The sequence below is a fragment of the Sorex araneus genome, chromosome 4 (assembly GCF_027595985.1).
Source record: "Sorex araneus isolate mSorAra2 chromosome 4, mSorAra2.pri, whole genome shotgun sequence".
In the NCBI taxonomy this organism is placed as follows: domain Eukaryota; kingdom Metazoa; phylum Chordata; class Mammalia; order Eulipotyphla; family Soricidae; genus Sorex; species Sorex araneus.
Genome location: NC_073305.1, coordinates 132,602,238 through 132,890,595, shown reverse-complemented (window position 1 = coordinate 132,890,595; position 288,358 = coordinate 132,602,238). Strand labels below are relative to the sequence as shown.

Genomic DNA, 288,358 nt, shown 5'->3' with positions numbered 1-288,358 from the left:
ATCCAATAAAACTTATTTTTTTAAGCTGATTGCTTTTTTTTAAGATTTTTTTTAAAGATTATCTATCTGGCCCCAAAATGCTATCTGACTATGAAATTCTTGAGCTCTGCCCACCCCCAACTTGATCTCATACATTAAAGACATCCAGCTGATATATCCAGCCTCCTGTGAGCCCATGATGGCCTAGGCGGTCAGCAAAGAAAGGGGCTGTCCGTGACTCAGACCTTTAGAAGAGACTCTGCAAGTCAGGAAATGGTTTTAAGAGCCTTGGCAGAGAAGTCTAGGATCCCAGGTCTAGAAAAAGGATGGTATAGAAGGTAAAGTACAGACCCTGGGTGTACAGAATCGCTAGGCTTTGAGATTCTTAACCCTCTGGAAAGAGAGTGCCCAAGAAGGACCACATATCACACTTTTGGGGGAGGGCATGTGTCTCTCAAGGGGGAGTTCAGGAGGCCTGTGAGCACCTCCCAGAATCCACAACTACCCAGGCCCAGGTTCCAATGCGAGGATGCAGTACTGCATGGTTCCTGCAGTACCAGGGATGACCCAGGCCAGCTTGGCAGCACTCCAAGGAGCGTCCAGGGCTGTCTGTACCCAGAGATGCTCAGGGACCATGTTGTGCTGGGAATCCAACTGTGGTTGATTGCAAGTGAGGCAAGGACCTCGGAACCCCTGTATTATCTCTGCTGCCCTTGAGGAGGCCCCCTTTAAGGCAGTGCTCTTCAACTGTAGCTGCAAACTTTCTGGAACCATTGCAAAGTGCAGTGGCAGTTAATGGACCGTATACAGGCCAGGAGCTGGTCCATGGGTGTAGAAAGACTGACGGATGCTGCTCCAAAGGACAGGGCCAAGGAGAGCATCCGGATGTTTCTGTTATTTTTGCTTGGGGACGGGGAGGCTTTCTGGAAGGAGAGAGAGAAATGTGTTCTGAACCCCGAAGGGATTATCCTGATTGATTTTATCTGTACTTTGACAAGGGTCCCCATATTTTCAGGGTGTGAGCTGAGTGTTGTTGCAGCCCCTGGCAGCAAGCATGACAAGTGGAAACTTATTGCTCTCGTAGAACCAGCCAGGGGCCGGAAGTCCCTTGCACTGGCTCGCCCTCCTGTTTAGGGAGAGAAGGATGCAGTAAGGGCTCTTGTTTCTACCCAATTTGAAAGTAGAGTCTCAAGAAGGTAGTGCACACTCACCTCCTAAGGCCCCTCTGTTCCAGTCTACCCCTTTGTCCTGATCTTCTCCTCTCATGTAATAGCGTGAATGCCGCCCCATTTACCCCTTTTAACTCACCCACAGGTGCAAGAAAACTAATAGGTAGAGCTTTCAGAGAATTGTCACCTGGCAGAAAAGTTGCCATCTGCTCCAGGGAGGCAGCAGGGGAAGGGAGTAAAGGGAACCTGGATGCTCTCTACAGTCTCTCGACAAGCCCACTGAGGATTTACCAGAGAACACACACAAATCTCTTCCCAGGCCTCAGTTTCCTATCAAGTGACAGTTGTGAAATAAATGATCTAAAATTTCCTGGAGTCCCCGGCTTTCCTTTCTGAAATACCTTTTTTATTCTTAGCTCTGGTCTCCTAACCATGTTCTTCCCTGTGGCATTTCTTTCCACGAAAATCTGCCCCCTCTTTTTTTTTTCTGCTAAGATTTAAAGTCAGAGTTAAATGTCCTCAAGGACATTTCTGTTTTAAGTCTCCTCATTAATTGTGGCGTGAGCAAAAGGCCGTCCCTAGTGAGAGGAATTTCAGGCATATGCCAGGCCACAGGGAAGATGGTGACATTCGGACCTCACTGCCTCAGAACTGCCTGGCTCAAAAGGTCATTTCAAAATGTGCTGATGGGTCAGAAACTTAGTTCTGGTCTAAAAATCTTTTTTTTTTTCTCCCCGGCTTAAAAACAGTTGGTCCATACCCAGTGGTACTCAAGGCTAACTTCTGGCTCTGTGTCCAAGAATCACTCCTGGTGGTGCTCAGGGGGGAAAATGTGGTCCTGGTTTGAACTCATGTCAGTCTCTTGCAGGACAAGCTCCTTAATCACTGTACTATCTCTTCATAGCAATAATTTGGTGTTTTATTTATTTATTTTTATTTGTTTGAGAGGAAATGTTAGGCTAAATCCAGTTGTGCTCAAGGATCACTTTTGGCTCTGTGCTCAGGAAATCACTCCTGGCAATGCTCTGGGAATGATATGGAGTGCCAGGGATGAAACTTGGGTAAATTCATGCAAGGCGAGACTTAATCCTCTGTCCTATTTCTCTAGCTCTTAGTATCAAACTCTCAAACTCTTAACATTATGCTCTGGAATCATGCTAAGTTCTAGGAGTCAAGTCTGCCTAGAGTATTAAAAGAAAAATCACTAATTTTATAAATGAAAGGAATGAGAATCTAACCCATTAATTTTTCGTAGCAAATTCCTCTTATAGTAAATGTGGGCAAATTTTATTTTGAGAGAGAGAGAGAGTGAGTTGTAGGTTGGGGATCAAATGCAGGCCTCACACATGCAAATAAATTATTGTTATTGTTAAGAATTGCCAAGCTCTAATCCCCAATAAAATATGGACAATTTGTAAAGAGTCGTTTTGCATACCATTATTTACTAGTCATTGAAATAGATAAAGGCTATTTTTCTGAAAGAGATTTAAAGTCCTTTATCAAGGTTAGAGATGTGGCTTGGTAATCAAGTTCAGTTTTGCATATGTGAGACCCTGGGTTTCATCACACACACACACACACACACACACACACACACACACATACACATATACATACCCCATACACACTTTATCCCTGGGTTCTTGAAAACCATAACACATGGACCAACAATACTGGCATCACCTGGGAGCTCACTGGAATGAAGACCCTTAGGTCTTCACTCCTGACATGGCAAATAAAAATATGCACAAGGTTTCCTGGTGGTCTGCTGGCACATTCAAGTCCGAGAAGCAAAACTGGTACCTATCAGAATTATCTAATACCCTTTTAAAAAACTCAGTTGCCTGAGCTCCACTCCCCAAAGTCTGTTTCAACGTTAAAGTCCATTTCTTCACTCAGCATTTGGAGAGGAGCCTAGTGACCTCTATGCTGCTAACACTCTCTCCAGCAAAGGCCAAGTTTGAGAACCACCCACCTAATCCTCCTGCTCTTGTCCTGAAGAGGAAAATGAGGTAATGATCTGACCCCTTCACATTATCAGCAGATAAAAACCAATGGAGCTTGATTACCAGGCCAATCTAGCCTGCTCCCCCAAATCATAGTATCGCATAAGGTTGAAAAGGCCATATGCTCGTGGAATTTGTCCCAAGAAATCAAAGGAATTTTATTTGGCTGAACACTAAAGTTTGATTGAAGTACAAAATAAATCAAAGGGTTTGAAACTGACTTTTAAGAAACTTTTGAATTAGGGGCCCAAAAGATAGTACATCGGATAAGGTACTTGCCTTCCCTACAGCTGACCAAGTTTCCATCTCTTGACACCACATATGGTTCCCTGAGCACAGAACCAGGAGTAAGTGTTGAACACAGTCAGGAGTGGTCTCAAGTTCCTCAAATAATTAAAAAAAAATAATAAAATAAAAATAAGCAGCTTCTCAACCATTGGAGAAAAAAGGATAGCTCAAAGCATGGGAGTACACGACTGGCAGAGACCCCAAGTTCCATCCCCAAGCACTGCCAGGTGAAGCCTTGGTGGCCCACAGAATCACACCACAAATCAAGCACTGATCATTATGGTCCACATAGTTGGGCCAATGATCACTAGATTGGGCTCCTGAGTACTTCTTGGGAGCCCATAGTCCAAAAAATAAAAGAGAGTAATGAAGATGGTTAATCAGGGCTGGAGCCATAGCACAGCGGTAGGGTGTTTGCCTTGCACGTGGCCGACCCGGGTTCAGTTCCTTTGCCCCTCTTGGAGAGCTCCGGTAAGCTACCGAGAGTATCCCACCCGCACGGCAGAGTCTGGCAAGCTACCTGTGGCGTATTCGATATGCCAAAAACAGTAATAAGTCTCACAATGGAGATGTTACTGGTGCCCGCTCAAGCAAATCGATGAGCAATGGGATGACAGTGATACAGTGATACAGTGATGAAGATGGTCAACACAGAAAAATAGAAATCATGCAAGAAAAAGAATTTAGAAATTCATCTGCCATTCCATTTTTTGTCTACAAAGCCTGTATACGTAGAGATTTTCTCTTCTATAACCCATTGCATTTTATTTGTTTCTTACTGAACTACTGGTTGGTCTCCATTGTTTCTCCAGAATTCTGTATGTACTAAGCTTTGTTGTGCCTGACCTATAAAGTACAATGTCAAACTACCTGTACTTTATCTAATTTTAAATTTTTTAATTAAAATAACCGTGCTTCAAAACATAGTGTTTCAGGGGAGTATCATTAAAAACAATGTCAGATGACTGGTTAAAGAAACTTTGGTATATCTACACAATGGAATACTATGCCGCTGTTAGAAAAGATGAAGTCATGAACTTTGCATATAAGTGGATCAACATGGAAAATATCATGCTAAGTGAAATGAGTCAGAAAGAGAGAGACAGACATAGAAAGATTGCACTCATCTGTGAAATGTAAAATAACAGAATAGGAGACTAACACCCAAGAATAGTAGAGATAAGTACTAGGAGGGTGGCTCCAAGGCTTGGAAGCTGGCCTCACAAGCTGGAAGAAGGGGCAGCTCGCATAGAGAAGGGAACACCAGGTAAAGTGTGGTTTGAGGACCCGCACGGGGTGGGAGATGCGCCCTGAAAATAGAATATAGATCAAACAGGATGGCCACACAGTGCCTCTGTTGCAAACCACAACACCCAAAAGGAGAGAGAGAACAAAAGGGAATTCCCTGCCACAGAGGTAGGGTGGGGTGGGGGAGATGGGGTGGGAGGGTGGGAGGGATACTGGGAAAACTGATGGAGGGGACTGGGCACTGGTGGAGGGATGTAAACAAAATGCAATCATGAAAGCTCATAAGTTTGTAACTGTAACTCATGGTGATTCACTAATAAAAAATAAAAATAAATTTAAAAATTAAGAACAATGTAAGTACATATTATGTCAAGTTCAGCACTATTTGTGCAATTCTATTCTTCACTATACCTGATTTACCCATCCATCACTTTGGTCCTTCTCTTCTGCAAAACATATATTTCCTTTTTTAGTTCAGGGAAAGACCCAGGGCCTGAACGACACCCTCAGCACCTGAAACTATTTCTTTCCTCCAGTTTGCAAGTGCTTTTCACACCATAGGAACTCACTATGGAAGGGAGTTCGATATGCAGGGAGGGGACGATCCTCAAAGTAGTGATATGATTATTATTTATTGCTAAATATATGTACAACATTGAGCTAAGTGGGAGCTAGAATATTGCATCCATAAAACAGTCCTACCCTAAGGCTATCTATAATATTGTAGTGGAGACTATGCATGGTACTTTAAAAATATAACTAAGATTATAAGGCATTAGGCAATAAGAATAGTAAAGAATGTAGCACCATGATTCACAACCCTTTAAGATCCTATCTATGCATGCTTTTTTAAAATAACAAATAGCTTTAAATGGTTCCTTTGTTTTCCTGAAATAGAATCCATGAATAATATAACTATCTCATACATGAATAATATAACTAACTCAAAGTCAGTAGAATAAATTCCTTAACTCTGGAATGAAGAAATCAAATACAAGCATTTTGTAATGAAATGATATGTATTTCAACATATAAAGTCTCCAAGAAATAAAAGAGAAGCATTTTGTACTGAAATGAGCATAGTTCAATATATCAAGCCTCAGGTATGGTCTGTATCAAAAAATAATAATAAATTGGATACAAAATCACTATCTCTGGGACACAAGCCCAACTTTGTATTTCTTCGTGAAAGAAGCTGGTTCCATGGTTTCAGGCTCGGATCATTAGAAACAGATATTTCACCCTCCTGACAGCCTAGCTGAGCCACACACACAAAACACACACACACACACACACACACAGACACACAGACACACAGAGCTTACCTGAGTCTGGGAATATCACGATGCCTTTGAACCCCATCTCCCTTGTCTGAGGTTGTCCCCTACACTGTGGGCTGCCTCCGTTCCTCTGCCTGTTCATGCCTCAGTGTTCCTATCTGCATCCCGGAGCCTACCACATGGATCGCTCATCTCCATGAGACCCACTGGGACACGCATAGGCCCTACACAGCATCACTGGTAGAACAGAGAAGTGGGGATCAGGTGTGCCTCTGACACTGGAGTCCCCTGGCTTCCAAGGTGGCAAAATGCAGATTCGGGAGAGTTGGACTAGGACCCAGACTCTCTTTCCACCAAGGCTGGAGAGATGCGAGGGGAAAGATATGACCTGGGGTCTAAGCAGCAACAACTCTATTGCAGAGAAGGTCACAGAACTGGGGCCTTGAGAACTGGACAAAAGCGGGCAAGGTACCATCCCCTGAGGCCCTAGCGGCTGGGAGGCATCCAAGAGGTACCAGAAACAAATGGCACCAACAAGGGGTAAACAGCCTGCAGCCAACACTGGGAATAGCCGAAACTGGCAGGGTAAACTGAAAGTGGCCAGTGGGGCAGGGCCCTGCCAGATCCGGGTGCAGTTTATTTCTTTCAATAAATCCAGCAGCTTCCCCTTTGATAAATGCTGTCAAGCCAGTAACATGTGGTGCTAACAAAATATGGTTTTAATTTGGGGCCCGCTGCACTCATCGTTAAATACGGTGCGTGTGTGTGCAAAAGCAGACTCACAGAGAGCCAAGTTAATATGCTGGCGCCGAAAATGGTTAAACCCAGGAGGATTCAGTTCTATAGATTTTGCAGCTCTAATCACCATCATCAATTTTAATGCTCCAAGACTTCTCGTGAACACAGGAGTGCTTCAAGTGTAGCCGTTTGTGTTTGTTTCTAGTGCAGAAGCAACCCACACTTGCTTTTCTGGTAGTTTATGCCGGTTTATTGTCATATGTTGTTTGACATTCACGCTGTTTTTAATCAACAGCTCGACACCACATTAAAACTTGATGGTCCATAGCTTCGGAGTGGAGGGAGGTGGAGGGGGGTGGAGGGACAAGGCAGAGAGTGAAGAGGAAATGAGAATCACAGTTTGCCCACGGTCAAGGGAGGCTGGTTCTGGTCAGGTTTGTTCCTAGGAACACAGAAACTCTCCGTGCTCTTGTCGCTAGCTGAGTGCCTGTCTTGGAATAGTTCAGAGGAAGAAGGAAACTGGCTCAGCAAGTTTCAGTGTGGCCCTGGCGGTGGATCTAGCTGGTAACTGGACCTCCAGCTCATCGTGAATAATGAAGAATCCCCTCGCTCCAGAGTGTAGGTCATAGGAACCACGCCGAGGCCAGCACCCAGTGCACCAAAGATGACAGCACCTGGCCAGTAATCTTATCAGGGCAACAAAGCTGAGGATGAGGTCAGCAGCAGGTGTCCTCGGCCCTGTAGCCTGCAGAGAGCCAAGAGGCTGGTGTGTGTGTGTGTGTGTGTGTGTGTGTGTGTGTGTGTGTGTGTGTGCGCGCGCGCATGCGCATGCGCGCACGACGGGGAGGATGGTGGAAGGAAAGAGAATCTACCAGAATATCTTCACCTCCAATAGACCAGCCCAGCAGGAAAGAGAATCTGAGGAGTAAGAGCTGGGAAGCTCCCTACAACAAGAAGGAAAAGATCCATTTCCCCATACAACCAGGAGCTTGTCACAGAGAGGATATGGGTATGAAAAGGACTAACAGAAATTCTTTCCAGAGACACCTGCTATATTGCACTGTACCACTGTCATCCATTGCTCATAGATTTGCTCGAGTGGGCACCAGTAACATCTCCATTGTGAAACTTGTTACTGTTTTTGGCATATCGAATACGCCACGGGCAGCTTGCCAGGCTCTAACGTGTGGGTGGTATACTCTCAGTAGTTTGTCAGGCTCTCCGAGAGGGACAGAGGAATCGAACCCCGGGTCGGCTGTGTGCAAGGCAAATGCCCTACAGGTTGTGCTATCACTCCAGTCCATAACATGAAGTATTAGAACTCAATGTGTTTTTCATTGCCCACTGAGGGAAGCGAGATCGGAGCCTAATTATTGGTTCTCTTTATTATCTTCATACTGATATGTCATACTTTAAATCTCTACTATCTTCCTCTCATTAAGTGTTTTGGGATAAGCAGGTCTGATCTGCCAGCTCCCCTACTTTAGAAATGTCACTAAAAATCAATGGGGCTAGAGAGAAACAGTTAGTAAGACATGTTTGCTTTGCTCGTGGCCCACTCAGGTTTGATCCCAAGCATCCAGACTGCCCCCAGAGCACTATCAAGAGTTAATTCCCAGGGCCAGAGCAATAGCACAGTGGAGGAGGACCTTTACCTTGCACATGGCTGACCTGGGTTTGATCCCCACACATTTTCAAGAGTATATTTTTAATTGGATATCCATGAGATAGACCATTACAAAGCTATTCATAATTAGGTTTCAGTCATACAATGAGCCAGCACGCACTCATCCCACCACTAGTGTACATTTCCCACCACCAATGTCCCCCGTTTCCCTAGCAACATCCCCCAGCCGCCACCCCCACCCCCACTTTCCTTTTTGCTCTCTCTCTCCCTCCCTCTCTCTCTCTCTTTCTCTCTCTCTCTCTCTCTCTCCCCTTTTCCCTTTGTGCATTATGGTTTGCAATACAGGTACTAAGAAGTCATGGTGTTTGTTCAGGGCATTTGGTATTCTTATCAGGATGGTAAGGCTGGAGTAGCTTTTCAATTGGGTGGTATCTTTGGGGTGTGGAAGTGACTGCCAAGACTACCAGAAAGTTGGGGTAGTTAGCTCATCTCAATTCCAAGAAAGCCTGGAGATTTCAGTCACAAAACCCGAATACCCCAATTTTCAGCGGATTGTGTCCGTAAGGTCCATCCTGAGACAGTGGAGTCGGGCTCGGGGTACGGTGGCAATTTTGGATTGTGGAAGCAAGCAGTTGCAGGGGGCTCTGCTTGGGCAGGCACCAGGCCAACCTGCTCCACTTTGATTTGCCCTGGTCTGTTCAGCCATGCACAGGTTCAAGCTTAACTGTGGCTTTAGATCTCTTTTGAGATTTATTTATGGGGTATTTGTTTATTTGGGGGTATCAGGAAACCTGAAGGCATCATCAGGCTTCTGATGCACTTGCTCTATAGGTACAGGTTGACCTGTTGGCAATACCATACCCCCAGTATATGGGTCATACCCATATACTTTTGGGAAACACCCAGCGACACTCAGGGGTTACTCATGGTGTTACACATGGTGTTGGTCAGGGAACCATAGGGGATGCTGTAGTTTGAACCCAGGTTGGTTGCATGCTAGGCAAACGCCCTATTTGCTCTACTACTGCTCCAGCCCCTATTTCTTTTATTATTTATGATAATTATAGCACTGTCATCTCATTGTTCATCAATTTGCTCGAGCGGGCACCAGTAACATCTCCATTGTGAGACTTCTTGTTACTGTTTTTTGGCATATCGAATACGCCACGGGTAGCTTGCCAGGTTCTGCCATGTGGGCGGGATACTCTCAATAGCTTGCCCGGCTCTTCGAGAGGGACTGAGGGTCGGCCTGGGTCGGCCACGTGCAAGGCAAATGCCCTACCTGCTGACATAAACCCTGTATTTTGGGAATGTAATTCAGAGAAATTTTAGTGCAACCTGGAAAATGCATGAAGTTCTTCTTATAGCCAAACCTTTGAATGTATCTCAACATACTGTCTAAAGTCATTGATAAGGCTGGGGCATATTTACTCCAAGCTGGAAAAATTTTCTGCTTCAGGGGAAATGGGGACCATCACACCATCTGGACACCACTTATTCTAAGTCACTGTCATCCCGTTGCTCATTGATTTGCTTGATCAGGCACCAGTAATGTCTCCATTGTGAGACTTGTTGTTACTGTTTTTGGCATATCGAATATGCTACAGGGACCTTGCCAGACTTTGCCATGTGGGTGAGATACTCTCGGTAGCTGCCAGGCTCTCCGAGAGGAGCAGAAGAATTGAACCCGGCTCGCCACGTGCAAGGCAAACACCCTACCCACTGTGCTATCGCTCCAGCCCTTATTCTATTTTAAGAAAAATACATTTTCTAAATGATACTTTCTTTATAAATTTCTTTAACATCTTTAGGAAGAATTGAATAGTTTAATCAATAAGTTTCTAAAAGACTCATACTCACTCAAAGTGCTCATTAACTATTTCATACAATAATTATATACAATTTCTTGTCACTGACCATCTGAAAACATCACAGCTTCATCAGTTACTACATCTAGGTGACAGAAAAAGCCTTAAGTGATATGGGTAGCCATTTGGTGTCAGTCACTGGTTATTGAGTGATTTTCATTATTCTTTTTCTTTCGGGAGAAGACTTGAACCATACCTAGTGGCATGTGAAGGCTAATTCCAGCTCTGTTCACAGGTCACTATCATCAGTGCTCAGAAGACTGGGTGATCAAATTTAGGTCTTCATCATAGAAAACATGTGCTCCAGTACATTGCGCTATCTCTTGGGTCTACTTATTTTGCTTTTTTGTAGTTAAAGTGAGGCTTAGTGTAGAAAAATATCAGATCCTGAAAAGTGCAGACATTTTTGGAAATCAGGGGGAGAACCTTCTTACTAAGGAAAGTCTTTTCACTCTATTCTGTAAATTTCCAACCCTATCCAGGTTATCTTGGTTCCAGTCTGTTACAATAACCATCTTTGTAGGTTTCTGTAGTTTCTGCCCCGATGTATGCTGGCCCTACGTGGTTTTAGAACCGAGACATTTACATGGGATGCTGCCCCTCTCACTCAGTTCCCAGGAACTGGTGAAATAGACTGGGTTATTTTAGGATTGTGATCAAGTTAGGAAGTGCCTGGAAGCAATCAGTGAGGATCCAGTGCAGTGGGAGATTCCCAGGATCCTCTATGATTTCGCTGGTTTTCTGGAAAAAGACAGAAAAGGCAGTAACACCCTGCCTCCACAAAGATATTAGATGGTTCAGAGTGACAGGATACTGTGTCATTCTAGCCAAGCAAATATTAGAAACAATTCTTATTTCAGGCACCACTTTCTTTTTACCTTGGACTGCTTCCTTGACAGTGGAAGAGAGTGAGGGGTGACCATAATGATTTTTTTTTTTTTGCAAAAAGAATCCGGATCTCCAAAGGTATAAGGATAGTGTACCCTTAGACAGGGTGGGGGAGAGAAGGGCTTGCTTCCAAGCATTTATCACCCTGATGAAATGCTATAGGGACAAAAGTTCAGTGGGCATTTAACCCAAACCAAATTGAGCAAGTTGGACAAGCCTCTAATTGGAGACCTGGATTCCACATTAAAAGCCACTCTCCACCTGATACCTTTTTAAGGCACCGCTAATGCTATCTAAATTTCATGGGTCTCATGCATTGCAGCCCTCAAGTTCACTAGCCAGGAACTAGTGTGACAGCACAGCACCTACTTTCAGAAGGCCAGAGCTGAAAGGCTAAGCAGGAAAGAGACAACCCCTCTCTCTGGCTCCCTGCTTCTCTATTCTGTAAATTTCCAACCCCATCCAGGTTGCCTTGGTTCCAGTCTGTTACAATAACCATCTTTGTAGGTTTCTGTAGTTTCTGCCCCGATGTATGCTGGCCCCACCTGGGTTTAAGAACCCAGACATTTACATGGGAAGCTGCCCCCTCACTCAGTTCCCAGGGACTGGTGAAACAGACTTCCCTCTGACTGAGGAGTGGAGCTGGTGAGCCAGATTTACGTCAATCACTTCATCCTATTTCATTGCTGTGGGATTGGTCCAGGGATGAGCATATGACTTTGGAAGAGCCAATGAGAGGCACTTCTGTGAAATAGGCTCTGTTCTAGACACCTGAGGATGCAGGACTGAAGCTCCTGCCATTCTCCTATAGTTGCAGGAAGCTGGGATTAATTCTAACAGTGCAGAACGAAAAGATGGGCCCAAAACTGATAGCAAAGAGCAAAAAAATCCCCTGTGCTCTGATAACTCTATATGAGTCGTAAATCCTGCTTTGCCAAGAACCAGCTCTCCCTTGAAATTTAAGCCCAGGCATGTCATTAAATTCTTGTTTTGGCTAGGTGAAAAAAAAAGTAACAGGATTTCTACCACCTGTAGTCAGAAGACAGACCACATGAAACCTCTGTTCTTTCTCATCATCCCACATCAAAACCTGGTCCCAGATCCTCGGGGCCACATGCGTGTGCAGCCTCTCCACAGCTGCATGAGCGTGAATCCAGACCCAGCTAAACCACTTTCGACATGGGCAGCTCCTTGCAGAATGTCTCCAGCCTGAGAACTAAGCCGTGACCCCATGCCCACCCAGGAGGGGAAAGGTATTTCTCTCTCTCACCTCTTCCCTTCCGGGGATGAAGGATGTGGGGACCACCATATTATGACGACCACAGATGGGGTTTACAAGCTTGCAATGATCCAATATCTGGAAGAAATCTCCCTGCACTTAGTTGTTAAAGTACAGAAATCCAAAACCTCGTTTCTCTTCACAACAGGTCTGACTCTAGTGGGGTACTCCTAACAATAATGGTGACGTTTGTGTTGAAATATTGAATGTAACCAAAGTAAATAGAAAGTAAAGTGAACTTTATCAGTTACAAGGCGGGGGGGGGCGGGGAGGCGGGATGGGAGGTGTACTGTGGTTTTTATTTGGTGGTGGGATATGGGCACTGGTGAAGGGATGGTTGTTTCAGCATTGTATGACTAAGACTTAAGCCTGAAAGCATTGTAATTTTCCACATGGTGATTCAATAAAATAAAATTCTTATTAAAAATTTTTTTGTAAAAGGGGCCAGAGAGATAGTATAATACTCAGGGTTCTTGTCTTGCATGTGCCCAGTGCTGGTTCTATTCCTGACATCACATATGGTCTCCTGAGTACTTCTAGGAATGATCCCTGAGTACAACCAGGTGTGAGCCCAAATACCAATATGTATTGTATACATAATATATAATACACATATTCTGTGAAAATAAAATATACTCCAATTTGTAAAGGCTGCATTTTTTTCTTTTGCTCTTTTGTGTCATACCTGGTGATGCACAGGGGTTCCTCCTGGCTTTGCACTCAGGAATTACTCCTGGTGGTACTCAGGGGACCATATGGGATGCTGGGAATCAAACCCAGGTCGTCCGCATGCAAGGAAAACACCCTACTTGCTGTGCTATCACTCCAGCCCCTGCATTTTCTTAAAAAGTACAATATCAATATATTCTGTGTTGATTGCATATTATATTTAATGTGTATGTTAATAAAAACAATAATCTAATCTAAAAAAACCTGGTCCCAGGAAAGAATTATCTACTTTAAATATGGAATACTGATAATGCTTCAAAGTATGACTCTTCCAAGAGAGTCCTCAGGTTTTAACATTTATTCAGTAAACAAAAGGAAAGAACCATCAAGCTTCCCCGCCAAACTCTGTATTTCAATGTCTATTTCTTGGCCATTTAGATCAGTTCCAATTCCCAATAATGGCAGAGAAAATTGTATCTAATGAACCTGATTGCCAAAGACAATTAGAAATTCTGAAGCCCAAACAACATAATAGGTAAGTAGGTTTTAAGCGTGAAGTGCCACTGAAATGGTTCATTCAGCAAACTAAAACTGGGGAAGATGTGATCCTGAGAAAAAAGATTTGCCCCAGGTGAGAAGCAAGGAAACCACTAGAATTTCAGGACTATTAACTTACCTAGTGGAAGAAGAGTGCATGCAAGTGGAAAGTGCCAGTCCTGTTGAGCTGGGTTGTCTGAAATTGGAGTCCGGGGTCTCCAAAGCAGCTGGAAATTGGGGTGAGGAATTCCAGAAAGGCTTTCCCCTCCTAAATCCATGTACAGGCGTCTTTCAATTCTCAGTTGATTCTGAGCCATGCTGCGAGAGATCAAGAAGCCACTGAAGAACAGTAGCTGGAAGTCTGAAAGAGTTACTACTTATATTGGGAGAAGGAACTTAGAGTTAAGTTTCCACCAAGTTCCAAGGGTGTGTAGTGAAAACACCCCAAACTTTCCCTTGAAACCATAGAAGGGCTCTCTGTGGAATGACTACTTGTTGTAACTCAAGGTTCTGTCCTTGAAATTGAGGCAAAACCAAAATTGACTCCCTCTGACAAAGCCTACAAAAAAGGTTTACTCTACAATATGGAAACCTCTAGGTATTTGTCACCTTGAGATATAATTAAAATTAAATTATATTTAAAATGTAGTTTCTCAGTTACTTTTGCCACATTTCAAATGTTTTTCTTGTTAGACCACATTCATCTGAAGACAGCAAAACCCAAAATATCTTTATCACCAATCAAGCTCAATATATAATTAAAAATGATCGTATTTACAAAACTCAGGAAAGTGTCACCTATAGTGAAGAGAAACAATAGTTAATAAATACAGACCTATAAGTGACCCAATGTTAGACTTAATGAAATCATAATAATTATGACTGAATCTATAAGAATATATGCAAAGAGATGAGAAATTTCACAAGATGTATGGAAACTTAAAAAAATTGAAATAGAAATCCTAGAACTAAAAAATACAGTATCTAATTGAAAATATATTCATTAGAAGTTAAGAGCATAATAAATACAACATATGTATTTATCAGTGAACTTGAACATGGAGACAGGTCAATAGATATTATTCACATGTAGAGGGAAACAGTGGTTTAGAGAAAAAATGAGCAGGTTCTCAATAACCTGTGGTATAGCAGCAAATAATCTAATATGCATGAAATTATAGTTCCAGAAAGAAGTAGAAAATAAAGTAATTATCAAAAATATTTGAATAAATATTGACAAAATGTTTTTCAAACCACCAGAATCAGTAATCTCAGTTAACCTCAAGTAATACCATTTCAGCCATTTCAGTATCTTTGACCAAACTTATCTTCACCCACTCACTGACAAATACAGGAAAATGTTAAGAAGTGCAATAGGATTTGAGATAATCAATTGTTAGAAGCTGCATGAAACCTGGCAAAATTCTAGAGGGTTTCTTCTCAGAATTCTACTGATGCCAGAAAACAACCCTAGAGTTCAGTTTTCCTATTGGATGATTTGATGTTCCTCTTTCAGTAAAATCCTCTCCCTATCCACCACCACCACCATGGGGTTCTCCCCATGTTTTAGAGTATTTGGTTGGAAGATGGTTTGAATTCCACTTAATTTTATCTTGAATAAAACGATAAATTTAGATGGAGAATAATAATAGTTTCTGAGACTTAGAATAAGATGGGGAGGGAGAGGAGAACAAAAGGAAAGAGAAGTTGAAATACAAAATGCCTCCGTATCAGGAGATGGTTAAGCAAGTAGGATGAAGCAAAGATGATCAGGAATAGCCCTGATTATCATGTATTTTTCTGGGCTTTCTTTAGTTACATGGGTCAGACATTTGTAAATACCTGGGATGCTTTCTGTAACTAATAACAAAACAACAACAACAATTTCAAAAACTATACCAAACTGACTTCATTATAAGGAAATGTGTTGCCTCATAAATCCAAAATTCCAAAGTTAGGGTGGACTCCAGGGCTGGTTGATTTAGCAGCTCAACCATGTCAACTAGAACCCATGTTTCTTTTTTCCCTTTCTCTTCTCCATATAGTTTTTATCCTAGGGTTGGTTTCCTTGGGGTTTTAGAAGCCTTCAGGGGGGGGTGTCCCCATGGGTAGATTTGTTCATACTGAACAAGACGAAGAAAAGGCAAGACAATTTCTCTTTCAAACTCCCCTTTAATCTGCTTAAGCCAACTTACTCTGTGCTGTGAGGAAAGAATGTTGCCTTAGACTCTAATCAGGGGATTTAGAGTAGGTATATGTAGGGTACCAGTAGGTATATGTAGGGTACCATAAGAGCTGAGTTCCCGTGCTCGCTTTGGCAGCACATATACTAAAATTGGAATGATACAGAGAAGATTAGCATGGCCCCTGTGCAAGGATGACACGCAAATTCATGAAGCATTCCATATTTTTCCAAAAGTAGAGAGAGAGAGAGTATGGGGAATATTGTCTGCCATAGAGGCAGGGGGTAAATGGGAAAGCGGGGGTATACCGGGGATATTGGTGGTGGGGAATGTGCACTGGTGGAGGGATGGGTGTTTGATCATTGTGTGATTGTACCCAAACATGAAAGCTTGTAACTATCTCACAGTAATTCAATAATTTTTTTTTAAAAAAGCTGAGTTCCCATTCAGGTTCTAAAGAGGAGTCTCTGCTAAGGGGGGTGGGGAGTTCTGGAGTTATGTATCTTGAGAGTCCCAAGGTAAATCTATCTTAGCAACCCTAAGTGGCATTTTATATTTTTTACTTTATGCTACCAAAGAGAATAAACTAAAGGTTTTAGAATCATTAAAACTCTGCCTAATTGTCTGGATCTATCTCTGGTATCAGGAAAGTTTTCAGCCCCTTGAGATGAGGACCAACAGGCCACTGTTTGTGTGCTGGAGAGAGTCTGTAAGAATTTTAGGTGACATATGAAAAAATCTAATGCCAATATGCAGTAGATCTACTCATGGCATCACCTAAAAATAGTGATTTCTCTAACAGCAGCAACAATATAATCCAAAACAAAATGGAAGAGAGGAAAACACTAAATGGAGTTATGGGGTGAGTTTCGAGGGACAGTACACACAAGGCAGTAACTTCCTTTGTAAATAACTCTTCCTGTGGCATAGTGAAACTAGTTTGCTAAATTCATTTTTTGGACATAACTGGATTATGGTCTAAATTGTCCTGTTCTCTATGACGCACGAGTACTCTTCTCAGGGAAATGAGAAAAACAAACACATGTGATCTATTGGCCAACGTTAAGTCACCGCCTGCATTCTAAGAAGTAGTAACCAAGTCACAATGAAAGGAAAATGACTTACTGGGGGAGTGGGAAAGGGAAAAATCAGTGAATTCAATTTTACTATTGATATGCTGGCTTTTGTTTTCCTTAATGATATCCGTAGATATCATTGTTTTAGCCTACCCAGAGTCAACTAAAACATTCTAAAAATTTAGTCCTAGACCATTTCTTTTATTAACAACAGACTTTGGAATATTGCTGATCTTTGGTTCTGTTGGTCATCTTAGAGGCACACTGACTGCCCCCCCAACCCTATTCATTACCCTCAATGTGTTGAGATTGGCAAAGGCAGAGGGTTGATACCCATGCAGAAGTGGAGACAGAAGAACACAGAGAAATCATTGCAGGACAATAGCAAGTACAACCCCAAAAGATGTTATAAGAGGCAGACCTAGAAAGTCATACCAGAGAACACTGGCCTCGAGCAATCCCTGGTGGGAATATTCTTTTAAAACCATGTTTGTTTATTTTTATGGCAAACTGGGAAATAAGGACACAGGGGTAAAATCACGCCAGACTCAGCAAACAGAAGCTGAAGTCAGAGAAGCCCAAGGACAATCCTGATGTTGAGGAAAATACTGCTGGCGAGGCATTGTTCTCACAGAGCCAGACCACACACACAGAGGGTCATCATCTAAGTGGAAGGACAATTGAACTTAGCTTAAATTATGTCTTTAAAAAAACAGGAATAATGCTTTCTGGACATGTGCATTTATTCCAAATCTATCTAAGGGCAATTCTTCTAATAAGTTGGCATCCAAGCATGCTCAAGTTCAATCCTTCCCCTCTCTCCTTAATTATGTCTGCTGTCTCCACTCACATCAGGGCCTTGGCAACTCTAGTACCCCAGAGAACTTATGTCTTCTTTTCTGAATGGAAACTCATTCTACCCAGAGGATACTGCTTCTTTGCAACAAACTTAAATGTTTTTCCACACTCTGCATACCCAAGATGAGGGCAGGAAGAGTGCACACCATGTTTTCTAGAGTGGCATCAAAATAGTGCTGTAGAAATGACTGCTTCTGTGATGTCCTACTGTTTCTGTCTTCCATTGACATGCCAGAAACTTCTTTTCAGTCCCCAAACATTTTACCTCTGCTCTTAATATTCCCTCACACCTTAAGCCACTATCAACCTAGCAGATGTTACTGTGCCCAAGGACAACTTAGTCCATAATCTGATACTACAATTCCATAACCCTCCAACATCTACTTGTCCATTTCATGCAACATCTCATTATCTCTCAAATCTCCCCCTCAGACTATGGTACCCTTCACTGTACTTTATTCTGATTGCTCACCCAGCCTGTGCCTCACCTCCCCAAATTCCTTAGTTTTCTGTTCTCTTCACTTTTCCTATCCATCAAGGCCACTATTCTTGTTTCTCTTTGAAAGTATGTTAGACCCGAGGACAGTAGATAAAAGGGCCAGGAGGATTGCCCCATAGCTGGAAGACTGCTTCATGAGCATAGGGGAGAAGGCAGATGGAATAGAGAAGGGATCTCTAAGAAAATGATGGCTGGAAGAACCAGTTGGGATGGGAGATGCATGCCGAAAGTAGATAATGGAACCAAACATGATGACCTCTCAGTGTCTGTGTTGCAAGCTATAATGTCCACAAGTAGAGAGAGAGTATGGGGGATATTGTCTGCCATGGAGGCAGGGGGAGGGTGAAAAGGGGGGATTTACCTGGGATATTGGTGGTGGGGAATGTGCACTGATGGAGGGATGGGTGTTTGATCATTGCGTGATTGTAACCCAAACATGAAAGCTTGTAACTATCTCACAGTGATTCAGTAAAATTAAAAAAAATTTTTAAAAAATGAAGAAGAGTTCATGAGAGAAAAAAAAAGAAAGAAAGTATATTAGAACCCAGGGTTCATTGTGCCAATCACTCACTCTCTTACCTGGCCATTTTGATCCTTTCATCACACTCATCTGAGGTAAAAAAGAAAAACAATTAGACCTGAAAACCTTGACAGTATATATCTTCTTATCTCATAGTCAGCATTTGTGTCTGTCCTTTGTTCTTCCCTTTGTGTAGAATAGAAGTGGTGCCCATCTTCCTACAAAGCTCAGTTCTCTTCTACACTGCATGGTTTCCAAGCATCCCAGAAGAGGCATGTACCAATTATCACCCCCTTTGACCTACTTCTCTCTAATGCATCAGCTCTAAACATGCTCTGCTTGTTTCTGTTCTAAAAAATTCCATTCCTGGATCCCAGCTTTTCTTTTTTTTCTTTTTAATTCTTTTTCTTTTCTACTTAGCATCCAAACTGATTGGAAAATTATGCATTGTCAATGTTTGCCTTATTCAATTCTGGTTTACTCATCAGCATCTTCCAGTTGCTTCCCTCTCCTACTTCTCTATCAAAACTACTTGAGAGATTAACTCTCAATAAAAAATGAAGACTTATCTCTGGGTTCTCAATTATTATGGCAGCACTAATTATAATTGCCAGAATATTGAAACAACTTAAAATTTCCAATGATAGATAAACGGATAAAAGGGTATTATCAATACACAATGAAGTACTATGCAGCAATAATAAAAGATAAAATCTCATTAAAGTAAGGATGAAAGTCAAAGTAAATCATAGGGAGAAGAACAAATACTAATGATATCACTCATCATGGAGCAAAGCGAGTATTGATAGACAGTCACAAATGATGACAAAATGGTGGCCTTAGATTGCAAAGCTAATTAACAATCTGTGAGGAAGTGTGGAGGGGATGAAAATCATACCAGAGATGACACAGAACAGTTGTGGAGGGTCATGGGACTTTTATGGTGATGGTGATATGCAGAAAATTTATTCGTCTTACAGTATTGTAACCATAGTACCTAAACTGTAGTAATATATATATTTTTTGTCTTGGGGGAACACCTGGCTATACTCGCAGATTATTCCTTGCTGTGCTAGGAGACTACATGGGTTACTAAGGATTGAACCTGGTTCTTCTGTAAGCAAGGAAAGCACTGTATTTTTATTTGGCCCTTGATAAAAAATTTTAAACCAATTTTTCCTAAAGTAAAATGACATCCATATCCTTAGATATATTAATTTTAAATTTTGTTTTAGTGATGCTAGAGATTGAACCTGGGGGGGGGGGCTTACCTATGCCACATTAGCTCTTTACTGCTAACCCATATCCTAGACACCCATATCCTTAAGTCTTAGGGACATTCCTTGGAGATCAAGGAATGTTTGTTCTCCAATTAGAACAAAGTTGACTCTTCCTTCATCTTGGAAAACTTATTTTCCTTGGAAAACTTATTTTTCAAGATCCTATACTCTTTCTTTTCCCTCACCTCCCTGGCTCTATTTTTAAGTCTCTTTGTGAGACCCTCTTATTGTTGGCATTCCTCAGATGCAACCTTAGGGCCTCTTATGCTTTTGCCACACCCAATGGTGCTTAGAGTTTCCTCCTGGCTCTGTACTTAGGGGTTACTTCCGGAAGGCTCAGGGGACCACATGGGATGCTAGGAATCAAATCCAGGTTGGCTGTGTGCAAGAACCTTACCCACTATACCATCACTCTGGCCCCATAGGGCTTCTTCTTTTCTCCCTCTAAACTCACTGCCTAAATTATCTCATCCACATTCATGTCTTACTTCTATGCCAAGAGCTCTGCAATTTGTTCAATAACTCAGATATTTTTCCAACACACAGGGATACTCAACTACCTGATTCCCAGCTCTGCTTATGCATTTTGCTTAAAAATAAACTCATGGACTCTTCCCCATGCCATAGATCTTGCATTTTCCTCTCAAATTCACTTTTAATCTAGGAGGTTGGCATGGTTGACTTTATCACTGACTTATTTGCCTTTGGCTTCCACTTTGGGTTTGACCCCTAAAATTTCCTGGCAAGAGCTGGAAAGAGATTGAGAATAATTCTTTTAAGTCACCTCTCTGAGAAGTGGCCCTAGGTTGTCTAATCCCTTGGCTGAAGATTGTGGCCTCTGTTAATAAGGCTTCTCCACATGACCCTTCTTTTAGGTCTGGTACAGTAATGCGCAAAAACTACTAACTTCTTCTCGTTGGGATTTTCACATGCCCCATATACAATATTGTAAACAGTTCCTTAATTAAATTTTCCTAATTTGAGGTGCATTCTATTCTGGAATTGCCTGAATCCCAATTCCCAATTTAGGGTGTGTAATTCTTTTTCTTTTACTTCATCAAGTTCTTTCCTCTTTCTGGAGAAGCATATGTGTTTTCTCTCTCTCTCTCTCTTACTCATAGTCTCAAGCAATTTGTTAATATTCATTATAGATATATTTTATCTCTCATAAAAGAAATACTTAAATAACAAACTAAGACAAATTGCATTAAAAAACATTGCATCAGTACAGAATAACAGTCTGTCCTGTCTTCTTCTCTAGAGGCGGCCATGAAATGCTATTTTCTATTTATTCACACTATCTGATAAAAATCTTTGTTGATGACATGTTGAATAACATCTCTGCCTCTTATTTATGTTTTTTACAATTAACAGATTATGATGATTATCGTGTTATAGTTTATTGATCTCCTTATGACATTTTATTTATTTTTTATTTTAAAGTTTTTAATCGAGTTGTTTATAAGATAACCATATTCCTGCAACTTCTCAAGTGTTTCTTCCTTATATTTGCACTTTCCATTTCCCACTTTACATTCAAAAATCTTTTTTGCAGTCCTTGTCTAGTTTTAATCTAGTGATAACAACCTTACTGGGGTGAGTGCCCACATGGATATTTATGCCATTTGCTTTCTCCCGCTGAACTCATTCAATGTAGATAACATATTTCTTCCTGTAAACCTGGAGTACTTTGCCAGTTTTCTGCCCTTTGGAGTGGCCTCTCACAACCTGCACCTTTTTGATCACACGTTGTACTCTCTCCCAGCTCTTTGGAAAGAGGGGAAGACATAATCTTCCTGCCAATGTAGGAAGGTGCACTGAAATGACTTTTATAGTTCTTGCTCTGGTGAGAAGTCACAAAAGGATTAAACTTCATTTTGGCTGCTACCACTTCAGCAATGACCACGGAAAGGAAGAGTTACTGACTTATTTTAAATCAAACTTTTTATTTTCAAATTATGGTAGACTCTTCTGCAGTTGTAAGAAAAAGTACAGAGGTCTTCTAAGACAGTGTCTTAGAGGCCTTCAGCATGGTCCAACATTTGACATACTGCTGTTGGCTCTCCTACAATACAGTCTCCAATAAAACTAGGCTATCCCACACCTAAGTAAAGATATAATTGTTTACTTTTCTACCAAAAAGGTTGGGAAAGGACCAAAGTTTGCGTGTGGTGTGTGCCCCTGGCCAACTTTGGAAAGCCATGAGACCTAAAGTTCTTAAGAGGCTGTCTAAAACAAAACAAAAAAAATCATGCCATACAGACTTGTGGTGGTTCCATGCATACTGAGTGATCCAGGACAAAATTAAGTGTGTGTTCCTTATTGAGAAGCAGAAAATTGTTATGAAAGTGTTGAAGCCACAAGCGCAGAGTCAGAAAGCAAAATTTAAAAAATAAAACTTAAAAAAGGAAGTATAGAGATTCTGCATTTTCCCTAGTTTCCTATGATAGTAAACAACTTGCAGTATACAACTAGAATACTTATACAATCCACTAGTCTCATTCAAATAGCCCCAGTTTTGCAGTATTCATTTGTGTGCGTGCATATATGTGTGCAAATATCACATTTGTAGCTTCCTATAAGAACCATCATGGATAACATACAGAGAAGTTCCATCCCCCTTGTAAGTACCCTTTGATTCACACACACACACACACACACACACACACTCACACACCCATACACCTCGTTTTGTCTTTTCTCCCACTCCTAACTCCTGTGAGCCACTCAGATGTCTCTATTCCTAAACTTTGAACATTTCACACTTCATAAATATTATGTTAATAAAATAACACACTATGAAACTTTGGAATAAGCTGTTTTTCATTTAGCACTATTGCCTGGAGATTTATCCAAGTAATTAGGTCTATATTCACTCTTTAGACTGAGAAGTATTTCATGGCATAGATCTATATATTAGAGCTTATTTAACAATGCAACCATTGAAGGACATCTAGATAATTTCTAGTTTTGGGGTATAATGAATAAAGCTGCTCTAAATATTTATGTACAGATTTTGTTAATGTAGGTCTATATTTCATTGGGTTAAATATTCAAAAGTAAAATTGCTGGGTTGTAATTGCATGTTTAGGGAAAGTGGGCACCTTTATATTAAACTTTCTAGATATTTAGTGTAAAGTAGTTCTGTATTTTCGGAGAATAAATTTTGATGTCCATAAATTTTAACTCAATTTTTATTTTAGAAATCTATCTTAGACACTAGAGAGATAGTTTAGAAGATAGCGTGCATGCCTTGTATGTGGCTGACCCGGGTTCAATCCCCAGTGCCTCAAATGATCCTCTGAATCCCTGCTAGAAATGATCCCTGAGCACATTTCAGTGAGGAATAAGCTCTGAGCACAACTAGATGTATTCCCAAAAAAAACCCAAAAAAGAGAAAAAATCTTTCTTATAGAAATATTTGTATATTTGCTCACATATATACTAAAATCGCTTATACACACACAGATTTCAATTCTAGAATTTTTGCACTGGAAAAATTTAGAACAACAAAAGCATTCATATAATACTGTGTGTTATAACTTTTTATTTTTTTGCCATTGAGTACAAGCTGTTATTGTGCTCTAATTAGAAACTCCTTCTGTAAAAATCATAATTTTAAGCACTTTTTTCACAAGATTTTTGTTTATTTATATTTCTTCTTCTGAATAAGTCATCATTTTCTTTGGAAAAAAAGCACACACTTGAGTGGCTGGCTGTTTTCTGATTTTAAAGCATTTTTATAAAGGAGGTATTTTAGGTATTAATCCTTATCTTTGGGTTTTCTACTTGACCTTTGCAACAGAGAATATTTAGATTTCCATATAATCAAATCTGTTACATATTCCCTGATGGCTTCTAATTTAGATGTGTTTTCTTCCCTTTCATTCTGGCTGTATTTTTTATTTTACTAGAATTATGCTTTACATATGAGTTTGTAAGCTGCCACAAAATCTTTTTTGAAAGAAAATATGAGCATATAGATCCCATATAAAGAAAAAGATCCGTGTTGTATAAGACACGGGAAATAATTTTTATTTATTTGTACCTGTTCTGTTTCTTGACAAACATAGTTCTTGAAATGTTGTATATATTTTAGAGTAATGCCAGAAGGAGTAATTATATCATGACTTTAAGGGATTATGAACCCCTAAGTGAAAGGTGTTGTTTAAGTATATTGTTAATAATATGTCTGCACATTTTTCAAATGGCTCAAATGACATTCATGTGGATGTGCACCAACTTCCTCTGAGGACACAGAACGAGAGGAGGCAGAACATTATTCTAAGAGAGGGTATTCAGTCAAGGAAGTCATTTATCTTGCTATGAACAGATTGAAGAGCACCCATCCAGCAATTTGTAACAGATCAAAGTCCTGTTGCCTAGTGATGAGGTACAATGGGAAGAAAAGTATTTGTTCAAAAGATTAGCACAAACATCAGTGTTGAGTCAGATCCAAAGACTTAGGTTGATTTAGCTACAACAACACAAATGAAGTCATTTGGAAGAACCAAAAAAAATAAATAAATGGAAACGGTCATTTAATCCACATGTTGTGGGTTGATGTTTCTTTGGATGAGTGGTCAATGCTTTTGGATCCTTAAAAGCAACCACATATTAAGGTAATGTACTTATTTAAACATGTTTCCCACTACTGCACACACAAAAATTTCACAGTGGGACTCTAAAGTAAAGGCCGCAAAGCCAATTCACCTTAAATGGAAAGATGTTGAAGGTCCTCACATTATGTAATCGGTACAGCATGTCAGTCCTAGGAGTCTGGTTAACCAAATGAATGTGCACTTAGTGAAGTTTAGGTATAATTTTTTCCTAGAACTACCCCCACTCATTAAAGCAAAATAAGTTCCACTAATCATAGGTTTCATAGGTTGTGTAACTTAGAGGTTGAGTATGATCTGGGGGATAGAGATTTTTTTAGGTAACATTGATGTATAACTATATAAACGTTTCAGGTGTTTGGGATTATGATTTGACATCTGTATACCCTCCATCTTTATAACCATCACCAAAATCTAGTTTATATCCAGAGGTGGTTTTTAACCTATTGCCTGGTCTTCTGTGACACGTTAAAAGCAATGTCTAAGAGAAGTTAATATTCTTCCTTAATTTTAGAAGTCTTTTAAACATTTAAGTGATCATAGAACGTGAATGAGCCCGTGCTTATTTGATTAATTTACTTCATTTTAAAGACAAGTATAGTGCAAAATCAAGATTGGGACTTGCCTGAGGTGGTGTGGTGAATTCCTGACAAAGCCTCATTTATATACTTAGATCTCCAGACTCCCATATAAGTGAGCTTCCCTTTGCAAAAATAAATAAACAAATAAATAAATCAGACTCCAAAGTCCATGCATGGGCATGCCAGGGAAATTTCAGGGATCTCAGACCTTTTCATAATCTTTCCTAAGTATAAAAACTATGGTGCATTAACTCCATTGAGCAATTGGAGAATTAAAGAAGGAATCCAGTGGGTACAGGTTCTGAGCCTGGGTGAGAACATTAATCAGTCCCCCCCTCTTTTAGAATTGACTTGAATTCTTCATTTCAGATGAAAATCCAGATGTAACAAACCGTGTAAAGAAGCCAAACTATTTGTACCTGCCATCTATCACTGGTTCTCTTTTGCTGAGAAGTTTGTCATTTGGAAAAAATGCCCATTTTGAAGGTCAGAAGAACTATGAGTTGGAGGTAAGAGTATCAGCAAAGAGAAGAAAAAGACACTTAAATATTAGATGTTACTTATAACAGTTTTTTTTAATTGCAATTTTTTTCATTTATTTTGGGAATTTGAATTTCCTCTCAAGTCTTTGTTCCTTATCACCAGCAAAGTTGGCATCATGGTACTGATACTGAGGGATGAGGGATGGAAAGGTGCATCCTCCTGCTCTGGGATCTGCAGTTACTGCAGTCCCTACCCTAATCCCATGCATCCAGCCAGGTTTGAGCTCATGGCAGGGGGCTCCTGGAGGGAGAGTTGATACAATTAACCAATGATTGCAAGTACGTAGAACAAGCACAACTCTCATGTGTTTGCTGATGGAAATGTAAAATAGTACAATCATTTTAGAAATATCTTTAACAGCTCCTAATAAAGCAAAACACAGGCCTACTCTTAGGCCTAACAAGTTCACCTCTAGGTAGACAGCCAAGACCAATTAGTGCATATATTCATAAAAAATTTTGCAAGAATGTTTACAGCAACTTTATTCAAATGACTAGAAACTGAAAGCAACCCAAGGACCCATCAGTAGAAAAATGTATATAAGAAATTATATTTGGCATCTGGAGAGACAGTACAGTGGATAGGACCTTTGCCTCACATGTAGTCAGTTAGAGTTTGATTTCCCATACCCCATATGGTTCCCCAAACACAGTCAGGAATGATCCTTGAGCACAGAGCCAAAATAAGGCCTGAAAACAGTCAGGAATGACTCAAAAAACAATAACAACAACAAAACAAATTACATTAATACATTTATACAATGGGATACTATACAGCAATAAAAAATAAACATATTCTGGGGGAGTGGAGCAATAGTACAGGGGTAGGGCATTTGCCTTGCACGTAGATGACCCAGGTTCAATCCCCAACATCCCATATGGTCCCCTGAGCACCACCAGGAGTAATTCCTGAGTGCAGAGACAGAAGTGACCCTTAGCATCACTGGGTATGACCCAAAAAGAAAAAAAAATAAAAAGAAAACATTCCCCATTTAACAGCATGTATGACTCTCAAAAAGCTTATTACTGAGCAAAAGAAAGAAATTCACATGACTTCATGTAAATATGAAGTTTGATAATAGGGCAGAACTAATCTATGGTAATTTATGTCAGAAATGGTGGTTATTTGTTGAGGAATATGGAATAAGAAGAGATACAGTAAACCTTCTGGATCACTGACAATACATTTAATTTAGGTGGTAGCTACATGGGTATATAAACATATAAAAAGTCATTAAACTGTATACTTAGGATTTGTATTTTTTTTCAAATTTATTTATTGAATCACGTGAGAGCAGTTACAAAGCTTTCAGGTTTAAGTCTTGGTCATACAATGCTGAAACACCCATTCCTTCACCAGTGCACATTTTCCACCACCAAAAGCCCCAGTATACCCCCATCCCACACCCTCCCTTGTCTGTGTGGCAGATGATTCCACATTACTCTCTTTCTACTTTTATTACATTCAATATTTTGACACCAGACCCACCATTGTTATTTGAGATTTTCCCCCAACACTTAGATCTGTCGAAAAGGCAACATTAGACACTTTGTTTTCTATTGCTGATTATGAATAGTATATTTTGTCACGCAGCCGCTACTGTGGCCACATGATATTGGAATTCTGGAATTTTAATAATTAAATCTGGAGGATTTCTGCTCAAAGCCTCTGGGTTCTGAGATTTGTTTCTGAGTCTCTGGGGTCATGGCTGTTAAGCAACTCTATCAGGAACCAGAGAGGCCATTCGTGGGCAGCGACTCAGGGTCTCGTTGGGGTAGGGGAGAAAGGAGCCGGCCCTACCCGCATCCCGTGAGGCCTCAGGTGCCTCATCACTGCGGGTCCAAACCTGTCTGTCCATTGGCCTCTGGAAGATGGCAGCCCCCGAGCCGTCAGGGGGAAAAGGTGGTGGATCAGCACCTTTTCCCACCTGGGGTGGCCCAGGGCCAAAAATCTAATGCCGAGTCCAGACACATTTCTGCCCAAAGCCGCTGGGTTCCGAGATTTGTTTCTGAGTCTCTGAGATCATGGCTGTTAAGCAACTCGATCAGGAGCCAGAGAGCAGGATTTGTATATTTTGAGGACAGAAAGATAGTACAGTGGGTAAACAATTGTTGTGCCTGTGACCAACCCAGGTTTGAGCCCTGGCACTGCATCTATTCCCCTGAACATTACCAGGATGCCTGAGCATAAAGCCAAGAGTAAAACCTGAACACAGCCAATTGGGATCCAAAAACAAACAAGCAAATAAAAAAAATGTATACTTGATGTGCATATATGAAAAAGACAGAAAAGGTAAGAGTACAATATGGATATTAGAAGTTCTTAATCTAAATTTTTTTTGTTTTGGGGCCAAACCTGGCAACACTCAGGGCTCTGTATTCAGGAGTCACCCCTGGCATATTTGGGGAACCATATCTAATGCCAGGGATCAAACCAGGTTGGTTACATGCAAGATAAGAATCTTATCCCCTATACTATCTTTTTGGCTCTATATTTTATAATCATATACTTTATAATAATATATTTTCATAAACTTTAACATTATTTGTTTACAATATCTGATAATTCTGATCCCAGTCAAATCATATTCATACCAAAACCATGTCTAGGCTGCATAAAGAGGTTTAAAACCTTTTATTTTCTCCTCCATTTTTTGTTTATGCCAAGATATTAAGAAGCAAATGTGTTTCCCCTTCTAGGAGCATTTTTATGTTCAAAGGAAGACCATTGGAAGAAAGTAATGATTAACACAAAGGAATGACTGACTTAATGGTGGTTTTCAGGCATCAGTAGAGGAGGTATTTCAGGTCAAGAGAAGTTCTCAGAGTTTTCCACACTGAATGGGTAGAAAAGAGAATAAATTCCCATTAAACATTTCTGCTGATCCGTAGGTGTGACCAACAGTCTTTGGGGTTCCTGCCTGTGATGGAAAAATCAGCCTTTTGTTTCCAATAGGCAGGAGAAGGATTTGTCTCCCGGGCTAGAGTTTCTCTACAAGGAAACCAAGAGGTGGGAGAGCGGGGGCAACGTAGAAAACCACAGGAGGAGGTGATTTATGGGACGCACCCAGGCAGAAGAACAAGGGGAAGGAGAATCTGGCACAACAAGCAAGCAAACCTTTGTTGTTGTTGTTGTTGTTGTTTGTTTAAGTTTGGGCCATAACTGGCAGTGCTCAGGGCTTACTCCAGACTCTGTTATTAGGGATCATTCCTGGCAGTGCCCAGGGAAACACATGTGGTGCTGGGGAGATTGAACCACGGTCAGCTGTGTGTAATCCCTGTACTATCTCTCCCACCCCAACGTCTTATTTTATTGAGCTTCACTTTATTGCACTGCACAGACTATATATTTTTTTTAATCAGATCCTCTACAAACCAGCAATAAAAGATTACAATTCATTGAAGGCTCGGATGATCACCACTTTTTAGCAATGAAATACTCTCTCTCTCTCTCTCTCTCTCTCTCTCTCTCTCTCTCTCTCTCTGTCTGTCTCTGTATCTGTCTCTGTGTCTGTCTCTCACCCATCCTCCATCCCCCATAATTTTATGTGTGATTGTGTGACGGGGATGGCTCCCAAACAGTGTTTAGGACACCAGGAGCCTCTCCCTGTGCTACTCAGTCAAACAGACCAGGTGATTCAATGTCAGGGCCCTGGAACGTGGAGCAACTTGGGCCTTGTGGTGCAAGGGGGCCTCCAGGGTCCATCTGGTGATGCTTGGGGGACCATGTGGCACCAGGGTTTGAACTTAGGCGTGGGTACATGCAAAGCATTTATCCCTAACCATTGAACTCTCTCAACAGTCCCAGCAATAAAGGATTTGATTTATTTGGGGGTAGGGCACAGCTGGTGGTGTTGTACAGTTTTTAAAGACACAATGGTGTCTTAAAAACGTCATGAGTTGATTGCACTCATATGTGGAATATAATGTAACTGAGAAGTACAAGTTGGCAACGATGCAACTTCTGGCAGATATCTCTCTGGACTTAGTTACTAAAATACTAAATTACAGAAACCCAAAACTGAGAGGCCGCTAAGTGTGGTCACTCACCTCATACCTCTTCATCCTCAGCAATGGAAAACAAATTATCTAATGCTTCCTTTTCAGCAGGTCTGACTTTAGGGGAGAGACTCTCCAAACAATAATAGTGAGTTTTGTTGAAATATTGTATGCAATCAAAGTGAAAGTAAAGTGAAATTTATTAGTTACACAGGCGGGGGGGGGGACTTAGGGTGGGGGGGCTAGGGGCGTGGGGGGGTTTGGGGTGGGAGGGGGCGGGGTGGAGCTATACTGGGATTCTTGGTGGTGGAATATGAGCACTGGTGAAGGGATGGGTATTCGAGCATTGTATAACTGAGATTTACCCTGAAAACTTTATAACTTTCCACATGGTGACTCAATACAAAATTAAAAAAAAAAAAAAAGTCATGAGTTTAGGAGAGCACTGAGGAAGGCCTGTGAGTGTCCCAGAGGCCCTGGTTGGACCTCATTCCTCCTACCAGGCAACCAGCCTGGTCCCCTGGTGACTGAGGAGGGCAGGAAGTAGAACTGCCTATCAGAAGTTTGAATCAAGGGGCAACTCCTCTCTTTACATAATCAACAACCCTGGTTCTCATAGGGAAAATCTGTTGGCTTTGTCCGAATCCAAGCCACTCTTCATACACCAACGTTAAATATCATCTCTGCACGCCCGTCAGGCTCAGGAATAACTGCCTGGCATTTCAGCAGCAGCCCTGGATGTGAGGAGAGGAAGGAAGTTAGGCTTGGAAACTGACAGGGTTTGGGATGAGAACATGAGGGGGTCCTGGTAGACCTGAAGGCCAGTTTCCAACAGTAGCTCTACACACTTAGCACAGTTCCTGCAAACATCAGTCCGGTAAGGGTCCTGCCTCTGGCGGTGGGGGAGGGGGGTGGAGACCTAGAGTCACCTTGCAGCAGGGAAAAGCGAATTCACCAGGAGTTTCCCAGAGGCAAGGGGGTGATGGGAAAGAGGTGGGGGGGAGAAGGGCTCTGGGGAAGTCATAAACAATTCAAGTGCCCGAGGGAAGAGGTGGGCAAGGGCAGGACAGGATGGTTGGGCCCAGCCCCCTCAGCTAAGTGAGTCAGAACTCAGTCATGCAGACCCAGTACCACTCCACCCTGAGAGCTAAACCAAGGGCATCCAGTGGGTCCCTGGAGGTGAGGACACAGGGACACTGCATCCGTGACCTCTGGACAAAGGGCTGATTCCAACATCACCAGCTACTAGTGATCTGTTTTCTCCAGCTGTACTCAAGAGTTAGGTGAGGTGGCTCTGGGGCTGCTGGTGCAGAGGGGAGGGGGGCGGCGTGGAGAGGCAGAGGATGTTCCTTCCTCTGGCTGCCCTGCCCTCCTTCCTCCCTTCACCATGATACTTGCTGGCACCTCTCCTGCTGGGTCTCAGTGCTCCTCCCGTAAATAACTATCCCTTTCAGCACGCGGCCAAAAGGACCAGGGCGAGCAGAGAAAATGAGCAGACGTCAGATCGAATTGCATTTCGCTGCCGGCAGAGCTTGCAGCGTGCTCTTCAAACCAGCCCACTTGGATAGTTTTGACAAGACGGCTCCACACACCTCTTCTGCCCAGTGCTGTGCACGGTGCAGTCCCTTCCTGTCCCCGCGGGGCAGGCGCGGAGATGTGGACGGACAACGGAGGCCAGGCAATGACCCTCAACCTGCCTCTCCCTGCTGTCTCCAGGTTGAACCCCGTCACTAAAGGGCTCTCTTCCTTCTTTTTTAAATCCAAGGCCCCACCCCCACCCCAACACACAAGTTCCCCCCCCCCTATACACCCCATCCTCCTTCACTTCAGTGGAAAAAACTTGATCCGGTTGCCATGGAGACCAGGCACTGACTTCAGAGTGCCTATTTATGAAAGATGAAAGTAATGTATGCCTGGCTGATCTGAGCAGCTGTCAGAGAAAGATGGAGCTGGCAGGAGAGGAAGTCACTAATTTCCAGGCACCAGCACTCTCTGAAGAAGCAGGCAGCTCCTTCATCTCCCGAGTGGGGCTGGGCAGTGCAGGGAAACCTGGCCTCCAGCAAACCTTCCTTGTTCTCGTTTGTGGCTTGCACTTGTTTATTTTATGACCCGGAGGGCGATTGTTCTTCCGGCTTCCTCCCCCCTTACTTCCTACTGAAAGATCCATTACCTTTGGGTCATTTGATAGATTAATTAGGCTCTGTGGGCAGGCCCGGAACATCGAAACCCTCTCCGGTCATGGTTTCCTTGCGAAAACAGAGTCTGGATCCCAAGCCACCTACGTACAGGTTGTCTAGTTTATTCAATAAACCCCGCCAGGTGTGCCGGCCGGAGCAGGAGAGAGTGCCCGAGGCTTGTCCGCTTGCCTGAGCAGCTGTCTGGGATCCCCTGCCCGAGAGGCGCGCAGACTGTGTGATGGTCAGAGGCGGAGTCCATCTCTTTCTTTTATTTGTTCCCGAAGAAAACCAGAGAACGCTGTCGTTCTGAAAGTCGTTATTTCCCCCCCCCCCAAATTTTGTTTTATTAAAGCATCGTGCATTACCAACTTATTCATAGTTGGGTTTTTGACCTAGAGTGTTGTTTCATCACCAACCCCACCATCAGTGCCAACTTCCCCCCACCCGTGCTCCCAGGTTCCTCTCCTACCCCCACACCCCAACCCCAGCCTGCCATCTTGACAGGAACCTTTGAAATTTGGTTATTAAACTTTGCCTCTCTTGATTTCAGTGTTGTTGACTCTGTGGTTTGGATATATAGCCCCATCATTCCTTAACGCCACCCGTGTACCTGGGTGATCTTGACTCCTACCCCTCTTCTTTCTCACCCTCTTATATAAAAGCAGAGCAGCAAGCTCAGTACAACCAAATACCTTGTCCTTTTCCTGTGGTCGGTGGGAACTAATTTCAAAAGTTCCCACCAAGAATCGGCAATCCTGTTTCACTGATGGAAATTAGAATCCCATATCATGGAATGCCAAGGGAGGTCATACTTTAAAACACTTTTTTTGAGAGATACATTATGTTTTTAGGTGGATTTTATAAAACAGTAAAGGAAAGGGAATGATATCAGTCCAGTTATCTATTCAAGTGAACAAAAAGCCTTTAAAAAAAGGCTTTTGTTATGAGCCAGGTCCTGTTCTGTTCTCAAGGAAGATATTTTCTCCCTCAAAATCAGCTTTTTGAGGCATAATTGTCACTGTCACTGTCATCCTGTTGCTCATTGATTTGCTCGAGCAGGCACCAGTAACGTCTCCATTGTGAGACTTCTTGTTACTGTTTTTGGCATATTGAATATGCCACGGGGAGCTTGCTAGGCTCTGCCATGTGGGCAAGATACCTTGCCAGGCTATCTCGGTAGCTTGCTGGGCTCTCCGAGAGGGGCAGAAGAATCGAACCCGGGTCGGCCAGCCTGCAAGGCAAACGCCCTACCCTCTATGCTATTGCTTTATATAACAAATTCACCTATGTTAAGTGAACAGTTTGATGCATTTTTACAAACTGCACTGGGCCCTATAACCACCGAAAATTAGACTTGTAGGACATTGCCATCACCCTAAGAGCCTGCTTTGCTGTCAATTTCACCCACTCCCGCTAGGCTCTAGCAACCCCTGATCTACTTTCTGTCACTCTAGTTTCATCTCTTCTATCATATAAGGAATATGCCTTTGACTCAAGAATACTGGTAAAATAATTAATAGGCATTTGCATTCCAAATTGAGTCAAGAACTTTGAAATGAGGCACACAGATTCAAGAAGGAAATTCTTTTTTTAAAAAAAAATTTAAAAAAATATTAGGATATATGAGAGAAAGAGATACAGGAACCCCATACAGTTAAATAAAAATAATCACATACCCAAAATTGAGACGTGGGCAATTCCAAAATGTAATGCTCAAGGAAGGACTTGTAGGATGGGATCTAAAGAGCCAATAGCTTTTACCCAGGGGAAGAGGAATGAGAAAAGTGTTTGAGGCAATGGGAACTGTATTCACAAAGGTCCATAGAGATTCAAGGTGGGTTTGCCAGGGACTTACAAGTCTTTGTAGTTCAAGAAAGGAAAAGAAAGGGGCAGGTGAGGCAAGTCAAGAATTGAAAGATAAAAAATCTGTCAAACAATGAAGGTCTTTATAAACCTTCTTTGTCTTTTATTCCCAGAGAGAGTGAAGAGTCATTAAATGGTCTTAAGAGAAAAGGTGAGGGAATGAGATCTGCATTTTTAGAGATTGCTCTCCCTGCAGGTAGGGGGGCAGGGAAAGAGGCAGGGTCCCAATTTAGAAGCTAGTGCCTCATAAAGGAGCTAGGTGCAGTAAGTGGAGCAAGGAAAGCCTTTTAAACAATGGTGTTGTGAGCACACACACACACACACACACACACACACACACAAGAAAGTGGATTCCTATCTCCTCCCATCCACAAAGGTCAGTTCAAAATGGATTAAAAACCTGGATATTAGATGCTAGTGTATTGAGATAGAACGTATTGAGATAACATAAGCAGAACACTCTACAATATTCTCAGAAGAATCATCAATGATTCCACCTCACTAACAAGGAAAGCAAAAACAAGAATAAGTTAATGGGACTACACCAAACTGAAAAGTTTCTGTGCTATAAAAGAAATGGTGACTAAAATCAAAACATCCCAGCTGAATGGGTGAAAATATTCACACACCATCCATCCGACAGAGGGCTAATATTCAAGTTATATGTAGCACTCCATAGTTCAATGGCAGAAAAATTGAGCAACCTCATAAAAAAATATGTGGAGAGGCGAGGAACAGATACTTCCTCAAATAAGACATAAAGATGGCCAATACTCATATGAGAAAGTACCCATCATTACTGATTACCAAGGAAATGCAAATAAGAATAACAATGAGATATCTGTTCACCCCAGAGAGAAGACATACCAAGAAGCCCAAGGGTTGGGGCTGGAGTGATAGATAGTATAGCATGTAGGGCATTTGCCTTACAGGTGGCCGACCTGGATTCCATCTCCTATGTCCCATATGGTCCCCTGAGCACCACAGGAGTAATTCCTGAGTAGAGAGCAGGGAGTAACCCCTGAGCATCGCTGGGTAAGACCCAAAAAGCCAACAAAAAAGAAAAAATTCAGGGGCCGGAGTGATGGGCCAGAGTGATGGTACAGTGGGTAGTGTGTGGGCAGGCACAGTCAGGTGTGGCCCCAACCACAAAAAAAGAAAAAAAATACCCCCAAAAGTCCAAGAACAAGAAATGCTGGCAAGAAAACAGGTAAAAAGGAACCTTCATTGACTGTTGATGAGATTATTGACTTGATTTAGCCTCAATAAAAAATAGTATGGAGACTTGACAAAAATTAAAAATGTAATTCCAATATGATCCAAAGATCCCTATACCAAGAAGACAAAGAAATTAATTTGTAATTACATACACAATATATATGTGTATATGTTAAAATATATAATTATACACATAATATATCAATATATATGTAGTGTGTGTAATTACAAATTAATTTCTTGTAACATTAAATACAGTGGCCAAGATCAGGAAACAACCTGATTGTCCAACAACAGATGACTGTTTAAAGAAAATCACACACGCACACACACACACACACACACACACAATGTGGTACTGCTTAGCTATAAGGAAGAAAATCTTGCATTTCTCTGCAATCTGGATGGAACTGGAAGGTGTCATGCTAAGCAAAGTGAGTCAGAAGTGGAAAGACAAATACCAGAAGATCTCACTCACGCAAAGTATAGCACTGTCTGTAGCACTGTCGTCCTGTTGTTCACTGATTTGGTTAAACAGGCACCAGTAACGTCTCCATTGTGAGACTTGTTACTGTTTTTGGTGCATCGAATATGCCACGGGTAGCTTGCAGGCTCTGCCGTGCGGGTGGGATATTCTCGGTAGCTTGCCGGGCTCTCCGAGAGGGATGGAGGAATTGAACTCGGGTCAGCCACGTGCAAGGCAAACGTCCTACCCACTGTGTTATCACTCCAGCCCATGCAAAGTATAAAGAAACAAAACAAAAAAAATAGTAAAAATAGACACTGAGCTACCGCTCACAGAACTGAGGCTGCCAAGTTGGGGTTAGGGATGGGGAGCTGTGTGCATCAGAACAATACCCTGGGGCAGTGGTGGATGCTGGCATGCTGGGATGGGGGTGGTGCAGTACTATTGTATGCCTAAAACATTAATATTATTACAAATCATGATAGCTCAATTAAAAATTTTTTTAAAGAAATTAAAAAGAATCTGATGTTTCTGCTTAGATGGGAGGAACTCACAAACTCAGCGAGGGTAGGTGGTAGGTGGTGGGAATGAAGATAAGCTGATTTTTTTTTTAATTGAATCACCATGAGATACAGTTACAAAACTTTCTTGATCAGGTTTCAGTCATACAATGTTCAACACCCGTCCCTCCACCAGTGCACATTATCCAACACCAATAGCCCCAGGACCCCTTCTCCTGTCCACCCCAACCTGCCTCTAATGGCAGGTACTTTTCTTCTCTCTGTCTCTCTTTCTCTCTGTCTCTGTCTCTGTCTCTCTGTCTCTGTCTGTCTGTCTGTCTCTCTCTCTCTCTCCTTTTAGGGATTACAGTTTGCAATACAGATACTGAGAGAAGCAGATGTTTTTAAAAGGGAGAATTTTAGGAGAAGTAAGGGCACTGAGTAAGTTTTGAGGAAGTGAAAAGACTGAGAATCTGGCAGCAGAGAGGACTCCTTGCTTCTAGTTTGAGACCTCACCAAGATGGCGGCATTCACTGAGCAAGCCTGCACTGGGGTGGGGGAATGGCTGGAGGGCAGGGCAGAGGACACGGTGCTTTTGCTCTGGTGTTTGGGACATCAAGAATGCTGACATCGGCAGTTGGATATGCGTGCAAGTCCTGGGCTCAGCAAAGAGATCCACACAGAGCTTTCTCTTCTCTACCTTGAAACAAGCTTCTGTGTTCTCCTGTAGAGCTGACCCACAGAAAACCTAAGGATTTATCCTGTCAAGTGGAACATTGTTTCGTATAAATAGGATTTGCTTCTTGGACAGTAAAGTTTAAGGAAATTCATTTCTTATGTTACAAACCTTTGAAAAACTAGGAACTTATTATTTCAGTGATCTTTTCTCCCTCCCCTGACCTAGCGCAACCTTCTATCTGAGATTTCTAATCCTAAATGTCCTGAGGGTTGTATATATTCACGGCTGCTCATAGGTTGTATTTCATTGCATCAATAAAATAGACTGGAGAGATAGCATAGTGGGTAGGGCATTTGCCTTGCATGCAACTGACCCGGGTTCAATTCCTCCGTCCCTCTAAGAGAGCCCAGCAAGCTACCGACAATATCCCACCCGCACGGCAGAGCCTGGTAAGCTACCCGTGGCATATTCAATATGCCAAAAACAGTAACAAAAAGTCTCACAATGGAGATGTTACTGGTGCCCGCTCGAGCAAATTGATGAACAATGGGACGATAGTACTACAGTGCTACAGTGCATAAAATGAAATTCCTATCTTCAATAAACATATCTACAAGTGAATTCAATGGTCAAATGAAGATCTTATCTTTTCTCTTTAACTTTTTTTTGTTTGATTGGTTTTGGGTTTCATTGACTGTGATCAGGGCTTACTCTTAGTTCAGTGCTTAAGTATCACTCAAGGTGGGACCCAGGGGACAATATGTGGTGCTGAGGATTGAACTGACGGTTAACCACATGCAAGGCAAGTGCCTTAAATCCTGTACTCTCTCTTCAGTTCCAGGAAAGCCTATTCTTTTCCAACCTCCTTTCTTTTTCAAACTGAAAAATATTAAAAACACTTCTCAATTTTTTTTAAATTTGTGACTGGAGAAAGCTAAGCATTAGAAATGACCACTGAGGCAATTAGGGGCTAGGAAGTGGACCCAGAACTATTTTGCTATGGGAATAGCTCTGAGGCAGGAAAAACATATTGTCCTTGTTTGAAGATGAGGGAAAAGCCACAATCTTTTAAGAAATTCATCAGAATCTAAGTAAATGCATGAAACTCCACAGGCAATCTCATTCCTTTCTCTTTAGAATTTTTAATCTAAAATGCATAAAGCCTTACAGTTCCCATAGATGTTTGACATGAGTTACAGAGGATTCACTGCACCCAGGGTAGACTTGTCTGGGATCCCTTCCTTTGTCACTGAAAGAAAAGAATCACAGATTCTCTACTCCCAAATTTTCTCCAATCTCAACCAGAATCCAAGCCACAGTGATTTCATTAGTCAGATTGCCATTGATTCACTTCTAAAAGTCTTAAGTGGGACTATTACTAAAGTTTTAAAATTGCCTCTCCCCTTTCTTTCCATAACTGAAGATGAAAATGAGCCACTCCATCACTTGCATGGAAACAGTGAATTATGAGCTCTTCTCTGCCTGAGAATCGAGCATATTAGACATTTGAGTCTTTTCTCTATTCTCCTTTAGTCTGACAGTCATCACCAGACCTCATGTTGATCAGCTGCTCAAGGCTATTTTAGAATTTTCTTACTTTCATTACAACCTAAGTCACATTCCTCTTGCATCCACTGCTGCTTTTTCTGAAGGGGTTATGTCAGAGGAAACTCAACACCCACTTTTCTCATTATTTGCTCATCCGTTTGCTCACTCATCAAAACACACTGCTATTTGATCCTTCTGAAGATTATTTTTCCCTGAGGTGATGTGCCAAGGGACGGGAGCTGACCCCAGAGTCAGGTGACTGAGTCCTGTTCCCATTTTTTACTGTTGACTTAAAAATTGCCCTTGGACAAGTCACTGAAGCTTTTCTTGCTGCAGTCTCTGGGGACAAAATCTGCCAACCGAGTTATATGGATTTGAGTCTTATAGTGTCCTTTGGGACAAAAATAGAAGAGGGCCAGGTGTCCATCCACCCCAAACTTATGGGAGATGGATGACCATAAAACCTCAAAAAGGTCTTAGAATTGTCAACTTTGGAATACAACAGGGCCTACAGGTGTGGTTCTGTCCTCAGAGAGGTCAGTTCTAGCACTTGGATTTACAGAGGAAAAAAAAAAGGAAAACTTCATCAACCTCCCAGTCTGAATACTTTGTTTCTCCCGTGTCCCCACACCCCTGTCTTTCTCCTGTCATAAGCATCCCCACTGATTGTGAACACTTGCTTGATCCTAAGTCTCCTGGATTGTAGCTTTTCTACAGAGGGGACCCTGTCCTCATAGGGCAACATTGTACTCTGGGGATAGAGATGTAGTACAGTGGGTACCGCATTTGCTTTGCGCAGATAGGATGCTTGCCTTGCATGTGTGTGACGTGAGTTTGATCCCCAGCACCACATATAGTTCCCCAAGCCCTGCCAAGAGTGATCCCTGAGTGCAGAGACAGAAGTAAGCCCTGAGAATCTCTAGGTGTGGTCACAAAAACAAAACAAGAACAAAAGAAATAAAAACATTCTACTCTCTATATCCAACATATACTCAACAAACAGAGAACATAGCAGAAAATTTTGTCAAATGTACACATGAACATGTGCTGCCTAACTTCAGTATCATACTTCTCATTTCTATGTCTTTGAATTGACCTATACCATGCCAACTTGTACTAGGATCAGATTAACCCCATTTCCCTGACCCCACTGTTGTGAATACTGAAATGCTGTGACACATCCATGTTTCTTAGTAAAAATTCCCTAACCATCTAAGAAGCTGGTTTTGTAAGCTCAGCAAAGCCTTACCTAACTCAATTTAGGTGCATTGCCCTCACTTTACGTAGAAGGTTCTCTTGAGAGCGACAGAGCAATAATCTTTAAGGAAGATTTGGATTAGCATCAGGCAGCCACAATGTTCTGCATTTGGCTGAACACAGGACAAATTCTGAGTCATACCCCTGATGCCTTTCTCTAAGGTGAACAGAGAAGGGCCAGCTAGAATCTTCTCGTGAGCTTATCTCAGTGTACAGAGTATTCCTAATGCTTTATCCAACAGATACCATTAGCTGCAACTGTAAAAGCCTATTTATAACATCCTTTGCGTTAATAAACCGATCGCTTATTTTACCAACAGAATTCTCTTCTATCATTCATCGTGCTAATTAGCCAGGCCTTTGTTATTGACTTCAGAAAGAGCTAGCTACAGCACTTGGGGCAATCACCTGAATAATTTTTTTCATATGGAACTACTAGAAGAAACAGAAGCAACTGAGACTTTTAAAGCGCCATTAAAAAGGCCCACGGTGCACCTCCTCTTTGAAAATAAAGCCAAGAGTAATTGAGTTCTACAGAGCTTTCCTTCTCATGAATTTCCATCAACCCTCAGGGGGATTTGGTCTACTGGTTCGCTTCCCCAGCTGGACCTCAGTCAGTGGGTTGTAACGGGGAGTAATTCACCTCTCAGTTTCCCTAAAGCCGTCCTTAGCCTCTGGATATGTTAGATTCCAAGGGAGGGGCACCGGATCAGTACCAGAACCTTTTGGTTCCTGGCCTAGTTTCCTCACTTTCCTTTCCTTGTTTCTGATAAATACTCACGTTGAGGCCAGTGGGAAAGTCCTCTGTGGTGGCCGCCAGGAGCCACATCCTCCTCTCTGTTCCCGCCTCTCTAGCCACTGCTTCCTCGCTCCCTCTGCCATATCATAGCCGCGGACACGCACTACTTGTGCCACTACTGATGCTTTGTGTTATTGTGACTGATATGTCTCTGCAGTTGTATCAATGCAACATGTATTAGAAGTGCTCACGTGACCGAGGCACACTGTGTAGGAGTCTCTAGGACACAGGGATGTGGGTCTGCAGCCAATGCATGCCTTGCTTGCATGACACCTGCGTTCAATCCCAGGTGTGGCAGAGACAAAAAAAAAATCATGAGTCTCTCTCTTAAGATTTTACTTAGTACTTCAGTTCCCCACTGGGATTAGTGTTTTGTTCTGAACTTCAGAAAACATGGAGATTCTGCCTAGTTCTGACAGGGTTTCCCTGCGGGATGAGTTCTGACCCCCAGTATGAGGCAACAAGACACTGGCTCCCTGCAGATCCCTTACTGTAAACCAGGCTTTCTCACCTGGCTGATTGCCATGTACCTTGCCTCCAAAGCTACAGTCATCCTCTGCTAGTCAAAGTGGGATGGTTAAATCTGATAGGTTATTTTTGCTGTCCAGGAACAATATTAATTTGGGGGTCCAAAATATTAAGAATCTTAAAATGTGGATCATCAACTCTCAGACTTTCAAAAACATCTAGCAAATGACACTAAATGGGAATGTTCTAAATTTGGATAATGTTGGATGTCTATACTGTCCTTCAGACTTCCCTTGGGGTGGGGGTGGGGGGAGGGAAGAAACATGCCCTTTCATTAAGAGATCCTCTTAACCATTTTTTTTTTTTTTTGCTTTTTGGGTCACACCCAGCGATGCTCAGGGGTTACTTCTGGCTCTGCACTCAGGAATCACTCCTGGAGATGCTTGGGGAACCATATGGGATCCCGGGGATCGAACCTAGGTCAGCCGCGTGCAAGGCAAATGCCCTACATGCTGTGCTATCATCCTCCTAAACTTAATTTTACCAGTCAATGGATTGTTTTCTTTTCCCACCCTTTGTGCTACCACACTTGTGCCGTGAACTTAATTCATAGTGTTATCATGAGTCGGTTTTATGTCTCTATCTTTAAGGAAAACATATCATTCACATTTCCTGTTATTCTCCCCTCACCCTGCTAGGGGAAACCCACTGGAAAATTCTAAGAGGTTAAGGTTTGACCCGCATGTGACTCAGTCCTTAGAGAAAATTGACTTAAGATGGACTTTGTTATTATTTTGTTTGGGGGAGCCACACCTGACTCTACACTCAGAAATTATTCCTGGAAGTGCTCAGGGGACCATGTGGGATGCCCCACGTCGAACCTGGGTCTGTGGCATGCAAGGCAAACACCCTACCAAGCTGCACTATCCCTCCAGCCCTAGGGTGGACTTTGTAACAATCATCAAGTGGGGTCAATCTCAATTCTTTCTCAGAAACTTAATAAGGGATAGATCAAAGGAAAAATTAATAGGATGCTTATTTAAAAAGGTGGTTTGGGGCCAACAGCGACCTTAACAAATTCCAATGGCAAAATATCCAAGCTTCAAGTAAGCTGAAGGATTTCCATCAAGGGGAATAAAGAGGCACAGCCCAAACGAAGGTAGGTCAAAGGCAACTCTACTCACTGTGCCAGAAGTCCCCAACCCCCCATAAAGAGTGGTCCCCCAGTCTCTGGGCAGTGAGGCTGTGCCTGCAGTGCCTGTTCCTGGCTCTCTGTGGAAGACCAGCTGCATTGCTGCCCCTAGTGGCCAGAAAAGGCCAGAGACGTAATTAGAGAAAACAGGGAAGAGTCCAACCTGCACTGGTGGGACCATAGAAGCACAGCTGATGCCCAGAGACAGTGTGGGACCAGCCTCTGGAATGAGAAAAAGCAACCTGCATCAAGTTCTCTGGGTTCTCTAGAGCTAACAGGGGGCACAGGGAGAGAAGACCCCCCACATGCCAGCGGAACCTTCAAGGGTGCAGCCAAACATGCTCTCAGTTCTCAGCTGCCCATGGAAGGATGGGGCCGAACAGAGTGACCATCAAGTGATTCTTTTTAGCAACAAGTCTGCCTTCTCTCAGGGGACAGGTTTCTCTGCAGCCGAGGAGGGTTATGTCCGAGCCCTAGCCTGCTCTCCCCCGAGGCCTGGGAGGTTTCCTGGACTCTGCACCATGTCCGACCACACTAAGGCCATGTGTGCTGATTGTGACAGAGGGCCTCAAGGCAGCATCAGGAAATCCAGTCAGCCCTGGTGTGTGGGGTGCTTCCTGTGGGGCAGGACATCGCCCCATTCTGCAGTTCAGCTTCCTCATCCTAGCAGAGCTCCTGTTCGTGATGGGGTGATGGTGATGGTGGGGATATTCCAAAATATTCTGGGTAATTGTTTAAATTCTGGGCCACAAGGATCCCAGGAAATAATGCGCTTGTGTTCTGTGAATTCCCTCTAATGAAAAACAAAGCTCTTGATTTGGCTCTGTCTGCTTTTCTTTATCCGCCTTTCTGTTGTTATTATCTGTGTTTGTTTACTCTCCCCGGCTCTCACGCCTTATCTGAATTTTGTTTTTTCCTCTTTTTCTCTGACAGCTTTGATCCAATATGCAGACACCAAAAGTTGTAGAGTGGCTGAAACATACATTGAAGAATCACCATAGTTTAATTTCTCCCCTACAACACACACCTGGAGGTGGAATTGAGCAACACCCAGTGGTGTTCAAGGAGCACTCCTGGCAGTGCTGAGGGAACCACTTGCGGTGCAAGGGATCCAACCAGGGTTGGCGGCAGGCAAAGCAGTGCCTTAACCTTCATACTCGCTCTTCAGCTGTGATATATTAGGGTTAAGAAAGGTAGAGGTGGGGAGTACAGGGAGGTGGGCAGAGGCCAAAGCACTTGCCTTGTAGACAGTCAACCCCAGCTCAATCCCTGGCACTGCAGATGGCCCTCGAGCACCACCAAGGAGTCATCCCTGATCACAGAGCCAGGCGTGGGCCCTGAACAACTCCAGGTGCTTCTCCACCATCAAAAACAAATCTTTCTTTCCATGACATTGAACTTAATTATACAAGATAATTTGTGCTTTAAAGCTCAGATTCCTCTGACTATTCAATTTGGGGGGTTCCCCTCACCCAAGACACCATCTCCCTGGAGGCCATCCTAGTTCCCATGCAGAGCTAGAGAGAAGCAGCAGCACCCGGGCCTTGCTAAGAGGGGTTTCCTTGTCAGGTCGTATCCTCACAGCCATGACTGAAAGATGGCACTCATGGTCAGTCCCACCCTGGGCCTCGTTGTCAGGCCCCACATTTACGTTCTCTCCAACCCAGTTTTCAGTTCCTGGAGTTTGACGTGTTACACCATGTGGTCATACTTAGTTGCTTTCATTGCCACTTTCTTGGGATCAGAGTTCTCAGAGACATTCCCTCAGCCCCTAGCGCCATCACTGCCAGAGGTGACAGCGTGATGGAGGCTTCTCAGATGCTCAGGAAGGCCTTGATTCAGAGCCAGGCCAGTGAAACACAGATATCTGCCTCTTTTATTCTTCCACCTTAACCAACAAGAATTTCTTGTCCCACTTCCCCAGATTCAAGTAAGGAGGCTAGTCGTGAGAACAGGGCTAGGGACCTTCTCAAAGACAGGTCTGTTTAAATGTCTTCTCTCATTTCTTTCCTCAGATATATCGAGTCTTGCACAGTTGGAAACATTATAAAGGCATCAAATATCCCCATGTTAATTTATAAACTCGGTGTAATGTTCAAAATTCTAATTGTACTTTTTGTTTTCCCCTAGAAATTACATAGGCTTATTCTAAAATGCATATGAAAATTAAGTTACACTGATGGTTAAATCATGCCAGATACGGCATTCCATCTTTAAACTAAAGACTAAAGAAGGGAAATTGTCCTACTAGAAATTGCCTATCACCTACAAAATTGTTTAATTGTAATGGTGGAGTGGAATCAAGAGTTCCAGGTAGTTTAATTTTACTTGTGAACTTTACAGAACATAGAATTGACATCACAAATTAATAAGAAAAGAATATTAGTTTGTAGATGGTGGTGGGGAAATGGGCAGAAAAATAGATTGGATTCCTACCTAATGCCACAAACAAAGGAGATTTCTATTGGATTATAAACTTAAATCTTAAATACAGACAAAAGTAAAAACTATTTTAGTAAGAAGGTATTTCAAGCTGGGTTAGGTTAAAATGTCTTTAAAAAAGACTTCAAAAGTACAATCTACAAGACAAAAATGTAGCTATGATTAATCAAAATGATTGGTTTCTATTAAAAAATGATCATTGTCACTGTATCACTATCATCCCGTTGTTCATCAATTCGCTCAGATGGCTTAGCGGGCACCAGTAATGCCTCCATTCACCCCCAGTCCAGAGATTTTAGCAGCCTCTCCTTACTCAGCCTATCCAACAGTGCCAAATTGGAGGCTCTTTCAGGGTCAGAGGAATGAAATCCGTTATTGTTACTGATTTTGGCATATCGAATACGCTACGAGTAGCTTGCCAGGATCTGCTGTGCAGGCGGGATACTCTCGGTAGCTTGCTGGGCTCTCTGAGAGGGACGGAGAATGTGTATAAGAGAATACAAGCAAGTATAATAATATCAAACACATGTGTGCTGTTTTAGGTACATCAGTGGGCTGACTATAAGAGGTTGTGCAGCATCAAATGCTTCACCCATGAATGTGGGACCCAGGACTGAGATCCCCAAGCCTGCTCAGATTGGGACTGGGACTCCTCTACCCAGATTCCCCATTTTCCAGTAGCTTGGCAGTGATACCCACAAACTGCCCCCATGTAATCCCATCAACGGCCAAGATCCAGAGACTATAAAACAAGTGGTATTAAAAAAGTGATACCATTATTAAATTGAAGTTAAGACAGTGGACAGAATGGGAGAAGAAATTTATGATGTCTTAATAGAGACCAAGCTTTCACATCTAGAGTATATGGATTCTGAAAGTTCACTATAGAATACAGTACAACAAAATAAAAATGGTAGAATATGTAACAGACAACTTATAGAAGTGAAAGCCCCAAAGCTTTGGTCTATGAAGGGTACTGCTCATAGGAGATCAGGAAAATACAGGTCACAGCAAGAATCAACAATCACCTATGCATTCTAAAACATAGTAAGGGTAAGAGGAATTTACATCTATTGCAAATACCTTAAAATAAAATTTACATCCATGGCAAAAACAAAAAATAAAAGCATGATATGCTATAAGGCTTGCAGATATTAGCCTGACAAATCTATGGATAATGCCAAGTGCAGGTGGGGCTACGGGGATAGAGGTTTCTCTTGCTGTTGGTGGGAGCATGGTAGAGAATTAGGCAGCAGCAGCTAAGCAAAGTAAGAATACAGATTCTTGTGGCCCAGCAACTCCCATCATGGAATAGGGGCTTTAGAAATCCTCACTCAGGCCCACTACAGGAATGTGTGAAGCGAAAGTCAATCCAGAATTGGTGGACTTGAAGTTAAAATAGTTCTAGAGGAACCCTATTAAGGAAAAAGAGTATAAATTATGAATTTAAAAGTGGGGTCAGAGCTTTGGAAGTGCCTTGTGCAATGGAGGAGTCCTGAAAGTTGAGGCTCTAGCTGCCTCTCCAGGATTTTATTTGCATATGAGACGATGGTTATTGCAATGTGGTCTGAAAAGTGGGGTAATGAAAGCTACTAGGCTTTCATTATATGGTTATCACACCTATTGGGCTCCTTTACATAAATAGTGGATGATATTATTTTATTGATCTCTTTGATAGTAAGATAGTCACCTAAACTTTATTTAATGACATCTGGGGGCCTGGTAGATGGCTCAAAAGACTCAGGGTTCAATTCCCAGCATTACATGGTCCTCTCAACACTGCCAGGTATAGTGAATTTTTTAAAAAATTAAGTCCTCTAATAATGAAAACTCAGATCCCAAATTGATTCAAATAATCTGTTGTTGAGGTTGAGGACCACAAAGAATAAACATGTCAATTGTCTCAAAATACAGTTAGGAAATCCCCTGGTCTCCAGCATGGCATGATCAAACAGTTGTAACTTCTAGAGTGACAACAGAAATTTACATTCTTTCCCAGATTATTTATCTTTAGAGATGACTTTCAACAAAGGAGGGTGTATAAAAATAAAGACTCCACATTGAGTGAACGAAGTAGGGAAAGGTATGCCTCTTCTATAAGTAGTGCTGGAAAAACTGGATAGTCACATGCAAGGAAATTAAACTGGATTTATATCTCGAAATTTACACAAAAGTTAACACAAAGCAGATTAAAGACCCCCAGATTAAGAGCCAGAGAGATAATGTAGGGATTAAGGGTCTTGCCTTGCATGCAGCCACACTTGGTATAATACATTACACTGCATGTGATCGCTGGAGCATTAGCAAGAGTGATCCCTGAGCACAGAGTTTAAGAGGGACTTCTGAGCACTACCTAACATGCCACAGCCCCCACCCCCAAGAAAAAGATCTCAAGATTAGACCACAATCCATAAAATACGCTGAGGAAAACACAGGCAAAACTCTCCAGAATATAAACCTCAAAGGAGTTGTTAATGATTTGACTCCAGTGGCAATGATAACAAAAAATAATAAACAAATGAGATAAACAAAAGTTAAAAGGTTTTGCATGGCAAAAGAAACTCAGGAAAAAATAAAACTACACCCTCCTGGATGAAAACTGAAGTATTTGCATATCATACATGCAGTAAAGGGCTAATATACAAGATTTGCAAAGCTCTCACAAAGCACAGCAACCAGAAAACCAATAACCTCACCAAAAAAAAATGGAAAATGGCGCTGTGCAGGCACTTCCCATATGCTCGTAGGCATATAAAAATGTTCAATATCACTTATTATCAGGGAAAGACAAATACAAATGACAATGATATATATGTCACCCCACATCAGTGAGAACGTCCAATACCAGAAAGAGTGAAAGCAACCAGCGTTGGTGGGGATGTGGTAGAAAAAGGAAAAAGAACCCTTATTTACTGCCAGTAGAAATTCCGTCAGACTCAAATGCTGTATAAAAACAGAATGGTTTCCCATATGACCCAGTAACTGCTTTTGGGCATCTACCCACCAAACACACAAAAAACACATTAATTTGAAATGGTTTGTATGCACCCATGTTTACTACAGTGTTTAGTAAAATATCCAGAGTATGGAAACACCCCAAATGACCAGCAACAGATTAATGTATAAAGAAACTGTCATATATATACATTTAAAAACTATTTAGAAAAGATGAAATCTTGCTGTTTGTTACAGCTTGGATAGAACTGGAGACTGTCATGTTAAATAACAAGTGAGAGGAAAAAGAAAAACTACCAGATGATCTCATTCATCTATGGTAATATAGAGAAACAAAATATGGTAATAAATAGTGTTGAATGATGACAAATCTTATCCTTGAATTCCATAATTTAGATGACCAAGCAGAGAGAGAGAAGGAAAAGGGGAACTAGAAGTGACAACTAATGGGGAAGGTGCAGTAACTTTACACATCAAAACCACAAACATCAACAAGTGTTTTAACCACGTTACCTAAGCTACAATCCGAATTAAAAATAAGGACTTGGGAGATAGCACAGTGGGTAGGCACTTAACTTGCATTTGACCAACCTAGTTGAATTCCCAGAACTGCATATGGTCCCCTGAGCACTGCCAGGAGGGATCCCTGAGCACAGATACTGGAGTAAGTCCTGAGTACAGCCAGATAAGCCCCCTACTCATCCCTAAAAGGGATATAAATGAAAATAAAGGGGCTAAAAGATAGTACAGTGGAAAAGGCCTTTGCCTTGCATATGGCCAACCTGGGTTCAATCCCTGGCACCCCATTTGGTCTGCTGAGACCCTCCGGGAGTGATCCCTGAGCACAGAATCAGGAGTGATTTCTGAGCACTGCTAGCTGTGACCCCCAAACAACAAAAAGCAATTTTTAAAGCCTTAAAAAAAGTGATAAAAAAAGAAGGAAAGTAAAAGAAAAATCCTCCATGGAGTTACTTGGGTCTTGCTCCACACAGGCTGGGGTTCATGTCAGCTTGTCTGAAAGGACAGAGGGAGAAATGGAGGAGTTGACTCAAAGGGCTGGAGTGCATGCTGTGCCTATGCAAGACCCCAGCAGGACCCTCTCCTACAGCATCCCCCTCCCAAACTGGGTATGGTCCCGGAGGCCCCCAGCCCTGTTAGGCCCGAGCAGCTTCATGTCACCTGAGCATTAAACCATCTGGTTCCATTGCCCGAGTATCATTGAGAGGCTCCCAAACTCCCTGACTATTGTTTGGAAGTCCCCACACCCCACCCTGAAACACACACCAGATTAGAAAGGTACCCAGAGAGAAGGAAACAACTGGAGGAGTGTCTATCTCTTCCAATCTTCGAAATTGCTCCCCCCAGTCACAATGTGCCCCTCTAGAAGGCACTGCCTGAAAGAGCTGGAGCAAACTGAGAAACAGCTATTACACCACCCGCAGTGCTTCCTACCCTTTCCCTCTCTTTGCCGGAAAGCAGACTTAGAATCCTGCCCGCCAATGCTCTAATCAGCCCAGAGATGGTGGGAAGAGGAGTGCAGGGAGCAAACCTTATTTATTCAAACAACCCTTATCTCCCAGTGCTTTCTTCCGCATGCCTGTTTAGTTCCCAGTTTGCTGCCATGGAAGTCTAAAGCCCTTTTCCTTGTCACTCTTCTCCAGAGGCTGCTCTTTGTTAAGATGTGCCATCAGCCCCAGTTCTGGTGACACACTTTGAATGATTCATCCCCGAGTTACTCATCCTTGTGTTTAGGTGTGATGGCCCTGTTGACAAACTCTTCCCTCTTTGCTAATCTGACTGTCATCAGTTTAATTTGCTGGGTCTCAGCGGGAGTACCGAGGAGAGCTCCCTGACCTCACCCCCACATAAATAAAGAGCTAGGAGGAAGAAGAGGGGGTTCGGGTGACTGAGTATGGGAGACTGGACTGCAGAGGCACGGATAGTCAAGACCAGAGTGATGGCCTGGCAGGAACCAGGCACCAGTCCCTTTTTATCATCTATGTGACACCGCTTCCTCTATTTGATAAAATTATCTTCAGTAATGATTGTAATGTAGAATAGATAATACTAATTATGCATAAATAAAAGATGATAAATTTTAAAAGTCATATATACACATATATAAAAACTTCATATGTATACTCATGCCAGTAAAATATAAAATATATGTTATTGTACAATAAAAAGGAAATGAAGTTTTGGGGTGGGGATTGGGTCATATCTAGTGATGCTCAGGAGATACTCCTGGTTCTGCCATCAGGGATATTTCATGGTAGTTTGGTTTTGTGTGGTACTAGGGATTGACCCAGGCTTGGCTTCATGCAAGGTAAGTGTCTTACCCCTGGTACTATCTCTCTGGCCCAAAGAAATGGACTATATATTTATAATACTACTGTGATTTTTGAAAATGTAAGCCTGCTACTTTGTTGCAGTATGCGAAGATAGCATGAAACTTCAAAACAGTCATAAAAAAAATAAAGAACTAATTTGAACTTAGAATATTATTTAAAAATTAATAACAAATCACGCATGTACGAACCTATGTATTGATCAAGTTAAAAATAGGTAGACATGCTGGTGGTTTCTTACTGGAGTGGGGGTCTTTTGGGGGGATGAGGAAGCTGCCTTAGAATAAGATGAAGGTCATGGTTGTCCGATCATCACCATCACGTGAATGTATGAAGTATCACTGAATGTACATTTTACTCTTATCTTGGGGGATGGAAGTGCCCGGGGCGCCTGTCTCGTGGCTCTGAGCATGAAAGTCACTCCTAACAGGGCTCAGGGGACTGTAGATGATGCCAGGAATCAAACCCAGGTCAGCTGCGTGCAAAGCCTTACCTGCTGCACTATCTTTCCAGTCCCTGACAATAATCAATTTTATGTCATGGGATTTTACCTCAATTCTAAAAAGAAGATTAAAAAAAAAGACACTACACATCACACTTAATATTGTTTTATTGCTTGAAATTTTTTAAAAACACAAATCAAAGTCCAAATGGTTACTCAGAATGATAGCAGTAAGGTCACAGAAGCTCTGTCTCTTCCACTTTACTCTTTGCTCTTGATATTGGCTTCCAGTCCTATGTTTAAATGCAGATATGTGCTGCACCCAGAAGTCGAGGAGAATAGCCAGTGTCCACCTTCCTAGACTATCCCGGTGTGTGTGCCAGGAGATGGTATAACTGGGAGTTTTCCAAATTATATTTTATATACAGAACTATGCCCAGCAACAGGTAGCCCAACGATGTCCATAAATGGGCTCACATATGTATCCTGAAAACTCACAAGTAGCTACAGAAATTCTTTAAAATGTAGGTCCCCAAAGTCCTTTGACAAGGAGGAGTATGTTATCTCTGTCTTGTGTAAAATTGCCACTCATGGCAATAATCAAAAAAAAATGAAGAGAAAGAAAAGTGATGGCCACATGAATGACCTCAACTCTCATGACAATTTAACCATGTAAACACATAGCAATGCTTAGACAGAATACTTCAAATATTTGTCATTTTTCAATGGTCAATTATATTTTAATAAAACTGAAAAAAAGGCAGAGAACATTTTACTTGGGCACATATTACTGCTTTCAAATCACCTACAGGTGAAGTTTGTCTTTTTCCCTATGCTTGTGGCAGAGGGTGCCCAGGCCCCCCACACCCTTTTTTTTAGGCACACCACTAGCTGAGGGTCTTTCTGCTGCAGAAGTACCATGGAGGGGTCTCAATATCACTTCAAGGGCACACATCGTGTACCACATCATGTACATGTGCTCATGAGTGCACACATATACCTGCACGCACAATCATATCCACACACGCAGCCACTCACATATACTCATACATATGTACATATGCACATACACACATGCACATATACACACATACCCATTCAAACAAGCACATACATACATGCTCACACACATATACACACACGTGTGTGTGCACACACAAAATTATATGTTGAGATCTTAATATCCAATATGATGGTATTAGAGGGTGGAGGTCTCTGGGTGATCTAGGGGTGACTGGGTCATGAGGAGAGAGCTGCATGCAGAGAATTTGCGCAAGAAGACACTGCAGGGCTCCTTTGGTCCTGGTGCCATGTGAATATGCTGTGAGGACTCCACACAGCCTGGAAGAGGATGGCTAGAACACAGTCATGTTGGCAGTCATGTGTTCAGCTTACACTTCCAGCTTCCATGGCTGCAGTTATTCGGTCACCTGGTCAGTTCTACATTGTTAAGGGCGCCTGAAGGGATGACAAGCCACTGTGGAAAGGAGAGTCTGTGAAGGTGACATGAATTCAGTGGTCCTTCAGGTTCTGGAACAACAGTGTTCATAAGTAGGGAACTAAACACCAAGGAGGCCCTCCTGAATATACAGCAGGGATTCAGGACAGAGACCCAGAATAAATATGGCGAAATAGAGTGTCTGGCCAGTGCTCAAGAGAGTGCTCAGACCCCTAAAGGGCAGAAACAACAGGTCAAATCCCCCCTTTTTTTTTTGCTTTTTGGGTCGGCAATGCTCAGGGGTTACTCTTGGCTCTGCACGCGGGAATTACTCCTGGCAGTGCTCGGGGGACATATGGAATGTTGGGAATCGAACCCAAGTTGGTCGCGTGCAAGGCAAATGCCCTACCCGCGCTGTGCTATCACTCCAGCCCCCAAATCCCATTCTTGAGAAAGGACCAACAGTGCATTGTGGGTCTGGTTGAGGATGGGAGAAATGGGGAGAGAGCTCCACCTCAGAGCACCAGATCAAAGACTCAATTCCCACCTGCTGCGGCAGCGCAAGCTGAGGACGCTGAGCTCAGTGGGGAAAGGCAGCTCGAGAGCAGGGATGGATCCTGGTGTAGGAGTTAAGTGCACTGAACCCTGTGGCCTTCCACCTGGAGTTTGCTGTAAGGTGAGGAGAAGGCAGGAATCCCTTGAGAGACGTTTTATGATTCTTTGGGGATTCTGACAATCGCCCTGAACTGCCCAACTTAAAAAGATAGAAGAACATGGAGAAGAAATTTGGGGTCTGTGGCCGCCATGTTATGACGACCACAAAAGGGAGGTACGAGCCTGCAGCAACGGGACGGGATGCGCGGGTGATCTCGGGTCAGGGGTGGTACGGACACCACCCTCCACCGAGATGTAACCCTGGCGGCTGCACATATGCAGCGCAACCATGGCCCCGGAGGCCAGCTAAACTACTTTGGGCACCAGCAGCTTCTTGCAGAAATGTCTCTAGACTGTGAACTGAGCCCCGGCCGCCATCTTATGACGACCACAAAAGAGAGGTATGAGCTTGCAGTGATGTAATTTCTGGCAGAAATTTCCCTGAACTTAGTTACTAAAATATTAAAATACAGAAATCCAAAACCTCATATCTCTTCATTATCAGCAATGGAAAACAAATTATCGAATGCTTCCTTTTCAACAGGTCTGACTTTGCGGGGTGGGGGGTGGGGAGGAGAAACTCCAAACAATAATAGTGAGTTTTTTGTTGAAATATTGAATGTAATCAAAGTAAAGATAAAAGCAAAATGAAATTTATCAGCTACACAGGCAGGAGGTGAGGGCGGGGTGGGGGAGGAAGGTATACTGGGGTTCCTGGTGGTGGAATATGTGCACTGGTGAAGGGGTGGGTGTTTGAGCATTGTATGACTGAGACTTAGGCCGGTAAGCTTTGTAACTTTACACATGGTGATTCAATAAAAATTTTTTTTAAAAAAGAAAAGAAATTTGGGGTCTGGCTAGGGGTGGGGCAAGGAGGAGCAACAGGAGAATTTTCAAGAACAGAGGATTTAAATATTTTGTAAATAAAATTTTGGAGGCAGGGAAGATGCGGAAAGCAGGAGGGGAGAGACAGACGTATTGGAAGCAGAGGTGCAGGCAGAAATCCCCAGAAAAGATAATAAGATCCCAAGCTCAAGGGTACAAGAATAAAAAGCCCAGACCCTTTCAGTCAGGAGGACTGAAATACAGGTCTGAAGCTGACATGGCATCCCAGAGTGGAAGTGCTATATTGGAGACTCATTATAAGCCAATACTTGTTTACAATAGCTACAAGAAGTAGTTTTCTTCTCTTTCTTTAAATTCTATTTTAAGTGGCAACTGACTTACTGGTACTTTGCCTCCAGTCTAGAGAATTGCTAAGTATGTAGATACAGCCAGAATGAAGTTAATTAGTTCTATGGAGCAAACTGCTTGGGCAGAATAACCTGCCAATGTGATTTCTGCAACGGTAGCAGCCCCTGGGAGCATCGGCTCTAAGGATGTGCTGGATTCCAAAGTGAGTCAAGTTCTGGGTGGGTTCTGGAGCTCCAGGCCGTGGCAGAGGAGGGGTCATGGCTCCCATCCCCAGCAATCCTGGGTGCAGGGTCTCCCTGCTCTAACACGGCCTTTCTGGGTTGCTCTCAGGGAAAACTGTGGCAGGGTAGAGAAATATTCTCACATTAAAAAAAATCAAGCTTATTCCTACCCAGCTCCTCAGTGTTTGTGTTCTACTTAGAAGCTGAGAGCAACTACTTTTCTAGCCCCTAAGAAACTCCAGTTCACTGAAAAGGCAGCCACCTTGGCAACGCTTCCGTACATTTCAAGAAGACTCCACATTTCACTGGGACAAACTAGAATGCAGGTGCTGGTTTCTCCTCGATTGCGGGCCAACTTCTCTTGGCAAACACACATTTAAAGTAAAACTGCTTCATCTATAGGCTCTGTGCCTCGGCTTGCCAAAAGAGGAATAAAATTTAAAAGAGGATATGATCTTTTTAAAACATTGAGTGCATTTTTATATATGCATTTTTGGTAATGCAGCTTCTGCTGACTGTCTGCCTTCTTCACCCGCTCAGAATGTCAAGATTCACATAACTATAAAAAAAAGTATCTTAATTATTTTTTGTTTAAAAATAAACTTCTTTATGACTTATTATCAATAAATATTTGCTGTGTATACCTAGGGGCGATAGCACAGTTAGGGGTGATAGCACAGCGGTTGGGGTTGGGCATTCGCTTTTCACGCGGCCGACCCAAGTTTGATTCCTCCGCCCCTCTCCGAGAGCCCGGCAAACTACCGAGAGTATCTAGCCCGCACGGCAAAGCCTGACAAGCTACCCGTGCGTATTGGATATGCCAAAAACAGTAACATTAAGTCTCTCAATGAGAGACGTTACTGGTGCCCGCTTGAACAAACCGACGAGCAACGGGATGACAGTGACACCTAGTTACTATATCCATATGCCTACGGTTGCATTAAAATTTATTGCATGAAAAAGAACCATGTGTAAAAAATTTTTGAGAGATGCTGGTGTAGACAACAAGCCTTAGTGATATTAACAAAATATGTGGCCCTCATTGAAATTAAGGATTTTTTTCTTTTTGGGTCACACCCGGTGATGCACAGGGGTTACTCCTGGCTCTGCACTCAGGAATTACTCCTGGCAGTGCTCAGGGGATCATATGAGATGCTGGGAATCGAACCCAGATTGGCCGGGTGCAGGGCAATACCCTACCCACTGTGCTGTCACTCCAGCCCTGAAATTAAGGATGTTTTAAGTCACATTTTTGTTGCAAGTGTCTTATACAAGTTGCATTAAGATGTTCAAAGGTCTCAGGCAACTTTGTCTTTGTGAGTGCCTTGTTCCATGAAAATTATATTTCATGAGAAGAGAAACTTAGTTAAAGCAAAGTGTATGAGGTCCTGAGATTCACCCAATGTGGCTGTGATGGCTGTGGAGCCTGGCTGGGTCCATCCAAGCACTGAACTGCCAGCCTGCGTGGCCCAGGTGAACAGTTCTGGGTGTGGCCCTTATGAGAGAAAGAGAAAAGGAAAAGGGAGGGAGGGAGGGAGGGAGGGAGGGAGGAAGGAAGGAAGGAAGGAAGGAAGGAAGGAAGGAAGGAAGGAAGGAAGGAAGGAAGGAAGGAAGGAAGGAAGGAAGGAAGGAAGGAAGGAAGGAGGGAGGGAGGGAGGGAGGGAGGGAGGGAAGGAAGGAAGGAAAGATCTTTGAGGAAATGCCAGCTCAAGTGCTGGGCCCATTTTTCTCTCATGTTCTCTGGTTTAATTTACTGACTGTAAGTTTTACATAGCTGGGTTCAAGCTCTTCTTTACATGCATCACAAGTAGTCCCTTCCTTGCTCTGGTCTGTTGATGAATAGACTTTTTTTTAAAAAAAAAAAAACACTTTATTTATTTATTTATTTTAAAAGTTTTATTAGTAAATCACCGTGAGGTGCAGTTACAAACTTATGAACTTTCATGTTTGCATTTCGTTTACATCCCTCCACCAGTGCCCATTCTCCTCCACCAATGTTCCCAGTATCCCTCCCACCACCCCCACCCCAACCCCCAGCACCCCACCCTGCCTCTGCAGCAGGGCATTTCCTTTTGTTCTCTCTCCTGTTGGATGTTGTATTTTGCAATAGAGGTATTGAGTGTCCATCATGTTTGGTCTATTTTTGGGGTTACACCTGGCGATGTTCAGGGGTTACTCTTGGCTCTGCACTCAGGAATTATTCCTGGTGGTGCTGGGGGGAAACATATGGAATGCCTGGGATAGAACCCGGGTCAGCCATATGCAACCCTATCCTCTGTACCATCTCTCCAGCCCCTGAATAGATATCCTTAACACAGATAGTTCACTTTGTAAGTGTTTTCATTTATAGTTAGTGCCTTATAATTCCCGATTAAGAAATATTTGCTTACCAGCCACCAAGGATATAAAGCTATGCTCTTACTTTATCATCCAGAGTATTGTCTTACCCTTCAAGTGTATATATACAATCCACCTGGACTCAATTTTTGTGTATGAACTCTTTCACTTTCCTCCATAGGACTGTCTTATTGTTCCAACACCATTTTTCGGGTTGTTTTTGTTTTGTTTTGGGGCCATACCCAGAAGAGTCCTACTGTGTGGGTCGGGGGGTGGGGGGGAGTGGAGAAGTGAGCAGTTGTGACTTTTGCGAGTGCCCAGTCATCATTCCTTGCAGTGCTCAGGAGATAATGTGGTGCTGGGGATCAAGCCTAGAGCTTCTTCATGCAATGGATGCTTTGCCCTTCTCCCCAGCTCTGCTCCCATGATTCTTGGTCCCATGATTCTTGCCTTTAATGTGCTCACTCTTGTAGGATTTCCTCCCCATAAGTCAGGGGTGGAAAGCTGTGATTCGAATAGCATAGTGCCAAGATGGCAGGACAGATATGTAATTATGTATATATGACTATGTAATTATGTTTTATAAAACTATAGCGTTCACTCATTTAGCTAGAGTCCTTTCCTCCCTGTAAGGAAATAGGTGCCCGTGTTTAGCAATTTCAAGTTCCAAGAACCGAAGTTTTCCTCTTGGAATTTGGGGTGACATCTGGTCAACAGCCAACCGCCAAACTGAAGCTCCGTCCCAAGAAGTTATGTGTAGCATACCACCACATGCATGGGGACAGAACATTTTGGCTTGTTTTTACACTTTAACCTCTATAGTCAGCAGTCACGGCGATCTTGTTTTAGTTTAAACATGTTGATGCCGGCACTGCAATTCATGTTAATTAAACCACATTCAAGTGTGAGCCACGGGTGGTACATACTGGCATCAACATGTTAAATCAGAACATGGCTTAATTTTGATTTCGAATTGAAAGTCTCCAGTGGTAACCTAAGATTCCCAAAGTGCAGGAAAAGCCCTTCTGTGCAGACAAACCCCACAGGCACTCTACACCTCCCCCCCCCACACACCTTTATTATCACTTTACCATGCCTTGCCCTCATGTCTGCCTCAAAAGCCTTTTAGCAAACTTTGCTTTGCTAAGAAAATATAATTAAACAAATTCCTAGTGCCCTAGATAATTTCCTTCCCCATCTTGTTTCCATGTTTCTTCCTTTTTATCTGCATTCTATTCAAATATGTTTTCTATAATGGCAGGACAAGGTCTGGGATGCAAACTCTGAAAGACCAGGTTTGCTTTATTTGCAGGTTTCCTGAAACTCACCAGCAGCGTGAAGAATGGGCATAACAGAGAGGTTTCAGAGGTCAACCCCGTAGGTGGGATGTTTCGGGAAACTGTCTCTTGGCTAATTTAAAATATTTTATTATAATACAATAATGCACATATATATGAGTTAACTTTCATCTTCCCTCTAAGGGTCATGGATAGTGTGTGAAGGAAATTAGTTGTGAAAGCACAATATAAAAGAGGTCCTGAGGCTGGAAAGAGAACACAGGGATAAAGTCACTTGCTTTGTACACAATCTCAGGTTCAGTCTCTGGAACTGAATACAATCTCCCTGAGCACTGCCAGAAGTCATCCCTGAGGATAACTTGGTATGATCCGAGAACCCAAATAATAAAAATATACTACAGTGGTTATGTGACCCTTTAAATATTACATTAGAAAACTATTCCACAGAGAGTGTGTCAGAACAAATGATATAAGAAATACTTTGCTATGATTTCATAAAAGTATTCCTAAAAATCAGATTTCTTAGATGTTAGAAATTATGATATGAAGTGCCCTTATCTGCTCAGATCTAAATAAGAACATTTTATAGTACTGTGATATGGAAAATGATTATGTTTCAATGTCATAGTCGTTCAGAGTGCTAAATACTACTTGAAATTGTTGTTTACAGATAGTGACAAGGGCTAGCCATGGGATCCGGTTGGACTCCTGACTTCTGGATGCCCCGGTGTACACAGTACTTCTCAACTCCAGTCCAGCCATAAGCTATTTTGCCAACATGTCAGTGATCAGTATTTTTTATGTGATTTCTACTTTTATAGACTTGTTTAAAAATAAAACTTTTTTGTATATATAAAAAAATACTTTGCTATGGCCTACATGAATATTCCTCATGTTATGAGGTTAGAGAGAAGACTCATTTGTTCTATCCTTATGTGAGAATTGAGAATCTATCTAGAAAGTCTATAAATCTATCTTACACACTGGGGGGAATTCTAGATCAAGAAATACATAACTTAGCAACTGTTAGGATATTGGGGCACCTGTCTTCCTTTTCACAGGAAGTACTTGTTAGTGTCTGATTTAGGGGACTTGATGAAGACCAAAGGTTCTGGGGTGGGTTTTGTGACTGTTTACTAATACAAGTTTGCATATGTGGAAGAAATTGGCTTAAAACTTTCACCATAGCTAAAGCTCAGGGCTGACATTGTGGCTTAGAAGGCAGAATACAGAGGCTCTACTCTCCTGTAACCCATATTTCTCAGTTCATACCATAGGAATCAAATAGTTATTAAATAGCCAAGTGAATTTAGATGAATGAATCTTTAACTCACATCTTTGACCATATTGTTAATTGTTCTTAATGAAGAAAAAGGCACTACATTCTAAGCATTGTATGAAGGACAATAAGAAGTCAAGGCTTTCCTTTGGGGGCAGGAGAGATAGTGTGTTTAAAGGCATTTGCCATGTGCCCAACTCTGGTTCAATTCCCACTACCCCATAGACTTGGAGCACTTCCAGGAGCTACCCCAGAGCACAAATCCAGTGCAGTCCCCTAACACAGTAAGGTGTGATCCCAAAATAAAAAATTAAAATATTTTTTTAAATGGAAATATTTTACATCAAACTTCTCTTTTGATCATCTTAAGAATTTTGACATTTTGAGAGCTAGGTATATCTCTAAGGGCTAAAGCACATGCAAGGCAAGCATTGGACCCCTGAGTTCAGTGCCTGACTTCCCCCCTGCCAACATTATCATCCAAGCACTGAAACACACCTGACCCCACAGCACCACAGTGGAGACTCCCCCCCACTGACCCCCTCCAAAAAAAGATTTCTGACCTTTAATATCTTTTTTTTTTTTTGCCCCAGCTGGAAGCTGGTGGATAGAAATGGTGGAACTTAGGTTTTTAAAGGTAGTAACTGTTAATAAATAAAGGAGAATTCTGTTCATGGTAAATGAGACTCAGACCTGTAGATCCAGGGTAGCACTGGCAGTGTCTGTAGCACTGTCATCCCATTGTTCATTGATTTGCTCGGGCAGGCACCAGTAACGTCTCCATTCATCCCTGTAATGTGCTAGTGTAGCCCAATGGCATCTGCTTGCTCCAGGAACACAAAGTGAGACTTGTTATTACTGTTTTTGGCATATTGAATATGCCATGGGTAGCTTGCCAAGCTCTGCTGTGAGGGCAGGATACTCTCAGTAGCTTGCCTGGCTCTCCGAGAGGGACAGAGGAATCAACCCGGTCTGCCGCATGCAAGGCAAACTCCCTACCCACTGTGCTATCACTCCAGCCTGTAGATCCAGGGTAAAGAATAAAATTATTTCCAACTGTGATTCCCTGTGTAAGAAACAGACTTGGGCTAAAAATAAAAAATAAAAAGAAACAGACTTGGGCTATAGAAATAGAATAATAATGAATCTTCAAACAGCAACATGACAATAAATCCATCTCTTGGTCATGGTACCCAAAGAAAAATGGAAAAGTGGACTCTTGTAGATAGTTTGCAAGCATGAGGGTGATTTCTTGATTGTAAATAAGGTTTTAAGCATGGAAGGCCATACCAGAGGAGAAGCCAGGATGGCAGATGGCACACTTCCCAATCTGTTGGGCACCTGCTTGGTTTGGGACTATGAAAAGTGCTGTCCATGCTATCATGATTCTAATGTGGAACCAGAGGGAACTTACGTGGTTGGTCCTGAAGCTCAAAGGGCAAGGAATGGATCAGTCAGGCAATTTTGGGATCAAATGTGTTGTATGGGATGGAAACTAGACTTGTGGTGAGGATCCTAATGTCTCATGGGCAATGGTTGAGTCAGAAACTGTGCAATGGCAATCTAAATAACAACTCCATCCCTTTCCCTACATTATTGGTAGGGAGTGTACTTGCCCCTCCCTAAATTTAGAGTCCAAGTGAAGACTGAGCCCAGAATTTCTATCGTCTGGTGACCAAATGGCAGGAGAGCGAGTGACAGGCAGGCTGTTCTGCTCTTTTTTCAGTTAAAAAAGAATTGGGAGCAGATGAGATGGCATAAAGCAAATGTAATTATGTGTTAGCTTCAAAGATGGAAAATACCATGTACATTAAATTCTACAACCTGCCAGGAAGGAAATTATTCATGCTGACCTAATTTTATTTCTGATCTATATTTCCCTGTTTAGAATAAAAATGCTGGCAGTTGGCTTAATCGTTTAATGTTTTTATTGTGAAAAAATATATATGTCTTTTGATTTTCATTTTTGAGCCACACCTAAAGGGGCTCAGGGTTTACTCCTGGCTCGGAATTTAAGAATCACTCTTGGTGGGTACAAGGAACCACATAGGGTTCCAAGGATTGAACCCAGATTGACTGTCTGACTGCCTGTAACGCAAGCACTGTATCCACTGTACTATGTATATATATATATCCACTGTACTATCCACTGCACTATAACTCCAGCCCCAGAAAGCAATTTTTTATGGTAATGTAGTATAGAATAGAACATGTCATGCACCAATTACATATTTTATAAGTAACTGATAATTATAAATACTGGTAGCCACTCTAGCAAAGAATTTAAATCTTTTTGTTTGCTTGCAGGGGCACACAGTGGTGCTCGGGGCTACTCCCAAATCAGTGTTTGGGGGCTGTTCTTTGTGGCATTTAGGGAACCATGTGGTTCCGAGATTCAAACCCAGGTCTCATACACACAATGTTTTCCAGGCTGTTGAGCTATCTCTCCAGCCAATAGTTTAAACTTTTAAAGAAAGGAAATAACCCTAAATTATTTTAGAAAAAGAAAAGCAAGATCAGTCTTTCTATTTTTATTTAAATTTTGGTTACTTTACCCTTACAATTATTATTTATTTATCATCATTACTGCTTCTTAGCCCTCTGGTTTTCACATATGACCCAACCTAGTTTGTGTCTAAGCTTCTGGGGAGATGCAACATTATTTCACAAAAGTTTCTTTTTAAGTGTCAGGAAAGATACTGAAACTTAGAGATAAACTGAATCTTGGTAATCTTTGAATTCCATCCCTCCAATTTAAAGATGAAGAAAGTGACATCAGAAAAAAAAAATGACATTGCAGAGTGCTGAGTGTAAATTAGTGGTAGAGGATGGGCTATGTATGTATGAGACCCTGGCTTCAATCTCCAGCACAACACACACACACACACACACACACATACACACACACACACACACACACACACACACGGAACAGTGGATGGAGCTCAGTGGTAGAGCACGTGCTTCACCTGTGTGGAGTTCTGGGATTAAGTCCCTGCACAATTTCCCTTTCATCCCTTATTTTGAAATTCTACCTCTTGGGTCAGAAAGAGAGCTCAATTAGCTAAACAAATGCTCTGCAAGCAGGAGTCCAGGGTTCAATCCCCAGCACCACAGAGTCCCCTAAGCACAATCTCCAAGTGATTCCCAAACATTAAACTTGGAGTAGCCCCTGAGAACTGCTGGGTGTGGACCTCAAACCAAACCAAAACACTAATTGTTCTATTTTGAATAAACATCTGTTTTTGTGGGGTGTGGCATTGGGACACATCAAATAATGCTCAGAGTTTATTCTTGGCTCTGTGCTCAAGGAGATCACTCCTGGAAGTGCTCAGGAAACATGTGGTGCCAGAGATCAAACCTGAGTAGGCCACATGCAAGGCAAGAGTTCTGCCTGCTGTACTGAAAGAATATCTTGTATTTTTTGTGTGTCTACATGGTATTTACTCCATCCTACCTCTTGTGTTTTCTCTTTTCTTTCTGGAAACTTTGGGGGACCATTTAAGGATTTTTTTTCAGGTGTAACTAAAATAAATGCCACAGGAGGGAGAAATACAACATAAATATGTGTTTGTTGCATGGATGATACAGTTTGAAGAATCTGGAAAACACAAAAATTTTAAGGTCAGAGAAAGTTGTCTTCTGAAAACCAGAATAGATCAGTATGATCTAGAGGCCAGGACAGAGAATAGCAATCCAAGGGGTTACTAAAGGTGGGACCAAGCAATGGAAACTAGAAAGGAAGCTGGAAACTGGCTGACTATCTGGAGGGACACTCTGTGGACAGGCAGGGTACCTGGCACAGTCCTTTATGGGTAACAGGCCAATGGTACCATCTAATTTGTTGTTATTGTTGCTATAAACTCGGCATAGTTTCAAGCTGAATGAAAGAATAACATATTACAGTTAGCTCATTTTCAAGTCTGCATTTTGGTATGACAGCCTTGCTGTTTAGAATGCTGTCTCACCATGGCTAAACTGAGGCTTCTTAAAACAGCTCTCATGATTGCTGTGTGAAGCTGTCCCATAGAATCCCTGCCTCAAGGGGCATCTGCTTAACTCAGATGCAGAGACTTGTAAGGAGACTCTATTGAAGTGAGGTGGGATACGTTTCCTTCCTCCCTCCCTCCTTTCTTTCTCTCTCTCTCAAAGAAAGAGATGTCTCTCTCTCTCTTTCTTTCTTTCTTTCTTTCTTTCTTTCTTTCTTTCTTTCTTTCTTTCTTTCTTTCTTTCTTTCTTTCTTTCTTTCTTTCTTTCTTTCTTTCTTTCTTTCTTTCTCCTCCCTTTTTTTTTCCTTCCTCCCTTCCTCCCTTTACCCTTTCTTTCCTTAGCTCACTCTTATAAGCTAACTTCTAGGCCATGTTACCATTTAGGAGTAAATTGTAGCCTCAAAATTGTAGACTTAGGCATCACATAGACCCCAGTTCTAATCTTCAGCTTATTCCTTCCTGGTTGAGGACTATGTTTCTTTAACCACCCAGCTCAATTTTCTCATTTCCACAATGACAGTAATAACATATACTTTGTAAAGTCATTAAGAATTAAATAACATGGATGACATCCTTTAGGGGTAGTATCTGGCATGCAATTGTCATTACAGGATGCCTTTTTAATTCATGAGCACTACCAAGCTAAGGAGAGGAGGAAGAGATGAAGGGCTGAGAAAACAATGGCAGGAAATGTCTTTATCTTTTATTGGTGAAAGACTGGGGGTTTGTTTGGATGCCTGTTAGAAATAAAGTATTGTCCAAGAAGAAGAATGGATGGAGAGAAAAAAATAGAAGTATTAGAAAGAAGAAGACAACAAAGAAAATATGCAAGATCTCTGGTGGAAAAAATTTAAAATGGCCGAGAGTGAGGCTAGAGTGGTTCTCTAGTCCCTGGTCGTGAGAATGTGGTTCCCTCCCCCTCTTCTAGCATCAACGGAGCTTATTAGATATTAGGCACCTCTTGGGTCAAGGGATGTGCTGGCTCAATGGCTAAGCACATCTTTCACATGCAGGTATCTTGGGTTCTGTCTCCAGTACCACATTCAACATCAACAAGGCCAAATCAGTGAGGATAGCCTGTAATCAGTCCAAATTCATATTTGTATAAGATTCTTAGGTAATTCCTTTGTCCAGTATTTCAGTTAATATTGTTTCCACCTGCTGAGGGTGGAGCAGATTCTAATAAATAGGAAGATCCCTGGAGCTGAAATTATCAGAAAGATTTTTCTAATCACTTGGGTAGAGTCCAGGATCCTGGATGTGTCCCTTCCCTGGACACCCTGATCTGGACACAGAGGTTGGCTAAGGCAGAGTTAAACTGGAGGTTCTGTGGAGTTCTTGGAATTTCTAACCCAAAAGAACAGCTCTGAAGGAAGTAGGAAGTGGTGTGGTGATCATTCCTCTATGCAGGAAACAGGAAAAGAATCGAGACTGTCTCTCAGGCACACTCGAGTACCCAGGGAGGCTCACTCTTTCTGAGGTAGGTGCCCTTTCTTGCCTCTGCGCCAAAGAATTGGCTCAGGCCGTTTTTCATTCAGGCCCTATGGGGAGGATTTGCATCACAGGATGCATCTATCCTGGGAAGGAATCAAAACTAACACCTGATGTAAAACACTTTGTACCATACCTCTCTCTTCCCTGGCCCTTATCTGGAATCAATGGAGAATTTCAGGGATTCTCGATGCTGGAAGGGAGTGCAGCCAGGGTCTTGTGACTATGTCCACCACACTGCACTCCTAGGTCTGAAGCTATGCAAGTGATGAAAATAAGAGAAATTTCTGGAATAAAATGAGATAGTACTGAATCTAGGGACCATCGGGGAGCTTTTGCCCTTCCAAAATAAGGAAATCCTCACTCAGCCTCCAAAGTTCCAGACAACGTTGCGTTTTTTTTCCTTCCAGAAAAAACTAGAAGCTCAGATTCTTTTTTAAAAAATTTTTTATTAGAGAATCACTGTGATGTACAGTTACATACTTATGAACATCTGTGTTTGCATTTCACTCATACAGTGATCATTTACCCATCCATCCACCAGTGCCCATTCACCTCCACCAGTGATCCCAGTATCCCTCTCACCATCCCCACCCCATCACCCACCACCCTACCCTCCCTCTGTGACAGGGCATTTCCTTTCGTTCTCTCACCTTTTGGGTGTTGTAGTTTGCAATAGAGGTATTGAGTGGCCTTCATGTTTGGTCTATAGTCTACTCTCAGTTTGCATCTTCCAACCTGAATGGGTCCTCCCGACATCCTCTACTTGGTGTTCCCTTCTCTACCTGAGCTGCCTTTTCCCCCAGCATGTGAGGCCAGTTTCCAAGCTGTGAGGCAGACCTCCTGGTCATTATCTCTACAATTCTTGGGTGTTCGTTTCCCACTCTGTTATATTCCACAGATGAGTGCGATCTTTCTACGTCTGTCTCTCTCTTTGTGACTCATTTCACTTAGCATGATACTTTCCATGTTGATCCACTTATATGCAAATTTCATGACTTCATCTTTTGTAACAGCTGCATAGTATTCTATTGTGTAGATGTACCAAAGTTTCTTTAACCAGTCATCTGTTTTTAGGCATTTCGGTTTTTTCCAGATTTTGGCTATTGTAAACAGTGCTGCAATGAACATAGAAATGCAGATGTCATCTCCACTATACCTTTTTGCCTCTCCGGGATATATTCCCAGGAGTGGTATTGCTGGGTCAAATGGAAGCTCAATTTCTAATTTTTTGAGAATCGTCCATATTGTTTTCCAAAAGGGCTGAACAAGTCAGCATTCCCACCAGCAGTGAAGGAGAGTCCCTTTCTCCCCATGTCCATGCCAACACCGGTTGCTTTTGTTTTTTGGGAGGTGGGCCAGTCTCTGTGGTGTGAGATGACATCTCATTGTTGTTTTGATCTGCATCTCCCTGATGAATAGTGATGTAGAGCATTTTCTCATGTGCCTCTCAGCCATTCGGATTTCTTCTTTGGGAAAGTTTCTGTTCACTTCACCACCCCAGTTTTTTATCGGGTTGGCAGTTTTCTTCTTGTGGAGTTCAACTAGTGCATTTCATATCCTTGACATCAACCCTTTATCGGATGGGTATGGGTAAATCCTTTCCCATTCTATAGACTTTCTTTGTGTTTTGGTCCCTGTTTCTTTTCTCATGTGCCTCTGAGCCATTTGGATTTCTTCTTTGAGAAAATTTCTGTTCATTTCCATCCCTCATTTTTTGATGGGGTTGGTAGTTTTAGAAGCTCAGATTCTTATGTTAAAGTTTCTGTTGCTAACAGCTGCCTAGTATTCCACTGTGTACATGTACCATAGTTTCTATAACCAGTTGTCTGTTCTGGGACGTTAGGGTTGTTTCCAGATTCTGACTATTGTGAACAGCGCTGCAATGAATATACAAGTACAGGTGTCATTTCTACTGGTTCTTTTGCACCCCTTCGATATAGCCCCAGAAGTGGTATTGCTGGGTCTTACATAAGTTCAATTTCTAGTTCTTTGAGGAATGCCCATATTGTTTTTCAAAAAGGCTGACCAGTTGGCATTCCCACCAACAATGAAGGAGAATCCCTTTCTCCCCACATCTATGCCATCTCTGGTTGTTCTTGTTCTTTTTGATGTGGGCCAGTCTCTGTGGCATAAGATTGTTGTTTTACAGCCGAGGGATACAGGGCCAGCCCCCGCCGGGGCCGGTGCTCCGCTCCGGCCGGCCGGGTTTTCGGCCCGGGTGCCCATGCCTCTGCAGAGCCGGTGGATGTGGAACGAGCGGGAACCAGAGACAGCTTTAGGAATTGGGGTTCCAGCAAGTGCTTGCACCCGTGTATGAAGACTGTGAACTAAGCTTTTGCCCCACGCCGGCTAATGGAGGAAATAACCTTCCTTCTTGATCTCTCTCCCCTCCGGGAGAAGGCGTGGTGTCCGACATTTTGTGGGTCCATTGAGAAGGTATGAACTTTTGGCGCGAGAAAAAAAAAATGTGTGCTTTGAACTTGAAACAGCCGCGGGATACAGGGCCAGCCCCCGCTGGGGCCGGTGCTCTGCTCCAGCCGGCCGGGTTTTCGGCCCATGCCTCTGCAGAGCCGGTGGATGTGGAATGAGCGGGAACCAGAGACAGCTTTAGGAATTGGGGTTCCAGCATCTGGCAGAATTTTCCCTGGACTTTATACAGAAATCCAAAACTGCGCGGATGCAGCAGCGTCCACGCGACTTAACATTTATAATTGTCAGCAATGTGAAACGGTTCCTTTTGAACAGGTCTGACTTGGGGGGGAAACTCCAAATAATAACAGTAAGTTTTTGTTGAAATATTGAAGGTTTTTAATGTAGCAGCCACCTCTCTGGACTGTGAACTAAGCAAAAGCCCCATGCTGGCCGACGCAGCGTGGCGTACACCATACTATGAGGCGCGGGAAGGGGGATGAGGGGGATAAAGAAAAAAAAAAGGGAAAAGGAAAAAGGAAAAAAAAAAGAGAGAGAGAGAGTTATGTACTTGTAGCAGTGGGGCTACATATCTCTTCATTTCCAGCAATGAAAAACTAATTATCAAATGTAGTAGGTCTGTCTCTCTTGGTTGGAAACTCCAACAACTATAGTGAGTTTTGTGTTGAATTATGGAATGTAATCAAGGTAAAGAAAAAATGAAGTGAAATTCATTAGTTATACAGTAGGGGGTAGGGGTGGGGGCGGGGGGTATACTGGGGTTTCTGGTGGTGGAATATGGGCACTGGTGAAGGGATGGGTGTTTGAATATTGTATAACTGACATATAAACCTGCGAACTTTGTAACTTTCCACATGGTGATTTAATAAAAAGTTAAAAAAAAGATTGTTGTTTTAGAAAAAACAACATTGCTGTTTTAGAAAAAATGAAGTAATAAAATTTGCTTATAAGTTGATGGACTTGGAGAGTATCATGCTAAGTGAAATGAGTCAGAAGGAAAGGGACAGACATAGAATGACTGCACTCATTTGTGGAATATAAAATAACATAGTATGAGACAAACACAATAGAGACAAGGGCCATGACAATTGGTCCTCAGTTGAAAGCCTGTTTCAAGTGCTGGGGGAGAAGACAGCTGGAATAGAGAAGGGACCACTAAAATCAATGATGGTTGGGGGAATCGCTCGGGATGGGAAATGTGTGCTGGAAGCAGACAAAGAACCAAACATGAGGTCCTCTCAGTACCTGTATTGCAAACAATAATGCCCCAAAGTAGATAGAGAGTAAGAAGGAAAGTGCCTGCCAAAGATGCAGGGGGTGGGGTGGGGTGGAAGTCACAGGAGAGATACTGGGGACATTGATGGTGGGAAATGTACATGGTGGAGGGATGGGTGTTCAATCATTGTAATGACTGAAACTCAATCATGAAAACATTGTAACTGTATGATTTCATTAATTTTTAAAAAATAAAATAAAGTTTCTGCTGTTGAGGGCTGAGAGAGGAGTTTTGGGAGTTTTGTTTTTTAAAGCCTACTGACCATACAAAACACACAACTGAGGGCTGGAGGCTGCCAGTATGTGACATTCACCGTAGTCTATCATTGTTTTTTGCCTTTTTTTATAGGGGGGAACGCCTTGTGGTGCTCAGAGCTTACTCCTGGCTCTGTGTTCAGGCATCACTCTTGGCAGGACTCAAAGGATTATATGGGCCAGAGGTTAGCTGCATGCAAGGCAAGAGCCTTACCAACTGTATTATTTCTCCAGTCAACCCTAAGTTTTTTAAAAGAGAAAAATTTAAGTTTTCATCAACTGGAAATAATCAAAGGAGACAAGGACTTGAATTGCTGTTTGCACCTGCCAGGCCTGCCCTGGAAATGCCTGTCCACAACTAACAAGAGTACCACTTTAGGGGCCAGAGAGATAGTAAAGCAGGTAAAGTGCTTATCTTGCACACAGTCAACCTGAGTTCAATCCTTGGAACCCCAAATGATCTCTCGAGCACAACCAGGAGTGATGCTCCCCACGTGCAGAACCAGCAGCAACCCCTGAGAATTTGGGGTGTGTGACTCCCCAAAGAAAAAAGAATTCTAAAAATGCCACTTTACCCTTCTTGCTGGGTGCCACTTGAATGAAATAAAAATTCTTTCCATTGCAACCAAGTACAAAGATACAAGACATTCTGTAAGTCGTATATTAGTGGATAGAAAGAGACTATCATAATTAGTTGATTAATCATTGCCAGCCCCTTGTCGTGTGCTGATACATGAGTAATGTATGTTCAGAGTATTGATTACATCCAAGCTAGGATTCCTTTGAGGCCATCAAAGGACCTGAAGGACACCGTGACCAGTGGTCCACCTCAAGTTACTGCCTTTTGCAAAACGATAATGGGGTGCACTGCCAGGTGTAATTTAAGCACGTCTTCCTACAGGCAGGGGGTGGTTATTGCTGCACTGCTGTAGCTGTATTACTTTCAGCTTTAATGGGAATCTTTATTGAAACAGAAACCTAATTCCATTTAGGTTAATAATATGCCCACTCAATCTTCCTTTCCAGAACCAACCTGATCTTTAAACGTGCTGAGGGGAGCCTGGCTGTGATTCCTCATTGCAGGTGGATGCCCCTTCCGATAAAGCAGGGTCAGGAGAGACAGCTTTGCTCTGAGCCATCTTGATTGCTTTTCTCTTTTTTTTTTCTTTTCTTTTTTGTTCACAGTGGAAGTATGGTAGCTCTCTCTTATCTCTGCATGCAGTGGTGCTAAAACCAGGTATGGGTCCCAGGGACTTGGCATTTGTCTCTCAGCTGGACCAGACTGAGAGTCCCAAAGTGGGATGAACCAATCTTCCAATGTCAAACCCTAACTATGGGTTTTGTTCCAACATAGCTCTTTGAATCCAGAATCTCATGTGTGATTAGTGATGGTGGAAATAATATAGGGGGGGGGGAGATTGGATTGTCTAGGAATATGACCACCTGGATGCATTTTCCATCTTTCCCATCCCCACGCTCAATCTTCTTCTTCTCAGGAGCCAATCAGATGCTAACTCCTATGGGAGACTGAAGTGAGCAAGGTTTTGCTCTCTGATGACTTCTAAACAGGGAAACGTGCCAGGAGAGGGGAAGGGAAGGTGACTGATCCTGACAGGATTGAACTGTCGGGACTAAATAAGCATAGGCACGTAAAGCAAGAAACGGGGGTGGAACTCCCTGCCTGCAGAGCAGAGGAGGGAGGTGGTTACTGAGGCTCTCTCTCTCCTTTGGCTGGGGCAGAGTAGGTGTCCAGAGAGAAGGGGAGGTTGGGAGTGGTTCCTGCAGGTTCTTTCTGCTATATCTGGAATCCCCACCGCTTGGATACATAAATCACCATCTCCTGAGACAAAAAAGCCACACATTACAAAAACAAAACAGGCCATTTAAAGGACCACTAGCCAGAAGGTGTTTAGTTAGGAATAAAATACACATTCCCAGAGAAATGAAGCCGTGAAAGGAGTATCTGAAATGGTGGGGGCACGATTAGAATGTATAGGAAAAAATAGCAGCTGTGGTTGGGTATAAAGAAAAGAAGAAATGATGAGACCCTTGAAGGTTGAAGGAAGAGAAAAAAGAAATTACAATAATTCCAGTGTATTCCATTCTGGAATTTCCTTATCTCAACTTGAGTGTGTATTTCCTTTTATTTTATTTTATTTACTTTATGGGAATTCCTTCTTATTCTCACATTTTCTTTTTTTAAAAATTTTTTATTAGTGAATCACAGTGATGTACAGTTACAGACTTACAACTTTTCGTGCTTGTGTTTCAATCATACAATGCTCGAGTACCCATTCCTTCACCGGTGCCCATTCTCCACCACCGATGATCTCAGTATCCCTTCCACCACCCACCGCATACTCCCCACCCCACCCCACCTCAGTGGCAGAGCATTCTGTTTTGTTCTCTCTCTCCTTTTGGGTGTTGTGGTTTGCAATAGAGGTATTGGGTGACCATCGTGTTTGATCTATAATCTACTTCCAGCACACATCTCCCATCCCCAGCGGGTCCTCCAACCACACTTTACCTGGTGTTCCCTTCTCTATCTGAGCTGCCTTTTCCTCCAGCATGTGAGGCCAGCTTCCAAGGCATGGAGCCAACCTCCTGGTACTTATCTCTACTATTCTTGGGTGCTAATCTCCCATTCTGTTACTTTATATTCCACAGATTACTCTCATACTTTCTAAATAAAATATTTTAAATATAAAGTAAAAGAATTGCAAAGTCATGTTTCTGGAGTGAGGGCAAAACAGAAAGAATTGAGCATCTCTACAGAAAAACAGTGTGTATTGGTGAAAATAATGTACGGATTATTTCTAGGAAAGAGGGAGATATGTGAGATGGAAAATTAATTTTAAACCAGATAAAAAGGAAACGAAAAAGAAATATAATTATAAAAAATTTGATGGAAGAAATAAAATTCATCAGAAGAGTCACAAAGTGTGAAAACCTTTTGAAGACAAAAAAATAGATCAGTTCTGGTTTTGGTTTGTGTTTAATTCAATTTGTATGATAATCATAGCTAAGGATCCAGACAGATAGTACAGAGGCTTATATGCTTCTCTTGCACACATCCTACACTTGTTCAAGCCCCAACACCACCAGGAGTTATGTGAGCACAGAGCCAGAAATAAGTCCTGAGCACAGTTGATGTGACTCAAAACTCAAAGGGAAAAATATATATGTAACCATAATGGTGATAAAGAAAAGATAAAATTTGGGGGTTGTAGCAATAGTACAGCTGGTACGGTGTTTTCCTTGCACACGGCCAACCTGGGTTTGATCTCCAGCATCCCATATGGTCCCCTGAGCACTGCTAGGAGTAATTCCTGAGTGCAAAGCCAGGAATAACCCCTGTGCATCACTGGGCGTGATCCAAAAAGCAAAAAAAAAAAAAAAAAGAAAGGATAAAACTCAAGAAGAAGGAAATGCAAGCAAAATAGAAACATAAATATTAAATCCCATATGGCAGAGTTTCAGATGGTAAACAGCATAGAAGAATTTTTAAAAATATAATAAATAGGACCAGAGAGATAGTCCACGGCCCACTAACGTTTGACCCCACCACATGCAGTCCCCTGAGCAGCACCAGAAGGGGTCCGTGAGAACTGAACAAGGAGAAAGTCCTGAGCACTGCTGGGTGTGGTCCAAATACCAAAACAAAACAAAGATTAGCAATAAACAGACACAAGTATATAAATCATTTAAAAAATTACAGTGACCGTATTTTTTGAGAAAACGTTTAACATATTCTCCCAGTACTTAATAGGTTCAGTAGATTAAGAACAAAAGTTTATAATAGAAATTAGTGTATTAATATGCTTATTAAACTGAATTTAATGGACATTCTATCCCTTAAATAGAAACTATGGTGTGTAATCCCGGTAGCTCTCTCTCGCCTCCTGTGTTTGGTGGTCTTGAGTCACTTACCCACCCAGGAGGGCCAATGCCATGGGCAGATGAAAGAGGAAACAAGGGCAGACCAAGGCTTAGAGTGGGGGTGCTAGGAAGTAAGGGCAAGTGAGGCTTAAGTCAAGAGAACAGATGTGCAGGAGTGAATATCATTTGGAGTCAATTATCTCCCAAGTTACAAAAGCATAGCATTAACTGTCTTCCTGTGTCTAGACAAAAAGGACATTGCTCTGAATTAACTATGCAAAGGACTTAAAGAGAAGAAAAAGGCAATATTTACAAGTTAACAGAGTCTGATTAGGAGATAAAGGTGATTGACTGGTTGGGGAAGCAGAGCACAAAGAAAGAGTTTACAAGTAAACACAGAAGAATGGGAGCACTGTGATGGGAGTAACCCAACAAATCTAAGCTCCTTATGGCAAGGCAAAAAGAACAAACCAATGTTATCCTACATTATGGATATATATTTTTTTTATTTATAAAACACTAAAATGGAAAACAGTCAAAGAATTCACTTTTCAAAATGACCAAAAAAAATTCTCAAAAGCATAACTTAAGAAACACTCTGTATGGCAGGGATGTTACTTAATGGTAAAGTGCATAAAAAGAACAGAAGGAAAGAAAGAAGGAAAGAAAGACAGATTCCAAAAAGAACAGATAGATTAAAGGAAATATAAACTAAAATTACTAATTATAAAGCAAAGAAAAGATCAATTCATGTTGCATCGATAAAACATAAAGAAAATTAGCTCAAGGAAAACTTATAACATATAAATTCATTTTTAAGAAAGGAAAATGAAAATTAAGGTAAGGGAGTCATTGTCTTGTGAACAGAATGTGGTGGGCTGGTAAAAAAAAAGCAAGTTGGGTTTGATACCCAGCACCACATATGTCTTATTGGGACTTTAGTTCCCTTGCTCACAAGGTGGGTCCTCGGACTCCGTGGTTTTATTATATCCTAAGAATTCCATTGCCATGGGGGCCCTTCCTTGTCTACTTGCCTACAAGAGCATTTAGACAGGACAGAACAGTCTGTTTAGTAGAGAAGCTCCACGTCAGGTATGAGCCCTAATTTATGGTAGGAAAACCTTTATTGGAGTTTTCTGAGCCCCTTTGTTAAAACCAGAGGAGCACACCTAAATCAGTCCCAGGTGACCAAGGAGTGAACTCAGGCTTTTTAGACCGTCATTCCATAAAGTATATGTAGCATTTTAACATACCAAGATCACTTCCACAGGCACCATGACTGTTTATGGTTATCTGACAATGCCAAATACGGTCAGGACCTGAGGTATTGAGGAAGAGGGTGGGACAGCAAAGGGAAGGCAGGAAGTCTGAAACCATAAAAAGAGGCAAAACAGGGGGGGGGAACCCTGGGACACTGGTGGAGCGAAGCAGACTGTCTGATGGAGGGTGTTGTGTTGGAACGTTGCATGCACAAAGTCCTATCATTTACTGTATTCTAAATCACAGTGTCCCAATAAAAATGATGAGGGAAGAGGCAGAATAAAGGCAACGTTGGGTTTCCCCTTTGGGTCCCCATTCCCCACACTTGCATATCTTCACTACTTTTTTTTTTTTTTTTGGTGGTCGGGTGGGGGATGTGCAGAGCTCAAGGGTTACTCCTGGATCTGCACTAAGGAATTAATCCTGGGAGTGATTGGAGGACCAGATAGGATGCCGGAGATCAAACCCTGGTCGGCCCGGTGCAAGACAGGTGCCTTTGTGCTATCTCTCCAGCCTGTTTGCTACCTTCTCTTTTCCTTCAATAACGACTTCACTTCAGCCCCAGCTGAAGGCTTCCTTTACCTTCTTAAATAAGTGCTTGCTTTAGAGTAGTACAGTGGGTAGGGTGCCGGGCTTCACACGGCAGACCCAGGTTTGATCTACAGGATCCTCTAAGCCCCCCAGGAGTGATCCCTGAGTGCAGAACTAGGAGAAAGTCCTGAGCACTGCTGGGTGTGGCTCAAATACCAACAACAACAAAATGTTTTTTTAATGCTTGATTTAAATATGCCATGCTATCCAAGAAATTCCTCTTGGAGAAACACAGAATGGCAAGGGCGGGTGGGAAATGACTGGGTGTGTCTGTGCCGAGGCCCCCCAGCCCTTGTGGCCATTCATGGTGGGCACTGTAGTTGGAGGTAGCTTTGCTTCCTGGAGAATCATGTTTTAGCTGATTTTTAGTAACAGCAAGATCACGTCTTCCTGCAGCAAAGAGAGAAAGAAAACGCTACGTCTTGCTTGAAGATCTAAAAAAGGCATAGTTCAATTTTCAAATTTTGGGTTTAAATTCTACAATAAAACTTAAAATAGTTCTCAGGGGTGGTTGGTGTCCTTTTGCTTGTGCTGGAGGAAGTCACCAGGGCAAGGGAAATCCTCTGGGTGGGGCTAACAGCCTGGCTGGAGCCAGTTTCATTCAGAAATCAGTGACATCCATCAGGAGAGATGGGCTATCTCTTGGGATCTGGACTGAGAGCCACAGGGCATCTTGGGGAAATGTAAATAACAGCACCCACAGACCATATTTCTGATAAAGTGATTCCATGCATAGCAAAGGAAATGACTCAGGGGACCTGCTGACTCTGGGAGAGTCTTAACTCCAGGCAGAGGGTGCAAAGCTTTTCCTTAGCTATATAACCCTCCCTGACTGAGTTTTATTCCAGAATTTCTGATTCTGTGGATCTAGATTCTGCATTTCTTTTCTTTTACTGTTTTTGCTTTTGGGGCTGCACACAGGCAGTTCTCAGGATTTACTTTTGGCTCTGTGCTCAGGAGTCACTCCTGGACATGCTGGGAACACCTTTCCCACTGAATTATCTCTCTGGAGCTCTTGTTTATTATCCACTTCTTCATCTGCTTCCCTTATTAGCATATAAACCAAAGGACCAGGATTGTATCACAGTTTGTTCTCTAGAGAGGCTAGAACTCTCTGGTCCATGGTCAAAGTCCATATTTATAGATCAAATCAACAAATGAAACTTCAGTCCTTTTTATTGCTTGTTTGCTTTTGTTTGGGGACCCTATTTGATGATGCTCAGAGTCTATTCCAGAATTTGTGTTCCAGGTTTACTCCCTGCAGTGTTCACAGGAACATGTGATACCAAGGATGGGTCTGAGTGCTCACCCATATTACTAATCTCTTAAAGAAGGGCTTACTGACTTCTGGGTAAAATACAACAATTTTCACATGCTTTCCTCTAGGAAAACTTTTTTTGGATCATTTTTAGTGGATTATTCATAACAAGCAATACAAAATAAATTATTTCGGTTCTACTTTGGTAGCAGTATTTGGGGTTCAGGATGGAAATGTCTTAAATATGGTGGTTGGAAGGTGTAATGGTAGTGGAACTGGTGTTCAAACATTAAATATAATCAATTTATAAACAACTTTATAAAAATAAAATAAAAAATAAAAATGAATGGGCTGGAGCAATAGCACAGCAGGTAAGGCATTTGCCTTGCACACGGCCTACCCAGATTCGATTCCTCTGCTCCTCTCGGAGAGCCTGGCAAGCTACCAAGAGTATCTCGCCCGCATGGCAGAGCCTGGCAAGCTACCTGTGGCATATTCGATATGCCAAAAATAGTAACAAATCTCACAATGGAGACATTACTGGTGCCCACTTGAGCAAATCCATGAGTGACAGTGATACAATGATACAGAGAATGACTGTGAAAATTTGCATCTGGCATTATTGCTTGGGCTCTGTAAGGAAAGGAGGGAGGAAAGGAAGCAGAAAATAGAACAGGAGAGGGGAACCTGTAGGCAGGGGACAGAGAGCAGGCTGGGCTGAGAAAGGTTGCTGAAATAATGCTCCTCTGTGTCCTGGGGACAGTAGTCTGTCCAGTCTTCTGCTCTGAGTGGCCGGATGCAGGCAGTCGCTGCCATAAACAAGCATGGAAACTGCCCATACCGGCACCAGAAAACAGGGTGGGTCTCTGAAATGATGAAGATGGCTTTGTTGAAGAGAATAATTTCCAAAGCAGCTGACAGTGCAGACAACCAGAGCTAAATTTTCACCCAGCAGGAGCAGCTGGCCCCGCAGAAAGATGGTACGGAAAATGGAGGGTTAAAGAGAAGCAGTCAACAAGCCAGCAGCCAGAGTCCTGAGGCTTGAGGAAGAATCTAGAAATCTGATTTTACTAGATATCTGTGTCAACTGTTGGAAACTGTTTGATTGGAAACACTGTCTGATGGAGCTCAGGCCATGCGGAACCCACTAAACACTTCCTGTCTTGGCACCTGTTTCAACGGATGGGCTTCAGCGCCAACTCTTGCGAGAACATATACGTTTGGTTGGTTAATGAAATCTGGGGAGTGTTTGTGTGCCCAGGATGGATGGCCTGACTGGTCTCATATTTAAACAAGAAAAGTTCCCAAGTGCTTGAGTTCATGGCCCTGTGCACACATAGGCAGGTGCTGGGGTCACGCTTCTCAGCACAGCACCCAAAAGAAGAAAGAGAAAAAAAGACGATCACATGACTCTATTTCCCCATCCCTTTTTCTGTTGTTGCTATGACCAGTTCTCTCTCCCACACGGTTGGATTGGTAGAGGGGCAATCCCCATGGCAGCACCACAGGATCACACTCAGCAACATGGGGAGGGATCGAGAATCAAACCTTTGACCCTGAACCTGCAAGAGCCACGAATATAAAAGTCTGCTGGGCGGGCCAGGAAGATGGTCCAGTGGGTGTGAGCCAGACTTTTCCTTCAAGAAGGAAGTGCCCAAGACCTTCCTCATGCAAAACAAGGTCACCACCAGGCTCCTGGTTATGGAAAAGAAGGACAGGTGTGTTTAAACCTGTGTCTAAAACATCAGTTTCAAATTTTAAGTGTAAATTCCCATTCCAATTTCCTTCTGTATGAAATGAACAATAAATGTCTGTCTCCTGTTCTTGCTTTGGAGATGCTGGGTAATATCTGGTGAACAGAAGGTTGTGATTTCACTCTAGCTTTTTTTTTTTTGGCTTTTTGGGTCACACCTGGTGATGCACAGGAGTTACTCCTGGCTCTGCACTCAGGAATTACTCCTGGTGGTGCTCAGGGAACCATATGGGATGCTGGGAATAGAACTCGGGTTGGCTGCATGCAAAGCAAATGCCCTACCCGCTGTGCTATCACTCTAGCCCTGTGGTTTCACTCTGAATCATGCAGGAGGCTAGCAGGTAAAAGGGGAGGTGGTGGGCTACCCCCACCATGTTTCTATTCCACCTCCCCTCACAATTAATGTCTTTATGTCTGTTAACCCCCTATCACCAAGCTTAGGCTCAGAATCCCACGAATAGTAGCTCTAACTAACTGGATGTAGTTCAGGTCCCAAGTGGTCTCCTAGTGCATAAAGAAAAATAAAAATTATTACTGATTTGTTTCTTTTAAAAAGAGGAGACTCTCTTGGGCTTCAAAAGTCTGAGTGCATGCTTTGTATGAAGGATACCTGGATTTGATCCCTGATACCACATGATCTCCTGAGTGCCACCAGGAGTTATCCTCTAGCACCAAGCTGGGAGTAGCCTGAGCACTGCCAGGTGTGATCCCAAGCAAAAAACAGAAAAACAGAGAAAAAAGCGAATTCTCTCAATAATTTTCTACCATATCAGAAAGGTTTGTGGGGGCCCATGAGAAAGTATAGGGGGTAAAAATGATTACTTTGCATGTGGCTGACCCCAGGTCAATGTACAGAACCACTTATGCTTCCCCAAGCATTGCCAGGAGTGACCACTGGGCACTGCCGATTGTGACCCTAAAACCCTCCAAAGAAAGATAAGTCAGAACCACAATGTCTGGGGTGCTGTTCCCTAGACCAGCCTGGGCTTCTGCCACATCCATTATTCCACCAAGGATACTTTCAACAATCTTTTTTAAAAACTAACAATTGAATGTGATATCTTGCAAAGTACTGTGGTTTTTCAAGCTTTAAATTTCCAAGTGTCTGGAAAATAGTTGTGTTCTGGTTTTCCTATTTCACTCTTTTTTCTGGCCTTAATTGCTTTGCTCTCCTTCTGAGCATGTTAGCATCAGACTTTTCCATTATAGTCCCTTGGAGTAGTATCTGAAATATAAAATACAATCTTGTTTTGAAATTAAAAGAAAAATAGAAGCAGAGGTCAGGGGCCCAGGGAAAACTGGGCATTGGCAAGCTGTTGTCCGGGAGACATGACAAAACTGTCCCCATAATTTAAAGACTGAAAAGGAAAAGTGGATTCCGCCCTTATATGCCAATTTAACATCTCAAATAATTATTGTTCCCCCTGGTGTTTGTGAAAACATAAAATAAAAAGAGAGAGACTCATGCTGACTTGAAGAGTTTTCAGAAACTATTCAACTCACAAGGTCTGCTCTGTTTTTGTCCAAGAGTATGAATCGTTACTCATCCATCTCACACTTTACTGCAATGAGACTGCAGCACACAGGGGCCAACTGAGGGCTTAGCCCAGTGTGACCTTGGACGAGTCCTGTTCTCTCTAGACTGACTCAGTTTCCCCTTTTTAAATTGAAATCATGTACAGTTGCACTTACATGTAGGCTATTGGTCAAGCTTTCACAAAACCGTGTGTGAAAAGCATTTACTGAAAAGTCAATTACATAATGAATGTTCAGTACATTTTCTCTTGAAGCAGAGTGGGAATTGTGTTCCTAGTTCAGGGAACCCTCTAATCATGGAATTTGGTAAATAAATCAACATTTCATGATTATCAGGGTTTCATGAAAGTCAAATAAGAGGGGTGTGTGGTGTGTGTGTGTGTGTGTGTGTGTGTGTGTGTGTGTGTGTACACTCACTGTATACCAGGGATTGAACCCAGGGCCTCACTTACATAAAGCATACATTCTACTACTGAGCCACAACCCCTGCCCCAGAGTTTTTAAAGGAATTTTTCTCTAAATTCTGAGATTACAACCAGGTGCAGCAGCTTGACATTCAGAGGATATTTTCAATGTCTCTAGGCAACATTTCTCATTGTCTACTGGTATGGGGGGAGGGGAGAGGGGATAGAGACCAGAGATACTGCTTATCACCACATAAGAATACAGTAGATACAAGGGCCAGTAAGATTGCTCCATAGTCAGAAGCCTGCCTCATGAGCGGGGGAGGGGGAGAAGGCAGCTGGAATAGAGAAGGGATCACTAAGAAAATGATGGTTGGAGGAATCCGTTGGGATGAAGATGTGTGCTGAAAGCAGATAGAGAACCAAACATGATAACCTCTCAGTATCTGTATTGCAAACCATAATGCCCAAAAGTAGAGAGAAAGTGTGGGGAATACTATCTGCCATGGAGGCAGTGTCTGCCATATGGCCAGTGGAGGTATACTGGGGATATTGGTGATGGGTGTTTGATCATTGTGTGATTGTAACTCAAACGTGAAAGTAACTATATCTCACTGTGATTCAATAAAATTTTTTAAAAAAGAATACTGCTTATCACTGCAACAAAGAATTATTTGGCCCCTAATGTTAACCATGTTGAGGTTGAGCAATAAGCCTTGCCTGGCATGTAGGAGGCCGGGATTCCATCCCTTGCACCTCATGGTTCCTTTGAGCACTTCCAAACACGGCCCCCAGAGTGCTGCAAGATGTGACCCATAAAACAAAGTAAAAGATATTATACTAAACCAGCATAATTCCTTTGACATCTTAGGTCCAGGAGTTATTAGATATTTTCCTCTATGGCTAAAGTTATATATTACTGTATCACTGTCATCTCATTGTTCACCGATTTGCTCGAGCAGGTGCCAGTAATGTCTCAGCCCTGAGATTTTTGCAGCCTCTCCTTACTTGTCCTTCCCAACGGTGCCATATTGGAGGCTCTTTCAGGGTCAGGGGAATGAGACCCGTTATTGTTACTGTTTTTGGCATATCAAATACGCCACAGGGAGCTTGCTAGGCTCTGCTGTGTAGGTGGGATACTCTCGGTAGCTTGCCAAGCTCTCCGAGAGGGACGAAAGTTGTATATAAAGTCTCAAAAGAATAAATCTTATTGTGATAAAGGCCAAGCCCCTTTGACAAAAAAGAGTTAGGGCAGAACTAGGAAATATAGGTTTTAGCCTGCTAGTGAATGCTGGAGACAAAAGCCCAGTATTTATCCGCAGCTGTTCCAGACTTTCAATGATGAGGCAAACTGGTAGAAGCCCTGAGAACTAGGATTGTGAGAACATGGACCCAGCATGGTAGCAAGAGAAAACAGTGAGGTGAGCCTGTGTCCTCAGTTTAATGCGCAGACATGCTGACGCTGGGGGTCAGCAAGGGCTGTTATTTCCTTAGGCCTGTTGAAAAGTTAAAATAAGTGAGAGTGTGTCCTCCAGAGTAGCCTGGAAGCTTTGCTAGTATATTTGATTCAAACAAACACAGTAACATGTGTGATTCTCCAAGATTTGGATCAAGCAGAGCCAAAGTCTTAATAGACTTCTGTTGGCAAAGTCCTAAAGAGGGCAGTCTATCTTTTGTCCTGACAACCTTCAGTTTGTAATCAAATAAGAAAAGGCGCCCAGATGAGATCCGGAGCAGCCGCTCACGACACGGCCCCTCTGCTCCTTAAAAACTATGATCCAGGAGGTCTACTAACCCATCTTGGCACCCAGAGACTTATAGAAATGTATCTAGACTGTGAGCTGAGCTATGACCCCATGCGACCCAGGGATGGGGAAGGATTTTTTCTCTCCCAGCGCTTTCTTTCTACGGGGAAGATATCAGCGACAGCAGCAGCAGCACCCATGTGGCGTCTGCCATTTTCTAGGACTCACAACCCAGATGTACTTGCTTGTCGTGACATGGTGCGCAAGAGATCATGGGATGGGGCTGTTACTGGCACGCCCTCGGCCCAGATGAGATCCGGAGCAGTTGTGCACGACACGGCCCCTCTGCTCTGTAAAGACTGTGATCCAGAAGGTTCTACTAACTCATTTTGGCACCCAGAGACTTATAGAAATGCATCTAGACTGTAAACTGAGCTAAAACAACAGAAATCTAAAACCACGCGGCTGTGACAGCGAGCTCCTATAATATTCATTCTCAGCAATAGAAAACAAACTATCAAATGATGCCTTTTCAGCAGGTTTGATTGTTGGGGGAAAATTCCAAATAATAATAGTCAGTTCTCTGTTGAAATATTGAATGTATACAAAGTATAGAGAGAATAAAGTGAAGATCATTGGCCACTCAGGTGCAGGGGTTCGGGGTGGGAGGGGGGTATACTGGGGTTCTTGGTGGGGGAACAGGTGCACTGGTGATGGGATAGGGGTTTGATCATTATATGACTGAGACTTAAACCTGAAAGCTTTGTAACTTTTGTCCTAGTGATTCAATAAAATAAAATAAAATAAAAAAAGAAAAGGCAGAGAAGAACAAGCTGAGAAATGAGCTACTTTTGTGTGACATCACTGACAGGGCATAACCATCTCTTCCCTGGTCATCTTACAAAAAGAGTTTGTTTTTTTTTTTTTTTTTTTTTTTTTTTTGCTTTTTGGGTCACACCTGGCAATGCACAGGGGTTACTCCTGGCTCTGCACTCAGGAATTTTTTAAAAATTTATTCTTTTATTGAATCATCATGTGGAAAGTTACAAAGCTTTCAGGTTTAAGTCTCAGTTAAACAATGCTCGAACACCCATCCCTTCACCAGTGCACATATTCCACCACCAAGAATCACAATATACCTCCCCAGCCCCCCACCCCGCATGTGTAACTGGTAAATTTCACTTTACTTTCACTTTACTTTGATTACATTCAATATTTCAACAAAAAACTCACTATTATTGATTTGGAGTTTCTCTCCCCTAAAGTCGACCTGCTGAAAAGAAAGCATTTGATAATTTGTTTTCCATTGCTGTGCACTCAGGAATTAACCCTGGCGGTGCTCAGGGGACCATATAGGTTGCTGGGAATCGAACCCAGGTCGGCCAAGTGCAAGGCAAACGCCTTACCCGCTGTACTATTGCTCCAGCCCAAAAAATAGGTTTTTATGAAAATATCTGAGTGCCCAATAAGAGAGAAATGTCTGGACAAAGAAGATATGGGACACACACACACACACACACACACACACACACGCACACACCCTAATCAACTGTAAGAAAATATGAAATTTTGTCATTTGTGACAAATTTGGATGGAATTGGAGGGGAAATATAAGTGAGTAATTATTAACAGGGGAAGAAACAAATATCAAATGAATTTACTCATATTTGGGACATAAAGAAACAAAGGAAGGGAAACAAAGCACATGCAGACAAATAAGAGCAAATTCCGGGATCCTGGTTGCAGATCAGAATTTACCAGAAGAAAGAGAGACCAGAGCCAAGAGTGCAGGGGGTCCAAGGGAGGCTGAGGCAGAGGGTTGTTAGTGCTTCCGTTTGGGGAGTGGCAGCGTTTCTATTTGAAGGGTGTGAAGCTGCAGAAAAACACAGGTAACTTGTCAACAGTAACTTTGATTCAGATAACTCTTGTAATCCAGAGTTACCTAGATCAAAAAATGGATGAATAATGGGCTTGTGGATAATGTGCTTACTGGATAAATGTTTGTTCTGTGTTTATGAACAAGAAACCTTAGAAGCCACTCACGGCTATCAGATGGCAGAGAAGAAAACAGGCAGCAAAGAACTATCTGGGGAAAGAGGGTGGAACTGGCCCACAGCTTTTTGAGCTTCTTTGGGCTTATTTGTGTAGTGGGAGGGTCATGCCTAAGGTCAGTGAAAGCCTGTTTGCAGGATGACTCGCATCCTGAAGAAGCAGAGTCAAGGGCCGTGGTGAAGGGGTTCTTGACCTTCCTATGTTAAAGTTGGGAGACCCGAGTTCCACTTCAACTGCCCTTGTGGTGTACTTGGTTTTGTGAAATCTTCCTGAAACTTCACTCATGCTTACATTTCTACAGGAGCTTAAACAGATGTATCATTTCTATAACGACAACTTAAAGTTCACCACATTAAAAACACACATACACACACACACACACACGAAGATGGTATGAGCCTCTTGGTGTGAGGAGAGGCTTAGGACCACCGAAGAGAGCCTGCTGACCTCAACACTTTATTTATCACAAGGCTGGCACGAGCTTGTAAAATAATCTTCCACGATATCCACTGAAATGAATAAAGATTACCCTGGTGTCCCATCTGATTGGTATGCCATCGTGCCAAGTGCATAAACCTTTGTCTATAGGGTCTCCTTTGCTGAGGAGTTGAGCGATAGGCATAAAACCCATAGAAGAAGGGTTCAGTAAAATATGTTAAAGGCAGAATGCACCTCCAAGCACTGAAATGTTCAGTCATAGGAGGAAACACCTGCGAGCAAATGACTTTATGATAAGCATTCTATTTTTACAAGTTCCCTAACTGACCATGCTGTTATAAGTACAAAGCATTGAGCTTAGGAGAGACTCCGCAGAGTCTGCAGCTTTAGGTGGTCAGAAACACATGTCCTTAAAGCCTGCTCGAGGGACAAGGCAGCTGGGAGTACAGCACAGAGGTGACACGGTCCTTAGGTCAGGACTCCTAGACGAAGTCTGACAGTTACTTACTGATCTTGCCCTCAGTCTCCAGTCTCCTGGTGCTCAGCCCCTTCAGGAAAATAAAGATGGTTTCTGGCATCTGCTCTGTGTACCCCCACCAGGTACACAGATAAACAGTGGCAAGAGTTTCCCAAACTGTTGACTCAACAACCCACGTCTTAACGGTTCTTGTCAAAAGGTAATGAGAGTCAGAATCAAATTGCAGCCTGTGAAGGAAATATGCTTATAATCAAATTACTTCCTGAGAATTTCCTGGCACGACCTTTCATTTCTCTCCTAATATAAAATTTATTAGGAAACCTACTAGCAGCCAACTACATTGTCAGTAAACATATTTTTAAAATGTTCTCCTGGCTATTTTCTTAGGATATCTAGATGTGGTCTTTCAGAGGGCATCTTTCTCGGGTAGCAATCTTTTCACTGTAGGGAACAGGAATCTGTGCAAGTTGGTGTAAATAAGAGAGCCAGTTACACATGAAACTGAAAAACAGAAAAACGGTGGATCCTCTCCTGTGAACCCCACTCAGCACAGAGGCACCTTGCTGCAACTAAGTGGGTCTGAGAAACCTCCACATGCAAGTGGCAATTTTTTTTTGTCTTCCAATCAGTTTGTGGATTGTTTTTCCTCTTATCCATGCTGTAAACCACAAGACTGACCCAGTCAATACCCCTGTCTGTATGGCCATGTTAGAATAGCCACCAACTACAATATCTGGGCCTCTCTAATCACTGTCTACTTTTTGTCTGGAATATGCAATGCTATTCTCTACACAGACATCCCTTTTGAGCACTCAAAACCCAGAGTGCATGCCACTGGAGCTCAAGAATGACAAGCAGGGATTGGAGACATAGTACACGAGAGTAAGGCACTTGCCTTGCATACGCCTAACCCATGTTTGATCCCCATATGGTCCTCCCCAAGCTCTGCCAGAAGTAATTACCGAGTGTAGAGCCAAGAGTGATCCCTGAGCACCTCCAGGTGTGACCCTAAAACCTAAAAAAAGAATGACAAGCAAATTTGGAGGTTTCCTTATGTGTGAAATGTGGACAGTATTAATCCTCGCCATAGTGCCTGGTTCTAAATGGCTAATTTGAATTAGTCATTCTTATTTTTCTAACTGTAAGAAGAGATTAATTTTTTTTTCAGGTTTGGGATCACCCCTGACTGTACTCAGGGTTTGCTCCTGTCTCTGTGCTCAGGGATCACTCCTGGTGGTGCTGAGGAACAATACACAGTGCTAAGGCTTGAATCAGGGTGGGCCACATGCAAGCCATCCTTAACCACTGTACTATCTCTCCAGCCCTGAGATATTAATTTTGCTTCATTTTAGAGCCACATTTGGGCATGCTCAGGGTTTACTCATGGCTCTGTGCTCAGGGATCACTCCTGGAAGGACTCGGGGAACCATATGAGGTGATGGAGATCGAACCCAGTTTAGCTGCATGCAAGGCAAGCATCGTCATACTATGTCTCCTGTTCTGAGATTAATTTTTGACAATAACCAAAGCAGGCACAGTACAGATATGTATGAAGTTCCAAAATGAGCTAGAGCAAACACTGCATTGAGTATACTTGGTAAGTTGACAAAGATGAGGTAGCTTGAAAGGAAGTGGTTAAAATGACTTGATAAGGACAGACATTTTGATTTTTAATGGCTATACAGTAAACTATGCCAAAGTTTAGTGGCTTGGAGCAATTTAGTGGCTTAGAGCAATTAGGCAAGCCTGGACAGAAACAGCACATCTCTGCTCTGACGGGCATAAACTGGATAGATCATACAGATAGCCATCTTGCACAGGGGCCTGGGGAACTGGCCAAGGATTCTCTTCCATGTCGCCTCTCCATGTCGCCTCTTCCGATCATCCTGAGGCTCTCAAAGGGGTCAGACTTCTTACAATGTGGCTAGGTTTTCCAAAACGCAGAAGTGAAAAGCTTTCAGGCATTCTCAGTGGCTGGGTTCAGAAGTCCCAGAACAACATGATTTCCTCCATATTTCCTCTGTTAAAATGGTCCCAGGGCCAGCCCCACTTTGGCGGGGGGACTCCACCAGGGCCTGGGAATCAGCAGGTGTGGCTCACGGGGGTCACAGATGAAAGAGACTGAGATGGAGGTTCCCACCGACACTGAGGCATAGGAAACAGTCAGTGCCCAGACCAAAGCAAAGAAAACCTAGGCTAGTCCATAATGAGTTTGGGAATCTTGATAAGGTCAGGTCTAGTTGTTGTTTTGAACTATAGGAAAGAACCCGTATGTATATGTTTGTGGGCAGGGGATGGGAGCAGGGAGAACAGGATAGGGGTGGTAGTTATTTGACTCTCAGATGGTTTTGATCCCTATACTCATCCCAAGGCTCAAGAGATTTCGGGTTCTAGGAAGATTCAAAGATTCTATTTCATTCACCCAGTCCCTCTTCTGTTCCCCATCCCCCACTCCCTTTCCCAGCATCCCTGGACTCATCCTTTTTTTTTGACATTTGAGCCATCTCTTCCAGTGGTATCGATGCTTCATCCAGCCAGTTCAGTGTTAGGGCCCAGTAGTGCCAAGGGCAGCCGCTGCTACACTTGGTGCTGCTCTGGGTTTGTGTGGGGTCGGGGATCAGTCTTGGTGCCTCTGCATGCCAGGCATGTGCTCCAGGCTTTGGGGCTCATTATCCAATCCCTGAACTGTAGCTTTTTAATGGAGACAGACTCCTGAGAGTCCAAAAGCTCTAGGTCTGTGCTCTTAGTAATTCACCCCGAGATCCTGCTTCCCTCCTGCACTTTCCCCTCTATTTTTAATGGTTTCCGGAAGCAATAAAACCTTTCATTTTTCTGAAGGACTGATTATTTTTCCATGTGGGCAGGTCTGGAAATAAGCAGCTTCTGCTTTGGTTGATCCTGGGTGTTATTTTTTAGTTTATTATCATTATTATTATTTAATTGCTGTGAGATAGAGCATTACAAAATTGTTCCTGATTGTGTTTCAGTCATACAATATTTCAAAAGCCACCCCTTCACCAGTGTAATTTTCCAACACCAGTGTCCTACTTGGTGTTATTGGAGAATTTCGGGGGCAGGGGAAAGCTCTGCTGCCAGCTAGATAAGCAGGGGCAGACTGTCATGGAGGAAAAGACTGCTTCCCGCAGCCATGGAAGGAAGAACAAGTCTCCCACCTGGTTGTTGGCTAAGACCAAGGATGTTTGGGCAGAGGGATGGAGGTAGGGTTGGGAAGGGAGGCGAGTGCAGACTATAGAGGTTGTTCTAGCCACCTAGCTTTTTATTCTAGAGAGTGTGCAAGATCTTAGGTGCAACAGTAAACAGTAAAGCACATGCTTCATATGTATGAGACCTAGTTTGGATTTCCCACACTGCAAATTAAGTTCATACATTCAAGCATGCATGCATACGTGATAATACATATACATAAAATACATATCTAAATGAAATCAACATATATTACATAATATAATACAAAACATATGTAAATAAATAAGATACATACATAAAGAAATAAAATCGAGAGATTCAGTCTTTGCAAAGCCTTCAGAGAGACCCCGACATAAATTTCCACCTGTGTCAGTGTCTCTTACAAACGGCGACCTCTGGGGCCAAAGCAATAGTACAGCAGGGAGGTCACTTGCTTTGCATGCTGCCCTGGGGTAGGAGCTGAGAAAACCACGGCTGCTTCCTGCTTAGTGCCCTGTCCCCAACCACTCTGTGTATGCCTCATTCCCCACCTGCACCCAGCAGTCTGGGAGGCAGAGAGAGGAAGTCTGTGAACCGAGTGAGATCCTGACAACCCAAGTTCCATCCTAGCAATCTTCCAGGAGTGAACCCTGAGAAAAGAGCCAGGAGTAAGCCCTGAACACTGCTGGTATGGCCTAATCTCCAACCACCCCACCCAGAGAAAGAAAGGAAGGAAGGTAGGATTGGAGGAAGGTAGGATTGGAGGAAGGAAGGAAGGAAGGAAGGAAGGAAGGAAGGAAGGAAGGAAGGAAGGAAGGAAGGAAGGAAGGAAGGAAGGAAGGAAGGAAGGAAGGAAGGAAGGAAGGAAGGAAGGAAAGAAGGGAGGAAGGAAGGAAGAGAGATGAAAGAAAGACGAAAGAAATAAAGAAAGAGGAAAGAAAGATGAAAGAAAAACGAAAGAAGAAAGACAAAAGAAAGACAAAAGAAAAAAGAGACAGATGAAAGAAAGAAAAAGCAAGAAAGACAAAAGAAAGAAAAAAGACTAAAGTAAGAAAAAGAAAGATAAAAGAAGAAAAGAAAGAAAGAAAGAAAGAAAGAAAAAGAAAAAAGAAAGAGAGAGAAAGAGAAAACCATCTAGAGAGGATGGAAACATCCAAACCCACATTCTTGGGATTCTTCCTGTTACCAGCTACTGATCATGAGGGAGCTCAGAGGAACCAGTTCCACAAGTGTTACTGGTGTATGCAGAAGGAAGAGGCTCTGAACCCACTTTCACCTTTTCCTTTCACTAAGGCCAAATAGATATCAACTATATGGATAATGAGATGCAAGTGCTATCTGTTATCTGTGACATCTAAGCAAGATCAGAATCCCAATATACCTGTGCGACCCCAGCACCCCTCAGACTGGCTTAACCCCTCCATCAACATCTCATACCTTGGTTAAGTGACCCCAAACCCAGCAGGCCCCCTTCACCCGTAGGCACACCCACACTCAATCTGTGCACACTCTGATGCACATTCACCTGAATAAAACCATTTTTTCCTATGTACACTCTGTCACATCCGTCAGGTCTGCTTTTCTCTTTCCTCCCCTTCCCTCCCCTTCTCGTCCTTCCTCTTCCCCTTCCTTTCCTTCCTCTCCCCTCCCCTTCCCTCTCCCCTTTCCTTCCTTTCCCATTTTCTCACTTCCTCTCCTCTCTTCTTCCTTCCTTCCTTCCTTCCTTCCTTCCTTCCTTCCTTCCTTCCTTCCTTCCTTCCTTCCTTCCTTCCTTCCTTCCTTCCTTCCTTCCTTCCTTCCTTCCTTCCTTCCTTCCATTTTGTGGATCACACCCAGGGATCAGGGATCATTTTATTTTCTATTCATTTTTTCCCCCCAGTTTCAAAGTTGTTCGTGATTGGATTTTAGTCATACAATGTTCCGACACTTGTCCTTCACCAATGTACATTACCACCACCAGTGTCCTGTATCCCTCCTTTCACCCCCCATATCCCCCAGTCTGCTTCTAGGGCAGGCACTCTCTCTCTCACTTACTCTCTCTCTCTCTCTCTTTCTTTTTGTGCAATACAGATACTGAAAGATTATCATGTATATCCGTTTATTTACTTTCAGCACTCAGTTCTTGTCCAAAGTGATGATTCCCAGCTATCATTCCCATAGTGGTCCCCTTCTCTATCCTAACTGCCCTCTCCATCCCCACTTGTAGCAAGCTTCCAACAATGGCTCAGTCTTCCAGGCCCTCATCTCTACTGTCCTTAGGTAATAGTTTCATACTGTGTGTTTTTAAATCAGGCATTACTCTTGCTGGGGCCTGGAGGATCATATGTAGATCCACGCATCGAACCAAAGTTGGCTGCTTGCAAGATTAACACCTTTAACTTCTGTGTAGTCTATCTCTCTAGCCCCTTCATCTTTGAATTCCTTCCCTCATACAAAGAATTCATTGTCTGGTTAGAGGCCACTCACTTTCCTCTCCTCTGACCAGAAAAGAGTGAAAATCTCATCCTCACTCAAGCTCAGGTGCCATCAAATCATCGGCCTCAGGGTGGCAGAAATTTCCCAGGCTACCTAGACATAAGCTCATATTGTCTATGCAGGGCTGATGGGCAGAAACTCACCCAGGTCCTCTTTAAAGCCTTTGGCCTCTCTGACTGCAGCTCCTCCAAGCACTGTCTTGGTTCTGATCTCCCAACTCTCTGATGCCTTCAGAATATGATGGATGTGTGGGGCGCAGAAGGGGTTGACACTGCAGTGTTGTGGGCGACTTCCAGCTCTGAGGTCACTCCTGGTGGTACTCAGGGGATCAGCTGGTGCCTGGGATAGAACCTGGGCCTCCAACATGCAAAACATAAACTCAGTCCACTGAGCTGTATCTCCACTATATTTTTTAAAAAATCATTTTTTATTGGATCACTGTGAGATATGCAGTTACAAAGTTGTTCATGATTGGGTTTCAGTCATACAGTGACTCTCACATTCTCTTATCCTCACATTCTCTCTCTCTCCTTCTCTCTCTCTCTTTCCTTCTGGGCATTATGGTTTGCAGTACAGGAACCAAAAGGTCCTTTCAGCATTCAGTTCTTGTCCTGAGTGATCATTTCCAACTATTATTGGTACAGTGGACTTTTCTACACTAACTGCCCTCCTGCAACCACAGCTTGTGGCAAGTTTCCAACTGTAGCCCTTGTTTCTACTGTCCTTGGTTACTAGTCTCATACTATGTTTTTTGAATAACCCAGAAATGAGTTCAATCGTTCTATATATATATGTCTCTCTCCTTCCAACTCATTTCACTCAGCATGATCCTCTCCATGTCCATCCATTTAGAAGCCCACCCCATTTTTAACAAGGTGCCCACACTTTGTTCTCTAAGAGTGTTCATGTAACTCCAACTCTGACTTTCACTTGGCTCTGTCTTGGGTGTCTGGCATGCAACAGGGGAGAGAGCGGGAGCTCTGGGCCCCCTCTTTGAGCAATGCATGAAAAATGCCCCGCAAAGGATTCACAACCTTGCTTAGGCTTTTCTATTTTGTTCCTGAGTTTGTCCCTGAGGATTCTTCTCCTATCACAAACTGTGTCAGGGGAGAACAAGAGATGTGTTTCTCTAGAGACCGCTTCTGTCAACGGTCCGTCTACCCCACTCCTGCTTCACGGCCAGGAGCAGGGAGGCTGTAAACAGCCTTCACCAGAAAGCTGGCACTCGGAACAGAGAAACCCAATTAGGCAGCAGGGAAAGGTCTTCTGAGAGCGTTGCCAGAGAGACAGCGGGCAGACACACGCCCAGGCCCGGGGTGGGGGGTGTCTGTGATATGTGACCTTTCTGAGACAGCTTTCCTGGAGAAGTGTCCTGCTCCAGCCAACGCTGCTGTCCTGAGCTTTGGGAGATGGCTGGGCTACGGGCATCATTCAAGGGGCAGATCAGAATTCTCCAGGGTGACATTTCCTGGCATATTCTTTTGCATTGTGTGTTAACCTGCTCAGAACAACAGACTAGAGGGATGAACAGCATGTATTTCCTGTATTTAGTTTGGGGGGCAGGAAAGCCAAGATCAAGGGGTCGCAGGTTGAGTTTCTCCATAGCCTCCCTGACTTGTTGTGGCAGGCGAGACTTCCATGGTGCCCACACAGGCTGCTTCTTTCCATAAGCAGTTCTGGGGCGTCCTACCCCATCCTGAGGAACTCACTGAACCTCAGTGGCCTCTCTTTTTTTAAAAAAAAATTAATATATCTGTCTTGAGAGTAAAGTCAATCCAATTTTTTCTCCACAGAACACTAACATTGTTGTCACAATCAAGGCATTGTTTCCTTCTTCTTTTTTTTTAACTTTTTTATTGAATCACTGTGAGATAGACCTTTACAAAGCTGTTCATGACTGGACTTCAATCACACAGTGTTCCTACACCCATCTCTCCACCAGTGTACATTTCCCAGCACCAGTGACCCTAGGTTCCCTCCCATCTCCTACCCCTATGTCTTTTATTCTCTCTCTCTCTCTCTCTCTCTCTCTCTCTCTCTCTCTCTCTCTCTCTCTCTCTCACCCCCCTTTGGGGCATTGTGGGTTGCAATATTGATGCCAAAAGGTCATCAAGAATCAGCGGCCTCTCTTAAGACACTTCAAAAGTAGTTACATTGTAATGTATAAGGAATCATAATTTGGGTGGAGAGGGTTCAGGGGGGTTAACCCAGCATACTCAGGGATTCTTCCTGGTCCTGATGGCTGTGATTAGAAACCAGATGTGATGTTGGAGGTCAAACCAGGGTCAGCCACAGGCAGGACCAGTGCCCCTGTCCTCTCTCTGGTCCCTGGGTCAGAGCCTGTCTATGAGATTTGGGCGGGAGGAGGAGAGGCACAATTCAGTCCCAAAAGCTGGTCTGTTTGTTGGGGTGAAGAATTGTAGAATATGCCAGTCCAGGGGCCCAAACATTGCCACTATAGCACTAGGATTATTTTGAGTTAAAGGCCCTTGCAAGTCAGAGGTGCCAGGAAGATCTGTTGGTCTCTGATTCTCTTCATCAATGCAGAAACTAACACTCCTACCTGGAAAGGAGCTTTCCCATTCTAGGAGGGGGAGAATGTCATTTATATATTTACTTTGGGGCTGGATCCAGTGTTGCTCGGGGAACTGTGCGGTGCTGGGATGAAACCCGGCCCTCCTTCACGCAGAGCCTGTGTCCAGCTTGCTGAGCGATTTCTCCAGCCACAAACCAACCAAACCAAACATCCCTGTCAGTGTAAACAAGGTATCAAGGCCAACAGACAGACATCCACACAAACGAAGCTTGTTAAAATTGTCCAGATCTTCTACTCTCTCCTTACAGTTGTAGTCACTTTCCACTATGACTACTGTTGTACAACAGATGATATAAGCACTTAAATAACTTGGGGTTGGGAGTGGGGATTTTGTCTTTATATGCTCCTAAGTATGTATAAAAATTGTGACTATGATTTGTCTACTTTTTTTCCTTTTCTGTCTTCCATCAACTTGATTCTCAGGTTCAGCCTAAGAGACTGTCAGAAGGTAGAAGAAAAGTTTTGCCTCTCTCCCGGAGGCTTGCTAAAGACTTGTTTGAATGAAAAGTGTCCGTTTTCCCTACGAATGAGTATTCCAGAAAGTTCCCAAAATTGTTAAAATGGCCCCAGAGATAGGCTGGGGCCGGGGCAATAGTATAGCGGGTAGGGCATTTCCTTTGCACACTGCCGATCCGGGTTCGATCCCCAGCATCCCATAGGGTCCCTGAGCACTGCCAGGAGTAATTCCTGAGTAGCACGCCAGGAGAAATCCCTGAGCATCACCGGGTATGACCCAATAAGCCAAAATAAATAAATAAAAGGCAGAGATGGACTTTTAAGGTTGAGGGTGGTCAAGATTTTTTTCAACCTTTCCCCTTTCCTTTTATTCCCATTCCTCCATGCAGAAAATGTAGAAAGACTCTCTGAGGGTCCAAAGATGGACCCAAGACCTGTAGTTTGAAGGGTGTGAGGACCTTCCACAGGCAGATGTCATATTGTTACGTTCAATTGGTTCTAATTAGACCAAGACAAAAATCTAAAGAACGCACCCACAGATCCCCAAATTAAATGAAATAACTGGGACTTGAATTTCAGAGCCCCTTGTAATCATTCTCAGAAAAGCAAAGCCTACATGTTAGTAAGGCCGGCCCATCTGGGTTCATTCTGCCAAGGAGCTGGGGCCACCGGAGCAGGGCAGAGCAAACCAGCCCAGAGTGAGAGGGCTGCCGGCAGCATCACACAGAGGGCGACTTGCTCTCCCCTTCGTCCCCAGCTTTGGCTTCTCACACTACCACGACATTCCACACGACAAAAGATGAGACATGTTCTGCATCCCAAACCCGAGGGAAAAACTGCTCACTGGCAAGCCGAGTTCTTGTCCGTTTCTCAGACGAGAACACTGAAAACAGCCTCCCACGGGACCTCCAGTGAGCAAACCAACAAGTTTCCTGCAAAACTGGTTAATAATCAAGCAGTTCTTTTCTTGCACTTCCCCTCCCAGCAAGAGCTGAAATCTAATTTCTTTGGCTTGGACACACAGACACACAGAGAATTCAGGGACCTCAAGGGAGACTGAGGCCAAGCCAAGGCCTTCCTGAACAGTGTCCAGAGTCACACTCTCTCTTGTGAAATTCCTTGTAGATCCTTCTCTCCCTTCAACCCATCACTCAAAATAAAAGTACAGGAACAACCTGAACAAGAAAAAAGGGGGCCTTAGGGGCTGGAGAGATAATACAGTGGGTAGGGTGCCTGCCTCATATGCAGCAGAGCCAGATTTGATCCTCAGCATCCTGTATGGTCCGCTAACCTCCTCCTGAGTGCAGAGCCAGGAATAATCTCTGATCTTTGCCAAATGGGTGACCCTCCCTCTCCCCACCAAAACCAACCAACCAAACAAACAAAAAAAGCAAAAAAAAGAAAAGAAAGAAAGAAAAAGGCAGGGTTGGGGGAAGGGATTTTTTGGCATAAAGACAACTGAAGGTGGGGAGAATGTCCACTAGCACTGGCTGGAGCACAGCTCTGAAGAGGGGGTGTCAGGGGCTGGTATTATGCGCGGCAGACAGACTGTTGTAACTAACAGCTTATACATATTCAAGTGGGATTTTTAGAAAACTCATACATATTCATGAGAGAAAAGGATGAGCATGTCCAGTTGAGGACCATGCAATAAACCTACATGGCATGTTCAGAACTGATGAAGAGGCATCCTCAGAGGGTGTGTGCGGGTTTGGTAATGAAGAAGAAGGGGGAGTGGGCTCAAGGAGGGCCTCATTGTGCAGTCTGTCCAACTCAGGTTTTTTCTACAGAGTGAAACTATTTGTTTCTTCTCTATTCACTCACCTGTAACTTTCTTTCTTTTTATATACAAAGGCTGCTTATCAGTGTCATAGATTAGAGTTCAGTGAACTCTTTATGTCTGAGCCAGGAGTGCCTGGAAGGGCGGATGTGGCATGGCTCTGGGAGATAGCGGTGGGTCTTTTGGTTGTGACTTAATCTTGTGAATGAGGCCCTGGAAATGGTTCAGTCCTGACTTATTCCTCAGTGCAGTCTCCAAGACTCACACTGTCAGGCTCAGCGCCCAACTATCTGGGATGAGCACTGTGACCCCTATGAAACAAATAAATAAATATGGGGGTTGAGAATGGTGCTGGGGATTGAACTAGAGTGGACCACGTGCAAGGCAAATGCCTTAACCCCTACTCCCATGTATTAGTTCTCTGGGCTGAAACACACACATGGGGCCAAAACAACAGCAGTTAGGGTGTTTGTCTCGCACGTAGCCAACCTGATTTGATCTCCAGCATCCCATATGGCTCCCTGAGCCCTGCCAGAAGCAATTCCTGAGCATAGCCAGTTTGACCCAAAAATTACATTAGAAAAGAAAGAAAGAGAGAGAGAAAGAAAGAAAGAAAGAAAGAAAGAAAGAAAGAAAGAAAGAAAGAAAGAAAGAAAGAAAGAAAGAAAGAAAGAAAGAAAGAAAGAGAAGGAAAGAAAGAAGGAAAGAAAGAAGAAAGGAAGAAAGAAAGAAAGAAAGAAAGAAAGAAAGAAAGAAAGAAAGAAAGAAAGAGAGAGAGAAAGAAGGAAGGAAGGAAGGAAGGAAGGAGAGAGAAAGAGAGAAGGAAAGAAGGAAGGAAAGAAAGAAAGAAAGAAAAAATGAAGGAAGAAAAGAAGAAAGAAAGATGGAAGGAAGGAAGAAGGAAAGAAGAAAAGAGAGAAAGAAAGAGAGAGAGAAAGAAAGAAAGAGAGAGAGAAAGAAAGAGAGAGAAATAAAGAAAGGAAGGAAGGAAGAAAGAAAGAAAGAAAGAAAGAAAGAAAGAAAGAAAGAAAGAAAGAAAGAAAGAAAGAAAGAAAGAAAGAAAGAAAGAAAGAAAGAGAAAGAGAGAAAGAAAGACGGACATATTTAGCTACTGATCAAGTTTAGTGGTCATCAAAGGAAGCTGGGCAGACCTGAGGGAACCTGTGCTGGTTTGTAAGTCACTGGCCTCTGCATGGTGTCCTGAAAGAGGGGAGTACAAATTCCATAATGGGGGGCAGACACACCCATTCCATGGGTGCCTCAACACCAAGGTCCTCATCCTCTTTCAGCTTTTCATCCTTGTTCTGCCTCTGTGATGATGCAGAGCTGAGCCTGGACTGCAACTCCCCTGGCATCTCTGCGACAGCAGTCTTCCACGTTCACGTTTCCGCACCTTCAACAGACAGTCCCTCACTCTGAGCTTTTGTGACCCAATTTTTTATTACTTATGCTTTTGTCTTGCTCAAGCATCACTGAGATTCACTCAAGCATGAGCCTTTGCTACAGCTGCTCCTTTCCCAGCTCTAGTGCCTGACTCGGTGCCCAGCAGCGGGGTGGCGGGGGCAGGGTGGGGAACGGGGCCTCCCCTCGCTCCCCCCTTCCCACTCTGGCCATGGGCTGTAGCTCGTTGCCGACCAGTGGTGGTGGGATCCAGCTCCCACAGCCTCTGCTCAGCACCTGCTCTCTCACAGCAGTTCCCATCCTGACTGTCTGAGGCAGTTCCCCAGAATGGCCCTGGAGACAACTTCCATGCAGGAAGGCCATTCGGGGTCTCCTCTGGGAGGGAAGAGAGGCAACAAAGCAGGTTGGGCAGAGGGAGAGTTTGGTCTTCGTGGGCCCCACGGGGAGCTCTCAAACTGGGCCTGCTGAATTGTCCCAGGAAGCCCCTGCTGGTGACTGAGTGGGGCGGCTCTGGAAAGGCTCTTAGGTAGGTGGTGAAATAATAGCTCAGTTGGGTTCAATGGAGCTTTGGCAGTGGAGTGTCTTGACTGGAGGGGCATTTTTCCATCTGCAGGTTCTGCCTGCAGGCTGGGAGGCGACGTCCTTGAATGTGGGATCAGCCTGTACAACATACATGAGTGTCAACAGCCTGCATGGATGTGCTGTTGTTCAAGAATCAAGCCCCGGGGCTGGAGTGATAGCACGGTGGGTAGGGCATTTGCCTTGCATGCGGCCGACCCGGGTTGGATTCCCAGCATCCCATATGGTCCCCCGAGCACCACCAGGAGTAATTCCTGAGTGCAGAGCCAGGAGTAATCTCTGTGCATTGCCAGGTGTGACGCCCCCACCCTCCGCAAATAAGAAAGAATCAACTGTAATTCAAAGGGCTGACAGTGAGAGGCATTGGTCAGTGGCTGGGAGACAAGTTCTTCCCTATTCAAGAGAGAACTTGGGGCCCAGAGAGTCCCACCAGCTGAGTGGCTGCTTTGCATGTAGGAGTCCCTGGTTCCACCCTGGCACCTCATGGTCACCCAGCACCACTGGGAGCAAGCACTGAGCAGAGAGTAACTTCCAAGCAATGTCAGATATGGCCCCCGAATTAAAGCAAAATAGCACAAGGCCACAAGGTGGATCTGACTGTGTCACTATGGCATCTATATTTACAGCAACACAAACTAACTATAACTAAATATAAATAAAACTAAATATAACACTAAATACAATACAAACACTAAAACTAATAAAAAAATTATGCCCTTATTGTGGTAAGAAGTGTATCTATCTTTGTGTATGTTTATATGAAGTTGGTTCTTTTTGGCTTTTGGGGTCACACCCAAGCGATTCTGAGGGCTTACTCATGACTCTGCACTCAGGAATTACTCCTGGCAGTGCTCAAAGGACCATATGGGATGGTGGGTTCAATAAACCAGGTCCTCCGTGATCAAGACAAACGTTCTACCCGCTGCACTATCACTCCAGCCCTCCATCTTCCTTTATTATGGATTCTACTTTGCTATCACCAGGATAGCTGTATATCTATAAAAGTTTTTATCCAGGAATTCTTTCATAGTAAAGGCATTTTGCATCTCATTTTAATGTGTTGAGTTTGTATCTAGCTTTAATATTTTTATTTTGCTGGACAGGAAGCTAAACCATGAATCCAGTACTAGGCAGCTGGCAACTTTAGTAGCAGTGAGCACAGAAAGACTGTCACTGTCACTGTCATCCCGTTGCTCATCGGTTTGTTCGAGTGGGCACCAGTAACGTCTCTCATTGTGAGACTTATTTGTTACTGTTTTTGGCATATCCAATACGCCACGGGTAGCTTGCCAGGCTCTGCCATGCGGGCGAGATACTCTTGGTAGCTTGCCAGGCTCTCTGAGAGGGGCAGAGGAATCGAACACGGGTCGGCCGCATGAAAGGCAAACGCCTTACTGCTGTGCTATCGCTTCAGCCCACAGAAAGACTAAATACGATATAGTCCGATATAGTTTAGGAGTTACACTGCCTCTAAGGAATGGTAATGAGTAAGTGAACATTGTTTGACATCTTTCAAATTGCTTCCACATCTCTGGCTCCTGTAGAAATCTTCCTGTGCTAGTAGAGTGAGATCCATTTGGTGGCCAGGGAAAGTGAGGCTCAGAGGAGGTGCATCTTCCTATTGAAACACACACACACACACACACACACACACACACACGGCAGGCACTAAGTTTGATTTTTTTTTGTTGACTTCTCCATTTATTTATTTTTTAAAATTTATTTATTTTTATTGAATCACCATGTGGAAAGTCACAAAGCTTTCAGTCTTAAGTCTCAGTTACACAGTGCTCGAACACCCATCCCTTCACCAGTGCACATATTCCACCAAGAACCACAGTAAACCTCCCCCCACCCCCCTACCCCCCCCACCCCTCCAGCCCCCCACCCCGCCTGTGTAGCTGATAGATTTCATTTGTGCCCGACCCTGTGCCAGACTGTTTCATCCGGGGCAATCTGGAGGAGGGCAGGGCAGATGAGGCCCCTCCCCATCCCAATCGACCCAGCCCCGGCAGCTGAAAGCCTCCAGAACTCAGCCACTGCCATGCTCACAGCTGCTCTCCACATACTGGAGTCGAGCTTCACCCATGAGCGAGCCTATTCCTGGACATCTCATACTTTACCCCACTGATATACCGAGAGTAGCACACCACATTTGATGGGGTTTAAAGTCGAAGGCAACCAATCTTAGGGGGAAATACATTTTTACAGATATAGATATAAGCACACAACGCTCAACCTTTAACAACATTTTACTAATATATTATGGAAGGGTTTACTGGCTTCTGGGTAAAATACAACAATCTTCACACATTTTCCTCTAAGAAACCTTTTTTGGATATTTTTAGTAGATTATTCATAACAAGAAATACAAAAATAAATTACAGGTTCAGATTTGAGGGAAGGTTTCGGGTTTGGTAAAGAAACACTCTAAATATGGTAATGGGAAGGTATAATGGTGGTGGGATTGGTGTCTGAATATTTAATGTAATCAAATATTGTGAACAACTTTACAAAAATAAAATTAAATTAAAAATAAATAAAATATAGGTTATGTTCCAATTGGTTGTTTTGAATTTTAAAACAATGCTGATAAAAGGAAATTATTTAAAGATTAGACTATGTTACATAGAAGATTTTCCTCCCTACTCAGGTATTTTCTAGGGTAGCCTTTGACAAATTTATTCTGGAATAACCTCTTCAGGCTTCAAGAATATCATGACCATGCCCAGCAAAAAAACCTCACTCTGCCATTTGAAAGATCTAAATTGTCATAGTTGTCAAACTGCAAATGGTGGAATGAGACAATTCCATTCTGATTGGCAAATGAGTGATTTCCGTTGGAGGTGGAGGTGATTGGGGAGTCTGTTTAGAAACTGTAAAACAAGACAGAAATTTTTGGGTATACAAAGGAGGCAGTCCAACTTCTTTTCCTCCTCTCTTTAAATTTTTACCCATTCAGTGTAACTATATAAAATTTTAATTTTATGGAAATGTTGATTTTTAAACCCGCAACTTGTACATACCCGTGGTGGCCTTCCCTTAAATGTAGTTAAACTTTTAATTATGAAAAGAGTGAATGAGGGCATAAACATGAAGTCACTTCAAGCCCCTTTCTTTGTGCCCTATCCCAAACACTCTCAAGAAAGCAAACTAGTGAATTGAAAGTAGGAAGGGTTGTGTCTGGGGCTTCCTCTGATTTTTGTTTTATGGATGTAGTGCTGGGGATCTAACCTTCGGGGCAAGCACTCAAGGCCTGTGCTCTACTACTAAAATGGTTTATTCATTGCTCATGTTCCCCTTCCACAGGGCAGACAGAGGAACTCTGAAAACTTTGGTTACTCAGGGATTTAGGCTGGTAGAACAAGGACCATTTTCAACATTGATAAAAAAGGAAACTCTGCAGAGTAGTCCCAGCAAATTCTGTGCGTATATATATATATAATATATATATACAAGTTATATGTATTACATATATACAAACAATACATGGTTCCATTTCTCTGTTTGCATCAGAATAATGTAAATAGAAGTATATATACTTATATATGTACATTCGAGTATATGTATATGTATACATGTATATTTGGCCAGGAAGCATTGAAAAGGCATTTTAATACTCAAGTCATGTAAATAGAAACCACTGGGATATTTATAATAAAAAAAAGATGTAGGTAATCCCAGTGTCAACAAGGATACTTGACTTGTATGTGTGAGGCCTTGGATTTAATCCCCAGCACTATAAAAACAAACAAGAATGTAGAGAAACTGCAACCTTAATACATTGCTGATGGGTTCATGGTATTGGAACAAAGGCAGAGCTGCAGACCAATGGAATAGGGTTGAATACTCTGACATACACCCCCAAATATATGATCATCTAATCTTTGATAAGGGAGCAAGAAATGTGAAGTGGAGCAAGGAAAGCATGTTTAACAAATTGTGCTGGCAAAACTGGACAGCTACATGCAAAAAAATGGGCTTAGATCTCCATCTATCACCATGTACAAAAATCAGATCAAAATGGATTAAAGACCTCAACATCAGACCAGAATCCCTAAGGTACATTGAAGATAAGGTCGGCAAAACCCTCCACGACACTGAAGCCAAAGGTATCTTCAAAGCTGACACGCCACTGGCCAAGCAGGTGAAAACAAAGATAAATAAATGGGACTATCTCAAACTAAAAAGCTTCTGCAACTCAAAAGAAACAGTGACCAAAATACAAAGACAATCTACAGAATGGGAAAGGATATTTATGCAGTACCCATCCGATAAAGGGTTGATAACATGGGTATACAATGCACTGGTTGAACTCCACAAGAAGAAAACTGCCAACCCAATCAAAAAATGGGGTGATGAAATGAACAGAAACTTTTCCAAAGAAGAAATCCGAATGGCTGAGAGGCACATGAGAAAATGTTCAACATCACTAATTATCAGGGAGATGCAGATCAAAACAACAATGAGATATCATCTCACACCACAGAGACTGGCCCACATCCCAAAAAACAAAAGCAACCGGTGTTGGCGTGGATGTGGGGAGAAAGGGACTCTCCTTCACTGCTGGTGGGAATGCCGACTGGTTCAGCCCTTTTGGAAAACAATATGGACGATTCTCAAAAAGTTAGAAATTGAGCTCCCATTTGACCCAGCAATACCACTCCGGGGAATATATCCTGGAGAGGCAAAAAGGTCTAGTAGAGATGACATCTGCATTTCCATGTTCATTGCCACTCTGTCTACCATAGCCACAATATGGAAAAAACCAGAGTGCCCGAAAACAGATGATTGGCTAAAGAAACTCTGGTATATTTACACAATGGAATACTACATAGCTGTCAGAAAACATGAAGTCATGAAATTTGCATATAAGTGGATCAACATGGAAAGTATCATGCTGAGTGAAATGAGTCAGAAAGAAAGAGACAGACATAGAAAGATTGCACTCATATGTGGAATATAAAGTAGCTGAGAGGTACAAGCTTGCAATGTTGCGATTCCTGGCAGATATTTCTCTGGACTTAATTACTAGATACTAAAATACAGAAATCCAAAACTATGCTGCTGCTAGTGCGGCCTCCTGACTTCATATCTCTTAATTCTCAGCAATGGAAAACAAATTACCAAATGCTTTCTTTTCAGCAGATCGACTTTAGGGGGGAGAAACTCCAAATCAATAATAGTGAATTTTTTTTGTTTAAATGTTGAATGTAATCAAAGTAAAGTGAAAGTAAAGTGAAATTTACAGTTACACATGCGGGGTGGGGGGCTGGGGAGGTGGGGGGAAGGGGGGAGGTATATCGTGATTCTTGGTGGTGGAATATGTGCACTGGTGAAGGGATGGGTGTTTGAGCATTGTACAACTGAGACTTTAACCTGAACGCTTTGTAACTTTCCACATGGTGAATTAATAAAATAATTATAAAAAATACATTGCTGATGGGAATAAAAAATGATATAATAATCCCTTTGGAAAAATGTTTGGCAATTTCTAAAAAACATTAGACAGCATGGGCAGGGAGGTAGCTGAAAGGGCTGGGCTGTGTGTTTTGCATACTGGTCCCAGGTTCAAACCCTGGTAACTGCATGGATCCCAGCCACCACCAGGAGTAACCCTAGAGCAAAAGACCAGGGGTAACCCCGCCCCCCCACACACACACCACTGCTGGGTGTGTCTCCCAAACAAAAAAAGGTAAACACAATTACTTTTGGACCCATCAATTTCACATCTATGTATGCTTTCAAGCAAAACAAAAACAAATTTACATTTTTTCTTTGTAATCAAAATTCAGAGTGGCAGTATTTAGTCAATAAATGCAAACCTTCCAGATGTCAATCAAGTAATCAGTAAATAAAAAAATATAATGTGTCTACACATGCGGGTAGGGCGTTTGCCTTGTGTGCAGCTGACCCAGATTCAATTCCTCGTTTCCTCTCGGAGAACCTGGCAAGCTACCAAGAGTATCCCGCCCGCACAGCAGAGCCTGGCAAGCTACCCATGTCGTAATCGATATGCCAAAAACAGTAACAACAAGTCTCACAATGGAGACGTTACTGGTGCCCGATTGAGCAGATCAATGAACAATGGGACAACAGAGCTACAGTGCAGTGCTACACACGGGGATATTAATTGAGGCATAAAATTCAATGAAAATAAGATGAAACTCTGCTTTAATGTGAATAAACCTTGAAACATGATGCTAAGTGAAAGCAATGTCAAAGCTTGAGAAATGCACATCTAAAGTTTGTCCATCTCATTTTCTATAAATTTTACATCAAATTCATAAACATTGAATTCAAGTCTATGAGAGCTATATTGAAATATTTTGAAAAGAATGTGCTTCAAGATAAATGTTCACAAAGAAAGTCGATTAATGAATTTTACAACCTGTTTTTCTGTCTCTCCAAACTCCTTACTTGCCTACTAGACCTTTCCAACTGTGGAATTTAGCTAAAGCCCCTCCCTGCCATTCTTGCTTTCTGTTTTTATTTGAGGTAACATTATTTTCTAGTTATAATTTTCTAGTTGTTAGAATTTCTCAAGATAAAATTTTTTAAAAATTAATTAATTTTTTAAATTAGTGAGTCACCGTGAGGGTACAGTTACAGATGTATACATTTTCGTGCTCATGTTTCCCTCATACAATGTTCGAGAACCCATCCCTTCACCAGTGACTATTCTCCACCACCAATAAACACAGTATCCCTCCCACCCCCCAATCCCATCTACCCTCACCCCACCCTGCCTCTGTTCTCTCTCTCCAATTGGGTGTTTTGTTCTCTCTTTTTATTCTTTCTCTCCAATTGGGTGCTGTGGTTTGCAATAGGGGTGTTGAGTGGCCATTGTGTTCAGTCTCTAGTCTACTTTCAGCACGCATCACCCTTTCCACGCGTGGCCTCCAACTACATTTTACTTGGTGTTCCCTTCTCTATCTTAGCTGCCTTTTCCCCAGAATGTGAGGCCAGCTTCCAAGCCATGGAGTCAATATCCTGGTACTTATTTCTACTATTCTTGGGTGCTAGTCTCCTACTCTGTTATTTTATATTCCACAGATGAGTGCAATCTTTCTATGTCTGTCTCTCTCTTTCTGACTCACTTCACTTAGCATGATACTTTCCATGTTGATCCACTTATGTTTTTTCTTTCCCTACTGTCTAATTAAGTTTTTTTCCCTTCTTCTAATTTTCACTTTGTACTATTTTACTCCTTTCCCCCTTAGCACCATCTTAATTTTATACCAATTCCCTGCATTCTAATGGCCATTTCCACAGAGAAATAAATTGACATAGCTTAGAAAATCACTTGCATATAACACAATCTTTTTTTTTTACATGCTGGCCTATAGAATGGTTGATACCAATTTGTCTTAGTTTGTCTTAGTTAAGTTGTTTTTGTTATTATAAATCTTAACACTAAATTTCAACCTCACTTCTTTTTAGTTTGTATGTTAATAACTTGAGATCAATATTTGATTTAGATGCTGATACCCCTATTACAGAAATCATAAACAGTAAGTGTTCATGTAATATTTGACCTCGATATTAAACTGGTCCTTTGAATGAAAATTGTTAATGATCATTTCAGCAGATATCTGACACCAATTCTATTACTCCGCAGGTCCATTTTGCAACTAATTTGTCTCACAATATTCACTAAGGAATTAAATTACTTACCATTAAATGCCCCTTGAGTACTTCATTAACTTTTCCCCCTGATGGCTGTACTAGTTGTCTGTTGGTAACATCAACCTTAAAATGTCCCCATGTTAAAATAATTGCAGTTAAGCTACATTGTTTGATACCATTATCTATGGGTTTATATGTTAGAACAGAACTGAATTTTATGAAGAATGAAACTCTTGTTAGAAGCACTTTCCCAGAGGAATACGGGCTATTTGGGAGTCTTTCGTTTTTTTTTTTTCTTTTTGGGTCACACCCAGCAATGCACAGGGGTTACTCCTAGCTCTGCACTCAGGAATTACTCCTGGAGGTACTCAGGGGACCATATGGGATGCTGGTAATTGAACCCGGGTTGGCCACATGCAGGACAAACACCCTACATGTTGTGCTATCACTCCAGCCCCCTTTTATTCTTATCTTGCTGGGGACAGGGATGTAGCTCAACAGTCAAGTATATGCTCTTCTTGCATGAGACCCGGGACGACAAAATCCAGGCCCATCATGTTGGCAGAACGCAGGAATCTTTGAAGACCTCAGACCTTTGAACAGCCAATTCTTTATTTAAAAAAAAAAATAAAAAAATATATGTAGGCTATTAGTATTTCCATATATTTCTAAAATCTATAAAAATTTTTATTTCCTCCTTTCCTACCATTTATTGCTGTTGTAATGTCATGCAGTCATGCATGTGGTTGCATACACTGGGACCCAGACTGGCAATGCTTGGGGGTTACACTCAAAATGGGGGTGGTCCAAGGAGACAAGGTTGTGTTCAAACACTGAACTACATCTTTGGGGATTTTCACATATTTTAAACTATTCTCAAAGAAAAGTAGCTCCTCAGGAGCTGTAGAATTGTGCCTTTAGTATACATTTTCCTTCAACTGCTATATGGCCCTAGGGCAAGTATACAGTGAGGTGTTTCTGAGAAAATGATATAAATTCACAATGGAATGAAACATCTACAAAGCATTGAGTGCCTGTTCTGGCAGGGACTGAGCTATGTAATCAGTACATTATTTACACTTAACTCTCCCAACCATCCCACTGAGTAGATAATACCCATATATTGCACAGGCTGTGATACTTACAAGGCTACACACACCGTAAAAGGTAATATAATAGGATTCAAAACTAGGGTTATCTGATTTTCCAATCTAGGGTCCTACCAAACTAGGAAAGCTACTGGGAAATTCCCCACCCTCTTATAACACTTAGGCATGCATATCAGTCTCCTGACAGATGACATAAGAACACATGGTTGTAGATCTCCCTAGGATTAGCTAGGATGCAGTTAACCAGATGTCTTTTCAATGTCCTTCAGATTCTGGTCTAAGTCTGATGCTTTTTTTGGTCTCCATGCGAAAGTACAGGTGGTTTTCTACCAGGACTCACCAGTCTTGCCATTGTTCTAACTCGTATTTACCGTGCAATCTTTTCTAGCAGGTCTCAGGACTTTCCTGATCCCAGGCGTCAGTCATTCAGATTGTACACAAACAATCTTGTGTACTTGGTTTCAATTGACTTTCTTAGTAACACAAACTGTGGGAGTGGAAGAGTGGTTTTTCTGCTTGCAGCCTTGGCTTTACGTAGTGTTGGGAACCAAGTTTTGGTGATTGCTTTACAGTTTTGTTTTTTTTTAATTAGTCCTGGTAATGCTTTTGTGGCTAAATAAACCTAAGTTCTGCTTGGTTTGCTGTGTCTTATGCAAGAACTCATCTTAGACTTGAAGTACCTTTGCCTTTCCAAGTGCTCTTTAGTAGCAGCTCTGCCACAAACAGTTTCAGGTTGCATTTGCTCAGACACAGAAACCATTTCTCACTTAAATTCCCAGTGATTGGGCAAAGGAAGATATGCTTGATTCACGAGAAAGATGGAGGGGAAGGAAATAGTTAGGTATCCCACTATTATTAAGTACAAGTGAGGAAGGAATTTTGTGAGAACAGTCAAGGTTCCATAGCAACCCTACTTCCAGACTTGTATCATTAGTGAGGCTCAAGTAGAGCTATAAAACAAGAGTAAAGAATTAAAAAAAAAATTTGAAAAAAAAATCTTTATTTCAACTTAAACATACATAAAGAAGGGGCAAATGCTCATTTGCTAGGTTTTTACATCAGCTGATGCCCTCAGGATTCAGCTCTGAAACAGCAGGAGTAAGATTTAACCTTGGGTGGGAAAAGGAAAACGTCTCGTGGCTCCAATTCTATTTTTAAGGAAATATGAAGGAGCCACTGCACCTGGGGCTCCCCTGAGAGAGACTTTTCTCTCCACCCGCACCCCTCCCCAGCCCCCACCCCTCTGTGAGACACTGGACCTGGGAACACTGCCGCCAGTGCTCACAGCTCCTCTGCCCAGCACCCCCAGGCAAAGATCCGCACTCACAGGCAAATATCTGCAGCGCGTTATGTTTTGCATTTCAACATTCCCTGAGCAAGCGCCCTTGCTGCTGAGCTGCCCGGCTGCCTGGCTTTTCAAGGTCTCTCAGAAGACAGCATGTCGGCTTTCGTTGGTGCTAATGACAAAGATGAGACAGTTTTGAGAATTTTTTGTTTTATTTTTATTGTGTGTTATGTTGGATTGGTTTCTGGGCCACACCTGGTGGTGTTTAGGGCTTATTCTCAGCTCTGTATTCAAGGATCACTTCTGGTGGTGCTTGGGGGACCATATGTGGTACTGGGGATTGAACCTACATTAGCCACGCGTGAGCTGCTGAACTATTGCTCCAGCCCAAGTTCTGGTCTTTTAAATGCGCCATGTTCCGGGAACATCTGCCTCAGATACAGCAGAAGTTTTATTCTTTGCTTTTGGTGGATGCTTAATAAATACTGATGGCCTATTTATAATGAACTGCATCAAAAGAATTTAAAACATTATTCCAAGGAATGACTGTTGGCAATAAACCCACCAACAAGAGTTTTATAAGATCATTTGCCTTAAAAAAAAAATCATTTGCCTTATCTAGAAAAATAAAATCTCTGAAAGTTATTCCAATACGCCAGATTTGTTTATCACTACTGTTTTAGAGAAAGAGACGGCATTTGATCATTTTCAAAGATGGAAGAACAATGATCCATTAGTTCTTGAAGCTGGATGGCAGGGAACTGCACTTGTTTCTCAAACCACTTGGCAACTGTAAGAAGCTTCTGGTCACAAAATGCATGTCCAACAAATTGCAGTCCAAGTGGCAGCCCTTTGCTCGAGAGGGACACAGGGACACTGATGGCCGGCAAGCCTGAGGGGAAGAGAAGTGCCCATTAGCTTATTGTTTCTTCATTCCAGCAGGAGAGAATTCTCACACTTTCAGTGCTAGCAAGTACAAGACAGGATAAGTTTTAAAAAGTAAAAGAAGAAAAAAAAAAGTATACATGCTTTAGTACCTTTCTGTGTTCACTTCACAACTTCTTTGAGAGGATGGTGCAGAGAGCTAATACCTAGTACAAGGGTTAAGTCACAGGTGGTCAAGCCCAGCTCGATCCCAGGAACTCCCACAGAGTCCTCTGAGCACAGAGTCAAGAGTAGTGCCTAACATCACGAGGTGTGGCCACCAAACCCCAAAATAAAACAAAACCAACATTATCTTGGAAATCACTTTCTTACTTCAGAGTCGTAATTCAGTTTTTCATAGCTGCAGAACATTTTCCAGAAAGGACCTTTTGCATAATTTATTCAAACACTTGTCAATGGTTCAGCATTTTGGTTTTTAGTATTTCCCTATTTCATGCTTATGCTCTAGTAAATTTCCTTATGCGTATGTGTTTTTTAATATTCTTGAGAGTTTTTCAGGTAAAAAAAGGATCATTGCTTATATAACCAGATACTGCAAAATTTTGTCTTGTTTTTTTTGGGGGGGGTTGGGAACCACACCTAGAGGTGGGGGGATCACTCCTGGCCATGCTCAGGGGACCATGAAGTGCCAAGTACCAGAGGGCTCCTCCATAAAAAGAATGCGCTTCAGCCTGTGGAGCCGTTTCTCTGGCCCAGAAGTTTTATTAGTCTGCATTCCCATCTACAAAATACTTTTCCCTGTACATTTTCTTTGAGTGTTCTTAAATTTTTGTCATCTCATTAGCTGAGGAATAGTAACCAAATATTATTGAGGATCGGCCAAAAGGGTACATGTAACCCAAGAGATTTTTGCAACCCAAATTGAGCATCAAAAATAATAACAGAAATTGCTTCAATACACTGAAGTCAAAAAAAGAAAGAGAGAAAGAAAGAAAAGGAAGGAAGGAAGGAAGGAAGGAAGAAAGAAAGAAAGAAAGAAAGAAAGAAAGAAAGAAAGAAAGAAAGAAAGAAAGAAAGAAAGAGAGAAAGAAAGAAAGAGAGAAAGAAAGAAAGAAAGAAGGAAAGAAAGAAAGAAAGAAAGAAAGAAAGAAAGAAAGAAAGAAAGAAAGAAAGAAAGAAAGAAAGAAAGAAAGAAAAGAAAGAAAGAAAGAAAGAAAGAAAAGAAAGGAAAAAGGAAAGACTGACTTTCTCTGCTGATGAGTGAATGTGGAAAGTATGATTCTAGACAGTCAGCATTTTATCATTCTAGGAAAGTATCACTGACAGATAAGAAAACTGTACTCAGCAGAGAGCCTGAGGAAGCAGATCTCAGTCAAGCCCTGTGGAGAATACTCTTGAGGGTGCTCACCTGCCAGATTGACGGCCTGGGTGAAGACATCATCCTGGGCGCTTCGTGTTCTGTTGTCTTCTTTGATGAACTCCAGGTACGGTACTGCCTCCCTCAAGGTGGTGGGGGTGAGCAGGACATCCACTCCAGAGTTAAAAACACTCCTAAAGTCGTTAGCAATGAGACGCCTTACTTTTTGGGCTTTGACAAAGTAATCCTCATAGTTTCTGTGGGAAGAAGCAGGGCATGTTTTAAGTACTTTTTGCTCTTTCTTTGAGTCTATTCTCATCCACAAAGCTTGTTAAAGAATCACTGTGGTCTTGGCCTTCCTGAGCAGACTCCACTTATATTCCTAACAACACATCAAATAGGATTTTGTGCAACTGTGCTGTTATTCTGAAACTTTGCTGTGTGGCATTCAATCAGAATTTGCTACATGTCTATACATAGCATTGCAAATATGAACACTTCAAGGCACAAAAAAAATCAGCGCATTAATTCTCAGGTGAGGAAATTCAAGAGTATAGCAATGAAATGTACTCCCAAAGGTTACAAAGATTGACAGTGGCAGAAAAAGGACTAGAACTGAGGTCTCTGGAGGCTTACTCCATTCTTCCCATTATAATGTCTCACTTTATCTCTGGCATATATTATCTATAATGATAACTAATTATTATATGATTCTGTTTTTTGTAAAAGTCTTACATGCTACCAAAATTAGACACTAGGAGGTACTCCTAGGAAACAGAAACTGGGGCAAGTGCAATGTTTGCAACTTTGTGTTTTATGGATAGTACAGCCAGGAATGGAAAATGGGAAATCCAAGAAAGATGCTGCCTTTACAGAAAACATTAAGGAACCAGCCAGACATTGAAGTGACCATGAATAAGTGATGTTAAAAAAGGAAAATTCTTTAGGGTTTCTTAAGTTGCTAATGAAGGCAGGTAAAAGTGGTAACAATTCTCAATTATAATTTTCTCACCTGTAAAAATCAATAAACTTCTATTATAATGAGGACCAATAAAATGATCTTAAAAATAAAACTTTTTTATAATCCAAGATACAACAACAGAAATATTAGAGGTCTTTACCATCATTTGACCCCAAGGACTTCAGGGAAAAGAACGTACGTAGATACTACCTGTAGTGTAGTGTAGTAAACAATAACGGTAGGTAGCTTAAATGATATATTAACAGTATCCCCCAAGTGGAACTTTAAAAAGAACAAAAGAAAAAATAATAAAAAAGTAATTTTTAAAAATTAACATGTATTTCTACTTCGAATGTGGTCCAGAAGTAGAACCTCTACTTTTATCAATGTTATAGTAAGAGATGGGATTTACTCTACTGTCTTAAACAGCTAGAAAATTAGACAAAATTAAATAATCATTTTCCAGCCTTAGAAACAGACATTCAAGAGAGGGAGTTCTCTTGGAGAAGCAAAACAAACTAGGAAGGCTTGTGATTTCTCAGGAGTAAGCCAGGGAGAGAAATCAGACCTGTAGAGACTTACAAATGTATGAGAAGAAACTCACAAGAGTGAGAGGAGAATATATACAGAACAGTTTGTGTTCCCAACAGCTAAAGTGGAAAGGTCTTTAAAAACATAGGCCATCTGGTAGACTCTTTGAGGGGTATATCGGAAATAAGAGTTAATTAGCCCTACACTAAAAATTGTTTTGAGCTCATCCTAACAAAACTTTTTAAGGAAGTCTTCAAAGGATGCACTGTATTCCAAGTAAACTTAACTGCATCCAAGAACAAACTTCAACACAATTTAAAGGAAACAACAAAAAGTGGACCAATGACATTGTATAAACAAACCATAAGTCCAGGCATGCAAAAAGTAACTTCCAACTAGGGGCGGGGAAAGCCATCTGTATAAAATAATACAGAAATGTCGAATTAGCAGATGCAAGCAATAAAACAGATATTATAAGTATGCTACATAGGCGATATGAAGATAAAGGAATTAAAGAAAATAAAACCTGCTTGGAACTTTTAGAGATAAAAAAAAATTGTAAAAAAATAATTAGACTGGACGGGGTTGATAGAAGATTGGCACAACAGATGAAAAAAATCAGTGATTCTGTCCTTAGTAACCGAAAATGTCCAAAAGGAAGCCCAGAAAAACTGAAAACAAAACACAACAAAAGATGAAGACTTCAGCAAGATGCAGGATATTATAAGCAGAGTCACAGATGTGAGTGAAAATTCCAGAAGGAGAGGGGGAGGTCAGAAGAAATACTTGAAGAAAGATTGCTCAAAATTTCCACACACTTGAGTAAACTACAAATCCACAGAGCCAAGTTGCTTAACATACCTTTAGAGAGAAGTATGAACAAAACCATACCACTGCAATGGTGCATCACAGTGAAATTTCTGAAGGCCCATGATAAAGGAAAATCTTAGTATTGGAAGGAGAAAAGACAAGACAAGAGATGTGGAAGACAAGAGATTTCTCCAAAGTGATATAAACCCGGGCTGGAGCAATAGCACAGCGGGTAGGGCATTTGCCTTGCATGCGGCCAACCCGGGTCCGATTCCCAGCATCCCATATGGTCCCCTGAGCATTGCTAGGGTTAATTCCTGAGTGCAGAGCCAGGAGTGACCCCTGTGCATCACAGGGTGTGACCCAAAAAGCAAAACAAAAACAAAAACAAAGTGATATAAATCCTATCACATCGAAAAAACACCTAAGTGACCAAAAGGAAAAAAAAATCACTGAGATTTCATGCTGGGAAGAAAAATACCATTCAAAATCAAAAGCAAAATCAAGACGTGACAACATAAAGGATCGCTGAAGAAATTTATTGCAAGCAGGGCTCCACCACCGGAAATATTAAAGGAAGCTCTACTGAAGATAAGACACCAGAAAAGACGTCTGGATCTGCACAAAAGAATGAAAACAACCAGAAACAGTAAAGATTAGGTTCATACAGATGACTTTTCCCCTTCTCATTTTAAATCTCTTTCTGAGAAAAAAAAAAAGTTTATTTAAGAAAAAGAAGGCAGGAAGAATTGTTCAAAGAAAGATCAGTGGTGGAGGGAAACGGACACTGGTGGGGGGATTGGCACTGGAACACTGTATACCTGAAAATCAACTGCGAATCACTATATAAATCACAGTGCATTAATGTTAAATAATAATAATGTAAAAAGCCCAAAATAGTATTTTTAATGGGAGAAAGAAAAACTGGGGGCTGGACAGTAGCTCCAAGGGCTGAAGAACATGGCTGGGATGTGAAAGGTTTGGGTTCTAGCAGCATCAGGCTGAGTACTACAGGGAGTGGCTCTGGGCCACGAGCACTGCACTAGAAACTGGCCCCCTTGCACCCCCTCCACTCTTGCCGCCTTTAAATAAGAGGGGATGCGTGGAAGGCAACAGTAAAGAAGGCAGATTTAAACATGGTTCAAGTGTGTAAATGACAATTAAGAACAAAAATATGGCTGGAGAGATAGTACTACAGGTAGGGTGCTTGCCTTGCATGCAGTCAACCCAGGTTCAATCCACGGTATCCCATTAGGTCCCTTGAGCCCTGTGGAGTGATCCCTGAGTGCAGAGACAGAATTAAGCCCTGACACCACCAGGTATGCCCCCCCCAAACAAACAAACAAAACTCAAAAGTAAACTGGATCCTTAAATAAACATTGTCTTTTAAAATTCATTTATGGGCTTTTAAAATTCATTTGACTGTTCTCACCCATGTTCCTCATTTTTGAGACAGTGTTGATTTGCAATAATGCTAATCATAGTTCCATGAATACAATGTTCCGACACCACATCCCCCACCAGAGTCCCTTTCCCTCCACCGCTGTCCTAAGATCCCTGTCCATCTGCCAATAAATTCATGTCTTTGGAACAAAAGAGGATAGAATGACAAAATGTCAGATTGAGGAAATCACATGAAGAAAAATGTTTTGAATAACAGTTTACATTTTAAATTTATTCTTGTTTTTTTTTTTGTTTTGTTTTAAGGACACACCAGTGATGTTCAGGGGTTACTCCTGACTCTGCACTCAGAAATTACTCCTGATGGTGACTGGGGGACCCTATGGGGTGCTGGGGATCGTACCTGGCATCTGCAAGGCAAACACCCTACCCTCTGTCCTATCACTCTAACCTCCAACAGTTTATTTTTTGATCATTCCTGACATATAAACTGACTTTTAAAGATAAAATAAATAAGTATCCCTCAATTCTATTTTCCAGTCACTATATCCATTCTTAAAATTCTGAAAACCTTAAAATTAAAAAAAAAATTTTAAAAAAAAGGACAAGAAGAAGAAAACATATGTATAAGGATGTTATTTTCAGAAATATAGCAAGTTTGTGGGGAGTTTGATCCAGTACAGTGGGCAGGATTTGATCCCCGGTACCCCATATGGCACCCCAAGTCTTTCAGGAGCGCAGAGTCAGGAATAAACTCTGAGCACTGCTCAGTGGCCCCCCAATTTTTTTTAAAAAATATGTAGCAGGTTTGTTGCTACTAAATGATTTTTTAGGGGTTGCTTCATTTTGCTTAAGATATAGTGGACTTTATTAACTTATCTCTTTTTCTGATTTTATTTTGAAAATTCTCTAAATAAAATAAAGCAGTGGGTTTTTTTTGTTTGTAAAGTCTCCAGATGGTAGTTCTCTTTTGAAATTTGGCCCCGAGGGGAACCCCCAGCAGTGCCTGGAGAGCCCAGGGCGACTACCACGGGTCTTGGCAGAGCAATGAGGTTCGATACTGGAGCATGTCTGTCTGGTGGGGGTAGGGTGTTCTAGGGGCAATGTGGTGCTGGGGCTGAAACTCAGGGCCTCCAACAGGCCTGGCACGTGCTCTGACTACTTGAGCTATCTTCCCAGACCTCTATTTTTAATTTTTTGGTGATCACCATATATTTTTCATTGTGGCTGATCCTAACTACTAGCTCTGAAGGTGATGCAAAGATGAATGCATGCCATCTGCCTGTGAGGGCCTACAGAAAACCTCCAGAAAGCTGTTCACTGGAGCAACTACTCTTGGTTTTTAATAGTTCTCTCATCCTCTGAGACTCAGTGGTAAAAAAGATGAAACTTATTCACAAGACCACAGGTACACCTATATAAAAGATAATCTAACAGGCAGAATTCTTTCCTGGACCAAATGGATACACAATGCAGGGGAAAACAAAGTTGATCTTAACGGATGCCTTTTTAATTGACACCAATGTAACTTCCTACTTTAGGCTCAGACAGCACTAAAATTACGAGACAAAATAAATAGAAATATTTAAAGAAGCTAAAATTCCTGAATTTCTAACTTAGTTTGTACTAATCATTGAACTAGAGCATTTAATAGCATTTTTGTTTTTGAAAAACTAGGAATCAAATATATAAAAAAACATAGGCTTTTCAGCAGGCCTTTCTTGTTTTGTATCTGTTTGTTTGTTTTGGGGTCATCACCCAGTGGTGCTCATGTCTTACTCCTGGCTCTGTGCTCAGGGATCACTCCTGGTGGAGTTTGGGGATTGAATCTGGATCAGCCGTGTGCAAGGCAAGCGCCCTACCCACTAAACTATAGCTCTAGCCCAGGTCTAGATCTTTCTCAATTTAAGTCATTCTTTTTTCTCAACTTATAGGACCTTGTAGACATATTGCTACTTTACTCATGAGTTTCTACAAATGGAGAAAATTCCTTAACCAGTGATCTTACTCTTTTAATAGGAAAAAGTTTCCTGAGAGAATTCTTCCTCTCACCACATCATTGAACCCTTCTCGTCTGGTGGCAGCGTACATGGCTTCAGTAGACACATCATTGTTGCATCTGTGCCCTGAGAGCAAAAGAGATAAATGTTACCTGGAAAGAAAAGTCCAGTTTCGCTGAAAAGTAAACGCACAAACACACTTGTGAACAATACTCCAGTCTGCAAAGATTGTCTTTCATGGTTCCTCATCTTTATCTGTTGTGCAACTACTGATCAGTTGGGAGTTAAAGAGAAGGAAATAACTAAGAAAGAAATTTCAATTAGGACTGGTAGTAATAGTACAGTGGGCGGGGCACTTGTCTTTCATGTGGCTCACCCAGGTTTGATCTCCGGCACTACCTATGCTCCCTTTAAACCCCGCAGAAGCATGACCACCCAGCATGGCCAAAACACAACAATAAAACAACAAAAAGAAATTTCAATTAATCTCTGATCCTTTCATTTATTCAAATGTTTCACGAACTTCTCCCCTCTGCCAGATACTACATTAGACAGAGAATATAAAGACAGCCGCAATTCAGAGAGATGATTACATAGGTATATTTATAGGTATATTTACATAGGTATATTTATAAGAAGTATAAATACAATATGCTGACAAAGTGACAAAGAAAAATCATTCACTGACTTATTTCACAGAATTCTTAAGATTATCTTGTGTTTTATTTCCCCTACCACAAAACAGTGATTCTTTCAAATATTTTAAGTCTATTAGTTTAGAATCTAAAGGGCAGCCATCTTACCATATTCAAGTCCATCAAACCTTGCCATATTCGATGCTACTTCTGATGTGCACAATACATGGTAGCAGACAATTGAGTAACTGGTATGAGGGAGAGACACTTCCTTCACTTGGGCACCCGCAGACTCAAAGAGGTCAGCAGCTTTGGACCAAAGAGATTGTACTTCACTTGATAATTCTGGCACAAGATACTCCTTATTGGAAAAAAGTTACAATACAGAAATTGAAACATCTGGATAGATGGACCTAAAACAGTCTGTACTCTAGGACATTTGTCAATATATTCAAAACTCTGATAAAAGTAAGAATAATCCAACTTAAGTATTTTAAAAGTGTTTATGGCATAACAAGCATAGAACTAGGTCTTGGGAGGTGGGTGCAAAACTTAAAGATTGAAGACCTGGTTGGAGAATTTATACCTGGGGTTGCTATCTTTAGAGGCAGAGCCAATGATGCTGCTAAACATCTTACAATGCATAGAAAGCCTCCCACAACAAAAAAATCATGCTAAGCTTAAACAATTTTTTTTGCTAAGCTTAAATATGAAACAAAATTTAAACCATTAATTTAAGATACTTACCTCTTAAGTATAATTGACTCAACTGCTACTATAGTAAAAGTAGTAGCAAGACCAATAATGACAAGAAAGGTGGTAATATCTGAGGTAAGTTCCAAGGGCTATGAGGCATGACTCTAGGCTAAAGCCTTTACATATCATATTAGCAAAGAATATGACCTATTAGCCAGGTGCTTTCCAGCTATATTTAAAGATAGTTTTATTTGAGCACTCTTTCACAGGATGGTGGGAAAATTAAGTAGTTGTGATTCAGACTTTATTGGTCTAAAATACTTACTCTCTAGCCCTTTAAAAAAAAGCTTTATACTCACTACTTAACAGGATTATCTAACTTGGTCCTCATGGCTACCTGTGGCTACTACTGCTGTTATTCCCATTCAATAGGTGGAGAAATTGAGTTGGGGGGGGGGATTGAAGTCATGTGCTCAGGTCACTTATGAAATAAAAATGGCAGAGTGGCAGCTGAAACCCAAGTCTGTTTCCCCAGTATGTGCTCTCTATCTGATTCCTGATTATAGTATTTCTGTAAAGGACAAAAAGGGAAGAGTTACCTTTGGAATTCCTATACAGAGTTTGCTCACATCTGCCAAAGTGGGAAGCATAAAGGGTTTAACGGGATCCTGTACTGTGGTAGAATCCTTGGGGTCATGCCCAGCCAGAACACCTGTAAGGAGAAATCCTTATGAGTAACCTCACTTTGCTTTACAGAGAGAGAAACTATATGAGATCAAACTATATGAGATCAAATAAATACCCAACACAACTGCTGCATCATCCACACATCTGGTTAGGATTCCTGGCACATCCATTGAGTTCACCAGAGGAATGAGGCCATGACGAGAAACCAAGCCATAGGTTGGCTTTAAGCCAACAAGCCCACAATGGGCAGCAGGATTTCTGGTAGATCCACCTGTATCTGATCCTAAAGCCCTGGAATTCAAATGGAATTTCCTTTAGAAGAATGACATCATCTCTAAGTATACATGAAATCTACCCTTCAAAATGTGCGATTTTACATTGCATTTATATAATTAAACCAAAGTAATACACACTTATTTCAGAGAATTCATAGAGTGTAAAACTGTATATAGGGATAACAAAACATTCTATCACAGCAGACGAAACATTACTAACATTTTATCATACTAACTTTGAGAATTTTTTTTTTTTGCTTTTTGGGTCACACCCGGCGATGCTCAGGGCTGACTCCTGGCTCTGCACTCAGGAATCACTCCTGGCGGTGCTCGGGGGACCATATGGGATGCTGGTAATCGAACCCAGGTTGGTTGCGTGCAAGGCAAATGCCCTACCTGCTGTGCTATTGCTCCAGCCCCAACTTTTGAGAATTTTTTTTAAAAAAATCTTTTCATAGTGAGTTACTGAACTCACTGTAAATCTAAATCCCTATATATTTTTTGCTTTTATTATTAAAATTACTAAACTTTTATTTTATTTATTCAGGCTTATTTATTATTATTTTTTTGGTCACAACCAGCAGTACTCAGGGCTTACTGCTGGCTCTGTGCTCAGGGATTACTCCTGGTGGGGCCTGTGAGACCATTCGGGGTGCTGGGGATGGAACCAGCGTCGACTATAAGCAAAAATAAGTGCCCTGCCTGCTGTACTATCTCTCCAAACACAAATTACTAAAATTTTAAAGTGATACAAAACTATCACAGCAATTTGTGATTCTCGGTATCTTAAAGCCATTTTACCATAATATACATCCAAAATAATACCTATTACACATACAAACGTCATAGGTTCCTTTGGAATTAGCTGCACTCAAAACAAATTAATGGGAATTTCAAAGAAAGCTTTGTACAGACTAAATAGCCATCTAGAAATTCAGAGAAAGACCTCAGTGACCCAATGCAGAATTATGGATAGACATGTGCTTTTTTAATTATGCTGTCCTAAATTATGTCATAATGAATAACTTTGTAATATACACCTTTAAACATCATTGCCGACAAATATGATCTGACTTTAGGCTAAATTCAAAGGAGCAGAGATTATGGGAAAAATGTTATCTGAGGGGAGGTGGGCAGAGGTGGGTTTCTGAGTGATACACGGCAATGCTGAGGGATCACTGCTGGCAGTGCCTGGGAGACCATGTGGTGCTAGGTATGAACCAGGGTGAGTCATACGTAAGGCAAGTGTCTTAACTAACCCCTGCACTATCTCTCCAGCTCCAGAAATTCTTAAAATGTAATTGTCAAACTGCTTGTCCTAAAGGTTATGTCATTTTATATTTCCTATTGCAATGATTCTAATTGAGTTTTCATGTTTCACTGTATCATTAAGTATTAGCTATTTTAAATTTGCTTAGTTTAAAAGCCAGAAATCCTTAACAAGCCTTCGATTAATTAATTTTTGGAGGGTATATTGAGGATCAAACCCAGGTCTCATGCAAGCACTTTACTACTAAATTATATCCTCTGCCATAATAACACATTTAAAAACTATTTGTGACATTTATTTGTAGAATCACTTCATTTCTTTGTGTGAGCAGTGTCTCCTCTTCTCTTTACTTTTGGGGAGGGAGGCACATCCAAAGGTACTTGGAGAAGTTCCTTGCTTAGTGCTCAGGGGTCACTTCCAGCGGTGCGCAGGCAATATGGAATTTTGGAGATTGACCGTGGGCCTTTTACTGGCAAAGTCAATGCTCTGGTCCTTTGAGCAATCTCCCTGGCCTAGAGCATCTTCTTTTCTGATTTAAAATACAGTGAAAAATAACTACCCCAAGGATATTTTGTTAAATCAGTCAGTCACAAGAGTATAAATATAGCTTATTGCCTGATTTCACTTAGATAAAAGCAGTCAAATTCACAGCAACATAAAGTAAAAGAGCAATTGCCAGGGGCTGGGAAGACAGGCAATTAGGCAGCTGCTGCCTTAACAGCAGAGTTTCAGTTTTGCAAAAGAAACAAGTTCTGGAGGTTGGCTGCACTACACTGTGTATTTATGTGTTTATATCAAACACCTTCTGGATTGTATAGTTAAAACCGTTAGGATTATATTATGTTATATATATTTTGTGACAAAATTTTTAAAAAATGTATCGTTAGCTCAGAAAAAAATCTTTCTGATTAGAAAAGCATATATGCCTACTGCAAAACTTAAAATACATAACTACATGATGCACATGGTTAACCACTGCCCCTATAATAACCTTGATGTCAATTATGATCTGTCCAGATGCGTCCTTATAACTACTAGCAAGTATATATGTATATATATGAAAATTACATAAATAACTACAATATTCAACAGAAAAAAAAGTCATTGTACACATCCTGTTCTGCATTCCACTTAGCAATGTATCTTTGGGGGCTGGGGTGGTCTGTGGCGACATCCAGTGATGTCCAGAGTTTACTTATGGCTCTGAGTTCAGAGATCACTTTTGGTAGTGCTCAGGGGACCATAAGCAGTGCCAGCGATCAAACCTGGGTTGGCAGCATGCAAAGTAAGGTCTTAAGCCCTTTACACTCTCTCTGGCCTTTAGCAGTATGTCTTAGATATTTTTCCACATCATTGCATGGTTCACTATCATTCTGTTTTTTATTGGCTGCATAGTATTCCAAGCATCCAGTTATTTTAAAAACTATTAGACAACAAACATACCAAAATAGGGAAAAACAAAGCAAAACACTCAATGGTTTGGTGCCTATTCCTTTTGGGTCCCTTTTCTTGCCCAAACCCAGAGAAGCTTAGCAGAGCAAGGCCCTAAGTCCTCTGGTCCCCAGCTCTACAGAATATGCAGATTAAAGATTGTCTTTTTTTGGGGGAGAGGGAGGTGACTCTGGGGCCACATCTAGTGGTGCTGAGGGGCTTCTCCTGGCTCTGTGTTTGAGTTCACTCCTGTTGATGTACAGGGGGTTGTATGTGGTGTTAGTGATCAAACCCCGGTCAGCTGCATATAAGGTATGTGCCTTACCCCCTGCACTCTCCCTCTTGGCCCTTGGATTGCTGGTCTATTTTTTTAATTTTTTTGCTTTTTGGGTCACACCCAGCGATGCTCAGCGGTTACTCTTGGCGTTGCTCAGGGGACCATATAGGATGCTGGGAATCGAACCTGGGTTGGCTGCGTGCAAGGCAAACGCCCTACCCGCTGTGCTATTGCTCCAGCCCCATGGATTGCTATTTTTACCAGTACAATTTCACTACGAAGTTAGACTCTTGCTCTCACTATTTAAAAAAAGATACATTTTCTTATTAGGATTCACTGACTGATGTGTAGAAAGAAAAACCTACATTTCCATAGGAATTATGTGTCAAAATGCCATCTTCTCAAAGCACATTCACAAAGATGAACTCTAAGTGGGGTGATGAGAACAGAAAAAAAAAGCATCTAATCTCACAGTCCTAAAGTGTCAGAACTCTCATTAATATTAATGCAGTGCTATAAAATTCCACAGAGATAAAATGAAATGGTTTCACTTGTTAACAAGATTTCAGGGAAACTTAAAAAAAAAATCTGTAGACTCTAAATTTCCAAACCTCTAAAAAATATCAATAATTTACTGTTTGCAAAGCCTATGAAAAAGCCAAATTGCAGTGGAAAATTAAGAAGAGATAAAATAGATACTACTGTAGCACTGTAGCACTGTCATTCCGTTGTTCATCGATTTGCTCGAGCGGACACCAGTAACGTCTCCATTGTGAGACTTGTTGTTACTGTTTTTGGCATACTGAATATGCCATGGGTAGTGGCATATTGGCAGACTCCACTGTGTGGGTGGGATACTCTTGGTAGCTTGCTGGGCTCTCCGAGAGGGGCGGAGGAATCAAACCCGGGTTGGCCGCGTGCAAGGCAAACGCCCTACCAGCTGTGCTATCACTCCAGTCCAGATACAGTACTGTTAAGCATATTCAATTTGATTAAATTGAAACAATAAAATAAATATAATAACAGTGATATGTACTTATTTTTCTCTTTCTTTATTCAGGGATGGGGGGGTGGTATTGGGCCACATATGGTGCCCAATTCCCAACTCTGCTTGGGGTGATTCCTGGAGGGGTTCAGGGGACCATATAGTGGTGCCAGGGAGCAAACATGGGCCAATTGTAGAGCATAAGTTCAGGCCATTAAGCTATCTCTCTTGGCCTCTCTTACTTACTCTTTAGGTGGTTAAGAAATGTTTTTACAAATGGAACTTAAGACATAATTAATGTAGGAGGGGCTAGAGTGATAGCACAGCAGGTAGGGCGTTTGCCTTGCTCGAGGCTGACACGGGTTGATTCCCAGCATCCCTTATGGTCCCCCAAGCACCGCCAGGAGTAATTCCTGAGTGCAGAGCCAGGACTCACCCCTGAGCATTACTGGATGTGACCCAGAAAGCAAAAAAACAAAACAAACGAAAAAAAACCACATAATGCAAGTGAGATGGTCTATTTCCAAATACAAAGTGTGGCTTTGTATTTAAAAATAGCTCCTTCCAAACTGTAAGCCCTTCTATTTAAGGATCAAACCATTCTAGTTGCTGCTTTATAAGAACACTAACTTCAGACATCCTAGTGATACATAAATATTAGGGCCATTTTCCCTTTATCTTATTACGCTGCCAACTGAAGCAAAACAAAACACTGCAGCTTCCCCCCAAAGCCAAGTTTTCACTATGTCCTTTCTTGACAGCTGGAGTACTTTTTGTCTTTCATCCCCCCCACCCCACCCCGGCCAACAAAGTAAGATCATTTCAATGAAAGGTGAGTTGTAACAAGTAATTTAGCTCAATGACACTCAACTAAAGTCATGGCATGTTAATCCCCCAAAATTTGTAAAATCAGACACCCCCAAATTATTTGAATAATGAGTTTGGGATATTGCTCACTTGTCGCACAAGCTTTGCATGTATGAGGTCCTGGATTCCATCTGGGCACCTCCTTGGTCCCCCTTCCCAAAATTCCCTTGTCTGAAATTCAGTGAAGTATATTTATGCTACCTGTTTTTTCTGCAAGATCTATAACATCATGCTGTTAAGAAACCAGGTATTATAGAGGAAGACTTCACATTTTTTTTGAAACTAAAGCTAAATGTATATGTAATAAATACAGTTGAGAATACCTGTAACTTATCAAAATAATTGGGTATCATAGATATCTACATATCAATTTGTAATTGCAATATACCATTGAACCTTAAGAGTTGGCTCAAAAAAGTAAAAGTATCTAGGTAGTAATCATTCGAATAATGAAATCTATGGTTAGATTTAAAAAAAAATTTTTTTTAATTTTATTGAATCACTGTGAGATAGTTACAAGCTTTCATGTTTGGGTTACAATCTCACAATGATGAAACACCCATCCCTCCACCAGTGCACATTCCCCACCAGCAATATCCCAGATATACCCCTCCTTTCCCACCCTCCCCTGCCTCCATGGCAGACAATATTCCCCATATTCTCTCTCTACTTTTGGGCATTATAGCTTGCAACACAGACACTGAGAGGTCATCATGTTTGGTCATTGCAGCACTGTTCACAATAGCCACAATCTAGAAACAACCCAAGTGCCCTAAAACAGATGACTGGCTAAAGAAACTTTGATACATCTACACAATGGAATACTATGCAGCTGTTAGGAGAGATGAAGTCATGAAATTTGCATATAAATGGAAAAACATGGAGAGTATCATGCTAAGTGAAATGAGCCAGAAAGCATGGTCAGATTTTTACATGTTTGATGTACCTGATTCAGTTTTAAAGTAAAGACTTTCCCCCAAAGCATCTTACGCAAAGCACGTGAAGGCTGAGACAGCCGCCGCGCTCCCTCCTGAGCTCCCTCCGGTTATGAGCCAATTTGCATCCTCATCCTCAGCCTTGTGCTTCTGCTTTCTCTTTTCTCTGTATTGTTTTGAATAGCTCCAGGGGTTTTTGACTGGTCCAAATACACTGTCTGTGCTTCCAGATCTGTCAGGAAGAAATGATGCAAGAGGCTTCAACAAAACTTTTGTTGTACGTGACACTTGTATGTGAAACCTAGTATGAATTGTTTTTGACTCCATATAACTTGAACTGGAAAGGGAAGGCGCCCACTTAAATGTATTTTTCACTAAAAGATGGATGAGGAGGTAGAAGATGCAAAGTGTATTTGTGGTAGAAAGTAGACAAAACTGGTCTACTAAGTGAAAAACATTTTGGGGCATGGAGCAATAGTGTAGCAGGGAGGATGCCTGCCTTACACACAGCAGACCTGGGTTAGATCCATGGCATAACAAATGGTCCCCCAAGCCTGCCAGGAGTGATCTCTGAGCACAGAGTCAGAAGTAAGCCCTGAGCATCACCAGGTATGGCCCAAACTCCCTACCCTGATTCATTTTATTTTTCTTTCCTTTTTGGGTCACACCCAGTGATGCACAGGGGTCACTCCTGGCTCTGCACTCAGGAATTACTCCTGGCGGTGCTCAGAGCACCATATGGGATGCTGGGAATCAAACCTGGGTCGGCTGCATGCAAGACAAATGCCGTACCCGCTGTGATATCACTCCAGCCCCCTGATTTCTTCTTAAAAGAAAGTCTCAGGGTCAGTTTTTCCCCTTGTATTTTTTGTTTGTTTGGTTTCTGAGCCACACCCAGTAGTGCTCCGTGATCAGGGGTTTCTCCCAGTATTGCTCAGAGGATCACATGGTGCTGGGGATCAAACTAGATTCACACACATGCTGGCTCTTTCAAGCTTGTGTTCTCTCTTAAACACGTGTCTCCCCTTCCTCCCCCTCACATCTAAGGGAGTTTCTTCAATAAAAACTGATTTGCTTCACTAAGAAAAATCTTTATACTTGAAAGGCACATTCAAAGAATAAAACCTTAGAAGAAAAAACGCAAATCATCTGATGGATTCAAATCCAGGATATGTACTCAAGATATTCCACCAAAGTTGTTAGATGGGAGGCAAAATATACAGATGGTATTCAACATCATGAGGCATTAAAAAAAATGCAAACTAAGACCAAAATGAGATCAAATTGTATTCCTATTCGACAACAGAACATAATCTCAGAGGGACTGAGAAACTCGTATTTGAATTTTCAAATTTCCTCACTCCTTTCAGGTATTTTGAGTGAAACTGAAGATATGGAAGAAATATAGGAAAATAAAATTTTAATTACCCCATAGCAAATTCATCTAAATTTGTTTTTCCCATTAACACAGCTCCCTGATCCAACAACTTCTGAACAACTGTGGCATTATAGGGTGGTATATAACCTGAAAAAAAAAAAAATGGAAGGAGTATTTCAATTATAGGAAAGAAAACAGTGAAAATGCAAACTATCTGCAAGAAATAAAATTTAATACTGTACTTAAGCATTTCACATTGAAATGTGAATTATCTCTAATTTGAGTAGTGGATTGAACTTTCTCCCACAGTAGCCTTTCTATGCTAACTGCTATATGTTACCCAAGGACAATCTATATATTCACCTTTTCTTCTCAAATATGCTCTACTACAGTATTTTAAATCTATTCCCAATCAGAAATAGATCTTTATGAAAATTTTCTCTATTGCATTTATAAATTCCCAAATAATTAATAATAGTTTTCCTATCAGAGAAATCTGGGGTACTCTTTATAGAGCATTTCTTTTAATATATAGTTCTATGAATAACCTTTCCACATTTTTCTCCTAGGATCCAAATATCTGAGTGAACATGATTTCTTTTAACCTACTAAACTATAAAGAACAAAAGTATCATTATACTAAGGTAAGTACACTGATAGATGATACTTATAGTTTTTATGTAATATATATTCATAGTGAGAAAATGAAAAATAAGTGGACAGCAGGTACTAATGAATCTTCATACCATAAAGTGTTAATGACCCTTACTTTGTACTTCAACCCTGACTTCATGTATCAATGAATGGAATCCAGAGGTTACTTACTTATCTCTGTAATTAGCTATTGAGTCTTCTAAATAGAATTGCTAAGATTTTCTAAATGGGATTCATCTATGAAACTGGCCTATCTCTAAAAAATAATTTTGTGTTTCTGAGAGAACAAAATGTTAAAAAGTAATACTCCAACCTAAATATTTCTTTTGCGAATATAGTTTAAGACTAACTTGGTGTTTCAGTATTTTTAATTTAAACTGAAGAATGTCTATTTTCATAAACTGATCAGTTCACATTTACCTTTCAGCATTTTTGAAGCACATGTTGTTTCAATACCAGCTGTGCTGAAGTTGTCTTTTATTGCAATGGGAATTCCATCCAATTCCCCAAGTGAGTGACCTACATTAGAAAGCCAAAAGAAGGTCGGGGTAGAGGTAGAGTTAAAAAGGTCAAAAGAATAGGAGATTATCTAGTTCAAAATATAAATACACATTAGTACTAGTTATCAAAACAACTACCAGTTATTAATAATGGGTATATTTTCAAAACTTAAAAATGTTAGAAATTGTGACAGTTGGACATTATCAAATGTTGCATATCCACTAGTCTCATTTTTATTGTACTCCTTGCACAAGTTCCTCAAATAAGGCTCTGTTATAGTTTCCAAATAGAAACTGCAACATTTGACTGCATTCCTTCTTTATGTACACAACAAACATCATTCAAAGCAACTTACCTTCCTTATATCTCTTCTCTGATTCTTCAGCGTGCTTTAAGGCCACTTCCTCTGTTACAGTTATATAAGCATTTAAAAACTTGGTCTTCTTGATTAGAGAGAGGCATTTTTGACAGAGTTCAGTTGGGGTAATGCGGCCTTGCTTAAGAGCTGCAGATACCTATATATATATAAACAAAAAACAACAACAAAAACCCTTTACTCATTTTGCAAAATTTTCTGAAGGAACAGATAAACTTGCTAAAAAATGAAGAAACATAAACTTGTGGCAGGAAGGCTTGGATTCAAAGCTGAGAAACTGTCAACTGTACACTTGCTATTGTGTATGAGGGTCATACAGTCAGGGTGATGATAGATTGGTAGACATAGCAATCACTGTCCTGACTGGGTAAACTTCCCTTTTTGAGTCACACCTGAACAAACAGAACAGCAGTTTAGGTAAACTGTATAGTGACTATACCACCTAGGAGTAGAGCTACAACGTGGGTGGAGGGAGAAGCTTAGCTTTATGACAGGTGGAACACAGGTGGAACACAGTGGAAAAGAAGAGAAGTGAAGCAGACAGGGACTTCATGGCACTAAGATATTGATATCAACTGTATAATTCAAACAGCCACTACAAATTGTGGGCGATACTTACATATTGTGGGTTCAAAAGCAAAGAAACATGTTTTTTTTAAATTTATTTCTGATGCAAGCTAGTAAGGTATTAAAATAATTGTACTATAAGTGTCCAAAATCTGAGTACTGACTGATAGTAAGTCAAGTCCGAGAAAATGATGACAGTTCAAGCCTTCCTAAGTCAAGTAATAATAAGTACTAAAGAGCTCAGATAAATAAATAATAATAAGTCAAAAATGACTCCAGGGCTTTTGGAGAAAGTTGGATAAGATGATCAACTGAACTAGGGGTGGGAGAAGGAGTAACAGTTATTATTTACCAAGAACCAGACATGTCACTATATATGTATTATTTCATTAACCCTGTAAAATAACCACAGGAGTTAGATATTATGAACTTTATTTTACAGGTGAAGAAACTGAAGTTTTGACAAGCGAATTGACTAGTCACCCAACTAGTCTAGGGTAGATTTAACTTTGCTTTCTTTCTTTTTTTTCCCCCATTTGTTTTTTGCTTTGGGGCCACACACAATAATGCTCAGAGGTTACTCCTGGCTCTGCACTCAGGAATTACTCCTAGCAGTTCTCAGGGGAGCATATGGGATATCGAGGGTAGAGCCCAGCTGGCGCACACAAATGCTTGACCTGCTGTACTATCTCTCTGGGCCTAGAGTTAAACGCAGATATTGTGCATAGAAGGCAGTCACACTGACATTGAGCTATGTCCTAGTAGTAGAGATACTGTCTTAATACAAGCTTTTTCCCATTTTTTCCCGTGCACTGGTTGAAGCTTAGTTTGTCTTCTAAGTTGACTGTATTTAAGTGATGGATACATCAAACATCAAAAGTTTATATATTTCAGTGGAAAATCTGCAAGTGACCTGCTCTGAGCTATCAAACAGGAAAGTAGTGGTACTCATAGGGCCAGGGGTTTAAATTAGAAATGTAGTGGGAATAGGTCTCTCAAGCCAATAGAATCACATGAGTGTGCAGGGGCACTGGGAAAGGTAGGACTAGCTAGGCCTGACTTAGAGGTACCTTAGTTACAAGAGGTATTTCCATTTAATATTCTAGCAGAAAGGAGTTGGAGAGAAAATGAGATTCTGTGTAGTCTGATGCTGCAAATCTGGAATGGGAATGAGGACTAGCAAAATCTGAAGAGAGAGACAGAGAGACTTACAGACTGACTCACGCTGTGGCAAAGTAGGAAGCAAGAAAACTGTGGCACTTTCTTGTGGTTCCCTTCCTTGAAGCCCCAGTGCCTCAAGCTGCTTTCTGACTTGCCAAATGGTATATGAAGAGTTAAGGAGTCACTAGTCACGAATGGGTAGAATACGAGATTGTGAAACAGTTGCTTTAAATGGTGCTGGGCTTTGTTGTTCTTTGGAAACTTGGACTTGAGAAAACCAGTACTGAAGATGAAGAGAAATGAAAACAAAGGTGTTAATTAGCAAGAAAAGACAGGATGGGGAGTATGAAATGTGATGAGTGCCTCTCTCCTGGGACAAAACAGAAGTGTCATACCTGAGTACAAAATGCACTGAACTGTAGGAGTTTTGTTAAAAAACAACAACAACCATTTCCTTCCCTGGCACTTTTCTCATCTAATGGAAGGCAGGCATCTCCTCAGGCTTACTTCTCCTGCAATCTCCTCAAGGGGTCGCTGTTTGAGCCCCAGAGACTACAGAGAAGGGAGACTGCAGGCAGATGGTGCCATCTTTCCCCAGTGATGCTCTTTGCCCTCTTCCCTCAAGAGCCCAGCTCATCTGAGGCACAGACCTTGGAGGTTGTGTCACTCTTTGGAGTGTTCATCTACCATCTCCTTGTTCATTAGATGCAGCACTTTTTTTAAAAAAAATTTTATGTTTTTTAATGAATCACCATGAGGTAGTTACAGACTTGCAAACTTTAGTGCTTACGTTTCAGTCATAGAATGACCAAGTCCCCATCCCTCCACCAGTGCCCGTTCTCCACCACCAATGTTCCCAGTATCCCTTTATTCCCCGCTGCCCCCGGCAGGCACATTCCCTTTTACTCTCTCTCTCCTTTAGGGTGTTGTGGTCTGCAATCCAAGTATTGAATGGCCATCATGTTCGGTCTATAGTCTACTTTCAGCATGCATCTCCCATCTGAGCAGGACCTTTAAACACCCTTGACTTGGCAGCACCTTGCTCACTGCAATCTCCTTCTTATTTGTTGACTTCAAACCTGAGTTACATACATCATTTCTCAACTGGGTCCCTACAGGCCTTCAGTATATACTAAGGGGATGGCAGGTGAAAATCATGTAAATGGGGGCCTCAGTGTGAGAGAAGGGCCAAGCAGTGGAGGGGGTGGGGGATGGGACTGACACTGAAGAAAACAAGGTTGGAGGTGCAGGAAGGGAAAAGGTTGAGAAACACTGAATTGTATCTGACACTCGTCTCAATTCTTTTCTTCTTTGGTGTGTTTCGGGGTCACACCCAGCAGCACTCAAGGTTTACTCCTGGCTGTGCACTCAGGAATCACTTCTCGGCATGCTTGGGGGCCAGGTGGGATGCTGAGGATTGAACCTAGGTCAGCGGTGTGCAAGGCAAGTGCCCGAGCTATCTCTCTGACCCCACCTGTCTCAATTCTTGACCTCACTCTTCCTTCCCCTCCCGCCAGGCCCAGAGCACATTGCCAGCACCAAGGCCATTTCTTGAACAGGAGCCTTGGGTATTTTCCATCTCCTGCCCTCAGAGCTCATTTACTCTCCTCTCCTACATGCAACAGGCGGCAGGAAAAGAGGGAAGGTCAGTCCTGCAATGGGGACATAGATTCTGTCAGCAAGCAGCCAGGGACTGGGAAGGTTGTGAGGGGAGCAGATGGGGAAGACCAGGGCAGCCCTGTGGAGGAGCGGACGGGAGCAAGGCAGCAGCAGCAATGAGAGCCCAGGAGAGAGACTGAGCCAAGCATGGCCCCAAGCATGGACTGAGCCAGCAGAGAACCTGAATTTGCTTGGCATGACAGTGACACTGAGCAGAGACCCTAAGAATCACCTTCTTAAACTGTGGGTCACAGTTCCATAAGGGCTTATATACATGAACATGGGGGTCACACACACACAAAATGGCAATAGTAAAAGGTCTCTGAAAGTTGTGACTTAACTCAGGACTAACTCAGGCTCCAGCATGTCATAAACCCAAAGTGTGTTTCTGACAGTGTTTGCCTATGTTGCTTTTCTTGGGCAAAAGGGAGGTCATGTGTGGAAAAATGCTGAACAAGTCCTGGCCTAGAGAAACTAGCTGCTCCACCCCCAGATTCCTGACCACAAAACTATATGATAAGGTTATTATTTATTTTGGGGCCAGAGATAGTCCAGGGGTAAGGTGTCTGCCTTTCACGCAGTCAACTCCAGTTCAATCCTGGCAACACATATAGTCTCTTGAGCCCCACTAGGAGTGATCCCTAAGCACAGAGCCAGGAGTAAGCCCTGAGTATGTCCAGGTGTGGCTTCCCTCCAAAAAAAAGGGATTGTTATCTATTTTAAAATTTTTGTTATGTTAAGCCCAAAAAGTTTGTATTAGTTTTTTAATGCAGCCATAGAAAATATATCTTCCTAGAACGTAGAGCAATTTGAAACATACCTTCGTAGAAAATATATTTTCTATTGAAATATACCTTTAATTTTTCTCAGGAGACATTCTTAGAAATCAAAAGAGAAAACTGTAAATACATATTTTGTAATTTTGTCTCTGTAACAAAATTGGTGTTAATGATAGCCCTTACTCTCCTGGATGCTTTATATTTGATGTAATCTTTTACATCTGCACCGAGGGGCCAATATTTTCACTTTGCAGGTAAATTACTGAAATTCCTGCTTGAAGTCACATAGCAAGAAAGTAGCAGAGCTGGATTCAGGCAGGCCTGAGCTTGTTTCCAGAGCCCATGTTCTAACAATTACACTGCTCCCTTCTGGAGGTGGCAGAGCACTTACGCCTCGAACAAAGTAGAGAAAATTTATTTAGCTACATAAATTAGCTAAATAGCATTAAGTGTATACCTAGGAAAAAAACAGCTTTCAAAAAAAAATGCTATGACAAATGCTAAAGGTCTAGGAGAACTGAGTGTCCAGCTTTGTTTCTGCTATTCCAAGAACTTGCATGTAAAGAGCACAGCAACCCCCATATCCCTAAATCCTGGAGTCGATGCCCACAGAGCTTCCGAGTAACATTCAAAACAACAGAGCTCTCTACTGCAAGGCTTCTTCACTTAGGTTTCAGAACAAAAGCCTTCCTGGGTTTCTTGTTGCCTTCTTGGCCATTCTCTCATGTCTTTTGAGCTGGCTCTACTTCCTATTGTAGACTTAAAGGTTGCATAGTTTTAAGAGTTTTATTTCTACAGGCATCTCCTTGGGTGATGTCATCTGGCCACAGAGCTTGAGTATCATTGATCCCCTGGGCAATGCGTATCCTTCTTCCCAATCTCCAGACTCCTGTCTGTACACACGTAACGGACATCTTCACTTGGCTATCTAGGCAGTATTGCAAAATTAACAGGTGCAAAACAGAACTCTTAACAATTCTTAACAACCTTCTCCTCCAAAACTGTTTCCTTTAGTGTCTTTCCAGTTTTAATAAATGTTGCCATTTTCCCAACTACACAGCTCCAAACCTGAGGTCTCTGCTTTTCTTTCCCTCGAATCCATCAGCAGGATTTGAAGCATTTTTTTAAAAGCAATATTCACTTGGTGTTATCTTGAATCCCACAAACTATTCCTGCTGCCACCATAGCTAGCCACGGCAGCAGCTTTCTAACTGGTCTGCCTGCTTCCTCTCTTGCTTTCTTATAAGCCATAATCTTTAAGAGTAGCCGAAGGAGCTTTTAAAATTATAAATCAGATTGTATCCACAGGCAGCTTTCTAGATGGCTCTCCATTATGCTTGCCACGCTGCTTACCTGGCCTAAGTGTTCTTGTGGAGAAGATTAATGATCATCCAATTAACTAAGTTTTCAGATACATTACATTAATCTGGTGTCTGGCTCACTGGAATCAACCACAAAAAAAAAAAAAAGGAAATAAAAGTGAGGCTCCCCTCTCTTCCTGAATGTACCCAGATATTGATGAAGGAGTTTTCCCACTTATTTGCCACTTTATCCGTTTTCAGTGGTTCTTTCCAATGTTTCTCTGTTGCCTTAGGCCTCCGTTCAGTGCTCCCTCACCCCGTTTCAAAACTCCCTGAGCACCAATATTCTCCCTCTGCAAATTTTCTTTTTATCAGTGATTTTTTTTCTTCAATCTGGGTATTATGAAGAAATGTGAACTAGTATATTTGGCAACAAATGAGTGAATAAATTACTTATCCCTCCTACTCAGACATCTTCAGAATTTGTACTTATGAACTCATCCTTAATTCATGGAATTTGCAGAAGCAGTACAATATAGGAAAGAAAAAAAAAGATTGGAGCTCAGATTTTAGGGGCCTCTGAATAGAAAATAGACACCTAAGAATGCTTGGCATACAGCAGGCAATAAATATTTGCTGAAAAAGTAATTAAGGGAAAGTAATTAGGTTAAGGGAAAGTAATTAGACCAAAGCAACACGCTACCAGAGGGTTAAGTTTCTCTAAACACTTTTTCTTCTTTGAGGGAAAAGTTGTTTCACACTATGGCTCACTAATTATTACCAGGAAAGGGTGGCACAAGAAAAGTGGAGCCTGGGGTTCAGAACCCCAGCAACACATGGTCCCTAAGTACTGCTGGGGCAATCTCCAAAGCCCCAGGCCAGGAATAGCCACTAAACACCTCAGATGTAGACCACACGTTTAAAAAAAAAAAAAAGGTGCTGCAAAATGGAAAGAGGGAAGGGAAAATAGTAACCAGTGTATTTTTTTTTGGTTACATTTTATTAAAAAAAAAACCAAAACTTTGTGTTTTGGTTCAAATTTTGTTTGGTTTGGTTTGGTTTGGTTTTCACGTGGCCGACCGGAGTTCAATTCCTCCGCCCCTCTTGGAGAGCCCGGCAAGCTACCGAGCATATCGAGCCCGCGCAGCAGAGCCTGGCAAGCTACCAGAGCGTATTAGAAATGCCAAAAACAGTAAGTCTCTCAATGAGAGATGTTACTGGTGCCCGCTCGAACAAATCGATGAGCAACGGGATGACAGTAACAGTGGTTTTGGGTCACACCCAGTAGTGTGAGGGAAGGTTGCACGATGTGGTACTTGGATCCAGGGCTCTAGCAAGCAACGTTCATGTGCTCAGCCCCCTAAGCATCTCCCCTGGCCACTGCTGTTTTGTTTTAGATTTTTTAATAGTAAATTGGATTCTTCACTGACAGCTTGGGACAGATGTGACTTACGATGGTGAAACCATATAATTTAGGGAAGAACTATGTATTACTTAAAGTTGGTGTACTTAACGTTCTCATTACTTGTAGCTATTGAAGAAACTGCCAGTTTGAGAAGGAGCACAGACAATAGTAAACAAGACAGGGCTATAGAGCCCATGCTTTGCCTGCTGGAGACCTAACTTTGATCCCCTGGTCCACATAGTCCCCCAACACTGCCCTGACAACTATTGGGCATCACTTGGTGTGGCCCATAAGCAAAGAAACAAAAGACAGAAGGCAGGGTAGGTCCTCAATGCCTACTTATTAACAGACTCACCTGATTAGCCTCTATAGCTCCTCCTCCATTTATGATGGAGTTATGTCCAGATAATACCAGTGTAAGTTGAAAATTTAAAACTTATTTAATACATATAACCTATCACTGTCAATGTATCACTGTCATCACTGTATCACTGTCATCCTGTTGCTCATTGATTTGCTCAAGCGGGCACCAGTTAATGTTTCCATTGTGAGACTTGTTAGTTTTTTTGGCATATCGAATACACCACGGGTAGCTTGCCAGGCTCTGCTGTGTGGGCGAGATACTCTCGGTAGCTTGCCGGGCTCTCCGAGAGAGGTGGAGGAATCGAACCCTGGTCGGCTGCGTACAAGGCAAACGCCCTACCCACTGTACTATGGCTTCAGCCTATCATACAACCTATCAAACATCATAAATCCTTCCTTAAATTGCTCAGAACATTTACATCAACCTACAGTTGGGCAAAATCAACTGTCACGAAGCTTAATTTATAATAAAGCGCTGAACATTAAGGAATATATCAAGTACTGTGCTGAAAATGAGAAACTGTGGTTGTATGGGTTTGCACCACTGAAGTAACATTAATTGTCCTAAAACAAAGTTTGAATTTAACTAAACTTAATTGCTGACTGGTGGGGACGCTATGGCAATAGGTCTATCCATTCCTTCCTTCTGAAGACATTGGAGAAGAACAGCTGGGAGGCTGACCTTCCTGATCCTGTGGCTGATGAACTGAGCTGCTGCTTCCCAGCACCACAATCAGAACTGCACTGTATACTGTCAACTCGAGAAAAAGATCAAAATTCTATATGAGAAGTAAGATTTCTGCTGACTACTGCTTTCACACTGTCACAAGCTAAAAATTAAGTTGAACTGGAGTGTTTTATATCTGAGCCTTATCAAAAAGATCTTTCAGAGTGGGCCTAAAGCACAGTTTCAGCCAAGGTCCAAGGAGATGCTGATAGCACTGGCTTGCCATCTGTTACAAGCTTGAGAGCTCTGGGTCCGAAAGCAAGAAGATTTGGAATAAAGCTGTAGCAGCAGGGATGAAGAGAAAATATTCCAGACATGATTCCAAAGCAGAGCTAACAAGAGCAAAGTAGAATTCTCTTATTAAGATAAAGTCTATCTTAATAGACTTTAATAGATTTACTGGAAAAGACAGATGAAAATATGGATAATGACAACAGAGTTATCATTAAGAAGAGACAAGGGGCAAGAAATACAGCATAGTGGTAGAGCACAGAACTGGCATATAAAGAAGTTCTAGGTTGCATTCCTGACACCCCCCCAACAATTATTTTTTAAAAAGCAGATTAAATTTTAGCAATCAGATTTTTGTTTTGTTTTGTTTTTAAGATAGAGATCGAGTGATAAAAAGAGTAATACTGAGGAAGTCTGCTTTGGTTAAAAAACTTTCTGGTGCTTATACAACATTGAAAAATAGAGCCTCGAGTTTAAAAAAATGACGCCTACGAAAGGAAGACACTGTAGGGAATCGTAGGTATTTTAGTGTTTTAGTGTTAGCTGAAATCTAGAGACCAACTTTAGCAAGAACTGGGGAGGAGGTGTGTACAATGAAAGCCCAAAATTGCTTCTTAGGGTTATATAAAGCAGTGCCTGGCCCGGCCCCCTTGGATAGGGCTGCACTGGGTGAGCGTCAGACAGGGAAGGGACAGCAGCGTCTACTCAAGAGACGATTCGGAGCTGGACCCAAGCATCTCACAGCAGCGCGCGCAGTCCTCCCAGGCTGAGATCCGAACTCCGGAACCGGCACGGAGGGTACCGCCGAAGGTGGCAACGGTTCCAAACCCTCCCCCCCAGCTCCAGAGAAAGCCGCGCGAGTCCAAGGAGCGCCCGGACTCCGCGAACCCTTTGCGACCACCCTCCCTGGACCCTCCGTAGTCAATTCCCACTCACTTCTCGGAGAGTCCGGCCCAGCATGATGTCCGTGCTCGGCCTTGGCGCCGCAGGGACCAGGGATGACGAGAAACAAGCAGAAAGGTCATCAGATGCTATCGGTAGTACATGGGCGCAGCCATCTTGGATCGTCACGGCACCTTTCAGCACCGAGTCCTTCGATTGGTCAAATTTCGGTCGGAGGAAATGATCCTTGCACGCGATTGGCTGGCGGTTTTCCGCAACTCCCGTGACGGAGGCGAGAGGCGTGCGAGGAGGCTACGGGCTGGGGTCCTGGCTGGAGTCCGGGAGCTTCTGGTTCTTTGGGGCGTTGGGTTCGCGAGCGAAATTGGCTTGCGGGACAGAGGACTGTGGAGACAGTGTAGGAAGTTGTAGGGGTTTTTGCGTTTCTTTTTTTTTCAAGGGGAGAAAGTGTAAAGGAGGAGAATGCACAGATGACTAGTTACACTGTCAATTGGGGCGTTTCTGAGGCAAACAGCAGAATCATGACTTTTTCTTCTCCCTTCACGTGCTCCATTGGGTTAACCTTGTTGTTGAATCCTCAGCTTTGAAATCGGCTAGTGGGTTTGGCAGAAATTGGCACCCCAATTCGGGGCAGGGTGGGGAGAGTTTGCTTCGGTCCAAGGGCATTCTAAATAAGAACACGCAACTCAGTCACGGCCTAAGATGGAACTTCTGAAGACCTGCGTGCTTAAAAGAAATGCATGCGCTGTGTCTTGCTTCTGGAGAAGCCCTGTTATACGAGAGCCTTCCCTTAGGAAGATTAGTACAACCTCTCCAAGGAGCACTGTCATGCCCGCTTGGGTGATCGATAAGTATGGGAAGAATGAAGTACTTCGGTTTACGGAGAACATGATGATACCTTTCATACACTATCCAAATGAAGTCATTATCAAAGTTCACGCTGCGAGTGTGAATCCCATAGATGTTAATATGAGAAGTAAGTGTCTGACTATTCCTCCCCTTTTTAAAAGTTCTGGAGAGAATTTCATCAGAAATTGTCACTATTGTAAACATACATTGTTAATTGTTTACATTTCTTGGGCGCACATAAATAAGTTCTTTAAGTTTTGACAGTTTCTCAGATGTTATTAACAAATTTTTCGAAATTGCAATGTTCAAGGTAGACTTAATTTTTTATAAAAACAAGTTTGAATTGCTTCCAAGCTTCCTTAAAGTGTAATTGGAACTTGGGGGCTGTGTCTAGGACTAATTTTTCTGGTCTCCTCTCCTGGGAACTTGAAGCTATTGTGAGGTGTTTTGGAGGTATGATTAAGTTTTCCATCTGTTTAAAATTTGCGCTTTTATAATTTTATAGCTTCTTTGCTTTCTCACTGCTCACAGCTTTCAGTGGACAAAGCAGAACAGGGCACCGTACTTTAGTATCTGCTAGAAAAAAATTATTGACATATGTGTCTTGTATTATATTTCTCTTGGACCATCTAAATGTGAGAAGTAGCTCTTACACATTTCTTGGGTAGAGGAAATACTTTAACTCAGTGTAGCTGTGAAACTCTGTTAGAATGGACAAGACTGCTGTGGCTGCCTCTTGAAATCTGCACATTTATTCTTTTTGTGTTGTGGCTATAGTTGTTGTTACTGGCTCCTTTTGTTTTTACTGGCATGGAGATTAGATTTTTCCCAGGTTAAGTCTTTAAGTTGTAGGTTTAGACCTAGTGTTTCGTTTGAGTTTACTATTGTTTATAAACTCTTTGAAGATAGATGCTTTCACTCTATTGACCACTGACTCAGTATATGATATTAGTTTATCATTCAGTAATTTTTGGAGTCACTTTACATTTTAATAAGATTTCGAATTCAAAGTAATATTTTATCCATGAGTAACTTACATTGTGTTTGTTTAGATATATTAACTTTTTCATTTCTTTGAATGTACAGCGTAATTCCATTGGATGTATTTTACTTTTAGTAGGACAGCTGGATCTGAACCTTCTTGGCTGCTACTTAGAGTAATATTATGACATATTTTATTTATATGGTATGTTTTGAGACATCCTAGTTTTTAATGATTTGATTGTGTGTTATTTGTAAGTTTTTCTCTTATTTTCTGCTCATGGATTTTTCTTTGAGTATGTTTTACTGTTGCTGCAGAAAGTGTCCGAAATATCTGAAACGATATCTTGGAGTAATAAAATAAGCAAAAGATTATATATTGTAGGAAACAGTAATTTCCATTGCCGAGAAAGAACATGTCTACTTTATTTTGAAAGATGAAGTCAGACTTTTCCTGAAGATGACCACAATTGTTGGACATAAAATCATAAATCATATACATGGCTAAGGAAATTAATGTAATTAAATTATAATATGGCCATAGCATGATTTTATGACATAATAACCTTTAACAATGGGATGAAAAAATGGCCAATAAAAATAAAGTTAAATTTTTTTCTTTTTTCTTTCTTTTTTTGCTCATGGACTTTTCTCTCAGCTCAGTGTTCAGGGGTTATTTCTGGTGATGCTTATGGGACCATGCAGGGCCAGGGATTGAATCTGGGATTGCTGCATGCAAAGCATGAGCTTAATTAGCACATGCTTAATGTAAATTAAGCACATTCATTTATTTAACATACTAATGCTTTAAACTGACCTATATCCCTGATGTAGCTCCTACCCGGGAGTTTCTTTTAGAGGAAACAGACAAATTATATCTTATAGGTGGCTATGGAGCTACAGCTTTAAATATGAAACGTGATCCTTTACACATTAAAACCAAAGGAGAAGAATTTCCCCTGACCCTAGGTCGGGATGTGTCTGGTGTAGTAATGGAATGTGGACTTGATGTGAAGTATTTCAAACCTGGAGATGAGGTGAGTTCAGAAACACCACAATTCCTTTCCTAAGTGTGCCAGTGTCTTTCTTACTGGTTTGGAAATATGTTCCGTGTCACTTTTTGAACCTTATTGGTTTTTTTTTAACATAGATATATTTGTTGTTGTTTGTTTGTTTTTGGCCATGTTCTGGGGACCATGTGGGATTTGGGATTGAACCGAAGCACCTGCCTGCAGAGGTGCACTCCAGCCCTTGAGCCATCTTCCCCACCTATCACATGTAGTGATTTTGACAAGAACCCTCATTTACTTGGATCTCTTGTTACATTTTACAAATATATTTTACAAATAATTCCAAAGTAAAAATTATACTTAAATTTTCTTAAGTGGTTAAGAATCACAGGACTTGTAAATACGTAGGATTGGGACTGGGTTTTTTTTTTCTTGAACCAGTCTTTCATTGGCAGTTTCTCTTATGAGTTAGATGGTTAAATCAGTAGAGTGTAGTAGACACATGACAAAAATCACTTGTCATTTTGACCTTAAATACCAGGAAATTAAACTGAGCTCTTAATAAGGGCACTACTTACCCCTGATGGTGTGGGGAAGCTCAGAGCTACCTTGGGCTCTGGACACCAGGCCCTCACTCACACATGTGTTGTATGTGCTGTCACTTGAGCCACATTTCTGGTCCACTAGAGACATGTTCTTCCAGGTGTTCCAAGTCCTTGCTTCTTAAACCAGAGGTTGTGACCCTATATGGAGTTATGTAACTGAATCTGGGAGTCGGGGTGGGAATAGGGGCAGGGGGTGGGGATCATGGAAAGTTTGGCAATGGTAAAAGGTTTTAGAAGGCGTAACAACCCCAAATTCAGAATCAAAACACATCATGAATTAGAGGTATTTCTGATTACAACTGGCCAATGTGACATCTCTGCGGCCAAAGAGGGGTTGTGAGGAGGAAAAGTCGAAGAGGCCCTGCTTGAGTAGCTAGTGAAGTGCAGCTTGCCTCCAATATGGTTAGAAGGGATCAATCCAGAATCATATGAAGTAATACTTTGATATCATGTGAAAACTCATTTGCCTGGGGTGTTGCTTTTTGTCACAGGGTGAGGTGTGCATTTGGGAACACCCTTATGTTTAGCCTGGGCTAGACAATACCTGTTCCTAATGAAGGCATGTATGTGTGTGTGTGTGTGTTGCAGGTCTGGGCCGCGGTGCCTCCCTGGAAACAAGGCACCCTCTCAGAGTTTGTTGTCGTCAGTGGGAATGAGGTAACTCTCCAGCCCTGCTGAAGTGTTGTTAGACAGTCTAAACAAAGACTGACAAATATCTCTGAAAGAACTGGTTGTTTTTTTTTTTTCAGGTTGGCCTCATGTTTTGTGGGCAGTTTTGAAAGAGCTAAGACTGAGAATAGGAATTTTTTTTGAAACATCAAAAAACTACATTATTATTTTTTTCCATATAATAATAAATTAATATTAACCTTTAGAACTGTCTCCCATCAGGAATGGCAGCTTTGGCTCTACCTTAGAATTGGGCCAAAACTTAGATGAATGCATTTGATTGGCCAAACCTAAATAACAGAAATATTTCATCTGTGAGTTGGCCTTTTTGTTATGCTGGATGATATTTACGTTTTTTCCATTTCTTCTATATTAACCTTATATACATGTTTATGTTTTGTTATGCTTTTAGAGAATTGACTTTAAAAATTTTTTTTAATGAATCACCGTGAGGTACAGTTACAGACTTAAAAACTTTTGTGCTTACATTTCAGTCATACAATGATCAAGTGCCCATCCCTCCACCAGTGCCCATTCTCTACCACCAATGTTCCCAATATCCCTCCCATTCGCCCCACTTACTCCACCCTCCCCCCATCCGCCTCTGTGACAAGTGCATTCCCTTTTATTCTCTCTCTCTCCTTTAGGGTGTTTTGGTCTACATTGTAAATATTGAGTGGCTATCATGTCCAGTCTGTAGTCTACTTTTGGCACACATCTCCCATACTGAGCGGGCCTTCTAAATACTCTACTTGGTGGTCCCTTCTCTAACTGAGCTGCCTTTGCCCCGAGCATGTGAGGCCAGCTTCCAAGCCCTGGAGCGAACCTCCTGGTACTTATCTCTACTATCCTTGGGTATTAGTCTCCCATTCTGTTACTTTATATTTCACAAATGAGAGCAGTCTTAGAATTGACTTTTTTAACTTGCTAATCATCCCTTTTTAAAAATTAAGTGTTATAATTATGTGTGTTTAGATTCATTTTGTTATTATTTTTTAAAACTTCTTGAGATGAATTCCTGATTTCTTTTCTTTTCCTGATTACTAATAAAAACATTTAGGATAAAAAAAAAGAAAGAAAGATTTAAAAAAAACTGTTTAAGGACGTTTAATAACGTAGCCTGTCAAAGTGGTTGTCTTTGGCTGGTAGAACAGAGGTTTTGAGCAAATGTTAGAAATGGGCTGCGTTTCTTGATTTTTACCCAGTATTAATAGGTGAAACCAAGTATTCCAAATGGGGTCTGGCAATGAAGTATAAACAGAAGCATAGACATATAAAAGGGTTTTAGATAACTGGAAAAATAGGAGTTTAATCAAATACATTACAGTCAGGAAGCCTGACGATTCACAGAGAGAAAGGGGTTAACATTCAGGAAATTGGCTACAGAAGGGAGAACAGAAAGAAAAAATGGGTTTTACTGAGATTAGAGAAAGTCTAGAAAGATTACCTTCCAGTAAATAGCTGATCTCAGAAACAAATTAGATTTTTTTATGAAGACTTGGAGTATATTTGGATTTATTTTGAGGTATGGCCAGGACTAACGGGATTATTGAATATGGTCTTTTTATGAAGTATTAAGGACCTATACCTGATAACATAGCCCATAAAATATTACTGAGCTTCTGGATGCAGATTGGGTCATTTGGAAAATATTCCTTATGGCTAATTTTGGATTAGGATATACAGTAAATGCTAAACCCAGCAGAGTCCTGGGTTTATCTCTGAAATCCATTGGATGTGTGCGTAATTATGTTATTGAGTTTACACATCAGTTCTTATTTTTACATCATTTATTGTTTCCAAATCAAGGTCTCCTTCAAGCCCAGATCACTCACCCACACTCAAGCTGCATCTTTGCCATATGTTGCTCTCACAGCCTGGTCTGCCATCAACAAAATTGGTGGCCTGGATGACAAGAATTGCTCTGGAAAACGGTAAGTATAGGTGTGTTTTATAGAAATTCACGGTAGAATGGAAGCTTTGAAGCTTTCCTTCTATGCCTTCATGCATTTATGTGCACCCTGGTTAGAGAACTCTCCTTTCGCCATTTCTGGGTTGTTTGGGCAGATGATTTTTATTTTTTGGTTTGTTTGGTTTTTAAAAATATTTTCCAGAAAACAGTTTAAAAACAGATTAAGTACACTCTCCTTGGGTACATAGGTGTGTGTTCCAGTTTATTGTGTAATTTCTTGGTCTTTTCTTTAAGGCTTGGAACTGGAAAGCAGATGACCACATGCATGCTGTTTATATCTGCAATTTCCTCCTTTTGTAGGGCTAAGTGTTGGACTAGGTAGGTTAGGAGAGGAGCTTTGAGAAGTAGAAAGTTTTATGCTAAGTGAACTATATATTCTATTGACTTGGGTCTGTTCATTGCATTAGCTCCATATTGACCAAACTGGATTGAAACCATTGTAATGAGTCTCACTGGATCTTGCCTTGGAATGCCACTGCATTCCCACAGGCACTGTGACAGGCCTGGCGATCAGTCACTTTTCTTGGTTTTGAGCAACCCTGGGTTTTGGCCCTCAGAGCTTCAGGGAATTTCAGGTCACTGACATCACCATGCACGGTAGTGATAGTAGCTTGCTTCTCAGCTTACTCGTTTGTCAGGATCACATGAAAAATGTCATCATCTTAAAATACTGTACAAGTGCTATTATTTGAAAAGATTATTATAGTGGAGGGTTCCAATATCCAAAGTGACTTCTATTTTCAGTTTGACTCCTGGTTGTAATGGTGGAGCATATTTTGGCTTCTCTAAACAATTGTTGCTTTTTCTATTAGCTCTTGGCATTAAGGTGAATTTTAGTGTGCAGTGAGCAGGTCAGTGTTGGTCATCAAGGACTAGCCATCTTTTTTCCTAATGAGTTCGCTAAAAACAAACTTTGCCTCTTTCTACAAGCCTGTGTTCTCCCTTGAACATGCATCATGTCGTGCTTGCGTGTCTTTGTTTCTTTGCTTTCCTATTTCCACTCAAGAGAAGCCTGTGTTCTTTGTTGAACACACACTTCTTTCTCTGCATACACACACACACACACACACACACACACACACACACACACACAAACTGTACACAAAAAACCCTCACAAATCATAGTGACAGAAGCACTCATAAGTACCTTGAAGATTTTATAAGATTTCTTCATCTCATTTTTTTAAGGGTTCAGTGCTATTTACCTGTTGCTCTTTGTCATATAGCCATATTTTTGCAATAACTGAGTATCAGTGGGCCAGGGTATAATTTAATGTTGATGTCATATAATTATTTTGTCCATACTTAGGTAGCACTAGAAACTTCTCAGTGGATTGCTATCCTAGATACTGGCTTATCCATAGTTTACTCATGATGTATTTATGAAATAGCTTAGGGCTCTGAAGAAGAATAGAAATAGGTTGGATTTGGTGGGAGGGGGCACATCTAGTTGTGCTCAGGGATCACTTCTGGATCTGCTTAAGGGACCATATGTGATGTTGGGGATTGTACCATGTTGGACACTTGCAAGGCAAGTGCTTAGCCCCTGTACAACTTCTGGCCACATTTCTTGTCAGTTTTAGAGGTGCCATCTTCTAGGGCAAAACAGTTATTTTCACAGAGTCCATTCCAGTTCTTGCTGACTGCCAAAGTTGGTTATTCTGTTGCCATTGGGATCACTTGCAGATCTAGGTTTTTTCTTTTGGGGGGTGGGTGGATCCAGGGGCCACTGCTGATGGTGCTCAATACTCTGGGGTCAGAGGGTTTGGTGTTTGGACTCAGCCATATGGTGCTTTCTGGGCTCTATGGGACTGGGGGCAACTAGGGTGCCATCCCAGTAGAGTTTGGAGGCCACTAGAGCCATACCACAATTTGGGCAACTGGGTCTATAGCCACTGGTGCTTGGGTATGGGGACACTAGGGCTATGCCTGGCACTGCCTGCCAGAGGATGGGCTCATGGTACCAAGGACCAGAATTGGGGCCTTTTTTAGGCTAGACATGGGCTCTGTGTCTTTGGGCTCTCCCTGGCCTCACATCTGTGTTTCTAAGCTTAACCTCTCTATTGACTTCCAAGCTGACATCACCTTTGAATCTGAAACCCAGGTTGCACAAAACAAGATGCATAACTGCCCTGGTACTTCCTCTGTATTCCTGATGTCAGGTCTCAGTTAACTGTGATTTGCCTGAAGCCCAAATCCAGCCCCATTCCCCAGCCCAACCCCATTCCTAAACTCTTCCTCCCTTTTCCACTACCAGACTCCTTCCCTTGTTCATATCATGTAAAATGCAGGATTTTTGTCAAGTTTGAAAAATGTTCTTCCAAGTGTCTTTAATATCTGAGTGCTAAGATTTTAAAGCATTTCAAATTATTTTCACTCAGCTTAAAAAAACTGTTGCATTTTAACTGATAACATTCATCAAGGAGTTTATACTTGATCCCCCTGCTAGTGGTGTGCCATAAATTTTTACATGTCTCTTAATTGGGATATTTAACTGTGGTTCTTTCACTGCTAATATAATCCAGTGGTAGGTGCTGTGAGAGTCTCCTTATCATAAAACCTAATGATGCCTTGGTGTGTTGACTTAATGGGAAGAAGGAATATTCCTAAAAGTGATTCTTAAACCAGGAAAGCCTTTCTCAGATTTTTCTAAGAACTATATCAGAATATCCTGCTAAACTCAAAGCAAATATATTTCCAACCCAAATTCTCTTTTCTCTAAATCTCAATAGACAAGTGGGGAATATAATGGCGGGCATGTAGGAATGGAAGGGAATAGTTTCAAGTTGGTTAGTAAGGGAGGAATCATAATTTTCTCCCTATTGTCCTGAGTACTCTGCTGAGACCCTTAAATAAAATAGATGAGTGAGCAAAAACAGGTTTATGACCATATCTACCTCATATATCCTTGGAAGACAAAAATCTGAGTAGGAGACTGCAGAGATAGTATAGTGGGTAGAGGCTTGCTTTGCACACCACTGACCCTGGCACCACCTACTGAGCCCCATCAGGACTGATTCCTGAGCAGAGCCAGGAGTAAGCCCTGAGCGTAGATGCCTGTGGCCCCAACTCCCTGCCCCTCCCCCAAATACATAAGTAGCTCAAAGAGGCGGCTTAGAATCCAGGATGATTCTGAAGACAGATGAGAGAGGATGCGGGGAGGAGGCTCTGGAAGTTTTCAGGAAGACCATGGCAGACGGGAGTCAATCTTGTCATCTGCATCATGGACCTTACTTACGCTTGGGACTTCTCTGATTGTCATCAGGCTTCGAAGTCAAATTCCATTTGGTCCTTCCTGGTAACAAGGCGACAACTTTGTCAACATAGGTTCTGCTTTTACACAAATACGGGAGGAGTTTTTATTTCTTTTTATTGTTGTGGGGGCACACCTTGCTGTGGAGACCTGGCACCGATCCCTGCCGAGCACTGCCGACCATGGAGTGCCAGTGACTCACCCAGGACTCAGGCGGGGCACCTGGGCCTTCTCTTGAGCCGCAGCTCTGGCCCAGGAAGTTTTTTGAAACCCTACTGCTCACTTGCCTCCCACCCCCATGAAATAAATCTTTCTGCCAAAGTGTTGTGTTTGGGGGTAGCAGATTCTGGCCTGTTCTTTAGCATATCTTCCTTCTACTAATTTTTCACAGATGCTTATCCTCAAAAAAATAAATTGAGTGTGAGGGTGTCTCTCTCTCAGGGAACTTGCAGAGTAAGAGCCCAGGTGGTAGAATATTATCTTTCTTCCATCTAGTTTCTAAGACTGGGAGCCCTTATGACCCAACACAGATGATTAAGCGAGAAGCACGCCCATTCATCCCATAGAAATTCTACATGACACGGGAGTCTTTGTAGGCAGGAAGACCTGAGAGGTTCGCCTGCTGCCTTTGATGAGGAAGGCTTGAAAGGTGGATTGGAGCAGGATGGGAGCTGGGAGGACCCAACTGGGGTGGCGCATTCACTTTGATGTCTGTCCGGGTCTCCCTCCTGCAGATAAGGGCGTTCTACTCGACAAACTCCAGTTCCTTCTCTAGTTCATTTTCAGATGTCAGTTGGCCATGTTATTTTATTATTATTATTAATGCTCCAGCCTGATTTATTATTATTATTATTATTATTATTATTACTGTTTCCCCCAGTTCCCCTGGGATCTGTGAAACTGCAAGAGAGATTTCATTTTTAGAGTCATTATTTTTTAAAGACCATTTGTTTCTACTACTGGAAGATTTAGTCAGATTTAAGTCCTGTTTGTTTCTGAGCCATTAGGACTGAACGAAGGGTGCACTGTACTTACGCCGTCACGTTCCCGCACAAGTACAAGGTTTGGCAGAGGGATCAATATGATCATTTATTTCTGTGTGAGAAAGGTTCAGAAATGAATAACTAGAGAGTTTGACTGAAAGCACCAGTTTGTTCTTTTAATCTATTTATTTTTAGCTTTTGGACTGTGACTAGCAGTGCTCTCAGAAGCTATGCCTGGTAGTACTGGGTTATCTTTGAAAATAATGTGATGCCAGGGATTTTCCTGGGGTTCCTACATGCAAAGCATGTGCTCCAATCCAGTAAGCTAGCTCCCAACTGCTTTTTCACTTTCTTAATGGATTCCTGGAGTATATGACCCTCACTTTGTTGGTGATGAGATTTGATATCTAGTAGAGATACTGGTACGAGAGAGTTGGGATTCAAACCCTGGACTGCAGATCCTCAGCCCTGGCATTCAGAGGTTTCCTGGGACTAAGCCAGAAGGTAGAAATCCTCGAGCTGATTCTGAGCTTAGGGATCACCCGCTATTTGGTATTGTGTTTCATGTATTTTTTGATGTGTAGAAGAAGGTGGCGCGTCTTGCCTCACAAGATTGTAATACTGAGAAATGTTCTTGGGTGCCAGATGCTAAAAAGTGACTCACTCATTGAAGGACGCCAATATTGCCTTAGAACCCTTGTGTAGGTTTTGGGAGAATTGAGAGAATGAGTAGAAATAATAGGTAAAATGTGATTTTCGAGTTTAAGAATGCATGAACAGTATAATCATTACCTGTACTTTTCCTCTTTTCTTTCTTTCTTTTTTTTTTTACACTGACAGTATAATTCCTATTAACTTAAAAAGAAAACTCCAAGTGTGGACTTGGGAAATAAAGAGAGGAATGTGTTGAACACTCTTGGCAATTTTCAATTACAGTGTTTCCTGGCACTTGCTCTAAATAAACCAATGTAATCAGTAAAGCAACGCCGCTCACCTTTCGTCTCCATAGCAAGTAGGCTTGTCCTTCTCCTTAAGAGTATATCGGGTGACCATTATAACAGGCTGGGTAGAAACTATTCCCTTTACAGAGCACTTATGTAAGGGGCTGCGGAGGGTAACGGCGGTGCTTTCCCTTTATATTAAAGGTGTTTTGAAGAGAACAAGCATAGTTCAGCCATGATACTTGAAACCGTGAGGACCACCGGACTCACTGCTGGCTTGAAATGTTATTTTGCTAGCTGTTTTCTCTGGGAACTTTGAAGAAAAGTATGGACTCTTGTTGACCCTGCACAAAGCCTGGAATTTGCAGGACCCCACAGTGCCGTGTCCCCAGGGCTCCTTGCGGGGCTTGTGATTGAGGGCGCCATCCAGTGGCAATCTCAGGAACTGAAATGGCGATTGCTGAGCACTGCCTTGAAACAGTTTTTTCTGCCTTTTCCTTTCTTACTTTTTTAAAATTTAAATTTAGAGGAATAAGGACTGCTTTTTAAAAAAATTGAATCACCGTGAGATACAGTTAAAAAGCTTTTGAGTTTCAGTCATACAATGATCGAACACCCATCCCTCACCAGTGCACATTCTCCACCACCAGTGTCCAATTCCCACCCACCCCCCCCCATAACAGACAATTTCATAAGGGCTGCTTTGGATCAGGAGTTGTGGGGAAACAGTGAAGTCAGGTCCACTGGCGTCTGTATAGATTTGTGTCCTCTCCATCTAGCATTCTCTTCACCCCGAGACTCCGAAATCAGGGCCACTCTTCTCTGGAAGAAACGTGAAGGGAGTCTTTTCCATCAGCAGGGCATTCCCTCACCTGCAGTCCATATAGTCATTGCCTTGACTATAGATGAGAGTGCTGCGTTGGGTGATTTTTAAGGTCCAGAAACATCCCCGAGGCCTCTGTTACCCGGTCCTTGAGATAGTCTGAGGTCTGTCCTCATAGCCCTGCAGGCCCACGGTGACAGTTTACAGGGGGCACACATGCTCACAGCACGACTTGGGTGTCAGGGTCCTGCTCTGCTGGGAACCAGCCCTGGGTGAACAGGCCTGAAGCAGGGGTGCCCTGAGGGTTAAGGAAAGAGAAAGAAATAAGAGAGAAAAGGCCCGGGAGCAGGGGACCAACAACCTGGCGCCCTGGGAGCCCCACCGTCCTCAGCTTGCTTAGACCCAGAAACATTAGAACAGCAAACATTCTTTAGTTGGATTAGGCCTTTACATATTCTGAAGGTCTTGGCCAAATGTAAATATAAACGGTATTCAGGTAAGCATGAACATAAAAACGGGTTTAGCTGAGCATAAACAGATGTAAAGCGCTTCCTTCAGGGGAAACTCTTCTAGGAGGTCTGCTCAGGGGCGGCACACCATCTAGGGGCTCCAGCATTCTGGATTCTGGTCCCCAGCACTGCTCCCGGAAAAGGACTGAGGAGGAACAGTGGAACCTGTGCCTTTCGGGAAGGGGAAGCCCTGCTGGCCCCCAAGGTATCTGAGAATCTAAGGAATGGGCCCAGGTGCGTAGGGAGAGAATGGGAGATATGAGGGGCTCCAGAAGGCTTGAAGAGCCTTCTGTTCGGGATATAGTGAGAGGAAGTCTGAGTTGAAATAAAAGTTGGATAAAGAAGAATTAAGTGAGAGATCGGCTTTGTTGCCTTTTTTTTTTTTTTAATGGGCCAAGGTAAAAGGGCTTGGTATTTCACGAAGGATTAAATATTGCATGTAACTGGGAGGTGTCAGTAGTGTTTTCACACCCTAGGGCCCAGGAAAGCGAGTAAATACGGCAATTGAAGTTATTTTGGAGGTGTTGATGTTTAAAATTTCTTCTGTTCTTCAGAATGTATTATGACAAGTAATGCTTTTAGCAGGACCCTTAGCGATCTTCATTTAAAAAGGAACAGCTGGTTCAACTTTCAGTAACTTTAAGTGACATTCATTGGGGTTTTGGGAACTCAAGCTTCCCCTGAAGCCTGGTAGTGTTGGGGGACCAGATAGTGCTGTGGATGGCTCGTGGGCCTCCTGCATGCAAAAACTGCACACCTGTGGTCTCCCTGCTCTGACTTCAGTAACTTTCCTGGGGCAGGGGTGGGTGCTGATGGTTACACTCAGCCTGCCCTGCCCTGCCCTGGACCCTGGTGGTTCAATGCTCAGTCCTGGCAATGCAGTAATACTTGGGGCCTTTTACCAGATAGGGGTTAGTGGTGGGCTTTGTGGTTCCTGGCATCAGACTTGGGGTCTTGTAAATGCAGGGAATGCCCCACACCCATTTGGGTTGTCTTCCCCAGCCCAACTTTAGTAATTAAAAAATAAAAATTGTTTGGGATCCACATCCTGCCTCTGTGCTCTGGGGTTAGTCATGGTGCTGGGGGAGCCATGTAGTACGGGGTCAAACCTAGGCTCCTGTGTGCAGAGCATGTGTTCCAGCCTTTAACTGTATCTCTGGCTCCCATGATATTTTAAGATCTAAAGGATGACAACCAGCCTTCTGTGACTTCCATTAGAGAAAAAAGTTAATATGCCTGCTAAAGGATTCATATCTAAAATGTACAAAGAGCTAATATAACTCAGTGGCAAAAATAAAAACCAATATGACATTTTTTATGAAGGATCTGTAAGGATACTTCCAAAGAAGACATACAGCTGAGCAGCATAGTTGTTAGGAAGATGGAGAAAAGAGAAGTGCATACTTATGAGAACCGTCATATGAGTCAGCAATTCCACTTGTGAATATTTGTTCCTAGAAAGCAAAACCATGGAATCTAAAAGCTTCCTGCTCCCCTGTGTTTACTGTACCATGGTTTGGGATAGACAGGGCATGGAAACAGCCTGTCTCCATGAATGGATGACTAGCTGGAGAAACCGTGGTCTCTACAGTCACATCTCCATAATATTTGGTGATGATGCTCTTATACCTGGAGGGACCAAGACGCCACACCACTTGCTTTGCATAGTCATTCCCTGTAGTGTTCATACAGTGACAAAGCCTCCCAACTACGCCTAGCTTCTCAGAAAAGATCCCTGTTCTTAAGTGATGCACAATTATATGATGAAATATTATTCAGTTGTGGAAAAGAAGTTACGGGCTGGAGAGATGCTTGCCTTGGAAGTGCCCGACTGGATTTGATCCCTGGCACCCCGTATGGCTTCCTGAGCACCATCAGGAGTAATCCCTGAACGTGCCTGGGTGTGACCCCAAAACAAACAAAAAAAATTATAAAAAGCAAAGTAGGTAATCCTGCCACTTTTGATAACATGGATGAATTTTAAAGGCAAATGAAAGTAGAAATTTTACTAAGGAAAGGCAAATGTTTGGGCCAGGGAGAGAGCTTAAGTGGTAGAATACATGCCTGGCATGTGCTAAGCCGTGAGTTCTCTTCTTGCACCATTTGCTTCCAGAGCACAGCTGTGTACAGCCCTGACAATCCCTGATCATTCCTGAAAATAATCTCAGATCCCCTGAGTTTCACTGGGGGTGGCCCCTATTAAAAAAGACAAATACCCTACAGTTGTGCTTATATGTGGAATCTGAAAGAAAAGCTACCACACTCATAAGTAACGGAATGGGTTGGCGACTGTCAGAGGCAACGTGCAAAGGAAGGTGGAGAAATGGGGGCTAAGCTCCAAGTTGTGAGTTGTGGGGATGTCCAGTGTCTTCAGCATCATTACGGAGACTAGTCAACATGATGTTGCATAGGGGAAAGCTGTAAAGGGAGTAGATCTTCAAAGTTCAAATCACAAGAAGAAAGAATTTCTAGTGATATGTGGTGATGGATATTAACTAGACATTGTGGTGAGCATTTTGAAATATATACTTATATTAAAACATTATATTGTCTTCTGAACCTAGTATAATATTACCTGTCAATTTTATGTTATGAAAGAAAGAGGGCCGGAGAGGTAGAACAGAGTGTAGGGCACTTGCCTTGCATACAGCCAATCAGTCCCTTGAGCAACCCCAGGAGTGATCCCGGAGCACAGAGGCATCAATAAGCCCTGAGCAACACCAAGTATGCCCCCCGCTTCCCCCGCAAAAAAGAAAAGGGAGGGCAAGAAAGAAAGAGACCAGGCTTAAGACACAGGCAGAATGCTTGTGCGCTTACGAAGGTGGGTGGCAGAATCTCGGTACCTTTCTAGTAGCCAAGTGAAAGCCAAAAACAAGAGTTCACAGATAAGTGGAAGCACAGGTGTTCTCACCACTTTGTTTTCAGGAAAAAAAAAAAAAAAAACTATGGGGAGGGATAAAGAGAATTTTATGAAGAGACCACTCAACCATATCCCTTTAGTTGATGTATCAGATTGATCAGTGAGGATTTGTAATCACCCTCAGCTTTGGTTAGTAGCATAATATCAAGTGCAGAGTTTAGTATAAATGGTTTTCTGCAGTTCAAATAGACAGCTCACTTGTATTCTAGTTGAACTTAAGAATAATACACAAGTGTCTATAAAACAGTGATTCTTTTCTTTTTCCCCATTTCACAACTTTTTTTACTTTATGCACACACCCTGGTTTACAAAATTTTTTCATAATGCAGTTGTTATGGGCATTCAGTGTTCCACCACCCATCCCACCACCAGCGTAATCTTCCTGCACCATGGTCCCCAGTTACCAAGCCATCTCCCAAGCCTGCCCCTTTAGTGGGCACATCATTTATTTAACATTTGAAGGCAGTGATTCCCGACCAGCGATTCTCTGTGGGGACACACAGTTTGATGAGGGACTAGGTGCCAGGTCTGGGTCCCTCTTTTCCCCACACCCCTGTAGAAACATTCCAGGTTTTTCCGTGATAGTTAAGTCATTTCACAATTTTAGAGAGTTCATATTTCACCCCACCCACCCCTCTTCCCAGCCCTACCCCCACTCATCCACAAACTCCAGCCTGAGCACCCCTAGTCTGGAGTGGGGGGAGGAAGGCAGCGCACAGGCAGCAGAGACCTGGCACACGAGATTTCTGTGCGGGTCGCAGATTCCCCCTGCTTCAAGAGGAAGCCGGATGGGAGAGAAGGTTCATTTCCGTTTATGAGAGTTGATGAGCTTGACAGGACACGTCTGAACAAAAAAGGTTTATTGCACTCTGACAGGAATGTGGTCAGGAATGCGATTTTTCTTAGAGAGCAACTGGATGTGCTCTAAAAACACTAAAAAGGCATCTTCCGGGAGTTCACTCACAGAGAAAACCGGGGCGGTAGCAGCCTGGAAAAATTGTAAGGCAGATATTATCAAACACCATCCGAGTTGCTTTTAACAAATAAGAGGCGTCATTCTGTTTTGGAATTTGATGGTTTGGGGTTAAAAGTTAATTAAATATCTAACTTTAAGTGTTTATAACTTCTTGGTGAGCCTGAAGAAAAACACTTTATACAATCTTAGGAAGTTGAATGGCTGTTTGCTTTGGGGATGGTTTATCACTGGGCCAGGTACATGTTTAAAACGTATTGTTTATTTAGCCAATTGTATTTGCTTAAGATATTTCATTAATTGCAGTTTCTTTTGCATTACAGTATTTTAATCTTGGGGGCTTCCGGAGGAGTTGGTACCTTTGCTATTCAGGTAAATCAGGCTTTTGTTTTGTTTCATTTTTTTTAAATCTAGTGAATAGGAAGATTATGGTCTTCATGAATTTATAAATTCATGTACTGTGGCCTATTCTTTCTTAAAAGCCAAGAGATAGGTTCAGTAAATTCACTCTAAATTAAACATAATTTTTTAAGCAGAGGAAGCTCATCTAATGCAGGAGGATGATTCAACATTCCTAGCAGTTTTCATCTGGCCAGGGAATGCTTAATTGGGTGATGAAACTATGTCTTAAAGTGCATGTAGGAGGTAGTTGCGCTATAGTAAAGGTGTCACCTAAGTGCTTCATCCAGCACTGGACCTCCTGTGGCAGTGGTTCCCATCAGCTGCCCCAGGTGGCCTTGCCAGGTGATAGGCCGCACTGTGTATCTGGGTTTGCCTTCTCCCTCTCTGACAACACACAAGAAACACAGTTCCTAATGAGGTGTTCAGTGATGCCTGACTGAGGGTAGTGATGACTTCTGGCGGTGAGGGCACATGGAAGAGCTCTTGGAATGGTCACGGTTCTGAGACAGACCGGGAAGATGGGGTCTGTTAATAGGTGTCTTCTCTAGGCGCGTGCAAATGCGTACATGTTTCCACATCCAGTACTTTTTTTTTTTAAAGTCAAAGTTGTTTTTAAACTGCTTTAACAGTTTTTTGCTTTTATTTTTAAAAAGCAGTTTCAAAGGTGTTTTACTTGTGTTCAAAGATCCTAAAGAGTTTTAAGTGGGAGGGGGGAAAATTTTAGAAATTTGGGGGGAAATTCATTGATATGTTTCAGCATGTGACAGATTCTTCACAGGATTTAATTTCTTTTAAAAAACATATTACACATATAAGTGCTTGGAATATAGCTTACTTTTTTCTCAATATTTAAAACTGTAGATCCAGGATATTTATCTTGGATCCTATTCTTCAGACATATAAATTTAGCTTGGCTGGTTCTTGAAAGCAACATATAATTATACTGTTGCCCATAAACATACAAAATTATACATATGATTTTACTTAATATATTTTAATGGAGAAAATATATGAAGTAAATATACCCCTAGGAAATTTTCAGTAAGTATTGCTTTCTGAAAGTGAGAGATTACACTGTGACTGGTTTGAGCAAAATTGTTTTTGTATTTGACATAAAATCTATATGTCCTACAGATTGGGGACGTGATGGGGATGAACAGAAAACATACTTTATATTCTGATGAATCTTTATAACTTACATTAAGGAAGCTCAGAAAATTGATGGGAAAGGCAGCTCATCTGTTGGGACATAGCTATCAGTATAAAAATTTATCAGGAATAGCTATGTTTGTGGTAAGCTGACAGTGGCTCCCTGTTAATTCTATGAAATTGTCATTGTATTAAAGATTTACGGCAATTTTGCAACAGAATGGTCTCTGTATACTTAATCCTGAGAAACATTAGAAGCTAGGTTTTATTTTGAGGTCTAGTTATTTCTGTTTTGAAATATAAGGGATCTGAATTTTATTTTATTATAAATTTAGGAGCCACAGCTGGAGTTGATCAGGGCTGCTCCCAGTAATGCTTAGGGGACCCGCCTTGGGGATTTGAACCTGGGTCTCTCATCTGCAAACCCTGTGCCCCAATGCTTTGAACCGATTCTCTAGCCCCAAGGCATCTGAACTTTAAATCCTGGGAAATTGGTGTATAGGTATTTTTTACTCCAAAGGAACAGCCCTAACCCATGTTTTGAAAGTAAAGTGACCATATTCTCTTCTGCCTGTTTTTAAAAGCACATTTCCATGTGTTACCTAGTACATGGTACTTGGTTGCTTTGTTACAACACTCTCACTCAGGACTGTCCAAACACCTAATGGAGATAAAAATGAAGAGAGGTTGCATTTTTATGTTCTGGGTACACTTTACACCATCAGTTTCCAGGGACACATGATGTCCATTTATTTTTGTTATCACTGAATGTTACACTTGAGGCTGCCTGCTCCAGTCTTTTCTGAGACTCCAGGAGGTTGGTTTAAACTTCATGAAAACTGTCAGGTCCTAGAAAAATGGGACCTGCTTCTAGGTCTTGAATTTCTGTAGTGAAAAAATGTTTGATCTAACAGATGGCTTCCTCTTGTACTTGTTAAGACAATGAAGCACTTTGGGTTTTCTAGAGATTAAACTAATGTATGCACGTGAAATGCCAACTTTTTCTATTAATTATTATTTTTTTTAATGCAGTCCTTTTCTGTTTCCTTTATTTTTTGGCAGGTACTGAAAGCATGGAAGGCTCACGTGACAGCAGTTTGCTCTCAGGACGCCAGCGAACTTGTAAGGAAGCTTGGGGCAGATGATGTAATTGACTACAGATCCGGAAATATGGAAGAACAGTTGAGCTCTTTAGAACCGTATGTATTACAACAGGTTCACACTAGGAAGGTGGGAAAAGGACTGTTGCTAAGGAAGGCATGATTGGTTCAGTGGTCTTGAAATCATACTGAATTGTTTTTCTTGATTCTTGATTAGGATTCCATGTGATTGGAAGTCATTTATATTGCTTTCTGTTTTAATTCTAGATGTTAATGTAGCACAGTATCATTAAATATTATATGCTGAGAAAGGTATTTTGCTTACATGGTCTTTAGCTAATTTTTTTTTTTCTTTTGGACCAGCGTTAGTGGTGTGATTGGAGGTCATTCCCAGCAGTGTTTGGAGAACTTTGTGGTGCTGGGGATTAAACCCAGGGTTCCCATATGCATAGCATGTACTCCAGCCCTTTGAGTCATCTCTTTGCCTGCTCATTTGCTAAATTGTATTTAGTTTTGGGGCCATGCCTGGCAGTGCTCAGGGATTATTCCTGGCTCTGTGCTCAGGCATCCGTCACTCCTGGCAGTACTCGGTGCTGACGCTGGAAAACCAGGGTTGGCCACATGCAAAGCAGGCACCTTACTTCTTTTTTTTTTTCCTTTATTTATTTTTAATTAGTGAATCACCATGAGGGTACAGTTACAGATTTACTCATCTTTGTGCTCTTGTTTCTCTCATACAAAGTTCGAGGGCCCATCCCTTCACCAGTGCCCATTCTCCACCACCGGTAAACCCAGCATCCCTCCTACCCTCCCCAATCCCATCTCCCCCCACCCCACCCCGCCACTGTGGCAGGGTATTCCTTTTTGTTCTCTCTCTCTAATTAGGTGTTGTGGTTCTCAATAAAGGTGTTGAGTGGCCACTGTGTTCAGTCTCTAGTCTACATTCAGCCCGCATCACCCTTCCCCCGCATGGCCTCCGACCGCATTATACTTGGTGATCCCTTCTCTGAGTTGCCCTCTCCCCAGAATGTGAGGCCAGCCTCCAAGCCCTGGAGTCAGCCTCCTGGTACTTATTTCTACTAGTCTTGGGTGTTAGTCTCCTACTCTGTTATTCTATATTCCACAGATGAGTTCTATGACTGTCTCTCTCTTTCTGGCTCATATTACTTAGCATGATACTTTCCATGCCGATCCACTTACATGCAAAATTCATGACCTCCTTTTTTCTAACAGCTGCATAGTATTCCATTGTATAGATGTACCAAAGTTTCTTCAACCAGTCATCTGTTCTAGGGCACTCGGTTTTTTTCCAGATTCTGGCTATTGTAAACAGTGCTGCAATGAACATATAAGTGCAGATGTCATTTCGACTATACTTTTTTGCTTCTTTGGGATATATTCCCAGCAGTGGTATTGCTGGGTCAAATGGGAGCTCAATTTCTAATTTTTTGAGAGTCGTCCATATTGTTTTCCAGAAGGGCTGAACCAGTCGGCATTCCCACCAGCAGTGTAGAAGGGTCCCTTTCTCCCCACATCCTCTCCAACAGCAGTTGCTTTTGTTCTTTTGGATGTGTGCTAGTCTCTGTGGTGTGAGGTGGTATCTCATGGTTGTTTTGATCTGCATCTCCCTGATGATTAGTGATGTAGAGCACTTTTTCATGACGCACCTTACTTCTTTTTTTTTTTCCGCAATAGTCATATTTATTTATTTATTTATTTTATTAATTTATTTATTTTTAATTAGTGAATCACCGTGAGGGCACATTTACAGATTTATACACTTTTGTGCTTATGCTTCCCTCATACAAAGTTCGGGAACCCATCCCTTCACCAGTGCCCATTCTCCACCACCAGTAAACCCAGCATCCCTCCCACCCTCCCCGATCCCATCTCCCCCCACCCCGCCCTGCCACTGTGGCAGGGCATTCCCTTCTGTTCTCTCTCTCTAATTAGCTGTTGTGGTTTGCAATAAAGGTGTTGAGTGGCCACTGTGCTCAGTCTCTAGCCCTCATTCAGCCCGCAACTCCCTTCCCCCACATGGCCTTCGACTACATCATAGTTGGTGATCCCTTCTCTGAGTTGCCCTTTCCCCAGAATGTGAGGCCAGCCTCCAAGCCATGGAGTCAACCTCCTAGTACTTATTTCTACGATTCTTGGGTGTTAGTCTCCCACTCTGTTATTCTATATACCCTAGATGAGTGCAATCTTTCTATGTCTGTCTCTCTCTTTCTGACTCATTTCACTCAGCATGAAACTTTTCATGCCCATCCACTTAAATACAAAATTCATGACCTCCTTTTTTCTGACAGCTGCATAGTATTCCATTGTATAGATGTACCAAAGTTTCCTCAACCAGTCATCCGTTCTAGGGCATTCGGGTTTTTTCCAGATTCTGGCTATTGTAAATAGTGCTGCGATGAACATACATGTGCAGATGTTGTTTCGATTATACTTTTTTGCCTCTCTGGGATATATTCCCAGCAGTGGTATTGCTGGGTCAAATGGGAGCTCAATTTCTAATTTTTTGAGAGTCGTTCATATTGTTTTCCAGAAGGGCTGAACCAGTCGGCATTCCCACCAGCAGTGAAGAAGGGTCCCTTTCTCCCCACATCCTCTCCAACAGCGGTTGCTTTTGTTCTTTTGGATGTGTGCCATTCTCTGTGGTGTGAGGTGGTATCTCATGGTTGTTTTGATCTGCATCTCCCTGATGATTAGTGATGTAGAGCACTTTTTCATGAGGCACCTTACTTCTTTACTTACTTCTTTACTATCTCTCTGACTCCACTTCTGCTCACTTTAAAGTGACTTTTCTTGCTAGTTTGCAAAATATCTGAAGGCAAAATCAGAGGAGCATTTTGTTCTGTAGCATCTGCCTAGGTGGAAAAACATGGGGCAGGACATGAAAATACACAATCAGCACCAAGCTTGCTTTTTCCGATGAAGCTTAGGGAAGGGCTCCCGGGAAACGCAGGCAGGACAAGCGTTGGTCATTGAGGTACTGTGGTGGCTCTCTGTGTGTCTGAATGTCAGGCTGCGGTTTGACCCCCATGGTTCAGACAGGAGGTATTTTAATCCAGCCCCAGAGTAAGGGCACCACTGGTAAGTATTTGGAAAGCTGTTTTCTTGATTCTTTTTCAGAGGGTTCCCCCCGCCCCCTTTTCCTTTTTTGGTTAAGTTTTCAGAAGCAAACCATTTTTGTTCTGCCTCACTCTGAGATACGGTTTCACGGTTTTACAAAAGGGAGGGGGCAGGAGGGCAGCCAGTCCCCATCTGACCCTGCCCAGTCTTTCTCAGCCAGCACTGCCAGCTCCCAAGGGTAAGTGGCGGTGCCACCAGGAGCACCTGCTCCAAGCAGGCAAGACTTGAGACACAGGACAGGTGCAGTATTGAATGAGACTTAAATTCTGGTGGGGTGGTGGTGGGGGGACTTTGATGATTCCTGCTCTCAAGAACACTGATGCAGGCAAAAGGGGGAGCAGATGACTGTGGGGAGGTTCTCCGGGGCTCGGTTCACAGGCTGCAGAGAGCAAGGCTGCAGAACAGTGTTCTGTTTTGGTCTTGTTCCTCCTTGTGTCCCTCTCCATGGAATAGTATGGTAGCATGTAGTCAGTACTCAATAAATATTTACTTATTTGTGTGTCTATGGGGTGTGTGTGTGGAGGGTTTGGGACCACACCTGGTAGTGCTCAAGGCTATTTATTCCCTTCTTAGTTTTCAGGGGTGATTCCAGAAAGAACCCAGAGGACCATGTGGTCCCTGGGATTGCTCAGCCTACTGGGATCTCCCCAGTCCTTAGAGAGTTTTTGAAGGGGTCTAGGCAAGAGTAGTTGGTGCAGGTAGAGCCGGTGTTTAGGCTCAGGGGAAGCAACATGCTTGCCACATTGGAGGAATAACAGTTGTCCCTGGCAGAGATCTCGTCAACCGGCTTCCTCCCTGTGAGTCAGGACCCAGGTCTCTACACCTCCCAGATCTGGCTCTTAAATAGCTTGGTTGATCTCTGATCTTCAGCTGCTTGGTGAATGGGCTTACTCCTTCCTTGGTCTTTTCCATCAGTGGCCTACTTAAGTAACTGACAAATGCAGACCTGTGTGTGTGTGTGTGTGTGTGTGTGTGTTTTGACAATTTTGTTTTTCGACCCAGAGTTTGGCCTCTGAGTCCATCAAGAATATATTCATTCCTTCCATCTTCCATGTATCAGCTTTCAAGACTGGAATCTTAGAATTTTTAAGAGAACGAGGGCTTTGAGATCCTTCAATGCAGGTTCAGCATGATGGCTGAGCAAGACAGGAAGGAAGTGGGAGTCTCTGAGGTCACACATGCTCAGGGTCCTGCCATTTTATCACTAGGGGAGGGGCTGCATCTACCACCCACTCTCAGACTTCTTTCTCAGGCACTGCCTCATCTGTATCCTTTTTTGTTCAGGGAATATGGGAACAAGCACAATTGTTCCTAGAATTTGGGAATTTGGGAATTTTTCTTTCTTTTTTTTTTTTTGTAAAGTAGAAATTCAAGTAGAAACTTTAACTTATAAGTGTAATTTTCTTTTCTAAAAAGAATTGTCATCAAGTAAGGGTGTTCTCCCACATTTCATAACCTTCTGTCTGGGGCTTGCTTCCCCTTCCCACACCCCCTTTCATTGATTTAATCCTATGGAAGACTCAAGAGCCACAAAGTTGCCCACAACTGGGGTTAGAGGCTTTGATGTTTGACTTATTCCAGATGAGTTAGAAGAGCAAAAAGAAGTACCCTAAAGGAGTTTACCTATTAATTTGCTTAATTTGTAAGCATGCATCATTTGTATGTATGGAGATCTTTGTTTCCAAAGGTGTTTTTAAAGTTCTGTGGGTTTTATCACCTTTAAGTAGGATATAGTGATTATAGCAATTTTAGATGTAAGGAGTTGAGTATCTGGCATTTTCCCTGGGCTCCATTCTGACTGGTTATTTCTGGCATCTTAGAGCAGAACTGAAAACTGAGTGTGGGCTGTCTGTTTCTTTTCATGCATTGTCCTGATCTTTTGCATGAGACAAACAAAAAAATGAGAGTTTTATGATGATAAAGAGGATGCTTCTATAAGCAGTGTTGACTGTGAAGTAAATAGAAGCAATCATTCTTGTGGATGAAAACTTTACAGACTTTCCCCCAAACATCCACGAATACTAGAGAATACATTGATTTTTAGTGGATGGAGAGCATTGCAATATTATATACAGCTTGAGTCAGCAACCTTGCTTTCTCAACTAGTATTAACATTTGGGGCTTGGTGATTGTGTGTGTGTGTGTGTGTGTGTGTGTGTGTGTGTGTGTGTGTGTGTGTGTGTGTGTATGTGTGTGTGTGGCTATTCTGCTCATTGGAGGAAGTTTGTCATTGTCCTGGGCTTCTGGATGCCACATTTTCAACACCTTCCCTAAATTTAACACTTAACATTTCAGACATTTCCTGGTATTTCCTGGAAGCTAAAATATACTCTGACTGAGAATCACATGTTTGAATCATTAAGGTATTAGGAAATGATATGATTTTATGACTCCAGAATTGGCCTCACCGACTTGCCTTGTATAAAAGCCAGAAGTCCAGGGCATGACTGTGCCCTTCAGTGTTAGGCAGCCACCCTGGCTGCCTGATGGCTTGGCACAGCATCCTTTGTGAGCTGCTGCCAAAATAAACTGAGCCCCCATTGATGGGAGTGAGAGGGATGGAAATGTCCCACAAAACACGCAGGAATGTTTTGGTTTGATTTTTCCTCCCCAGGTTTGATTTCATCCTCGATAATGTTGGTGGGTCCACCGAGACATGGGCTCTAAAGTTTCTCAAGAAATGGTCAGGAGCCACATATGTGACGCTGGTGACTCCTTTCCTCCTGAACATGGACCGACTGGGCATAGCGGACGGCATGCTGCAGACAGGAGTCACCATGGGCTCGAAGGCATTAAAGGTATGGAGGCCGGTGGGCGGCAGAGGGAGCAGGCAGCAGACACCCCCTGCCCTGGAGCATGGCATCTGCTGGGTCAGTTTTTTTTCATTTGTCCAGTTGTATTTTTGCACTACACCCAGCAGTGCTCAGGGGTCACTCCCCATGGTGCTCAAGAGACCACATGTGGCACCAAGGAGCAAACCAGGCTGTGTTACATACAAGACAAATGCCCTACTCCGTGTTCCTCACTCTGGTCCCACTTATTTTTTTCTTGGAGGAATCACTGTTCTGTGGTTACAAGCTTGGAATCTGGAGTCATGCATTGACTAGGCTCTGACTCCCGCTTCCACGTCATGCCCATGTGTTTCTGCGCAGCTCCTGAGTAGAGCCATTCTTACCACCCATCTTTCCTGACTGCGTGTTGCAAGGATTAAATGGAATAATCCACATGAAGAACTCGACACTATACCTAGATCCAAAAGCCCTTATTACATGTTAGTTTGTTATCAGGACCATCGGCTCATCAGCTTTGCCTGCTGGCTCTTTCCTGTGCCCGATGACCCTCATTCTGCTTTTCCCAGTTTTAACATACACTTTGTCTCCACTGGAGGTGGTGCTTTATTCCAGGACAGCGTGTCGTCGACTACTATCTTGTCATAGCAGTGGGATGGGCCAGCAGCTCCCCGACTGAGACTTAGAGATCTTTATGGACTTTTTTTTTTTTAATTTCAAAAACCTGGAGGAAACTGTATTTTTCTTTCTGTGAGACTCTGATAGCAAAATAGAACCATCAAGTATGCTTTTGGGGGTTTTATTTTACCCATGAAATTATATCAGTTTGTCCCATGCGTACCTACACCTCTCACTGTTGATGGCGCTTTGGGAACTCTTGGGACTTCACGATCTACCGATGCTATTCTTGGAGGCACTATTGGCCAGGTGATGGGGAGCTTGCCCTGCTGAGCACATACAGTGCAGTGAATCCGGGACCTCCACCTGCGTCCTCCCTGAGGTGGGGCCTGCTTCATCCCCATGGCCACAGGCTAAGGTGATTCTACATTTGTACTGTTAGTCATTAGTCCATTGGCTTGAGCTCTGGATTAGTATTAGAATGGAGTAAGTGATGAAAGAATTCAGATAAACTTTGGTTGGGGTGGGGGTGGTTTGGGTTACACCCTCCTATGTTCAGGGCCCACTCCTGTCTCTGTGCTCAGGGATCGTTCCCACAGGACTTTAGGAACTATAGTTGGTGCTGACGATCAATTATGGGTCGGCTGCATGCAAGGCAAGTGCTTTAATCCCTGTACTAGGTTTCTGGCCCTAAATTGGGCTAGTTGGTTTGAGTTTTTTAAATAGAAAAAAAATACCCAAAACTTCAGACTCAAGAAAATGTAGCTGGTTGCTCAGAGGTACCAAGGGCTGTGGGTCGTCATGTTGCGAGCTAACACTGGCCCGTTTTAGAGAGATGACTGACTTGGTAATGAGTTCCTTCCTGCTAGAAGTGTATTTGTGGGACCCTTTTGGTCATGATATTTGGAACTGTAGTCTCATGACTTCTAGGTTGCAGGTGCTCAGAGGTGGTGAGGAAGAGCTCAGAGGAGGCCTGGTCGCCCTTCTGGAACTGGGTGCTGGGGCAGAGAGAACTTGCTACGCCTGGACTCGGGGCTATGTGGCTCCCCATGTGACCCAGACTCCAACCAAGAGTGTGCAGGGGTGTTTGTTGGTGGAGAGGGGACTCTTAGTGATCCTCTGTCTCCTCTCTGCCTTACCACAGAAACCCAGGCTCTCCAAGTGCTTTAAAATTAAGGGTTTAAGTGTTCTGTAAGATTTCGGTCTGTATTCCGGCAAGATCAGTATGCAAGCGAGCCTTCACAGTTGTCCTCGGAGAGTACACAGGCCCAATGCTCCGTTTTTTCTCTCCTCCTGCTTGAAAGATGATAGTAGTAATCTCGTGTGAAAACCTTTCAAGTTGTTTCTGATGTTTTTCCAAGAATGTGCATGGGTAAGGCCTCATTGAAAGGCTCCTGACTTGCCTGCCAGCTTCAGTTGGCTCTCTGCTGAGTGGCCTACGGAACACATGCAGACCCCTTCAAGCAGAGTTGGAAAAGTCTGCTCTTCCAGATCCAGGCCATGTTTCCCTTTACCTGGTGAGATGCTGTGAAAGGAATGATGGCTATGGAGCCATGGTCATCGCTGCTGCTTGAATACCCCAAACAATCACCAGGCTGTTTCATCAGAGTCCCTGAGGCCGGGGCCTAGAGGGACATTGTTAAAATAACTGAACCTGCTCTGATAGTTGCTGAGTTTGCTTCAATAGCTCTGAAGCAAGTGACACAGGGACGGGTCGAGAAGAAGGTTTCTTGGCAATAAGCCAGCAGGTGGAAGATGGCAGACTCATGGCCACCTGGTCTGCACGGTCACAAGGGCAGATTTATAAGGGGGGAGAGAGAGAGAGCAGGGAAGCACGTATTCAGGAAGGGCAGTTACAGACTGGTGGGTGGCAGAATGATCAATAACTTCCCTCCTGGGCTGATCCCCGGAGACACACTTCCGGTGAAACTGCAGATGGAGTTCTGATGGAAGCTTCCGGCCTCTTAGTCTGTAGGACAAGATAAGGGGGGTTTTCTTGACATTGTCAGACCTCCTTGCCCAGGCAGGGTTTCTGGTGCTGATCCTGAATTCAGTTTTTCATTTCTTGGGACTGACTTCACTATAAGCCTGGGACAATCTCAGCGCTTGCTATGTAAAATTTTAGTCATTTTTGCCTTTTCCTTTTAGTTTTTAATTGCAATTTTTTTTTTTTAAATTTTGGGGCCATATCCATTGATGCTCAGGGCTTGCTCTTGGCTCATATCATTTCTGGAAGGGCTTGGAGAACCATATGTGGTGTCAGGGATCGAACTAGGGTAGGCCTCATGCAAGGCAAATGCCTTCACCCTTTTACTCTCTCTCTGGTCCCATACTGTCTTTAACACATTGACAGTGGTGCTTCAACTTGTGCAAATTAAGCCATGTTCAAGTGTGAGCCACTGGTGGTCGAGTTGTTAAGCTCTGATTTAGTATTGTGCCTGTCTTTCCTCAAAAGGCTTTACTTTTGTATTAATTACTGGGTAACAATTTCTATGTAGCAGTTACTTTATGTCCCTTCTCCTCTAGTGCTTTCAGCAGCCCCTGGGTGATGGTGTCACTGTTCTACAGGCCCAGGAGAGGCCCGAGAGAGGTAGCTTAACTGGAACTGCACAGCTGTTAAGAGCCAGAGCTACAGTAGCAGGGCACTTTGATCACATTTGCTGGCTTCATGCCCTGGTTCTGCAGAGGGATCATGAGACTGAGGCTGAGCTCACCCCGCCTTTGCACACAGGCCCGCCATGGCTGCCCCTGGAGTGGAGACATCTGCCACAGCTGGGGGAGGGGTGGCAGTGGCTCGCATTAGGAACATGGCAGGAGAGCGGTCATGGTGTGAGGTGTTTGTCTTCATCTGGGACAGTTCACAGATGAGGTAGCTTGACACTTGGTGTAACTGGAGGGAGGAAAGCCCAGCTCTGACGCCTGAGGAGCTTTGGAAGACAGAAGGCTGTGTTGCCTGTAAAGCTGTTCCATTGCTCTGAGCCAGAAAAATCAATTGTGACTGAATTTCTTATTTAAGCTCCTGTTTTGGTGCCTTATTACAGCTCCGGAGTCCTAGAGTTAAGTAAGAAAGCCTTTTTCTGGTCCCTATGGACTTTATTTCACCTTCACAGGGAAAGCCTAGGATGTCTTAGTCCCTAATTTCTCCCGGAGAAGTTCAGTGTGTAAGACGCCTTAGACTGTCATTTTAAGAAGAGCTTTCCAGTGCGTACTTGTCAGTCACAACTGGATGAAGACACTGGAGCTTGCATGTATAAATCTTTGTTCATTTTTTTTTTAATCAAACATTTATGGAGCGCCCATGCTGTCAGTCACGAGGCTAAGGTGCTGGGCAAGCGACTCCGTATGTCAGCATGGAGTAGGAAATTGGTTTGTCTGCGTAAGCCATCCAGAAAATACTCCTCCTTACATTTGCATTGAGTCTGATCTTACTCTTTGCTCTGTTTGACAAGTCTTGTTTTCTTCTTTTCAGCATTTCTGCCAAGGAGTCCATTATCGCTGGGCCTTTTTCATGGCCAGTGGACCATATCTCGATGACATCGCGAAGCTCGTGGATGAGGGGAAGGTATGTGCAAACCATTGCATTGCCGGCGTGTTTCTTGTAACATTGGCAAACTGTCCTTGCAGTCCAGAAAACGGAAACTCTCTCAAAGCCAGTGTGATACTCTATCCTTGCTGCCTGATGGGAACAAGTCTAAGGACTATAGTTTTGCTTCTGTCTCCATGGGAATCATCCCTGGAGACTGCTGTGTCTGAAAATGCTTTCAGCATCCAGTCCAGCATTTCCCAAAGTAGGTCACCCTGCCTCCTGGGTGGGCAGCAGCAATGGTGGGAGGTCAGGGGTGCATGAGGTGCACTTGGGGGTGAGGTTTCTCATCGTTCACTTAAAGAAGGCAGATTGCCGGGGGCTACTGATTTTTTCTGAAAAGGGTGGCAGTAAGTCAAAGTTTGGGTCCTCTGGTCACTGGTGGTTGGTTCATAGATGAGTGAAGAGGCAGGCAAAGGTGCTTCTCTATGGCTCTCCTAAAGATTCGGGGCCGGGCAGGTAGCAGAGCTGGGATCCACAGCTGGACAGCCAGTAACTTGGTAGTAGTTCTGAGGGCAAAGCCTCATGCAAGGCATTCTGTCCTGCACAAAGAGGCAGAAACGTGTGCGTTTCTCAGCCTGGTGCTTCAGGAGCACCATTTGTCTGAGGTAAGTAGATTCCAGCTGAGGCAGAACAGTGTGGGATCTCAAGCCCCGCAGAACGGCACCAGTCAGCTCCCAGATCTCCCGTTTCTGGGCGAGAGTCCTGAAATCCACTCTGACGGTGAGTCTGACAGGGCCCAGATACAATGGGCACTAGTGGGATGTGCGGCTGGTGTGTCTGCCTGCCCCTGTCTGCCCCACAGGGACCCTGGGCAGGGGGAACTCAGGATAGTGCTGTGATCCCTCTCATGGTGTCAAAAAGCTTTTCAAGGTTGCTTTTTTCAAGGGGATAGAAAGAGTCCCCAGCCGTTGCCTTCCATTCCATCCCCGGAAAAACAGTGCTGAAGCAAACTCATGTTCTGGTGCTGTCAGTGATGAGTTTACTGAGATGATATAGAATTACAGGGTAAAGAACCTTCTGGACCCTCAAGGATTACACGAGATCTTTACGAAAATGATTTATATTTTACAGATGAGAAAACTAGCAAGGGAGAAAAGAAGGGGGACACATTTGCCAGAACTTCCGGACTCCGAGCCTCGGTTCTTCCCCCTCTCTGGGGTGCAGATGAGTTCTGAGAGTTCGGGGCTCTTGGGGACTTGAGCTTAAGCTGCTTTACTGTTTCATAGTAGTTGGGGATGGGTGGGGCAGTGGTCTGTGTCCCCACAGCATGACTCCAGCTAAGCCTGGAAAGAATCCCCAGAGAAAAAGCTTTTTTCTCCTGGCATTTGCCCCTTGCTGGCCCATTTCACTTTCCCATTTTGATTTTGGAAAGAAATTATTTTAGGAACTTCTGGACTGAGTTTTTCTTTCTTGTTGTTGTTTGTTTTAAATTCTGTTTTGCCAAGCAACTGTGTGATAGAAAATGGCCTGCTCCTGTTTCCCCAGTTGTGTGCATTTGTACGTCTTTTCTCAGGGATTAGAGTAGCGAGGGGCCCAGCCACGCATGACTGTAAGGGCCCCCTGGTAGGGTCTTTCCTCTCAGGAGTGCATACTTGAATTTCAGTGAAGAAGTAAAGTCTCTCCCGGAGGGCTCATAGTTCTGCTTCGTGTGCTTGGAATATCATTATCAAGACCACCCCCACCACCCCCACCCCGGTCCTCCCAAAGCACTTGTGCCATTGGGCTTTAATGTCTGCTCCAGGCTCTCCACATGCTTACCACTACTCTTCCGTATTCAAAATAGTGTGAGTCTCCCTCCCTCCCTGGAAATGACTGTTTATGCAACAGAAAAGTGTCTCTGTGTAGCTCCCTATTTAAATCTGGCAGATAACTGATAGAATGACAGAGAACAGCGTCCCCCGAAGGGTCCTTAAGGGTGTGTGAGGCAATGGTCCTTTACCTTTGATTCTCTAATCTCCTAACCAGACTTTCCTAAGCTCAGGAAGTGTTTCTGACAGGACTGTGCCACAATGGGCGTGGATATGTAACCCGGATGCCCAGTTGAGGTCAGCCGCTTGTAAGCCCTCTCATCTCTCTGGGGTGAGAGGCCGTGGCCTGTCTGCCCAGGAAACAGACCAGATCTACTTGTGCGTGGTTAAACACAGCCTGCTAACTGGTATGAGGACATTGAGATGCTTCCCCATGTGGTCTGAATTCTCAGTGGATAATTAGCAGGTATCTGATGGAAGAGCTTCAGTTGTTATTTGATAGTAATTTCAAAGTGCCCACTTCAAAATAAAAACACTTTCAGCATTTGAGTAGACAATATTCAGAACCCAAAAAGTAGAGAAAGTTATTGAACTCTTCCTGTGACTCCTCTCTCTCAGCCGCTGAGATTCTCCTTGTCAAATTCAATCAATCCTACCAATGCCTTGGGTATTTCAGGTTTCAAAAATGTTCTATGTAGCAACACAAAAATATTTCACATTTTTAGGAATATTTCACATGTGTTAAGAAGGAAGATACATATCTTTTACAATTATATAATGTATATATCAACAACTGTGTATATCTTTTATAATTATTGACATATACAAATAAGATATACACATATAACTTCTACAATTATATATAATTGTAAATGGGGTTTTTTCTCGTCTAATTCATTGTTTGAGTATAGAGATGAAATGGGTTTATATATATTTTCTTTCCTTACACTTTACTATACTCACTTATAATTGCAACTAGACTTTTTTGGTGGAGACATTAGGGTTTTCTATGTATATTATCATATGTATCATTTGTAAATAAATTTTCATAGTCTCTTTTGATCTGTTACATTTCTGTGGCATCAGTTGTAATTTTGCCTCTTTCATTTCTGATTCTCTTAACAAGGGGTTTCTCTCTATTTTTTCTTAGTGAACCTATCCACGGGCTTATCAACTGAACCTCAGTATTCCATTTTTAAAGAGCTGTTAAAAAAGACAATAGCGTGTGGATTGGGGAAATAGTACAGTGGATAAGGCACTTGTCTTGCATGTGGCTGACCTGGGTTTAATATCAGACATCATACATGGTCCCCTGAGCACCATGCAGAGTGATCCTTGAGCAAAGAGCCAGGAAAAAGCCTGAGACCACCAGATGCTGGCCAAAACCAAACAACCAAAAGAAGACAACAATGTAGACCGTACACAGTCTATGAAGTCTAAAATATTGTAGCCCTTTCCCCAAAAAAAGTCTGTAATCTTTACCTTAGACTATGGGTTACTTTTAGTGTGTTTGTCCAGTTACCCCTTTCAGCCATGCTCTGTCTTTGGCAGCCACTAGTCTAGTCTTCTTTATTCTGAGTTAGACTGTGTAGTATTTGTCTTTCTCTTAATAGCATGCTTCCAAGATCCAAGGGTGTTGGAATTGACAGGACTTCCTTCCTTCCTTCCTTCCTTCCTTCCTTCCTTCCTTCCTTCCTTCCTTTCTTCCTTCCTCCCTCCCTCCCTCCCTCCCTTCCTTCTTCCCTTCTATACAGTTATATCACATTTTCTTTGTCCATTCATCCATTCATTGCTTACATTCCTTGGCTCTTGTATTAATATTAATGCTTTATAATAATAATAATGTACTACATATGAGGTATAATGAGCAGATCTTTTCAAGATCATGATTTTATTCCCTTTTAAATAAATACCCAGGAGGGGAATTTCTGGATTCATTTTGTGATTTTATTTTTTAGTGATGTAAAATCATTTTATTTAGATGAATTTGTTAGAGAAATATGAAGGAGGGTGGAGAAAAAGAGAGAGATGAGAGCAAGAGCACAAGAGTAAGGGGCATGTGCTCGGGAGAACTCGGGATTCTCGAGGGTGTGCAGCCTCAGGTCAGGATGCAGGCCATCTCCCTGGCAGCAAAGGCGCCTCTGGGTTTAATTGTCGTGGGACTTTCCATGCTGCTTTCCATGGGTTGCTCCCATTTACATTTCCACTGTGCCAGCACAGGCTGCATTTTCTCTGTGCTCTCACCAGCACTTTGTTATGCTTTTGAAAAAACCTCATTCTAACTGCTCGTGGTGTGCTCTCACTGTGGGTTTGGATTTGCATATCCCTTTGCTCACTAATGTTGAGCACCTTTTTATCACCTGAACCCCTTGGACTTTTGTATGTCTTTGGTGGTGGGGGTGGGGGGAGCAGAAGTGCCTATTCAAATGCCCTGCCCACTTTTATCTAATTATTTGTAAATTCATGTTTGTTTGGGATCATACCCAATGGCCTTTGGGGATCCTCCCAGTGCAGTGCTCAGGAATGAGTCTCCCGTGGTGCTGCCAGACATGGAACCTGGGCTCAAGGCCTCACCTACCTCTCAGCACTGTTGCACTTGGCCTCTGCCCCACCCACCAAGGAACCCTGGGTTTGAGGGCTGCAGTTTGAAAACAGCTGTCCTGAAGGGTCTCAGAAGAATGATTTTTCTGGACCTGGGGATGAAGCCCGGTGGCTGAGCACTTGCCTTGCCTATGGGAGGGGCTGGTTTGATCTCTGGCACTGCAGAAACAAAAATAAAAGCTTTTTTTTTTTTTCATTAGCACTGAGTATAATGGGCAGTTTCTAAAAATGGGTGCTGGTGCCTACAGTTTCCTGGCATTTTCTCTCAACACAATACATGTTTCCTGTTTTTCTACCAAACTAGTTTGGGATGAAGCACCAAGGGCCTGGCGCATAAATTATATTCAGCCAAACACGCACCGTTGATCACGGTACCAGAAGACTGGGAACTGGGAAACCTAGCCCCTGTTGAGTTGGTTCTCACCTTCCCCCAACCTCATCAGTACGGGTAAGGGGCTTGATCCCCGGCATCCCATATGGACCCACCATGAGCGATTCCAGAGTGCAGAGCCGGGAGTAACCCTGAACATTGCTGGGTATGGCCCAAAACCAACCACACAAAAAAATTCTCACTGATATCTAAGCTTCTGGGTTATGCAGTGATATGGGTATCTCACTTTATTTTAGCCAGCATCAGAATAGTTCTAACTGTAAAAGTCAGTTCAACAATTTACCAAGGGCCCACTAGTCCTTGGCTTCACGCAGCATGGTGAGATGTGCAGGCCACTCTTGAGTTCTGCTCCAAGCAGTACTGCCCACTCTGCAGTGAAAAGGAGTATGACCGTCCTTGCACTCCTCCCTCGGTGGAAGTCCTTCGTGAACGCCCTCTTGTTCCTTACCTCCGTCCTGGAGATCCTGACCCTGTTGGAGAGCTCCAGCAGTCCCTGCTCAAGGCTCTTTGGGACTGTGGCTGTGCGGGCCCCAGTGTGGACTCAGGCCAAAGCTGCTGGTCTGACTGCATGGACACCCCCACTGCTTTGCCCAGCAGATGCCCAGGGTCTCAGACAGGGGTGGACAGATAGAAGGACTCAGGCTTCCCCACCACACTGTACCCAAGCCAGGCAGTCCAGGAAGCAGGAGTCCCAGACCTTCTTTTCAGCTCTGCAGCTGCCGCCTGCCCTTGCACGGGCTTCTTAGCCATTTGTGCCTAAGGTTTTGGTCTCTCAGACAGGCTCGGCCTTTTTTGTTTATTCTTGGGCCACACTCAGTGGTGCTCAGGGTTACTCAGGAATCACTCCTGGTGGTGCTTGGGGGATCATATGGGATGCCAGGGATAGAACTTGGGTCAGTCGGCTATGTGCACAGCAAACACCCTACCCGCTGGACCATCGCTCCGGCCCCAGGTTCAGGCATTTTATCTCCACGGTTCTCTGGTTCTTGATCAACATGGGATGCAGGGGCCTGCTGTAGCTGCTGTAGCTGCTGTGTGCCCTCCTCGGGGCAGGATGCCCCCGCGCTCTCACAGAAGGGATGGCAGGCGGCAGGAAGGGCCCCCAGCCAGGGCCCTGGCATCTCTCAGCTAAGGAAGGCAGAACACAATGGGGAGACCCCAAATCCAGCAATGCTGTGGCCTGTTTCACCGCAGCCCTGGTGGGTGCGCAGCTGAAAATGGGCTGTCTCAGTGTCAGGCCTTCTAGCGGGGCTGCCTGGGCCCATGAGCAGAGCAGAGCCATCCTCTACAACCCCTGCCCCACTGCGGCTCCCCTCGCTGGAGTCCGGCCCTCGTCCCTTTGTCGGCACCCACACAGACACGCCGGGTGTCTGCACTTAGGCTTCATTATCCAGCTCATCTCTGTTCCCGGTCACTCATTCAGGCAACAGCCGAGTTTGCTACCTATCTTTGAAAGCCCCCTTTCCCTTTGTCTCCAAGGGGGAGCGTGACGACTCACGGTTTGGGTCTCACTTGAGTGTCAAAGCAGGCCTCACCAGAGGGGCGGGGCAGCTCATTCTGGAGCTGGGAAGCTTGGAGTGGATTCCGGGCTCCTCTGTGAGCTGAGCAGGGGGCACCACAGCTGCACTGTTTTTTTGTGACTCGTGTCTAGTGCTCAGTGGGTGGCGGTATTGCCTCCTTTCCTTTCTAGATTCCTCCTTCCTCGGGCACCTGTTTGGTGTAGCCGTCCCGGGCTCAGAAGGCAGCACCCAGTCTGTAGAATGAGCGATCCAAGTCAAGAGCGGAAGACCCAGACAAAGGCTGCAGTCCTGCCCACCCTGCGGGCACGCAGCTCGGCGGGCATGTCCACTTAAAATGCACCATCTCCACCTGAGTACTGGCAGCGCAGCCTTCCTTGGTATTGAGAGAGCCAGGCGCTCTGCATGTGACCAGCGCCCCCGAGGCCTGGCAGGGAGGAGCAGGCTCTGCCGTATGCAGGAAGCCACTTTAATGGGTTCTGGTCTTTTAGTGGGAGAGGCAAGGAGGTCTCATCCACCGGCCGGCTAGGCCCCGTGCACAGGGGCAGCTGTGTTGCGGAAGACAGCAGTTACGCCGAGCTTGCTGGGGCATCCCATGGTTTATTGAATTCAGGTGTCTGGGGGGGAGGGGTGCCGGCGGAGGGGAGCCTCTGTCCCACAGCGGCCACCAGCTCTGGAGGTGCGGTGCCCGGTTGGCATGGCTGCTCAGCACAGGTCAGGCCAGGAAAGACAGGAGCTACGAGAAATCTTTCCCTCCCCTGAAGATTTTCGGGAATAGCAGATCAGCGCACAGAGAAACCCAGCCTAGTCGCTCAGCGCCCATGCATCCCTGGGCAGCGTGACGGAGTGGCGTCTTCATTTCTTTCTCATGAGTTTTGAGAGGGCCATACCGGGCACTGCTCGGAAGCTACTCCCCACCCCTCTCTTCAGTGCTTGGGGGATCATGAGGTGCCAGGAATCAAACCCACAACAGGTGCTCAGTGAGCTACCTCCCCCACCCAGCACCTTCATTCCTGCATCTGTGAAATGGGGATAATAGCAGCTGCCTGGATCATGGTTTATAGGGATCAAATGAGATAACAGAGAGAGAACACTCGCTAGCACCTAGCTAAGGACAATCTATGCAAGCTGTTAACTTTTTTGGGAAGTGAAATGGGGAGAAATGAAGGGTTTGGATCATACCCGGCAGTTTTCAGGGTTTACTCCTGATTCTGAGCTCAGGGATCACTCCTGCTGGGGCTCCGGGCACTAAGCAGGTGCCAGGGATCAAACCCAGGTAAACTGTGTGCAAGGCTAGCGCCCTGCCTGAGAACCATGATCTCCAGCCCAAGTTGTTAACTTTTATTAAGAGCCCACTGGAACTTGTGAACCCAGAAGAGAAGGGGACTATCAGAGTCAGGTATTTTCCTGTTGCATAGGCTATGGAATTCATTCCGGAGAAAGGAATAGCAAATGCATCCAAGTGCTACAAGAGGACTTCTCTTGTAAAGAAACAGCGTCTTAGGCCATCTGTACCGGCTGCCTCCTGACATCAGACCTCTGGGAGACAGGCCACGATGATACAGCTGACAGTGATGGAAGGTTGCCTGAAGCTTTGAGAAAGAAGAGTTCCGTGGGGGGTAGTTTTCACTCCGAGAGGGCACCACTAACAGGATTTCATTTTCAGCGGAGGTTGCTGAGGGTCCTGGTTCTGGTGGTGCAGTTCGGAAAATGTGGCGCATTCATGACTGAGCTGCGTACCGTGGGTCTCGTGGGTTCTAACCAGCTGCTGCTCAGCAGAACTTCCTAGGGCTGAAGCTCAAGGTTAGCCCACAGCAGCCTCTTGCCTCCCACTTACCGTAGCGGGTGAGAAAACCCCCGACATCTGTGCAGCTCTTGCTCCGGCCAAGTGCTGAGCCCTGCACTGTGGGGCTTGGAGAAGTGGCCCACAGGTGCTCTGTATATTTGGTGGAACACCTGGAAACGGGGGTGGCCGGGGCGGGGGGGCGTGTAAAAGGGCTGCTACACCTGGTGGTGCTCCAGTGTCCACGGGGGGATCGAACCCTAGTGAGCCACTGGGAAGGCAAGTGTCTGAGCTCCAGAACTTTCTCTCCGGCCATTGTAAACTATGCGTGGGGCTGTGGAGCAGCCTGGGGCCAACAGCTGGAATCCCGGCACAGCCGCTCTTGGCATTTACTGTATTATCCCGCTGGATGTGTGCTTGGCCAGAACAGGCATCTGTCTGTGAGGGAGAGTTGCTGGGAACAGTGGCAAGAGGCAGTACCCAGGCAGAGGTTGGTAGAAGTTCAAGGCATGGCATGGGCACACCAAGATACCCACAGTGTCAGGGAGGCCGTTCCAGCAAAGCCGACTCAGAGGGGCTGTGGAGGGGTTCGGGGTGGCCTCTGAAGGCTGCGTCTGGGAGCTATTGACGGGTTATGAAATAGGATGTGCCACGACCAGCTTGAGGCGGAGGGAAGACTAAATGGGGCCGAGTGGGCTGCTGACTCGGGGGTACACGGGGCAGGCTAGAGGCGAGCCCCTGACCTGGCGCAGGAGAGCAAAGGGTCCCAGGAAGGACCCTTCCCGCTGTGAAGGAACCAGGCAAGGGGGCTCTCAGCCTGTCAGAGGCAAGTTCTCTTGACCACCTGTCCGCCTCCTCTCCTCTTTTCCAGATCAAGCCGGTTATCGAGAAAACCTTTCCTTTTTCTCAAGTTCCAGAAGCCTTCCTGAAGGTGGAGAGAGGCCACGCGCGCGGGAAGACGGTGATTAATGTTGTGTGAATAAATGCTTGGTGGTTGGCAAGTACTCTGTAGATGCAGACTTCTTACCTGGGCTCGCCCTTTCCGGATTAGCCCGTAAATCCCACAATATAAATGTAAACAAATGCGGTTTTTTGCCATCACCTCCTGTCTTCCAAATGGGGCAGATAGGGTTGCATGGCCACACGCCACCCCAGCTCTTCCTCGGGCCCTGCCCAGTGAGCTGCTTCATTCCCGCTGGCCACCAGGATGGTGGGGGGGGACAAAGGGCTGAGAGACAGCACAGTCATTCCAACTAGCTCCACGTGAGCGAGTGCATAAAGTCAAGGAGAACGGCATCTTCCATCTTCGAAGCTCTTCTTTCATACCATGTTGGACAGCGGCCATGGCTCCTTCTCAGGTAGCTCAAACTATTTATTCTTAATGTCTGAAAAGGGAACTTTGGGCAGGCAGAGGATGACAGCATGACAATCACACTCACAGCTAGTTCTTTCTAGGGTATTCGTGAGCACATTCCTAACTGGCTGTTTGAAATTTGGTTTTCCCCTGCTCTAATGTGGTCCTGAGAGCCTGCCAAGCTCTCAATCTCTGAAGGGAATGGATACAATTTGGTGACCTGTTTGTTTGTTTGTTTTTTGCTTTTTGGGTCACATCCAGTGATGCTCGGGGATTACTCCTGGCTCTGCACTCAGGAATTACTCCTGGCGGTGCTTAGGGGATCATAAGGGATGCCGGGGATTGAACTTGGGTCAGCCGAGTGCAAGGCAAATGCCCTACCCTCTGTAGTATTGCTATAGCCCCCTGTTGTATAATTCTTAGTAGCCAAATTTAATACAAAATTTAATTTTTTTGGGGGGTGGGGGGGACCACACCAGTGGAGCTCTGGTAGTTCCCGCCTCTGCACTCAGGAATTACTCCCTTGAGTGGGGGGATCTGGGATCAAACCCAGGTTGGCTGTTTGCATGGCAAGTACCCTACCTGCTGTACTACCTCTTCAGTTCCTAATGTGAAATTTTAAACCTGGGGGCAAAAATTTAACATTTTGCATGAGGTCTGGCCCTTTTCAGCTACTAAAACATGATTCTCAGAAGGCTTGTGCAAGCAATGATAAGGCTCCAGTTACCTGGTTTAGTCAGAATTTTCCCGTTTCTGACTGTCACTGTCTGCACCTGGGTATCCTGCGATGCTCAGGCTATGGCAGCCCCCATTGCCACTTGGGTCAGTCACTGACGGGCCGTGTCTCCCTGGTACCAATCCTCATCATCAAGCTTCAGACACTCAACAGTTTTGCTAGAGAACTATCATGAGTCACTCTCTACTTGGCTTCTTCCTGTTCACCCCTGGTGGTGCATTGGCTCACCAATGTGCTTCAGGATTGCTGGACTCGCTAACACAAGTTTATCTCAAAAGAAAGTAATTTTTTTCCCTAGCCATTTTGCCTGCCCTCACAGCAACTTCAGCCCTTTTCTCTCCCTTTGGTGGGATTCCTCAGCATGAGGGCTGTAGTTCTCACTTAACGTCTGGGCCACACTGCCAAAAAAGAAGCATACCTGTCCCCAGGCATCTGGAAAGGGGTCAGCCCACTCTCCTCCAAAATCCACTTCCTCCTCCTGATTAGAAGCAGTTGTTCCTGATCTGCCAGCTGACCCTCTTTGAAAGGTGATGAGAGCTACTGAATGGACTTGGATCAGATTTCATCAACACAGTTAAACCAGAAACAAGTTTATTGAAGAGAAAAATTCAACACAGACTACTGTAAAATGTCTTCCCACTGTGATAATACACACAGGGGCCTACGATCAGATCTATACATCTAAGAAAAAGGCAGGCCTGTCGGCTGTGTTGTACGTGTGCAAATGTTATTCCAAAAGGAAAGAGAAACAACTGTGATGACCGTAACTGCTGACCAGAATGCAGAGAGGTAATGTCTAGAATCAGAAACACATTTTGGGACAGATGAAAGGCAAATGAGATTTGTTCTTCCTGTGACCAGAGCATCAGTATTCAGTGACTAGGGCAACAAAACAAGGACAAAAAAGGAAAGAGAGTACACAAAGTCCAAACTGCTCACATGAATACAGGTAGACAGCACCGGGGTGCTGTCAGCAGCAGCCCAGCAGAATCTGTGTTCCACGTAACACCTGCTCCACACTTTTCCAGCTGACCAACAGGCATCCCCTACGGCTTGTCTTCTTTTCTTGGCGATCACTGCTGGTGTTGCTCTACTGTCTGGAGTGAACACAGGGTGCTGTGCTCTGTCCTGAGGCCTGAGGTCATCCTGCCAGCAGGCAGGGCCTGACCATCCCATACAAGGCAGTTCCTGCAGGCCTTGTACTGAGGGAGCAGGACAGGACAGGAGGAAATTGGGCTGGAAGACCTGAGTCTATCGAAGGACGGCGTACCACTGCTCCAGAGCTGAGGTGAGCGAAGCTGGACTAACCAGTGAGGTCCGGTTAATACTGTTCCAGTATCTCCATAGGAAAAGGGTTGAACATGCAGAACATCCCAGGGCAGCCCACGGGGGAGTGAAGAGAATCCCAATCCTTCTGACAGAGGTTAGCAGACGTGGGCATGAAATCTTTCAGACTTGCTAATTTGTAATATTAACGGAAAGAAAGCGGCATTTCATTTGTTCCTTAAAATACATCTCAGTATAAGGCTTTCCCCACTTAGCTACACAGTGCAATTCCAGAAAACTTAAGGCCAGCCATGGATCAAAATTAGACTCAGTCAATTATTTCTTCTCAATGCTGAACGGTCTTCTCTAGTTTACAAGCTAGCGGGATCCATAGGTCCATAAAGCTGGTAGATTTGTTCCTCTTTCTCTTCTCTCACTACCTTTACACATAATTTTCTAAATGTACATTATCTTATAAAGCCTTGATAGAATGTTATTTTTCAACATCCAAAGTCGCTACTGAGGCAGCCTCTTTATGCAGCTACTGAAAGGAAATGAAAGGCAAGCAATGAAAGAAGGACAAACAAATGGTGGGCAGTGATGAGAGTCTTTGGCAGGATGCAGTGCTGGTCTGGGTGGCAGCACTTCGGTCCCCGAGTGAAACCAGAGCCACTGAGGCAGGAGGTCACATCCCCCAGGCTCTCCTTCCCGCTGTCCTTTTTTTATTGTAAATAAGCCGTTCAGAAGCACCGCCCGAAGTACTCCTCCTGCACCCTTCTTCCGGCCTATAGAACCATGGCTTCCCACACTTGAGTGACCTTCTCTTGGTTGACTGTGTTGAGGATGATGTGACTCTGATCGTACTGTGTACCCCCTGAAAGAAAGAAAAGGGATCAGAGGAAGCTTGTGTGGGCAGAGGAGGGGTGGGGGAACACAGCTGACCACAGTCCCAGGATAATTGGAGGCAGCAAGCTGGGCCATGCACCTCACGGAAACAGCTGGGAGAAGCCCCAGCATGCACCCATGGGCTTGGGGGCTCTAGTTGTGCTGGGGAAAGTGTGTGGAAATCCCTTCAGATAGATCCCATCTCACACACACACACACACACACACACACACACAGTGTCCTGGGGCTCCTTTCCTACACAGGTATGCCAAGCTAGACAAGATATGCTTCTTAAAGTCCCAGGAAGTGTGTGAAAATCCCTTCAGATTAACCCCCCTCATCCCCCACTACACACACACACACACACACACACACACACACACACACACACACACATGTGAGCGGCATCCTGGGGCTCCTTTCCCTGCATGCAGGCATGCCAGGCTAGACAGGCTATGCTGTGTGAAGTCCCAGGAGGAAAGCAGGTAGGCCTGAGCGGGGTGGGATGGGTGTATGCAGGAGCGGGTTTTGCATGGAAACAAACAGGTTGATCAGTCAGAGGCAGCTGCATGAGACCATTGTGCGTAAGTCTTCAACGAAAGTGGTGGGTGTCACCAGCAGCAGACCTGCTGTCCCTTCCTCAGGGACACCACGCCACACCGGGATTCTCGGAAACCTCTCCTTCAGCCACAGGTCTTCCTTTGTTACTCAAGAAATTAATTTATTTTTTTAAGATCAGAGTAATTTGATGTACTTCTTGTGGGTTATTATCATTTTAATTGGGAAGCCTAAAAGTTGTTAAATAATCTGCCTTTGAGAAGAATTAAAATGTATAGTTTTCAGGGGGGTTGGGGATCACAGGCAGAGATGCTCAAGGAGAGGGTTAGGGATTGAACCCGAGCCTCCTGCATGCAGACTACGTGCACAAGCCCTCTGAGCCCACCAGCTCACTAGACTGCTGGTGTTTCCAAAGTGAGTGTGAATCAGCTTCCACCGCTGCCATGGAGGCTGGAATAATGCAGGGATGTCCCCAAGAACTCACCTCCCAAATACTGAGAAGGCACAGGGTCTAATCAATCTTACAGAGATACTAGCATGTAACAAATGGTTTGATGAGGCAGCTAATAAATATCAGCGTTTATTAAGGGCCACAGAGAACATGTCTGTATTTCCCTTGTAGGGTATCACTGTATCACTGTCATGCCGTTGTTCGTCGATTTACTCAAGTGGGCACCAGTAGCATTTCTATTCCTCCCAGCACTGAGATTTTAGCAGCCTCTCCTTACTCGTCATTTCCAATGATTGGAGGCTCATTCAGGGTCAGGGGAATGAGACCTATCGTTACTGTTTTGGGCATATCTAATACGTCACGGGTAGCTTGCCAGGCTCTGCCTGTGCGGGCAGGAAACTCTTGGTAGCTTGCAGGGCTCTCCAAGAAGTAATTGTAGGGTATGTGAGGTATATAGCTTTACTCTCCATGTCCACAAGATGGCATCATTCTACCACATTCTGAGACATTTACATTTCGCTCTCTTATTCTAAATGTCCACATGTATACTTAACTCATGAGCCATTGAACTACTTCGGAATGCATTTTAGGAAGAGATGTTGGAGATTTGAGGTGAAGCCTCAGGAGGAATGCCCTAGGATCTCAGAGTTCTAGTCATGCCGGGAAGTCTGCTATCCTTAAACCCAGTCAAGTGTTAACAAGGAAGAATCCCTGTGTAACCAAGAGCTTCTAGAATAGAAGGCCTATGAAACCAAAATAGTTTCTTACACATCCGTCCCCTCACCTCTGCGAGTTTGGCACCTTAGCATCCAGTGCAGAGCCAGCCCGAGTGAATACCCAGCAGATACAGGCTGTGGGAAGGCAGAGATGCTCCCACAGTGGCTTTCATCCTGGACACAAGCCAACTAGCACTGTAAGAAACACATTCGTGTTTCCCCCCAAATCCAGAATATTTCCAACTTAGTCACTTTTTAAGCTTTTGTAGAAAATTGGAAAGCTAGCCTTCCCAGGCAGGGCAAGCTGAGTTCAACAAGTCGGTCCAAATCATAAAGGATGGGGAAATAGCTCAATGGGCGGGCACATGTGCTTTGCATGCCAGATGCCTGCTTGAATCCCTGGCACTGTATGACCCTACCAAGTACCACTGGGAATGACCTCCAAATCACACATACTAAAAAAAAAAAATCTGAAAAGTATGAATAAAGGTCAGTGATTCTTAACCAGTTTGACCTCAAGCTGATGTGTGTTAAATGGGTATGTTTATCTGTCTACATACTGGTAAATCTTTTGTGAGAATAAGTATACCAAATATAATATGAAGAAGGAAGCCTCTGTTGCTCTTCATATTTGGATGCTGCATTCATTTCCTTCAAAGGCCCCCAACTGACATTTCCTATTATTTCTGGTCCCCATTCTGCTTGGAGTTACACGTTAGTCTGTGCTCCCTAAATTTGTGTGTTCTTTGTCCCCCTAAACTTCTTCAGTTTGTCCCTGAACACCTTTTCAGTCACTTGGGTTCTCTAGAAATGTTCATTAATCCCATTGCTAAGTGAGGTTGGCCACTCTATACCCAGAATCACCAAGAAGCCTCAGAGCAAGTTCCCTCCCCCTGCCGTCATCAAAGCTCTGTGGAAATATTTGCCATTATGGAGAAAGAGTGTTTTAAAATCAGGCTGCAGTTGTTCCTTGACCCTTATACCTTAATTTCTGAAAATAGCTTTAGCCAAGAGCACTGATTAATGCTGACCTGACTTTCTAGCAATGATTTAAAATAGAACATGTATGGTTAGTAATACTGTTAAAACTAGCTCACCAGATTTATCAAAATAATTATGCTTGCTTTCATGGTAGGGAAGAGAAAAGTTTCTTCCAATAATCTAAAGCAAAATTATGTCATGAGTTGAAAAAAAATCTTCATTGGTTTCTCAACAGGAACAACAGTTTACTGAGTTCAAACATCTAGGTCGAGTGAGATTTATTGCCTTTTATTTTGTATTTTAGATTACACCCAGCAGTGCTCGGGAGGCCATGTGGTGCTGGCCCAGGACCCCTACATGCAAAGCATGTACACTCCAGCCCCCTGACTGGCCTTTCTCCCTGGCCCCTTGTTCTTAACTTTTATTTTTTTTTTTTATTTTGCTTTTTGGGTCATACCTGGCAATGCTCAGGGGTTACTGCTGGCTTTGCACTCAGGAATTACTCCTGGCAGTGCTTGGGGAACCATATGGGATGCTGGGAATCGAAACTGGGTCAGCCACGTGCAAGGCCTCAGACTTTAGAGCTGTAAAAGGGGGCAGGAAGAGAGAACACTGTCTTCTTGAAGTGTCTGTGAAGTCTACTTGGGCTGTTAGCACACAGGCTAGCCTGGAGCGTGGGAAGGCTCACTTACCGTAACAGTACATGCAAAAGTAAGGAATCAATTTCTGGCTAACCAAAGAAAGATAAAATACAAAGCAAATGACTTACCTTTGATATCTAAAACTAAATTAGGCTTCATCTTGCTATAGATTCTGCCATCGGACTTCATACTCCAAAACTGACTGTCGGCATTCTGGTCGAGGGCCAGGCCCAGCTTTGAGCCCGAGGTGACGAGGCTCCCCACAATCGTCAGGCAGCAGTCTTCTGCTATCTGCTCGGTGGGAGAGACAAACACCTCAGTGCTGGAGATGCAGGTAGGGACCACTGTAACCAATTCCCTGATCTTTTCTAACTTCATGTGCCACACATGAGGGGTTTAATAGTCAACCAAGATGAGTGCACTCAAACAACAGTACCTACACCCTTTATTTCAGAGGACATGCGTGATGGAGCTTTCTCAGTTACTGCCCCTCAAAAGTAACTTTTGCTTAGGAGACTCTTCTTTGTCTTACAGGTAGACAAAGCCTTAGACCATAAAAATGCCCTCTGTGGAGCCGGAGTAATAGAACAGCGGGTAGGGCGCTTGCCTTGCATGCAGCTGACAAAAGTTCAATCCCCAGTCCCCCCGGGCACCACCAGGAGTAATTACTGAGTGCAGAGCCAGGAGTAACCCCTGAGCATCACTGGGTGTAGCCCTAAAACAAAACAAAACAGCCAAAATCGAACAGAGGGAAAAAACTACCTTGATTCACTAGAATGCCCACCGTGATCCTTTTCCCTCTTAGAAAGCACCTAACCTGAGACCGGGCCAGTAGCTGCATCCCCGTCACTGCCCCCTCTGTTTAACCCACTCTCCCATGGTCTGAGCGCAGCTCTAATTCTGAACGCTGCTCCAGCACAGAAGTGGCTGAAGATCACTGCACTCATTGATTCCTCCCTTTCACTTCCTAAGACGTGTTCCCCAAAGTGCACTACCCAGCTACAGAGGAAGAAAACAAATGCAGTATCGCGTGTTTTCAACGTAGATTTTATGGCAGTAAATCAACCCTTAGCGTGTCAACAATGGAATCAGAGTTTTCAGGACATGTTAGCACATATTCATTACAGAAAATGCTCACGGAGGCAGGTAGGACTGCGCACGCCTTGCCCCCTGGGTTGCATTCCCAGCAACACGTGCCCTGAGCACCACCAGGTGTAGCTCTGATTCTTTTCTATTGAGATGAAAGGATGGTGATCATCTATGACGCTTTCTTAGGGACCTATTCAAAGTTGCTAAATAGCACCACTAAAGAGAGAGAGAGTGTATGTGTGTGTATAAAAAACCAAAGAGTGTGTGTGTGTGTGTGTGTGTGTGTGTGTGTGTGTGTGTGTGTGTGTGTGTGTAAAAAAACAAATGAAAGGCACTGTTTTCCCGACTTAAGATTCTTCAAAGACCAATGCTGGCCTCTCTCAGGCTTGTGGTATGACTCCTCAGGTGTCTTGGGCTGTTCCTTCTCTCCTGTCTAAACAGAATCTGTGGGCATGGAGAGCAGCTCCCTCCAGCACGGAACAGCTCACCCACAGGCCATGCTCGGTCCTGGGTATGGGCCCTCTGCCTTCTGCTGACTCATGGGCACCCAGTGAAAAAAGGGAAAAAAGGAGGGCAGTCAAGCCCATAAAATCAAGGCGCTTCAAAAGAATAAGTATAATAAAAGCACGGACTTCTCTCATAAAACCTGACGACATTTAGTGTTTTCAGGTCGCCTGGAGCAGGCGGGAGAGGGTTCATCGCCTACTGTGGAACACGGGACAGTAGGAGACAGTCTGGGCATGTACAGGGTTCCTAGCCTGTCACCCTCCATCCTCGGCGGGCCCCCCCCCCCACAATGGCAGCATAGCCAGAGTGAGCGGCACTGACAGAGCCGAGGCTCCAGCTTATTTCTCTAACAGGCGGCTTCAGGAAAGGGGTGAGGGACAGACACACCCAGTCTTTGCCCAGTGCCGATCGAGCTCCTGGGTGAAACTGCCCGCCTCCTTCTCTCAGAGCCAAGAACTACTTTCGTGAAAAGTCTTCCACGTTACTCCTGAAGGTGCCGTCTGCAAAACAGCTCCTGCCTGATGAGGCGATTACAGACCCTTGTCCCATCCCAAAGACTCACCCTGCATTTGATGCATCCTTCCTGATAAATCCATATCTGATCATCAGCACCGACATCCTCCATGACCTGTATCCGGAGAAGCTTCAGATCCTCTAAGTTTCCATTGGTCGACATGAACAGCCCCGTGGCTTTGTTTCGCAGTCGAAAATAAATTCTTTTCTAGGAGATAAAAATCACAGTGATCATCAGTCATTGTATCCTTTGCGCTATTAGAAGAAGCACTGAACAAACATCAGGGGCAGGATCTAAAGGTGAGGCCAGATTAGGGGTAATTAAGTACCTACAAAAATCACAAGGTGGTGGGGGTTTCCCCAAGAGAAGAATAGGAAAAATTCCAAAGATGCCCCCCAGGGCAGAACCTGCTAAAGCCACATGGGCCCTGTGACTGGGGATTTTCTGAGCTCAGCTGGCACTTAGCAGATCTAAGTGCAGGCAGACAAGGAGGCCAAGGGAAGGCAACTAATTCCAAACTTAAAATTGAACCAAGCTTGGGGGCTGGAGCAATAGCATAGCAGGTAGGGTGTTTGCCTTGCAACCCAGCCGACCTGGGTTTGATTCCCAGCATCCCACATGGTCCACCAAGCACCACCAGGAGTAATTCCTGAGTGCAGAGCCAGGAGTAACCCCTGAGCATTGCTGGGTGTGACCCAAAAAGAAAGAAAGAAAGAAAAAATAAAGTAAGATTATAAAAAAAAAAAAATTGAACCAAGCTTTTGTGATGGAAATCTCCAGGCTCCCACAGTTGGGAATAGGTGACCTCCCTCCATTTCGCTGTCTTTCCCAGAGCCTTGTGGTCAGGCCCACAAACTGACTGTGGCGCCATATAAGCTCATTAACGGCCATGATCCAAAGACTCACAAATAAATCTTGGAAGAGAGCCACAAGCTGCAGAGATGTTTCCAGATCCCAAAGTCATCTCTAGTTGTATCACCCTAGTTAAAATTTTAGAATCCCTGGAAATTTCATACTCCACTGATGTACCAAGAGTAGCACACCACATTTGATGGGGCTAAGGAAGAAGGCAATTGATCTTGATCCAAAAATAAATAAATATTAGCACACAAGGCTCAACATGTAACAACATGTTAGTAATCTCTTATACAAGGGCTTAATGTGAGATACAAAAATCTTCACACATTTTCCTCTAAGGAAATTTTTTGGATCACTTTTAACACATTCGTAATAAGTCATACAAAATAAATTATTTAGGATCTGCTTTTAGGGCAAGCTTGGGTGGTGGTGGGAAGGCTAAGTTATGGTGGTGGGATTGGTGTTGGGATACTGGATATAATAAATTATTGTGAACAACTTTATAAAAATAAAATAAGATTGGAGGCGAAAAAATGAGCCCAAAAAGCCAAATCATATTTACACCGAGAAAAAAAATATTCAGCAGAGTCTATTTAAAGTAACAGAAAGAAAAGTACCTGAATAAATGGTCGGAGAGACCCTATTTGGCGGCATCCACTGAATTCATACCAGTTAGGAACTTCTGCTGGGGACAGCAGGATCTGCCGACCTCGGTAATTGCCATATTCATAAGTGACCCATCTGTGAAAGAGAGTAGATCAACCAGAGTGAGTGGCAACTTCCATCTGTCCACGGCCCCAGTCGCCTGTTTATTTTTTACATGCCTCCAACTATAGAATGAGCTTTCTCCTGTAAATGTACATTGAGGAAGACAATGGAACCAAAGAACAAAATAGAGAGAATCTTTTAGTTGAAAAGCCTGGTATTTCCTATAGCTTTTCATACATTGTTTTCAGTTTTAATAGTAGATCTTTTAATTTGTGTATGTAAAGTTCTTAGCATGTAGCACACGATGAGTGTGACATAGGATTAAATAAAAATAACAACAAGATCCAGGAGGATTGCTCCATGGTTTTGGAAGCAGGCCTCATGTGCTGGGGGAACAGGAAGCTGGGATGGAGAAGGGACTGCTTAAGTAAATGATAGTTGGAGGGATAGCTTGGGATGGGAGATGCGTGCTGAAAGTAGACTGTGGACAAAACATGATGCCTCTTAGTATCTGTAATGCAAACCATAACACCCAAAAGGAGAGAGTAGGAAGGAAGTTGTCTGCCGCAGAGGCGGGGAGTGGGAGGGATACTAGAAACGTTGGTGTGGAAAATGCACATTGGTGGAGGAATGGATATTCAGTCATTGTATGACTGAAACTTAATCATGAAAGTTTAAAACTATCTCATGGTGATCAATAAAATAAATTTAAAAAATAACTCAATAAATGCTTAAAATGGGTGTAATTACTCTCAATCCAGGAAACTGCTGAAGCTACTGACATCTTCTCCCAAGGGTGCCAGTGCCCACAGTTGAGCAAGGGTGGGGTGCATGGTCTGGTGCACAAGCACCCCACCAACCTTCCCTTTGGATATCTGTTCCATCAAAAAGGCATCTTCCTCACTGCTCCTCCTGAACTCACAACTGTTATCAGCTTAGCCATTGAATCACAAAGCAAAATAGTCATTAAAACCTGTTTTTAAAAAAATCACTAATAATTCTACCACTGTCATACTCTGTAATCAATTTTTAAATAGCTTTAGTCCCATCATTGTCTGAAGAATACAGGAAGACTACACCGATTGCTTTGTGAGTGCAAGAAAAATGCCACTTTTCGGTGTGTGGGGCAGGGAGAGGTTTGTGGGCCACGCCTGGTGGTGCTGGGAGGAACATCCAGTGTTGGGGATCAAACCCAGAGCTCAGCAGATTCAGCATGAGCACTTTTGGGTGATCCCCTGACCCAAGGAGATGCTTTCTGAAAAACACACTTATTTCCAAATGCTCAAGGTTGAGGAGAGTCCTTCCATGTTGACCTTGAATGATTTTATATAGCAGCTGGTAGTGATGTCTAGAGGGAAACCCCATCCCCTGCTCTGGAATCAAAGGTTGGTGTTTTCAGAAGGCTGAGAGAGACCAGCTCCTCCTGACTCTCCAAGGAAGAAGGCTCCATACATGAGCTGCAGCCTGGTAATGGAAGCCTTCCCCCAGGAACTCTGACTAGTACAAAATCCTCAGCTAAAGAAAACGGAACATCTGAATGGAGGGATGAAAGAGATCTCATACAGCTTTTCTCAATGGGAAAAGTATATGCTGAAGATGTTTGCTTATTAATCCACAGAAAATAAGGGGTTGTTACATGTCAATTTAAGGAGATATGGGAGAGAAATATCAAATCTCTCCCTCTCCTTCTCTTTCCCTCTATCTCCTCCCTCTCCCTCTCTCGTTTTTTGGGGGCCATATCCTGTGGGTTCTCAGGGCTTACTCCTGGCCATGTGCTTAGGGATGACTCCTGGCATATGCAGTCCTGGGGTTTAAGCTTGGGTCAGGCAGGTGCAAGGCAAGTACCATCCCCACTATACTATCTCTAGTTCCCCCAAGTCACATTTTTAAAAATGATCCCTTTAACTGGATAAACAAGTAGATAATACACTTACATGCCTCCAATCACCTGAACGGAGCGTATCTGTGTATTGAATCCCAGGGACCGAAGATTCACTGTTTCTGCATTAAGCTCAATCTTTTTCCCTTTGAAGCCTTCTCTTTCAAAAAGAATAATTGTCGGTTCAGAAAATTCCTGTTATGAAGCAGAAGCCATGTTCCATTATTCATCTTGAATAATCATTCAGACTGAGGTGAAATCACCTTCTCACGAGGACAGTGCATAAGAGTAAGCCAACATGGGCCTGCACAGATCCCCTCTGTGCAGGAAATCCTGGCTGTTCACCTGAGGCAAAGCTAAGAGGATAGGCAGGAAGCAGGAAGACAGAAGGTAGGTAGGAGGTAGGAGGTCGGCCTGTGCCCCCCCACCCCTCCTAACCTCACACTTCTGGGGATCACTTTTGAGGGGATGGATTTCCAGCTCTTGTTCTCAGATCAGCAACAACTATGATTGGGGAGGGTGAGTGGAGAGGGGGAATGGCCGTGTCAAATGCCATGTTCTTGTTTTGTCACTAAGACAATGATTCCATGTACTCAGGCGCCCAGACTGTTTTGTAGATAGGAGGACAGTAAAGGAAACAGGGACGGAGGCCCCATACTCAAACTCTGACTCATGAAACGAGAGCAAGAACACTACCACATCATTCCGTGTTTCTCAACTGCTGTTTCCATGCTCAAGAAGGGTTCACATTTAGGGGAATATTGTCTGCCTTAGAGGCAGAGGGAGGGTGGGAAAGGGGGGTATACCCAGGGTATTGGTGGTGAGGAATGTGCACTGGTGGAGGGATGGGTGTTTGATCATTGTGAGATTGTAACCCAAACATTAAAGCTTGTAACTATCTCACGGTGATTCAATACAATTTTTAAAAATTTTTTAAAAAAAGGTTCCCTCCCTCCCTCCCTCCCTTCCTTCCTTCCGTTTAAATAGGTAGGAAGGGAATAGACAAATCACATATGTTCTTTGTATCCTTGAAATTAAAATCATCAACTACATTTATTTAAAGCTATTTGTGGAGGTCAAATATCCACAAGAAAGTCGGCTGATTTTCAAGAAAATGCAAAAGTGGACAGCTTGCCCTTGTTTTACAAATGACAGATCTTATGGCCCCTGAGTGGTGCCTCCCAAAGGCACCCCACTGGCTCCCCACTCTCCACGTGGGAGGGCTCTGAAATGACAAGGGGCAGGGATTGTACTTCAATTTGTTCTTGTTTCTTCACTTTTAGGTGTGTTCTGCCACTCCCACCCCACCTCACCTGCCAAAAGTAGATTTCCAGGGGTGCTATGTTACTTTTTTTTTTCCTAAAAACAAGGTAATAGGCCAATAGGTTTGGGAACTTCTGCTGCTCCAAGGCCATAAATGATACATCAAAAATGTTCTTCCTGTGTAAAAGTCTGTGGTCAGGGTGTGCCACTCTGCTGCTTCATTTATGTGGCTGTGCCCTGACATGTAGAAAGGTTTTGTTGACTGGTAAAGAGTGCAGATGAGTGTGGAGAAGTGGTTTGCCTGGTCTAGGAACTACATTATATCAAACAGAAGGAAGTAAGAAAAACTCAGTGTTACTATTTTGCACTTTCTTCTAAGAAGAAAAAGGTCCAAAATGTTGGGAGGGGGCGGGGATAGAGAATTCAGTGTCAGTGATTAAATGAATTTGAAGTATTATGTCACAGTTAAGATGTATAGTCTCGGGGCTGGAGAGAATACAGGAGGTGAAGAACCTTGCCTTGGATGCTGCTAATCTGGATTCCATGCCTCATGTTGCGTGTGGTCCCCTGAGCACCTCCAGGGATCACTACAGAGCACAGAGCCAGAAGCACCACTGGGTATAGCCCAAAATATAAAAAAAAAAATGAAAAAAGGGGGAAAAGGTGTGTCCTATTATGGGTAAAATATTTCATCACAATCAAAACTTAAAAGGACATCGATGTGTTGCCAGCAATGTGAGCAGATATTCAAAGTTCTAGGTGAAGGAAGCCATTTGAAAATTTATATCTGGTGGTTTGGAAATTGTTTTTGTTTTTCTCAACAGGTACTAGTAAGTAGTTTTTAGAATCTAGGCAAATTCAGTATCAAAGACTTAGTTCTTTCATTATGTATTACCACATCATTCTGTGTGTCTCAACTGCTGTTTTCATGCTCAAGAAAGGTTCACATCTATCTTTCTTTCTTTCTTTCTCTTCCATCCTTCCTTCCTTCTTCCTTCCTTCCTTCCTTCCTTCCTTCCTTCCTTCCTTCCTTCCTTCCTTCCTTCCTTCCTTCCTTCCTTCCTTCCTTCCTTCCTTCCTTCCTTCCTTCCCTCCCTCCCTCCCTCCCTCCCTCCCTCCCTTTCTTTTTGTTTAAATGGGTAGGAAGGGAATAGACAACTCACATATGTTCTTTTTATCCTGGAAATTAAAATCATCAACTACATTTATTTAAAGCTATTTGTGGAGGTCAAATATCCAAAACTAAGACTTCCCAAAATTATAGGCACACCCAGGATATCACACCCAAACATTAATTCACAGTTTTACTATAGTGAATGCTGTGTTGGTTACATCAAAATAAAAGGTTTCTGCAGCTTATTTCAAAGAGTGATTTTGGGATAGAAACCAGCTCTTGGCATCGTGACCAAGGACTGAAGGTTCTCCAGGATGCAGTGGTCACTCAGGAGTGCTGTTTTTTCACTGTGCATCTGCAAGAGCCTCATATAAAACTAAATAAAAGACATGATTTCTGTGAAAAAAGGGGCATGGTAGTCTAGGTCAGCATGTACATGATTAAGTAGGAAAAGTATCTAATTGCAAATATCAAAATAGGAGAAACAGGACCGGAGAGATAGTACAGTACACAAGGCCAGCCTTGGTTTGATCCCCATCACGGCATAGGGTCAGCCCTCAAGCCCTGCCAGGAGAGACAACTGAGCTCAGAGCCAGAAGTAAGCCCTGAGTACCACCAGGTGTGGCCTAAAACCTATGAAGTAATAGGTTCCTGAAACTATAAAGGATTTCAGCAAATCAATAACAACAACAAAATAAGCAGGAAAATAAATCTGAAAGTGAGCAAAGGATACACAAAAGGTAATGCATTGAACAGAAAAAAAAAAACGAAAGTACAGGTGACTAACTTCACTAAGAGAAACAGATGAACACGGCAGTGAGATACTACATTCTACCCCCTCCTCTGAATCGTCGGCAGTTGGAGGGCCACAGAATCAAAACACTGTAGCACTACAGCACTGTCGTCCCATTGTTCATCAATTTGCTTGAGCGGGCACCAGTAATGTCTCCATTGTGAGACTTTGTTGTTATCGGTTTTGGCATATCGAATATGCCATGGGTAGCTTGCCAGGCTCTGCGGGGATACTCTCAGTAGCTTGCTGGGCTCTGAGAGGGATGGAGGAATCAAGCCCGGGTCAGCTGCGTATAAGGCAAATGCCCTACCCACTGCGCTATTGCTCCAGTTCTATGAAAAAAAAATAAGGGGGAAGGGGGACAGAGAACTAATACAGCAGATCCATCTAAGATGGATCGCAAACACATCAGAATGGGTGCCTATGAAGGGGAGAGGCATGAAGACAGGGATCAGGTATGAAGTGGGAAGAATCCAGAGAAGGGCCCTGAGCAAACCTGGAGTGCTGTTCACCACAACTAGCTCAGCTCTCTACAACCAGCATCTGAGAAACAGCAAAATGGTGTCCAAGTCCCAAAAAGCGGACAAGAAGCTCTAGCGCAGCTTGGTTCCTGCCTTCATCAGCCCTGAACAAGTTCTCTGGGCTGGTTCCATGCTGGGTAAGTGCCTTTGCAGTGCTCTGTTCACCCGGATGTACTTACAGCATCTATAAATCGAAGAGACTTGAACGTTGCTCCCGACAGGCACCCCATGGCAGAGAGACTAGGGTAGTGGCCTTCTTCCAGCACATACTGATTCCCAGAGAAATTCTCTCCATCATATGCAACCCAGCTACAGGGAGGAAAACCACACACATTGTCTAGTAAGTCATCCAGTTACTCCTATCCAAAACATCCTATTTTTTGTAACTTTGTTTGGGTTTTTAGGTCATATCTGACAGTGTTCAGGGGCTACTCCCAGCAAGGTGCTCACAATTGAACCCAGGGTTCCGGCATACAGGGCGTGCACTCAAACCTTTGAGCTATCTCCTGGCCCTGAAAACTGCTGTGTGTGGTCAACACACACACACACACACACACACACACACACACACACACACACACACACACATGCACACACACACACACACGGGTATATTTATTGCTTTCTATCTTAAGACCAATTAATATTTATAATATCAGTTGTTTGTGAATTTGTTACATTTGTCAAGAAATGAGATTTCTTGAGAGAAGAAGTTGGAGAGATAGCACAGTGGGTATGTCGCTTGTGTTGCATGCGGCCAACCTGGGTATGATCCCCAGCATCCCATATGCTCCCCTGAGCCATGCAAGGAGTAAATCCTGAGTGACAGAAAAGAGTAAGCCCTGAGCACTGCCAGATTATGGTCCTCCAAAAATAAAAATTAAAAAAACAGAAAAGAAGAAAGAAATGAGACTTCTCTTAATGAAATTATGCTTTTATATGTTTTACTTCTCCACCTCCCAGAATTTCTTGCTCCTCTCATGGAGCTTCTCTTCTCCCAGCCAGTGTGATTCTGTCTAGCCCTGGAGTCCTCCCTGAACAACCGTTTAACCTTCAATGCTGCCAGTTACCTGGGTCTACTAGTCTCCTCCCAGAATTTCTCTCATTTTTTCAATCTTTATTTCCAACCCTTCTGCACTGGGCCAGATATCAAAGCACCAGTGACTTCAGACAAATCACATGGTCTCTATCATTCACCATGCTTTCTTAGGAGAGTTGGTTTGTTCTCTTTCTGTTACAGATGCCACACAACACACCCCAAGTGCTGCTGGGAAGTCTAGGGCCACTCCAGAAATACTCTGGGGGACCATGTGGCAGCAGAGTCACACATGCCAGAAATGTGTGTACTAATTGAGCTCTTTCCTCAGTTATATTTGTTTGAGTTTTTTGGTTTTGTAGTCACACTTGGTGGTGCTCAGGGGCTACTCCAGTAAGCTGCTTAGGGGTGGCTCCTGGTGGCACTCAGAGGACACTGAGGTGCCAGGGATTAAACCACTTCTGGTTTAATCTCTAGCATTTAGATTTTTCTCCCTGGTTCTGTTTTTGCTTTATTAATTTGGCAAATGTTTATGGAACACTGTCAGGAACATTGCCATTGTTGGGAATAGCACAGGAGACAAAGCAAAAGTTCCAACTATCTTAAAGGTTATTCTTTTGGGGGGGCTGGAGCAATAGCACAGCAGGTAGAGCACTTCACCTGCACATGGCCAACCTGGGTTTCCACCCCTGACACCACATGTGGTCCCCCAAGACTGTCAGGAATGACCCTGAGTGCAGAGCCAGGAGAAAGCCCTGAATACTGCCAAGGGTGCTGCCCGCCACTAATAAAACACCCTGTGTGGACTGAGACAGACAGTGAACAAAAATGAATGTACATGTCTGGCGGTCATAAGTGAAGCAAAGTAGAAGATAAAGAGAAGACTGAGTTAAAGGTGGTGGTAGGCGCTAATAAACATCGCTACTCTGAATCTATGCATCTGAGAGTAAAGTCCATGCCCTTCCACCCTGCCTGGCTAAAGGCTCTGATGGTGCTGTTTAAAGCCATAAGGAATGGGCAATGATTAAAGGTGTTATCATTATTATTATTACATTATTATTATCATTAGTGTAGATTCCTCATCACCTCTTGCACAGTTTGTTCCCAGGGTTTCCTGACCAAATTTCCCCAACCGTGGACTTTTGCAGAACTACTATCCTCAGCAAGGCACTTTTAGCTGCTGCCTTTCCTGTCTGGTGGCATTTATCAAAACTGCTCCAGGGAGCCTTCATAAGCTGACACCACCTGCACTGTCCACTTGCTTCCCAGTACGAAGCCGTTCTGGCCAGACAGTGGTGGTCTTGGGTAGGTTGGCACATCCCTGTCTTCCAACCATGCATCTGCTACTGTGCCACATGGCCCCTGCCACATGGCCTCTGCTAGGGTGGCAGCCTATGGGCAATCTACAGACCCTTTCAACATGATGGGGACTGGAGAATCCGGAACCTGGTGTGAATTCTGCCACACAGGGAGATGGAGACTATGGATCTTCCCCACCACACTGATCCCCAGGTCCCCTGACACCCAGCCACTCAGATGCTGCAAAACACAACTGTGTACTAACACACTTGGTACTATGTAATGTTTTCCTACAGCGTGCCAAGCACCCAATTCTTACTGACATGTGAATTCATCTTTCCCCATGGATTAGGCTCTCTCTGTCCACCGCTGTCTTGCTTACCTTCCTCCTAAAACTCTGCAAGACTTGGCAGAAAATGAATCACCAATTTGACTGGTCGTTTCCTCAAAACTTTGACTGCAACCTTTGAACTGTGGTTCTGAAAACAAGTGAATCTAAAAAAAGCCAACGGAAATACAGAGTTATTTTCCTCAGCACATCAACTCATTCAACCTTTGAAACAGTGACCCAACCACGACCTCTGAATAACCTTGTTCTAGTAAGTGGGTGTGAAATGTATAAATCCTTTAATTTTCTACTCAGACATTAACGATCAATTAGAAATACTTTTGGCAGCACCATTCACAATGATTCGGTTTCTTTCAGCGACATCAAAGGACAATCCTAAAACAGAGGCAGCTTTCCACAGAACACCTTCTCCTAACAAGTTGGGAAGCAAGTCCATGCTTTATTGTGGCCAAAAGCCATTGTTCATCAGTTCTGCATTTATAAGAAATTACATTTTGGAAACACGGAGATTTCCTCCCTCTCAATGCAGGCTCCTTGCTGACCTATTAGAATCTTGTGTGTGCCAATAAAGGAGGCTAAGTGGTATTTATGTCTCTGTAATTAGGGCTGTTTGAACACTTCCATTAAAGAGGCAAAATAACAAATGTAACACTTCAGTTGATGCAGTCAGTCAGCAATCCAAAGGTTGGAATGAGAGACCATAAAAAGGAGATCCTATAAAATGTTTGTCAAATGCAGACACAGCAAATATACAAATGCTTTTTACCCTGTATCACATTAACTGTGTGCCATTGTTTGAAATATTAACATGAACTCTCTGGCTCAGTGGAATGGTATAAATAATAAGAGAATTTTATAAGACATATTTAGATGTGGGTTAATGCTAGTATCAACTAAGCATTAGTGTCAATTAAAATCTAATTTCAAAATGCAATTCTGCTGCTTTCAGGCCTAAAACGGAGTAAAACGAACAAACTGTCTTAAATGTGTGACATTTCACAGATAAATTCAGCTTTTCGGTAGAAGGGCTCTAATGATAAGCTATCAAATATCTTTTAAATTACCTGATTTCGCTTCCTTGGGCCAGAGAAGGAGTCCTAAGAATTTTTAAAGAGAAAAGAAAATGAGCAGAGAACATATATCTGAAAAAAGGTTTTACTTCTTTCAAATCATTTTCAATTACCACTAGAAATAACTAAATACTTTCTGTAGTGCTAAACAGTATCTATGACCCAAAAGCACAGATGAAGGAAATCCAGAATGCAATTAAAGTTTCACACAAAAAGGTCACTCCTGGGCTGGAGAGAGTTCAAAGGGCTGGAGCACATGCTTTGCAAGCCTCGTTCGATCCTCAGCACTGCCTGCCCTGTGCCTCCGCGCCCCAACCCCAACTGGCCCCCAGTACTGCTGAGAGCCCCCTCCAAACAGTGCGTCAACAGTCATGTGTGTAGATCCAACCAAAAAATACATAAAATGTAAACTCCTTACCAAACAAATGGGTTGAACAGAAGAAATCTTGCAATTTTTGCCTCCCCAGTCTTCAAAACTGGTATAAAAGCCTTTATCCAGTACATACTGTTCTCCCGTGAAATCAGGATTCTCATAAGCCACCCATCTAAAGACACAAGAGCGCTAACATGTTAGACATCCCAGTTTCTGGGTGCAAGTTTATGCAGAAACTATCACAAGCATTCCGGTAAGTGTACTTACATGGAAACTTTCATTTGCTTACTATCCCTACCCTTCATTTTACTCTGTTTAGTTGCAAATCAACATGTCTCTGTATCAAATCAAAGATGCAAGGGAGACTATCTTTGCCCAACCCCCCCTGCTGGTCTCACTTATCCCTCCAGCTCCTTGGGAAAGCTCTGGTGGAAAGATCTGCCTGTATTTTTTCTTTTTTTCATTTTGGGTCACACCAGGCAATGCACTCAGGAATTACTCCTGGCGTGTTGGGGGACCATATGAGATGCTGGGAATTGAACCCAGGTTGGCCAAGTGCAAGGCAAACGCCATACCCGCTGTGCTATCACTCCAGCCCTGTGCCTGTATTTTTTTTTCTAATTCTATTGTCAGGAAACAATTTGAACTTCTAAGAAAAAATATTTTAATAAGTGTAAAATGAGATCTTTATTAATCAAGAATTGTGCAAAGTATTTTAATAAGCAAAAATATTCTTTGTGTTCGGTATTTATTTTTCCAGAAAGATGTTATGGGCATCTATGTCTCTATTTCCCAGTAAGCCAGACTCAAAAAATAAAAAAAGTTGGCAGAATAAATGGGTAAGAAGTATAAATAAGTAATATTTTGTTTCAAACAGGATTTCCAACATGACATAATTATGTATTAAGCAAACTGGAAAACTCTCAGATATAAAATTTAAAAATAAGTCTCTTTTAGAATGTTTTCATTTTATCTTTTAAGTGATCTATACTCAGAGAAGAAAAATCAACAAAAACAACTTATTGTTGAACTTTCCAACTCAAAAATGAAGTCTTTGAAGGGAAGGAAGTTTTTCAACCCTGTCATTATTCAAGATAAACTGTAAATATTTGAGTCTTTTAATTCATTCACTTATCCTCTTACAACTTAAAGGAAAAAACACCTAAAATGACTCCATGGAAACGCAGAACACTCCAAAAACCTGAAGTTAAAGAAAAGTTAGTTTGTTTATTCTTTCAACAAAAACTACTGACTTAATGGTACCTATAGTATCCTGTGCCAGGAACTATATTGGCGTAGGGATATAAAGATTAAAAAGATAAAATCCAGAAGGCCTATGGGTTGGCTCAGTTGCTAAAGCCTTGAAAGTGTGAGACCTTGAGTTTGATCCCCAGGACATGGTCTCCTGAGTCTCCCCATGAATGAATGATGCCTGAGTGCAGAGTCAGGATCAACTAACCCCGGAGCACACAGGTATGACCCAAAAACAAGCAAAAAACAACAACAACAAAGAATGTCAGAGATCTGAGCCGTATCACCCACAATCCCCCCTGGAGGCTCTGGGCTGCCTTGGGGTTTGCCTTCAAGGCCTGGGAGGGGGAAACTGAACACTCAGCAGAAAGGCAACAGCAGAGCTAGCCCAGAGGAGGCTTCGACAAGCACTTGGCCTTTCCTTCTCACCTCAAGAAGGAGCGCTGTGCTACCCTACAAGGCTAAATTTGTCTCCTGCACACAAACACTCCATGCCCAGGAGAACCTATCTAAGTCTCAGAAGCCGGAACAGAAAAGCCAGGAGCTGCGGAGGTGCCGTATGGTTGGCTGTGCTCTCTGCCTTCTGAGACACACAGGGTGCACAGTACCCGGAGCACCCCGCACCCCTCTCCCTGGCCCAGCACCACCTGGTGTGGCGTGAGGGGAATGATGAGCAGCTGAGCAGGCCTGTCATCCTGGGCATGCCACAGCTCACCTTTCCTGCCGCCAGGCCAGGGACCACTGCCAGAGCTGGGTCCTTCCACATGGATGGTCCCCTCCTGTTTGACTCCAAAAACACTTGATCGCTACCTCTTTTGTAGGAACAGTTGTTTTGTATAAAAACTGCGACTTCTCTGAAGAAAGGAGGTCTAAAAAGGTAACAGACCTCCATCAATCTTTGCCAAGTGACCAAATAAATGAAATATGAGGACACAGCTGACCCTGGTAATGCAGTGGCATTACTACAAGCCAAGACCCAAGAAGGCTGAGTGTGTGTCTGGTAGCACAGCTTCACGTAACTTCCTCCAACACCCAAACTCAATGGTTACAAACTAGTAAAAAATCTTAAGCCAGGAAGTGCCACTGGAAATGACCCACAATAGAAATATACCAAAGGAAACTGATTTCAAGTAACCACGGGAGAAAGGAAAGACTGGCTAATGCACCCGACCCTGCACATCCCAGTTGTATCATCTGCACCGATGCCTTAAGGGAATCCCAACATCTGCCCAGTGTCCTTTTGCTGCTGTGACAAGGCTGTGACTTGTGGAGCCACACACCTGGCGAGTTCCAAAGTAAACAACTGTTTCTCTAGGTTGAGCCGATCACTGTGCTTTCCTTCTAAGTAAACGGTGGGCTAAAATCCTACAGAGCCACTGCATCCTTTCAGGTGACTACTTCTCTACTCTGTGTAGGGAAGATTCTAAACCGCCAGGGCTCCAGAACAGGCCCTAACAAAAGCATTTCTTGCTATAAAGAAAGCCCCAACAGTTAATGCTTTCATTCTGCCAACATGGCACCACAGGCAACCCCCTACACAGAGATCCATTGAGCATGACCAGCAGGAAAAGCATATTACAACTGGGCCCAGAAAAAAAATAGCCTGCCATGTTTGCATAATGCTCCTATATCCAGTTCCGCAGGAACGCCCCATGTACTGGGCACGATCCAGACAGTTCTGCTATCTGAGCTCGGCAACTCTGTGCTGTGGTTCCCGGATAACACGAGCAAAGTCCCCACCACAGCCAGGCGTGTGTAAGCAGCAGTGACTACAACCGAAAGGTGTTCAAGGGCTGGAGAGAAAGGACACTAGCACTTGCCTTGCATAAAGCCAACCTGGATTCGATCCCCTTGAGCAGTGCCAGGAGTGAATCCTGAGCAGAGCCAGGAGTAAGTCCTGAGCATAGCTGTGTGTGTGTTCCCTCAAAATTAAATGAATAAATAAATAAATAAAATTACAATAGAACAAAAGATGTGTGAGTATCATAGACTAGAAGTGTGACATCTGATGAGCATGTGCCCAAGACTACAAGCAGAATGAAAGAGTGGGACACCGGCAAGCACGTGTGGGCACAGCCAAAGCAGTAGGACACTTGATGAGCGCCTGGCCACGGTACAAGGCAACCTCGTGGCCCATCAAAGCCCCACAAGAGCCACGGCCAAAATGTGTAAGTTCCAGAGGTAGATGAGGGTACGGTTCATGGTCATTCCTAACAGTCTCAATAGCAAACAAGGGGAAAGGAAGAGGGGGAATAATTTTTTTAAAAAATTAAGCACATTCTATTGAAGATACATCTCCAGGGCAATTAGGGGAAGAAACCCCATGAAATAAATAGAGTTGAGGTTAGAATAATTCAAATAACCTACGTTACTCAGGACATTAAAAATAAAACTTAACATCAAACACCTCCACGGCACCCATGTGAAATCATTTTATATGATAATTCAGGAATACTCTCACTTATGAAAAACACACAGCAGCATGGAGCATAAAAGTGACTCTCTAACTTCTTTAAAAAGGCATCGGAAATCTATCCTCCGCCTTCCTCATGTTTCTGGGAACCAGCCCTGCATCAATCTATGGGGCTCCAGGGTGGGGCATGCCACTCAGGCCCCATCACCTCCCTGTAGGTGGTGACTGGCTTAGGCACATGGTCTGATCCAGACCTATAGCATCAGAATCATACTTGGAACTTTCATGGGACAGAGAAAATCCTATTGAGGAAAAAACAAATGCAAAATCCAACAGAAGGAGTAAGATGGGAGAACACAAGTCAGATGAGGCTGCCATAGGCAGACTATGGGGGGAGGAGGGGAGCCTGAGGTCGGGTCAACATAGCTGCTGAGGAGAGGATGGAGTGATAGTAGAGGGTAGGGTGCTTGTGCTTGTAAGTAGCCAATCTAGGTTTGATCCCCAGCACCACGTATGGTCCCCTAAGCACAACCAGGAGCCAGAAGTTAAGTCCTGAGCACAGCCAGGTGTGGCCCCCAAATTAGAGACTGGGACAAGTTCTGATGACAGTGTTTGAATCCCTGTATCCAACCACAACTCAAATAAAATCTTTCCAGGCCTTTTTAGTTATGCAGGTTGATGAGTTTCCATTTTCTGACTTATGCCCATCTCAGCTGATCTGGGGTCCCTTGCATCTCAGAGTCTAAAATAATTCTCTTTCAATACAAATTTACTTTAACATTAACAAAGCATTCAATTTCTAACTCCAGGTACACTGAAATGAAAAAAAAATTTTTTTAATGTCAAAATCATGGTAGGGCCTGAGAGACAGTTCAATGAAAATGAAAATGTAGGAGGCCTGAGCTTGATCCCAAGCCTGCATGGTCCCCCTACACCACTAGCAGTGAACCCTAAGTCCTGAGCTGGGAGTGACCTCTCAGCACTGCCTAGTGTGGCCCAAAAATCAAGGGGAAAGAAACATCGTTAAGAAAATTAAATGTAGCAATTCTAGAATCAGAGGAAAATCTAATGGAACTATGTCCCCAACCTCAGATTTCTAGTTTCAGGTCAGCATTTGATTCCTATAAGGGGATTTCAGGCAAAAAAAAAGTCAAGGGAAGCAATGTCTATTTCAATATGATGTCCAAAAGTCTACTCCAGGGCTGGTGTGCTAGTACGGTGGGTAGGGCACTTGCCTTGCACACGGCCAACCAGTTCGATCCCAGGTACCCCACTTAGTTCCCTAGCACCATCAGGAGTGATTCCTGAGCAAAGAGGAGGAGTAAACCCTGAGCACCACCAGTATGGCCCAAAATAAAAAAAAAAGTCTACTCCACTGTTACATTACATGTGAAAATTATATGAAAGTGATTATTAAAGGCAAATAAAAGGCATTAAAAGGCTGGTGTGATGTTTCATTGGTGAAAAATTTCCTTTTTGAGTACCTGCTCTATATTAAAGATTATTAGTTAAGCCCATATTTAGAACTGTGATTGGTTTGTTTTACTTACACTCCACTCAGGACATTAATAGACTGAGTCTTCACACCATATCCGGTCTCCTTCAAATTAGCAACAATTCCTAACACATCAATACTGGAACCTTTAGATCCAAAGTTTTTTTCACTGTACATTATCATGTGAGCATTCGAAAAATCCTATTGAGAAAAAAAATCCAAAATTCAATGACTATATATTTCTTATTCAAAGAAGTCAAGCATTAATTATTGGCATTTCTGAAACTTACACCTAATATAGGCCGTAAGGACTGCAGTTCTTCACTGTAACCTCCCCAGTCTTTCCAGTCCTTGTATTCTCCTTCTTCAAGCAAATACTGATGACCTGTAAATCCAGGCTTCTCATAAGCAACCCAACTACAACAGAGAGAACATGAAAGAGCTGTCATTTTCTGTGGTGGTAAAACCACTCTTGTTTATGTTTCAGTTTCACACACAAATACACATGGTTAGAAAGTTCAATTGGGATGGACTCATGGCTACAGAAATTCTGGCAAACATAAGGGCCCAACAAAGTGGTCTCAAGAAGATAAACTGAGAAAAATATCAACATTGGAGGGGAGATAGAAAGGGGGTATAGAAGGGATGGAACAGAGAAAGAGAGAGAGAGAGAAACAGAGAGGAGAGAACAAGTGAGAAAAAGAGAGAAAGAGGGAGAATGCTATATTCCCATTCTTTGGGGATGCCTGACTCCAAAGAACTTTAACAAATAAAACTGGGTCAATGTCAAACAGCAATCCAAAGAATATGAACTGAAGAGATGGCTCAATGAACTGGAACACCTCCTTTGCATGTGGGAGGCCAGGGTACCACATGGTCCCCTAAACACTGAGCCAGCAGTGGTCCCAAAGCATCACTGGGTATGCCCCCCCAAAACAAATCCAAAATCAAATAGTTTGCATTTTTCACTTTTGTGTTCTGTTTTGTTTTTAGGGCTTACTCCTGGCTCTATGTTCAAGATTACTCCTAGTGGGGCCCAGGGCACCATATGTGGCACCAGGCATTAAACAGGATTGGCTGTGTACAAGGCAAATGCCTTAACCCCTCTACTATCTCGCCAGCCCGTTTCACTATTTTTCAAGGCCATATTTAGTGTATAATTCTACTGACAATTTATTAGAGCTTTATGTGAAAAATACAGTCAAAAAAAATTTAGAAATCAGGAGCAATAGTACAGGAGTAATGCACTAGCATTACACTTGGCTGACCCAGGCTCAATTCCTGCATGGCATTGCATAGGGTTCCCTGAGCCCTGTAGGAGTGAGGCCTAAGCATCGCTGGGTGTAGCCAAAAGCTTCCCCCCACCCCCTTGCAAAAAAAAAATATATTAACAAACAAAACTGGTGATTTGATCATTCTGGGTGGGCCAATTTAACCCACTGGCTCAGGTAGGTGCCACAAACCAGCTCTTCAGATTGCTGTGTCCGAAAGACTAATGTGCCAGGTCACACAGGCTGAGAACATGGGCTGTCACTGAAGTTGCCTCTCCCATACAATCTGGAACACTGGTTTTAAGCATGTGGGAAGGAGCTGAAGCAGATTCATCACTTAACTAAAAGGCAGAACCCGAACGCCTTCCCATGACCCCGGTTACTTACATGCCTCGCAAAACTTTCATGGAGCCCACTGCTGTGAAGGGCAAAGTGTCTCCGCTCTTTCCTTCTTCCTCTCCTCCATCCACAAAACTGCACATTTCCGTTTCTAGTTCCACACATTTTCCTTCAAAGAAAGGTTTTTCATAAATAATGACCTACAACAGAAAGAAGACACACTTGTGATTTGTAAGACACTAAATATCTTAGGAGCATTGTATTAACCACTTACCACTTACTATCACCAGCTCCAGGGACATACAATTTTCTCATATGTTTTTATTTACATATTAGTATCTTATAATACTTTTTTAATCATTATTTTCTGATGGACTGGAGCGATAGCACAGTGGGCAGGGCATTTGCCTTGCACGTGGCTGACCCCGGTTTGATTCCTTCGTCCCTCTCGGAGAGCCCGGCAAGCTACCAAGAGCACGGCAGAGCCTGGCAAGCTACCCGTGGCATATTCAATATGCCAAAAACAGTAACAAGTCTCACAATGGAGATGTTACTGGTGCCCGCTCAAGCAAATTGATGAACAATGGGATGACAGTGCTACAGTGCTACATTGTTGAGAACTGATATTGAGCTTTTCCAAATCTAGGAACCAAAGGGCCAGGGCTGAGCTAAGCAGTAGAGCACTTCCGTTACACATGTGAGGGCCTGGTTTTATCCCAGCTACACACACACAAAAAATCTAACAAAAATAAATAATATTTCCAAAATAAGGAACCAGCAATATCTTAGTTGCTTCCAAAATAAAACAAACTAACTCAGGGCCTCACAGAGTAAGGTATGTCCTCATGTCCTCTATGATCTGAGATCTCTTCCCTGGCCCCAAGTTCAATCCCTGGCATTGTATACCCCATACCCCCAATCTGGCATCACTGGGCATGGTCTTCCTAAACTGAAACAAACAAAAAAAATGAAAGAAACAAATTTTAAATCAAAATTCATCATAGCTGTGTGTAGTAGGAATAGCCAAAAGCAGTATTTTAGAGTTGGGAGAACTTGCATAAAAGGGGTTCCCCCGACTGGCAAGCAGTAACAGAACCTGCCAGTAGTAAACACTATTGCAGATTATTAACGTCAAACAACCTTTAGAGCTGTAAAGACTCTTGTAAAGACTGTTGGCTATCATCCATCAACATTATCATCTCGCCGAAGGAAGTATCAACTGAGACAACTTCCTTTGACCTCGATTATGGTTTATGAAAACTGATAGGGGAAAGTCACCAAGTATTCATCTTCAAAGGCAGGGGGTAGGAATACAATTTAAAATGATACATTTTTTACCTTTGGATCCGTAGGATACTCAACTTTACGTCCACCCTGCAAAGAAATAAAAAGACACAGTAAGAAAACCAGTTCTGTGTTGTTTGATTTACCGGGAGACAGTTCTAACATCACGTGAACATCCTTCGGTAGAACCTAAAGTGGTCTGTCTACATGCAGAAGCTCTCACAGACAGGAATCTCCGCTGGGGGTATTAAGAACCTCCCTCTGGACCCAGCTCGTCTGCCCACTTCTCTCCTTCAACAGTTTGCTGTTTACACAAACAAAGTCCACTACGTCCACAGTATGAGCTCGAGGACTCTTGAAGACACTAAATTGCTAGGTAAAATGTAAACGAAATTCCCGGACTGGAGCAATAGCATAGCGGGTAGGCAGTTTGTCTTGCACATGGCCAACCCAGGTTTGATTCCCAACATCCCATATGGTCCCCCGAGCACCACCAGGAGTAGTTCCTGAGTGCAGAGCCAGGAATAAACCCTGTGCATTGCCACGTGTGACCCAGAAAGAAAAAAAATGTAAATAAAATTCCAACAATGAGTCTTTAGGCAGTGATTACTTTCATAATGTTTTTTTAAAAAAAAACCAAACAAACAAACTTTTTTTTAGAAAAAAAAAACCTATCTAGAAGGTGATCACTGAAGGTCAGGGATGTAGCCCAGTAACAGAGCTCATACCTTGCATGTGTGATGCCCTGGCTTTGATCCCACAAGGGTAAAAAAATTTTTTTTTTAAAAAAAGAAACATTCAATTACAGAAACATTCAACAGGCTAAGCACTAAAATCAATAATGAGAAAATCAAAAGAGTCTTTTTCACCAATATATGTTTAATGGGTTTATAAAAAAAGCACAGAGATGCTCAAACACAGCATGTGAACTATAGTTACTAAGGAATGTGGTTGATCTTATCGGCTAGTCAGAGCATATACAACAAAATGCACTTTCCTAAAGTATTCTCTCCAAAGGTCCCAAACTTCAGATTTGTAAAGTACTAAAAAGTGCTTTGGGGGATGAGTGATAATACAGCAAGGTAGGGTGCTTGCCTTGCATGTGGCCAACCCGGGTTTGATCCCTGGTATCTTACATGGTCCCTAGGAACCTGCCAGGAGTGATCCCTGAGTACAGAGCCAGGAGTAAGCCCTGAGCATATCCAGTATATGTAGTCCAAGTCCCTCCAGCCTCCAAAAAAAGTGCTTTAAGGGCTAGAAAAGGCACTTGCCTTGCATGTTTTCATCCCCAGCACTCCAATATGACCTCCCGAACCCTACCAGGAGTGTTCTCTAAGCACAGACAGATGGGGCTCCAAACCAAAAAAGACAGTTTCAAAACCCAGGGCAGGGTGGCTAGAGCCATGGCATAGTGGGTAGGGTGTTTGCTTTTGCATGCGGCTGACTGGGATTTGATCCCCAGCATCCCATGTGGTCCCCAAAGCGACGCCAGGAGTAATTCCTGAGTGCAGAGCCTGAGTAACCTTTAGCCTTACGAGGTGTGACAAAAAAGCCACAAAACAAAAACAAACAAAAATCCTGGGGCAATGGTTTCCTACTGGTTTCCTATGTTCATAAAATCACTCTGTTCTCTGACAGTTGATTTAATTTAAGGTGGGGGGGAAAGTCCTTAATTAATTGGATCAAGACCAATGAGAGTAAAAACACATGGGTTGGCAGAGAGTTAGAATTAAAATTTAAAAAAAATATATCTTCTTTATTTTCCAACAAATTTTCTAGCTCAGGAGAAAGCTAAAAATTGGGATGTTTGTTTGGATTGGGCTTGGGAGCACACCCAGCTCTTCTCACTCAGGGAACCATGGGAAGCCAGCGACTTCCTGCACCCCAGTTGTTGAGCTGTTTGCTTGTCTATCCCATCTCTGTTTCGTAAATGCCTCCTTTATGGCTTCAGAGTGAGGGACCTCACTGTTGAGGAACCATTCCCTTGGTAAGAGATCATTTTTTACCATTTTCAGAGGTCGCATGGATCCAATGTATGCTTCTTCGGTGTCCCAGAAGGATAAATCAGGGTATTCGCCAGGTTCCAGAATAAAAGGGACACCCTGGTATCCAGGTCCTTCATAAATCAGCCACCTAAATAAACAGCACAGAAGGTGAGATGATAGTGCTGCTTCCACGCTGACTCCAGGAGTACACAGGACCCCATCAGAGAGGAAAGAATAAGGAGAGGACAGGAAGCTAGTCCGCGCTAGTTTCTTGCCACATTAGAGGAATGTCACATGGAAGAAGCCCTTAGAGGTGCTTCTTCTTGATGCATTATTTTGTCCCCCTGGTCAGCCTTGTCCACTTAAAGTGTCAAAGTTCTGTTACTTCCAAGTAATACAGTTCTGTTGTTGACTGGAGAGAGGACCTTGCTAGGAAAATATCAAGCTTTTTTCATTTGTCACCAAAGACCAGAAGGTGCCAACTACTCATTAATCACAGCGCCAAAACAAAATAGCAAGTAACACCCACCTGGAGCTTACAAGGAATGCCACCCACAACCTCCTCCAATATCGATTCACAACAGTGCTATGAGGAAGGCACACAGTCGTCCCCAATTCACAGATGAGGTTCAGGACACTGCCTTGGGCCACCAGGCTCTAATGACCCAAGCTGACACATAGCCAGGCTCCCAATTATCAGATGGCCATTTTTCTCATTCTAGCCAGTGGGCCAAACAGAAACACCTGCAGTATCATTGCTGCACCCATGGCTCAGTGCCCACTCTCCACTCTCGGAAGACGAGAGTGTGGACAAGGTTGCGTGTTCCCAGGCTCCAAACTTTACTGAGTTCTTAGACTGGATTTTTTGTGGCTTTTCAACACCACACCCATCTACTGGGTTTGTTGGCTGCCACTTCTGCTGTGGTCAGGGAACCAACCGCCTCAGCCTGCTCTCATGTGCAAGAGCCATAAAACCAGAAAATCATGCTTGTTTGCACAGAGTCTAATGACTGTGCAAATTTCTGTCAATGTCTTCACTCCTAGGAGAGTTCTGGGCAGGTGAGGATGTGGGAGAAGGGCCTTTTCATGTAAGAGGTATTGCAGTGCCTCTTTGCAAACCAATGTGAGATTCTTGATAATCACTTACACACGCCAATTCTTTGTTCTTCTCCCCAAAGTGTCCTGGCTGGCAGCTCCACCTGGATCCCCAGAGGACTATGTCCGGAAGAGAAGGGTTGGAAATGAAATCTCCCCCAGCAGAATGGGTCTGATTCTCCTTCTTTGCTCTTTTCTTTGTTTACAATGCTGGCCCAAGGCATATTTGGGGTGATGGTTTTGTTAAAGCTTCTCCTGGATAACTAAGTCAGTATTGTCTTTTAAAATGCACTAATTTTAAGGATTCATCATAAGAATCCTACCAAAAATCTGTCTACACACAGGAATGCTGAGAGGATGTGTTGCTGGGTGGGTGAGGAGTTGAGACTAATGTACAGTGTTAGAAGTCAGTCTAAGCATTTCTTGGGGGTCAGAGGGGTGCCCAAAAGCTTCCAAGACATAGGTGATGTCCTTCTTCTCATCTGAGTGGATGTTTACACTCTGAACTTTCCCTCGGCTTGTATATTTATGATTTGTTTTGTACCTTTTTGTTATAGATAATTCAACTTTAAAAACACATCCTAAGGAAAAAGGAAATTGATCTCTTAAACATGACTGTAATGTCCCTAAACTACAAAAAACAAAATCAAAGACAAAACACGGGAGCTAAGCAGAAAATGCTTGAACTCTCCATATGTTGAAAGCATGACTATTACAAATTATGTGGCATTTCTTTTTCTTTTTGTTTTGGGGTCACACCTAGCAGTGCTTGGGGCTTACTCCTTGCTCAGGGATCACTCCTGAGAGTGCTCAGGGGATCTCATCTCATGCAGGGGACTGAACCCAGGTTGGCCATGTGCAGGCGAGAGCCTTACCCTCTATGCCGTACCTATGGCCCAATAGTACATGTCTTTTTATAAACAACTACCACGGGCTGATTTCAAGTCCCATCTGTGCAGGCAGACTGCCACAGGTGACCAAGCCACAGGCCCTGGAGTGAGACCTCTCACAGAGGGTGGTGTGGGCGTTTCATAAACAAGGGCAGAAACACATGGTCCTGGGCTTACCCACTGATCCCTCCATTACGTTTCTCCTTCTGTAGTTTGAGAGCTGAGGGAATCTGTTCAGCCAATATTAAATAATTCACTCTCTTTGATAACTATAGTTTACACAGAACCTTTCCAGGAGGGAGTAATTTTAGGTGTGGGGAGTAGATAAAAAAAAAAAAACACCCACAATCGGATCCATTTGAAAAGACTGAGGCCATGCTCCAAGGACTGGCACGGGCACTTGACATTTACAAATATGGGGTGGGGGAGGAGGTAATGGGGACTTGGAAATAGGAAAACTCATACAAAGCATGGCACACTGTTTCTAAATTCGAATCCAGCAAGATACATGATTCATGAGGCCATCCAGAGAGAGGGAAACTACCCCCAGGCAGTGCTATTTTAGTTTCTAAAGGTACACTTTAAACGTAATCAGTCTTTAAAAATTAGGCTAAAACTGTACAGCATGAACTTTCATTAAAAAAAAAATTCAGAATATGGAGAATCCTCACTTAGGAGCAGAACCACCCCCCTCGTAGTCTGGCACCCACCCTGCATTCTTTTTTTTTTTTTTTTTTAATTTTTTTTTTATTTTTTTTTTAATTTTTATTAAATCACCATGTGGAAAGTTACAAAGTTCTCAGGTTTATATGTCAGTTATACAATATTCAAACACCCATCCCTTCACCAGTGCCCAAATTCCACCACCAGAAACCCCAGTTTACCCCCCGCCCCCACCCCCTACCCCCTACTGTATAACTAATGAATTTCACTTCATTTTTTCTTTACCTTGATTACATTCCATAATTCAACACAAAACTCACTATAGTTGACATAACTCTCTCTCTCTCTCTTTTTTTTCTCTTTTTCCTTTTCCATTTTTTTTTAATTTTTCCCCCTCATCCCCCTTCCTGCGCCTCATAGTATCCACCCTGCATTCTTTTCACTTTCTTTCCCTTCCCCTAAAAATACAGTCTTTAAGAAAAAATAAACACTCATACTTACAAATATATACAAGTGAACATTGCTAAAGTAACAATAATGGCCATCTATGCTTACTAATAACATAACTACGCTTTCAAAAGTATTGTTCAAGGGCCTGGGAGACCGAGCAGCAGTCAGGGAGCACGCCCAGCCGGTGCCAACCCAGGCTCTATTCCCAGCACCACATGGTGTGGGCAAAGCTCAGCACAGCCCTGAGGGTGCCACCAGGTTGCCGGCATATCCCTGGCACTGCAGGGCCTGAGCAGCATCAAATTCTTTAGTTCATCCATGGGACCCACAGCCCAAGAGGCCGAGAATCATCAGTGGGGTCCCCAGACCTCCTGAAACATCACTCAAGAGTCTCCTTGCCCCTCCAAAACAAAACAAAACAAACAAAAAAAACTAAACCAAAAACCAGGGCCAGAGAGATAGTACAGAGGTTACGAAGCATGCAGAGTGCAGTGCTTGCTTTCCACACAGCCAACTCCATTCGATCCCAAGTATCTCACACAGTTCCCAAAGCTCTGCCGAGAGTGATTCCCTGAGCAGAGCCAGGAGTGAACTTTAAACACAGGTGATAACCAAAATCCAAACAAAGCAAAATGAAAAAAGACAAAAATTTGCTTGGGGCAGGAGGGGGGCGAGTTTTCATCTTTTTCACTTGTTCTTAAAGCAAAGTCAGTATTTCCAAAATGAATCCTAAGTCTTAATTCCCCTGACATGAATGTGTTACTAAAGAAACCAATAGGATAATCCAGGTTAAATGTGAACGTGCTGATTTTGAAGTCAAACAAGAATGGGCTTTGAATCTTCAAGGGGAAAATGGGTCTTGAAAAGGGAGCACTGTTGGAGACACCCATTTGGGTAGGCAACCAAACCTGGTGTCAACACCGGAAGCAGCTTTACACATGCACCTTCTGTGACACAACCTGAATGTGGCAGTCAGGACCTGACGGAAGGACCCCTGCCCAAACTGCTCAACCTGCATCTGCTCTGGCATGGAGACTCAAATTTAGAGTAACATACTACTTGGTATCACAAGAGAACACTTGGGTAAATCCTGAGTGTGGTCATTCTCCAAGATAGTGACCTAAGTTCTTCAAAAAGTGGCAAGGAAAGAATTAAAGGTACTTCAGAGACAAATACACCAACATGAACTTTGATTGACCCTGGTTTAAAGAAAAATATCCATAAAGGACATTTTAAAAAAAATTTTGGCTTTTTGGGTCACACCCGGCAATGCACAGGGGTTACTCCTGGCTCATGCACTCAGGAATTAACTCCTGGTGGTGCTCAGGGGACCATATGGGATGCTGGGAATTGAACACGGGTCAAGACTGCATGCAAGGCAAACGCCCTACCCACTGTGCTATCGCTCCAGTCCCCATAAAAGATATTCTTGAAACAACTGGGAAAATTGGTTAATCAATTGTAGACTGGTTAGGGTACATGCCTAGTGTGTTTTTGATCTGGGTTGTGTTCCCAGTACTACCTGGTTCCTTGGTTATAGATGGTGGCAGCCTGGAGGGCCCAGAATAGTGCAAGATGTGGCCCTGGCTGCCTCTGCACTGCTGGGGTGGCCCTGATATCCCCAGCACTTCAAGGACAGAACGGTACCACATCCTGTGGCTCCTGCATGGAACTGATGGCTTGGTGGGCTACGACTCCCTAGTTAGGCCTCATACCTCCTGAGCACTATTTGGGAGCACCCCTTCTAAAAAAGGGAAAGTTTTGACAAGTAAAACTATTTTACTGTCCATTTATAGAACTTAATTCAGTGAACAGAACCTGAGAATATCATGGAATATAAAAAAAATTCCCCACATGGCAAAGGTTTCTCTTATACCAGTCCAGGAAACTGGCCCACCAACAAAAGCAAAATGAACTCAGGTCCTTCTCATCAGCTTTACTCTCTCAAATCATTAAGACCCTACTTGGAGATCCAGAAAGTACTAATATTCTCATTCTCATGCTAACCAACCAAGTTCCAGGAGCTCATGTTTTGAATTGGCCTCCAAGTAGCCTCCGATTAGCCTAACAACAGCAAACATAAACAGTCAGAATATACGAATCCATTGCGGTGTAAAACCTATCATCAATGGTAAATTATGACAGCTTTGCAGCTACTTCCTTGAAGACAAAGATAAACTTCCTATTTGAGAAACATCACTTAAGTATAGCTCATTAGCGCAGCCCAGGTCTGACTCATAATACCTCTCAGACACAGAGGAAATCTTAATGGCAGAGGACTATTTCCTTCTTTTCAAAGGAAAGTAATATTTTTTAACTTTAATATTTTGAGGGGGGAAAATGTACTGATTATTTTTGTGTGAAAAAAATTATAGGCAGCAGCAAAAAAAATTAAAAAGGCATTTTAGTTTGTTCAGATTCCTCCTTCTCTTCTCAATTGCTACATTAAAAAACTACCCAAGGCTTAGAGAGTTTCTTTTCTCTGTCCATTGGCTCCCTTTGAGATCAATGACTCCTAACTTTCTGCCCCCAGCCACCTCCTACCACATTCCACTCACTTTCTGGCTTCTTATACAAGGTCTAACAGTCAATTGCAACACAGCCTCTTCCCGATGGAATTTCCCTTCAATTCCTAACCTGCTCTTTCAAGCTTTCTCTATCACAATAACTCTTAGGATCCCAAGCACTTGTCATGTCTCAGACTCTCCCATATCCCACCCAGAATCCATTAGCAAACGTTGTCCGTTCTCCCACGAGAAGGTATCTGAATCTGACCATGTTCCACTAGTACTATCATGTGAAGCCACAGTCTATTTACTTTTGCATACCATCAATTACTTCCTAACTGGCTTGTTTGCTTCTACCCTTTGCTTTTTTACAATCTATTTTCTGCATAGGTGCTCGAGTGCTTGTATAATACAGGCACTAAATCAAAATCCTCCAATGACTATCATGTCCCTTGAGAGTATCGATGGTTTCCCCTCAGGTTTAAAAGGCTCTCACATCATCAGATTCCTTGCTCACTCGCTCACTTGATTTCAACCTCCTTGATCTCTTAGCAGTGGCCCAAGCACGCCCAGCACAGCTTTGCAAATGCTGTCTTTGCAGCCTAAACATCTTCCCCTGACCCTCTTACCAAACATATTCCCAGAGCCGCTCACATCTCTGCTGCAATGTCACTGGGACCCTTCCTAAACACCAGCAGAGCATGGCAACACGGACTCTTCTTAGCATAAGCTCTTGTGGCAGCATGTGACACATTAGGTAAGTGCTGTCTTATCCATTTCCAATTACTAAGCCCTTTAGAGCGTTTTCTGAACATATGTATACATATGTGTACACAGAGAGAGAGAGACACACACACACATACACATAGATCATCACTGAACTAATTTTATACTGTCACAAAAAAGAAAATCTTACAAGGAGTACATCTGTAATAAAATGCAAAGGAATGTTAATGCAATTTCCTATATTTCTTTTCTTTTCTTTTTTTATGTTCGTGTTTTGTTTTTTTTTTCATTTTTTGAATCACCATGAGATAGTTGCAAGCTTTCATGTTTGGGTTACAATCTCACAATGATCAAACACCCATCCCTCCACCAGTGCACATTCCCCACCACCAATACATTTCAATGGGTAAGTTGCACGGGCCCTGGGATCTGTGTTCTGCCTTAGAGACCCGGGTCTGGGGTATTTGCAGTCTGTACTTTCTGATTTTGTGAACTATGATCTCGCATTTCCTTCAAAATACTCTTGCAGTTTCCTGTGATTTGTGAAACTACATCCTTGGAGTCTGCGTGGCATTGTGTGGCCACAGGAAACCCCATGTGTGTTGGCTTTCATCCCATCCGAAACAACAGGCACATGTTTAGTTCCTTAGAATTACCATGAAGGTGTAATCTGTTATTCAGCTTTGAAAGAATCAGGCTCCCCCATGTTAAGGAAATCCCGACATTAAATAAATACAGTTTTTTTCCTTGGCACTTCTCTCAGTCAACTGTGACTGTGTTTAAGTGCTGAATCCGATGATACAGGTATACCAAAGAATCAGAATGTTATGTACCTTATTAAACAGTACCATCTAATCATTAATGATTTAACAACAAACCAAAGATAGACCAGCTTCTGTTCTCTTTCTGAAACAGCACTCACAAAAATGCTTCATTGAAATTGTACATGAAGAGAAAATACTTACGTGCCCCAATGCACTTTAATGGAACAAGTCTTCTGCATTACACCAAATCCCTGCATTTCTTCAGCATCATCGAAGTAGGAATTTTGGATTCCCAGCCCTTCTGGTTCAGTAAATAAATCAATTTGACTAATTCTGTAATCCTAAAAAATATATAAATATATAATAATAACTATACCATGCATCTAAATCTTCAGTGATCTCATAAACCCTTCTCAAATAATAAGGTTTAAGTACAGTACACATATATTTCATAGGGCATATGACATTTTATCCCTTTCTTGTTCCTATGACTTAATGAATTAATAAGAACTCTGGGGCAGAAACACTGTCTACTATTATATTCAAGCAAAGATTATGAAGAACGTGTTTTGGTATAATTCTGGAATATACTTATCTCATCCTCAGTGAAACAGCTGCCTGGCACTGCCTGGTGATCAAGGCATTCCAATTCCTTTGCTCTAATGATCCAAGTGGAACTCATTTTTGTAAGTGGTTAGAGTCCTCCTCAACCTTGGCTGCAAGCCTGGAAGTGCCCCGTAGTAACTTTCCTTGACTGTGACTAAACCCCCATGATTCACATCAGCAAACATACACACTTATGATGACTTAAGAATTTCTGCACTTTGGCTACTGTTCCATGATCAATACATCCATGATTCACCAAACACTCTTCAAAAGGCCTCTATCCCAATTTAGTGCCTAATAACCGAGTATTTATTGAATCTCTTCTATGTTGCTGAGCTAAGTTAACTAAGGTCCAAAAAAGTGACGGTGTAGGGCCAGAGTGACAGAACAGAGGGTAGGGTGTTTGCCTTGCATATGTCTGAGCCGAGTTTGATTCCCAGCACCCCATATGGTCCCAAGCCCTCCAGGAATAACCTCTGAGCTCAGAGCCAGGGATAAGCCCTGAGCACCGCCCGAGATCAGTCCCCAAAACAATTTTTTTTAAAAAATGAAAGTGCTAGGATAAGCATATGTGAAATTCTTTCAAGCACTGCCAAAAGGAACAGATATAATGAACTAAGAAGGTGGCCCTCTTGAACATATGCTGTAACTTACATCATGTTTCAAGAATTCACAAACTAGCTATAAAAATATAATTCATGATGTATCAAAATTCATAAAACAAGCGGCATTTATAAAATTTGCTCCAAGAAAATAAATCAGAATATTACAAAATATTAAGTGCATGGGAGAGCCTGGCAAGCTCCCCGTGGCGTATTCATATGCCAAATACAGTAACAATGATGGGTCTCATTCTCCTGACCCTGAAAGAGCCTCTGATGCAGCACTGTTGGAAAGGATGAGTAAAGAGAGACTGCTAAAATCTCAGGGCTAGGATGAATGGAGACGTTATGGGGCCTGCTCGAGGAAATCAACAATCAACAGGATGATAGTGATAGTGATTAAGTGCACTAAAATGTTCATGTAGCATTATTTAAAATAGAAAATAGCCAGAAACAACCTTAATTTCCACAGGAAAAAGAAAGGTGAAATAAATGATGAAAGCTCTGACCATCACAGCGTATGGCCCAAAAACCAAAAGTAAATACATGATGACACATGATACCAATGCCCTATGACTCAGTTAAACTCCAAACCAGGTAGCAACATGAAAACCACAAACTACATTAAGTCTGCTATTATTGTGCAAACAGGAGGTCTCTACCAATTTGCTTCCCTTTCTGGGATGCCCCATCAGTTCTCACTTCACCAATCCTGATACCTCTCTCAATTGCAAATCATTGAAGGATGTTACCAGAGGGATGAGGAGCCTCACAAAATGGTGTGGAGAGAAAAAGGATGAAGAATAACACCCTTCAGTTATGAAAGGAAACCACCATCCTAATTGTACTACAAAGAAAGAAAAAGAGTATAATATGAGCAAGAAAGAATAAAGAACACAGATCTAACAAAGAGGAGTGGTGGAATTTGCATTTTTAAAAACTGCCTTCATACCAATGTTAAATAAACAATAAATATAAACTGCAGGTAGACCATTCTATGAACTAAAGCAGTCTTACATGGGGTTCTTCAAGTTTGACTTCACAGTACATGTATGTCATAAAGAGTCAGTCATTTGAGATAGTGTTTCCCAGGTAGAGTCATATATTCCAAGATGGACAAGTTGAAAAATTGTGTAAATGGGAGTCCACACATGAGAGTTGGGGGTGACACAGCAGGACAGGGAGCCACAGGAAGGAAACAAGGTCGGAAGGGGGCCACGGTCAGAAAAAGTTTATGAAATGCTGGTTTAGAATACCAGTTGTCATCTAAGTCACTGGGGAAGGCCAGTCTGGGAAACAGGTGGTAAGTTTCTTTGCCAAAAACTATTACTCATTTTTCCTCATCTTCATTTAGAGCATTCTCTTTCTCCCCAACTGTATCCCAATGTCCATCTCAATTACACATGTAAGGTTTTAATTTTCCACTGGAAGACAGTATGTATTATGTTGCCAAAGGAAATCAAATAACCAAATCCCAAGAGCCACAAAGATTCTGATACAATTTCTTCATCAACAAATAAGGAATCAAGAAATGTAACCTAACCCATAAAATGGCTTTAAATAGCATCTTATTTCTTTCTTTTAATGGACAAGGAACCCTAGAGTTTCTGTCAATTGAATTATTTTTGGATTATTTATTTTCCAAAAGAGAAGTGTAAGCCACTCAATTTAGTAAGAATTCACACAGCAACCATAAAACAAATTTTAAAAAAATCTCACATAAGCTATATAGTACAGTCAGTAGGGTGCTTGCAATACATGTGGTCTACTGGGTTCAATCCCTGGCACACCACATGGTACCCTAGCACCTCCAGAAGTGATATCTAAGTGCAGAGCCAGGAGTAAGCCCTGAGCACTGCCAGGTGTGGCCCAAAACAAACAGACAAGACAAAAATTTCTTCACATAGAATTGATCAAAACAAGATTATTAAGTAAAAAAGCATTTGGATATGAGAACAGAGATGGTGGGGAATGAGTGGCTTACCTTTAGGAATTTGGGGAGATAATATGACATTAGAATGTTTCTTTTTCTAATTCACCTGAAGTGTACAAATACTTAATAGAAAATACAACCATAAGGTACCAGTTGGTTCTGCATTTTCACTTTTATTTCCAAAAGCTGAATTGAAGTTAAAAGTCACCCTTGGCATTCAATGAATATTTGCTGAATGAATAAAGTGCAGCTTTACCATAACCTACCTGGACGACGTGTCTGATTGAACCAATCACCACAGGCTTTGCAGATTCTGTCTCCTCACTTTTTTCCAAACCATCTTCTATACCCCAGAGACCAGAAAGTTCCAATTCACCTTCTTCTAAAGGGATGGAGTTTCCTTCAAAGTTTGGTTTCTCATACAAAATCCAGCTAAGAAAAAAACAGCAAAACTATCAGCCAGAACTTGGTGAGAGAGATTTTGATTGCTGAGACAGTCTGTGTATACCTAATTATAAATATTTTTTGCTAGTAGTCAACTCTAGAGCAGTTAAAATAGTAAAATCTCCCCCCAGACTAAAACTTTACTGGGAAAAATTGAATCTCTCATGATGCAATATGAAATTTGGGGTATCAATGTAGTCTCAGAATCACTAAAGTTCTCTGGAATTTCTAGTTACTGGAGACTCAGGAATGGCATATACATCAAACAAATGGACAAATGTTGGTATTTTTATTTATTTATTTATTTATTTTTATTTTTATTTTTTATTTTTTTGCTTTTTGGGTCACACCTGGCGATGCACAGGGGTTATTCCTGGCTCTGCACTCAGGAATTACCCCTGGCCATGCTCAGGGGACCATATGGGATGCTGGGATTTGAACCCGGGTTGGCCGCGTGCAAGGCAAACGCCCTACCCGCTGTGCTATCTCTCCAGCCCCGATGTTGGTATTTTTAAATTCAAATGTAAAACAAAACTTCTCTTGGAGAGATTTGAAGTCATTAGGACAGAATCAATGGGTATGTTAATAAAGGACTAGATGGGAGATAATGGAAAGCAGATTTAAAATATACCTCCCAGGGCTGGAGTGATAGCGCAGCAGGTGGTGTTTGCCTTGCACAGGGCTGACCTGTGTTCAATTCCCAGGATCCCATATGGTCCCCTGAGCACTGCCAGGAGTAATTCCTGAGTGAGTGCAGAGCCAGGAGTAACCCTTGAGCATCGCCGGGTATGACCCAAAAAAGCAAAATAAAATAAAATAAAAATATACCTCCCAGTAACAGTCAAACACTTAAGAAAAACCGCATATGAACATATGTTCAAGAGCTGTAGCAAAGTGCTTACAAGAAAAAAGGGAAGCCAAAAGCAACTGCAAAAGGAGAGAAGTAACAAAAATGTGGTATAAAAAATTTGGCTTTGGCACAATTTTTCGTATTCAAATTTAAAAACAAGAGTTAAACACCACCACCACCAAAAAAAAGAAAGAAGTCTTTTCTTACAGAAAAAAAATTTGATCAGGATGATAGCACCTGCTTTATCAACACAATTGGTACAATTCTTATCAACCTTAGTGAAAATTAATAAATAAGAAGTTTTTTAATACTTAAAATTTTTTATATTAGGACTGGAGCAATAGCACAGCGGGTAGAGCATTTGCCTTGCACAAGGCCAACCTGGGTTCGATTCCTCTGTCCCTCTCAGAGAGCCTGGCAAGCTACCGAGAGTATCCCGTCATCATGGCAGAGCCTGGCAAGCTACCCGTGGCATATTCGATATGCCAAAAACAGTAACAACAAGTCTCACAATGGAGACATTACTGGTGCCCACTCCAGCAAGTCGATGAACAATGAAATGACAGGCTTCAGTGCTACAGTTCAAATATACAATATATATATATATATATTAATTCAAAAAGTGTTAAGTGGGGACACAGATAAAAAGAAACTTGTCATTGACTTGTGGGTGGACATCAATACTTTTATTATACCTCAGTTAATATTTGGATAAATAAATATTTCTGTGCTCTTTCTGGCATAAACCGCATCCTTTAGATGATCAGAAATATGATTAAAAGCCATCTTTGCCATGAAGTGCTTTTAACGCTATGACTGGTATTCTCTCCCCCTTTTAATTGCTTATGGTGTAATTTTAAGTTAGCACTAAAGACCAAAAGGGCCCTTAAACGCGTAAAACACAAATCCTGTGAAATCAAAAATTCAGAGAGCCCTTCTTACCATCCTCTCACAACTTTTACGAGGATCACAGGAGAAAGGCTCCAAGAGCTGCAATCCTGAATGTCACCAAATACTTCAATAGACTCCTCGGAGACCTCAGGTTCCCGAAATATCACGACCTAGAAGAAGACCAGAGTAGTAGCACAGATAACTGCCAGTGACCAGGCTTGCCTAAATAAAATCTTGACTAGGAATAGAAAGTAACCTTACCTTTCCGGGCCGGGGGTTGATTTTACTTTGGACATTTCCTCTAAGTGTCTGAAACCAGATGAACACAACAATTCATTAAACTTCTGTTAACACTCCTCTCTTCCTAGAAACCTTGAGGTAAGATCACTTCATAACTTTGAAATATGGCTTGAAACAGGCCACCACGATCTATGCCAAAGTCATTTGGAAATTCTCTTTGTGGTTATACTCTGAAGCACTCTTTTCTTTTTGAACTGAGATCATTTCTCCTCATTTATAAATGCCTAAGTGTATTACCACCAATCTAGAAAATCCAGGGTCCCGAGAGAGACCTCAATTCACAGAATGAGAAGTTATCTAAGAGACTGTTACTCCAATAGTCTGATTATAATCTCAAATAAAGAAAAACTGCAATGCATTCGTTATTCATCTAGAAGTGGCCAACATCAATTTTGCAGGTTCATATATACCCCTACTCTGAATCTGTAAGTATGTTTTTCACAGCACCATCGCAAGTATAAATAAAAGTGTCTGTGTTGTATTTTATAATGTACATGGCACATGGTTTATTTAGCACTCCTTTTTGATGAACAAAATACATTTTATATGGCACCAAAACCAATCATTTTCTAAATCATCTTACAAAACAAGTAAAACCAGAAATACTTATGATAATAAAAATAGTAATTATACATGTAAAAATATTATAAAACATGAACTACTTTCAGTGCAAACCAGGATGCCTAGTCTGAGGTCTGCCTTTGATCTGCTCACTCTTACATTACAGCAGAATGGAATGCACCCAAAAGACCACTGAGGACCTCAAAAGAGCATTATTAGGAGTTCCAATGGCATATACCTATTTACTTGTATTGACTACACTAGAAGTAGTCAAGTTGAAGAAAAAGTCTGAAATTCAAAATGAAATTTAGGTAATACATTAAAAATAGAATAGGTATTCTAGTCAACCAAATCCAGAACCTATAGGAAACAAAAACTTTTTTTTTTAATAATAAAAAAATGCCTACACTGGAGAATAGAAGAGGAATGGAAGTGGTGAATAGAAGAGGAATGGCAGTGGTGGACAGGCTGGGGGGAGCAGCTGTAGAGACCTGCGTTGTGTGTGAGCCTATGTTTGAGCCCTGGAACCACATACACACACACATACACACACACAAAAAAAACCCAAAGAGGAAGTATAAAGCTCTTTGCTGCTTCTTTTCACTCCATTTGGTTTGGTTTTCAAGGAATTCATAGGGACATTTGCATGCTGTTGTCCATTATACTGTAGTCAAATAAGAGAAGTACAGTCATACGTCATTTAGCAATGGAGAAACACTCTGGGTGATGTGTCAAGAAGCAATTGCATGACTAGGTGGCATACAGGAGACAGCCTAGAGAGCTGAGTACCTCGTCCTCATACAGTCTAGTGGAACCATTGTCGGACATGATTGGCCAAGATGTCATAAAGCAACAAATGAGTATCATCTGAGAACGAGAATGGTTTGAAAAAGAGAATGAAGCTTCAATGCTGAAATTTCACACTTGAAAGGTCTAAAAACCATATCATTTGATTTCTGAATGCTGATTCAATTTTGTTTACGTGGTGATTCTGAAAAGCATGTTCCGGGGGTCTTGGGAGGGTGCTCAAATCCTTGAGCATTTGGACAACAGGATTTGTTTTCCAACAAAAACAAAAACCTATGTTTTTCACTCTCTTCTTCTCACTAGTGTATGTGGAAGTTTCTAGAGAGTCCATGCCATATGAAATTAGTGTTAATTTCTAATAAAATCAATTGTGACTGGGGGGCAGAGATAAAATACAAGGAGTAAGGCAATCGCCTTGCATGAGGTTGAACCTGATTTGAACCCTAGAATTGCATTCAGTCTCACCAAAACTGCCAGGATGATTCTTGAGCACAGAGCCAGGAGCAAGCCCTGAGCACAGCCAGGTATGGTCCAAAGCACCTTCCCACCCCACCCCCACACAAAAAAATTAAAAAGCTATCTAATGCCCATTATCTTGGGCCAGAGAGATGGTACAGTAGTTAAGGATCTTGGTTGGTATGTGTCATATCCTGCTTAACCCCTGTTACTGCATATAGTCCCCCTGAGCCCTGCCAGGAGTGAGCCCTGAGCCCCACCAGGTGTGAGCCCTGAGCACTGCTGGGTGTGGCCTACCCCCTGAATGCTTAATTGTGATGGGAATAACTCATAGGAACCCTCACCTCTTGGGGTTGCAATAACTTTTCAAAATAAAAGGGTCCCAAAATTAAAAGTCTAAAAAGAGGGTATCTCTTTAAGCTAAAGTGTCAGGACAAATGAAGAAGGTGCCAGGTCTCTCTTGCCTGGGTCACAGGTGCAGATCACAGGCTTGGGACATCAGACAAGGGCAGAGGACACCAGGAGCACAGAAGCCCCTCTTGTCCCCTCCTGTGTCCAGAGAGGCAGAGCAGACTGAAAACATCAGACCGCCTGCTTTTTTCATCGTCCTCCCTCAGTTTGCTTATTGAGCTTGGTGAAAGGCACAAATTTACATGAAGAACAAAACAAAATTTCTAGTAGTCAGATCACAGACAATGAAGAAATCAAAATTGTTCAAAATCCTACTGTGGCACTCTCTATGCTATTAAAGGAAAGCTCTAACATGGAACAAAATTCTTTCCTCCCTGACCACTTTTCAGGGAAAAAAAAAAAAAGATTTCCTGGAAGAAAATTAATTCCAAAGAGAGAGGACATACCTTCTCAACTTTTATGGATTAAAAAAAATTATATTGCTACACACAAGATTTGAATCTCACAGCACATGAGAATCAATTTATACTTAGATTTCCTGGTGGGGGCTTTTTCAAATAAAGGAAGCTGCTTCAAAAATCTTAGAATTCTAAATATAGTATTACACATTGTCATAAATACTTGCTAGAATAATACATTCAATCTGTCATTGAACATGAAAGGAATCAGTATCTTTCACAAAATAATGAATTCACAAATGCATTCAAATATGTGTAGCTCTCTTTCTGGGTCAGGCTATGAATGTCCTAATAGAAATCCTGGGGCTGGAGAGATAGTACATGGATTAAAGCATCTGCCCTGCTCTCAGCCAATCCTGGTCCAAGGCCCTGGCACTGCATGGTTCCTCAAGCAGAAGCCAGAAGAGCCCCCAAGTCCCTGTGGGTGTGGCCCAAATTCCTCCCCACAATGCCAAAGGAACAGAATCTTAGTATCACTTCTCTAGAAGTTCAGCAGCCCCTCGTACACGGGTGGTTTTCTAAATATGTGATGGATGAACACGAGCATAACCTTTCATTTGGGGCACGGGGGCATACCTGGGCAGTGCTCAGGGGTTACTCCTGGCTCTGCACTCAGAAATCACTCCTGGAAGTGCTGGGGGGCACCACATGGGATGCCAGGGATCAAATCCAGGTCAGCCATGTGCAAGGCAAATGCCCTACACACTATACTACTGCTCTGACCCCATGTGCTTAACCATTTCTAAAAGAACAGCATGAACTATATCATTCCTTTCTCCTCTCCCTCTCACAAATATCCTCAATACACGACAACATTTTGTCACTTACCGCTGATTCTGGCAGTGACATCCCAGAGAAAGAAAGGCTTGGGTCAAACCGGCTGGATTTGAAACGGCCCGGGAAGTCTGTGTCACTGTTTGCATAGTTAGACTTCAGAACTCCTTCTGCATGGTTCACTTTATCCATATCATCACTGTTCTTCAGCTTCAGAAACTCAGAAAACTTTGTCTCTGGCAAGTGTAGGTTGCTTCGTGCATCAAGCTCTTTCCTGGCTTCCTCTCTCTGCAGATATTTCTCCACGTAGCTTGGGCTTTTCAGGCCTGAATGAGAAGCATTGGACGAGTCGAAGTTGAAGACCTTCAAGGAGCTGCTGCTGGGTGGAAGATTCGGCTGTTTGTCTGAACCGCAGGGTGGGGCCCCCTCCGCCACCGGCTGTGACACAGAAGACCGAGAAGGAGAAGTGTTCCGAGAAGTGCTGAAAGATGTGGTCATTGTACTGACTGAAGTCACAGAGGGAGCAAAGACTCTGTCTTGCGGTAAGGACGATAACAAGCTGGAGAACAGGGCACTCTTTTCCAGCCTGGATCGCTTCACGCCACCATTGGGGACATCCCTGTTCTCTTTGTCACTATTTTCTGGAGAGGTCAGGGGCTCGTCCTTCCCATTGGCATAAGTGTGCAAGGACTTGAAGAGGACGCTCTGTTCGGCGGACGTACGTTTGGATCTCAGCTTGGATTTTGTGTCCAGGTTCTGCATCAGATGGAAAGCAGGTGACACTTCTGGCTGGTTTTCCTTTTTCTTCCCCAGGCCAAAGGTAAACACGTTGGGGTCAAACACCTTTTCTAAGTTGTCCTCGTGAATAGGGGGCATGGCAAAGGGAGGGATGGGGGAGTTGGGCGTCCTGCCCTTCTTTTTCTTCTGGGGCACACAGACTGCGCTGTCCATCTTTTTGATAATTTCCGTGAATTTCTCCATGTCCGAAGAAGAATCCAACACACTGTCATCGCTCCCGGCAGAAACATTCAAAACGCTGGCGGGGCTGTCCTGGCCATTCACCGCGTTCTGAGCAGGCCTTGGGGGACTTTGCAAGTGATCGCTGCTGTGGGTAGATTTGGCCAGTGAGGGCTTTGTGTCGCCCTGACTTTGAGCCTGGAGAGGCAGAGATTTCTCTGATGTCTTCAGCTGCATGATTTGTGGGTCATCTCTTGCCCCATGCTCCTCTCTGCAGGAGATGCCTTCCGGTGGGGAGCTCTGATTACCCACTTCCTCTTTCTGGGGTGCACAACTGGCAACGGAAACCACCTCCAGTTCATTACTGTGACAGCTGGGCAGCTGCCCTTCCCTAACTTCAGAACTGTCGGTGATGACGTGGGTGCTCACCTCCTGTGGGCTCTCCACTGGCAGCATGAACGACCGGACCTGGACCAGCACCCTGGATGGGCTGGCTTCTCTTCGTCCGGAGAGTCTGCTGGGGTTTTCCTCTCCAGGACCCTGAGGAGGCCCAGGCAAAAGAGAGCTGTTTCCTGACACTTGCAAAGTGGAACCTGGAACACTGCTTCCGGGCACTGAAGCACCAGCACCTTGGGGGCCATCTACCTGATGGGACCCCGGAGATGACTCAGCCAAGGGCGCTGAGTCAGAGCCTGAATCCTGTAGCTTCAGTGTGGCTGCGGGTGCTGGGACGTGGGCATCAAGCCCCAAAGCGCCATCATGGGCTGTCCCAGTTAGGTTTTCAACAAGTGACTTGCAGTCGGCAGCTTCTGGGGCAACCTCTCCTGCCAACAGCTGGTCCTGCACCCGCACCTGAGCAATCACCCCCGGGTCGGGAGGGCAGCTGGTGTTGGAGGGCGCCTCTGCCTTGGGTGGGGCACCCACAGCCTGGTCCCTGGTTATGGCCGCAGACGCTTCTTTGGAGAGCGTGGCTTTGGTTTCCGTGGCGGCTTCCTTCCCCGGTACCCCATTCTGGTGGCTGTTTGGTGTGACTTTCTTTTCAGGTTGCTCCATCTCCTTGGCTTTTTTGGCAAAGTTTAGTTTGGCCCTTCCTACAAATGTTTTACTGGAGGGGGGAAGGTTGCGAGGAGCCCGGGTCTCAGTGTGCCTGGGGCTCCCGTTGACACGTTTGTTCTCAAATAAGGAGATTTTGTTAGCAGTGTTTCCTTTATGGACGGGCTGACTAAATGGATTGTGCTCATTGCTCAGACTGTCAAGATTCTTAGAGGTTTTCAGATTGAGTTCCACATTTTTCGGCTTGGCAGGGCTGCAAGAATAAAGCAGGAAGATAAACTTATTGACCTGGTTTTTAAAAGTGAGTATACAAATAATAAAAACTCAGCATCTTTCTGCTCTGATAATTTTATTTTTGTTGGTAGTGATTTACTGAAATCTTTAGGGGGGGCACACCCAATGATGCTCAGGGGTTACTCCTGGCTCTGCACTCAGGGATTACTCCTGATGGTACTCTGGGGACCATAAGGGGTGCCAGAGATTGAACCCGGATCAGCCATGTGCAAGGCAAATGCCCTACCTGCTGTACTATATCTCTGGCCCCCTGAAATTCTTTTTATACAGATATTTTGTGCTTTCCTTTTTTGAACTGAAGTATTATACCGTTATGACAAACTATAAGATTCAGCTATATATCACTGAAAATCAGTGTGTGCACTTCATATTAGCTCCACCACTGGAAGCCTAATTCTTTCCTTTGTCATGCAATCGTCCCCTCTTATCTGATATACCTTCCTCCTTCCCTTCGGGAAACCATGAATTTTTTTTTTTTTTAGCTATTTATTTTATTTAGACACTATGGTTTACAACACCAATAATGGAATTTATTTAGACACTATGGTTTACAACACCAATAATGGAATTTGGTGCTTTTAACTCCAAACCCCCACTGGTGTCAGAATCCCTCCTCCAGTGATCCATGAGTCCCTCCCACTCCTCACCTGCCTGCTCAGCAAAATCTTAAAATATATATATATATATATATATGTATATATATATTCACTTATTGGAATCTGGGTAACATGCCTACAATAGTATTTTTTATTATGGTTTTGTTGTATATCATTACCTTGAAATGCCCAGGACTTAATGAACTTAAGAGTCTAAAAGTTTATTTTTGTTTTATTTAGTTCATCCAGTTTTTATCCTCTCTGTATGTCACATATGAGTGAAGTGTTTAGCTTTCTCCATCTGATTTGTTTCATAAAACATACTTCCCTCTAGTCCATCCAGGCCATATCGTCATTTTTTTTAATACAGAGCCATATTCCACTGTGATATATGTCACACCTTTAATCAATGGGGTGTCAAAGGGCACTATTTTAAGCAGTCCTAAGTATGACTTTTTGAGAGCAGTTTCTGCTGTAGATAAGGCATAAAAAAGAATATGAAGCCAAGAATCTTGAGCACATTGAGAAGTTTACAAGTTTGTCCAGTACCCAGAATTCATGCATACTGTGTTGGCTCTGGAGTTCAAAGACATCTCTGAACAGGATAGCACATTTAAATACTTAATGCACTCCTATATGCTATACACTAGTTTTTTTCTCCAAACATCAATTATGCATTTCAATTTCATGGCAAAATTTTTATGAGTCCAATAGGTAGATATTAAAATATCTGCTATTTAATTCTTTTGAATATTTTATCCCCTTCGTCTTTCCCCTATAAAATTTTCTCTTATTATATAAGTGTTCACTATAGAACATCTGGGAAACATAAAAATGAAAACCATTCATCCTTCTAGTCATATATCTCTTAACATAGTATGTACTTCTAGTCTTTCTATAAGCATTTTTAATAGAATTGGGATTACTCAGCTCCTCGTTTGGTATCTTGACTTCTGGAAAAAATGGTTTACTAAACCTTATGTTTAACATTTTTTTAGCCACAAAAAAATTCAAATTTTGAGCTGTATTGTGTTATGCATAAAATCCTACCATTGACAGAATTGTAAACTATATTGTCTTACTTTTTTTAAACAAAAGTTTTTCTTAACGCCTGCATAAAAGTCCACGTGGGTATACTATAATTTGCTTATCAATTACTCATTGGTGGCTTGGCCATCATTTCTGGAACAGAAAGTCACCTTTGCCCCAGTTTTTTCTCTTGGGTGTAATCAGCTCCTAATGAAAACCATGTCTTTTTGTTTGTTTGTTTTTCTTTTGCTTTTTGGGTCACACCTGGCATTGCAGTCTCCTGGTGGTGCTCAGGAGACTATATGGGATGCTGAAAATCAAACCCGTGTCAGCCGCATGCAAGGCAAACGCCCTACCCACTGTGCTATTGCTCCAGCCCCCAAGTCTTTGAATGTATATGTAGCTTCTTTCTGAGAAGCAAAATGAAATCTTCGGCATTGACTGGTTCCAGTCCACTTATTATGCCATGTGAACTTGGTCAAGTTACTTCTTAGAACTCTCTATTTTAAAAAATGTTTAGAAGAGAGCTGATTTTCTCCTTTCCCACAAGTTAAGGATAGAGGAATCCCTGGAACCAAGGGCTGAGTTAGAGACAGCGGGATGGAGGCGTTGGCCAGCTCCCTTCCTTTCAACTGGAATCACTCTAATGATCAGTTTCACATATCATTTCCATCTATGCAAACTTTCCTAGAAGAGCAAACGCCAAAGCCTTAAAGACAAGAATGTCTAAATCACGGGTCTAGTGGTTTGTAAAACGTGAGAGATAAATAATAAGCACGAGTATTCGCTGATTGCTAAGCACTTAAGAAAGACTTTCTATGGCTTGCCTAACTTACAACTTGTACATTCCTTTCAAGAGGAGGAAGCTGAGGCAGTTGAGGTTAGAGAAGATAAGTAATTTGCCTGAGGTCACACACAGAGTGACTTGGAGCCCTGACCTGATGCAGAGTGTTGGTTTGGGGGCCAGATTCCTGCCCCGCCACTATTCTGCTTCTCTAGAGAGGCACAGGATACACAAAAGATCTCAAGTTCCTTCCAGCCTTACTATTTACTGTGTGAATTAATTATCAGGAGATTTATAGGGTAAATATCGCACATAGATTATGTGCTATAAGTGGAGAAGCACTGAAATTTTATACAAGCTCTAGACTTGTCTACAAGAAACACTTGCTTGTAATTGTGGAGAGGGGAAGTATATGGTGTTGGAGAGAAAATCCAGAACTTCACTAGTAGGACTTTGAATGAGACATCAAATTCTGCACAAAATGAAAAGACTCGGAAGACTTGAGACACCCCATCCTAAACACAACATTAAGCATTTGGACTTTCTAGTCAGAGAGATAATACACCAGGAAAGGTGCTTCCCTTGTACACAGCCAACCCACATTCAATCCTTGAAATCCTTGGGGGCTCCACATACAGTTCCCCAGGGCTGGCCAGGAGTGATCCCTGGTTACCACCAGGTATGGTCCAGAAACCAAAAAGAAAAGAATTTAGATGCTCTTTAAAAAGAAAAATTCTATTTAAAAACTAAATTTGATATATTCTCATTAATTTTCCCCCATGCAACTGTTTCCTGATTTTTTTATATTTAGTCTCCCTTATTGCAGACCTGTATTTCAGATTTAAGATATTAAAGCAAATTTTGCTGTAAGCACTTTTCTAAAAATCATATTCTAAAACCAGTGAGATGATTAGAAAGAGAGCTTAAATATGCTAGTGGTTAATGAGAAATTTTCACATGCCAGGGAATATGCATTTAATAAAAGTCTCACTAATCAGCTGAAGGAATTAACAATCAAACATCAAAGTGCATCTTCTGATGTAAATGGCAAACACTACAGGCTGGCCAACAGGCTGCCTTCAGGACAGGAAACACATCTGCACATTAAAGATTTGCACTAAGATCAAAATATATTTTACAACCAAACTTTCTGTGCTATTAAGTTCTACTACCAAGAGTCACTACAATTAACCTACTTCGAGCTGATTAAAAGGAAAGCTACTATAACTCATGTTGTAATGCCTTCATTATAATGTGAGATGAGAAAATAATATGGAGTCTTAAAAGTCCTGGGTAAGAAAGGAATATTGTCTTTTTAAAACACACCATAAGAATCTCAAGATTCCATACGTGATAGAGAACTAAAGGCTTTATTTAAGTTTCAAGATATACGGTACTTCCTAATCACTATTTTTCAGAAATATAAAATAACTCTCCACTGCAAAAGTTTCAGGCTCCAATTGTTTTTCAAAATAATCTAAGTAACACCTTCAATTAAAATATGATCATTTAAAAAAAGTTAAAAGGTCTGAAAAGAAACTCCATGGAACCTAAATGGATCAAAGGCCGACAAAGAATTAATTCTCCATTTCAATACTTTGCCAATTCAACAAGGGCCAGCCCTGTGGAAAAGAGATTTTAATAAACTGAGGATTTGGCAAGGGGAAAATATTAGGTAGAAAATAATCAGTACTGAGAAAAAGATATTTGTTCTTCTGTTACAGGAAACAGTCTATGAAGAGTTTCATTGTAAGATCCTCTTCCCCAGATTTGTTTGCCCTGTAGCTTCACAGCATAACATTACAATTCTGGTTTTTCCACTGGTGTATTCCGGCCGGAAGACAGGTAAGGCATCCGGAATCAGGTACACAGCAACTTTTCTCTTAAGGCTCATGCTTGGAGATTCCAACTGTTCTGTCACATGGGCCTTCTACAAATAATGGGCATCATTCACTCAGGTTATTTCCCTGATGCTGTCATTACAGAATAAATAACTGACTATCTCAAAGGTCTCTAGGTTGGCAGCTGGTGAGGTAGCTCAAATTATTCATTAAGCAGATTTTTTTTTAAAGTGTTCACCAAACAGACCTCCCACTCTAACACTGGCTTCTCTAAGAATTGAAATAAGAAAGGCCAGCTCAATAATTATGTGCACACACAAATAAATAAACATCTGAAGCAATTTATTCATTTTTAATCTAGTAACTTCAGGGGGGCAGTGTAAGTGGAGTGGGTGGATCTGGGAAAGGGGAGTTAAGAGAGTCTGGGAAGGAAGGTGGGGGGGGAGGGGGGAAAAGGGGGGGATCCTAACAGTTGTATAGGGAATCTTCCCCTATCCTGCCCAACTGCGAGTAAGACAATGATGTCAAATCTCCACCAAAATGCCAAAAGCCAAGCTCCTTTGCTCTTCCCCAGATGTTACAGATGGTAAGTCACATCCACTAAACATAGCCACTTTGCCACTGCATGCTGTTAACTGGCTTATCTGCCTACATATTGTGTAACAGACTGGGCAATAAACTTTTCAAGGACAACATACTGAATCATCTGTGAATCATTCCCCATCTAGCAAAGAAGGCACTCAACAAATATGTAAAGAATCAATAAGAGCGTATTCAGACTGTGCTTGAGCTGGATCCTCCTACTGTGCCCTTCCAGTTAGCAAATAGGCACCTAGTAAGAAAGGGGATCTCTTTTCCTTTCCAGTAACTGAAAATCACTTTCAACCTGGAACCAAAAAATATCACCCCATCCCCTATGACAGGAAAACAAGCAATCCAACTTATAACAGAGATTTTTCTTTCTAAAGATTAAAGCCAATAATGAGTTTATTTGTTTTGGTGTGTTTGGGGGCCACCACCTGGCAGTACTCAGGGTTTACTCCTGGCTCTGTGCTCAGCTGACCATAGACTGTGCGTGGGATGGAACTGGGTTCAGTCGCATGAATCGCAAGTCACTTTAAGTGGCTGTATTATCTCTAAGGCCCCAACAATGCGTTTACACTCCATTGAAGTTCTGTAAATCCTCTTGAACTCATACATGCCGAAGCCGCTGGGTCATACTACTGTTAGCTCTGTGTTTTCAAATTCACTGCATGTGTTTAAAAGAATAAAAAATCTAGAAATGCCCGTGCATCTTAAAGGAGAGATTGAACCCTATTACTTATGTAAACAACTTGTTTTTACATTGATTTAAGTCCTATATTAAAACAGAACCTAGCAGAGCCTCTTGGGCTTATGCCATCTCCTTTAAACCTTCACAGTGTTCTTGAACTAGTAGCCCCCTTCAACCATATTCATTTGAGCAGAAGCGCTTCCACAAATACAAAGCAGGGAGGTGTGTTTGCGGAAGGGGTGATGGGGGTGGTCCTGCCTCTCTGCAGACACGGCCAGTACTGCAGCCCCCCGGCCCCCCCCCCCAACCTCTTCCCGCAATTACTTACAGGGTCACTTTGGTGGTCACCGTGGATCTGCCCGCGCCGAAATGGTTCCTGGGTTTCAAAGAGGAGTCTGAGCCCTCGGCTGCTCCGGCCGCCCGGCCCGCTTCTTTGGCTCGACCCCCTTCTCCGCGGCCGTCGAAGTGATTGGGCAGCGGGCCCCGCTTGTGCTCGGGCCTGAAGTCGGGCAGCTGCGAGCTGCTCTTGACCGTGAGCTCGCGCGGGACCACCCGGGTGGCCTCGTCCCCGCTGTCCCCCGCGGCGCCCTTGGCCGCCACCGCCGGGCCGGGCTCGGGGGCGGGCGCCTTCTTGGGTGCGGTGGACTCCTTGGCGGTTGCCCGCGGGCCGCCGACCGGAGAGGGGGGCACCGCCTCGGGCACGCGGCTCCTGCCCCTCCGCTTGGTGGGGGACGCGGCGGGCGGCTGCGGCGTGGCTCGGCTCCGCTCCGCCGCCTCCCCGGCTCCGCGCTGCTGCGTTCTGGCCGCGCCCGCGCCCGGCTTGCACGGCTCGGGGCTGGCGGCGGGGACGACGCCCCCGTCGGTGGTGGCCGCCCGCGGAGGTTTCCCTTTCTTTTCCGCCGACCCGTTCTCGGGGCCCGCCTCGTCCTCGAACACCGCGTCGTCGTCGCGGGCCGCGCCGTCGGCGGCTCCCGGCGGAGCGTCAGTGCTTTTCTGCGACTTCCTGCGCCGCCCCGAGCGCCGCCCGCTCCCTCGCTTCTCCATGTCCTCGGGGTCGCTGCACTCACCCCCCTCCCCGGCGGCGGGGGTCGGCTCGCCCACTGGCGCCGCCTCGGTCTTCCGCAGGTAGATGTCCAACGTCAGGACCGTGGAGGACGGGCTGCGCTCCCCGGGCGCGCCTCTGCCGCGCGGCACCGCCGCGTCCTCCGCGGGAGGGTCGCCTGGGGGGTCCCCTGACCCGCGCGCGTCCGGGGGGGCTCCGTCCGCGGCCTCGCCGGCTTCTCCCGGGGACCCTTGCACTCCACTGGACCCCTGCTGGGCCGTCTCCTGCTGGCGGCCGGCGCCCTGCTGCACGGCGTCCTCCCCCGCCTCCGCCTGCTCTCGCCCCGAGTTCTTCTCTAGCGAGGAATGCAGCTGCTTGGCAGCGGTGGTGGCATCTGGGAAAGTCTCTCCCTCTGCCTCTACAGGTTCTAATTGGGGTGAATCACTTTCGTGGCCCTGCGGCCCCGCCGCCGCTGTGGGGCTGCACGAGCCGCCACCAGGTGACAGCTCGGCGTGGCTCACGGGTTCCTGGAAGCAGGGCTGGTCCTGGGACTCCTGGGACTTCTGGGGGATGCCCGGCTCCTCGCAAGCGTCTGTTTGCTTCGGCTGGTCGCCCTGAGGTTTGCTGCTCTTCTCGCCCTCCCTCTCGGCGAGCTTGCCGGCGGTTACATCTTTGGGAGGCCCTGATTTGGCATTTACACTGGTGGGACACTCTACCCCGTTTCTCGTGTTCCTTCTCCTCCCAGCAGTGAACAGATTGCCAAGCTTCCCCAAAACTGGCTTCCTTTTGTTCTCTTCTGGCGGCTGTGCTCTGGACTGCAAAATAAAAAGAGATGGGAAAGACAACATGTAAGAATCCGAGTTTGGGTTGTAGGTTTTATGGTTGTTTTTTCTTTCCTTCTTTCTCCCCATTCTTCAGTCGTAAGCAACTACAAACCAAATGATAATAAATCAGAAGTTTTTCTCAGTGAAAACGAGAGCTATGTTTTGGTTACATTCATTCCCGCAAAACAAAAACAAAACAGTAATTTTGAATTTTTCTTAATGCTTGACGCGTCTTAGAATGACCTTTCCTGTATGGTAAGAACTTATACAAGAAAATTCGGATAGTTCCTAGTTCCTAGATCTCCTTTTTTGCATTTTTTTTTTTGTTACCTTGGTGCAACCCTAAACAGTCACGCGTGTCAATAGCGCAACAGTAAAAACAAAGTATCTTTTTTAAAAAACAAAGTATCTTAAAGCGGAATTTGGACCGTTAATACCGCCCTTTTTTATTTCTAGGAGAGGAGGGGCAAGGAGATTAAAAACAGCGCCCACTAGAACAGTAATAAACCACCTGGCTTCAACATTAAGTACAAGCAGAAACATTTTCAGAAAACCAAGTCCGGATCACCTGGGCCCGCCCTTAGCCCAGCCAGGTTGGCCGCACCCAATGGGAGACGCACGCGGGCATTCAAACGCCCACCCCCCACCCAACCGATCCCGCCGCTTCCGAGTTCTCTGGAGAGGCTTTTCCCCGCCCGGAGTTCGCAGGAATGTAAACACCTGGAGTAACCAGGAGTAAGCGGGGCGAAGGTAGCCGCACCTCCGCTCGAGTCCGGAGGCGCGGGTGCGCTCTAGTGCGTGGGCTCTGCCCTAGGCGAACTCGGCGTGGGGGGAACCCCCTGCTGCGCTTCGGGGCGCACTGGCGGGAGCCCCAGGTGCACACCCGCCCGTGGGAGAGGGCCAGAAGCGCGTGGGGCTCTGCGCTAGCCGATCTCGGCCGGCGGGGTACACCCCGCTGCGCTCCGGGGCTCACTGGCGGGAGCCCCAGGTGCATACCCGCCCGTGGGAGGGGGCCAGAGGGCCGTCCGTCACGCTCCGCCTCACCGGTCCTGGGATAGAAGATGGGGTGGTGGGGGGGAACCTGCTCTTCTTACAACGCCGGGGGCCAAACGGCTCGCACCTGGTGCCAGCGCCGGAAGCCAGGAGGGTGCACTGCACAAATCAATACAAACCTGCCCGCCAATGGGCGCAGCGGCGCGGGGAGCGGGAAGGTGCGAGCAGGAAGAGGAGGAGGCCGCGCTGCCAGGGAGGGAATGGGAGGGCCCGTCCTGCCAGGCTCCCAGAAGGAGGCGTATTCCGGGACAACGTCGCTGAACCCAAGCCCCCTAGGTAAGGCTGCGATCACTTAAGCATTAACCCCGCCACTGAAAACCCAGGAGAACAAGCCTGGGCCCCGGTGAGGCTATGAAGAGCCCCCACCTTGCCAGGAAGGAATGTTTTTACGATATCGACTGTCGGTGTTTTGGGTGGGGAGAGGCCTCCTGAACGGTCCGTTTCGTTTGCGTTAACAAGCGATCAGTGTACTTTGGAGACGGTTGGAACCAGAAAAGTCTATGTGAGATCACAGAGGGTCGGGGAGATCGCTCCCGGATCAGGGGCGCATGCCTTGTGCGCAAGGCTTCACGGAGCAGCCCCTGGGCAGCCGGCACAGCCAGGCCAGAGCTAGGCCATACCGTTGAGCGCAGCTTCAGCTTTTCCCCACCCATTAAGAGACTGCATGGAATTAGGAGCCCGATGCATTTATTAAGACAGTGCAGACACACTGGCACAGCAGTTTATTTAGGCAACACAGTTACCTCATGGTATTATGCATCAACGTAGGAAGAAACTCAACACCTGTTGGGATAGGAATATGCAAGTCACAATTCAAACCCAAATTCTTATCCTTAGCTTTGACCTCATGGAGGGTGGGGGGGTGGGACTGGGGGTCGGCACTCCAGAGGGAGAGTCAGCCCCCGGAATAATTTCCAGGCCACGCCCACCGCACGCCTCCCCCAACCCCCATTGACCAGGGGGTCATTGGCCCCCTGAAGCACATTTACTAAGGGAACGCAGGAGGGATTCTTCCCTTTAAGAAGCACCTGGTGGGAACTTTACGACTAAACAGCGACTGAAGGTCCTCAATGGACCTGAGATGCAGCTAACGGGTGCTTTGGTAACAATTTATACTGATTGCCTAAAATCTAGCCAGGTTTTGATGAATAATTACTTGATAATTATCTAGATAATATAGGATAATAGAAATGTCAGGGTATAATATTTTAAAATTCACTAGGGCTAGAGGGATAGTATAGAGAGTAGGGCGTTTGCCTTGCATGCAGCCAACCCAAATTCAATTCCCAGCCACCTATATGGTTCCAGATTCCTGCGAGGAGTGATCACTGAGCACCCTTTGGGTGCCCCACCCCCCAAAAATCCACCGCTAAAATATTCCAACTGCCCAGGGACCATTTGGATATTTGGATCATTCGCCTGCAAGTCAAAGCTATAATATATGACTTTCAAATACAACAATATTTAGTGATCCCTCCAAAATGCCAGTCACTTGCTGAGTGATTTACAGATCTTCATCCAGTCCTTCTAACTGCCTATACTTTTTCTACCCATTTGCCAAGATGACTTCTCCCTGCCCCATAGTCAGTAAATCCTTTTATTTATTTTTTGTCTCTATTAAGGTACTGTGATTCACAATACTTAATGATGGTTTCATGTACACATTATCCCAACCTTACTCAGCACCAGAGTTCCTGCTTCCCTCCACCCAAGGACCCAAAGACTCCACCCTGTCAATTCCCCTTTCCAACTCAGTTCTGTGGATCCCTCTTTAGTTCTGTTCAGTCAGTAAAGTCTCAACTATACAACTGGGGTTCTTTGTCTCTCTGCCTGGACAGGCCTTCAAACATAGCTTGTAGAAGTAACCTAGAAAAAAAAATAGATGGGAGTCTGTTGGCTTAATTCCACTACATGTCCAAAGAAAACAGCTACGTGTATGTATTATTCTGTCCTGCCAATAATGTTGCAATCCATTTTTCCCATGCCTTGAAAGATGCCTGATCAGCAGTCCACTGTGCTCAGTACAGAGAATTTGTTCATTTTTTTGCTTTTACAGAACAGGTTATTCCCTGCTGGCCTAATTAGCTAATTGCCTCCGAGGGGCATCCTGGCTGCTCTGTCTGTGGAATGCCCTAGAATTCTAGAATCTTGTTTGCCTTTTTACCCATGCCTGTTCGTGGCAGCTTCATTCACACCAGTCAAAAGCGGAACAGAACTTTAAATGCCCATCAACCGGTGAGTGAATAAACAAATGTGTTTCCGGTCAAACACAACACTGCTGGGCAGTGTTTCTGGCCACAAGACAGAAGGTGGAGTTGTGAGGAGGGCTAGTAATGGGATTTGGGGAAAACACTGTATGGAACCCAAATCAACCCAAAGTCATTTGAAATATAGGACTCATTTGAGGAAACCAGAAAATCTCCACGATGCAGAATTCTAAGCAGCTGAACCCCATAAGAGGAGAAGGGTTCAGTTCAGTTCAGAGGGGTTTAGCTAAAAATCTAAAGAAACACACACACACACACATACACACACACTAGGGGGCAGTGTAGAGAGGTAGTATAGTCTGTATGGTACTTGCCTTCTTCAAGGCGCACCCAGGTGTGACCTGAGCCCCCCCACAGGAGTGATCACTGAGTATAGAGGTAGGAGTAAATCCTGAGCACATCCAGGTGTGGCCCCAAACCCTCACAAAACACACACACACACACAACCCCCAAAAGAATGTCAAAGATGACTATTAACAACTCCAAGTTCTCTCTTTTTTGCACTCAACCTAGCAACAGACTTTGTGGAAAGCAGTTTGAGAAAACTATATACAAAATCTTGGCAGAAGCAAAGGCACACAGCATTCTGGGGAAGTAGCCCGCATCTTTGCCTGAGGTGTGCACCTTCTTTATGGTATGCATTTTCATGTTGGGGATTCACTACAGCTCTACCTGGAGGCATATACTAGGCTCTCTCCACTCAGGAGAAGCCTGTGCTTTCCTTTGAGTGCAAAACTCTTTCTTTCCACTTCTTTCCCAAATAAACGTATCTTGCACGCAGCCGATCTGGGTTCGATTTCTCTCTCCCTCTCGAGATCCCAGCAAGCTACTGAGAGTATCCCACCTGCACGGCAGAGCCTGACAAGCTACCCATGATGCATTCAATATGCCAAAAACAGTAACAAGAAGTCTCGCAATGGAGACATTATTGGTGCCTGCTTGAGCAAATCGATGAACAACGGGACGGCAGTGCTACAGTGCTATGTCACTATTCATTTCCTCCTCAAATTCTTCTGCTATCTCCCATTTCTCTATGGGAGATAGCAGAAGACTTATTAAAAAAAACCTGAGTAGAAATTAGGGCTTATTTTCCTTTCCTGGAAAGAGCAATGCTTAACTCCAGCCTGAGTTCCCTAGATCCCTGAGAAATCAGGTGGCAGGAATAATTTATCATGTCTGGTAGCACAAGTGTGGTTCCGGTGAAGTTTGATGACTGTTGGATGGAGTTGTGAGATGTAAGGCCTGTATACCATGTTCATCACAGACTTTCATCAGTCCCAAACTCCCAGGCACTCCCCCAGGTGACAGAAGTGGGCAGAGAGAAAAATTGATAGCCCCCCTCCCTCTAGGCTGCTACCTCTCCTCTCCTCAACTGTATATAAGTCACCTGCAACAGCAGTAAAACAGATTAAATTTCATATGCAACACATGCTTTGCATGCAGGAGGTCCATAACATGGCGTGATCCCCTAAGTACCAAGCCAGGAGTAACCCCTTGTGAGAACTACTGATTAGGACAAAAATTAAAATGTTGAAATAACTATGTATTTCTATAATGTAACATGAATAAATCCTACAAACATTATATTAAGTGGAAAAAGTCCGGCTCTAAAGGTTCAATTCTGAAGAGTTTCCTTCATAGGACATTCTAGGTTCTCCAAATCTACAATCAGTGGAAGTATATCAGTGATTGCCTGAGTATAGGGAGGAGGGGAAATAGGTGTGACTAGTAGGAAGCCCAAGGAACTTTGGGATGATGACAATATTTTTTATCTTGACGAATATGCAGTTTCTAAAATTCAACACTATAACTTTAAAATGGGCACAATTTCATAAACTGTCTTAATAAAGTTTATTTAAAGACAAAGTTTTTCCTGCGGGGGTGGGGGGAGAAGGGCATGAACAGAAACACACACCATCTAGCTTGAGTATACATTTCAGAGTCAATGGGGACTCATTTCAAAGATTCTCTTTGACAAAGTACAGACTCTCTCTCTCTCTCCTTCCTTCTCCCACCCCTCTCTCAGAGCCCGGTTCCCTACACCTCCAAAATGGTAACTCTGAAGAGTGTTCAGAAGAATAACAGGCCAGAACAACAAAAGAGCAGGTAGGGCATTTTCATTTCACTTGTCCGGCCCGGGTTCAATCCCCAACACCACAGATGGTCTCCCCAAGCTCTGCCAGAGATGATCTTTGAGCACAGAACCAGAAATGAGAAAGCACAAACAGAATGCCTCATTCCCCTTGGGAAAGTGTCAGTCCTGTCTTTGGACTGCGAGAAGGAACAGGCCTTCCAACAGAACACACTTCTCTTTTCAGTCACTTCAGTGAGTTTATTTCATCCCTGGGGGGAAAAAAGGACAATGGCAGGTGGAGAATGAAAGTCTAGGAGGCGTGGAACTTGTCCAGGGAAGATTAGCAGGTGTCGTAAGTCAGGGTTTTCACCCCAGGATCAGAAACCTAGGATGGGCATCCCACAGACCAGCACTTGCTCCCTCAACCTTGAGGACAACATGTGTGGAAGAGTATTTTTGAAAAGAGGCAGAGAGCCATCAGCCTTCTTCCTGCTCTCCCAGGATTCATTCCCTGCCCCTGGAGCTTGGGTAGAATCCTAGGGGTCTCCATTTGATGGCATCCCTACAGCACACCCAGGCTAACACAGGATCTCCCTGGCAATTAGCTCTCTACCAGGCGCTTCCTGCACACCTCACTGCAGAACCTGCACTTGGAATCCTGCAGGTCCAGGCGAAAGGCTGTGCTGCTTCAAGTTTGTCTGTGTCTTGGATTTTGCTTGTGTGTTCATTTACAAGGTACCCACTGGAGTCATTCTTTTACAATTGAAGTATTTCACCTGAAATCATATTTTGAGGTTGAAGTAAGAAAGGCGGAACATATTATATAAAATTATAAATGTTGGGGTGCTGAGGGGATAGTACAGCAGAGAGAGGCTCTTGCTTTTCCGTGTAATCAACCCTGGTTCTATCCCTGCACCCCATACAGTGCGCCAAGCCCTGCCAGGAGTGATCCCTGAGCTCAGAGCGCTCAGCACCGTCAGGGGTAGTCCCCAAACAGAAACAAAGCAAATGTAAATTATACCATTCTAAGATGTGCTTTTCATGTGTTTCCCTCCGTGGTTTTTATTGCTATAAGCCTATAAAGAGCAGTGGCAACATCCTGGCTGCGCTCCTAACATCTCACGAGGGGGCTTACAGCTAATGGTGGATGTAACTAGCAGTATTAGCTGCTGCTAAAGAATTAGTCACCTAATTCCTGCCTTCCAGAAGGGACTTACCAACATTCTTGGAGATAACTCATGATGAGGTCTAAACAAAACAAAAGCCAAATGGAAATCTTCTCTACACAATGCTTAGCGTGGTCAAGAACCTGCAGCTTGCTTCTGCCCCAGGAGGATTCTGCTGGCACCCAGACAGGGATTTCTTCAGGACTGCTGGCCGCCAGCCTGCTCTGACTCAAGGACGCAGATCCAGATCTCTCCGTACATGCACTCACCTGTGCAACCTCGAACAGATGTACACTGGCACGCAAAAGTCACTCTTTTGGGGAAAACGCTCCTTGTGATTTTCTATTCATTTACTTTGTGAATGGCTAGAAGGTCTTTACTTAGTTCAAGACCTTGCTGAGGTCTTGAACTCCAACTCAGCGCCCTCAGAAGGAAGGAAGCCAGCGCGTGATGTAAACAATATATCCGCCCATGTTACTTTCTTAATACTTTAGGTTTATAGCACCTACATATGTGTTTTCATCAATGAGGGGCTTTACTGCTTAGAGTTTAGAAATATTTGTATCTCTTTGAAAATAAAGGAATTTGAATAATTTTGGCATCTGGTCATTAAAAATGAAAGCAAGGGTTGGAAAATTCTATTCCATAAAAACTAGAAATATTTTTTGGATCTGTGATTAATGACAAAGCTAAGATGGGGAGAGGAGGAGGATAGGGAGAAAAAATTAAAAACTAGATAGAAGACCAGCTGTAGAGAGAAGTTTAGAGAAGAAGAAAATAAACTCAGAAAAGACCTTGATGAATAATGAAATTTTCATCATTAGTACCTCTGACTGCTAGGATAACCTAGAAATATTCACACTTCTAGAATTAAAATTAATAACACTATATCCTCAGAATATATGTAAAGCAGAATATCACATTGGAACTCCCAGAGAGATAGAACAAAATTTAGAGGATCTGGATAGGAATTCTTGATACTATGGACTTAAAGAAATTAAGGGGCCAGAGAGATAGGACAGTGAGTCACATGTTTCTTGCACTCAGTTGACAGGGGCTTGATCCTGGAAACTGCATATGGTCCCCTGAGAACCAGCAGCCAAGCATGATACCTGAGCACTGATCCCACAGTAAACTCTGAACACCATGGGCTATAACCCCCCAAACAACAAATATATATATATATATATATATATATATGTATACACACACACATACACACATATATATATGAACAAAAAAGCTACTCATCTAAATAAACCTTGACCTGTTGAACTGATACGGAATCTTTTCCTTGGGGCCAGAGTGATAATACAGCAGGTAGGGAGCTTGCCTTGCATGCATACCATCCGTATTTCAGCTCTGGCCCCATACATGATTACCCTGAGCCCCGTCAGGAGTGATACCTGAGTGCAGACCTAGGAGTAAGCCCTAAGCACTGCCAGGTGTGGCCCAAAAAAGCAAAACCAAAATGTATTTAATGAAAAAAAAAGTCTTTCTCTTATATGTTATAAATGTCTATTCTAAATATAATCGAGCTTCTTCATAATGATTCTACACTGAGCCAGGGAGCTCTCTTACTCCGGGTTGTAGTGGGTTTCTCCCAGGGCTGTTAGGAAATGGGGACTAGCCTGAGTAAGAGGCCCCAGAACTAACGCTCCTGCAGAGTTGGGCCCGACACTACAGTCAGCCATTTTCCACAGCTGCATAAGGAGTGCCTTTAGGTGGCTCCCTGAGTAGGTGATACTTCCCCTCTAGGGGGCTGCAACCCTTCACAGGAAAGAGGAGGGGTGAGGTGGAGCTGGTGGGTGCAGGTAGTAATCTGGGGTGTAACTGCTGGGAGGTAAGCACACCTTTCTGTTTGTTGGCTTAAAGTAAGCAGATTTCCAAGGGGTGCTGGGTGATTTTTAATTTTTTACTTTTTCTGAGGACTGGGTCGATAGCACAGAGGGTAGGGCATTTGCCTTGCATGTGGCAGACCCGGGTTTGATTTCTTCGTCCCTCTTGGAGAGCCCGGAAGCTACCGAGAGTATCCCGCCCACACGGCAGAGCCTGGAAAGCTACCTGTGGCGTATTCAATATGCCAAAAATAGTAACAACAAGTCTCACAATGGAGATGTTAGTGGTGCCTGCTCAAGCAAATCCATGAACAACGAGATGACAGTGCAGTGCTACTTTCAGGTTTAATAAAGTTCTGAAGAGGTAAAATTTAATAAAAACCATAATTTATGAAAGAACTAACTTTTTTCTCATTCCAAAAGTATTTTCTGCTCTTCTGAAGGGTTTAATAAAGAAATAAAGAGTTTCTTTTTAAAGGTGTACTCCTAGGGGTCAGAGAGATAGTTCAGAGATTTCCTTGCATGCAGTCAGCCCTCAAACCATGACTACCAGCAGACCTCTGAACACAGAGCCAGGAATAAGGCCTGAGCATCACTTAGTGTGACTCCAAAACAAAACAAAATAAAAAGTAGATTCTGAGTTTTAAGCATGAATTGTCTTTAGTTTATTTATTATAACATGTAATAATAAAATTGGGTCCACGTATTGGTTTAAAATCACTGATACTTGACCAGGAAGAAAGATAAGACCAGAGAGTGGGGAGTTAAAGGTTCATTTGCTGATTCACTCCATTAATAATTATTGAGAGCCTGATTTCTGCTAGAATTTTCTCTTATCATAAAGAAGCAAACAACAGCCCAAAGAGTCTCAATTATTTTCCTAAGGCAGTGTCAGGCTTTGTAATAGTTCACACCATTTCTAAAAGTTACTTAGCATCAGGAATTATAAAACGTCATGAGAACACAATTTCCATACTAGGATATGATTTCCATTCCACTTCTATGATTGCCATGACCAGGTTATAACTGTATGACCTGCTTCGTCCTAGACCTTGCATTATGATAACAGGCATAATAGACAGAACAGGAAATGAAGTCTCACTTTTGAGGTGCTGTCTTTAGAGTCAGGTGACTCTCTACATAGAGTACACTAAACAGTAACAAAAGTATATCTGTTTGTTCATCCTTCCTCACTCACTCTGAGCCCTAGATCCTGGACCATGATGGAGACTGAAAACTGACTCCTTTGCCTTTGATTATGGTTTATTCAGGAAGAAGAGGCAGTGACTGGAAATCAGAGGGAGTCCTGCAGTGAGAGGGCTATTTCCACACCTTGCCTCTCCTCTAGGCTGGGCGCAGCTAAGTCTGACCTGGTTTCGGGGGAAAGTATACTTCTTTCTGGGGTCCATTCAGGGCTGCCTCCTCTTGCCACCAAGGCCTACTGGGACAAGATGTTTTGCAAGCATTGGCCATGAGAGAATCACAGCTTTTTATTTCAAAACTAGATTTTGTGGGGTGCGATGCATATAAAAATAAGAAAAGTTTTGTAAACTAGGGAGCACACATTTCCTGATCAGAGTTAGCAACCATCCATGAGAAGGGGCCAGGTGAGCCAAGAACTCTGACACATTAGCTTCTTTTACTTCCCTTGGTTTCATTAAAACATTGCCCACACTTTAGAAATAGCCCCTCATTATTTTTCTCAATTACCCAAGTTGAGTGTACTATTTCCTGTGTTGGGCTCTGACTAATACTTAATGTGCACAACTGTTTCTCCATACTTAAATTGAACAAAGTTTCAGAACATTTTTTTCTCCCATGAAGTAATTGCCATAATGAATTTATTTGCTATAATCCTAATTTGGCAAGTATTGTTCTTTGAGATATCATGGATGGCTTAGAGAAGAAACACAAAGATTTTAAATTTACATAAATTATTTCTTTCTACATCCAGGGGTAGGCTGGAGCAATAACATAGCGGGTAGGGCGCTTGCATTGCATGAGGCCAACCCGGGTTCAATTCCTTTGTCCCTCTCGGAGAGCACGGAAGCTACCGAGAGTATCCTGTCTGCAGGGCAAAGCCTGGCTAGCTACCCGTGGCATATTTGATATGCCAAAAACAGTAACAAGAAGTCTCACAATGGAGATGCTACTAGTGCCCGCTCGAGTAAATCAATTAACAACGGGATGGCAGTGCGATAATGCCATGGTGCTACCTCCAGGACTTAATGCATATCTTGTCTAGTATATAAAATAACCAACTAGGTGATTCCTAAGTTAGTGAAGAAAATGAGCCAAACTGGAAAATGGAATGTGAACTAGAGATCAAATACTTACTTTTTAAAAATTGACTCTGACACAAACTAGGATTTTCATTATGCAATTTTAAAATAATGACTTTATGGGACTGGAGAAATAGTGCAGCAGTACATGCCTTATACATGGCCAATCCAGATTCGATCCTTGTGCACATATATGGTCCCCAAACACTGCCAGGCAGATCCCTGAGGACAGAGTAAGCCCTGATAACAGCTGGATGTGGCCCAAAGACAAAAAATTTTAAAGAGGGGGGAATCCCCCAAAAGAATGTCTTGCAGGGCCAGGAATGTGGCTCAGTGGTAGAGCACAGGCCTTGCATGTGAGGCCCTCATGCAAAAAAGAAGGAAGGGAGGAAAGAAGGAAGGAAGGAAGGAAGGAAGGAAGGAAGGAAGGAAGGAAGGAAGGAAGGAAGGAAGGAAGGAAGGAAGGAAGGAAGGAAGGAAGGAAGGAAGGAAGACAGGAAGACAGGAAGGAAGGAAGGAGGAAAGGAAGAAAGAAAGAAAGAAAGAAAGAAAGAAAGAAAGAAAGAAAGAAAGAAAGAAAGAAAGAAAGAAAGAGAGGAAGAAAGAAAGAGAGGAAGAAAGCGAGAAAAAGAAAAAAGAAAGAAAGAAAGAAAGAAAGAAAGAAAGAAAGAAAGAAAGAAAGAAAGAAAGAAAGAAAGAAAGAAAGAGAGAGAGAGAGAGAAAGAAAGAAAGAAAGAAAGAAAGAAAGAAAGAAAGAAAGAAAGAAAGAAAGAAAGAAAGAAAGAAAGAAAGAAAGAAAGAAAGAAAGAAAGAATAGCTTTAAAATAATTTATGTCAAAGGTCAAGAATATGCTCTTTGGAGTTAGAGAGATAGTACAAGAGTTGAGGCCATTGCCTTGCATGAAGCCAGCACCAGTTCCATCTCTGGCACTGGATATAGTCCCCTGAGTGCCACCAGAAGTGGTCCCTGTGAACAGTTAGGATTAGTTCCTGAGCACCACCACCCTTCAAAAGTAGATGTACTTTGATTGACCAGATAGATAACACAGCAGGTAGGGCACTTGCCTTGCATGCGGTGGAACTGGTTTGATCTCCAGCATCCCTTATGGTCTCTGGAGCTCACCAGAAGAGAGTCCTGGGTCCTGAGCCCTGAGTAAGCCCTGAGCACTGCTGGGTGTGACTCCCTCCCTCTCCTGCCTCCCCCCACCCCGGCCAAATATATATACTTTGAAACATTAAAAAGGCATCATTGTATAACTGAGACTTAAATCTGAAAGCTTTGTAACTTTCCACATGGGGATTCAATAAAAGAATAAATTAAAAAAATAAAAAATAAAAAGGCATCAGTGAATCTCAGAATTCAAGTACTCAGTGGCAATACTAAACTCCAGTTAAGTCACCCATATAAGAATGATGTGATGAGTGTATAGGGGAGTTAGAATGAAGAGAGAGAAGCAGCTCAGAACAAGAGGGAGCCCACCTCCCCCCACCTACAGGCAGCAGTCAAGTGCACTGGAAAGGGACCAAGAACAAGAGAAAACTAAGAAGAGAAAGAAATACTACACAAAAGGGAGCCCTGTGCCCAGGGAGAGCTCAGTGGCTATAACATGGCCAAGAAAGCAAGCTTGAGGCTTTTGAGGGCTCAGGTTTATTCCTGGTGCCACCCAAAGGCTGATTATGATCCCAGACACTCTGGTCTTTGGGACCCCCAGGACCACAACCAAGTGAGCAGCCCCTGATAAGCAATGAAAGCAAATGTGAGTCACCACCGGTCATCAAAACATCAATGGGCCAGGGAGATAGTATGGGATCAAATGATGTGCATGAGAAATGAGAATGTTGAATAGCACTGTAAACCACAGAAGGAAGGGAGGGAGGGAAGGGAGGAGGGAAGGGAAAAAGGAAGGAAGGAATGAGGGAGGGAGGGAAGGAAGGAAGGAAGGAAGGAAGGAAGGAAGGAAGGAAGGAAGGAAGGAAGGAAGGAAGGAAGGAAGGGAGGGAGGGAGGGAGGGAGGGAGGGAGGGAGGGAGGGAGGGAGGAAAGGAAAAAATGAGGGAGGGAAGGAAGGAGGGAAGGGAGGAAAGAAGGAAGAAAGGAAGGAAGAAAGGGAGGAAGGAAGGAAGGAAGGAAGGAAGGAAGGAAGGAAGGAAGGAAGGAAGGAAGGAAGGAAGGAAGGAAGGAAGGAAGGAAGGAAGGAAGGGAGGGAGGGAAGGAGGGAGGGAGGGAAGGAAGGAGGGAAGGGAAAAGGAAGGAAGGAAGGAAGGAAGGAAGGAAGGAGGGAAGGAAGGAAGGAAGGAAGGAAGGAAGGAAGGAAGGAAGGAAGGAAGGAAGGAAGGAGGGAAGGAGGGAAGGAGGGAAGGAGGGAGGGAGGGGAGTGGGGAGGGAACCCCTTGCCTGCAGCACTCCTGTTTTAATCCCCATATTGCGTGGTTCCCCAAGCATCGCCAGGTGCAGCCCCAGAGCCCCTGAGTACTGCCCGTGGCCCAGGTCATCTCCAGCATGCAGGGAGGGCCCCTGAAGCTCTGCATCCTCAGGCCCTTGCACTGAACCGCCAGCATGGTCGACTGAGAATCATGGGGAGGGGCCCCCTGACCTCAGGAGCACTGCTTGGGAGCCCCCACATGCTCCCTCCTCCCCAAGACAACAACAGCAAAATGGAAGGGCAGGGAACAAAGCAAGGAGTGGAGCCTCTTCAACAGGACAATGCGGACATGGACACTGCCTGCCAACTCCTAGCTGCCCTGCTGAGCTCGTGACCTGAGACGTCCTAACTTCAGGGTATCCGAGTAACCTGATAAGGTTAGCAGAGCAACTTCCTTGGCCTACATTCCCTCTTCAGAACACCCACTTTGGGAAAGACTTGGCTTAAAGACTTGTCACATTCAAAACTATGGAAAAAAATGGAGGGTTTGTTTCTAGGAAATAAAGACCTCTTTAGCTTTCTCATTAACATATACTTCCCAAAAGTCTCTTCTATTTTTTTTCTCTCCCAGTGAGAATTGACTTCCTGTCAACACTTTTCAATTTTTCAGTCAAGAATCAGAGTGTGTGCTTCCATGAAAATAATTCAGGAATTTGCTCGCGCGGGTACCAGTAACATCTCCATCGTGAGACTTGTTACTGCTTTAGGCATATCAAATATGCCACGGGTAGCTTGACAGGCTCTGCTGTGGGGGCGAGATACTCTCGGTAGCTTGCTGGGCTCTCCGAGAGGAGTGGAGGAATCGAACCCAGGTCGTCAGAGTGCAAGGCAAATGCCCTACCCGCTGCACTATCGCTCCAGCCCCATTTAAGTTGTAGATGCTAAATAAGATTTATGATTTTCAGTGAAAATGACATTACAATTGCTATATTAGACAGTTTCTAAAAGAGTTCATGGGTCTGTAGAATTTGGCATGTGTGTTATTGCTTATCTCATTTCCAATGTGTTATGGCTAGAAAAAAATTAAGTTGCCTTTTTAAAAACATTTTTCTCCAGATCACAATGTATGGCAGATATGAAACTAGGTAACAGAAGACATTAAAATCACCAAGGGTAAAATAACACCTCACATTTTAGAGCCCAATAACTTTTCTTTTTCTTCATAGTTGTTAACTTTAAGTGTACTTTCTATTTATTGGTTTACTTTGATGTCTTTCTACAGAAAGTAAGCTTCATGAAAACAAGAATATAGTTTTGTTTAACGTATGGAACCTTGATAAGTTTTTCTCAAACAAGCATATTGATCATGATTTCTGGAAACCTCTAACTTTCCTGTCCACATGTCAATAAGCAAGAAGCAGACAACAAAGAAATGGGGCAGCAAATTCACCCTGAAATCCTCAAGGAACAATTCTCAGAGAGGAACAAAAGCCTGTCTCTAGCCATAGTCTCCTTCTCAAATGATTTTTCCCAAATCCATTTTCTGAAATATCCATCCTCTGGATTGTTTTGAGGATCAAACAATATGTCTGTGAAGCTTCTGGGGAATTCCTTGGAGAAAAGAGGGGGATGAAAACAAAAAAATATCTAAAAAAAAAATAAGATGAAATACAGCGGTCAGGGAGCTGGTTCAAAGTGCTGACTTGCCAGCTTTGCAGAGACCAGGTTCAAGTCCCCTCCTGAGGACCACATGGAGCCCTGAGCATGGAACTGGCTGGAATAGGCCCCAAGCATAACCCAGTGTGGCCCCACTCGCCCAATTATATATAGTATATGACATACATGGTATATATATTTAGCAGCAGTATGAATATGATTTTGCATAAATGCCGCCCCCCTACCCCCCGTAATCTCAGGAACCCTAACTCTCCTTTTATGACTGCTGACAGCAGGAAACTCAAACAAGCAGCTCCAGGCCTTAAGCACAGACACATGTTCATATCAGCAGTGCTTGAGCCCCCACCAGGAGGCAGACCCACACCCCATCACCTCTCAGAAGGTAGGTTCATTATTCTGTATACATCACAATCACAATCACAAAATCCCATTAATCGTCGATTTCTCGAGCGAGCTCAGTGACCTCTCCATTCGTCCTTTCCCTGAGATCTTAGAAGTCTATCTCGACTCGGCCCTCCCAATGATGTTGCACTGGAGGCTTTTTCAGGGTCAGGGGAATGAGATCCAGCTTGTTACTGGATTTAGCATATGAATACAGCATGGGAGCTTGCAAGGCTGTCCCATGTGGGCAGGAAACTCTCAGAAACTTGCCAGTTTCTCCAAGAGGGAGAAGTAGGCTACAAGATATCATGCGGCTGCTTTGTGGCCGCATGCTTCTGGGAGCTTGCTTTTAAGTCTCTGGATGTTGGCCGTTAATGGGATTACACACACCTGGGTTCCTCTGTTGGTACCTTCATGCGTGTGTCCTGTCCGAACGTGTGGAGAGGGGCCTCGAGCATGGGTGTGGCTAGATTCCAGTGGTCTTCGGCCACCGGGAGCTCTGCTCGGGGTGAGGAGGGAAGCTGAACCCCATTCCCTCCTAGGGGCCCCATGTGAACCTTGATAAGTTTTTCTCAAACAATCAAATTTGCATATCTGTTGCCCCATTTCTTTGTTGTCTGCTTCTTGCTTATTGACATGTGGACAGGAAAGTTAGAGATTTCCAGAAATTATGATCAATATGCTTGTTTGAGAAAAACTTATCAAGGTTCCCAGGGGAAGACAGCCAGGCATGCGGGCAAGAGACTCTCAGAATTTGACAGTATTGAAAAAAAATTCTGTATACATAAAGCAGATTATCTCACAGCCATAAAAGGGGTGAAAGTAGGCTGAATTTTATAAGCTTACAAAGAATCCACATACACATAAAATAACAGAAAACAACAATTCCATGTATATGAAATTCCAGAATAGGAAAATCAATCTGTATTACCATGGACTGGGTGATAAAACAGTTAAAGCAAAGATATGATAATCATGCCAGCTAAGACAGTGGTTACCTCTAATGGTACAGCTTTTATCTTTATTTAAAATTTTTCTCATTATGGATTTTGTGTATTAACCTTTGTTTTAAAGAAATTGAAGCAAAAAGTTGTAGTGAAATAAGGATGTGGAGTGCTGAGGTGTGGGGGGGGCACATGACAATTTGTCCTGAAGTGAGTGAACTACTCAGTTCTCCTAGGACTGCCTCTGGTGGTGAGGGAGACGTGATTGATAAAAAAAAAAAAAAAAGACACAAGGGACGTCAGAGGGGCAGAAATACTTAATCTGTTTCTTGACCTAACCCTCATGATATAGAGGCTTGCTTTATACTCATTCATTATATTCTACATCATATCTTAGATACTTTTCTGAGTCACAGTCTGTGGGGGGGTGCTTGATTTTTTGTCTGTTAGGAGTGATAGCACAGCAGGTAGGGTGTTTGTCTTGCATGCAGTCAACCCAGGTTCGATTCCTCTGTCCCTCTCGGATAGTCTAGCAAGCTACAGAGAGTATCCCGCCCACACGGCAGAGCCTGGCAAGCTACCCATGGAGTATTTGATATGCCAAAAACAGTAACAACAGATCTCACAATGGAGACGTTACTGATGCCCGCCCGAGCAAATCGATGAGCAACAGAATGACAGTGATGACAGTGATTTGTTTTTGCAACACATTTGGCAGTGCTCAGGGCTTACTCCTAGATCTGCATTCAAGGATCACTCCTGGTGGGGCTCTGGGGATCATATTGTGTACCAGCCATGGATCAAAACGTGGTTTGGCTGTGTGCAAGGCAAGTGCCCTACACACTGTACTATCTCTCCAGCCCGAGTATGTTGTGTTTTACAAGAATAAGATTCCTGCTTTCCAGTAGCATGGGATATGCTTATCTATGTCATTGGCTTTATTTTTTTAACTCTTCCCCCTTTGTGACTTATTTGAGCTAACGTTCTGAAGAACCTACCCCATACCCAATTCTTCCTAACAGTCCTGTGAATGGCCATCCTCAGGTTCTTGTGAGAAGACACATGGGAGAACAGTGATTTGCCCAAGGTCACGCATAACTGGTGGAACCTGAAGCTGCTGGGTAATGTTTGCGCCACTGTCTCCTCACATTTCCTGTTCCGTTCCTTTGGCTGCCCTTGACTCACACACATGCACACGCACGCGCCCATACACACATACACCCGCCCCCTCCCCACCCACACACACAGGCAGTTACACAGAAAATGTCTACACACAGGCTTAAACATGATCCAGGAGAAGCAAGGCAGATCATTCTGACAGAAAGAGTTGACAGAGTATCATGCTAAGGATGGAGGGAGGAGACGTAGGTCAGGGCCAGAAGTGAGCTGTGGAAACCAAGTAGTGAGAGAGTCAGTCAGCTCAGGGGCCCACAGAACTACCCAGCCGGGTAGATCCACACCCACCGGAGCCTACCCCATTCTGGGCGCACTTTCCGCCTCCCCGCTTTTCCCCTCTCCTTTCCTACCCTCAAGAACTTGCCCCTTCCCACACTCAGATCCTTTCCTCACCCCTTCCCCCCGCCCCCCCCTCCCCCACACCAGCCCTCTCTCAGGGGACTGGGGCACTATTCCTATGTGGGCGGGAAGCAGCAAGAAACACTGCTGCCTTCAGTTCTGAAAAGCCCGGCTTTCATCATCCCTCCCCACTCCGTTCCTGGCAGGCGGCTGGGCCTGGGAGGCGGTCTCTCTGCCTCAGCTTGCACATTTGGGGTGCGTTTTGCCAACACGGCTCCTGTACGGGCTTGAGGCGGACAAGCCTGCGCACCCAGGTGGAGCACTGCCTGAGTCCTGATTAAGCGCCAAGACATGGGCACCAGGTCCCTGCCCCTCGCCCGGTGAGTATGAAAAGCAACGTGTCACCTCACTAGCCATTCTGCTGTGAGCAGAGCAACCCTTTCCTGCCTCTTTCTCTCCGACCACAAAAAGTTCACGGGAGCCCCCACCTTCACGGGTAGGCTGATACACCCAACATACCTCTTCGAGCCATTTTCACCTATCACACCCCAAGTTCCCCGTGTGTCACCTATGGACCACGGGCTGAGACAGTCAGTGAGGCCTTCATAAGGAGGTTGAGCGAAATATCCAAAATTCCACTTAGGAAGTTTACAGTATATATATATTTTTAGTTTTGGAGTCACACCTGACAGTGCTGGTTGCTCTGTTCTTAGTGCTCAGGGAGACTCTGGAAGTATTCAGGGCACCATGTGGTGCTGGGGATCAAACCTGGGCCTCCCACACACTAAACACTCACTTATTACTTTGAACTGTCTTCCCAGACCCTTATATTAATTTTTGAAGGTTCTTGATCATGATGTTCTTATATTTATATGCTATTTTTAATAGAGAAAGTTATTTTAAAAATAAAGGGAAAAATAAAATGCATACCCAATAAACACTATATATTTTATTTTGTTAAGATTTCTAGGGGAGGGGCTGGAGCGATAGCACAGCAGGTAGGGCATTTGTCTTGCACACAGCTGACCCGAGTTCGATTCCCAGCATCCCATGTGGTCCCCTGAGCACTGCCAGGAGTAATTCCTGAGTGCATGAGCCAGAAGTAACCCCTGTGCAACATCGGTGTGACCCAAAAAGCAAAAAAAAAAAAGATTTCTAGGGAAGGACCAGAGAGACAGCATCGGGGTTAAAGCACTTGCCTTGCACACATAACTGAACCAGTTTCAATCCTGGAACTGCATATAATCCCCTGAGCATCATCAAGATTAATCCCTGAGCACAGAGCCAGGAGTACGCCCTGAGCACCGCCAGATGTGGCCCCAACCCCCTACCTCCAACCAAAAAATAAATATATATATATACACACATGTATACATTATGTGTACATACATATATGCACCTATATACACACATATACACATATATAGCATAAGTAAGCATATGTATGCATATATATTATATATGCTGTGTGATTTCCTGGGTTCAGTGCATGGCACTGAAAACAGACACGCAAACAAAAAATGTTTTTAGGAAAATATTATCCTCTTGTCTTAGGTAAGGGCTGTTTGCCAGCACAGGTATTAAGCCACTGTGTCTATAATATCAAAAGACGGGGGAGAAGGGGAAGTAAGTGTTAAATATTAACAAAGAAAATAATGAGAATAATGCCCAACACCCGGGGCTTTGTGTTCCTGTTCCTCTATGATCACACGAGTGAAGCAGAGTTTAATAGACCTTACATAAACTTCTTTTTCTTAAGGTTTACAAGATTGCTTTCCTTTCTCATAACATTTTAAGGCATAGCATTTTTCGAATGACAGGGTTGTAGGAAGCCGAGTCTCTCCCCATAAATGTCTATGTCCTAATGAAATCTCGTTTGGGGAAAGTATGTGCAATACATAATAAGTTGTTATAGGGACAGGCTGGTAAGGGCAGCAGCAACCAACGCCCACTGGAGAACACTTTTGAAAGATAACCTACATTTTAAAAGAATGTGTAATCAAGTTCTACCTTCTGACATGAAAAAAAAGGAAAATCAGGCGTGCTTCTCAATACTGTTTGCGGACCAGGTTTTTCCAAGGGGTTGGGTTTGTCTTTGAAAACTTGAGAAAGGGGCGGGGAAAAAAGACTTGTCTATCTGGGGGGGTTGGGGGGGTCATGAACTCCGTCCTTTACAGCACACTCAGTCACAGATCTAGGAAAGTGACACTGTTGGAACTGCAGATGGAAGCAGCTCAAATATCTTTAATAAGTCACTTATGATCACCTGAAATCTTTTAAAGAAGCTAAAAAAAGGGAAGACACAACAGATCACATAGAGAGCCCTTTTCACTCCAAACTTCAAACCCCAAACCCCAAACCCCAGAGAGGTTTCTAATGCCCTGGAATTTGTCAGCTCAAAAAATAAACACATGGTGAAGATAATTGGTATCATTAATAACAATACTAACAATACTACACAGAAGATAGAGTTCAACACACAGAGTCTTAGTAAGGGAGAGACAATAAAACTCAGATTCTTACCATGATGTTGCTTCTCTTTTTTCCCTTCCTAGAGGAACACTGAGAGGAGATGAGAAGGAGAACGTGGCTGTGCAGGCATTACCAATATTGAGCTTCTTCTCAAAGAAGCCCTGTCTAGTTCTCCTTCCAACCTGCCTTCTGGAACTCTCCCGAGCTCACCTTCCGGCTGAACGGCTGTCTCCAGCGTCAGAGCCAAATGGCAGACACTGAAGGTTTACGTGAAATGCACATCTGAAAAGGGTGTGTGTTTGAGTCAAGAGTTGAAAGGGTTAAGGAGGTGCGCCCTTCTTGGGTGTGACACTGAACCAAAAACTGCTGAAGGGACAACAGTGGAAATAGTAGGTGGTTTGGGGAAAGTTGCCCTGCGTGCTTGCCTTAAATTATATGGAAAATCTGATTCCTGAAATAGATAGACAGATAGATGAGTAGATAGATAGGTTGACTGATTGATTTTATGTCTTTGGAGAATTAGGTCAATTTTCTTTAACGCTGAGTACTTCTTAAATATAACTCCTCCAGCCGTCTCCTTTATTGAGGTGTGAGCCATACCTGGCTGTGTTCAGGGCTTATTCCTGGCTCTGTGCTAGGGGATCACTTCTGGCAGTGTCTGATTGACATATGCTGTGCTGGAGATCAAACCAGGGTCGGCTACCTACAAGAAGCCCTGTACTATCTCTTCAGCCCTCTAGCCTCTGTTATGTCTAGTTTTAATTCCAGGTTTTACTTATGCTTTAAAAATATTTATATAAATTACATCTCACAAACCTACTATATGACATTACAAAAAAATTTAAGTACGCAAAGATAAAAATGATGACTAATTGTTAAAACCCAAATGACTGGCACTTATACCTATGAATAAATATAATTCAATAACCATAAATCACCATAACACTTGCTCCCGTGGTTCCTAGTTTGCATGTCTTCTTTCCTTTTCTTTTCCTGTAGCAATGATTAAATCCAGGGTCTCAAACATGCAAGGCAAGTGTGCTCCACTTCTGTACCATCTCCAGCCCCTGGTTTATATGTTTTATCAGAAGTGTTCAGATTAGATATCTAATCTAATCTAGAAGTGAGTGACTAGATAAGAAGTTGTGGGATATAGGTAAACACAATGGAATACTAGTCTGTTTCAAGGGGAAAATAAAAAAAAAAACAAGATAAAATTCTGCCATTGACAAAAAAAATGTGGATGGTCTGTGACAGGGTGATGAACAGAAAGATAACCCCCGTGAGATGTTACGTCACAGCAATGCAGAATATAAAAGAAAGTCAATGAACAATACACTCTGATACCGACAACAGATTGGTACTAAGAGGGGAAGGCAGTTGTTAGGTGGGTGAAATGAGTAAGAAGATCAGAAATATGGAGAAGGCAGGAGAGTGGTGAGCATGATTTGTTTGTACAGATGTTGGATTATAGTGCTGAACAGCTGGAACTTATTTCATGTTATAAACCAGTGTGATCTAAACAAAAATATTTTTTAAAAGAAGTTTTCAGTGTTTGGTGACAAGTTCCATTTTCCTTTTTTGTTTGGTTTTGAGTTTTGGGACACATTTGGCAAGGTTTACTCCTGGCACTGTGCTCAGGTCAATCCTGGTGGTACTCAGAGAATCATATGTGGTACTGGGGATTGAACCCAGGTCTGGCTTGTACAGGCAAGATCCCTGCGTGCTGTACTATCCCAAGAGCCCTAAAAGTTCCATTTTCAATTAGAGATTGGTACTACTTTAGAGATATTATTTACTTATCTTTATTGGGTTATATAACTGGAAAAAAAATCTCAACTTTTTAAACCTTGATCACCAGTATTAGAAATATTTATTAAATATCTACTGGCTCAAGTCAGTGTACCTGCATATGCTTGTGATGGCAAATATGAGTGTGATATGCAATTCTTTTTTTGTATTTTAGTTGGGGGCCATACTTGGCAGTGTTCAGGAATCACTCCTGATGGTGCTATGTGGTACCAGAGACTGAACCAGGGATTGAACATGCAAAGCAAGTTCCTGCTGTACTATCTTTCATGTCTGGCCCTTCTTTTTAAATTTAATTTGGGGGTTTGGGGGCCATACAAAGCGCTTCTCAGGACTTACCCACGGGTCAATACTCAGCTCTTAGTGGGGCTCAGGGGGTATATGCAGTGCCAGTAATTGAATCAGGGTTTCTTTGGATAAGGTGAGTGCCTTGCCTGCTCTACATTCACTCTCCTGTTCCTATTTTAAATTATGGTACAAAACGTGTAACACATAATTCATAATCTTGGCCATCGCTAGATAAACTGTTGAGTAGTATGAACTGAATCCATGCTGTTGCACCACAGGTTTCTAGAACTTATGTCATCTGAAAACTAAAACTCTATCTACTGAACATTTCCTCCTCCCCAGAGAACTGGAAGTCACCTTTCTCTTTGCCTCTATGTGCTGGACTACTTTAGGTAATTCATTTAAGTACAAACACACAGTATGTGTCCTTTTGTGAATATAATGTCCTCAGGACTTGTCCTTGTTGTAGCATATGACAGAATTTCTTTCTTTTTTTTAAAGGTCAAATGATGTTCCAATATATCTATGGACCACATATTTTTTTTCTATTCTCACATGTTAATGACTATTTGGACTATTCTGAGCTATTGTGAGTAATGCTGCTAGGAAAATCTCTTCAAGCTCCTGCCTTCAATTATTTGTATAGGCACCCAGAAGTGGACTTATGGGATATTATGATAGTTATAGTTTTTGTCTTTTTGTTTGGGAGGTGGGTTGGGCGACAACCATACATGGTGAGATGCTCCTGGTTTACTCCTGGGTCTGCACTCAGAAATTACTCCTGACGATGTTCGGGGAAAAATATGGAATGCCAGAGTTTAAACCTGGGTTAGTCGCATACAATCCACTACCTCTCCAACCATTTTATTTTTTATTTGTTTGGAGAGAATTTCTCACTGCCTTCCATTGTGATTACATTATTTTACATTCCCATCAACAATGAATGAGTGTTCTAATTTCTCCACATCTTCCCTAATACATTATCATTATTTTTTATAGTGACCATTCTAAAGGGTGTGAGGTGGTATGTTCATTGTGGTTTTGATTTGCATTTCTCTAATGACTTGTGATGTGGAGTATCTTTTTCATATGCTTGTTGACCATCTATATATCTATAATCTTCTTTAGAGAAATGTTTATTCAAGTTCATTGCTCATTAAAAACATCAGGTGATTTTATTTTGTTTTAGTTTTTGAGTAATGAAATAGATAAATACATCTATTTTAAATATATATAATAATTTTCTTCTGCTTGACAAGAACCAATGTACTTTCTCCTGGTTTAAACACAACTGCAATTTCCTCTGTAATAATGTAGGTTTAAAAGGATAAAATTGGAATAGGATTAAAAGTTAAGCTCTCCTAAAAATGAAACAAACTTATCTTTTAAATGACTTAACACATTAAAATATTTATTTTTGAAAAGACTCAGTTGGCCAACCCTAATTGTATTTGTAAAATGCCACACTCCTGGCCATATGAGGGTCCTACTTCATTTATTGGCTATCAGTTCTGTGTCAGTTTTTGCAGATTTGCATACTAAGAGAAACAATGCCTGCCAAAATGGAACACATATTTTGGAGTGGAAGATTAAAAATGAGGTCGGTGTGAAGATAATGAAAGCAATATTATTGTTTAAAGGGATTTAGATGGGATTCAGGGTACATTTTGATAGCAACCATTCGTAAATATACCATGTAGAAAAACGAGTGCTTTATTGAAGAGAGGGCATTTCTAGTAATAAGTAAAATCCAGGTATCCTAGCTCTTGAAATTTTCTTCCTTCCTGACCAAAGTTTTCTTCTTCCTGTCCATAGCAACCAATGTCCTCATAATCTACTATAAACAAATGCAAGTGTTCATTTTTATTTAAAAAATTAATTAAAGAACAGAAGAGATAGTAGAGTGGGTAAGGCACTTGCCTTGTTTACAGCCAACCTGACTTCCACCCCTGGCACTCCATATGGTTCCCTGAACATTACTGGAGTGATCCCTGTGTCAGACTCAGAATAAGCTCTGAGAAGAGCCAAGTGTGCCTCCACCCCTCAATCTTCCAAAATGGTACTTGGCTATAATCAGATCTTTTTCTTTTCTTTTTAGTTTTGGAGCCTTGCCTAGTGGTGCTCAGAGCTTAATCCTGGTCTGTGCTTGGGGATCACTCCTGGCGATGCTCAGGGAACCACATGAGGTGCTGACATCAAATCCAGGCTTGCTATGTGCAAGACAAGTGCCTTACCTGCTCTACTCTCTCTCTCTCTCTCTCTCTCTCTCTCTCTCTCTCTCTCTCTCTCTCTTCCTATCTCTCTGGCCCTATAACAAGACTTGATAAGATGATTTGAAAAAGAAGAGTTCTTCTATCCATACAGAAAAACTCTGAGACAGCTAATGCCTTCAATACCTACCATGTTCTTACTTTGTGAGGGCAATAAGGCTTATTTTGATTTCTAGAAGCTTATAGACATGTCTATAAAACAACCAGCAAGGTGCAGAAAGGCATATAATTAAGAGCTAAAGTAAGTAGAAAAGACATTGGTAATGCTTATAGAGTTCAAAGAGGAAGACCTCAGAGAGGGTGTGCCAGAAGAAAGCAGGAAGGATGCTGGCCCTTCCTTTAGGAGACTTCAGCAGACAAAGGTCAAGGAACATTCAGAAGAAAATCAATAAAGGAACCATGGGGTTGGGGGTTCCTTGACTTACTGGGTATAGCAAAGATCCGGGGACTAAATGGAAGGTTGCATAAGTAAGATGACTCTAACTTTTGTTTTATATTAAATCACTGTGAGATACAGTTACAAAGTTGATCATGATTGGGTTTCAGTCATACAATGCTCTGACACTTGTCCCTTCACCAGTGCACATTTCCCATCACCATCACCAACATACCCAGTTTCCCTCCTTCCACCCCCCACCCCTGCTCTCATCTGCCACTATGGCAGGCATTTTTCTTCTCTCTCTCTCTCTCTCTCTCACTCACTCACTCACTCACTCACTCACTCACTCACTCACTCACTCACTCACTCTCTCACTCTCTTTCTCTCTGATTTTGGGCATTATGGTTTGCATTTCAATAACTGAAAGGTCATCATGTATATCCCTTTTACTTACTTTTAGCACTATCCTAACTGCTCTCTCCCACTCTCCACCACTTGTGGCAAGCTTCCAACCATGGGAGAGTCTTCCTGGCCTTTGTTTCTATTGTCTTGGCTATTAGTCTCAGACTATGTATTTTATATCCCACAAATGAGTGCAGTCATTTTATGCTGTCCCTCTCCTTCTCAGATGACTCTAACTTGAAGAGGGACCAGCAGGGTAGGGGAAGTAGAGGACACTGGCAGAGAACAGGGTCGATGTGGGTTTCTGAGCAAGGAAGTGACGTGCTGCAGAAAGACAAGCTGAACAGGCCCTAGAGGACAGGGATTGCAGGGCCTGAAGGGCCTGGCACATGTGGAAAGGGGGTGAAGGAAAGGTCAGTGGGGGAAACGCACAGAACTCCACCATGTAGACCTGAGGCTGCGGGAACACTGGGGTGCTCCAGGGAAGCTCAGAGGTCTGGCTTGGTTTGGTTTTCGAACCAAGCCAGCAGCGCTCAGGGTTTACTCCTGGCTCTGTGTCCAGGATCACTCCTGGTGGTGTGCAGGGGACCATATGCTGCAGTACCATGGAGAGACTCAGGATTGCTGGAGTTCGAGGCAAGAGTCTTGACCCCTGTCCTATCTCTCCCACCCAGCGGCCCAGCTTGAGTCATGGAAAAACTCAGGAGCATTCCCAATTTCCAAATGGCAAGGCCATAGTTCTTGGAGCTTGGAACTCGAATTCTGAGATCTCATCCCTCAGAATTCTAAACTGTTGCATGCACCATCAGCATGGGCCAGGAAAAAGCAGGGACCGTTTCTGTCTGGCCTCCTTGGCGCCCTCAAGGGCAGCAGGTGTGCGGTCTCCCCATGAAACGTCCTGTTTATCTGTCTCCAGGCTCCATCAGCATTTCCCAGTTTTTGATGAGGAGTCCTCTGGCTTGCAGCCTTTCCACAGGCTCACGCGGAGCCACCTTTGTAGTGAGAAGTTCAGAAGTAATAACTACTCTGACATGACCTGTGGGTTATTTCATCATTCTGTTTAGATCGAGTGTTTGAAAAAGGTTTTGATTTATGATGATCATAATGAATGAAATAAAAGTAGGAAGCCTCTAGTTTTGAGTTTTGGTTTCTGTGCTCCTTCTCCAGACTCTACAGCTGCTCCTGGGTGGGTGCTGGGGGGTCACACCCAGGTGCCCACATTGCAATGCCTATACGTTCAGGATGTTGCGCTATCTCTCCGGCCCTGTGCTTTTGTTTTTTAACATGTTGATGCTGGTGCGTACCACCAGTAACCCACACTTGAATGTGGTTTAATTAACACAAATTGCAGAACCGGCGTCAACATATTAAATAGACGACTGAAATTCTCCGGTAAGAGACTTCATTCGATGAGCACCATACAGAGGCAAGATAAAGACCTGCTAGCTTTCTACAGTAGCCAGCCTCAGCCAGGAGTTGGACTACTTCATCAGCACACACCAGAGACCACCAGGACCACCGTCAGTAGTGCTGGGGGAGTCAGGCTTGTGGGGGGGGGGGGGCATGCAATGCTGGGAATTGAACCTGGGGCCTTGCACAGAGTAGATTAGTACTATCTATGACTTGAGCTATCTTCCCAGCCCAATACAGAGGTTTTGTTTATTTTATTTATGATAGAGGGGCCACACCTCGTCGGTGGTTGGTGGACCATGTGGTGCTGGGGACCGAACCAGGGCTCCAGAATGCAAAATATGCGCTCTAGCCAGTTTAGGCTATCTCTTGGCTCAGTGTACCTTTTAAAGTATAAATAGAATTGGTGTCACGTGCTCCCTACTAGCAATGAGACTGTTCTCAGGCTGTGGGGAACAGCATGAGAACCCCGCTGACCTTCTACTTCCCACTCCCCTGCCCCTGCGGAGTCAGGGACTTCCTGCTAATACCCCCCCCCCCCCCCCCCCGTCTTCCCCTCACCATGCGCATCTGGGCTCTGTGGCAGAAAGGCGGGTGTGCGAGAGCAATGTCTGCCCCCACTCCAGGCCCAGGGGCCTCTGAAGCTCTGAGGTGGGGCTACACATGGGGGAAAGCCATGCTGCTCTCGCCTGCCTTTCCTCCCACAGCCCTGGGCCCTGCCCTTCCATATCACATGGGGAGAATTTTACATAAACATATTTCAGCGACTAGTCACAGCCATGTACACAGGAGTAAACAGAGAGCGTGTGTTCACATCCTCCCAGTGCAAAAACGCAATAATTGAACTTGAACATCTTCCCAGAGAGGGACTGAATCCTACAAGGGTTAGAGCTCTTGTCTTTCACTCGGTTGACCCCACTTCCACCCCCAGCATCACGAGGCAGCGCTCGAGAGCCACCCCTACCCACTCTCCACCAAAATAAGCTTCCAAAAGAAAGAATTTTATTTTGAGGGTAAGAGGGGGCACTTTTTGAGTCATACTGGCAGTGCTCAGGACTTACTCCTAGATCTGTGCTCAGAAGTCACTCCTGGTCAGGCTTGGAGAACCATCTATAGTGCTAGAAATCTAACTGGGGTCAGCTGCATGCAAGGCACACACTCCAAACTCTATATTCTATCTCTGGCTATTAAAGAAAGAATCTTGAAATTGTCATTTAAAAAATTTCAGGGCTGGAGCAATAGTATAGTGGGTAGGGCATTGGCCTCGCATGCAGACAACCTGGGTTTGATCTCCGACATCCCATATGGTTCCCCGAGAAATGCCAAAGGTAATTCCTGAGCATCGCTGGGTATGACCCAAAAAAGCAATTAATTAATTAAAATTTTAAATTCTACTTCATCTGTGTATTATTTTCTACTTCAGTTAGTTCCTCTTTTATAATTCTCCTGGTATTATAGTCCTGCTAAACTTCTACAGCATTTTCTTTTTGTCTTTACTTCCTTAGCAAATCTCATGACAAGCACAAATCTGGCTTAAAAACAGCTATGTGGGGCTGGAGCAATGATACAGTGGGTAGGGTGATTGCCTTGCACACAGGCCGACCTGGGTTCGATTCTCAGCATTCCATATGGTCCCCTGAGCACCGCCAGGAATAATTCCTGAGTGCAAAGCCAGGAGTAACCCAAAAAGCATTAAAAAACCCCAAACAAACAAACAAATGGCTACGTTCCTCCAAAGCATCTACCCTTATATAATGAAAGCCTCTACACCATGGTGAATGAGAGATTCTCTGTGTTTAGAAAGTAACAACCTAACCCCACCCAACTTTGGGGACTGATGTCAATAAAAAGCCAGTCAGGGGCTGATGCTGTAGTATACTAGGGAGAGGGTATTTCTTGCATGCAACTGACTAGGGTTTGATCCCTGGCATTCCATCTGGTTCCCCCAAGCATCATCGGGAATAATTCCTGATTACTGAGGCAGTTTACCCGCTCTTCACTGAAGTTCTTCACTTAGTGGGTGAACAATCCACCCACTGCACACGGCCGAACCAGGTTCGATTCCTTTGCCCCTCTCAGAGAGCCTAGCAAGCTACCCAGAGTATCTCGCCTGTATGGCAGAGTCTGGCAAGTTACCCGTGGCATATTTGATATGCCAAAAACAGTAAGTCTCACAATGGAGGCGTTACTGGTGCCTGCTGGAGCAAATCGATGAGCAATAGGATGACAGTGATACAGTGATACTGAGCCAGTAGTAGTCCCTCAGAATGGTTGGGTGTGGTCTAACATCCCTCCACCCCCTCTCAAAAAAATAAGTCAGGCAGCAGAGAGCAGACAGGGCTATAGCTCAAGCACATGCCTTGCGTGTGTGAGGCTCTGGGTTTGACATCCAGCACTATATGGCCTTGCAAAGCACAACTGAGGATGGCACTCTCAGCACTAGTAAATTTTTTTAAATAGTTAAAAAAATTAGCCAGATAGAATTCTGAGAAGAAAACAGCTCTAATAAGAGTGCAAAGGTCATAATAATTGGCTTTCTCTATCAAATGGAGGTATTAGTTTCTCCACAAAGGCAAACTCTTTCCAAAGATCCTCATATTCTTCAATTTATGTCTGTTCCAGAAAGATAATTCAGTCTCTCTTATATAAGATAAATTTGTGTTCAATGTGGAGTAAAATTGGAACCATGCATCATACGCTCTACTAAGACACAATTATTCTGAAGGAGTGACTGACTCCATCTTTAATCTCTGCCACCGCTCTCAAAGCAATGGGGAATTTTGTCTTCCTTTCTACAAAAATTTTAAAGACACACATTGAAACAGTAATTAATTTCAAGCTTTTTCCTACTATTCTGAAGCATATTTGAATGTGACAAAATCAAATAAAAGATGTTATATTAACACCAACGCTTCAAAATACTTGTGGTAGGAAGACTTCCGAATTCCAATCCTTGGATATACATGAACTGTGTGTCTTCCGATCCCTCCCCACAACCTCCTTTGAGAGTGGGCAGAATCTGTGGATATGACTGATGTTTCCTCACAATTAGGCACTTTATGAGGCAAAGGTGAAGGGATTTGGCAGACGTAATTAAGTTCCCTAATGAGTTGACTTGGAGTTAAACTCAGAAAGAAAATTCTTATTGGTTGACTGACCCAATCATGTGAGCCCTTTGAAAGAAGCATCTAAAGGTCAAATACTTGAAAGCCTCAAAGACTACCTCTCCAAAGACATTAAAGAAGCAAGTGATGGGTCTGGAGAGAGTACAAGGGGTACAGTGCTTGCCTTAAATGCAGTCAACCTTGGTTCAATCTCTAGTACCACATAGGGTCCCCTGAGTACTGCCAGGAGTGACCCCTCAGCACAAAGCCTCTGAGCACCTGGTGCTGCCTCAATGTCCCTCTCCCCAAGTAAAGAAGCAAGTGCGTATGAATTCTCCAACTATAAGAGAATTGATTCTGCGAATAACCAGGGATACTCAGAGGCAAGACTGTAACCTAGCTCACAAAATGATGGTACAATTTAGAGTCCAAGCAGAGTCCAGCTAAGCCTTGTCCAGACCCATCACCCATGGGAACTGAGATAAGAAATGTCTTGTTCTCAGTAGCTAAATATGATAATTTGGTATGAAATAACAGAAACCTATTTCAATAGCCAATAAACATTTACTGGCCAGTGTTCAAGTATCAAGAACCATGGTATATGTTTCAAAGGACTTTTTTTTAATGTATGGATTAATTCTTATTTAAAGTACTTTAATTTATGATAGAAGCACCTTAAGGGGACAGATTGGTCTATATTCAGTAGCCATAGCAGTTATGTAGTCTAGAGATGTGAAGGAAGGCAGCAATTAGGAAAAGCTTGGTGAAGGTGGTAACAGTGTTAAAAGTTAGGAGAATAGGGGAGGATGGCGTTGACATCCCAGGCAAAAAATGTGAGCAAAGCCAGATAGAGAAGGGACCACCAATCAAAGGATACTAGAAGGGCCCGCTTGGGATGGGAGATATGGGCTGAAAGTAGACTATAGACCGAACATGATGGCCACTTAATAGCTCTATTGCAAACCACAACACCCAAAAGGAGAGAGAGAGAGCCAAAGGGAATGCCCTGCCACAAGGTGGGGTGGGGTGGAGGGGACAGGGTGGGGGTGGTGAGAGGGATGCTGGGACCATTGGTGTTACAAAATGGGCCATGGTGGAGGGATGGGTACTCGATCATTGTATGACTGAAACGCAAGCACGCAAGTCTGTAAGTCTGTAACTGTACCTCATGGTGATTCACTAATAAAGAATTTTTTTTTTAAAGTGAGTAAAGCAGGGGTGGGAAAAGGCACGGTGCAAACCCTGGCTGAGACTTACAGTTTCCTGGCCCCACTGGGAATTTGGTGGTCAACAGCCACTGAAGGAACTTGTGTGGTAACTGAGCAGGGGGCGGTGTGTGGGGGTGTGTGTGTGTCAGCTCCAGGCTCCCTCCATGGCACGGTTCACTGCTTTCCTTACAGAAGGAACCCTTCCTCTGCTCTCTGCTGGCTTCTCAGATGTTAGTACTGTCATCTCCTCTGCTTCCTGTTTCTTGTTTTGGTTAGTTGATTTTTTTTTGTTTGTTTGTTTGGGGACCACACCTGGCTGTGCTCAGGGCTTACTTCTGACTCTGTGTTCAGGGATCACTACTGGCGGAACTCAGGGGCCTATATGGGGTGCCACAGACTGAAACAGACTGGGACTCCGTGGCCAAGGCAACAGTCTTCCTCCTCCCCCCCCCCCAGTTATCTCTACAGCCCCCCCTCTATTATCTCTACAGCCCCGCTGCTTCCTGTTTCTTGCCTGCATAAATACTAGGGTCCCCCCTCTTATCCCAGTACAATATCCCAGGTACCTTGTTTATTAACAGACAGGAAATTTCTGTTCTGAGCCACTCAACACAAACTGTATCCCTCTCTGCAAGGAGTGTAAGGGTGGATTTCAGCCGTGTAATCTGTACATCCAGGACAGGAGAGATGACTCAAAAGGCTGAGTTTATGCTTTGGCTGCAGAAGGCGGGGTTTGAGCCTTGGCACCATATGGGCCCCTGAGTACTAACAGGAGTGAACCCTGAGCTTTGTAGAGTGTGTTTCCCAAAATAAAACAAATTCATACATCCACAACTCTCTCCTCTAATAATTATGAAATTGTGCAAAAGGAATGTAATAACTAAGAAACCTAAGGTGAATTTCAGAGGATAAAAATCTAAAATACGTTGATCTTTGATTTAGCAGAGAATTTTTAAATTATGTATACTTTGGTGTGGAGCGATAGTACAGCACGTAAGGCACTTGTTTTTCAGGCACCCAACCACCTGGGATCAATTCCCAGCACCTTATAGGGTCCCCCAAGCACAGTCAAGAGTGATCCCTGAGCACAGATCCAGGAGTAAGCCTTGAGTATCACAGGGTATGGTCCCCAAACAAAGAAACAAAATTACTTATATTTTCTAAAGAATTGATCTAATTAAAGATATTTATATTCATCAAAAACAAACAAACAAACAAACAAACACCCTGAGATTGAAAATTGGGATAATTCCCTCCAGAAATAATGAGAAGTTGCCCCTTTAAGAAAACATACTAACCAGACATTCCTAGAGTGTGGAATGGCTCCAAAAGTTTTATTAGCAAGATTTCAACAATCAATTTCCAATTGTTTAACACACTGTGCCAAGCCATCTGTAAATGCTTGCTGAACATGTGAGGTAGTGGTCAGTTAGGGAAACCAAGAAGGAAGACTGAGTTCTGTACATACCCTGATATATAGCAAAATAAGGACTGGGAAGAGGAGAAGAAAGTGGCCACTCCAAGAAGGAGCAGGGTCAGAGGAGTGGGGGGCAGACCCAGATGATCAGCTTGTCTCTGCGTGTGAAATGGGGTCTCCCTCTAAAAAGGGCACAAAGACCAAGAATAGATGACTGGATAAAGAAACCTTGGTACATCTACACAGTGGAATACTATGCAGCTATTAGAAAAGATGCAGTCATGAAATTTGCATATAGGTGGATCAACATGGAAAGTATCATGTTAAGTGAAATGAGTCAGAAAGAGAGAGACAGACATAGAAAGATCGCACTCATCTGTGGCATATAAAGTAACAGAGTGGGAGACTCACACCCAAGAGTAGTAGAGATAAGAATCAGGAGGTCTGCCCCACAGCTTGGAAACTGGCCTCACATGCTGGGGGGAAAGGCAGCTGAGATAGAGAAGGGAACAACAAGTAGAGGGTGTTGGGAGGACCCATTTGGGTTGAAAGATGCATGCCAAAAGTAGACTACAGATCAAATATGAAGGGCACTCAATACCTTTATTGCAAACCACAACACCCAAAAGGAGAGAGAACAAAGGGGAATGCCCTGCCACAGAGGCAGGGTGGGGTGGTGGGGGACGGGATAGGGGTGGTGGGAGGGATACTGGGAACATTGGCGGAGGAGAATGGGCACTAGTGGAGGGATGGGTAAACAATCACTGTATGACTGAAATGCAAACACAAAAGTTCATAAGTTTGTAACTGTACCTCACGGTGATTCACTAAAAAAATATTTTTTAAATAAATAAAAAGGGCACAAAGAGGGCTAACGTGATAGTACAGCCAATAGAGCACTTGTCTAGCATGCAGCTGCTCCTGGTTCCATCACCAGCATGACACGTGGTCCCTGGAGTACCACCTGAGTGATCCTTAGTGTAGAACCAGAAGCAATCCCTGAACACAGCCAGATGTGGCCCCCAAACAAAAACAAACCATACCAAAAAAAAAAATGAAAACAACTTGTAAGGGCATTAAAAAAAAAAACAGGTGCTGTTTGATGGCTGGAATCTTGGGAGACACTGGGTGCTGTCAGGTATTTGCACTGTATTTTTATGACCTTCAACCCTATGTTAACGATGTCTCATCCCTTTGGCTGAGCACTTCATATACATGATCTCACTGAATCTGGAGACACTTGCTCTTTCCCCTGTTCAAAGGAGGAAGCAAAGACTTGTGAGGTCCTTGCCCAAGGGCATGGAACCAGTTGGCAGCACCCAGAAGCGAGCATGGGCTGCCAGACTCCTTATCACCCTTCCCAGTGACTCCTCTCAGCTGCTGGTCAATTCTGCTCTAACTTCACTGCTCTGCGGGCAAGAGATTTGTTTTCCTGGTTGTCCCTGATCTGTTTCTCTCACATCTCCCCTTGCTTCTCTTTTCTAGATTAATTTCCTTTTACAGTTCCAGCCCCCTGTTGTAACCCAAAATTAGCTGTGCAAATTTTGCCAGATTTGAGGCAGGGGGTGGGGATGGGAGGGTAGTCAGCTATCCAATCTCCTGGTACAGAGTCTCCCATTATAGAAACTCTGTCCCATTCTTTGGATGGAGAGCTCAACCTCCTGAAATGTTTTTAGGGGACAGGTCTGAAGACATACAAGAAAAGGAGAGGCCAGGGCTATCCAGGCCCCCTTCCTCCCTGATCACACTGAATGATGAAACTTTGCAAAACACAAGACCCATTGCCCTGCTTTAACTATGCCTTGCAGTCCCTTCAGAGAGAGAAATCCTAAGTGCTTCCAGTGGCCTTCAGGCCCCTGCATCACCTGGCCCTGGCCTCCCTTTCTGCTTTCACCTGTCTGTCTGCAGCCCCCGAGTCTCTTTGTCACTCCTGAGCCAAGCCAAGGATTTCTGAGGGGCTCTTCTGGAACATCCTTCCTCTCAGATAAGCACAGGGGGTTGTCCCCCTATGTCAAGTCTCTCTGGAGAGGTTTTCTGTCTGCTGGCCCTTTGGGGACGTGCCTTCCCCCACCATCATGTCTGCTTTCTTTGTGCCTGTTCTCTCACTGCACCTCACACTAGCTCTGTTTCATGTCCATCTGTGAGGCGCGCTGGTCTGCCTCACAGAACGCCTGTTGCTCGAGCATGGACAGTAGATCCGCCTTGCTCACTCCAAACCTCCACTACCTCAAAGATCTGACTCATAGCAGGGTCCGCCAACATCACTTGAAAAACGAATAATTCACCTCCCTGATGTTTTCTGAAGGGAAACACTTGAGGTACTGTCTGTTAGCACATAAATACCTGGCTGGGACCTTGGGGTGTGTCTGGCCAGTCATGCAAGAAAGCAAGCACTACGAGTCCTCGAATAATGTCATTTCTTCCAACATTATTTTTCTTAGATCACCAATGAGGGAAAAAAAAGACCCATTCCCAGATGGGGCCCCTGTCTGTGGAATGTTTGTGTGATCTCTCTCTTCCTGCCTGCCTGGAGTTTCTGCAGATACTGGTTTCCCCCATACCCAAATATGTACAGGGCAAGGTCACTGGTCACTGGTGTGTCTAAATGGTCAGTCTGAGTGTGTGTGTATGTGTGCATGTGTGTGTGGACGGCTGCAGTGGTATGCTGTGTCATATGTGTTCTTTGTACAGTATGGTTCAAAGGTATCCTACCCAGGGTAGGTGCCCCGTTTGTGTTCTGAGCTTCTGAGACAGGCTCGGCCCATTTCTGCCTCTGTAATAAGATAAAGAGTTTAGAAAATCCAACATCTGTTTGGATTTTGGAAACAATATTTGGAAAATCCAAATATCACCTGGATTTTTACTGTTAGAGAGTTTAAATCCAAACAGTGTTTAGTGTTAGATCTGTCTTGGGGGCTGAAGAGATAGTACAGCGGTAGGGTGCTTGTCTTGCACAAAGCTGACCCATGTTCCACCTTTGGCACACCATGTGGTCCCCCAACCCCCTTTAGCAGTGATCCCTGAGCAGAGCTGGATGTAAACTCTGAGCTGAGCATACCAGATGTAGCACAAAAACAAAACAAAAAACAAAACAAAACAAAAAGTCTTGAGTATATCAATCTTGAGTCTTTCTATCAATTTAGAAAGTTGACAATGTCTCTGTGACCAGAAAGAATGGCACAGAGACTTAAATCTTGCTAACTTAACTCTCTGGGTTAACTCTCACTAGCTTTGGCCAGCCTAATGTAAAACTGGCTTTGTCCTTTATTTTATTTCAAATTGCAGTTTCCAAGAACTTATAGAGATGTTGGGTGAAGGCTTACTGTACAGGGAGAGTGGGGACCTAACAAGCATCCAAGAATAAGTTAGAGGGGGAACACAGGATGCAGAGTCTTCTCGAGAGATTCCTATTCAGGGTCTCTCACAGCTAAGGAGAACAAGGAGGGAGCTAATACCAGGACAGGCAGAAATTTTGCAATGAGAAGGTCTGATGGGTGCTTAGGGTTCCCCAGCGAAGGAGCAAGGAGGATAGAGGCCATTCTCTCAACAACCCCTCTCCTTCACCATAACACACACATACACCCCATCAGGGAGACAGGAGCCAGAGCAAGACATGGAGTAGGGCACAAGGGAACAAGAGTAACTGGCGGTCTCCAGTAGAGAAAGCAAAGAATTGGAGAGGGTCTAAGTCAGGGGTCTCGCTGCCTCATGCTGTTTGCAGAGAAGCAGCAGGAAGGAGTATAAAGGGAAGCCGAGAAGCCTCCACATGATCACCTGTGTGCAGTTCTGTGGACAAATCTCTCAGATTGGAACTCTGAAAGTAGGATTAGTGTTCAAGAAGGCTCTGTGATGAGACTTGCTTCATAAATTTAGTTTATCAGTGACATTTTTTTTTCTGAGCTAAACTTCCTCCTCCATTGGAGCTGCCAAATTTCTTCACTACCCATCTCTTCTCTGTCCCTCCCGGCTGCAGGGAGCAGTCTGAGCATGGCTATGGGTTCAAGTTCTTTCCCCTCAGGTCTGCACCACCTCACCAGCCATACCAGCCCCCAATCAGAACCAGACCTCAGAACTGATAAGGGGTTGGGATTGGGGGAAGAGTGAGGTGACTCCCAGAAGTCTTTGGGGGCCACTGGGGCTACACCTACTGATGCTGGGGTGTGGCTGAGGTGGCCAGAGAGAATCAACCCAGAGACAAATATAAGCCAGGCACATGCTTGACAACTTCGTGCCATATTCTGCTTCATGAGCCTTAGGAGTTTTCTAGTCCCTCTTCGGTCTTGGCAACATGCCACTTGGAAGACAAGCTGTTTCTAGCAAAAACATAGGATTAGGGTTAGGGTTAGGGTTAGATGGTGAGCCCTCCTTCATTCTGGAAATGAAACAACATAGCCCCTCAAGAGACCTCCTTCCTTCATTTCGCCTGTCAACAGCTGTCCGTACTGAGGGAGACTGGGAATTAGAGAGAAGCGAAACCATGGACAGCCTCGTTGGTCACACTAGTATCCTGAAGTACCCAGTCAGGGCCATGCTAGTATCAGGCATCACCAGAGTAAACTCTGACAACTGTCGCCTAGATACTGTGGGAAAGCTGGGCTGAGGCACTATTGCTTAGAGAGAAATCAGAGCTTCTGCCCAACTGTCAATCTTGATAAACTACGGACCTTGGTCAGTGAGCAGACATGGGGAAATGCTGCCAAAAACCAAGACTGGAGCTGCTCCTATCACTGATATGGTGTGATGAGCTACTAGTATGTTCCAGGGAAGGGAGCGCTGCCAAAGCAAACTGACATCCAAGTTCTTCAGCAGAAAAGCTGAGGAGATGCAGGGCACAGGAGACCTGCAGCCACAGCAAGGAAGGCTCAGTAAATGCTACGGTGGCTCTTCAAAAAAGCAAACAAACAAACAAACAAAAAACAACTCTTAGAATTGTCAAAGACATAAATGAAAATGTTAAAACAATATGATTTTTGGGGAAAAAAGAAGCTACACATCTTTGGGACTTGGCAATGATTTTGTCCAACACATTAAGCACAGACAACCAAAAATAAGTAAATAAAATAGACTTCATCAAAATAAAACTATGGCAGGGCCAGAGAGACAGCAAAGGAGGGCAGGCACTTGCCTGTGCATGGCTGACACTGGTTTGAGCCCTGGCACCACATATGGTCTCCCCAGTGCCAGTGCCAGGAGCTCTGAAGAGCAAGAGCTGGGAAGAAGTTAGATCTGAGGCAGCTAATTGGGGTGGGGCTTCTGTTTTATTTTGTTTGGGGTCACACCTGGGAATGCTCAGGGATTACTCTTGGCAGTGCTCGGCGGACCATATGGAATGCCGGGGATCGAACTTGGGTCAGCTGTGTGCAAGTCAAACAACCTGCCCATTGTACTATGGCTCTGGTCCCAGGGAAGGAGCTTCCTCACGATAAGACCTGCTCCCAGTTCCTTCCAGCCTCGTGGGACAAGTTTCACAGGACACAGGGAGGGTTGTGAGCATGTTCCTTGTGAGCATGTTCCTTGTGAGCATGACTGGGGGAAATTCTGAGGTTGTGGGACACAGACATTGAAAACATTGTGTCTATTCAAGTTTGAGAACTGTCAAGCAAGGAACTAAGATTACTGGAGGGAAAAAAAGGAAGGATGTACAGGTATGTCAACTGATAGTGAGGGTTCAAGAACGTGGAGTGGTGTGGCATAGACCAGCCTAGAACAGTCTTTGCAGAGACTCTGTTCAGACAGAGAGAGAGGATGGATGAGCACCTCTGTCAGGGTGCCCGTGTGGACTCAGTACCCGAGGCTGGGGCCAAAGTTGCTCACAGCACTGGCCAGTCTGGAAATTTTGATTAGGGATTCATCTCCAGAGCCCCGGATAAAACTACCAAAGCTCCTGGAGAGAGAGAAGCAGCTAGGACTGGAGTGATCCTACAGCTGGTGGGGCACTTGCCTTGCACACAGATGGTCCAGGTTTGATCCCGGGAACCCCATGTGGTCCCCTGAGTGAGACTGTCAGGAGTGATCCCTGAGACAGAACCAGGAGTCAGTACTGAGAATCACTGGGGAGAGAGAGAAGAAAGAAAGGGTGTTTTGCTTTCATATATAAAGGTGTTAAAATACAGAAAGTTGGCCTGAGTTAGGAGTCCAGTTTCTGACAGTGACTAGGGCATAAGCCACCTACAAATGACAAAAGAAGCTCCTTCTAGGTTTAAGAGGAGGGTTATGAGATCCCTCACTAAAATAGAGGACCAGAAATCAGTACATGTTCAAACTCCTGCTATGCTGCCTGGTTTTTTTTTCTCAAATGGGTAGAAAGGAGTAGATATACAATTACAGAATATGTGTAAAACTCCATGAAGGACATGCATTTTAATGGGTGAAAATGCTTTTCCATTAACCTATGTGCTCTTGACATTACAACCCAGGATAATTATGTGCATTCACTCACTCAAATCTGGAGAAAGAGCATAGCTATTTGGAGCTTGCTTTGCAAGCATATGGTCATGAGTTGAAGTCCCTGGTATTCCACTTGTGTAGAGCATGGTCCAGGAAGTTCTGCTCTTTGAACCTACTAGCTATGCTCTCTGGGATTCTCACTAAAACAAGTAATTTCTAGCTGTACCCAGCCAGGTATGTGTGAGCACCCCAAAAAGGTATATATCCCCTCCCAATGAGCTCTGCAACTAAGAAGAAATGTGAGTGCCCAGGGCCAGGAAATACAACCTTTGACTCTGCCGAGTGTGCGAGCTGATGTGTGACCCCTGACAAAGCGACACCACTGAACACGTGTAAGCACCACAGCCAGGCACAGCACAGCCCAAGTCCCTGTCCTTACACAAAAGAGAAACCTGGGCTACTTCCTCTGGCCTGGAGCTTGACAGTCCCACAAAAGCCAGGAAGGGGCCCCCGTCCTGGGATATGGCTGTCCACTGCATGATAGCCAGGCCCATCACAACAACATCATCAGTCACAAAGGGGAGAGAATTAAAAAAAAAATTAAAAAACAAACCAATATAAAACAAAGTCACTGTCACTGTCATCCCGTTGCTCATCAATTTGCCCGAGCGGGCACCAGTAACATCTCCATCGTGAGACTTGTTGTTACTATTTTTGGTATATCTAATACGCCACGGGTAGCTTGCCAGGCCCTGCCGTGCGGGCGAGATACTCTTGGTAGCTTGCTGGGCTCTCCGAAAGGGACAGAGGAACCTGGTCAGCCGCGTGCAAGGCAAATGCCCTACCCGCTGTGCTATCGCACCAGCCCATAAAACAAAGTAAAGCATAAAAATGAAAAGGAAAGCACAACATTTACAGAGCCATTAGCTGCTGGCCAGGAAAGTCTTTCTTAGCCTGTGTGTACATGTTCTTAGAGGCACACCTTCTTTCACAGGAAAAGAAAGGCCCGGTCTTGGCTGCAGAGGTCCAGTGAGTAGAGCTGTAGGCCACACAGAGATGCCCTGTGTGTAGTCTACAGTGCTCTAGGAGTGGTCCGACAGCGCCAGAGACAAGTAATTTGAGCCCACTCTCATGAATGTCTGCTCTGTGGAATGTGGTACTGTGCATAGCAGAGACCACGACTCACACCTCCCCTCCAAAGGAAACAAACAAACAAAAAAACCAAATATACACCCACCATCATTATTTTCTTCTTGATTTTTCTGCACTCTCATTGAGATGCTTTTCTGAGGTTTACAGACCAAAAAGGAGCACACAGAGAAGCAAGAGCTGAGAACACCATCTCCCCTCCTCTAGTTTGGTCCATGAATTGTTCCACCAGGACTCCTTTCTGCCCAGATGCACTCAATCAATATGCACCTGTTTCCGGACTCTAGCTGCCCCTGCTCTCAGCCTAAATAAAGGTTGATAACGATTATTTTCAAATTGGTGGTGGTAGGTTTTTAGGTTTTAGGGGACAGATTCAGCAGGGTTAGGGGGGCTATTCTGAATTCTGTGCTCAGCAGAGATCACTTTCCGTGGTTCAAAGAGGACTAGGGGGTGCCAGGAATCGAACCAGGGTAGCCACATACGAGGTGAGCAGCAAAAATCCTGCGCTATCTGTCTGGCCCTCCAAACCATAGTTTCACCAACTTTTATTCTGTGACAAACACACATAGAATTGAGGATTAGAAGGAGAGAGAAAGCAGATATAATTTTCTTTTGTTTACCCTTTTTAGAGCCACACTCAGCTGTGCTCAGGCCTTTACTCCTGGCTCTGTGCTCAGGGATCACTCCTAGCAGTGCTCAGGGAACCATATATGGTACCAGAGATTGAATTATCAAGGCAAGTGCCTTAATCCCTGTACTATCTCTCCAACCCCTAACAGGTCTAAATTTCTTAGCATAAAAGAAAATAAAGACTTGAGGCCGGAGTGATAGTACAGTGGGTAGGGAGCTTGCCTTGTACCCGGCCAATCCGGGCTTGATAGGGCATCCCCTTTGGTCCTCAGAGCATTGCCAGGAATAATTCCTGAGTGCAGAGTATGCCCTGAGCACCACTGGGTGTGCCCCCTTCACTCCCCCCCACCCCGCCAAAACAAACCAAAAACAAAAAACCCAAAATATACCCACCATCATTCTTTACATTCTTGATTTTCTGCACTCTCATCGAGATGCTTTTCTGAACTCTATAGACCAAAGAGCAGCACACAGAGAAACAAGAGCCAAGAACATCATCTTCCCTCTCCAGTTTGGCACTTGCCATGCTCAGCCGTCCTGAGTATTGTGGGACTGTCAGGATTAGGGCCAGAGAAAGCAGTCCAGTCTCAGGCTTTGCTCTGGCACAGCAGGAACTTAGGCTAAGCTGTGCCCACCCTGAGGGGAAGGAACCAGTACCATGGCACACCCCTTGCAAACGGTCCAGGCCCTGCCCTGGATCAGCGGGAGCCAAGAATAAAAAGACCTTTTCAAGGCCCGAGATGGTTCAGACAGGAAGAGAACCTTCACAGCCACTTTGGATGAGCCTCATTTCCAAGACGGCTCCTTCTCAGCTGAAGAACAGAGAGACCCTTCAGGCGGACCTTGGCAGAAAAAGGTTCACAGACTGGGCAGGAATCTGGAGGCCGGGTGTGGCCTCCGAAAGACCCATTGTTTCTGCCTCTCCCTTTATTTTTCTTTTCTGGTTATTTGGTCACAGCTCAAGCCACGGGGAATGACTCAGAGCAAGATGCTTTGCTGGGAGTTTTCTAAAATTCAAATAGATGAAGCTTAATTTGAGATCATCCTAAGTTGTTCATTAACTGTGAGTTGCAGACCAATCTCAATGGGTTATCTAAGAGGAGCCTGTTCTAGAAACCCTGATTCACAGCTTCAGATGAACTTGAAATTTTAGCTCCTCAAACTATAGAACTTCTTTCCAGTTGATAGCTTCAAAATGATTATCTTCTAGTTGCTGAACACATAAAGCAAAAAAGATCTATTTCCTTCCATCTCTTCTGCCTCTATTTCTTTTCTTCCTGGAATTCAGATAATTGTAGAAAACATCCATATATGTGTGTATGTACATGTATATGGGTATACACACACACACACACACACATACACACAAATAGGATGAAACAATGATCAGAACAATGTCAATTTTGTGGCTTTTGAACTACAATAAACTAATAGCAAAAATACCACCAATATGTCCAAACTGATGTTGGAGAAGTTAGTAGGTTGACTTTATGCCTATAGCTTTATGTATATATGCCTGCAGACCAGAATGCCTCCCAAAATATCTTCTCCCCCCTCTTGCCTTGTCTAATATCAGCAATAGAGAAAAAATAATATTTTGTCACATGCTTGTGGTATGTGGTACTCCAAGTGCTTTACATGCAATATGTTCACTTCATGCTCACAAAACCCTGATGAGACAGGTGAGTAAACGGAAGCACACAAAGGTTTAGGCACTTGCCCAAGGCCAGTCAGTTATCAGGTGGCAGAGCTTGGATCTGAACTTGAGTTGACACTGAAGAAATGCATGTTTTTTAATCAGTTCACTACACTGCCTCAGTCTTTACAAAGGTGCTTGTTGGTTCTACAGAAGGAACTGGCTTCATTCCATGTCCCTTAAGGGCAGTCCCTAAAAAAGTTTTCCCAAGAAGCAGCATTCATTAAATTACATTGGCAAGCTAACCCATTTTTAAGGGTGAGTAGGAGGGAGGGGGGATCGGGGATACAATTTCACACACTGAATAACCCTGATATGCAATCAGCATTTAAAAAAAATGCCTACTTCCAGTTTCTCATGAATTAATCACAGATAAGTCCACCGTTGAGTCACTCTTTGGAGTCATAGCCACGAGGGATCTCAAGCAGCATCTGACTCAAAGTGTATTTAGAAATCCATTTTGTGAAATTTCTTTTGGTGTTAGATCAAACTTACATAATTATACAACATTCGAGCTGAAACGAGCCTTGGAGTTTACAGAATTTACTCTCCATAAGTGAAGGACTTGCACCAGGCCTTAGTCCCAGTCAGGGAGGAAGCTTCAGAAGGAACAGGACACAGACTACTCAGGGTCCTTTCCCAACCTCTGGGACTTTGGGGGGGGCGCAATGGGGCACAAGCAGCCATAGTTGGGGGATCTTGGAATGCTGAGAATCCAGCCTGAGACTCCCACATGCAAAGCCGAAGCTCTAGGCTCTTTCCCGGCTCCCCAGCCCTCACGTGACTTCTGTTTGTTTGTTCCTGGGTCACACCCAGAGGGGCTGGAGGACTATCTCCTGGTGCTCTGGATGCTCCAGGGAGCATTGCAGGTGCTGGGGTCAAACCTGGGCCTCCTGCAGGCAATGTAGGCACTCTTTGGACACATCCCCCTGCCCTTTATGTGACTTTTTTTTTTTATAGAAGAAACAATATATTCTCATTACCTGGCAGTAAAGACATTTTCCTGTGTTCTGAACAAAACAGGTTAACATAGTTACATTCCACCGACTGAATTTTGGTGAGGTAGGGGGTTGCGGGGGTATGCCCTGTGGTACAAGGGGCTGCTCCTGGCTCTAGCTCAGGGACTAATCTACATACAAAGCATAAACTGAACTTTGGGCTGGACCTGCTCTACTTCAAATACAAATGAGGTTATACTTACACTTACTTCACTAGAGCAGCAGATGGATAAACACCATTTAATAAATACAGTGAGTGTGATAAGTAGAAAACGTTCATTACATTTTTTTTGAGCAAGGATGGGGGTCAGCAATACAGCTGGCTGTGCTTAGGGTTTACTCCTGATTCTGTGCTCAGGATTCACACCTGGTCATCCTCGGGGGGGGGGGGGGGATCACATGTGATTGCTGGGGAATCAAACTGCGGTCAGCCATGTATGAAGCAAGTATCTTAACCCCTGCACTATCTCTGGCCCACACATTACGCTTTATCCTACTTATAAGGGAGCTCATTTCCTATTATTTCATCACCAAACATTTATTTTTTGTGCTTACTAAAGCTGACAGCTCTCAACACCACCAGAACATGCTTCAGATTCTTTAAGAGAGAAGGCATGTCTTGGCGAGATGTGACATCCTTGGGCTCACCTCTGGTCCATGAGCTCAGGACCTTGCTGGTCTGCCTGCATTTGTCTCCACCTGCCAGTCACTCTGAATATGACCTGTTTTGCTTGGTCTTCCCAAGTCCCAGAGTCCATCCTTATTTTTATCATTGAAGGCTTCACAGGTGGACCCCTGTCCTGAGGATAAAGCACACATTTTCAGAGCCTTATGTCTTTCAAGCCCCCCCTGCCTTTGTATATAAATACAAATCCTGCACTTTACCCAAAGGCACATGGCCCTGCTCACTCAAGCATACTTAATGCTTACCTGTATGTCACTTGGCCCACGGGGCCTTTCCTTGCTGGGATGTCACCCCATCTGCCTGAGCCAATCCTGTTTGATTCACACGGCAAGGCCTGGCCCCGAGGACTAGCTGACAACCTAAGCTTACTGAAATCTCTCTAGGAGAGTATTACTTGTAACACTGATTCATATCTGCTGCTCTTTTGGTTTTAGCTTTTCTCTGTATTTACTGCTTTTGCCTCTAAGTTCCTTTAGAATAGAACGCAATGTTAGGCTCAAAGTATTTCCTCTGTGCCATTAGCACATAAAGAACTAAGTATGGGGGCTGGAGAGATAGTCCAGGAGGTAAGGCGCTCGTCTGGCTCACAGCAGACCTGGGTTCAATCCCCAACACTGCAGATTATTCCCAAAGCCTGGCCAGTTGTGATCCCTGAGAGCAGAGCCAGGGTTTATTCAGGAGTGCAGCTGGGTATACTCCCCACGCCCCGAAAATCCAATAACTGATTATTTCTTTATTTATCTTGGTTGTTCTTACTTTTTAGAAGGGTTTACCTGGATGTGTTCAGGGCTGTTGCCGACTCTGTGCTCAGGAATGATCCCTGGCAGTGGTCAGACCATATATGGCACCAGGAATCAAACCAGGGTTGTTCACATAACGAAGCAAATGCTTTACCTCCTGGGATATCTTCTGACCTGATTATTTAACTGCTTTTCCATTTCCCCCTCCCCAATACTTTTCTTAAAAAGTTGGCATTAAGAATTTGTATTCTGGGGGCTGGAGCAATAGCACAGAGGGTAGGGCATTTGCCTTGCATGCGGCCGACCGGGGTTCAAATCCCAGCATCCCATACGGTTCCCCCGAGCACCACCAGGAGTAATTCCTGAGTGCATGAGCCAGGAGTGACCCCTGTGCATCGCCGGGTGGACCCAAAAAGAAAAAAAAATGTATTCTGGGGCTGGAGCGATAGCACAGCGGGTAGGGCGTTTGCCTTGCATGCAGCTGACCCGGGTTCAATTCCCAGCATCCCATATGGTCCCATGAGCACCGCCAGGAGTAATTCCTGAGTACAAAGCTAGGGTAGGGGTAACCCCTGAGCATCACCAGGTGTGACCCAAAAAGCAAAAAAAAAAAATGCCTCCAAAGAAAAAAAAAGAATTTGTATTCACCTTACATACCTATAATCAGCATACAAGCATGTGTATTTTAGGTAGAAACTTTTATCTATAGCTCGTGGTTAAACTCAACTTCTAAGCTGCTAGAAAATCAAGGAAATAGGACAGATAAGCTCAAAAAGTTGTTCAAATAAAACTATCTTTGTCCTAACAGTGGAGGCAAAAGATAAGCGCGGAAATGTTGGAGGCTCATGTTTAAGTATTTTAAAGTTCGAAATCAAGTTGTTAATGTTCTGAGTTCTTGCCTAGAAACATCTACCTCAGAATGACCTCCAGCCCAAGCATCCCTCTTCTTATCTCCTGTCCTCATCCTATGACACACAGAGCTTTCCATGCGTGTAAAACTCACATATCATCTTGCACATCCACGTTCTAAGCACATAGCCTGGCTCCTTCCAGGCCTCAGACATCTACCCTGGCCCAAAGCCTTCTCTCCCAGGGAAAGACAACAAAGAGATCCTTCCTACAGTGGTCCCTCTTGCCCAGGCAGATACTGAATCCAATCCTTGTGTCAACATAATTCATTCCAAAATTTTAGCTGCATTAAAATAACAAAAGGAAAACAAAACCTTCATGACTAAAAAAAAAACCTATTCAATAAATTATTAAAATTCTAATCTTCAATGCAAAAGCACATAAAAAAGAAACATGGAACAACTATGAAAATCTATAAATTCTGTATAGTATAACTATTCCTTGCAATATTTTTTTTTTTTGCTTTTTGGGTCACACCCAGCGATGCTCAGGGGTTACTCCTGGTTTTGCACTCAGGAATTACTCCTGGCGGTGCTTGGAGGACCATATGGGATGCCGGGGATCGAACCCGGGTCGGCCGCGTGCAAGGAAAACGCCTTACCCACTGTGCTATCGCCCCGGCCCTTCCTTGCAATATTTTAATATAAAGCAAGATGGCTTATGTTTTTTAAAACATTGGTAAGGGTATAACAAGTTATGAATATAGTCTTTTGATTGGTTTTTGTTTTTGACCTGGGGACCATGCTCAACTGGGCTCAGGGCTAATTCCTGGCTCTGCTCACAGGGATCACTCCTAACGGCGCTATGGATCACTATGTGTGGTGCTGGGGATCAAAGTGGGATTAGCCGTAAGCAAAGCAAGGCATGACCTTAATAACTCTACCATCTCTGCAGCCTCTGAACATAGCTTTTTTAAGATCACTAGTTTTTAAAATTTTTTAAAGATCCCAGATTTTATTATTCCTGTGAATATCAAGGTAGCTTCTTTTGTTGTTGTTGTTGTTTGTTTTCAATTCTTCAAGTTAACTTCTGAGTCATGGTTGTACAGTTTAGCAAATGTAATCATATTCTTCATCTTTTCTAAGCAAGCAGCTCTTCTTATAAACATATAATCATATGTAAACTCTTCGTGAACCAGACTCCACTGTGAATAATTAAATGCATAATTAGCTCAGTTTGTAGAGAATAAGTCAACTTCAAGGTTGGTAGAGTAGATGATAGAAGTGTGTTTTGTATAGAAAATGTTCTTATGTGCCACAAAAAAAAGAAAAGAATGGCCTCTTTCTACAGGATGGTAGCTCAGTAGTAAAGCACTTGCCTGGGAATCAGTCCCAGCACCCCCCTACCACACACACACAACACACACACAACACACATACACAACACACACAGCACACAAATGAAATTTAAAAGTTTTACTCTAATTTCCCCGCTCAATTAAAAAACAAGTGGAGATGACTGAGTTTTGCTCATAATCACGGTTGCCATTTACATCAAGACTTATTTTCCTACCGGTCCCTCTTTAGGAAAAAAAAAAACACAAACTCATTCTGTAACCCCTGGAAATCTATCTTCTGCAGGCAAACAGAAAATGCCCCTCCCACCTCCAACCCCAATTGTGCCCTGGGTGTTACCCTTCGCTGAGTGGTTCCAGCACCCCACAGCGGGGCAGGATCACCCTCTGGGAAACTCTGGCTAATGTATAGCTCCACCACGCGCAATTATGCTGCAAATGGAAAATGGTCAGTCATAGTCATGTCATGGCCCTTGCATAAGAGACCTGCCGCATCACCCACTCAGGCAAGCTCTGATAGAAAGTGAATAAAGAAAGCAGTGAAGGATCCGTGACTGATATTACTGGAACACAGAAGATTGTTTATGCTGTTCTTTCCCACCACTACTGTTTCTGTCTTGTTCCAGCCCTCCTCTTTCAGTTTAATCTGTTTTGCCTATCACCTACTCCTGCTTAGCTCTTTCTTTTCTCTTGCTTGTGCCTTGAATCTGTCAGTGACCATAGCCCAGGGTGGCAATGCAATTTCCCTTCTTGCTGCTTTCTTCCCCTGGAATCAGCCTCCTTACAATATATACCCTTTTTAAAATACCATAGACATGCACTATTTCTGGTGGACTCCAAAAGGTCTGCAGGTATTACTCTTGGGGGATCACTCCTGGTGGTGTGAGGGGGAGCAAATGTGGTGGTGGGTTTCATGCCATGGACAGCTGTGGTTAGACAAGACCACCTGCAAGGCCTTAACCTATGTACTAGCTCTCTGGCCTACATAGAACACTTTTAGAGATAAGAAGTACCTCCGTGTCTAGGAGTCTGAGAATCAGTGTTTTCCACTTTATTTGACCTCAACAGAATTTGCACATTATTGTACTCACAGCACATTCAACAGATATGAAACGAGCTGGCCATTTAGGCAAGTTTCTACAGTAACATTATTATCTGAAAATGTAAATAAAAGCGGAAACTACAAATATATATCCTGTTTTATTATGAGCTATTTCTCAGAGTGAGAAATATTTGATATAGGCAAATTTTTTCCCACTTTTTTGGAGAGGGGGCCACCAAGCAGTACCCTGAGAAATGGGGGCCACTCCTGGAAACACCCAACCAGTCAGATGGCAACAGTGGTTGGGGGGGTCATATAGTGCAAGAGATCAAACTTGAGCTTGACCAGACACCCAAACTTTTTCCCCAGCCCCTAGGAAATTTCATTTGGTAGAAAAATACCAACCAATAAATTTAAATAAGTTAATAAATCTATGCAATAGTTACTGATGGCCACTAAGACTGTTTGGTCAAAAAGGTTTACAGAGGCTGGAGTGATAGCACAGCGGGTAGCGCATTCGCCCTGCATGCAGCGGACCCAGGTTCGATCCCCAGCATCCCATATGGTCCCCCAGCACCGCCAGGAGTAACTCCTGAGTGCATGAGCCAGGAGTAACCGCTTAACATCCCTTAGTTGGGTGTGGCCCAAAAACCAAAAAAAGAAAAAGGTTTACAAAGATGAGTCAAGCTAATGCCACCAATTTATATCACAAAGAGAAACCATGTTACATTATGATACATGGACATAGTTTATATAAAGCATCACCTGTGAAATATTTTTGTCAAGAATCTTCTAATCAAGGTTGGAATGATAATTCAGTGGCCAGGGCACTTGCCTTGCATGTGACCAACCTGACACAATACCCAGCACCCGAGATGGTCCCCTGAGCCCTGCCAGGAGTGATCCTTGAGCACAGAGGTAGAACTAGCCCCTGAGTACTGCCAGATGTGGCCCCCAAAGCCAAATCACAAACAAAAGTCTAATTAAGAATTAATTATTAGATAATAGATTTTCTTTATATGTCATCTTTTACTGTCTAGATATACATCCTTCCATCCTGCCCACTTCCACACAATAGTGCTTCAACCGACTGTGTGATCTCCAGCACACAGCCAGATGTCAGCACTGCAGAAGGGAGTGTGGCCTGCAGTCAGAACAGGCACAAACATCACAAGTGATTATGTGACTCTTGGTGAGCACTTTGGCCAAGTGTATGAGCACTACAACCAAAAGTGTGTGATAATAACTGCAAAAAATAACTAAAGAAAGTTACTAAATTGTAAGGTTTTTTGCAGTGCAAACCAAACTCTGCACCTCATACAAATGAAGCCTGTTCTCCACCAGTGAGGTACATTCCTAGCCCTTAAAACTCATTTTATGGGTGGAGATGTTTTATTGTAATGCTCAAGTTCTGGCTCTGTGCTCAGAAGTGACCTGTTAAAGGGCCCAGAAGTGGTGCTGGGAATTCACACTGGGGGTGACAGCCATAACCTCTGCACTGTCTCTCTAGACCCCATAAAATCTATTTTTTTTTTTGCTTTTTGGGTCACACCCAGCGATGCTCAGGGGTTACTCCTGGCTTTGCACTCAGGAATTGCTCCTGGCAGTGCTTGGGGGACCATATGGGATGCCAGGAATCGAACCCAGGTCGGCCGTGTACAAGGCAAACGCCCTACCCGCTGTGCTATCGCTCCGGCCCCCCATAAAATCTATTTTTAAAATAAAAATATTTAAGGTTGGAAAGGGCACCTTTGACTTCACCCTAGGATAATTTATTCTTCCTTTGTATGATTTGATCATTGCTAGTTGACTTCCAAACACATAACGAATAACCAATCTTTTCCACTGTTAAAAAGATATTTAAAGATACAGTGGCAGAAGTAAGTAATGAAAGGCAACAGGAAGCAGCTTCTAAGAAAAGAAGCAATACAGACAGGATAACTTACTGCAATAGCAAAAAAAAAAAAAAAAAACTTCAATAAATTCTAAGAACGTTAAAGATCCACTGAAACATCATTATCCTTGGGGCCAGAGAGAAAGACAGGGCTCACTCCTGTGGTTCTCAGGAACTGGAAGCATCCAAGGAGTGGAGATGGAGCCGGCTGCTGCATGCACGGGACTGGAGCCTTACCCTGTACCATCTCAATGACTCTCAAATTTCACTCCTGAGTATTGATGAAAAGTGGTTATTTATTGGCTTTTGTTTACATTTTTAAAATAGAATACTATGGTTTTTTTTCTTTTACCACAAAAGAGCAGCTGAAGCCACACTGATAAAACTAGAGATGCTTCAAAATGTTTTTTTTTGTCACACCTAGTGATGCACAGGGGTTACTCCTGGCTCTACACTCAGGAATTACTCCTGGCGGTGCTCAGGGGATCATATGGGATGTTGGGAATAGAACCCGGGTCGGCTGCATGCAAGGCAAACGCCCTACCCGCTATGCTATCACTCCAGCCCCAAAATATCTTAAATGATTAAATTTTTTGTCGGTCATTCCAGTCTGTTAGAAAAGTGTTTTGACAGTTACCATTAAATTTCTCTCCCTAAATCTGTCTAATGATAAAAGATAAGGAGTAAAATATTCTGACCTTTTTTCCATTGCATCATACAAAAATATGTGTGTAATTTAATCTGTCTTGGTTTTATTGTTGTTGCTCTTGGGGGGGGGTTATGTATGGTAAGCAAAGAAATAAATATTTTAAAATTTTTGTTTGTTTTTTGGGCCACACCTCCCAGGCCTCGGGGATCACTCCTGACAGTGCTGAGGAATTATATGTGGTGCCAGGGCTCAAACCTGAGCGGGGTCTGTGCAAGGCAATATTATAACTGGTTCCTAGTCCAGTTTTTTTTCTGAGTGTGTGTATTGAGCATTGCATTTACCCTGAACTGATGGAAAGGATGGAAATAAGTGAAAACATGCACCTGTCAGGCCCTGAAGGAAGCTCTCGGTTCCAGAGGCCAATAATTTTTTAGTTGACTATGGGTTGAATTCTCTCTCCAGCTCTGATCTTTCACACTTTTTGAGGCCTAGCATACATGCTTAAGAGTGCCTAGTGCATACTTGGGGAGGAGTCTAGCCTGGTGCCTCCTCCCTTCCGGGATCACCCGCACCCCACGTAGCACTGCCCCCTGCTGCTAGGGCTCTAGGAAGAAAACATTCCACTCCAGATGTGGTGTCAAACACTCTCATCGAAGAGAACTCCTGTTCCAGAAGCCAGAAGTTTATCAAGGCTTTTTTTTTTTTCTTTTGCAAAAGGGATACTGGAGGATGAGGCAAGGAGGATTTCAGGAGGCACATGGTGGTGCTTAGGGCTTTCGAGGCTCTGGGCTCAGAGGTGACTCCTGGTGGTACTTCGAGGGACCTTATGTGGTGTTAGCTCAACTGGGGTTGGTCCAAGCCAAGAAAAGTTACCTTACCTGCTGTACTATCTCTTCAGCCTCTTCAGCCTCAACCAAGTGCCTCTTTATTCAAAAGAGCCCAGAAAACTGTCTTCACCAGATGGTTAGAGACTAGAGTAGACAGGATCCCACGGAAACATGAACAGCCAAAACCAGATCAGCATTACACCATGAGGCCAGATAGTTGCCTGAGAAATGTCTGCAGAGACCCATGGTGGTACCAATGTGCCGTCTGTTTTCAAAATAGTTTTTTCATGCTTTTATTTTATCTTTTTTTTTATGGGGTGGTGGTGGTGAGGGTGGTTTGGGCCACATTCAGCAATGCTCAGAACTTATTCTTGTCTCTGTGCTTGGGGATCACTCCTGCCATGATGGATTTTGGACCAGGGTCAGTCTTGTGCAAAGCAAGTGCCTTATCCCCTGTACTGTCTCTCAGGTTCCCTGTTCTTATAGCTTTTTCTTTGGTCATTCTTTGTGTGGGGACAGTTCCTTTAATAACACAACTCATCTGAGTTTTGCCTATAGGATTTACCACAAATACTTTGGAAGGGAGTGTCAAGCTGTCTGTCCAGTCCTGCTCCCTGTAGTTCAAAATATCCTTCTGACTTGAGACATTCTGCAGAAGTCCTGTTCATGTAACTTCCCCTTCAAGCCCAGAAGCCAATGCATTTCCTTTCCATGTGCCCGAGCCATATCACCCACTTCCCCTAGCCCTTTCTCTTCCAGCTATAAGTACACCAAGCAGAAAGCTGTCCCCTCTCATGAACAAAACACAGGCAGAGGCTAAAATACTACAAGAACAACATGTTTGGGGTTATTTCCATCATCAATAATATATTGGTGGTACAGGGAAGGAAGCCACTTGCAGGCTGAGTCAGGAATCCCAGGATTTTTTTTAGGAAGCCTACTTTGGAACATAGCGTGGAGTCAGGGTACCAACACCCTTGCTTTTCCTTGTTTGTAAAGCAGAGATAATGATACTAACTCAGGGTCCTGGGTATGAGCTAATTAATAATTGCACGGTGCTAAATATAAAGAGGCTTCAGGTAAAGGCAAGTAATATGTCCCCTTGGGAGTGACACAGATTAATTACACCATAGAAGAGTCCAGCAGAGCTGTGCCAATCACTCCGAGGCAGGGGGTCTGGGTGGACCTCCCCTATTTCATTCTTATGATTCTATACTTGCTCTTACATTTTCCAGCTCTAGAGTCATCCTTTTTTTTATCACGCAGAATTATTTTGTTTACATTTCTTACTGAGTTCTTTACCTAGGACAGGCTCCTGGTTCAACATTTCTGAGCGTATGTCACTCAGCATTGCATTTACCCACCCAGCATTGCTGGACTGAATGAACAGAAGCAAATACATGAACCCTGAAGGAAGCTGTCTGTCCCAGAGGAAAAGACCAGAACTTGGCTTGGAGGCCTGAGAGAGCCCCTCTCCTCGCCTCAGAAGGGCCCCTCACTCCCCAGCACAGGTGATATCTTACTATAGCCGTGGACAGAGTTGCCAAAGTCATTTGTGGTTTGTGACAAAAAACATTGACTTATGTAAGAGAATTGCAAAGGCAGATTTCTTTCTCTTTTTTCTTTTAATGCCATTAGTGAGGGCAGTGAATGTAAAGGTTGTGACAAACGGAAACAAACAGGTTTTGTACTCAACTGCTTAGGAAATGTTGCAGGGATGGCTAATCTTACCACTGTCGACATGGCAGAAATGAAACACGATGGCCTGTTCTGCCTGCCAAGCTGAGATGAATATAAGAAAATCGATGGTCCGGAGAGATAGCACAGTGGTCTAGATGCTTACCTTGCATGCGGCTGATCCCAGTTCGATCCCTGGCAATGCATATGGTCCCTGAGCCTCACTGGGAGTGATTCCTGAACAGAGCCTGGAGTAAGCTCTGAACACTGTTGAGTGTGGCCCTGTACCCCCTCCACTTCCCACCAAAAAAGAAGAAAAGAAAATTTAAGAAACCTCAGAATCTTCTTCTAATAGGCAGTTCAATATTGTCAATGGGAAATAAGCAAATTGAGTTAAAAAGGTACAGAGACACATGTATTAGGTTAAAAAGAAACGGAACACATCATTCATCCCACAAAACTTTTTCTGAGAACCTGGTTTATATCAGACATTGATCTATAACAACGAGCAGGGGACAAAAGTCTACTTATTTCACAAGGTTCATGTTTTTCTGGAGAAAGGCAACAAACCAGGTAGCAGAGAAGCAGAAAATAGATACCCTTGTGGCACTTCACAACAAGGATTTGTCCAGAAAAATCTGTCTTCAGGGGAGTCCATCAGTCTGACCATGAGGGTGTGATGTGCTGAGGGAGGGGTGCGGCCTGCCCCTCCCCCAGGCTGGTGCACAGGTGTGATCCCTGGGGGGAACCATCATCCCGGAAGTGTGGCAGGGTCAGCCATGCCTTCAAGCAGAGCGTGGCTGTGACCACAGGAGCAATGCAAGCCAGCTATGCAGCAGAGACATCTCTGAAAGGCCTAAGTTAGTTCTTACTGTTTGTCTGCCCAGAAGCATACACTAACTTCCCATCCGCACATCACTGAGTGACTTGTGACTTGGGGGGACTTTGGGCAGAGGTGACATTGGAGCTGTGAATGAACAGAAGGAATTGTTTTGGTGATGCAGGGGCAGGCCAAGTTCTCAAGGCCGTGTACTCCTGTATGGCTGGGAAAGGACCTGGGGAGGGGTGAGTGTGAAGGGGGAGGACCCCCATCGGAATCCGTAGAGAGCAGAGATTTCTCTGCTCTAGGGATGGCAGCAAGTACATGCTTCTGGGCAGAAAAGCAAGAGGAGCTAATTTGTGCTCTTCAAAGATGCCTCTGCTGCATCCAGAGCACATTCTTTGCATGTGTGGGCCCTGAATTCCATCTCCAGATCTGCATGGTTCCCTGAGCACCATCAGGCGTGCCCCCTGTGCCAAAACAAAACCTAAACAGAAGATCTGCTACTGTATGCAGAAACCAGTGTGAAGGGTAAGAGTACAAAGGGGACACAGGGAATCCAGTGAAGAGCCAATACTGGAGCAGCGTTTATGTTCCAAGTCCTGGGATAGTTGACTGTGTGATGCTGGGAAAACAAAATGACAGATGGTCCTTTTTAATACGTTACTTCAGGGACCCCACTGATGTATCTACTGGAAGAGTGACAAAGAGATCCCATTTTTTTTTCTTTTAGACTTGGAAATCTTGGATATTACTGCATAAAGGGAGAACCATGACCCAACATTCCTTTGCACTTGTCTGAACTCAGCCGGTCCTTCCCACAGCCCTTCTTTTGTCCGAGGTTACTTATTCTCCAAATCGTACAGCAGGTATGACATTTGCTTTGCACGTGGTTAACCCAGGTTCAATCCCTGGTACTGTATATGGTTCCCCAAACCCCACCAGGAGTAATCCTTGAGCATAGAGCCAGGATTAAGCCCTAGGTACTGCCAGGTGTGGACCCCAAACAGCCCCACCCAAAAAGGAAAGAGCTCAGCTCAGATTTTGATGCCAAGTAAGATTTGATGACAATTTATGAAAACAAACAAAACAGTGTCTGGGACCTGGCTTATTGGCAGATCACATGCTTAGTACACACATACACAAACACACACACACAGCACCACCACCACCACCACCACCACAACAACAACAACAACAAAACTACAAAACTGGAAAACTTTCTGTTTGGTTTTCAAATCAAGAAATTCTCTAAATAAGACATATATTTCTCATAAAAGCAGGTTCCCTTTCTAAAGAGTTTCGTTTTTCACCATTTTCCTTGCTTCTTATACTGAAAATCTTAAAATATTTTCATTCCAGGGCTGAGAGACAGTACAGTGGGTAAGGTGCTTAACTTGCACATGGCTGGCCCGAATTAAACCCCCAGAATCCCATATGATCCCCCTGAGCACAGAGCCAGGAGTAACCCCTGAACACAGCCAGGTATGATATCAGAAAATACTTTCTGAGCTGTGCTCAAGAAGCAACTATATTTGTATCACAGTTGCATATTTTCTATCTCAAATCCCATCAAATCGGGACTATGAATATTACTACCTCTAAAACATTTTGTTCATGATAAATGCTTCTTGGCTCAAGCTCTTAAAACAATTTCTCTGACATAAATATTGAATTCCATCCTATACTTTTCCCTGAAAAAATATACTTCTTAAGATTCTGTACATCCTCTGTAATAAAAACCTACATTCTACTTTGGTTAATTTATCTTATAATGTGTTCATGAAAAGAGTTATTTATCATAACTTTCCTGATTAGCAGACAGATTGATAGCATCAAATATATGGGATGTGCTTTATTTTACCTTTAGTCTTAAATAAAATTTTTATTTATTGGATTTGGTGGGAGGGTGTTCAGGAGCTGCCTCTCATGCAGGGCTCAGGGGTCATTCTTGGCAGTGCTTGGGGGGACCATGTAGTAGCGGGGACTGAACCTGGGGCTCCTGCATGCAAAGTGTTTGCTCCAATGCTTTGAGCCAACTCTCCAGTCCTAATTTTTATTTCTACTGGGCTTGGTTTGGAGTAATTTGGTAATAATTTGTGTAAATAAATTGGTTCATATACTTCCAACAATTCCCTTTTAATTTTCTGCCATTTTTGCTGAAAGGAGGTATTCCCAAGGCACCGCATTAAGAAGCATGAGATGAATGAATAGCAGAAATACCAAACTAAGGAATGAAGGCCATGCCCCTGGCAGAGTGTTAGGGAGCTCTGGGTGATTGCCGAGCACAAGGATGTGCTAATCCCTTTGCTTATTCCTGTTCTTTGAGCTTCTGGTGCTTTTTCCCTTGTCTCCTGAATCTACCTACTTACATCTTCACTACTATTTAGGTTTTGAAAAATATGTGGGGCTCTACTTAGTACTGTGCTAAACATCACTCACAACCCGAATGCTGAAGTCACCCCCAACCTTCCTATTTTGGCCTTTTTATTTTAAAGATGAAAGTAGAAAGGACAGATTATTACTACAGGAGAGATCAACTGCTTGATAGACTATCAATGAATTCAACTACCCTCACAGTAATTCTAACTTGAATAACAATGTTTAATGACTTTATAAATAAGCAGAAGAAAGCTTTTTTTTTTTTCCATTTTGGGATCACACCTGGCAATGCTCAGGGGTTACTCCTGGTTCTGTACGCAGGAGTTACTCCTGGTTGTACTCAGGAACCACAGAGATACTGAGAATCGAACCCTGGTGGGTTGCAAGCAAGGCGAATGCCCTACCCACTGTACTATCGCTTCAGCCCCAAGCAGAAGAAAGTGATCAAGAATATTCACACCAGAGATGGGTGTTCGAGCATTGTATAACTGAGACTTAAGCCTGAAAGCTTTGTAACTTTCCACATGGTGATTCAATAAAATAAATTTAAAAAAGAATAGTCACACCATAAAAATGTATTAAAATCAACAGGTTGAAAACTTCAACTTATACAGTGTTAATTAGATCTCAACAGAACCAGAAGAATAAAGAATAGTCTCATCAGCTATATTAGAGGGAACCGGATGGTCAATGTTCAGATAGATGCTAACAAAATGCAAAATAAAATTCACTAAGCTGAAGAGTGATTCATCAAACTAATGAAAATTCAACAGGGACAAGTACTTGCCTGTTTTTAAAGTGTAACAACAGGGCCCTGAGAAACAGCACAGTGCCTCAGAACACCTGCCATACAAGTGTTTGGTCTTGAGTTCAAATCTCTGGTGCATGTGCTAAGTCCAATGTTGGCAACTCCCCCGGCAATGCTCTACAATCCCCCGGCATCTAACAGAATTCCAACCACACCACAAACAAAGTATGAAGCACCACAAAAGGGGTTGTAACCTCTATGAGTACCACCACAACAAAAAGATATGCAAGTGCTATAACCTGTGTGCCTCAACTGAGAGTGCCAGCCCTGGCAAGCATGTGTGCAAGCACCACAGCCAAAGGAGAGCAACCCTTGAACCATTGCAGCCGGGCACACAAGCACCATTTGAAGTGTGACCTCATGTGAGCACCACTGCTCACATGTCATTGCACAAGAGCCGGGTGTATGTCACCTCCAGCCATCAAAGCATTAAGTAACAGAGGGAAGGGAGAGAGGGAGGAAATACAAACAAATCATTTCCAAGGGCCGAAGTGATAGTACAACAGGTAGGGTACTTGTCTTGTACGCAGCTGACCTGGGTTTGATCCCAAGTATCCCATCTGGTCACTGATATCAGAGGGAGTGATCCCTGAGTGAAGAGCCAAAAGTAAGCCCTGAGCACTGCTAGGTGTGGATCAAAAGCAAACAAACAAATAAATTGTTTCCTGATAAGGACATGTGGACCCCGAACCAATGAAACAAACAAACAAACAAAACAAACAAAAAGTATAACTACAAGACTTAATAGACAAGGTGACCTGGTACAATCTGTGTTTGGGTTGGGGGCATATAATAATGCCTCAATGTGAGCCACATAATAAAGCTATTTTTTCTTTCTAAGGGGAAAGGAAGACTGGGGCCACATCCAGCAGTTCTCAGAGGCTGTTCCTGGATCTGTGCTCAGAAGTGATCCCTGGTCATGCTAGGGGATCACGTGTGGTGCTGAAGGATTGAACTTGTGTTGCCTGAATTACAAGAAACGATTATGTGAGTATCTCAGAGTAGACAAGAAATCTCTCCCATCCAGCTTTCCAGCCATCCTGTCTACCTGTGGTAGCCTCCCAAGCTCCTCTGTGAATCCCAAGGGCTCCACAAAGCACTTTCTTATCCAACACCTATTCCCTGCTTATAGATCTAACAGCTGGGTTCCATGGAATATAAATAACTTACTGGAGACAACATCGATAGTCTAAAGAAAAGCTGCAATCAGAGCTCTGGTCTGTGCTGTCAGTGCTTCATAACTCACTTTTTCAACTGTTGCAATGACATGCATTGAGTGACTTCTTTATAAAGATATAACATTTGGTATAAATAAGATGGAGATACCCTGTCTTAAAGGAGTCTAATGGAGAAGAGATACCTTTTTGATAATAATAATAATAATAATAATAATAATAATAATAATAATAATAATAAACAACTATTACCATTTGAATAATAACATTAAGGAGACATTTCTTTGGATATTACAAAATCCCATGAGGAGGTATCAGGCAATACGATTGAGAATTCGGGAGAACTTAGCAAATGAGGTAACAGTCAGGAAGGCAGGATTTTAAAGATGAGCAGATGTCAAGAAAAATAACTTTTTCTTATATCCAAAGGTGCATATTATATTACTATAGCCGGTTTGGAGTATTATAGCTTTTTTTTGGCAGTTCTCAGGACTTACTACAGACTCTGTGCTCACTCCTGGAGAACACTGGGGACCATATGGAATGCTGGGGATTGAACCAGGTTCAGCCACATGCAAGACAAGTGCCCTCTGCATTGTACTATCTCTCTGGCACCCTAGCACTTAAATGATATAACTTTAAAATGATTTATAAACAATACATAGCTTTAACATAATATATAAAACCAAAATGGGTTTGTTAAAATGAAAATTGCCCTTTTATAAAACACTTGAAAAGATTTGGCATTTTGAACTAACATATACATGATAGTGGCCTGCCACTCAGTTGCTAGCCTATTAGAGGTTAATTCTTTGCTGTCCTTTGATAATTTTTTTTGTCAGATTTAGACAAAAATTATGAGAGAATCCAAGGACAAAGTCCTGTGCAATGGTTTGCATTATTTCATAACCACCAGGAAGATCCTTTAAAGGAGGCATTTTAGCATCAACGCCAAAGAGAGTCCCTGTTTGCTTCACTGCCTAAGTTGGCAATCTTTATTTTAAGATACTAACATAACAAAATGAAGTCAGAAAATTTTCCTCACTATTTGGACCATTTCTATGACATGTTAATTACAGTGAGATTTCTAAGAGCTGCAGTCAGTCAGCCAGGAATGAAGACTGGAGGCATTTATATTAGTATTATCTGTTTGTTCGCTGATCATACATTTTAGTTTTCTTCTTTATTTTTCTGGTCATTTTCTTCCATGAATGGTTGGAACTCATTAAAAATATCTTCTCGTAGCTGATAATTACTCAACAATTATCAAAGGCTACAAATCTATACATGGTGAGTATTTGGCCTCTTTATAGATGGTATTTGAGTAAAGCTTTAAAAGAGAAAGTCATTAGATACTGCGTCAGAGGGAAAGCAAAGCTCTGTTAAGGTAAAATCAATAGTCATGGGAATGGACTTAGAATGTTAAAACATAAAATCTCTTCCCTTCAGTTCTGAATATACGAAACATCTAAGTGAATCCATCTCACTGACGTGGTCAACAATCTGCCAGTTTCAAATGCTTGATCCACCTTCAACTGCTGCTTCAGCACTTAGATGTTCTTCAAAAGTGTGTGTGTGTGTGTGTATATGTATTTGTGTGTATGCATACACACATAAATCGCATCCCAACACATCTATAGTTTAAAATCTATTGCCAATTTGATTAAATTATGGGTTACACTTTAATCAGTATCCTGGAAAAACAACAGATCAGAAATACAGGACATGCTTTTCTTAGAGCACATTATAAAACCTGCCTGACATCGACATTCTACACATTCCATTCTAATAGCTTCAAGACCAGCATGCACCAAAGCAAAGCACATGTATAATATTACAGGTGAGAAGAGACGGATGAGCAAACATCAAAGGCACATTCAGGCTGGTAAGAGGGCCACAGATTATTTCACACTAAAACAATACACTGGCCTTGACAAACAGGGTCTGGAGATAATGAGTAGCCATCAGGGATAAGACCTCAATTCACCTCTCACTGTAAGACAACATGATCTGTCAAATCAGGCATGCAAAAAAGCCAACAGAATTCTCAATTTGAAATGAAACCATGGACTATTAAACCAATCAGTCTGCTTCTTGAAGTCACATTAATGTGATTTATTAATTTTTTAGTCAAGTAAGAATGTGCTACGCCAGTTGAGTCCCCAGTCCAAAGGAAAGTGACTTTAGAGATAGTGCAAAATTGTTTCTTTTCTATCATCACTTAAGTTATGAAAGGTGTAGA

At 43.3% G+C, this 288,358-nt stretch overlaps 3 protein-coding genes, 1 non-coding gene and 2 pseudogenes across 5 annotated transcripts; 3 read left to right on the top strand and 3 right to left on the bottom strand.

Annotated features, from left to right (window-relative positions):
* The first annotated feature begins 15,881 nt into the window (after nucleotides 1-15,881).
* On the top strand, nucleotides 15,882-15,988 carry LOC129404512 (U6 spliceosomal RNA). The gene has a single exon (XR_008629910.1). It is a non-coding gene; the product is annotated as a U6 spliceosomal RNA (small nuclear RNA).
* A 5,425-nt stretch (nucleotides 15,989-21,413) lies between these two features.
* Nucleotides 21,414-21,877, bottom strand: LOC105942837 (60S ribosomal protein L26-like; annotated as a pseudogene).
* Nucleotides 21,878-22,022: 145 nt separating this feature from the next.
* On the top strand, nucleotides 22,023-22,388 carry LOC129404364 (60S ribosomal protein L34-like; annotated as a pseudogene).
* An 83,407-nt stretch (nucleotides 22,389-105,795) lies between these two features.
* QRSL1 (glutaminyl-tRNA amidotransferase subunit QRSL1) lies at nucleotides 105,796-134,031 on the bottom strand. The gene is made up of 11 exons (XM_004605701.3): nucleotides 133,883-134,031; nucleotides 124,733-124,892; nucleotides 124,297-124,395; nucleotides 123,273-123,369; nucleotides 121,900-122,076; nucleotides 115,920-116,095; nucleotides 115,717-115,829; nucleotides 114,590-114,782; nucleotides 113,795-113,912; nucleotides 108,135-108,340; nucleotides 105,796-106,733 (listed from the first exon to the last, which is right to left on the bottom strand). Exons 1-11 carry the CDS (start codon nucleotides 133,904-133,906, stop codon nucleotides 106,513-106,515), a joined length of 1,584 nt encoding a protein of 527 aa, XP_004605758.1. The 5' UTR covers nucleotides 133,907-134,031; the 3' UTR covers nucleotides 105,796-106,512.
* An 87-nt stretch (nucleotides 134,032-134,118) lies between these two features.
* RTN4IP1 (reticulon 4 interacting protein 1) lies at nucleotides 134,119-180,135 on the top strand. Of its 2 annotated transcripts, XR_008629743.1 has the most exons (10): nucleotides 134,119-134,822; nucleotides 136,562-136,713; nucleotides 137,880-137,948; nucleotides 139,770-139,894; nucleotides 150,658-150,706; nucleotides 152,948-153,084; nucleotides 158,738-158,921; nucleotides 163,000-163,092; nucleotides 172,028-174,534; nucleotides 178,914-180,135. XR_008629743.1 is itself a non-coding variant. In XM_004605700.2 (9 exons), the coding sequence occupies exons 1-9, from the start codon at nucleotides 134,549-134,551 to the stop codon at nucleotides 172,133-172,135; spliced, it is 1,191 nt and encodes a 396-aa protein (XP_004605757.2). In that variant the 5' UTR covers nucleotides 134,119-134,548; the 3' UTR covers nucleotides 172,136-180,135. The 2 variants fall into 2 exon arrangements, 1 of the variants encoding a protein (XP_004605757.2); XM_004605700.2 differs by having other exon boundaries at nucleotides 172,028-180,135.
* Nucleotides 175,290-227,214, bottom strand: CRYBG1 (crystallin beta-gamma domain containing 1). The gene is made up of 20 exons (XM_055134616.1): nucleotides 226,499-227,214; nucleotides 218,398-220,606; nucleotides 214,838-214,885; nucleotides 214,628-214,746; nucleotides 212,658-212,823; nucleotides 209,452-209,591; nucleotides 202,177-202,303; nucleotides 200,225-200,260; nucleotides 198,935-199,086; nucleotides 197,567-197,693; nucleotides 197,332-197,477; nucleotides 192,163-192,289; nucleotides 191,739-191,771; nucleotides 190,708-190,820; nucleotides 188,170-188,299; nucleotides 184,355-184,494; nucleotides 182,330-182,453; nucleotides 180,903-181,061; nucleotides 178,873-179,035; nucleotides 175,290-175,386 (listed from the first exon to the last, which is right to left on the bottom strand). The coding sequence occupies exons 1-20, from the start codon at nucleotides 227,212-227,214 to the stop codon at nucleotides 175,298-175,300; spliced, it is 5,064 nt and encodes a 1,687-aa protein (XP_054990591.1). The 3' UTR covers nucleotides 175,290-175,297.
* Nucleotides 227,215-288,358: the final 61,144 nt, after the last annotated feature.

Bases quoted from the DNA above. Each gene is read 5' to 3' on its own strand.
- CRYBG1 (XM_055134616.1), bottom strand. From the start codon at position 227,214: ATGGAGAAGCGAGGGAGCGGGCGGCGCTCGGGGCGGCGCAGGAAGTCG. The intron at 214,747-214,837 runs GTAAGGTTACTT...GTCTTCTTCTAG, and splicing joins TCAACCCCCGGCCCGGAAAG to GTCGTGATATTTCGGGAACC. The intron at 202,304-209,451 runs GTAAGTATTTTC...CTGTTTATTTAG, and splicing joins ATTAAAGTGCATTGGGGCAC to GTGGCTGATTTATGAAGGAC.
- QRSL1 (XM_004605701.3), bottom strand. From the start codon at position 133,906: ATGCTGGGCCGGACTCTCCGAGAA. The intron at 115,830-115,919 runs GTATTTATTTGA...TTCTCCTTACAG, and splicing joins TGATGCAGCAGTTGTGTTGG to GTGTTCTGGCTGGGCATGAC. The intron at 108,341-113,794 runs GTAAGATCACTG...TTCTTCCCACAG, and splicing joins AACTTTTTCCTATTAAAAGA to AAACTATGAGGATTACTTTG.
- RTN4IP1 (XM_004605700.2), top strand. From the start codon at position 134,549: ATGGAACTTCTGAAGACCTGCGTGCTTAAAAGAAATGCATGCGCTGTG. The intron at 137,949-139,769 runs GTAACTCTCCAG...TTCCAAATCAAG, and splicing joins TTGTCGTCAGTGGGAATGAG to GTCTCCTTCAAGCCCAGATC. The intron at 153,085-158,737 runs GTATGTATTACA...TTTCCTCCCCAG, and splicing joins CAGTTGAGCTCTTTAGAACC to GTTTGATTTCATCCTCGATA.